General features: G+C 40.2%; 2 protein-coding genes and 5 long non-coding RNA genes across 9 annotated transcripts; 1 reads left to right on the top strand and 6 right to left on the bottom strand.

Moving 5' to 3' along the window:
- Positions 1-15,065: 15,065 nt before the first annotated feature.
- Positions 15,066-24,779, bottom strand: LOC136992457 (uncharacterized). Its single transcript, XR_010884710.1, has 3 exons — positions 21,952-24,779; positions 17,877-18,075; positions 15,066-16,927 (listed from the first exon to the last, which is right to left on the bottom strand). It is a non-coding gene; the product is annotated as an uncharacterized lncRNA (long non-coding RNA).
- A 17,710-nt stretch (positions 24,780-42,489) lies between these two features.
- Positions 42,490-47,305, bottom strand: LOC106498916 (uncharacterized). The gene is made up of 3 exons (XR_001295069.2): positions 47,112-47,305; positions 44,756-44,855; positions 42,490-42,570 (listed from the first exon to the last, which is right to left on the bottom strand). It is a non-coding gene; the product is annotated as an uncharacterized lncRNA (long non-coding RNA).
- Positions 47,306-60,499: 13,194 nt separating this feature from the next.
- Positions 60,500-79,122, bottom strand: LOC136992458 (uncharacterized). 3 transcript variants are annotated; one of them, XR_010884711.1, is made up of 6 exons: positions 79,099-79,122; positions 69,226-69,333; positions 67,091-67,327; positions 62,211-62,322; positions 61,098-61,141; positions 60,500-60,580 (listed from the first exon to the last, which is right to left on the bottom strand). It is a non-coding gene; the product is annotated as an uncharacterized lncRNA (long non-coding RNA). The 3 variants fall into 3 exon arrangements; XR_010884712.1 differs by lacking the exon at positions 60,500-60,580 and adding an exon at positions 60,957-60,986; XR_010884713.1 differs by lacking the exon at positions 61,098-61,141.
- Positions 79,123-88,892: 9,770 nt separating this feature from the next.
- On the bottom strand, positions 88,893-204,532 carry LOC136992459 (uncharacterized). Its single transcript, XR_010884714.1, has 3 exons — positions 204,445-204,532; positions 89,141-89,189; positions 88,893-88,959 (listed from the first exon to the last, which is right to left on the bottom strand). It is a non-coding gene; the product is annotated as an uncharacterized lncRNA (long non-coding RNA).
- Positions 196,108-197,462, bottom strand: LOC106498907 (uncharacterized). The gene is made up of 3 exons (XR_001295066.2): positions 197,337-197,462; positions 196,780-196,999; positions 196,108-196,298 (listed from the first exon to the last, which is right to left on the bottom strand). It is a non-coding gene; the product is annotated as an uncharacterized lncRNA (long non-coding RNA).
- A 503-nt stretch (positions 204,533-205,035) lies between the features above and the next one.
- Positions 205,036-212,301, top strand: COMTD1 (catechol-O-methyltransferase domain containing 1). Its single transcript, XM_067299881.1, has 7 exons — positions 205,036-205,165; positions 206,126-206,259; positions 207,810-207,915; positions 208,836-208,954; positions 209,215-209,269; positions 211,029-211,162; positions 211,916-212,301. Exons 1-7 carry the CDS (start codon positions 205,084-205,086, stop codon positions 212,066-212,068), a joined length of 783 nt encoding a protein of 260 aa, XP_067155982.1. The 5' UTR covers positions 205,036-205,083; the 3' UTR covers positions 212,069-212,301.
- Positions 212,302-227,387: 15,086 nt separating this feature from the next.
- VDAC2 (voltage dependent anion channel 2) lies at positions 227,388-242,437 on the bottom strand. The gene is made up of 9 exons (XM_067299882.1): positions 242,308-242,437; positions 237,859-237,930; positions 236,670-236,719; positions 234,303-234,455; positions 234,157-234,209; positions 233,425-233,652; positions 232,073-232,223; positions 231,122-231,179; positions 227,388-230,224 (listed from the first exon to the last, which is right to left on the bottom strand). The coding sequence occupies exons 2-9, from the start codon at positions 237,923-237,925 to the stop codon at positions 230,133-230,135; spliced, it is 852 nt and encodes a 283-aa protein (XP_067155983.1). The 5' UTR covers positions 237,926-237,930; positions 242,308-242,437; the 3' UTR covers positions 227,388-230,132.
- Between the last annotated feature and the right edge of the window lie 21,569 nt (positions 242,438-264,006).

The raw sequence follows: 264,006 nt of genomic DNA on the forward strand, positions 1-264,006 counted from the left end.
GTAAAATATAATCATTTAGTCAAATTTCATTAAGGCGCGCACTGGAAAACAAGTGAGCATACAAAGCAAATCATTTACTCACTGCCACAATACATCTAAGATTCTTGTATGTTGAATCAACAGTCTGAGGGAAAATAGGAATTCTGACTGACTGTTTTTCCATCTGCACAGTTACTATACAGGTTTTACCTTTTTAAATTATTGTGGATGTACCTACCCATTCACCAGCAGTACTTCGCTGGTGTAGTTACATTAAAAGACTAGAAAATAAATGCAAGTTTACAAGAGTTGACAGAAAGCAGGGGAAGAGCAACCTTTTTAAACTGTTATTCACTGAAACATGCTAGTTTTTTGGTGTCTTGGGAAATGTTGATTAAAATGATCATCTATCATTATCAAAGAAAAAAAAAAAAAAAAAAAGAGTTCTCCATCTTTGCATAAGGTTCTAGAGCAAATAACCCTCCTTTGACTTTAACAGACCCTGAACTGGGCTTTGAGTCTGCATTAGCGTGAGTGAAGTTGGTGATGGTTTCCAAGATGACACACTAACGAAACAGACTTTGCAACCAAGAGGCAGAAATAACTGTAATACCTTGTGGGGTTCCAAAACCTGTCTGACAGCTTTCCCTTTGCTACATTTCAATATGTTAAAAGAAAGGCAGGGAACAGAAGAAGCACACATGATAAAGTATGTGATGCTTTGTGTTCAGGAGGCAAGTTTGTATGACATTTTCTCCCTTACGTTTTCTCAGTGAGTGAGTGAAAGCTTGTGCATGTTTGTCAGACTGGCCCTCCATTAAATGTCTCTTCATGGAAATAAGGGGATATTTATGCACAGTGACTAATGAATGGATGCATTCCAGCATCTGCTATTGTGTATTTCCTGTAAAGTCATTTATTATTCTATCTAACAAACACAGTGTTCTTGGGCTGATGCTTAAGATTAATGAGGCATTTACTCGTATTCAAGAAACAAGTTCAGAAGACACATTTTCTCCCATTCAGCTGTGCTGATAGTTTAATTAATGCCATTAATACATATAAGTCACCAAAAACTGCTTTACGCTAAGGCTGAGGAAGATTGGCAAAGCAAGGAAGTTTCAGAGGTAAAGCTACAGCGTAACACTTCCCTTTGTTTCCAGGTAATACAGGATTCTCCAGACAGCGGGTGATCTTATGGACTATACAAGTAACAAAAAACCAAGATGTAATGAGCTGAGGTAATGACAGAATATCAGTCTTAACTCTCCGCTTGTGTGGGCTTAGTCAAACCCTTAATGTGATTTCATTACAAATTTTTTGTGTGGATGCATGTCATCTTTTTCCTCCCCAGTAGTACAAAAAGAAGAAGAGAAAGAGAAAATGCCCTCTCATTGAAACATATAAGTTAATACAATAGACCATAACCACTGTTATGGTCTATGGTTTAAAGATATATTAGGGGAACTTTTAAAAATGTGTACTATTACACAGATACAACAGGAGGAATGTAATAGCTCTTTCAGTGTTCCTAGACTTTTTTGCTGAAGTTTCTGCACGGGGCCTTTTTTGTTAGGGATGTATGAACACATTTTGCCTAATTGCCAGACCTGCTCTGGCCAGCACTGGTTTGAACAGGAATGTCACTAGGTTCACATTCAAAGAATGCAGAACCGGAAAGCAGGGAGAGGGCGACGGCACACAAAAAGACAATGAAAAAGTGGTACTTTCGGGGTTTCCCAGCCCTTCTCCCAGGAAGGAAGAAGTATCAAAATAAGGCTATACCACTCGGGCACAAACACACACAGAAGACTTCTCACTCTGAAGTCTTATCCAGAGTTATCATTTCAACCATACTCTTATGATTGGGGTAATCTCCTCCCTATAGTGACCTAAAATGATCATCTCATCATCCCCACAGACTCCTGGATCCTAAGATAAGCACAAGATGTTGAACAGGACTAAACTAAAAAACTAAACCTAGAACAATATTCCATGGACAAAAACCTTTGGTGATCCAGACACATACAACATACAGCCATATTACAAGCATAGATTGCTTGCTGAGCTTTTGGAGACAGAGCACTGATTTCATGTGTTTGAACCTCTTAATTAAAACTTTTCTTTCCTCTTTCACTGTCTTATCTCAGAGACTGATTACAGAGGGAAAAACAAACAAACAAAAAAAATCAAAAAACCCCAAACTCAACCCAACAAAAAGGGGTTTACAGCATTAGTTTACGTCTCCAAGCATGATAAATAAGCAAATCAAAACTTAACTGGAATTGCAATAACTGAAGCAATAGATCATATACGTCTAGGCTACTGGTAGTGCTGTGTAGTACTATTTCACCATATAACTTGCTTGAGTCAACACCGGCTAAAAGTAATCCTGCCCCTGCAGTGGATGCCTCCTGGCACTGGGATGGATTTAGTTTTGGTACGATGACTGGCAAAACCAGGAACTCCCAAAGGACTGAATAGAAAAAAGCCCATTTGCTGCTCTCGGTGTTACTATAATTCCTAAAGTAAAATAACAAATGTCCGTACAGGCCAATGTGGAGATACACCGATGCCTTCAAGAAACTGTTGGAAAATCTGTCCTACAAAGAAAGTTTTTCATATACTGGAAATTCATTGATTAATAGAAGGAGACTGTATGACCATCTTTGTTACTTATAAAATCACCTCCTCTCCCTGACTGTCCCAACCAGAAGCTGTAAACCTCCAGCTGTAACATCATAATAATTTTCCCAGTCTGAAACAGTGATGCCATCAACAGATGCAGGGCCATGCTATGGACAAGGATGGAGTAAGATCCGCTAAAGTCTTGCGTCAAGCATCCAGATCCCTTCTCCCCTCCCCCCCACCAAAAAGCACAGAGTAAGAAAAATGCAAGAAAATTTTTTTCCACAGAAAGTGTTTTCCAGAACATACAAACTAGAGATTTTAGATGCTTATTCCTTTTTCATGCGAGTAATTCAGTTATCTGCATATAGAAAAAAACAAAATAAAATACAATGCATAATCTAATTCTCAGTGTCATTTAAGAGAACAAACTTGTTAGTTAAATTTATCACTCCCAAATGTTTGGAAGAAGTTTCATCAATAACCTCAAGAAATTCTACTCTTTTCCTGCAAGGCTTTCCTAGTGTTTAGTCTGTGGCTGTTAGCATTAGATTTCAAGACACACTGTACTAAACTGTATTAAGCATGTGAAAGGACTTTCATTCCTCATTAGCTGTGCATAAGAAAGGATTGTAACTTTTTAAAAGAACTAAGAAGCTTTGTAAAAAATTCAAACTTTCCTTTAACAAAAATCATACTTGTTAAAACTTTTTTTCATTCCCAGCTGAACTGTGCTTCAACTCAAAGCAAATAAAGTCATCAGTTGACTCCATTCTATTAGAGGACAGCATTAAAAAAAAGTCCAATGGGTCCTTGAACAGTGGTCCCTTGTCTGTCACATCAAGACATGGCTTATACTTCACACACTATTGACCATGAAAAGCAATCTTGCGACTTTTGAAGCCCCATCACACACACAAAAAAAAAAAAGCGCAAGAGAAAACTTTTCTTGAAAATGTCGTGGATGGGGGCCTGACTGCTCGCATCTCCTATGATTAATGACTTGTGGCCTTATTGTGTAGAGGCTGCTAATTAGCTTCAGACTGATTAAGGCTGCAGAATGCAGAATTCAGCTTGATAAACCTGGACTCCCCCCACTTCCCACCCCAAACAAGCCTGATGCAGAAACTCTGGCATCTAGTTTCTTGGAAAAAACAAAAAAACCCACCCACACTGGACAAATTCTCACTGGGGACTAATGTAATCCCAAGTGACTCTGGACTTCATTTGGCAACAGCTTCACCTAGCTAGAAGCTTGAACTGTAATATTTTTCTGCGCATTATAATAATTATTTTTCAGTCCTATCCAAGTTTCCTGCTTTTTGTCTAAAAACATGTTTGGTACATTTACTAAACAGACATCACATAGTAAGAAACTTCATTCAAGACTCAAAGTTTAGTTTAAAAGCAAAACAGAATAGCTACTGGATACTTTTAATCTTTCATTATCCAATTTTTAGCAAATGAGAGCCAGTTAATTATAACGTTTCTAAATAGCTGCACACAGCCTTCTTAGATGTTCATTATAGATGCATTTAAAAAGAGCAGAAAAATCTGCAACTTCTAAGTTGTTACTGCTTAGCATTTTGACCACCTGCTTTACTGAAATACAACCCAAAGCTTTCATTTGATAAGAATGGCTTGCCATAGTTAGAGAGGTGGAGGACTAGTACACAGAAAGTTTCAATCCCTTCTTCCCCCCTTCCCCTCCCCCCCCCCCAATCCCCAAGTGCTGGATTAAATTTGCTTGTTAAGTTGATCTTCTCATGGAAAAGCGTTACATTCCACTAAGACAGGAAGGTAGCAAATACATACACATGCCAGATTTTTAACACTAACCTCATCAAACTGATGCACTACAGCATAAGGCTGATTAGCTTCATAACTGATTACTCGTCCTCTGGGCACCAGCAACCAAGATTAAAAACTTTAGCAGCTCATATAACAAAGTAATATGAGCCTGCTTTTTGGGAGACCCACAGTTTCAAGAAGGAGGAGAAAAAAGTACATTTGCAGAACAGCTCTGAAGAAGGAAAGTTTCTTAATTTTGGTGTGATGGATTGAAATGCTGATAACATACACCCACTGAATAATGCTTATCTAAAGAGACTATGTAAATATCTGTGCACAAAGGACAAGTTAACCAGATCACCCTAGTGAAATTATTTTTAATTTCAAAAGAAAATTTTTATTAGTCTGAATACTTTCAAACATTTGTCAGCTTTTGGAATTTAAGAGGCTTCCTTTCACGCTCTCTGTTGTCCAGAGTATCATTCATTTTTGTCACCCCTACCAAGGGTGGGGCTAATTACTTACTTGCATTGACTTAACCCCCTAGGCACTTGTTACACAAAATATTCTATGTTTTGTAGCAAAGGGACAGTCATACTTTAAAGGAACAACTCCCAGTATTGCAAAAATACTTCCATATATTTTACCACTATGAGTAACTGTAGTAGGTGCTGCTAACAGGAAAGTTTGCACAGCTTGCCCTAAATTTATGATGAGGGGCAACAGATGGTCATTGGAAGTAGTAACTTAAGGTAATGTGAGATGACTGTGATAGGCAATGTAAGTAGAAGGGCATCATCCATAGCCTCTTTCAAGTTTCCAGCAAGAAGTCTAAGTATATGCCTATCTTGAAGCATGCAAGCAATCCCTTTGAAGTCAGTGGTAATCAAGTTTTTAAATCACTTCTGTGCCTACACAGTCATTTTCACTTTAGCTGTAAAGCATATATGCTGTGTGGTGTAAACACGAACGGGCCAAATTCAGCATTGCTATAATGTGGCACAGTTCCACTGACATCAATGGATCAGTGTCTCACTCAAGACCTGGATCTAACTTAATGCGTGTAAGTGCTTTTAAGGCCTTACCCTGTCCCTCTTTTGGTTTGTTTTGCTTTCAGCAAGGCTCTTTGTGGTATCATAACTCACAATCTTTCTAGTCAGACTTTGTTTATAAAGCCTTATTGTTCAAGAACAACAGAGTTGTGACCTGTTAGAACGAAGAATTGCCATGAGGACCCACTCCATACTTTCTCAGGGTGCACTTTCTGACCGAATGAATGAACACAACCCTATTGATGTCAGCCAGGAGGGGAAAAATAGGCTCCCCATATAAATCTAAATGTAAATCCTTTTGCTCTATCTTACCATCTGTATGAATTCACCAAAAGCACAAGCACAAGATTAATAAGCAGAACAAGCATCCCCAAGCCTTCAAGGCTCAGATACTGCTTGCAGACCATAAATGAGCATGCTTTATGCTTGGGACAGTTTTGAGGAATTCACAAGATGTAAAAAAGCAACAGGTGGAATCATAGGTTGGGCTGAGACAAAATAAATAGAATTGATTCTAGCATCATAAATATGCTTTACACTTGAGTGTCAGTTCCCTTTGACCTCTTAAAAATTTCTTCAGAGGGATGTTTGTGACTCCTTATGCTTTCCTAATTTTATTCCAGGACTCTTTTAGGGCAAGCATTTCTGAACTTTCATGGGGAAGCAAATGATTATTGCAGCCACAAAAACTTCCACCTTCACTCTGAGTAACGACTCATGCAATTTGACTTATATGATCAAAGGGCACATCATACACATTTTGGGCCTTAAATGGTAGCAAGCAACTCAGTTACCCTGAAGCTGATGAGCCGTGCAAGCATACACCAGCTGTGGAAGCAACCCTTCTGCCTTAGTTTGGCCCTTTTGCATCACACAGCCTTTTATAAAAGACAGCACTGTTCCTTCATGCAAGTGTAAATCACAGTTGTCACATTTTCTCGCTTGTCCATAGGCACCTACAAGCCTCCTCTGCTAGTCTTCAGTCCAGCATTTATTAAAGCTGCTCTCACAGGCACATATAAAATTAACAGAGAGTAGTGAATCTTAAAGCAATGCAGAAGTAGCATTACACACACACATCCCCCTTGCAGTCCAAGTTCCTTGGGGCAGAGCACATACTGTTTTGCCTCTATGATTCTACACACCAATTTGAAACTCATTGTATCACCTATACAACCAACTGTAATCACCTGTACATAAACTGAAATGCAACTAGCACTACTAATACTGATTTTCCTCATCCATCTTCTCTAGTTGATTAGATTACTTTATTTCTGCCCACACCCCCCAGTCTTGCCCTGATGTCTCATTTTCTATGCCTTCCATGCACATTTAGGGCCACTCCAGCTACTTACACAATACTAAACCCAAGCTATTTTAATTACAAAAGAACATGGGGCTATCAGATGTCTTTATGACTATCTAGAGGTAACCTAGTGGCTAGCAGAGCAGATAAAAGCTTTAGTATATTAACTGAAAAAAAATTCAAATAGATACATCTGTGCAAAATACTTATTAGGTGGTTGAAACATTATCTAACACTGGGTAATTTTCAGGTCATAAAAGAAATACAGTATCATACAATGAAATGTACACCTGTTGCAAGTAGAGATCTGTTCAGTGGAATTCATTTTCTGAATTCACTGAACCACAACATAGAACAATTAGTACTGAGCATATACTTCTTAAATAATTTACTCAATTACTTTGGCAATATTTAACACTGTAATAAGATGAGCAAGAGCCTACATCTTTAACACCCTTGACCTTTGCTATTCAGATTCTGAAACAGTGGAAAAAACAACCTCAAAAGTCCCAAGTTCTTTAGATTTCATCTTTTTTAATCATATAAAATATGTTTTCAAACAGAACATTTCTCTTATTTACCCATTATGGAAAAATCTTATGAAGTTATTTATATTAATACCCATCCACTAATGGAATTAATAGCAACAGTACTTAAAGTTACAATTTAAGCTTTACTACTTATTTGTGAGTGTTTACATAAAACCCACTGATTGAATAAGTGTGGATATTATCAAAGAGAGATGGAGGAGGCCACCGGGGCTTTAACTGGAAAGAGGGAGCAGTTTAAGACTTGGGAACAAGATTAAGGATGATTCAAAAAATAAAAATAAATAAATAATATATACACACACACCCCTCTCTCTCTCTCTACACACGCACCCCTATATATACATACTGTTTCCCCTTCTGAATCCCACAGGCATTGTCTAAAGCACTGTTGCTAGGAAAAACAAATTAAACTGTTTTAAATTTATTAGCTGGCTACAGTTTTTAAAGTTAACTTACACCAAATGACTGTGCAAGTGAGTGCAACCTCCTTTTGGGGGGAGATCATTAAAGACCCAATTCTGCTCCCAAAATGAAGGGAAAAAACTTCTATCAGTTCCAGACCTTAAATGATCTTCAGATAAGGTCTAGTGGATGAACACTGGGAATGCAGTATTTCTGTGAAGCTGCACAGTGCCTAGTACAATGGGTTTAGTCAGTTCTGAAATACCAGTGACAACTTTGCTTTTCCAAGATTGCCTCCAATGTCTCTGAGCAATTACATACACAAGCTAAGTATTTGCTGTGAAACAGCCACATCTTTTGTACCTTTTTTGAAAACGCCTCATTCTGTGCTTCTGGCTTGGGAGCTCAGGTAACAGAAGGCATCCTCAACCTCTTCTAGGCAGTGTGCCTTTTAAAATAATTTTCTCTAGTCTCTGGTCAATAGCATCTGCCCTTATTCAGATTTACCATGTTTAAGCGTGTATTTAAGGACATTAAGGAAGATGGTCAAAGAACAGATAACCTATTTCAAAGGCAAGGGTTTTCCTTAGCTCCAGTGGATGAGGCCTACAGATAACATCTAGGTGTATTCCATGTCATTAAAATAATATGTACATTCAATATAATTTTTCATGACCATTCAGGAAAAAAAGAAAAAAAAAAAAGCCAGAGCAAGCACCAAAGCAAGCAAACTGAACCTCCAACCTGATTGCCTGAATATTTGTGTAAAACACAAAAACACATCAGAGCAGTGGCTACCATTTTGTCTGAAGTCAATACAGCTTCTAGCACAGCAGGGTTCTAGTTTCTCACCAAGACTTTCAAACACTACTGCACTGAGCAACAACAGCACAAATCCAGTTTAAGTGAAATCATTTCTAAATTTGAATTATTGCTTACTTTTTATTGTAGCATTTATGCAATTCTAAGAATGGCAGAGTTCTTCTAGAAGATCTTCCATCTACACATATCAAAGTACTTTACCACAAGTAATTAGTTTCATTTAAGATGTGAATTAATTAAAATAAATGTTTAACTTAATAATTACGATGGATGGCAAAGGATCCCATCTCAGTCAAGCCCTGCTTGAGGGGAAACATTATTGTCAATGCATCAAAACTAAAAGCATGGCAATAACTGACTGCATAAAATAACAGTTCTGCTGAATCAACGCATATTCATCACATACCTTTATAGAACAAGTTTCAAGCAACTGTATTTAAATTCTTGCTTAGAAAAATAATACTTTGATGCAGAATAGTTATTCAGGTAGCATTAGTTAAATTGCACACTTTGTGCTAATAAAAGTTAGCAACATCTGATCATTGTTATCAGATCTATATCAGCTGACCTGACCATACCTACTCAGTGGCTAACAATTCATAATAAGAGGGGAGAGAAAAAAAAAAAGAAAAATATGAAACAAGCACTTACCCTGTACTGCCTCAACAGAAAATTAGAGTAGAGATCAGACAGAACTTCTTCTTACCCTGTGAGATAAAGACAATGGACCAGACTGGGAGGTGAAGCAAGGCAGTCCACTGCTGTTCCTCCAGAGCTTGTGAAGATAAGCAAGACCTGTCCATGCAGCAACTTTCACAATGAATTCATTCAGTTCTCTGTATTGAAAATACAAGAAGTTGAAGAAGCTAAACAGAGCTCTACTATAATATTCCTCCCCGCAAAACAGGCAAAGCTATTCAAAACATTCACAACCTATCCATTCACTAGCACTAGAGTTATTTAGCAACTCACATAAGAATGTATAGAAGTCTAATTAATTTATTTTTAAATCCCACTTCTAATAAAACCATTATAACTATTCCTTGCTCCAGTATAAAGCACCTAAAGAGGTATCTTAAAGCAGACCTGCCATCCACAGAGCAATATCTTTGCTCCTCAGTACCAGGCAAAACACCTTGTTAACACACCTCACTGCTTTCATAGTCTGGTGATTGGCTTGACAGCTGAAAATCACCACCAGGCCAATCCAGGTGCTCTCATCAGCTCTTTCCTTCATCCACCTCAGCTGTCAGTTGTATGGTGATTGCTGAGGCAACAACTCATAGCTGCCGTTGCCTCTGTCACCTGGGGGCAGCACGGGAGGCTTTAAGGAGGGCTGGAGATCAGAGACAATGTGGTATCACGGGAGAGGGTGGGGGATGTTGCAGGTGTGGTGTGGCCAGGTGCTCCCATTTCTGCCGAGGTGGTCACTGAGATGTGAAAATGCTCATCTCTGCATGAGAGTTTGTGTATCCCAAGCACGGCGTATCAGTCAGGTAGATAATAAGTCAGAAGGAGAACTCTACAGCTTAGAGATGGCAGAGGAGGCTATGAGGGAAGAGAGCTAGAGCACAGATTTGGGGAAGTGAAGACCTCTGGCAACAAACTGAGAAAGTACATTCAGATTATGCATCTGCTTGACAAATGAAGATATCTGAAAACAGATTGTCTGAATACTGCATAATCAGACTAATTATGAGAGATCTGCAAGACAGTAGTGGCAATCAGGTCAGCACCAGGAAGAATTATAGTTCCAACAGTGAGACCGTCACAGTCTACAGACGTTTTGGGGGCAATGTTTGCAGACAGAGGTAATATCTTCCATTAAACCAATTTAATATAGTAGGGTAAGGGGAAAAGGAAGAATAGCAGGCTTCAGAGCATACAAACTCTTGTTTGATTGCAGAAAGGGCATAAAAAATCAGTAGCATGAGGAAACCTGGCCTCTTGGCTTTTTGACTATGATGTAGAAAACTCTGGAGAAATGCATTTCTTATCGTGCTATAGAAAGCAGCCACCCCAAGCTAGATCATAACAGATTAAAGGACACCCAGAAAACTCAGCAACTAGGAAGTTGACTTTATTTTTAACTGTTTATTGTGAACTACAAAACTACCCCAAACAAAAACATTTAGTATATTGTGGATGCTATATAAAAATCGGTGCCCTGGGGTTCAGGGGAGAAGTCACCTAAAATTAAAGCTGATAATTGGAATTATTAATACTAGTGAAAATAATCTATCTATTCTCCAAGCAAGCTATGGTATTTCTTAATAATTGCTTGTAATTTCCTGTAATAAATACTAATGAATTCCTTTACAAAGTAATGTAGCTTTATATGTCTATTCACTCTCCTAGGAAATATTTGTGTTATGTCAACAATTTAATACACTGAAGTAATTTAAAAATATTTATATTGGTTTCAACACTTCTTAATAAAAAGCAGTTGTTTCACGTCAATACCAAAGCAATCTTCAGAGCACATCTATGTCCACAGCAGACAGATCTGGCACTCAGATCTGGCATGCCAGTCCTTTGACCATCCATGAGCCCTGCCTTTTAACAGTGCACCACAGTCAGATTAATATCCCGAAGAGCAGACTGAGCAGACCTGCAAAGCCCTTGCCCTAATCTGAGATTTACTAGCACTCAGCCTATCTAGCTCCAGAGTCCCAACATTTCTGCAGGGGAGAGAAACCTAGGTTCAGACTCTCCTCAGAGAGAAGGGCACCTCTCCAGCCCAAAGACACTGAGATAAGTGATTCAGGATTATTCTCCCAGCCCGAGACCTTGGTTGAAGTCTTTGTCCATCTGCTGCTTCTACTGCCTCTTATTCTCAGTGTTCCTCTTGCTACATGAACTCTGCTAGGACTGCAACATTTATGACAGATTTCCTACTCAGCTGTTTGATCCATCTGGGAAGGTTACTAGGCTTTTTGTTAACCTCTTCTGTGCGGCATGGGATGTGTAGCTCACGCTGCAATTGCATTCCTCCTTTGGAGAGACTCTTAGCCAGACCGGGAGCACTGACCACAGCTCTCTCCTCCATGGAGCTCAAGGACTGTGAGTGACTGCAAGTGGCTCCTGCAGGGTGAGGGGACATGAACCTCCTTCCTGCTGTGGACCCAAAACTAACGGTGAGACTGAACTCACTGGGCTGAGCAACAGAGAGGAAAAAATCTCTCATGATCTTTCCAAAAACAGACAGAAGGTTCCTATCAGTTCAGCACAGGCTTTTCTACAGTCCATTAACCCTGGCAGGAAGCTCTCTAACAAAGCAGGTCCCAACTTTGCACAACTGTGAATGAAGAATATATTTCTCCAGTCCAGAACAGACCAAGGTTTTCATTCTCCCATTTATTATGAGCAACCACCTCCCTCATGCAAAACCCCATATCCCCTCTTCCACAGCAGCTGTAACTGTTACACTTTGCATGCTTTGAGGAAGACATTGCCCAGTAAAGAAAACATGAACGTACAGTCCCTGACTGTAGGATCAGTGTGTTAATGTGACCATCACCATCCTGGCTAATGCCTGGGATTGAACCAGGTGTTGTACCTGTAGCTATAAAAGATCACATCTTCTGCAGCACTGGCATGGGTGGTGGTGGTGGAGCACAAAGTAAATAGGCCACATCAAAACCGCTCTTCTTATAAATGTGTCACATCTGGGTGCCCACTCCTGTCTCTTAGAATTGCCTCAGAAGGCCCAAATTGCACCTCTACTGCACAGGGCACTAGATGCCATTATGGCCAACTGACAGTGCCTTTCCGGTACTGATTCATCTCCCAGCTCCTCAACCTCCTGACAAAGGCAGCATTAACTGACATAACTACTCCAGCAAGAGGCAAAAATGTACTCTCTTGCAGGCCATAGGCAAAGAATAGGCCCTGACAGCCAACTTCCAGTTCCCTGGAGACCTTCAGAAGCTGTAAACCACACTGAGAAGGAGAAACTCCCCATCTTGGTCTGTTTGGGGATGCTCTGAAACAGGATCCTTCCTGAGGAGCCATCCTTCCATGATGAAAACTCCACAAAAAACAGGGAACAACAAAGTAAGGCTGCCTGCTTACAGTCCTTCACAGAGACCTCTGCAATTACTCATACCCCTTTGTCAACGTTTGCCCTTAGGCAGTCAAGAACCATAATCAAGGCTGTCTCCTTCTTCTGGTCTTGTCTCCAGATAGCAGCTGAAGCTAAGGGACTCAGATAACTCACCAGGACAGAACATCACAGGACAACCTTCCTCCCAAAGCAAAAATCAAAGATAAGAACACCGAGTACCAAAACCATCCCTTGAACTTTTTCTTGATCTCTATTCTTGCCCAGCAAATGCCTCAACTCTTAGCAGGGCCCATGACTTCCTTTTCTTTCTTATTCCTTGGAGGCACCACTTCAAAAAACAAGGTAGGCTTGGGCTGTGGTGTGCTCACAAGAACCACCTTTCTGAGTGAAAAACCTTATTTAGGATTTCCCTGTGGTACTGAGGTGTGTCCTTCCTCACAGGCAGGCTGTGGTGCCCCCAATGTGGCTGGCTCTGAAAACAAAGGGGCCCTCAGACAGCTATGTGTGAGGGTGCAGCGGTACAGGCACTGCTCCCCTGCCTTGTGGGATATGTGGTGGTGGCACAGGAACACCTGCTGTGGTGGCAGTCACTGGGTCTGTTCATCCTGAGGGTGGTGGGTCAAGAGCTGGCCACTATCCCAATATTTCCCCAATGTTTTAAAAAGGCAGGTCTTGAGACACCCACCATGACCACCTGGATAGTTGCAAAATTTGGCCTTCCGAGGTGCCTCTGGGGGTACTGCGATGCAGACAGAGACCATCTGTTAGTAAAGTGAGGAAACTGTCCCAAAGGCGCTTGGATCTAGTATAAAGGTAAGGCTGCTATTCCACTCGCAGCTTTGCTATAAACTTGAATCTCTACAGGATGATGTTAAGGTCTGGACTCTGTGGCTGACTGATATAGCAGATGAAGAGCTCCTGTGGTCTGTGGTCAGAGAGAAAAACACATGGAATAAAGGGATTAGACAGTATTGCAGGTTGAGAGCCAGTTTTGGGTAAAGTGGTAATCTCCAAGAGCATCACTGCCAAAGTCCCTTCTTAATCTAGCAGTTTCAAGAGACGGTCTCTGTCTTAGGACCCGAGGCTAATCTATTTGATGTCACATTACAAGTAGAGCATGTGCTAGGTTTGCGATGTATATTTGATGTCTGGTGTTGAAAAGTGAATTGATTGAAATGCTGTCAGGCTGCATTTTGAACGATTGCACTACTAATGTCACCTACAGGCATCTTGATGGACATCCTGCCATACATAAAGAATACAGTACGCTGGAAATCATCATTTGCAAATCATCACCTTTGAAAGCACAACTACCAGTTCAGTTGAAGAAAAAAGAATTGGAAACATGTTGAAGAAACATTAACCTGAAGAAGTCAGCAAATCAGAAACACCATATATTTAGGCTCATGGATTTCTCATTATGTGAATTTTCAACCTACTGTATTTCTTTTGGGGGTGTTGTCTTTCAAAAACTGTATTTTGTTTGATAATATACTTCTACCACAGGAAATCTAATCAGCTGATCTAACTTTTTACTGAGATTGATCAGTAAGGGGCTTTTGGGTTTTGTTTGCTTATAAAAGTAGTCTTACAAAATCTGTTGCTACATATGTGTGAGAAAATTAGTAGTAGAACACTGGGATTTTTTTTAATCATTTAGCTAAATAATTGTCATTGAGATTAATGGGAACTTGATGTTTAGATCCTATAGTTGATCATATAAATCACAGTTCTGACCTATACTTCCTGGCCCCTGACACCAACCTGGGTTAGAGCTGGTCTTTTATTAACATTCATTTCAGAGGATAGAGGTGGGCAAGATTTCCTTATTTCAGTGGCTATTATTCTCTATAAAAGTAGAATTCTGTGATTAATTTTACATCAATCTGGAGATTAATTTTAGCAATGTGGTAAAGCCATCGGCTAGTAAGTGTTCCCAGAACCAACACTCCTAAAAGAGGAAAAGGCAGGACTAAGGAAATGTCAGTATTTCACTACAATTATTTGCTATTTTCAGCTTATGTTAGCTACTCACCAGTAATAGTGAAGCCTTTCTTCACATCCCCTTCTGTCAAATTTTCTGAGAAATTTTACTGTGAATTTGCTGTGAATACATGCTTCCAAAACAAAACAAAACAAATTGGGATACAGGCTATGCTCAACTGTTTCATTTACAAATACAGTTTTCTCAAATGCCAGTGTTTTCATATGCTTCCCCCCCAAAATTACGCTCTCCTAGAAGCTCACCAAACACGGCATCTCATTGAGAGGAACGCTTCAAGTTCCATATAAATTTGGCACTGAATGAGGGAAACTCTACCCCCTCCACTAGCAAACGGGGACCGGGAGGCCATTTTGAACCTGCACAAATTCACAGAGCAGGTGAAAGAAGCCTGTGCCCAAATGAAACAGAAGGATTAACCACTGAAGCAGTAACTGTTTACACAGGTGCACAACCGTGCAGCATCAGTAACGTCCTTGTGCCCCATGTGCTGCCAACGCGAGGTCACCGCCGTGGGACCCCGGAAAAAGGGCCGCTGCAGGAGCAGGCTGCTTCAAGGGGGCAAGCCGTGCCCCGGCCCGTATGAAATGGGGCTCCAGGGCCACCGGGTCAGGGCTGTTAAGGACTAGTGGTGCCCTCGGGGCCCTGACACAGCCCAGCCCAAACTTTGGGAGGGGGTGGGAGCCCAAAGCCCTGGTTACGCAAAAAATTCTGCTGGATTACTGAAGACCTTAGTTTTACCTTTCAATAAAAATATACACCCACCATCATGCTGAAAGGTTGGCTTTTGGCCAAGAAAAGATTAGCTCTTTCTTCAGCACCTGATATCACTTCCCACATAGCCACGTGTTGGGGCAAAAAATTCTGCTCAAAGGGTGCTGGGTAGTTCTTCCTCTTACTGGTCTACTGGTTAAACTGGAAAAAGCAGTTTAACGACAAAAAACTTAAATCAGTGTGTGTGTGTATGCATATATATATTCATATACATACACATATATATATATATGAAATAGTAAAAAGAAAAAAGCAGCCAGTTTTACATGTTTGTCTCCTTCTCCCCAAATTAAGCCTTAAACCATTAGCTCATATTAAAAAACTGGGGAAGAGTGTTTTAAGAGTAAATGGGAGGCTCATTAGATTATGCGTCAGTTTAAATGTAAACAAAATTAATGGCTTCTAAAGGAATCTTTCAATATTTAGAAATTAGCTGGCTGCCTGATTACAGAGAATTTGTATGCACATTCTTTTCTTTCAGTGATCTGTTCTTTCAGCATCAGGAATGGTAATACTCTGGGAACTGTTTGCCTAAGATCAGCTTGGTTCAAGTGTTACTTAGGATCTCAGAATTTCTTGTTTTTTAAATGTTTAGTCCTTGGGGGGAAGTGAAAATGACAGCAGGAAGAAGCTGGCGGTACTAAGCACTGCTGAAGCTGGCGCTTGATGACAGGAGGGGAATGAACACACTGGGCACTACATTTTACCATACATCAAACAGGGAAGTTTGTATTAGATTGTATCAACTTTTGCTGCTCCTTGAGCACATCTGAAAGAAAAGAAACACACTGATGAGAGATACAAGGTACAAAGAGAGAACAGGGCATGGAGGATGGGAAGTAGGGAATATGTGTAAAATGGAAATAAGTATTTAGCAAAAAAGCCCCTCTCATGAGAAATATTGCAAGCACGGGTTTTGCAGTCAGGTCAAGAAAGAGCGTGTCCCTTCCTTGCTTGACCCTGGCCCCACTGGGCGGGTCACCTTGCCCAGCAGGACCGGCTTTGGCTTTGACGAGCTGCGCCTGGGTCAGACGAGGGGACAGGGTCGTTCTCTCACAAGTCAGGACAGGGTGGGTGTTCGGAGGTGCTGTGCAAGAGCTATGTGCAACGACACTTCAGCAGATGGCCTGCGGTTTTGGAAGGGCAGCCGCCCCACGGGGAAGTAATCCTCTCATACGACATGCGAGGAGCCACAGATTCATGGTTTTGGAAAGTTATGTCAGGCCCCTTTAGAGGCACGAGACCTCCTTGGGTATATTGATTTGAAACGTTATGACAAGCCCCCAGGTCTGAGCACTCACATGGAGTTTGGACAAGCAGAGATGGGCAGACATCCTACCAAGTCTGCTTTAGATATCGTACTTTCAAACTCACGTAGATGCTCCATACAGTCTAGGTCTTGCCCTCTCGGGCAGTGTTACTGTGCTCACAAGGTTGAGCTTTATTTCCTGGTCCATCACTTGCCATGGGTCAAAGCTGCAATACACTCCTTCAGGAAGAAAAGTGCTTTCTGAGGTTTGCACACAGCTACAGCATAGAGTCATCCATCCATACCTGTGTTTGAAAACAAGCTGGATTAGTAAAGATTCAAAAAAAAAAGGCAGTTTTTTCTCCCTTTCACCCTCTTTCTCAATGTGTAAAAGTCTTCTCTCAAAGCCACAGTCATTCTCAGGAAATCCTACCAGCGCAAGAACAACTCCGGCTTCTCCTGTGTTACTTTCATGATAAAATTGTGAAGCCGAGACGTTCTGAGCAGGCCATGAATTCCACAGGCTGAACGATAAACACTGGAGGAATGCGAGGTCCTTGACATTTCATGGAAAGCAAAACCATGCGGCTGAGGAAAACATGCTAAGGGCTATGTTAAGCTACGTCTACCACCTCCTAAGAAGGATCAGTTCAAATAAGGAACTGCAGTCACAATTTCTTGCTTGATTGTCACTTCTTCCAGTGAAGAAATAGTCTGCTACTGGCCCTTGTCAGGAACAAATTACTTTCCCTTCACTGCCAGCTCAGTTCCTCACGCCCTGTGTAGAGGAGAAGCAACAGTGCAAGTAGGCAGTTTTCCCCAGAGGACAGGAACTGCACAGACTGGTAATCTGCACAGATAATTTAAAGGGGTAATTTACTCCTCTATAGTGTTCCCAGTATACACAGGGTAAGTGGGAGTTTTGTCCTAAATGAATTTGAAAAAAACTGTCATGCAGCTTTTTGCTCATCATTGAAAATGTTTAATCCCATGAGATCAAACTCTAAGGAGTGTAAAGAGAGAATCTAAATCCAACCAAAATAGATAAGTGGTGAAAGAGTCTTGGTATTTGAGCTTGTATTCTTGGACAGATCCAGTCAGCACAAATAAGAAAAATATTTTTTGTAATTAAAATGAATTACAAAGAAAAATGTTTTGAGGCACATTAATTTGAGCCTTCCAGCATGTTTGCTTTCAGTGTGGGCAACATACACAAGAGGAAAAACACAGGCATTCTGCTCAGAACTTCCTCACCTCATCCTCTTGAATAATTTTATGTACTGGAAAATCAGGAAAAATTGTCAACATCGAGGATCCAAAGTGCAAAGATCCCTCACACTGGAGGGCTATTCAGAGCTTATTCTATGGTCCAGTCCAGAAGTCCTTATTCAGCAGTAACATCAATGGTATTTTTGCTGAGGAAGGAATTCCCAGGAGACGTCAGGATTTTAACCTTAAAAAACAGTTTTAATAAACTGAGAACAAAATCACTAAAGAAATAATGTCAGTTTTAAATTCATTCCACTATCAAAAAGATTTTCCTCTTCAAACATAAATATCCTGCTTACTCTATTAAAAGGTGTATTCAGGTGCCTTGCTTTTCTTTATCAGGATTTGTTCTGCCTAACTGGCTCTCCCATTTATGACTTTACTGTATCTATCACACTTTTAGTAAGTCCAGATTTGGAAAACTCTTGCCTGCTTACTCAAGTTTCTGGACTTGTTCTCTCCTAGGCAAAGAGTAACTTGATCCATGCATCCTGTTGATTCTTTCAGCGTCTAAAATTAGTTCTGTACACGCACGCTTCCTCTACCTAGTGGCGTTCCCTCTGAGAGAATCAACTGCACGCACTCGCACAGATGCTGGATGCAACAAGGGCCCAAATGTTGCTTTTTCAATAGGAGAAACCAGAGATTTTTCCCTTTTACATTCTGTACAAGGAAGAGATCCCATCCTGCTGACACATTCAGCACGTGACAAGTATTATTTTGTTCAGCTAAATGCTTAAAACGGTAACACACTTTCTGAGCACTAGTGGTAGCATCCACCCTAACATATGATTATCAATACCCGTGGCTTTTACAAGTCCTGACTTGGTAGAAATTACACGACAGTCACAGAACTGCACAGTTGGAAAGGTTAATGAGAATCCCCCAACTGCTCACTCCTCTGTTCCTTCACTCTTCTCTTCTCCCGGGGATCTCTTGGGACACTCCTGCTAGAATAATGTTTGTCAGAAAGCGGAAGGCAACCCAATGGGAAACATCAGCAAACCTATGTTTACTTTATTTAGAAATGACACCCCATCCCTGTCCCCTGGGGCAAAACTTCTTTTCTAGACATGACCTCAGAGATGTGCTACACGCACCCTGCACAATTTATCACCATGCTGCCTATAATTAGGTTTGTTAACATACAGCCTAGTGCAGTCTTGTTGACTGGGAACTTAATCAAGTTACTATTGAGTTCTTGTATGCATTGCTTCGGGTGACTGTTTTACTTGTAGAATTATAGCTGCGACCAACGTGAGGAAATTAGCTCTGGACACAAGTTTTTTACTTTTTTTCCCTCTACATGTGAAAATATTTAGCAAACAGTGACAATGATGGAAAACAGTAGGAAACAAAATGTTCTACATTAGTATAAAACATGAAAAATGCAGCAAGGACCCTCAGTGGTACAACATGTGTTATGCTGGCTGGCAGTCCATTAGGCTTGATAGACATTTCACTTACCTAAGTCAAATATAACAGTCTAGTATTCATTAATATAAGAAGGGGGTTGTGGAATCAAGCCTACCATCTGGTTAGAACGACAGAATAATCTACAACTCATGATTAGGTCTAAGGAGTGGAATTTCACTTTAATCTTTTTCATTGCTCGAAATTTCCATCTGCGCAGTACGGCACATCATTTTTCTTCAAGACAAATGTGCTGTTTTTCATGTTCCAAAATTAGATCAGAAGAAAACGATTAATCATGTCATGGCCTGGGAAAGGAAACAAAGCCCTGATATTTCTCTCCCTCTCTCTCTCTCTCTCTCTCACTAGCTCTGGCTGTTTGCAAGGTCCTTTCTTTCCTTGCCTTGATTTTCATCACAACTTTCAGAGATTCACATTGTGTTAGGCTAAAAACAGGGCTGTGAAATAAAGACATGGCTTTGATTTGCATAGCCATTTTTATTTTTCCCTTGTATCTCCCCCACCCCCAGTTTGCCACTTCATCTCTTCCTCGTCTCTCTCTTTCTCCACCCCCTACCATGTGCCCCCTGGCACAGGACGACAGATGGTGACCTGTTTGCATGTGACACCGTAACTGAATCTAAACTCAAGGAAACAAGTCACCGGGCTGCAAATTAGTGAGACCACACAACTGTCAGGTGGCAGTCCCCTTTGACAGTTGTAGGCCATTATAGGAACATTGATGTTTTCGCAGTGTGACAAAAAGGAATCCTTTTTGTAGCAGACCTGTCTGTCAGCTGGCTCTCAAGTCATAACAAATCCCTGGCACTCAGCTGAGGCTGAACATTCGCAGCGTCAGGAGGATGATAAATGACCTGCAGGGCTTTGAAGTGCCTTGGCAGTTCAGATGGGTCCGCAGTGCTGACAGAGAAATATACACAACAGCGTAACCAATAATGAGAACATTAAACATTCCTGCTTTGTGACAGGCTGACAGAAAAACCCAGCCTCACATCAATCATCTTTGGAGATATAACCTTGACAATTAGCCCCCTCTCTGATACTCAGAGTAACCTTTTTTCCCCCTCCCCTTCCCTTCCCTCCTCCCCCCGCCCCTTTTTCTTTTCTTTTGCCTGGCTTATCTTCCAAGATCTTATTTCTGGTATGGCAGAAAGGGAAAAAACAGCAGAAGGGCAAAAAAACCCCACAACAAAAAAAGATCTTTTCCTTTTCCTCCGTGTGAAAATAAAATATGCCAGCACAAAGTTTATTTGATGGACTTCCACCTATTTCCCTTTAGGAGAAAGGAATATTTTTTTTGCCCTATCTACCAAAGCATCTGTCACTACAAATAATCCTAGTAGAATTTTGTTTACATTTTATGCTTATTTTGTTCCTTAGGTTTTTTTCCCCCCAATTCTTACATTCATATCTTTGCACTCTCTTGTCAAGCATCCTTTCCACTTGTAAGAGTTAATGATTAAGCATGCGACGGTCCCCATGTAACTATATTTCAGGATCATTCAGTGAAACAGATAGAATCACAGCTTCTTTCCATAACCTTGTGTTTTCTTCTTTTTGTACGTGCCTGTGCATTCTTTTTTTTTTTTTTATTCTTTTACAGAGCCAAATAATCTTTAAAGGACAAATGAAATGTGCCGCTAATCCTCCTAAAAACTAAATGCTTAAACACCCCTATGGAATATTCTCATCAAAGTGCCAGGATGAATTCTGATCTTGTGGGTGCTCTCTCCCCTCACAGGAAATTCCTCTTGCTTTACCCGGCATGGGATCAGCAGGAATTCCTCCTGATATACACAAGCTTTTGCCATGGTTTTCCTGACTGCCAAAGGGTCCAAGTGATGAGACCAAGGAGAGTGGTCTGTGTCCTGTAATAGGAGAATCAGGCTCCTAGGCACATTCTGAACTCCTTCCTGGTGGCCTCAAGTCTCTCAAGTCACTAGTTCAAGTCCCACATGGAGGTTTCAAAGGAACCTAAGCACCCATACAGTTGTAAAGTTAAAAAAGCTGGGTTTCTAACCCTGAAGGGAAGCTTGTCACCAAAACCCATTTTCCTATACATACTTTAAGGTCCCTTTGCAATGCCGGTGCAGTGGAAAGGAGACTAGAAGGAGAAAAAACACTAGGCCTTCAACCTTCAATACAATTATAGAAGAGCCAGCTATAGACCCAGATGACACTGCTGAAATAATATATTGCAGAGTCTGTCAGCTGAGTCTTGCTGCTGTCAAGGTATGTCCCGTGCACGTGGCCACAGCTGTTGACTTCACTGTTAGAAGAGGTCAGTGCAAAGGAGAAAGGAAAGGTATTAGAAAGATGATCAACAATAAGTGGCGAAAACTGTTCGGCAATTACACAGTCTCGTTTGCAGTCTGATTTTTATTATGATAAAAAGACAAACAATGCAGTGCCTGTAAGATAAAATAGCAGTGGAAGATTGGCCTCTGCAGGACCGTGAGGAGCCATTTCACTTTCAGGCAAGCTCAGTGCTTTTAGTCACAGTGCAGGTTGACAGCACTGGAAATAGAAAACTTCTCTTTGCCTCTGTTATACTGTCTAGTGGCTACTGAATGACTTTCTTACAGTGCACTGATAATACACTACATTATCGCATTGCATAGCATACCTGGAGAGAATGGAGTCAGATATCATGACTGCTAAATCCTGCTCAGGTTTTGGAAAGCCCAGGTATGGTAGGTCAGTGTGAGCTGAGGCTCCAGAAGAGCCAGGCAGTGGAGGCTTGCGCATCAACATCAAGAATCTCCTCTCTGTTCTAGGCTGGAGACCTGTTTCTTGAGACAATGGGACATCATTCAATCTTTGGTTTCTCTGCTGAGAGAATCAAAAGTTAATTCACACCACTGATTTCCCAAAGACAGATTCCTTAACTCATTAAAACTACTGCTCTGCTTATTAAAAGTCTGTCTCACTGCCAAGAGACCTTTTCTTACTGTGATGGCTGGTCCAAGGGAAGGGCACTTTCAGCCCGCACATTGTGTCTGTGTGATTGCTCAGGCACTTGACTTCAGGCTTGTTTCTTATAGGTTAAAAAACCCAGGCATACCCCAACTTTTAATTCCAATCAACATAAATTCCAGGTCTGCCAGGCAGGCTAGATAATACCATCTACTCTGCAGATAAGGGCACAAAATGGGGAATCAGAACCTGTGTGACATACTCACAGAGCTAAAGATCCCCTCACAGTCAGGCTCTGCTCTGGGGCTCAAAAGAGGTATGATTTTCAACCCACGATCACTGAGGGCTCAGGAAGTATATCTTGCTACTTTACAACCATTCTCCAGTATGGTGCTTTCTGGCCTATCCCACAGCATCTCATCAGTAGTTGTGTTTGGGTACTAGCCACTGATGATTGACTCTGTAAAGGATCTTGGTAAGAGAAATGTACAGAGCAAATGAACCTTTTCCTCCCAGCAGTTTTCTTCCACTTACCTAACTGCAGAAGAGGGAAGACTGCTTTCAATGCTTTTCAATGAGGAGAGGCTGAAAAACTCCCCCTTTGCCACTGGCAAGTTCCAGGCAAGGAGCCCCATGTCTTTTGTAGCAAACATTATAGAGTTTATATTGGAGAACTCTGGGGCTTGAGGAGTTGATGGATGGGTTCAGATTGCACCCTAACAAGACTGCGGTGGAAAGGGCAGAGAAGGCCTATGCCATATGCAGAGAAAGACTGAGGTCAAATGTAACCATCCATTCATTTTCTTCTGATCATGTTGGAGGACTGAGCAAACATCTGGCATGCCTGAAGACTTGAGAGGCCCCCAAACTGGATGAAGCACAAACCAGTTAATCATCACAAAGGCTAAAGAAAGGAAAGGAAGAGTCTGGAGAAGCTATTTGGCTCCTTTTCCAGAGCAGGAGGCCATCATTTGTATTGTCTAGTTGATGAAATCTTTAAGAACCAAACTGTGCTGGATTTATATGACACTAATAAGATCTCCTAGACTGTAGTTCTCACGTTGACATTTTATTTGATACACAGCTTTGAGTTAATCACCACTCCCTGCCTCAGTTTCCTCACAAACAGGAATGGATGCATTCAAATTACACTCACCTGAGAGGCATGCTGTAAAATTTAATTAAGCCTTGAAAAGCGCTCTGCAATTGTGAGATGAAAAGGTGCCATTAAAGGCTTCTAGTATTATATTTCACTAAGACTCTCAGAAATATTTTGGATGGAGTTAAAGAGAGAAAATAAAAGGGGAATAAATCATAAACATTGCAGAATAAATGCTGCCCACCCCTTCTTATCTTTAACTCACAAGGCATATAGATTACATCTAAATAATCCTTTGTATGAAAAACTGTCCATACATTTGCACGCAAGATGTAAGGACAATGCTAGTTTTATATGAAAGGGAATATACATGTTTCCTTGCACACCCTCAGTGAAGTTAAAAGGGTTAATAAAATATAAGTAGAGATCAAAAGAAATCTGAGGTGACATTTTGGCCTTGAGGCCTTCTCTTGGCTGTGGGAAAACAGAATAAGGCTGCTCTGCAACCTACAAGCTGAAGTACAATTAGTGGTGTTTTCAGACTGCATGTATTTTTCTAGGTTAAATCTGTATAGATACAAGCATATGTGGGGAAAGCACAGTGAATTTAGTTTTTCCAGTGGAGAGTTACTAACAATGTTAAAGATGGAGACAATCTGAGAAAATTTAAAGTTATGTAATTAGACGATTATATCCACGCAGATCAGAAGTCGTTAGAAAAAACATTAAAATCATCATTATAAAATGCACTCAAGAAGGGAGGGGTGGTGCATGCGTGTGCAGCTGCACTGTCACGCACACATCCTGAGGACAACTGGAGGCAGTTGGCCTTTCATCTTTTGACTTAAGACCTCCCCAAGACCTATGCATTACAACATGAAGAACCACACACTCCATCAAACATTACTATTTACATAACACATGGCAGGGAGTGGTTATGGAATAAATCAATACTTCGTGATATTTGTTACAAGCCACATGGCACAGCTGAGCATTTCTAAGGCCTTACCCAAGGTCTGGCTTAAAGGGAGCTTGTTACAGCTATATTAAAATTGCCTAATAAGTGAGGTTCCCAGAGAACTGTACGGAGCCATTCTTTTCACTGGATTGAAGCCTAGTGAGGACAGCGCTTTCATGTACAGATGAGCTCCGCACCCGACCCTCTCCAACACAGACTGTTTTTCTGAATAAACTACAAGCTGATCACCTCCTCTCCATGTCCCCAACCAAATAAAACGGACTCCTAAGCATAGCTGTTATTACAGCTGTGGGCAATCCCTCCCGATTCAGTGAGATGCCTCTTAAAAAAAATAAGTTGTTCACTACTGAGACTCTGCATATTCAGACCCGTATTTGGGAATAGCAGTATGGCTACAAAGATAATCATTAAAATCTCCAGTTTGGAGAAGATTATGTTTCAGAACACTAACAAAGCTTAAAATACGATGTTATCGGTTCTAAATGCCAGAATGGCAGATTGCTTGACAACACCCAGTAAGCTGCAAACTCACTGGGGCAAAGCCCATGCTTTCATTTTGTGTTTGCTCAGCACCTAGCCCCTGGTTCATGATTAGGCCTAATAAAGTATCTGAAATATAAAATGGTAGTAATTGAAAAATACTGGGGATATAGCTATTACATAATTGACAAAATAATCTAAAACCCCCTGAACAAGAATTGCTCTCAGAATGCAAGAGACAACTTGTAAGTTGTAAGCCAAACAGTAAGCAAAATGTCTCATTACGTTCTTTCTTATGTAATAAGAAGGTAGGAAATCATAAAAGCTAAGGAAGAAAAAGCAATTCATAAAGACACATCAATTAGCTCAGTAAGGAATCTCCACTGAAGTCAAAAAAGTATGGGATAAAATAACCTGTGAGCACCATAAGGTTGCATGAAGCAGTAACAAAGAGGTTGCATAAGGAACACCCTTTTCTTACTGAACTGCAGAACAACTGAATTAAAAAAAAAAATGCAATGGATGTAATATATTTACATGTTAGTAAATCATTTAATGCAAAGTCATCTGATATATTCAACTAAGTTTATTTAGATATTAGTATAAAAATGGGTCTAAAAACTAAAAATTCAGCCTTTTCTTTATTCTACAGCTCAGGGTTCATGCATTAGTCATCTGCTGCCTCAGCAACATTAACATATCTTTTTTATTTTTTTTTGTCTCACAGCTTTCTTACTCCCTTTGTTTCAATAGCCATTATAAATATATTTCTCTTTTGATGCTCTTCCTTTGCAGCTCCTTGGCTTTCACTTATTCTAAATCAAGTTCAAAACACCATTTTAGACTACTGAAAAACACTGCCCTTGGACCTCTTTCTTAACTACTTGTTTCGCTATTCCTGCTCCTTAAAGAACTATCAGGCTTGTTTGGAGTATCTGAACCTTCTTTCCTACTGTAGTCTTTATTTCTTCATCTATGTCATGAAGTATGCTTGTGACAGGTTTGAGTTCACTTTTGCTACTAGCTTCCCAAAGAAAACTCATGCATTCAATTGTACAAGCATGCCCCTGATTCCTCAACTATTTATACTATTTCATATATTTGAGATGTCTGTAGACTAAGTTTTTCAAAACAGAGAGCATTCATTGACATGTCAACAATTTCTGTGGAGTAGTCTTATGCACCTTCATTGTTTCATATATACTAAACATGTAAAAAAAGAAATCCCAAGAGTAAATTATTTGAGGGAATTGCTCCTAGGGAAATTTGTAGAAACTGTTTTAAACTCAGGTTTTTAATATTTCAGTAATATTTTTAAACCACTGGTCAGGTGATATGAAGACTTGATGCAGTAATTAAATTTGCAGATGATACTAAATTAGGAAGTGTTGCAAACATAAGTGAAGACAGAGAAATAACACAGAGAACTTGAGAAACCTTAGAAATAAGAGCAGGAAATAACAAAATGAAATTCATCCGGGAAACATGCAAAGGTATGGTACATCTGGGGGAAATATTTCAAAATTAAATACCAGAAGTAATCCAATCTTGTGGTTCAAGGTGTAAACTGATTGCCACAGCTGAAATAATCCTCTCAACCCTCCTGCTCAGCAACATATAACTGGCAAGGTACATTATTAAGGGTTTTGAAAGATCAGACACAAGTTATTCTGGGTGGCAGTATGCTGAACAGGAGGTCTGTCTCTTATAGAAAATCCTCTTCAACATCTATATTCAGGGAAATAGCCAGGTTCGTTGAGAGCTTATTCCCTCTCTTGGGCAAGCAAAATATTTGCCTACCTCCCCTTTCACCCTCAACAGCTATCTTCATCCTCCTGTTCTTATGCTTACCAATAATTGAGCAGAGACAGGCTTCATAGATATATGACATAGTGGTAGTGGCACTAACAGGTTAGAACAAGTTGCAAAGAACAGGGCAAAGGGATGCCAGGCTAGTTAGAAGGTGAATTTTCTTGGCTCTTAGTATTCCTGACCTCTGAGAAACTGCCTCAGCTGCTTTCTACTCTCAGTGGCCACAGGGACTGCTATACCAGACAAGCAGTAATGTTGTCAGAAACACAGAACCAGAAACACAGTTGATGTCAGTCAGGGTTTTTCTGCTGACTTCAAAGAGAATAGCAAATTTAATGTGAGTTTGCAGTGAAATAGGATATTGAAAAGCTTCAGTGCAGCTTGGTTTTCCATCCTCAGGCTCACCACAGTCAGGGACTAGAGAAGAGACAAGGCTTTGTACGGCATTGATAAAACCACAGTAAATATATCACACTGCTTTGGCCCTTGAATACCATCAACTTGTAGAGAAGCTGGAAGGAGTTGAATGGAAATCAATAACAATGAAGGATTTCAGAGAGATGGACTTTGAAGAAAGTCGCTATCTTTTGTTACGCATAAAACAAAAGACAAGGAGCGTCATTAAAATAAAGAAATTAATGATATCCCTATAGTAAATCAGTCTCTCTCTCTCTCTCACTGCTTCATGGCAGAGCTTCTGCCTAGGAATTAGCTTCCTACTACAGTTTTAAATAAACAACACATATATCCTTACACATTCCCTGCCCTTTTCTTCCTAGATAAACAATCCAAACAGGAATGAAATTAGAGACTGAGATGAGTCATTGGTTTCACCATTCATTTAGATCTGCTCATTGTCAACCCTACCCCCCCACCCCGATATGTGTTCAGCTGATTCAATTTATTATGAAATTCCAGAGGTGTGGATGGCTGGACAATAGCTTAAGGAGTCTTTGCAGTTGGATTACCTCCCACCACTGAAGCTGTGATCCTGCATAGGCCAAGAACAGGATTTCATAGAATTTGAACTGGGATTGAATATCTTTCCAAAAAGCTTTGCTGTAGCTCAAAGAGCAAATTAAGCACTTCTTTACAGGAATTTCTGAGTCAAGTTTATAGCCTGTGTCAAGCTAAGTTGGCAACCTTTACTTCCATCTGATCTATCCTTAAAAAGTCATACTGAAACATGTGAAATATGTCAAGTCCCTTCCGGTCTCATGGAAATTAATTTTCTGAGTGTATTTCTGATAGCAAGTGGAAGGAAACAAAAAGAAACATCTTCTGAATAAGCTCATTGTAACTGTTGTCAGCTTGTGATACCAAAGTGGAATGATAGCTCCAAGCAGAATGTGTTAATGGGTCTAATAATGTTTAATGAAGAGGCTGTTAACATGTAGGAACCATAGGGATAAGGATGGTCTCTGGCTGAAAAAGAATACTAAAAGTGATCTGTGGTCTGTTCCTAACTGTGCCATATATTTCCTGTACAACCCCAAACAAATCACTTCATATGTACCTTTATTCTACCTCTGTAAAGCTAGTGCTTTCTTTCTCAGCCCTGTCTATTCACACTGTAAGCTATGTACATGTACAGTGCATCTCACACAGGGGACAGATTTTGGACAGAGGAGAGAAGGGATTTCCAAGGCAGGTAATACTATTACATACAAGTGGCACTGCCACACTTCATTATGCATGTATGTCTACAAAATCATCTCCAAACAGAAGTGGGGGAAGATCTGTGAGTTAGAATCCCTGGGCCAACAATTTGCTATGAATCGCTCTGGGTGGGCTGAGCTTGTATTGAATCATCAAAACCTACGCAGAGGTTATAGGCAGCACCATTATGCACAGTCTAATAGCTTTGGCTTCTTTATGGCATGTAGATTTTCCAGCAGTCATGAGCCCCCACTCTCCACAAACTCTTTATAGTATATAAGAAGGTTGGGCACGAAGTTGGGAATGCAATTGCAATATAATGGGGGGCGGTGCCTGATACTATCTGGGCTTTTAATATTAGTCTCATTGCTGCAAGGTCTGAGCACTTTCAGCTCAAGTCGGGTGCTGGCATCATCCAACTGTCTGATAAAGAGACCTGCAGGCAAAGTTGTGGTTATGAAAGTTGAGATGAGCAGATCTTCTATCTGTATAATGAGCTAATTAAAAAGTAATTTAAACATAGTCTGTATAAAGTGCTGAAGCATATGCTGAGGGCAGGGAGGTATAATCCTGTGCTGGATTTGACAATCCACAACTATTACTGCATATTCAGTACCTATGGACAAAATGATATGTTCCTTTCACTAGACTTCAATGGTAATTTTGCTTCACTGAGCACCTGAGGATCTAACTCCAGGATTCCGACTGAATGGTTAGCCCATGTGATGTTGTGCAGAGCTAAAAGCTGAGATCTAGAGGTCATTTGGCTATGTTTGCACAACCTTGCTGTTTCTCAGACAGAGCAATGTTCTACAAAGCCAGCAGGGATATGTCTGCTGTCCTTCCCTGGCATTCCTGGTTCCAGGCTTTGTTCATCCTGAGCCAGCTGGGGTGTCTCAGCACTTGTGGTGTTGATGTACCCTTATATAGGATGAAAATATCTGTATAGTAATAAGCCCCAAAGGTATTTTGCCTGTAAGGCATGCAGACCTCTGGGAACCATGTGGAAAGCTGAAAGGCAAGCTCCAATTGCATTCCTCTGCCAACGAGTCTCGACTGGGGCACAGACATATATGAGGTGTCTGGAGCAGGGAGAGCACAAATCAGGGTAGTAGGAGTGTACTGAGGGACTAATGAAAGTCAGGGAAAGAGAGAGGGCAAGAGCTCCTACGATTCTCCCTCCCTCGCTCCTTGGACAACTACCTACCACAAGCCACAGTCGAGCCCTCCCCCAAAAGCACATGCTAATTATTGTACTGCAGAAGCATTGGGACCTGTCAGGATTTTCCAATCTCTGTTCCTGGCAAAAAGCGCAAGCTATGATGTGATACTATGGCACTGCTTGCAGAACAGACTAAAATAGGTGTTCCCCTGCTTGCCTTTTTCATATCAAATATATTGAAATAACCTAGATTAGACCAATGTTTAGATGGACTCATTAAAAGAGAATTCTGTTTTGGTTTGAATGAGGACAACTGGATGGTTGCCCTCCCTTGGAGACTGAACACCATACAATATGATTCCAGCTATACGAAGCAAGATAGGAATAAGAAGATTGCTTCTGAATATATTTCTAGGAATGTGATAATTTTTGAACCTGAAAACAAACACTATCACTGATGATTCACTAAGCATAGGTATGTTGGCAATTTGCTTATTGTATTAGTAAATAAAACATTTTCCTTCTTGCTCAATAAGCTGGTTAATTAATCATGCAAAGATACAATTAGGCAAGAATTATACAAGGCCATGTTTACTTTTGTGGTGTTACCAGATACAGAATCACTATGATTCTTGATTGGAATAGCCTCAAACGATCTGAGCAGAACTGAATGGCAATCATATGAAATAACATCCTACTTACTTGAAATCATTATGCATATTCTGGAAGCTTTCTCAAACAGCAAGGACACAGTTGGCCTTTACTCACCATCCTCAGCCTGGTAGTGTTCCCAAAGCAGGAAAAGCATGTACCCACCAGGATGTTCTCTGTGTTCTAGTGGAGAAACTCATGGATGATGACTTTGATTCCTCTTGAATTATGAAAGAGAATCATGAATGACAGGTACCGTATCTGGCTGAGAAAAAAAACATTTAATTTGGAGAAAGAACTTATTATTTCTTTGAACGCTCAATAGTAAGAAAACAGAAGAAACTCGTGTTGAATTCACTGATTCTAGCCAGCTACTGTGCAGTGTTAATTGAATTCTCATGCAAGTTCACAAAAAGGCTAGTTGGTTCCCACAACAGGGTGCATCTGTATGCTTCCTCGGTAGTACTGTGAGCAGGCTATCTTTGTTTTGTGCTACCTACAATGACTTTTCATAAAATTTCAAATCAGGTTCAAAATCTTTTTTCTTTCTCCAGAGTACTTACAAATATATCCAGGATGTAGAGCACAGTCATCAATTACAGTCCTCTGTCCAGGTAAGAGTCTCCATAATCAGGCCAGGGTTCATCTTCCCAGGGGACAGAATCTCCTGTGGGCTGTTCAAGGCTTCATTAAGAAAAAAAAGAGTGAATTTCCCCCAAAGCTAAGTAGCATTATAAACCTTACCATCTTTTGCTCTATGCCCAAAGTGCATCTCTTTGACCTTGCTCTCTCTCTTGCACAAAACAGAATCACATGTAGATATTAGAGAGATGACCATCGTACAAGAGCATACACAGAGCGGAATATATAATAGATTGGGTAAAACATTCCTCCCTATCCCGTCCCTGCATACACATGCCAAAGATTTGGCAGATCCTGACAATGAGTTTATCAATTGCCATACAAGATCTGATTGGTGCCCTCCCTGCTGGAGCTGGCCAAACTTTTAATGATTGTCTATTGCAAAGGAAGGGAAACAACACATTTACTGTTAAGCATAGAAATGTAAGTTTAAAAAAAAATAAAAATAACTCTTCATCATAAGAAGGAAGCACTTCCATGATGTCCTCCTCCTCCTCCATCCTGTACCTCACACATCAGACCTCTGTTTTGCATGATTTCTCCTTATCACATGTACTGATTAGTGCTTTGTCCAGCCCCCTCTTGGATCTTTAGTTATTTCTCCATGAAAATAAAAGATGTAAGGGATCCCAAAATATAAACTGTGCCTATTCCTTCCTGCCAATTTCATACACAGAGGAGTTTTACTTTAAAATGTTTAAAGAACTGTATTCTCTGAGTGAAGTTTCAGGCAATGCTGAATAAGAATCCCCCACAGGAGCCATTTGGACTTCTTCTGCAATCTGAACTGTTTAACATGGAAGCTTATCGCAACAGTTTGCCACAGGGAATGAGCAGAGCAAGGTTCCCATAGCAGTTTAATCAACTCATGCTCAGGAACAGTTTTGAAAATCAACAGTTCACCTGCCACAGATGGTATTTTCCCCATATTCTTTTGTCAGCTTCATCTGAAAGGGAAGAGTAAAACTATCCCATGAATGGCAGATTTTAACAGCAGCTGTTTTTAAGCTGTTGTTAGATACTCAGAGAGGAGCTGAATCTTGTGTCAGTTCCACGCCACAAGGGTGAGGCTTTTGAGAAAGAGCTTGTTTTAAGAACTTTGGGTTTTAAATATTAGTCAGACTCCACTTATGTGCCCTTTCAGCCACACCTATTTTCTAATGAAACTTTTGCTTACAAATACTTCTTCAGCATGTTGTTTCAGAATATCCCTGTTTGTGATGCATCCAAAGCACACAATGCCAATGAGAGTCTTTTAGCTTTTGTTTGCAGCAACACCAGTATGGTATATGGGGAATGTAAAACAGCAGCAGTGTTTGCAGGGAAGACGTTAAGTGTTTTGATGCATGGGGAAAAAAAAGGGATTTCTTCTATATCATGTGCTTCTATATATTTCTTCAATTTTTGTCACCTGCTGAAGAAGCCATCTGATAAACTGAGGCCTAAACAGAAAGAGCATGGATGCAGCTTCACTAAGAATGTGATTTCATGGTCAGCTTCATCTAGTCAAACTGCAGACCGCTGTTGAAAGGCACCTGCCTTTCCACCTCTCCTCCACCCCTTTGGGTTAGCACGTATGGTTGCATGCCTAAACAGTGCAGCTGCCTTCACAGCTGGATGACACAACAGCAAGGACATGGGACAGACGCTTACTCTTTCACCACCTTTTCAGAAGTTCAGCAATAGACTGGCCAAGGCTGTTGCAAAACTTTACCAAGTATCACCCTTTTATGGTGACGGAAGGAAACACCAAGCCAACAGGTCTTGATGTTCTTCACCACACAACAACAGATCACATTACTGATAAAGAATAAGTATTTGGAATACCTGCCTTTATGATAACGTGGTCATTTCTAATACAAATGGCAATTGATTTAAGTCAGACAAATGTTTGTTTCAGGAGATGGGACAATAAACAGGAAAATCAGACCAAGTGAAATTTAATTCTAAGAGCAGGTTTGTGGATAAAGAGCTATAGGGCCAAAACATTCATTTTTCGTTACTCTTTCATGTTCATCTCAGAGATTATTATTTCCAAAATTGTATTTAATATTGGTGTCATGCTAATTATTACTACATGAATAGCTGGCTTAGGAGGCAGATGTAAACTAAACAGTGAAAAAGGAACTACTATAGTGGCTTCAGCAGGATTTGGATTAATCTTTAACATTTGTTTCTTTGTTATCCATCCTGATGCTTCCCTCTCTCCACAAGGAAGATTCCAAAAAACTCCAAGAGGTGTAAAAAGAAAAGTCTAAAGGACTGAAGAATGAATAGTGCAAAATCAGCTTTTAGAAGCAGAAATTCCTATTCTTGAGGAAATAACCCTTTACAGAGAGAGAATTAAATAGCAGGAGGAAAAGAGAGAGCTTCCTCTAAGGCAGTTAGCACTGCCCATTATCAGTGCCAAGATACTAGATTAGATAGATCTACTCCAAATCTGAATGACGACCTCTGTCTAACTGGCTGCCCTACACATTATCATCAGTGGAACAGTGCTTCAGTAAGAGCCTGAAGTCCTGATCCTACGTGAAAGCAAGATGCAGACAACAGAACTCAGTTCTGCAATAGGATATACAATAACAGTTCCCACAGCTATCAGGAGGAGCTGCGTGGATACCTATTTCCAGGAAGGGTGGGGTGACAGCACTTGGAATGCAGCTACTGAAAGTTTAAGTCAACAGGTTTGGAGACTTGGCAAAGACAGCACAGACGAATAACCCAAAGTTTGCAGGGCAGCCCTGTGACTGGTATAAATCAGATGAACACCACTCAGCTCAGGGGAACCTGCCAATACACAACAGACAAGCACACACTCGTTTGCAACACTCTTCTGCATCTCGGTATCTGAACTACTTGAATCTCATCCAGCTTTCTGGAGCTTCCTACAGGCCAAGAAGAAGGTGAAACTGTCTGCAGAGTGTTTTGCCATTCTGAGGGCTAAGAAAAATAAAATTCCATTTGATCATGGAAAGTTGATCCTCCATTTTCACACAACAGTGAAGACAGGAAGAGCAGCTGTAAGAAAGAATAAGGAACTTCTTCCCCTTCTTTCATACCCCCGTCCTCTAAGTGCTCCCCTACTGCTGAAAGAAATGAAAGTCAGGCCTGGATCAACTCAGTGGAGATACCCAGAGGCACCGGAGCCAGTGTCGGGGCCCCTCCCAATGCCACACCACAGTTCAAAGCCTCAAAAGGCTGCAGAACTCCCACCGTGCTGCAGTCGGCTCCCCACCCAAGGGGTAATGTACCTGGCAGCATACTTTCTCCTCAGCATGTCTCTGCTACAGCAATAAGTCCATCTCTGTTCTGCCTTCTACCAGCATAATGACATACTGCTCTCACTGTGCACAAATGACAAGCATCTCTGTTCCTCCTGCCCAGCGTACCTCCAGCTGCTAGCTCAATGTCAGCCACAGCTCTTTATTCGCTGAGCTTCACTGACTGCTTCTGCCCCAGCTCCCCCTTTCCAAGTGCTTACTCTGGTGGCTGCCTTTCTACACAATGAGTGTGTCCTAAGGATTTTGGAGACAATGGGCCCGGGGTAAATGGGGGCTTTGATAGTGCCAGAGAGATCAGACTTACTGCCATGAGATGTGGTGTTACTCCATGCATGCATAGCAAGCCCACTGTACACATGCAGATTAGCTGCACAACATATGCACTGACGTGCCCAGTGCTGGAGCAAGCATAAATGGTTTTCCTGCATATGCACAGTAGCTTTTTTCCTAGCAGCCATTGCCACCAGTGTCTGAAAAAGCACACAGATAATGTGAAATAAGGGAGAAAGCTATTCTGTAAGCTTTTCATACAAGGCATGAAATTTTACTGGGTAATTACAGGGGACATCTGGCAACTCCCTTGCTGGCTGATAGGAAATGGAGTTCCCTCCATACTGGCACTGCAACAGAGTGCTTAGACCTCACAGTCTCCCAGGCCTGCTGATCAAAGTATGAATTAAAGGAGTAAAATAAATCTGAAACAAAGAGGTCAAAAGCAAAACCCTTTTCAAAATCTAGCAGGGTTTAGTTCAAGTTAAGCAAGAAGTTAATTCCCTTGGCAGAGGAAAGCCTTTTAGATACCTAAACTGTTGATTTAGCCAGTATATCAGTAACAGCAAAAGATGGCTCCAACTTGCAAGACTTGGACCTATTCATACCGGGATCCAAACTAAATGAAGATGTTGAGCATTTGGTTCAGCCTGTTACAGAAAGTTAGGCAGGTCCCAAACTTTGGAAAAAGATTTCAATTTTACTGTATTTCAAGGTTGATGGTGAGAGGGTTCAAATACAGAGTTCTAGGCTTCCTCTGATATATCTGCAGTAAAACTATCCCACTTCTCTAACCCCATCACTTTCTTAAGGTGCTGCTGTGATGTGTGCTAAAGGGCTGGGAGGAGAAAGGAGCAGAGGAGGAGAGAGAAGTTCCTCATTCTTTTTTATTGCTCTTCTTCCTGTTTTCATGGCTGGGTATTCAGAGGATTGCCTTTCCATGAGCAAATGACTAGAGACAAGCTCACCTCAAATGTATGTTCACTCATGTTTCAAGCACTTGCTCTCTGTTCTTGCTGAATGTTTAGTTACAGCATGAAAAATGGATATATGGAATGAAGACATTTCCCCTTTGACTAGCACATTTGCAGAAGGTATGTCAAGGATCTGAGGCAAGGGGTATGGGCAAGCTTTCAGGAAAGTTTTTCCCCCTTTCTCCTTTGCTTGCTTAGTGGAAGAGCAATAAATATCAAGCAGACAGGCCCTTCTCACAGTTACAAAGCCTACCTGTAACTGAGCTGGATAATTAGCAGCCTTGAAGATGATATATGACTTTCATTACCCTTTGGGACTGGAGACTAAATGAGGACAGAGCTAATTGCCGTGCAAAGCAGTTTGGCATGAATGAGAAAAATGCAGGCGCTGTCTCCTGCCAAAAAAAGGGCCCTATTGCTGCTCTGATCTCATGGCTGGTTTTTGCCGCAGGAGTTCACTTGGTGTCCATAAATCATGGTCTGCTTACAGCTGAAACTGCACTGAGTCATCAACATGCAATAAGCTGAGTGACAGATTCCAGCCTGACTACATTAGAACTTCAAACTTAGTCCTTCCCCCACCAAACACTATCCGTACTTAACAGAAAATTAAACCCAGACTACACAGACATGAAGGCTGTGAGAAACACAAGGCTTGTTTATTTGACAATAGTTTTTTAAGGCTGATGTTTCCAGGAAATGGCATCATGCATTTTGAAAGGGAGAGGGCAACAAATACTGAATTTATAAAATGACCCACTGCTACAGCATTTGGTTTGTCTTTCTTCATATAATTGCTGATTAAAATGTATTACCTTCTTTCAATGATCTAAAGCGGCACTTTGTCATCTTAGTTCTTATGGAGATAGATGTAGTCAGCTATCAGAGAAAATATTTTGCTCTTCTTTAAAATTAGGCCAGAAGAACCTAAAATCTGATTGCAAATCTGCTTCCAAAGTGACATGGGGCACATTAACACCCATATTGTGCCCCTAAGAAACTTGGGCCTCTGGGCAATCTAAACCGTCAATGCAAAAGACAGTCCCACTGAAGATACTCTTTTCCTCTCCCCATTTTGTTTTACAGAAGATTTTTTTGCTTTTCCCTAAAGCTACCTTAGCTCTATTTTTTTTTAATGAGAGAGATTGTGCTGAATTTGCAATATGGTATCCTGTCAGATCCTAATCAATTAGCCTGCATCAGCTCAGTATAAGGCAGATACCAATTTAACTCACAGAGCTAAGCCTTCTGATTTTCTCTAAGGGCAGTCACATAATTCATTCTTTGTAGTGCCAAATTATATTTGACATTTAATTTAAAACTCAAGGTACCATAATGCAAAATCTCACTAAAAATAATGGTGATAAAGCAGAGGAACATTTCATTTGACAGTAAGGATTTTTTTCAGCTTATTTATGCACCCAAACTTTCACCCTCCCCCACCTTTCAAAGCCCAAAACTCACCAGTGCTGGTTATCCAGGCAATCACTTTCAGATGACATTAGCCTCTACAGGTGCTTGCATACAGTAAAGGGGCACTTGAAGGTCAAGCAAGAAAGCAGGCTGCTGCTCACCTTGCAGTGGGTGAGCACTCCTCTCCTAGATGACATGCAAGCCCAAAGACAATTCATGTATTATTGCTGCCGTTACTAGTAGAAAGAAATAGTTCAGTAAAATAGCTGGACTAACTGGAAGGGTTGTTGTGTTCTCTGGATTGGGGAAGTGGAAGCCAGCTTGACAAGGTTGACTTTTTTACTTTAGAAGACCTAACTCAAAAATACCAGTTTAATGACTTCATTCACATTCTTTGTCATGCAGCAATTTCATTCATGGTCACCTGGCACAGTGGAAATCAATTGGTTCATGAAGCATGTCCAGAGTCTGATAATACACCTTTATGCATGGAGAAGAATAAAAAGACTGACTTCTGCTATCTTGAAATATCATATAACATACTACCAAACCATTGGGAGTACTCGCCATGGGCTCAGCCAGCACTTACAGTGGACGAAGAGTCAAACTCTTTCTAATCTACTTATACTTTGTTTTTCTGTGGCATCCTGCAGCAGTAAGTTCCACAGTTTATTGATGTTTTTGTGTGGAAAAACACTTCTATTTGTTTAAGCATTTTTACTACTTGGAGAAATAGTGAATAATCATTTCCTATTACTTCTTCATATCATTCAAGATCATACAAACAAGAATTATACAGCCCTCAGACCTCTTTTCTAAGCTAATTTTACTGACCCTCTTCTCATGTGAAAACCATTCCAGAAACGGGCTTATTGCTGTTGACATTTCCTTACCTCTTCTGATTCTTGTATGGTCTTTTTGAGACAAGGATAAGAAATACACATCATTTTCAAGATGCAAACCTGTCATTCATGTCACACACTTTGTACCCAATCTTGTACCAGAACTTTTTGCAATTGTGAATTTGGGTAGCTGCACAGAAGTGAACTGTTCTTCAACTTAGTATCTGTATTTTGGCATACAAAAACGTACATGCGCAAAATCTTCAAAGCATTTCCACCAACTAAGGGGTTTCCACCAACTTCTTGAGAAAACTCAGCTTAACAAATATTTTTTCAGCAAAGTTTGAGTGTTTTCAAGTAGAAAATTATGAAAGTACTAATGTACCTATATTACTCTAAGGAAGCTGCATTAGCTAAGGTGGCCATTTCAGTACCCTATTCACATCAGTAATTTTTTTACTGTCACATAGACAGAAGCTTTAAAAATAATGAATAGTTTAAAACAGTAGTAAAAACATACACATTAAGTAAATATGCAGATTGGGAAACTAACATATTGTACCACAAAAAACGTATAAATGGAAGTGAAGGAAAAAATGCATTGACTGAGATTTCAGACCTTGAGATGCAAAATCTGATGTTCCAAGTGCTGAGAATTTACATATTTCCACTGAAATAATGAACAAACATGGAAATAAGAGTCTAACTTTAAATTCCTCCTATTTGAAGGCCTTATCCTTAATCTTGTTTCCATATATATGATTTATCATATTGCTTTGCAAGGGTGTATCAAATATGGGGAATTGACTCAGAGGCCCTGTATTCAGTAAGGAAGCTGCTTTGTAATTACACCATGCAAAAACATTAGAGATAAAAAAGCCCTTATATGTACAAACAAAAAATTAATCATAGAGTGGGAAGTCATAAGGACTGGAATGCAGAGAGAGAGAGAGAGAATATAAATGATCTCATGATACTTACATAGACTAATTTCTAGAGAAAATTCTGCTTCAATTTACAGTGATGTAAAGAAGATCAGAAATTAGTTTGTTTACTCTTCCTTTAAAATACTGCCAGACAAATGGAGTATGCTCCTTGAATCCCTTATGATGTGGGATTCTACAATTAATAGCACAGATGCATTTGTCACCATCCTTAATCATGGATATTTGTGAAAAGATTTCAGCAAGCTGTATTCTGCTCCAATTTAAACTCATTTAAATCCTGCACAACTCAGTGAGAATTATTGCAGAATAACTCTCCACAAAATTTAAACCTGGGTTTGACCACAATCCAGGGTCCTTAGCATACCTGTATCAAGAATCATCTTCCAAAGCAACCTCTTAGAACAGTCTGAATTCACTGGTTAACATCTGTCAATCCAATCTGAAGAACTGTATTATCTTATATTTCCTCATCACTGTTAGATCAAAACATTTCTGGAATCCCAGGTTAATTAGCACCACAATATTCCAAGTACTGTAAGAACCTATACTCTCTTTTCAAATAGGGTAACAGGCATTGGAGGTGGGTCCACATGCAATAAAAATCAATCTGCTAGCCAAAAATATTAATGTCTAAATTGACAGATAACAAAATATTTAAAAAGGAAAGATTACAACTCTCACTTTATAGTTTGGGAAACAAAAGCTGAGAGAGAAAAAATGTTTTGCCTAAGATTGGGCAAAAAAGGGGAAAATATTGAATTCAGATTTCTTAAGACTCATCATGAAACCTGTATCACAAAACCATTTTCCTCAGTGAATGCTAACCACAGACTGACCAGTAGCCCACTGAATTCAACAAAAAGAGCTCTTGCTGTTTTTACAAGGGATTTTGATCAGAGTCTGTTGGGTTACTCAATGAATGTAGCTAAAAGAAACCTGTAGCTAGAATGTAAAGGGTATAGCTGATGCCATACCACAGCAGACTAGACATTTTGTTTTTAGGACATCTCTAATTTAATGGCCCTGAAAAATAGAATATTCATGGAGTCCCATCTGCTGTTCAGTTCTGTGTATAAAAATACTTTGCATTGTTGGTCCAATAACTCTGACTAAAACTGGTAAAATGATATACAGCCCCTAAAAACAGTAGTGGGATAAAAAAAACCCGACAAATTGAATAAAGGAGAAAAAATAAGCTTGCTTTATTCTGAAGGGAATAAAATTGAAGCCTTTTAACCTTACACATAAGTTCCACACCATTGCTTTTTAAAATCAGTGGAAAATCATTTAAAATCAAATTGATTTTGGCTTTTACATTCAGATGCACTTCAGCTTTTCACTTACTGGTCTATACAAGTAATGTCTTCAGCCAACCTATGTTCAAAATGGGTTGAAAATCAGTTTGTATGTTCACATGCTTATTGGAATTTTCTCATTTCCATTTCACTCAGTACCAATCACAATCAGATTAACTTGCTGGGGAATATGTCAAGAGGCAGATTCCATGGGTGTTTTAGCAAAGAAATGGTTTCTAATGCAGTGAAACATTTTTTGCTTATAACATTTTACCTATTGCCCATTTTATGTCAATAAATGGGAAGATGGATAATCTGAACTGTTCATATTTATTCTGAAAAGCTCTCTTCTCCATTATCTATACGCTCATAATCAAACACGAAAGAACTGTAAAATCACAGGAAAAATGTGTTCCAGTTTACATCTGCTTGTCCCAGTTAACAAAGTCTGAAATATCTGCAGCCTTCTATGTATGGATTGGTAGTTTACACTCCTAAACTGCACTCTCCTCTGTTCACCTGCTACGATCCAACTGTGGACCATTTGGACTGGATATCTGCTATCTGAACTGACATTTAGGTATTCAGTCTGAAAGCAAGTGTGCTTGAAATGATGCAACGTAACACACCATCAGTGCTGTAATAGGACGTAGAACACTTGCCATTGACTTGGATAGAAAGGATAAAACCCTCTGAATTGTTTTGTTTTCAACATTCTCTTCCCCATGCTCACTTCTCACATGTCCACGTTTACTTAATTTGTCACTGATGCTTTAAAGAGAGAGGAATGGCATAGCAGAAGAACAAGAAAATGTGAATCAGATGCCCAGGTTCTCTTACTGTCTGCTGGTGACTGGATAAGCTGTTTATAATGTTGTATCATGTTCATTGATTTAGATGGTTCAGTTTTAGCTTTCCAAACTGAGAAGATGTACACGGTCTGCTTTCCACTGTGACTCAGTATTTCAACACTCATCATCTTCAAAAAAGTTAGAATGAGTCTGCAAATGAGGTGGTAAATATCTCAAGCTGGGCATCTAAAAACTGAACACTTGCAATTAAATGATATCAGGAAAATATTTACTGTAAGCTCTCAGTAAATCAATTTACTTGCCTGTAAATTAAAAATGCATCATGAGCAGAGATGTTGTGGGTTCAAACAATGTTTGTAAAGGCTTCTGCAAATCTCAAAAGAGAAGTCAAAAGATCCATGTGCAAATATTACATTTTGGAGATGATGAGTGGGAATGGAGTGGGAGGTTATATAACCTGATAATATCAAGGATCACAAAGAGATTAAACCATTTAACTATTCAGCAGTGAAAAGAAGTCAAGAAGGATCACTGCAGACAAGGAAGGGAAAGACAATATAGCAACTGACTTGCACAGGCTGACATTCCACTTCAAAGAGTTATTATCACTAAAGAGTAGTTACAAAACTGTAAGTCTTAAAATACAAGTCTGATTTAATAAATATTTACTAAATTGTATAAGAATTGCCTGGCATCAAGCTATAAATATTAAACTCCAATGTAAATATTAAAAGAATGATGTTTTTTCAAATAATCAATTTAAGATTATAAGAATTTTTGGATTAAACATAAAAATAATAAAAAAAATCCCAGAGAGTCAAACAAAACCCTGACGGTTAGATTCCAAAAGAACAATCCACTCAAAGTTCCTTTCATGTGCCAACAACTATTATTTATACTGTTTATGCACTTTCATCATGACAGCCCTAACACTGAGCAGAGCAGATAGAGTCTAACAGTTACCACATTAGAAAAAAAGCTCTCAGAAGGTAAATAAAGTGAAGTGAGGCTATATTTTTGGATCTTTTGGATGTAAGGCCATTCTGATATTCTATTTATATTGATTATTTTATATTGTTTAATGAATTTCTGTACTCTCTCTACAAACTAAATGTTGGCTCAACGAATAGAGCCTGCATTTAAAGCAACTACCCTATTAAAACTGGTTCTGTTTGTGCCTGGAGAATCAGAACTGTTCTGTGCTTGTTTCACATTTTACTTGAAAGCTCCCTTTCCATTAGTATGACATTATTTCTGAGACAAAGCTTACCTATATAGTCTTTCCCCTTTAAAAGGTAATGACACCATCTAAGCAAAAATAACAGTGGGGGGAAAAAAAAGACCCCCATTATAGCAAACTGTGGTATTAATGAAATTCTGTTTGTATTAAAATTTTCTTTCAACCCTGGTCTTCCTGTTCACGGGGATGGTGTCAACCTGTCAAACATTTAATCAAGAGCACTTCATTGATGCTTCCATTATGTCAAAAAGCCTCACCTAGGTGACTTCAAGGAGAGACAGGAGGTCTGACTCTGTCTCAATATCCAAGGCTATGAATTTTTTATTTCTCACCCCCAACTTTTAATTTCTAGTGTATGTGTGTGAATACACACAATGTATTTTTTATTTATTACAGCAAATACATATTAGCATAGATTTTCATTCAAGTTATAAGGTCAGGAGAATACAACAGCGGTACATATATGAGGGAGTACTTCTCTCCTAATTTTTAGGTTGGTGAAAAGGGACTAGTTAGAGGGCTGAAAGCTATGCATTCAAAAAGCCCCTTACACCACAGCTACTTTTGCCAAAATTTTACAATACAGTATCATGAAATTCACAATCTAGGATCCCCCTAGACATGATTTCACTGAGGTGTTTGCATTCAGAGACATGCTGATATTGATTAATGACATAACCATACCTACTAAAGAATCCTCACACTGTTGCACACAACTCAAATGTGGGGCCAGATGCTGGGCTCCTGCTCCAGCTGCTTTACAGCAGTTCACTAGAATGAAGTGGACACAAAGTCAGTTTAACCATGTACCTGTAGCTTTCTGCTCTGTTGGGAGAATGCTGGATTTAGAAAACAAGAAGCAAAAAATCCCCATGGCAGCTTTACAATACCTTCCTCTATGACATCTCACTTACTCATCTGTTACAGGGGGAGTGTTAAGGGAACTGTGGTTGGGAGCATCTCTGTCCCTGATCTCAGGCAACTGAAATGATTTATTTGGGGCGTTAACAAGCTGATGGTAACTGAGAGCAACCTTAAGACAGCTCTGATTTCTACCTCAGGATTGGTGTGGTATATGGCTGACCCAGTGTGAAAGTCAGAAAGATGGCTAGAAGTCATTTTCATACCCTAGGCTACAGACAGAGGACAAGTCCCAAGTAAAAGTCCAGTCCTCTTATATCAGCTTCTCAATGCAGTTCCACAACAGTTTGCCTGAGTTAATTACAGTCTACCATAATCAGGAACAAAGCCATCTTTTTGCATTCACAGTAATGCCCATTATTTATCAGTTACATGTACAATGCAATGAGTCTTGACTTAAAGTACTGTGTTTCTTCATGTTCAGGAAGTGAAGTCAGGGAGAATTATGATATCCTGAAGGTATGGTTAGAGGAATCTCCAGACTTCGAGTTTTTAAATAAGTTTGCAAAGGCATATTAATGGGGAATGTACCACATAATCCATCTAAATAATTTACTCTTCACTATTCTGCCAAAGGAAAGATTCTCATCCAAACTTTTTTTTTTAACATATCATATATAATTAAAAGAAGACTGCATGGGTCATTTATAAAGCCAAACAACAAGACCAAAACTCTAGTAATGTGAAATGACCAGCTAATTACAACACTGGTTTAAATTATGTTCCAAGGTATTATTTATTCTTTCCAAAATGGGCTGGAGATCTCTGCTATTTATTCAGCCCCAAAGACCAATTCATTCTTGCAAACATATTGCACATTTAAAATGTAGCAAGGTTTAAATTATCCAAGCTTATTGTTTTAACTTCCAGCATTTCATTATTCTACTTAATGGTTTGCACATTGTTTTACACAAGGACAATATAATTTTATTGTATGATGTCAAAAAAAAATCCATGCCCCATTTGCTTCCAAAAGAGATGAGAAGTGAAAGGATATGAGAACTGAACTAGAGGGATATTTTGCCTACAAATAGGAAAATCTCAGGATCATTCAACATATGCTTAATTGGGAAGATACATGCTCAGCGTATTAGCAACATATACACCTCTGAATTAGTCTGTTTCAAGATTGAATTGACAGAAATCTAAAGAAACTGGGCTGGCTCAATCTTTCTCCCATCAGAGTCAATTGGCATGTTGATGGCTTTAATTGGACCAAGCAAAGGCCCTCATGTAGACACTATGGCTTCTGCATGGGGAGCAGGGTTTGTGGCTGGGGATCAGGGCTTCAAGAGAGAGATACAGTCGGGGGTAAAGTAGCAAAAGCCACAGTGCCAGGTGGTCCCTCAAAAGTTAGAGGAATTGAAGCTAGAGCCTGCAGTAGCTGACATAGCTTTCTTCTTCCTCCTGTGGAGCCTCATGTGACAGAGCATAGGAGTCAAGAACCATGCGGTAGTATGCTTATTTCATATTGTTGAGGACTGCAAGTGCCACTGGACAGAGACATGAAAGTAACAGGTTCCACAACAAGAGCAAAAGCATTCTAACGGATTGTCCCTGCAAAGTGCAGATATTTGCTTCTAGCATTAGGAGCTCCATTAAGAATTAAAATAAATACTTCAAATTGTTCTTTTAGGTGTATTACAATAATTGCTCTTTCAGAAAAGTAATTTATTTTTACCTAATATTTCTACACAGCACATTCAGTGTAACAGAAACGCTGTATGTGCAATGCTGTTTAAGGGTGGGTACTCCCCAAGTGCCCTCATTTACTCCTGCTCTACTTGCCTTGACCTGTTGCGTCACGTTATGCGATATCAAACTGCCATCATGTTCCATTTTAGAGGTGATTACGCTTCATTGGTGGGCAAAGTTGCTTCTTGCTGAGTGTTTGTGAGGTTTGATTTATTAGTGCTTATGAAGTGCTTTGAAATTCTTGCATGAATGATGTTACAGAAACACTGAATATTGCTACTGCTATACAGGCAAGTACATGATTAAAGATTTAATGTTGCAAGGTGTGGCAAGGCCTTACCTTCTCTTGGGGGAAATGTTCTGGTTTCCACAGCTTTCCCTCGGGCAAGCTAGTTTAGTCTTCCGACCAAACCAAACCAAACCAAACCACTTCAATCTTTCTAGGGTAGGGAAAAAAAAAAAGCAAAGATTAGATGAAGGGTATTTCTGAGAACTCATTCCTTGTCTAGAATATTACACCACTAGGTGGTCTGATAAACTTCAAGGACACCTTGATGATAAAACAGACATTAGGTTCATTCTCAGACTAACTCCATTTTCTTCAAGTCTATTTTTCTGAATGAACTACAGTTCTTTTAATTGCTTCCTCCTCTTGGTATTTTCCATAGACACCTGATTGCCTATTAAAGTATCTTCCTAAAGTATCTTTATCTGTGATATCTTCCCTTTGACTGGAGAGACCCACCTGTCCCCTCCTGATCTCTCCCTGCAAAGGGAGCTGTTACAGGTTGTAACCCTTTCCATCATTTCTGACTGTGAACCTGACAGCTCCCATCTGCTCTGAGAATTACAGCTCCCCAAAGGCAATTCATTCTTGGCCAAAGCAGGAAGCTGCAGGGCTAGGCCCGCAGCTGGCCTTAAAAGGTCCATGCTCAAGATGATTATTGCACACATTTATTCATTTAAAGATTTTTCTAACTTGCTCAGCACTGTCATACTTGGCCATGGCTATTACCATGCTGCCGCAGCCCCTCAAAAGCACGCTGTGCTACGGAATGAAGGCCAGGTTTCCATTACCTACGCCTAAGCGCCTGGTGCCATTTGAGATACCCTAAGGTATCCAAGACATCTGTACGGGAATAGCAGGTATGACGCAGGACCTAAAGCAGACTGGCACTCCAATGGAGTGGCAACTGGATGTCAGGCAGGATACTCTGTAATAGCTAAAGCAACATTAGATGCCTATGATGTAGCAACCAACTTCTGTCCATACTGTTTAACTTTCCTGTATTCTATTACTGAGGGCCCTGCCTACAATCAGTTGCCTGTAACCATGTTGATCCTCTGTGCTGATCATACACCCTTTTTTTCTCGCCTACATTACTCTAACAGATTATGATCCCCTGGTGCTACCTTTGATCCCAGTAACAGCATGGTGTCTCCAGTTTCATTTTCCTTGCCTGTTCGATTAATCTCTTGTGACCTGCATCCAGTGACAACTTCCTTTTTGCCTTGGCTTTTTGTAATAATTTCATAGCTAGTCTCATACCTCCCTTCCTACATATAGTAACCTCTGTATTTTAGCTCTCTTTTACTTGCTTAGTTTCTTAATACCTTTCAGGAAAAAAGTATCAATTGTTTTTGCCCAGTGCTTCAGCAGACATGCTCTCTAGGGAAAGACTCCTAGACTCTGAGGCCAGTGGCTGAGTGGTCTCTGTCTAATCCATGGGAATCTATTGCATTATGAAGTTCAAAACAACCAGGCCAAACCCTTTTCTTGTCTACCTTTGTCACTGGCTTCTTGGCTGCATTTAAGGCTGATGGCATCTTCTTACTCTGCTGTATATTTTCAGGGACATAAATCTTACATGGAAATTTTTAAATTCAGCAAAATTTTCAAATCCTTAAATTGACTCAGTCCCAGGAAGTTAGATATGCCATATCTGAAAACCTGTGCCTTCAGTTTTCTGATCATTGCTCTTCTCTGTGCACCTTCCAAAAATCCAGTTAGTAATCTACTGTGGCCGTAAAGTTTCTTTCATTAGAAATGAACGAGTCTGTTCTGACCTTTTCCCAGGGCTGGGCTGGGATTTCATGAGGCACCTCTTGTCAATCACTATATTACTTGCATAGCTTGTGTTGTTCCATGTATGCTTTCAACTGGGTATTCATGCCTGGCCTGTAGATACATTTTCTGGCTCATCTCAGGCATGTATCCATTGCATGATCTCAGCTCTTAAATCCACTGGGATTACTGTTCAGTTCCATTTAAAACAAAATCCATGCAGTTCTTCATTCACTTGCTAGTGGGGCTGGGGGTGGGCATAACCTCCTGTGGCACTTACTCCCTGCTATTCAGCTGACTGTGGATTGTGAATCACTTTACTGCCTGTCACATACCATGCTGTTCTGTTGGATTGCCTTGAGCTACTCCATTTGAAAAAGGCCAGTCAGTAGGTCCTGTTTACCTCAGTGTTTCCCCTTTCTGTGCCCACCAGGACTCTGTTAGTAAATGCTGCAGTCTGCATTTTTATATCAGAACAGTTCCTACTCCTCTTTCTCAGGCACCACTACCCTGGTGCTTTAGATGCTCTGCAGGCTTGTAATGCTTTAGGAACTTCTGCTCTACTTTCAATTTTCTTCTCTAAACGCCTGGTTTTTTTTGTCTTTGACCATTCTCACTAGATAATACTCACAATAGTATCTGCTTACAGGACTTTGGCAGGTATATGCTGCATATTACAAACTACTGAACATCCTTCACATACTTTGGCTGTGGCACTTCCACATGCTTCTCTGTTTCTCAGATGTCAAGAAATGTTCAATGTGACAGATCCATAGTTTTGCTCAGTTTCAGTTTGTCTCCATTCAGCCTAATGCTTTGCCTTCAGCATCCACCTAGAAGAGTTATCACAGGTAAATATAATGATTACCTATTCTTTGACATCTCTCTCCTGCAACAAAGATGTCTTTGGCTACAGCCTTGATGGCTGGAGGCCCAGTATTCAGTTAATATTAAATATCTTGGGTTCTAGGCTGATGTTGATAGGCATTTGTGCTCATCAATACCTGCTAGAAGGTGTGACAAAGGTTGCCAGACAGCTGAATTGCTCTTTCCCTTCAGCAAGCCACAGTAATTGATTCCCTGATTTCCTGCTCAAGTCTTTAACTTTAACTGCCTACTCTATAGGATACATCCACAGAATAATCCATGTTAAAAAGGACACAGATGGGAGTGGACAGAATGAAGTTATACCTGGCCCAGGCCAGGTGATTACTCCCATTCTACCAATTAAATTCACATCTCCATTTTGCTAGTTTAACAATAAGCATCTATTTTATATGCAGCTCTTTGTTTCTGAGCAGATGTGTTCATTCTTACTTTTTAAACCATGTCATCTTTCCTTCAACGTGGGCTTAGGTTAATAAACTGTACATCAAGCACTGCTTAAAAGCTGGCTTTGCAGGATGATAACTGATGAGGGAATTGCTTTTAATTACTGTACAAGTGAGTAGATAAAAATCACAGCCCTAATAATCAGCTCCAGAAACTGACAGCAGCAAAGTCTCACATTTCAAATGTGGATTATTTTTTCTTTCAACATTCAGCTACAGAAGGCAAATGTTAGTGGTTGGATCATCTTCTGTAAGCAAGCCAAAGTTATGTGTAACATTTTTGGATGCTAATAGGACACAGTTCTGGCAGAACAGAAATAAGAGTAACATTAAAGTTTAGAGCAAGCTTGGAAAAGAAGAAAAGCGCTTCTCTCAATCCAGATTTTCAAATGAACAATCATCTCACCTATATCTCCTGCTTGAACTTTTTAAGTCCAAGGACAGTGAAAGCAAACAACTTACACAGCTATCAAGAATCAGAGAAAGCATGAGGGAAGAAGAGGCTTCCCAGAGTGCCTTCAAAACCGGCAGCATTTGGCCCATTACCATCCACACCAGGATAATGTATTTTTAATAGTTCACCTCCTAAAGAGATACTGCAGGCCATGAGATGCAAATTAGCCAGCCAGAATTGACGGAGTTTGTGCTATGAGAAATTTCAGGGGAGAATGAAATAAATGAATGTAGGATCACAAACTGGGTTTGGTGCTCTGGTGAGAGGAGAAAAATGTGCTCACGAAGCCCAGTAAAACTTTCTTTTTTTGGTTTATTAGGTGTCTGCAAAAAAGTCTCAGTTGCAAAGTACGACATGTTCTTTTTCTAAAGACTCATCTACAGCACAGAGGCTTTGATAAATCAGCTGCTTTCTTTCTTAGCCAACTATGCAGTGTATGGGAAGCTGAGGCTTGTATTATGGCTTTGTTAAAACATTAGATGTTGCATGAAAGCTGCCATGTGAACTCCATTTTGAATGTATTTCAATGCAGGTTTTACAATAAGAAAAATAAACACTTAGCAGCTCAGGAAACCAGAATCTGAAATACTGTAGACATGGATTTGTTTGTTTATTTGTTGCTTTCCTGCTATAGATCAGCCTGTCAGGATACCTCCTTCATGTAAATATTTAAAATCTACAACAAAACAATTCTGATAGAAAAAAAATTAAACTCTGAAAAGGAGAGAGGAAAAGGGAGATGCCGAGTTCTATTTATTTAAAAGGGACGGATGTGGCTCACTCTGGATGTATCATGTGTACTCTTTAATGAAAAGGAAAAATATTCTGATTGTAAAGGTGTTATATGTAGTGAATGGCACTTAGCTCCTTGAAACCACATGTTCCATAGATTCAAAGTAACCATATTCCTTTTTGTTTTTTTATGGGGCAATAATTTTAGCTCTCAAAAGTCCACATGAAAAACTGAAAATCCAGGATTTGAGAACTACAGAAGTTTAGAATAGTAGTCATCTGGAAGTCTCCTCTTTTCATGTCGGTAAAGTATAATGTTACTTCACGCCATTTGGCTGCAAATGTAAATTACACCTTTTTTCAGTTGTTAGGACAGGATAGAAAACCACATAATTCTAATGAGTCATAAATGTTTCACCATTTTTTTTTCTTCATTTAATTCATATGGTGCCAACACCTGTGAAAACAATCAGCATCATAGCTGTGTGCTCTACTTAAATTTGCTTTAGGGTATGCTTGAGTAAAAGCTTTTATATCTCATTTCTCTACATTATTAACAACATGATGCCCTGAATCATTCTATAATTTAAGTATGCTCATTTTGTTCTCAGCTATTTTATTAGGACTAGAAAAGATGCTCAAAGACTATGACAGTCTTAAAGCAGACACGCATATACACCCCCATGGTTTCTTACTGTAACAAAATATCTATAACAAGATCTTCACATTATTTTTTATGTGCTTTGGCAGTTTTGCACCTTGAATTACAAATCTAAACTGTTAGTACAAGAACCATACTACAAAGCTTTCTCCCAAAAGGCGTTGCAGCCATTGCTCTAAGGTGAGTTCATTTCATGAGAGCGGCATCTGCACTGAACTAAATTTTAAGCTATTGCCAAAGGAAAACACATGTTTTCCAATGGGAACATAGTGGTTAGAAACCTAGTTCTAGAATCACTAGATGGTGCCAGAGAGGAACATGCATTTTGGTAACACTGTGGTGTTGTTTTAGTTATATTTGGGCAATGGGGTGGTTATGGTAATCTACAGTAGAAGTACACCAGCTTGAGGGTGGGATTTTCAAGAATACTAAGAGTGAGATTTCTGAGCACATTTCAGTGTCTAAAGAAACACTGTAGTGATGGGAGGGAACAGAAAAAAGCCTAAATCCTATGGACTTGTGGATGTCAGGCCCTGCTTAGTAATCCTTGGTAACTTCCCCTGGCATCTATGTAGCCATACATGACTTCAAAGCACAAATCCCCCTAATGGAATTTGATACTGAACAATTTGCAAAGGGTTTTTCTCTACAATTCTATAACAAACCTAAGGGAAAGAGATACACTGAGCTCTCCCTACATTTCAATGAGATTGTGACTTAAGCTTCCTTTATAAAATTCCTAGTCTAAAACTATACAGCTTAATAAACACAGATGAGCGAGCACAGCGTGTTAAGCTGGAAGGTGTGGAGACCATGACTGTTTCCAAAGAGATCCTTTCCCAAACTGTGCCCCAAAAGTACATTCCAATGTTAAACAGCATATTACAAGCCACTGTCCAGGGCCAATTTGTGATCAGGAAGTAGGCCAAAGCTCAGCTGATAAATGCTTCAGGCAAACTGTTTGCAATTCTGATTCACTGCAATAACTTTCATTGCAATCCAGAGGTGGACACATACTCCAAGTAGCTTAAACTAGATAGCTTAAACACTGAAAGCAGTATAGGCTTCAGCAGTATCTAAAGTAAGGACTCAGATGCTGAGGCTCAGGTTGTCACAGCTGCATAAGTTAAGTCAACCAAGCTAATTAGTTTAAAGCTTGTGAACTGCCATCTTCTCCCTGCACTGAAGCATGGTCCTGCCTGCACATGTGAGGACAACACGAGGGCTGAGCTGACTGCTCCCTTCCACATCTGTGGAACTTCATCACTGACTTTGAAGTGACTGAAAATAAGTGGTCTGATAGTCACTTCAGATGGGGTCACTGCAGTAAACTATACATTTTTATATGGCGTGTCACATTAAAAAAGAGAGGTCAACTCTCTGTTTCTTAATGGTAAGTAATAAGAACTTATGCCTCTGATTACACACCACTGTCCTTACTGGCAGCTTAAACAAAAGATAGTTGGGTCTGGAGGATGAACTTTCCTTTTTCTTTTTTTCTCTTCAGGCTTTTTCTTAAGAGTTCTTCCACATAGACATGGGACTTGGGGTGAGGAAAAAAAAAGCATGGAAATCAATCCTGTTCACAGAACATCTAAGTTTTCAGACATATAAACAGGTGCGTGTATGGAGCATTCATTTATGACAGCATGCACCAGATTCAGTGCCATTCAGTGCTAGACTGCAACACACAAAAACGTGACTAGGTGACATGATCTCATCCAATCATATCTCTACATATACGCCCCATTTGCTTGGACCAAAAAACAACTCTTTCTTCCAATTTCAGCTCCTTCCAACTTTCTTCCTCTACCAAATTTCACTTTGAAAGCCTAAATGAAAACCCTTGTGATTTAGACAGAAATTATCTTCATCTTTATAGGAAAGAGGTCGTCCTTGCAGAATTCAGTCAGAAGGCAACTCAGCATAGCAGGACTATGCTTTCTTTACTTTGTTTAATTCTCAATAGTTTATTCAGCTGAAGGTCCATTTGGTTTGAATTGCTGCTATGATGTTTAGAAACTATAAAAGAAATATTTAAGTCTCACTAAAATCCTTCTCTACATTCCTGAAGACACCCAGATTTCCTGACCAATACAATACACACAAAATGCAGCATTTTCCATGGTGCCATATATGCATTCTTAACTTTGAAATGGGACAAGAAGGGAACATTCGCACTGTCTGTAATTGAATTTAATTAAATGAATTAATTATAGAGCAAAAGCTCTCTGAAGCTAAAAGATGCTGAAGCAAAGAAGAGAAAAGTATGAGCTTTACCCTTCTTTCTCAACACAATCTCTGTTATTGAACTGGCCAAATAAAAATCAAATTTTTGCTTATGGGGAAAACTCATTTTCCCAACTGTAAGCTGCAAATCTTTCTTAGTTTCAGTTCTTCCACTGTGAAGGCAGCCTCTGTGCTAGGAACTTTAGGAGGACAGTCTTGAAATGTTATTAATGAGAACTTACTGTACACTTCATATTTGATGTAGGTGCATTCTGCCTCCTAATGGAAGTCGCATGTGTTTTTCCCCCAAGTATGCGCTGGTAAGTAATGACCCATCATCAGGCAGTGACTGATGACAATTGATCATATGGCCATCTACAGCAGCAAGAAATTAGAGTAATCTCTCAAGAGAATAATCAGAGAACAATTTTCCAGGGTCACTACTAGCAAAGAAGCTTGCTGAAGATGAAAATGGACTCAGGCTTCACTGTAGATTTTCTTTTCTCTCCTGGATTTCATTTTATACACAAGGTTTACATTTGTTTTTAAGGAAATTTTGAGGCAGACCAAAATTCTAAAGGGAATGGGAGAGAGTCTTTCACCTCCAAGTCTTCAGTTCAAACCCAGCTTGGGTTAGTAATGAACAAGAAGTATTTACCATTGCTGCTCAGTGTCTATGTAAAATGGATTGGTGGTTCTGGCGCACTTCCTAGCAATAAATATGCATGCCATAACTGGCAACTCCGTTGCCATTCTCAGTAGACAGAGCCAAGAATTAAATGAAGCATGGGAAGCAAAGCTACCTCTCCCCCACTACAGGCCAGGGTGGAGGCACATTGGCAGGAGAAGTCGTCAGTGTTGCTGCCTGAGCAGGGCTGTGCTGGGGATGAGCACAAAGACATCAGTATGAAGGCCTCTCAATCCAGCACCTTTTTCAGGAACTGAATTTATTAATTTTCTAAAAATACTTCAGATGCTGTTCAGTGTGGGGCAGATTAGTCACTCAAACTGGGCTACATTCTTCCTTATACTAAAGTGAAAATTAACCTGCCATTGTAGAGACTGAAACCTGATGTAAATGTAATGGATGCCCATCACATAAGGCCTCCTTGTCCTGTCAGGGGCATGGCCCTAGGGCAGAAAAAAAATCAGGGCCTTTTTCTTCCCAGCAATCACATGACAGATCTTTTCTCAGATTAGGAGACTTTGACTCATTGACACCAGAAGCCACTGGACCAAGAAGTTTGTTTTTCCTTATACCATAAACTTAGAGTAATTCCATTAAAATAAATGGAGTCAACCATCCACAAAGAGCAGCATAAAAGGGAGCAGAATGTGTCCCATTCTTTATATGACCAATACTGGAAAGAAAAAGTGGCTGGTATTGTTAACACAGAAATTAAAGAACATAATTGAACTGCCATTTTGGGGGCATTAGAAGCATAAACAGGATGGCCACCAAACATCCTTGTTTAATTTTATACATGATTACAGTGAGAAAGGAATGTAACCTAGGCCTTTAGCCTTGAAGTGATTTTACCACTGAACAGTGCTGAATGGAAAATGCATGAAATTTATTCTAAAAATAACATGATGGGTCAAGAGAATAATGATCTCAGCCTACACAGCTAGGTGAATTTATGGTGATGCTGTCTTTTATATTTCCTAGGATATTCACTGTGGACTCTAAAATTTCCATGGGTTTCAACACTTTATTTATCCATATTTTATTATCACTGTAAACATAATTATCACAGCATCTTCATGCTGAAAGTGATAGATAGATTTTGTTACTTGCTTGTCAAGATGCTCATGTTCACTGTATTCAGCCATCACACCAACCCAGAGACTGATGACTGTGCTAGCCTATTAATGTAAGTCTATTACAGTACATTGATGCTACTCCTCTCAAACAATATTAATGCAAGCCCTGCGGCAGGAGACATATTTTTAACTTGCAACAACACAATGAGGCCTATTTCATTACAATGATTAACCCTTTTACATTTTACTCAGTCTGTCCGTTCTTAGCCACAAAGTCTTTTCACTTGTTAGTTTCCATTGTTTTAAAAAGGTGTTGTTCACCCAACCCAAGATTTTAAAAGCAGCTGGTGATTTTTAGGTAACTGCACTCCAAGTTGATGCAACTGAGACAATGCAAAGTGCAGGTGATTTTAGGACATGCTGAGTAGTTACCTTCCGAAAATAAAAGAATCTGAAGTTGACTACTCAGAAATGGTGGGACCCCAGCCATTGATTCTGAAAATCTTGTCTGCTAGAACTCATTTGACAGCTGGTGAAGTGGAAAAAAACATTCTCCAAATAATATGAGATAATAAAGCAAAATCAAAAAATACCTTGAAAATGCCTGAAGTTCCAAATGCAATACGCTGGTGAAAGTGTTTTTTCTTGTTATCAAGCAGGATAGGGTATTTTTCTATAGATACTCTTCTAGGAGGAGCTTTTCTGCCTTCTGTCACTGGAGTTTTGACCTGATTCAAAGATGCTCAAACCGAAATTTGCTGATCCTACTAAAGAAGCCAGATTATTAACAGTAGAGATATATCTCTGAAATATCTATTGAATGTGAAAAAGAAAGCCTGCAAGTGAGACAAATAACAAATGAATAAAAGATATTGATGTTTTAATACCAACAAACTTATTTTCTAAGTAGAACTAAAATAAGCCTATAGTAATAGAACTTCCATAGTGACTTACTTAATAGTATTTTTAAAAGACAATCCCGGAAAATGATAAACTTTCTGACTCTGTCCAGCACAATGCTTACAAAATGCTTAAAGCACAGGAGTCAAACCTTGTAGCTCTCTGATGGAGATACTTATCTTGTAACAGTTAAGCATGTGTTTAATTGTTTCACTGTGTGTCAATAACCATATAAAAATCTACAAGGCAACTGTCAGGTCAATTTTTTCATTTGCAACATGCTTGCATTTTCCAGAAAAACTAGGTTCAGCAGTCACAGCTTGAGTTACCATGCTTAGATTCTCAGCTAGCATAAATCACTGGAGCTTCACGGACTTTGAGTGTTCAACCCATTGAAGATACAGCCTCAGGACCTCAAATAGCGATGTTAGTCCTAACAGCTTTTGAAGGCTGCAGGCTTGGAGCTCCATCAGACAGGCTCTGCTGGATTCAGTAGTAATAGTTAAAGAGGTTACCACTCAGCTGTCTGCTGCGGTCCTTCACCAGAAGCTGAAACAGAGCCATCAGAAGGCAACATGGTCCAGCCCTCATCCATACAGCTCACAGCAAGCACATTAATTTTAACTGCCTATGATCTGCAAACTATGACAGTTGATAAACTGGCACTTGTTTGCATCTGCTGTCTCTGCTAGTAGGGTAGAAGCCCCTGGCAACATAGCAGGGTAGACATCAAGGGTGGTAACCTTTTCTTCCACCCCCAAAAAATCAATAGCACTTGTCTGCCAGAGCCCTAATCTGCTCAGAATGGAACTGCATGTTGAAAGAAGCAACTACTTTAACTTCTTTTGGAGGGTGCATTGAGAGGGAGGACTTTCTGCATTTCATGAGGCAGTGAATGGGAAAGAAGTAGTGTATATACAGTACCCCGTGTAATTTTAATTCACATTGCCCCTTCTCAGTGAATAAATCTTATCCTCTCAGAGACCATCTGGATGAAAACCACTCAGGAAACGTCACCATTGGTACAAGAATTTAAATCTCACCATAAATCTCAGCATGTCAAAGCCAAGCATGCGTGCTTTAAAGAAACTCTGCAGCTGTGACTTACTCAGAGTTGCAGACATGTATGTGCAAATGGTGCCTCCCAAGAAACACATTGCTACATTTCAGTAACTCTTAAAAAACAAATGAAAGCAAAATCAAGGATTTTCTCATTTTCAGACAGCTTTGACCTTTTTTATGTAAAGGAAACAAAATACTTTAATAAAATCCACATAAAATTTACTAGTCTATTGGAACTGTACAGTCTCAAATGATCTCCACCCTTGTCCTTATCTCTGATTACTTCTCCCCCTCTTCCAAAGTACATGTGCTAATGTGGCAAGCTATGCTCAAAATAGGAAATCATGATTACTTTGCTCTGTAATCTGATTGCCTGTATAGTTAGACACCTGCTTTCCTGGCAAATTTCTTTATGGTAACAGGGTATGAGCAGGTTGGCCTTTTAAATGCCAGATACAGTCAAAACAGCTTTGATCTAAGCTCACTGAGAACACTACTCTTATCCAACAGCAGAAATTCTCTCCTCCCAACCCCAAACCTAGTATAATTGTTTTTGCAGAAAAGGATTTCATATTTAATTCACGAATTTCAAAATATGGCACAGCACAATGCAAAACTTGTAAGTCAATCAATACAGTAAGTAAAGAAATAGAAAAAGTAACTAGTAGAGCTAATTCTCAATGCTTTGACCAAAACTTTCTGATGATGAATGCAGATTTGGTGAAACAAACATGTTTTGCAAATTTGTTTCATTTTCACTCAGTTGTTTCTCTAAGGGAACAAAACCCAAAACGTTTGAAATGGACTGAAATGATTCAAGCTTAGTAATTTTTAAAAAGTTTTCTAAGAAATCCCAAAGGAGGTTTTTTGGAAATATTTTTCAAGTATAAAGGAAAAAATACTTCTTAAAAATAAATAAATCCCAAAGCATTTCATTTTCATTAAAGCAAAATATTTCATTTGATCTAAACTGATTTTTTTTCCAATTTTCTGAATTATGAAAATCTTTCACCTTAGATCAACCCAAAATTCCTTTTTTTTTCTTTTTTTCTTTTTTTCTTTTTTTTTTTTAAGAATCAGCAGACAACTTAATAATCAGATACCTAACAACTGGCACAACAGAAGTAACTTAAGAGCCTGGAATAGATTGATTATCTGTTCTATCAAATCTAGAAGACCAAGTTTCATTGTCCCAAGCAATGAGATATTTCTGAGATATATCAACATACCACAGTTGATGAGTAGACCTTTCTTCAATGGTTTATTTTTGCAAGAAATTTCAGTTCCATGAAACTGGTAGTCACCAATGCAAAGTATCTTAGCTGCTATCACAACAGCAAATATGACACCAGTTTGCTAATGCAGATTCTTGCTTGACCATTTACACAAAAAATGATTAATTTCACATAGAAGTAATAAGTGCTATTCAGATCAGCAAAGACTGCCCTGGTAGCTCACTGTAATTGCAAAGTAATCCATCCTTTTCTCACAAGTGGAGAAATACTTGCTACTGAGAATAATCAACCTCCCACTGGAGAAGCAATGTTGTTGAGGGCTTAGGAAATGGGTTTCAGCATATGGTTCTTTAAGAATTATAGAATGAACTAGTTGCATCCCTTGTAAAGGAAACATTTGTCAGCTCAGCACTTAGGGTGACCAGCAATGTTTTGTTATGCAAGGTGTGTTGTTTCTTCTTTTTAAAATCTCATCCTGCATTAAACCCTAACTCCTCCCACATGGCTTTCTGCACCAAACTGGGAAGCTAAATTAGGAAGGGCCCTGTTTTAGTCTTCCTGCACAGTCAATGAGTGGAGATACATGGACTGAATTACCCTCTGGAGGGGTGTATCACTTTCCAGTATCGACAGGGGGAGCCTGGGGTGATTAGACACTAACAGGTGCCCCACTTGCATGCTTGAAGTCAGTTGGCTCAAATCCAGGAGCAACTGTGCTTCTCCTGTCCTAAAACGGTGCATACCGTTGCTATGTGTTGCAAATGACAAATACTCATAGTTTTGGTGGATGTGATAACAGCATGAAAGTCAGTGCTTTGGATCTAAACCTGGGATCCTACTGTTATTATAGAAACCCAGACAGTTTTGTAACCCCTTTAACTCCTTCAACTATGCAGTGCTGCATAATTGGACAGATTGTGTGAGATGATTGCTTTCACTTTTCATGGAAGCTTCACCTGGTCTTGGCCACTACTGGAAGCAAGATAGCAAATTTGCTGGGCCAGCCTGCTGCGCTGACATAGTAAATCATCTGTTCTTATGGAAAGTAATGTATATGATCTTTTTTTCAATGCACAGAACAAGGAAAGGATGACTCAAGCTGAGTTTCACAGGTGAAGTTCAGATGAGTTCAGATCTGTTCAAGCCCTCGCAACATTGCCATATGCTTGACTCAAGTCCAAACATTTAATTGTCAGCTCCAAACAAAAACTCCCAATGAAGAAGCAGAGGAGGGGATTGTGAACTCTGCTTTCCAGCACTAAGGACTTGAGCGCTTTTTTTCTTTTTTTATAATCTGTCATTTGTACTTTTTCATACTAAAGGTGACAGTCTAATTCACATATGACCAACACCCATAAATCATGTTGGGGGGAGGAAATATTCATAAATCCATATCAAACAGCACCCAAATTATGACAAATGACATGGCAGTCATAAAATTGCACAAGCACAACTCACCAAGTCATTAATTTCATGGCCATGGAAAATAAACAGACACATTTTTTTCGCAGCCCTAATAAATTTTAAAAAACTCAAAGAATGGTCCATCTGCTTCGAATAATTTTTAATTTCCTATTCTGTCTCGTTCCCATTAGCTATTCCACTGAGATATTTGCTAAATTCTTTCATTTGCCTCCTCCCATCTGTATTCAATTACTCTATTCCCAAATAGAGTTAGTTTTTCTTTCTCCTAAGCGCAGTACAAAATATCCCCACCTGTACCTTAAAGCAAATGTTATGTGTGTTTTATTATCTGTTAGACTCTATGAGTCATTCTAACTCGATTGCCTGTGCTGAAAGACTTGGAGGGCAATCTGATTTTGATGTTTTCTGGCTTTGGTGAAAAACACCTGCCTGATTCTCATAGCTAATCTATTAACTTGGTAAATGCCTCAACAGATGTTCTAAAATCAGCTAGGGATCAGGGTCTGTCCTCGTGACAGCGTCCGCTTGTAAGCTTGAAATATTTAAATGTTCAGAGATCAGAGGCCAATGATGTGTTTTGGGTACAAGCTTTCACTAAATCATATTTTTTCAGTCAATCCCTGGAGTACAATCCACATACAATAAGTGGCTGGAGCATTCTGACTGAACAGGCCAACAATACAGGCTTCCTTGAACTTTGAAGGGACATGAATTTGAAGGCAGGATTGGCTTCTTTTATTGAAAAGTGGAACAAATTTTAGACTGTGCTGAAGTCGTTCCTTTTTAAGTTGCATGGTTTTTTTCAGTTCCTTTCCTTTCAGTCCTAATGAAACCCATTAAGAAAGTATAAACCTTGGCTTTGAGATTTGCTTTTCCAAGGGTAACTTAATGTCTCTGAGGAACCTGTTCTAAGTCATCATCCTCTGTTTGGGTCAATACAGCTCTGCATGATTCACTTACTGTGTGCCTGATTCTCCACTTTGTTATATTGGTTTTAAGCCAGGGTTACTCCATTGACTGTAAGCTGTTCCACTGGACCTCTAGGCTCTACAGACCGGTTGGGATCACTGGAGCATAGCATTCCCTTGAGAAGGCTTTACTCCTCCCAGAGAAAGGGTGGGACAGATGCATGACATCAGTGTGATGCCGCCCAGGAATTCCCATTTTGCAGGTTAAGGCAGTTTTCTATCCAGTTAGTACCACCAAAGCAAAACAAATGAGAAAAAGAAAGGCTTAGAATACAGAAAACTCTACAACCACTGTTGTTCCATCTGCTTTCAGAATTAGCCTCATGTCAGTCAAAGCAAGAACTGAGAGGCTAAAAAATATTTATCACCTTAGCAAGCTTTTATGTCATCTTCATTCTTGTAAGAAATGCTCAGGCTTGTAACAAAATGCCCCAAACAATTTAATTTCAAATGGCTGTGAGTTTCACTGCAAAAGCTTTCTGAATAGGATCACATGAAAGGCAGAAGAATTAGAAATCAGGACATCTTTTTTGGACCTTTGCTCCCTGCTTGACTCTGGTCACTTCACTTACCATTTGTTTACCTTCACTTCTTCATCTGCTAAATGGGCTTTATTAATACAAACTTACTTTAGTGTTTTGAAGCTTAATTAGTTAATGTTTGTAGAGTGTTTTGAGATCAATACTATATTATTACTAATATATTCAAAATCTCATCTCTGCTGCTATTTGCTCTTGGACGCTTGACAAGAAGGCTTTCACTGTTCCACGTCCTACTTCAACAATCCTCAGAAGCAGCTCTGATGTTAGAGCTCTCATATGAGTGATCAGCAGATGGAGTTGGAGGAGTGAGAAGGGAAATGCCTGATTCATATGGCTATTGCTGTTACACATGCTGCTTTTTAAAAGACAAAACAAAAAATGTGAAAGGAGGATTGATAACAAATATTTAAGCATTTAAAGGAAGACACTGAAAGCACAGAGAACTGTGTATGTGTTACTGAAATTATTGCTATTTTCAAAAGCATCTCTGGAGGTAAAGCCATCTTGTTAGCATTCCACATCTGACAGGCATTGGAAAAAGGGTCTGTGTGCACTAAAAGTAAAATGAGAGAGTCTTAGAGAAAAAAGGATCACTGGAAAAGGAGGTCCCATCCCAGGACCTGTGGCAAGGACCTTCATTGAGTAGGCAAAGTACTGAAAGAGAGATTTTCTGTCTGTAAGCAAATGTGGAAAAATTGACCATAGCTCACCTATTTTCCTCCTTTGGTTTACAGACTGCATCTCTGCTGAGAATCAAATCTACTGTTTCCCGAGAGATTCAAAAATGCAACTGAACACTGAAAAGATACAATAATAAAGCCTGATTTTAGAGCATAATTCTTGCAAAATCCTCTTTATAAATAAGGCAGAATCATATTCTCCCTCTGTACTTCTGGTTTATTTTGGCATTTTCAAATGTATCTTTTTCAAAAAATAAGAAGAAATAAGGGGCCACACCCTGGCCCTGTTATGCTGGCACAAATGAGAACTGGACCTGAAGACTTAGCTAGAGATTGTGCTTGTTCATGTAGAGAAGTTGACATACCAGAGGTAGAAGTTGTATGATCGGTGCATGTTCCACATGAACAAAACATGGCAAAATAAATGGTTCTTCTAGACCATGCAACCTGAGGTGATCTCCAGACTCAAGCACAACTGCATGCCTTTCGCTTTCAAGGATTTTGGCTCAGGCCCCTCTCCAATCTAGAACATTTTAAAACCTCTTTGTCTGTATTCTACACATCTTTCAATCAGTAAACACTTCAAAATGGCATCTTCCAGAGTGATGCAAGAAATATAACACATTGTTCATACCAGATGCAGCTCCACTGACACAAGCTGTGTTGCACTTGCAGATCCTTTGGTTAAAAAAAAAAAGAAAAAAAAAAAGAAAAAAAAAAAGAGGGATACAGAAATTATAATGTGAAATAAATCAAATATAATTAAATAACCTGTTATTATAGCTGTCCACACCAGAGGGTGCTAAGATTAAAGAGAATTGACCATAGAGTTAACATTTGGGGCACTGGGAACAGATTTATGGCAAGCAGTAGTTGGAAATTTGATGGTTAATAGAGTAATATAAGACACAGGTTGACTTTTCATGAATGCTATCTCTGCTGTTTTTTTCTGAAATTCAGGCTCTTCACAGACAAAGAAGTATAACATCCAGAGCAGAAAAATGATGCTTGGTTTCTTGCATCAATATGCTTTCTCAGAAATTGAATTTAGCGCACATACTAACAGAAACAAATCAGATCAAACAAATAAGCAGACAAGGAATGTTCTCCTACACTCTGTCTTTTTTTTCCAGAAGTCTTTTAATCAGTCTCAAGACACATTTATATCTCAGGCCCTGAGTAGGAAAGAGAGGAGGAAAAATCAGAAATACTTCTGCCAGTGCAACTGGCTGTTACTACAATGTAAATGAGGTATCTGACTGATAGCACAGCTTCTATTGTGTTTCAGTGAAAACACATCCTTGCATTTAGAGCTGTGTAATGACATTATTACACTAAGCTTGTTATTTGAAAACAGACAAACTGCTCCAAAAATATCCTGCTACCAGAAACATGTTTGGCTTCATCTGTTCAGAGATGACTGAACATGTCATTAATCCCACCTCCCGGTACTTACCTACAGGTTTTCAGACTGTTAAGTTTGCTTGTGGGGCAGGGCAAGGCAGAAAGAAGGGAAAAGGCAAAAGGTGGAAAACCAGCAACTCTGATGTATGTGCCAGAGGGCCTGGAAAGTTCACAAGTTTGGAAGGGATTGCAAAGTCTTTGGCTAGTGATTCAAGCTGAATTCAGACCAGAAACAAGCGAAAATTTTTACCCTTTTACAAAATGCAAAGTGTACTTTGTCAGTAGTTCTCAATCTTTCCCACACAAAGCAAGACCTTCTTCAATTCTCTTTTCCTTCACTCACCTCTCCGTAAGCCAGACTTCTCTTCCATTTAGCCCAAGAATAGTTTGAAGTTCTCGCTTTGCAACATCTTGGAAGCTGTCATCTTCAGGATCAGCTCTCTGATGGATGAGACCTGAAAAGAAATCAGACCAAGGTCAGAGGAGGGAGTGCTTTGTAACTGGAGTCACAGAGACAAACTTATCTAATTTTTAGATGGAGCTGGAGAAGTTCACCTGTGACAGCAGAGGCCTGGACACAGTGTCCATTCCAGATCCACATTCCTGTGTGAAATAACTAGACTGCTTGTTAACTTTAACAGTGAAAGCTTAAGATGTAGGTAAAAGCGGAGGCCAAACCACCTTCCCCCTAATTGACATGGGTCCCTCCAGGTCAGGACTCAGCCACATAAGTCCGGCAGAGCAAGGTAAACTTTTACAGCTGTCATCCATGTTGTGCTTGTTGGGAGGATAAGAAACTTCACACTCTGGAGCTGTCACATCTGGGACTTTTCACCAACACTGAGTTCAATGCAAGAATCAAACAAACAAGCGATAAAAGTAGTTTGTTTTATTAAAAAAAAAAAAAAGATCCTCTTTGCAGGAATTAGAAATCCAGAGTGGTTTTCTGCTTGCTAGCTTTGACACCAGGGGAATTCCTGATTTACACCAGAATGAGCAGAAATTGGACTTGGAGAGAGAACAGATGGTTTGACAGCTCTGCTTAATAGCACAGGCCACTGACACTGGAGAAAGGTAGGAGGGAGAGAGGAAGGCTGAGAGACTTTGTCTCACAGAAGTCAGTCCATGTACACCATGGCTGGCAACTTGCTGGGAATGCAGGCTTAGACCCTAAGAGCAACTGGGGTGTCTCCCCACAGAAATCTGTTTATTCCAGTGGAAGTTAGGAGGCTAAATCATTAGGCTTGTCAGGTCTTTGGAGGATCTGGGCTTTATCTCATTGGCAGAATCTAACACCTTTGTGCTTGATGTCCCAGGTTCAAATCTTGCAACATGAGGGGAGAATGGTAATGGAGGAAAAGTCAAAAAGAAAAGCACCATAATGCTTGAGTAAAACATAAGGGTAACAAGTCCTCAAGGGAGATTTCTGTTTTGACTGGCATCATAACACAATACTCTGCCAGTAGTCAATAATACGTTCTTTTTTTCTTCTTTTCCCCTCCAAGTTACCACTCTTCAGTGAGTACTCACACTTACTGAAAGTAAAAACAAGTAATAAATAAAATGCGTTGGAACTTGTTTTACATCTCTCTTTTCCTCCTCTCTATGCAACTCCCTCACTCTTACAATTTGGAGGAATAGAGAATTGTTTTTCTATGCAAACAATGAAAAGGATATGCATGGGACATCAATTCTATAGGAGAGAAAAAAAGAGAGGAAGAAAGCCATTCAAGGAAATGCACCACATTCTTCCACCCTCTATCCTAACAAATCCAATTAAAGTTTCCAAGACACACATACATCCTGTCAATCATTCCAGATCCTATCCACCCTATCAATATTTCAGCAGCATTTCTCTCTCTTACTTTTCAGGACTACACACACTCCACACAGCATGCATGCATTGTTCTTCATGCTCCTTCCTTGCCCCTTTTAATCAGTCACAACAAGACACATTCATTTCTTTCATGCACCATATGCCACACCAAGCCAGCTGGTTAGCTGCCACAGCAGAGCTTCCCTGTGCTCCCTCCCTTGCTGTTTTTTCCTTTTTTTTTTTTTTTCAAATGGGAAAAGTAGGTTGCAAAACATGGCTGTGAACATACAGAAGGACACCAACATAGAGGAATTTTGTTCATGCTTATAAAACATATATATTAATTGCTAAGCACTGCTTTCCTATTCTGGTGGCCTCAAAAACTGCTCAGTTCTAAAGAGCATGGCAAAAATGGACTGAAAGCTTTAGAAAATTTCTGGTAATATGTTAGATCTAGAAGTCCCCAAGAGACCCTGTGTACTGGATGTGGGCATTCTCAAAGCTTGTCCTACACACAGTACCATTCTCTTACTATTTCATCTGAAAATAAGTTCAATAATTTGGACTTCTGTTCCCATGCAGCTTGCAGGGTCTTTCTCCTTAGCAGAAAAACATGACTTGTGATAGCTTTTTAACTTTGTGTATCTTGTGCAAGACTTAAAGTGCTCTCAGGGCTGCCCTTGAGTCATGGACATACACAGAAAATCATTTTCAAAGAGGAAGCTTATTTTGGGAGCATTGGAGAGATTACAGTCATATCTTGTGCCAGTATAATAATAGGGCTGTCAGCTTTCTCCTCAAATTCTCTCTTGATGTCACCAAGGGAAACGTACAGACGCCTAATCTGGTGGAGGATTTGACTGACTGTTGGGGGCTGCCTGTACTGACATGACAGGCAGTGACCTAAAGTGGCTTCAAAAGAATGACCAGGTTTTCAAGTAGGCAGTAGCTATTCTAGTTGACCAATGTTTCTATATGGATTTTAACCTCCTCCAGTGTTCCCATGTCCTGAGTCACTGCAGTGCTGAGCAGATTCCCAGCTTGAAGGCGCTGCTGTGAGTCCCTGTTCCTTCCATATGATGCTGTTTTGCTTGTCTTCTGAAAGGCCTGAAGAGCTGACATTCCAGCCTAATATCCATACAGGGTGACTGGAATGCCAGAGTGAAACAGCAAGAAAAATACATGTCAGTGACTACTGCGAATGCTGGCACTGCCACTAGGCGATAGAGACCAGTTGTGGAACTTATATCCAGTTCTGAATGACTAGATATGACTAGATTCTAGCGATCAGTCTGTATTCTCCCTCAAATCCAAACAGAAACTAAAAAAGGCGGAATCTTTTCTTTCTTTTGCAAAAAAGTTTATCTTTCTGGAATTCACAGCCTCTAACCTGCTGAGTTCTAATTTATGGGTATAAGAGTGCTCTTCAGACTTCAAAGTCTCCTCTTCTCTCCTCAAATGCACTCCTAACAAGTGTCTGAAGGTGTCTCTGCCCTAATCCACTACATGAAGTTTCAAGCTCTCTCCACACAAAATATGAATTTTGAGATTACAAAACTCCTCATGCTATTAGTAAAGAATTGAGAGATAAAGATGCATAGTTTAAATGTGCCTTGTAGCCGGAATTAATTTAAAAATCAGTTTCACCTTCAGTTGCATTAAATTATCAGGGAATGATGAGCTTCCAGTAGCAAGACAGAAATCATAATTCCAGCATGGTGAGAACTGACGGGTGAGCTCTATTGGAGGATTTTGTTCTGACTGCTCATGCTGAGACCTACAGGGCTCTGCATATCTCATGTGTTCCACACAGCCCTCTGGAGTTCAGGGAAAAACCTGGCTGACCATGCCTGGAAAGTGTAGGGAAGGCCAACTACATACACAGCTTCTTCAGGCAACTGAGACTCCATTTGAGCTTATTTGAGAGTGAGCTTAGATTAAAAGGGACTGAACAAGGTTTGTTATTCAGATAGTCCTCTACCTCTTTTTAGCATTCTCTCTGTGGACTCACATTTTAGAAAGGCCCAACCTCTTATCTAAAAAGGGGTTTCTCCAGTTTTAGAAGCTTGCTTTGAAGCAATGCTTACAAAAAAACATGAGGGGAGCTCTGTAAGTTTGGATGCACAAGAAACCTCACCCTGCAAAGTTCTGGTTTTAATATGGACCTGAAGGCTTTGAAGACCAACATCCCTGGATATGCTATCCAGAAACTCTTCCCTCCCCAAACCTCTCAGTATTTTTCACTTCCTTATCTCTTTGAGGAACTTTCCTGCACAAGGCAGAAATCCAGACTTTGAGGGGACAAAGGAAGAGAAGAGGGAAAAAAGGAAAGCAGGCAAGCATTGCTTCATTGAGCAATAATCTGTCCTGGAAATACTTAGTATTTACTCTTGTTTGTAACAAGGTTAGCTGCCAAACAAATACAAACATTGCTTTCTGTGAATAGCCCAGCTAGGAAGAGAGGGAACCAAAGAGAAAGGGAACTTCTGCATGAGTCACAACTAGAATTGGCCATGGAGCCAATATTGGCTGCAATGTGATCCATTTCCTGTATTTGTTGAGTAAGGGATAGTTTCCTCATAAATCGGAAAATGACTTTATGACCGAAATCACAGCTGTGCAGGCATGCAACTTGAGTGCCTGCTCACTTATTCCTGGTAACATGAATCCAGCTGACTTGGGGATTGCCTGGAGGCCTTCATGGCACCAGCAAGCAGAGCATCAAATGACTACAGGTCAGCCTTTTTGGAGAAAAAGGTCTGACTTGGAATAATGCTGTGAGTCACTCTGTGGATGTGTTTATGTACAATGTTGTGGGTAACAAGTGCAAAATGGTGCTGAAGAACATTCAAGAATGTAACTGGCAAGGAGCTGATACTTGATTTTAATAAGGAAATTACAGTATTTCTCTGCCATGCTTTCCGTAAGGGGTCGCTTGATGCAATGTTTGGAATTTCTTTAGGAGTACTGCATCTTACACGCTATTCTTGTTAGGAACACAATGGGCAAAGCTCCCAGGGTCTGCTAAATTAGAATAGCTACCACATGTTTATCTGTGTATTTATCTGATGGTAGAAACCATATGCACACACAGAGCAATCCTGACCTTCATTTATAACCAGGTCACCTGCTCTCTATTGCACTAGTGACGTTAAGGGGTAAAATCACAGATGAAAGGAGGAAAGCTCCCTCTGTTTTCCTGGAAGGGAACATGAGCACTGAAGCACTCAGCACGACAAACCTGGCCTTGTAGGAATCTTATGTTACAGTATTTCTTACAGCGTCCACTCATGGTGTCTGCAGAGAGCTAGGCATCAAAAATGCATGCTTAAAACCAGCACATTGAACAGGGAGTGAACAGAGCTTGCCAATAGGAAGTTCAGAGTAGAATATGACCTCTAACTTACCATTTGTCTTTGCAACTTAGAAAGATCTTCCCAGACCTTGACTTTATTAGCTTCCACTTAAAATTCATAGCCTTGAGTGTGGAGCTTGGACTTACAATCCCATTTTTCAGAAATGAAGGAGGAGTGCAGTCTTTTCCAACACAGTTTCAGAAGAGGATGTACTCCTTGTTAATCCAGCAGCCTAGATTTTAGTCCTACCTTAAAGTGGTCTTCCGAGAAAGTCTTTTGGTTTCAGCCCTGTGAATAGGCAAGTGAACAGACTGTGAATCTGGGCAGCTTAGACTCAAGCAAGACCCTGAACTGCTCAGCTTTCCCAATGCCATGCAGCTCTTTTGGTGCTTTCAGTGCCTCTGGCAACATTAGCGTTAATAGATTTTATCTGCCTTCAGGGCTGGGTGACAGCCAAATTTTGGAGGATCTGAACAGTTTATCACTTAGATCAACTTGTAGAACTGCCTTGTCCTTTCATTGCATCTTCTCCAAGGAGCTTCAGAAACTACCACCCTTTCCATATCTCTATTACTTCTTTGTTCAGTCATCTTGAAACTGGTCTACTACACTGTAAGTACCATTTTCAAGCTTTGACCTCAACCAACATCACTACCACATACGTACTTCATGTGCTCCTAGGTAGAAAGAGGAAAAGGATCTTCTCAGGAGATTTATTGTGATTGTTTTGCCTGCTCCCTGTCACACCACTCACTACCTACAACTTCCATCCTCACTCATGCAATTTATAGCAGTCAGAATATAAGCAACACCTGCATGTCTTATAGCTGCAGCCAGCTTTCCCTTACCACTAATGGACTTGGAATGAATGGGGCAATGTATTCCTCCCCAATTATTTAATCAAATTGAAACTGATTTCTGAAACAGCACCTGGACAAGCTGCAACTTGCTGAATGAACAACAACCCCCTGATGAACGAACCGTTCTCTCCCTTCCTTCCGTTTTCTGCTGCTGTTGTTGCAAATTAAGTGCAGTTAGCAGGGTGTGCTTCCTGGTAAATCATGATGGCTGCTTCATAAGATTTTGTTTTTGTAAGTCATTTATCCCTGAACAGCAAACTGTTCCAAATTTGCGGGTGTGAACTGAGATGGATGGATAATAGAGACACCGTGCAAGTGGACAACAGATGTGGGGAAGGACCTTGATGTGGCTCTGAAACTCAGCATTTGAGAAATGTGAATACACATTCCCTTGTGCTACAAGGGCTGCTCTTGCCATTGCTCTGTTTCACTGCTGTCAGCCTCAGAAGCAGCTGGTTCATTTTTAGAAGTGAATCAAAACAGTAACATTTGGATCCAAAGGTTCTCAGTGTTAGAGGGTTTGGACACATTGGGTCTGTTAGAAAAACAGAGGCTTGATAAGAATTTTAAGGTTGCTTAGGTCAGCAGGCTAGGCCTCAGAGCCAGATTTTCAAGGCATTCCAACACGAGGTGTTGCAGATGGGTTTTCACAAGCTGGAGCTTTTAAGGATCTAGGATTCATATGTGCAAAAGATAATAATTTTAGACTTGAACCTAACTCTGTATTTTCCCTGCAGGAGTATGTGAGGACATGGAGTGGGATTGGAAGAGTTCATTCAAAAGATGGCAGCCAGATGCAGTCTGTGTCTGACCTTTCCATTAGGTAGATATTCGGATCAAACGTGCAGCTTCAGAGCTGTCTCTGGCTGGTTCCCTTTCTATAGGTGAACTGATTTTTCAGGAAGGTTTTCTGGAAAAGATTATTTTGAATCCACGTGTGTTGCTACTAACATGCAAAGATGAAAGACACCTAGAGAAAAGTAGACCTCTAAATGAGGGACATATAGCCATCAACCAAGAGACCGAGATGCCTAGGTACCAGTCTCTAGCACAATGTTTTCTCAATTTAATGCTTTCTTTTCCATAACACCTCTCCCCCACCCCCAAAACTGAATTATTTGAAAATCCCTAGGCTGGGATTCTGTGTCAGGGATGATATCTGCGCTGTGAACATCTACATGTGGGGATAAAAACCTGTATCTTTATAGAGATATAACATTGTTTCCAAAAATGCACACACAGTTTTCCTGTGATGGAAGATCGTAAGGTCAGAGCCAATAGAGGAATCCACACAAAGTAGGAAGCAGAATAATATATTAGACTTACCAAACGACTTGGTGCAACAATAAGGAAGACAACAGCACTGAAATCCAGTTTCTGTGCTAAATTCAGTACAGGTGCTCAAGGTGTTTTGTCCAACATTTTCATGGAAACCTATTGAACAGACAGCATCAGTGTTCTTCCAGGAGAAAGACAAACAAAAAGCCCACCTGCCTGGGGAAATCTTCTCCTATTAACTCCTCCCCAAAATGTACACTGATGAGGACAAGACTGAAGGGGCGTCTACTGAGGACTGTGCTAGAAAACCTCCTAAGGACCTCTGGAGGGCCCCTTGCAAATGGCTATGTATTGCCCTTATTGGAAGGAAGGAGAACCAGTAGGTTTGATGTCATTCACTCCCCCTGCAGAACAAGATCTCACAGACAAAGTTTTGAAAACTGACAGACTAATGGCCCTAGAACCATTCATGTCTCACAATTAGGTGCAGCTTCGATGCCAGCAGGAGCTGGGGACTGAATCAGCAATGGGACAGCTGAGAGATGCCATATGGCCTCTGCAGCCACATGACCTGGGTGTGAACTGCACTTGGTGCTATAAATGGGTGCTCAGCTCCCGTAAATCCATTCCATGAGTGGTTTCTCCCTTAGTTAGGGAAGGAATTTCTGTGGCTGCCCAGTCCTGCTGGGCAGGCACAAGCACTTTGGAAGAAGCAGGAAGAAAATAAGTTCAATTGTTTGCTTGTGCAAACAGCCTGTCTAGCCTGTGTCTAGACAATCAACAGATCCTATCTAGATTGATGAGTGTGGGTTTCTGTTCTTAACCCTAAAGAATCTACATTCTTGCCTCTAAAATTAAAAAAAAAAAAAAATTCATGCTAATGAGACAAAATCTTGGGATCTATCTGTATATGACATTTCAGATGACCCCACCTCCATAACCTCTAGATAGCAGGCCAGCTTAGTAGTAGTCACCCACTGAACAGTTACGCAAAGTCAGTCAAGGCCATAAGCTGCTTGGGTTTATCACAGCGGAAAAGGTTTTAAGCTCTCCAGAACTAAAACAGACCAAGTCTCAGTTTCTGAAACAGTATCATGTTCCCAGTCTGTAACAATAACAATTTTTACTGCTGGGTGAATCAGCCTTTCGGATATGTAATTTAGGATAACTGCAGCAAGAAAAGGCAAGCTGTGTGTGAAAAAGAATAAAGCTTAGATCTGAAACAAAAGGCGTCCCGCAAAACACAGGGACAGCTGAAATATGCATTGGACTCCTACGGAGAGGCAGAGCAATCCTTTGATTAGGACAAAGGAGCAGGACTCAGAGGAGCCATGTTCTAATTCTAGCTTTACTACATATTTCCTATAGGACACTGAATAAATGACCTCCTTTCTGTCTGCCTTTATTTCCCTGGTGGTGTCACAGGATGACTGAGACTAGACCACTTGGGAAGACATATTAAGATCCTGAAATGATAGACAATATATGAAGAGCAAGATATTACTGTTTCAACAGTGTTAGATGAGTCCAACTGTGGAAGTTTCTCACACACACAAATACACACTGTTTCTTTTTATAAGCAAGAAATATTTTAAACCTGATTTGTCATAGATCAACAGTGTTAATTAGACTTACTAATAGCATTGACACTTTTGCCCAAGTTAAAATATGCTGGAGTTTGGCCCTGTCTCTTGGACACAGCAAACAGGTCACAGTGCTCACTCACATATATGCCTCTGTGAGTTGCTAGTTCAGTTCACGCTTCATGCACTATACACTATCAGAAAGGCTGTTTCAGCTGCTGAAGTCACAAATTAGAAATGAAGTTTTAAATTTCAGATATATATTCTGACTTTTATGGCTTTACATGAGACTCAGATATTAATACTGGGTTTACAATTTCCATCTTTTAATTTAAATATGAATCCTTTTACACAGCCTGGCCCGAGTGAAATCTCTCTTAATGGTGTTTTTTGACTTGCATGAAGAAATGCTGGTTTTCCATTTCGGAATCATAGCTGCACATTTCTGTAGGTAAGTGAAGGTTGTGCCCTCTGACCAACAACAAAAACCATGTTTAATAATAACATTTTAGTCGATTAAAAACATTGTTCAACAGTTCCTAGCAAAGAGCTGTGGGGCAGGGGGAAAGGAACAGTATCCAAATTCCAGCTAAGCCCTGCCATACCATAACACACAATTTTGTCATTGATCCTGACAGCTCTACTGGGCATATTTCTGAGTTGCTGATGAAATCACTATGTGAGAAAATCATAATTTCACACTGAAGTACCACAGTCTAGTGGGATACTCCAAAACACAGCATGCCAAAGACTCCCATCACAGTTTCTAAATATTTAGATCATGGATGTTAAAAGATGATGGACCCTCAGAATTTTCTTAATTTGGAAGGAAAAAGCTCCAATCTGGTTGCAAATTTTGTTTAAAAAAATTACTGTTGTTGCTTCTCTGCCAAGAACAAGCAGAATGCCTCAAAGCTTCTTTCTTTAAAAGTACTAACCCAAATCAGTGCTGAGGGCAGGTGTATTTTGCATTACTTGTTTGTTCTCTTAAGAACACATACCTACATATCCATCCTATGACAGAGGCAGACACAACCAGCATTTAGGCAGTGTTCTTTTCCAAAACTCATTGCACACATACACAATGCTCAGTTCCCAGGATGTGACTATATCCTTATAGTAGCTTCCAGTGAAACACCGAACAACCTCTTTGCTATCTCTGCTAGGACTTCTACTTAATGTGGAGTAACATAACATATGTTTATTTAAAGATGAAAAACTAACACATTCAGAAAAACAATTTTCAGACTACAGAAAAAAGCACCATGCGATAACACCTGCCACAAACATAACTGTCTATTGCAAAGGTACCATCATTGTGACATAAGGGTAATAACGGTACGCCTGCCCTATTAATTTGAAGAGAAGGGATTCCAAATGCTAGCAGCAGGAAAACAACCTCTTTGAGACATGATCTTTAAAGTCCAATTAACCACACTAAATTCTAAAATTCCTTCTAAAACATCAAAACCTACAAGTTAATATAACATAATATAAAAACAGTGTTAAGCACACACAAAAAAGGAAATAAATCAGGAAAGAGAAAAAGTCAAGATTTCTACAGCAATATTGACTCTTCCCTGTGACATGTCCTATATATTTAAGATATGAACAAAATAAGGCAAATGTTTTTAGTCAGACAACCAAGAATAGAAATCCCATCTGACTGAACTTTTGTGGCAGAAAGAATCATAACTTCATCATTCTCCAAATTAAAAAAAAAAAGATAAATTTCTCATCCTTAATATTGCTTTACAGTTCTGCATTCACTTCTGTATAAGGGTGTTGCCAGAAAGCAGTGAAAGGGTAAGTTGTTTTGAACATTGTGTTTGTTACATAGTCAGATATTAGCTATTCATCGCAGCATGAATTATGTCACCTAGTTTGTGACCTAAACATGTGTTGTTGCTAAGCAATACCCAGTCACAAGGTCTCCTGTAATCCATTTGGTATTTCACTAGAGATGTGCCATGGACAGTTTGCTAATATAATATCTATTCTCCCACACTGGGCAATAAAACTCTTATTTGCCAGTATGGATGGTGACTTCAGGTCTTCTAAAATAAATTATTAGAATTCTTTCTCAATAAAAAGAAAAGAGTTTGTACAAAAAAAGAATTCAGCTCCTCTGTCTGCAATAGATCTTAATATCATCTTCTCCCTGACAGAAGTCCACCTAGTATGGATGGCATGCACATGGGCCCTTTGTTATATGTGACAGTTGATCTTCCTTCTTGCAAAGAGAGGCTTGAAAAGGTAATCAGATTGCTAGGGCTGAGCAGACCAGGCAGAGAGTCTCCTTGCATATGTATAAATACACAGATTCTGGGCTTAAAGGAATCAGTTCTGTTTGACATATACCTCAGCCAAAAGCCTGTGCTCTGATGCAGAATGGAGTGAACATCACAAACAGAAATGGGTCATGTCAGAGCAACATGACAAAAAATATGGTTTCCTGAGCCACTCAAGAATACCTGGATCATCTCTGCAAGCTCGCAGGTTGACAGGATACTTGAGTCAGAAAAAAATGCAGGAAAAGATCTGTTAAAACACCAGGTCTTGATGGGTTTTATCAAAGAACTTGATCCATTTTCCTCTTTGTTCCTCCTCTCAGGAATGCTTGGAACATGTACTGTCCACAGTCCATTCCTGTAACACGCAAGAATAGGCGAATGGCTGCGCTGAGTCAGACCAAAGCCTGACTTAGCTCATTATGTAGTTTTCTGACAACAGACAATAGTATATGCCTAGGGAAGAGTATAATCACAAGACAAGCATGGGCACATGCAAACACAGAGATGCACATATATATAAATTAAATCATGGTATATTCTCTCAGCCTCTAGCACACTGAGTTTCAAAGGATTTCCTAAGTCAGAGGAGTACTTTGTCTAGTACCCCTTTGCAGATTGTTCTTGTACGAATTTCTCTAGTGGCCATTTAACGGCAAGCAATGATGAGGAATCCACAATATTCTGCAGCAGGGAGTTCAGATACATCCATGAGACGGGAGGAGGAAAGCAGGGCAAGCTGTTGCCCTAAACAGCATTGCAAAATCATCAAAACCTATCGTGTTTCTATCACTATCTGACTGCTTAAATTTGAAGAGCTAATTCTTGAAGGGAGTTCAAATCTCTGTTCCTCATTAACAAACAGTGGAAACTCCCTGCCAACCTTTCTAGCATGAGAAAAATCCCTTCGGCAACTGGGAAAGATCTGGCAACCTCGAAAAACAAAGATGATTTCATTTACAACCATCATGACAAAAGCTGACAATAAGTCCAGGTGACTTGGAGGTAGCACTGACAAAAGGTTGCAATCAAGTATTCTTGGGGCACCTCAAAGAGGTGGTGGACAAGGGGAGGTCTGAATAGTGCAAAGGGGCATGAGGGAGAGAAAGGAGTGGTAGAGCATGAAAGCTTGTGGAAAGCAGATGTAGCATTAGCTGGAATGTCAATGATGCTGCTGACGCACAGGCACCATCAGAGGACTGTGCCAAAGCAGAACAAGCTCCTCTTTCAAAGGCATGTAGCTCATCTAGCACAAATATTAAAAATCAAGAACATAAACTATGTTGAAGCTAAGATTTTTTTCCCCATACTAATTATCCTTAATTGTTGTTGCAATAGCAAAATTCAAATAGCAACCCTGGCTATTATCCATGCCCTACCTGTGCCCTGAGCAGTTCTCAGGAACTGAGGCTTTTATAACATGTAATTCAAAGGTGATGAAATGCCCCAATGATAAAATGACCCATGGTGTAGGGATGACATCAGTATTTGAAGTATCATCTGAAAATGCTTCTCTCCTTAAGGCCTGGTTCTGCAACTCTTATCTTGAATCACATGATCTACTCACATAAGAAGTGATCTTCCTTATGGACTTCCAAGGACTATTGACATAACTGTCACCCAGTGAGATTAAGCCCTGTGCAGAAACCTGAGCTAGCTGAATGCCACTTTCTAGGGCTTAGAAAGTTGCCTGCGATGCACGGTGAAAGCTCATGCTTTAAGAATCCCTCTTCCTGTTATTTCTATGGGTAGAGTGTCAAGTCCTGCCCACGAATACATAGCCTATCTGCAGTTTAAGTCAATGCAGCTGCGGATGATAGGATCTCTTCCTCTTTCTAATATGCATTCCAAAGAATTTGGTTTATCCACTGTAACGCATACAGAGGATCATCTTATTTCACACTTTACAAATCTTCTTGTCCAAACAAACTACTGTTGCAATACCTATATCAAACAGTAATACTTGGTCTTAGAATGCACACCAACAGCATTTATTTTCATTTTTGTAGGATGTAGTATGGTAAGAGCTGTGGATTTGATAAACACCTTCAAATCTATTACTGAATTGCTCCTCTGGATCTAACATGTGAAAACCAAGCATCAGTCAACATAAAATAAATGTGATACAGCATAGAGCAGAATAATGGTTCTAGCACATATGGTATTGCGAGAAATGATTTTCTGTGACAGCAAAATATGAAAATGAACAGAAGACAAATGATTTTCCTGAACTGCACTGTAAAGTTTGCCTTTCCTGTGAAGACTTACATAGAACAAACTGTCAAGATCACCTGGAATTACCTAATCTGATAGGCATTATATGTGACAGATAAAACATCTGTTTAAAGAAAATAAAGTGTACTTATCCATGGGCTTAGATACTGACCAAAACCAGATCAGATAGTGGGAAAGTTTCCCTAACAAATCTTGCAAAGAGTTCTCAAACAATTTATAGTAATCCAAAGACATGAATCTCATTCCATTTTCTGTTCTATTGACTAGCATGCCACAGTTAATTCAAATGTTCTAGTTGCATACTATATAGAGAGAGGATTGGTAGGAAGTCTTGAAACTAAAATCATTTGGAAGACAATTGGGTAAAACAGGAGTTATTTGGAATAAAGTCTGTCAAGAAAAAATTCCATTGCTTCTCTATCAGAAGAAAAGGTAATTTAAGTGTCATTGTCTTCAAATACAAGTTTTTATCAATGGCTTTTACAATTATCCTCTGCAAAACCAAACATTATTGATTTCAATACCCGACGGTTATAAACAGTAGGAAAATAGCAGGTGTAGGGATAGGAGAAAATGTGAATTTCAAGTGAGATGGTATGCTGCATCAATGAGATGCAGCTGAAACTTTTCCAATGGTCAGTAAAAACTTCCCAAACTAACTCAAACTCATGGATCTCCCCATAATGTATAGACTATATCTTGAATCTTCTTTGATGCAGAAGTCTAAATAGCCCCTTCTCTTTCAGAATTTGTTGTCTGAATCCCAAAAAATTAAGAGGCCGTGTCAAGTTTGGCAACAGAACAGCAGGAATTTGGAAATTGAGAATGCAGGCAGGAGATTTAGAATGAGAGGACAGAATGGCGCATGGGGAACATGTAGTGACTAGAAATGGTTAAGGGCTGAGATGGAGGATCACACTGGTGATGAGGGTGATGTGCTAGATGACAGGAAGCGGTCCAATCAGGGTGATGAAAGGAAAATGACTTTACCAAAGATACTTGGAATCAACTGGAAGGGAGAAGAAAGTCAATGAGAACAATGCTTATTATATAGGTTTGCAGGCACAGGGACTCTGTTATTCTAGCTGGATACAGCATATGCAGTACTAAGGCTGAAACATATGCTCCATAAGAGCCATGGCTTCACATGCCACTACAATAGCCACAAGTTGCCTGAACCCCCTCCAGCCGTACATCCAAGAATCTGGTGAGATAACCACAAACCACAGTTCTGTCAGTAACGATCTGTTCAATCGTTATATTTTGGGAGTCTGCATGATTGTAGTGACACTTGGATATCTGCTCCAGTTGCCTTGAAAATGAACTCTGAGTGATTTAACTAGAATCTGCCAACATGAATCTGGCAGCTCCCTTCTTCTTAAAACAACAAAACTAATAATGCCTTCCACTTCAGGACACATCTTGAAACTCTTACTCTTGGTGCGCTAGCACCTTCAACGGGACTATTGGTACAGCTTTGACAAAACTGTCCTCCAGTGTCTCCCTTAGGTAGTAGGCCTACTTTCATCTACAAGCACGGCTATAGCCTCATTGAAACACAGAATGAAACAGCTCTTTAACTGTAGATCCTTGGCATCTCATGAAATATACCCATTTCATTACACTGTGTTAGGGCATGAGGACTTTCAAAGGCTCCCCTTACCTCGCACCCTAACAGAACCTCAAACTATAGAACTGTCTGGGGACTCTGAACTACTTACACTTATTCCCAGAGATATTCCCAGATAAAGCTAGAAAAATGAGGCTAAAGCTACTTATAAGAGAGCAAATCTAAAAGTTGCACTGAATATCCACAAATTTCCTGGGGAAATGGCACTGTTTTTTTTCTTTATAGACCTGCACAAGTTTTATATGTCACCAATAATCAGTGGAAGACATTAATCTCTGGAGAAGGTTATTTAGAAGAAGAGATTAGTTTAGACGCTCTGAATTTCCCCTCTGGAAAAACTTCTCTCTCTCCATTGACTGTATAACAAGTCTGGAGAGATCAGGTAACTAAAGCAGAATCTCTTCTCATAAGACACTCTTTCAGGCATCAGAAAAATTATCATGACAATTTGCCTGAAGAGGGCAGTCTCAGGAGGAAGACCAGAAAGCGAACTGTAATTCTCAAATCATTTCCCTGAAACTCTTTAACAACAAAAGAAAGTAGACAAATGAGTTTATACATTGAACTTTTCTGTAAATAACATACAGAGAGAGGAGGGAACCTGGATTAAATTATTAGGAACAATGAAAATACTTTTTGGGTAAATCTGAAAGGAAAACGTATGTTCTGTTCCATTCAGGAGGATCTGCTTCTTGTCACATATGGCAAAAGTTTGCCAGGGTGCTTCTTTACTTTTGTAACAAAATAGCTTTGTGAATATCCTGGTCTCTGAAAGCAGACGTGAGGAGGAACTAGGAATCCTTCAGTTCAGAGCCTGACCCATCTGATCAAACCCATACCCTTCAGCAGGGGAAAAGAGTTGTCGCTGCGTTGTCTCAGGCCCTGTACATCAACCCTAATCTTCCTCCTGTTTCATCTTTCCCTGTATTTTTAGTCTGGACAGATCATTCTGTTGTACTTGAAGATTCACACACTCTCATGCAACTGTTTTATTTCACCCCTCGCTCAGCAAGCAGTGCAACAAAAGCCAGAAAAGAAGACTGAGGTCTGTGTACTGTCAGTGCTACATACTTCTGACTATTATTTCCGCTTGATGGCTTTGGTTTTATCCAAGGCTTATTCAGTTTGGGAATAATAGGAGATTTACATGCTCGCACACAGGTCAAATGACAGTCAGAATGCACATGTGTTGCAGTTTCTTCACCTGCAGATTATTCCTCGCGACTGTTATTTTAAAACTCCCCTAACTGGCAATGGCAGAAATTATGGTTTGAATCCTTCTGTTGCAGACGTGTACTGATGTCCTAGGTGGCATAGGGGGATATTGCTTAGCCCCTGGTTTTGGCTTTGATATTAAATTATAAATTGTTTCTAACAATATCAGATGAAGTTGTCTAAATAGATCACTCCAGCTCAAACTACTATAAAATCAAAAATTTCCAAGTAGCTATTTCTTAATCCAAAACTTTGTTATCATGCTATTTTAAGTTTTGGACAAACTCAAGCAAACAAACACCAACTATAAGGCCTCCCTCTCTGACCGCAGGAGCAACTACAGACTCTTTGCCATTATTCCTGGTATTCCTAAAGATTTCACTAAGCATGTGGAGATATTAAAAAGTAAATAAAGAGCTATGCTGACTTTTGGTCCATAAAGAAGCAAAAGAAAAATCTTGAATTTCACCACCCATCCTGTAAGAAAGCAGAAAAAGGAATGACAGTTTTGAAGCTTCCAAGCAGTTATTGAGACTGGCTGATATATAGCTGTGAATTATGAATGTAAAAGACAGTGTAGAAAATGCACCACCTTATTTATTTATTTATTTTAATGAGGATGTAGACATAGGCAGGCTAAAGAAGCTTACTGGCACCTAATTTAATTTTGAAGCATCTAGTTTCCAAGAACCATATACTTCTATCCACAGCAAAATGAAAGGATGCAGAAGATTCTCCATCACTTCAGGTCTTTGAAACTGATATCTCCTTAAAGATATTTAGAGCCATATATGATCAAGCCCAGTGCTGGCAACACCAATAAAACTCTATAATATGGGTTATGCTCAAATAAAAACTAAAAGAACAAGAATGGTCCCTTCTACCTTCTTAATGTATAGCAATGGAGGTATAGGGGGAAAGGAAAGAGAATTGCTGATAATCCCAAAATAGGATTCCTAAATCTTACCACAAGCAGCAGAATGACGGGCACTCCAGCTCCATCAGCTTCACATCAGCAGGGAGTTACCTCTCAGCTCACTTCAGGATCTAGCCACTTTGTGCCTCCTGAGCAAAGTACATTGGTCACAATATAAAGGTAGGTCTCACCTCTGGAAGCCTTCTCTCAGCTCTTGATCCCTTCTGAGATTTCCTAGGGATGTAGGAAGTATGCTGAGGGACAAGTCTTTGGAACAGGACCTTTTAAACATAAGCCTATTCAGCGACTGTACTAGATCTGATGGCTTTTTGGTTTGGTTGATTTTAAAAAAAGAGTTCCATCATAAATCTTCACCTCAGATTTGTTTCCTTTATAATATATCATACTGTGATATAACCAGCTTCTGCACTTGGCTCTTATTAGGGGATGCCATATGGTACAGCTGGAAGTGGGGACAGAGGATACCATTTAAGTAAATTAAACTTCTTTCATCTAGAATTAAGACATCCTCATTAATCTACATGCATTTAAGATCCTAAATTAACCTCTGAAGAGATTCCCATTCACTATTGCTTATCTTTTATATTTTTGAAACATTAAATCATTAAGCTGGACTTCTATTGTAATTTAAATAAGCTGTTTATTTATTTTTTTAATAAAATGATTTCACAGGCTATGGTATGGTGAATCTGATCATGAAGTGCATGTGGTTCTCAATACCTCACATTCTCAAGGAAAGCAGGGGCTCTTTTACACATTTTTTTACCTCTCACTGGGAGGTCTACACAATTGAACTAAACTTTGTCTTGCAATTCTAGTTATGGCACAAAATAAATCCTCATGTTATCAATAAAGGATTTTTAATTGGCAAGAGTGTATTATTTATTCATGGGAAGATAAGTGAGTCTTAGAATGCCTTCTTTCCCAGAAGGTTAGGGGGTTGCACAAAACTCACAAATCTTTCTTGATAATCCTTTACTTGAACCAGAAATTATATTATGCTTTTGTTCTTTCATGCCTAAAACTGACCAAGCGGGCAATGATTTACTAAGCTAGAGTCTTGAGTCTCCTGCCACACAACCCACTTAGTCACAATAATGGCTATGAAACAGATCATGCATTCTAAGATAGGCTATAATTTGTGTTAAAGAAACTTGTCCGTTTCAACTGCAAAATTTAATTTGCAAAGCCCTGTAAAAGGTTATGAAGTAAAAAGAAACAAAGCAGTGAAACTTTAGGTTGTAATGTTATGTGTTACAAACACACACAGAGTAGAAGAGAACGGACCCAAAAGATAAAAACTAAATGCTTTCATAACTAAATATAAAGCAGACTCTTGCAAACATGCTAACATTCTTCCAATCTACAAATTTGCATCCTGAGTCTCTGTTTACAAATAACCAGAGATAAAGTCAATCATACACTTTTATACACCTTCTCATTGAAAGACTGAAACCAGAGTCCAGATACAAAAGAGGATGCATTTCTTGAAAGACTGACTTACAGATATAAACAAAATACCACGCAATTTTAGACCACAATTCAGCACATCTTAGATTTGACTTTTAGGCTCACTAATTTCAACTTACATCCAAGCTTATGTGTTTACAGAATAGTTTAAGTTGGTGCTTAAAAACTGTTTCTACAAGAATGCACCAGAAAAAATACAAGGAGGTACTATTTTCAAATAAATGTAGTTTCTCCAAACAAAAAGATTTGCAAAATAGGGTCTAATTCATTAAAACTTCACTTCAGAGATACATCAGGAAAAGACTGAGGGAACTTTAATTTTACTTTTCATAGGTTAATAATCTCATCTTTTGCTTTGAAACAATATTTTCCTTTCAGAATTTATTTTCATATGTTATTACCTGCTTTAATATAACATCTAAAAAAAACCAAAACTGAAAAGAAGTGTTTTGGTTTATCAGCAAGTGGAATTTTAAATTTTCTCATTGAACATTTCAGAATCAAGCCAGATTTCAAAATCACAAAGTCCTTAACAAAATGAAATTTCCATCCTCCTCTCACTCTAACAGTTAACAGTCATGTTAAAACATAAGGGCCAACCTACATCAAGTTCCATTTTGTTTAGCACCCTCTACGAGGAGAATAGTAGATATTATACTATCTGTTGCTACCATTGTAGTAGATTCCACAAGCTGCTTATAATACAGATGAAAAAGGAGTTGGAAGGAGGTGCTTTAGGTAGTTGGTATGTCAGAAAGCAATATATTGATCTCAAATATCATGATGACTATGATTTTATTTTCCTGTGTGAACGTGCAGTTGGGAGGAGGGAATCTTAACTGGGAGGAAATAAATGGAAAGGTAAAAAGACAAAGAGAGAGTGAGGGAACTGGGCAGATCAGAAGAAGGAGATGCAAAGGAGAGGTGTGGCAGACATGAAGAGATGCTGAAAAAGCTAGGCATGTTCATACCTAATACAGGCTGGTCCTGAAGAGAAATATGCTCAGAGGAACAGTTCAGAGGTTAAAATTCTCATGATAAAGGGGTTGCTTGCTAGGCTACCTTGGCTCATTGTAAGTGTGAAGGGCCGCTTACTTGCTTCTCGCCACTGAAAGCAAGTTTCATCAAATGATGGTCAGAATCAAGACTTTTTATCTAAACCTAGTCTTACACAACATTTGCTAGTTCAAGAGAATGAGAGAACTAACTTTAAGTCTCAGTCACACATGTATCAGGCAGGCAAGTCAAATGGGATTTTTTTTTTTTAATTTGGAACTTTGCAGTTATAATATGCGCCTAAGAAAAGGGAGATGTGATCTATTTCTGCCCATGCCACAAGCTCCTTTTCTGATAACTCTGAGCAAACCACTTAAACTACCTCTATTTCAGCTTCTTCTGTAAAGCAATTACAGCAATATTTGCTCACTCTGAGGGTATTGTGAAGGTACACTGGAGTTAGTAACACAAGTTTTGATCCCTGGACTGCAGGTGTTATTCATATACATTATTATTATGTAGTGATTGATTCAGGCCTAGAGAGTTTCAAAGGAACTTGAGAGGCTGCCTAGCCATTTTCCTCACCTTTGAAATGTTTGTGAGGGATGGATGCAGCCCTGTTCTGAATGGAGACAGAGGAAGGAAAGGAAGAGGAAGGAGAGCAGGCAGCTCTGACCACATGCCAAGACACAGCACCCTACGCTTCACTGACTCATATTAATGTGTGACAAAGCCCCATAGAACAACATGCACAAAAACACAGGCATGAACGCTAACATATACATCTGCACCAACTCACACACTTAAAATATCACACACTTAAACTACACAGTTAAAATACTTATTGGCATCCCTTTTCTATTTTAATTGTGTTCATCTCCACTGCTTATTCAGCACCCTGAGCTGAGGCATAATTTCAATATATTTTATAAAGGCAACTTTTCAGAAATTGCCCTGCTTCCTCCACAATGCATTATTTCAAAGCAGCTCTCTAAAAGGCAGAGATTGCTGGATAAGATCAAATATTTTCCTCAAATTAAAAAAAAAAAAAAAGAAAAATTACCTTGCATTTAAAAACTGGTAATCTTGTTTCTCTTAATGACTGATGAGAGATCACTATTGAAGTCTTCAAGTGAATCAGCAGTGCATGCAGCACAAATCATGTGTTTCAAGTGCATAAAAACATGTACCAGGAAAATGGTCTTGAGACTCCACACTAAAATATATCTCCTTACACCTGGAGAGAAGAGGCAAAAAGTAAACACCTGAGGCTTTTCATAATAAAGTATTTCTATCAGGAGAATTGCAACAATGAAAGGATGCTGTTATTAAAAGACATAAGCAGAGAAAAGGTAAACTATCATGTTTAATAAAATTAAAGCATTAAGTCCTCTAGGGTCTCTCCTATTTCTTTTACTGGGTTAAAGAAGTCTTTCCACTGCATTCTCCAGCATAGATGTTATTAAACATCTTCAGCTGGCAAAGCTGTGTGGGAAATTTTTGTAATAAAATAGCAATATTGTGAAAAAAACTGAGATAAAATTGAAGTTGTATCATCTAAACACTGAATGTTGATTGAAGTCTGACCCACATGTGTAACTGGCAGGTCTATTCAGGGGGTGTTTGTGTCATGACCTGCAAGTTAGGGTACTATATTTGTAAATATTCCAAAAATGCTTGGTTTTGCAAAAATGATGCCAACAAGACTATGTAAAAATGGCTGCTCTTAACAGGAGGAGAGATGCCTGTATGCTAAAAAGGCAAGGGCTTTACTAGCCATTAGTTCTTACCTTTCTGTTTGACATTTGTTCTCAATTAATCTCCTTATTAAAAAATAAAAAGGAAAGAAAAAATCCCCATGAATAGACAAAGTGAATATCAGTTAACAAATAGCTAATCCAATTTATTTAGGAAATACTTTAGAATAATAAAGTATTACATAAATGAGAATCCACTTGTAATCATAAAAAACTAGGCTAAATTTCTTTACAGGGAATAATACTGCCATTTTTAATGAAGGTCTCTTTTTCAGTTGGTCAGAACATTTTTTGATGCTGAAAAGGATATAATTTGTGCTATGAGAATTTTTCCCTGACAACCTCTTGCATGGCAGGTCAACCAAAGACAAATTGTTTATTTCAAGCTCTATCCATACCTGACCGCTGAAAGTTTGTCTCACAGGGTCTTGTGGAAGGAAAATGCTCATTTCCCTAAATAGACAAGGTACCCACAGAAGTTAGCGTGGGCCTAACTTTCCACTCAAATTGTTCCATGAAAGCTGATGCTAGTAAAGTGACTATTGAAATGAAAAAATGAACATGCTTTTTGACTGGCTGTTAGGAATCACTGCAGAAATTCTGCAGAAACATGGTTGCAAATCTTGTTACCTTAAAATCTATTCAGTATCTTTTTAAGTTTGTACTAAAGTATGTTAAAGGTCAAGGTATGGACAGAAAGGATAAAGAACTACAGGGAGATATATGATAGGAAATGAAGACTGAATATTGGGTGGGAAGAATGAGCATGCATGAACGAGTAGACATGGCAAATGCTAAAGGTGCTCAAAAACTGCAACCATCTTAAGCAACAGCAAAGATCAGAGCCTAGACTCTCAGTCTGTTTGATTCTATCATTTGCCAGGTGTATGTCAAAATTGGAGGAGCTATGCTCATTTATATTTGCTACTGATTTGGTAGCACAGGTTTAGAAAGGGTTTGAATATATAAGAAAACAAAACCATGCGATCATAAACTGTCAAACGTTGTGACTGAGATGGGCTTTCTAGCTGCTATGGAAAAACAGATGTTTTGCCTTGCCGAAATGTTCCCAGACTGCAAAGGCAAAAAAGTCTTTAGCCCCTTGGAACTTGTGCTTTAAATGATCAAAGAAACATTTTCAGATGTTTGTAGGAGAAGCAGCTAAGGGTGCACATGGAAGACATCACTAGGGAACACTTGAATAATTGTCCAAAACAAAAAATATACCCTGGAGAGCCCTTTGGTCTTTGGAACTCTAGCATACATGAACAGCAAAAACAATAAAAACTGAATGGAGCTAATCAGTCCTGATGCTGGAGGACTTCCTAAAGTCAAAGATGGTTTTTTTCCTCATTGTTAACTGTTTAGACAACTCTGGATTATTCAGAGTAGTAGCAGGAATAGTGGTGAAAAGCAGTAGTACGTGTTGGGGGAAAAGAAACCCAGATTGAATAAGATGAGAGAAGAGCTGTAAAAAACTTGAAGCTATTACAGGGAAAAGTAAGCCCAGCGACATTGCAAATTGTGGACCATAGAGATCCCTGAGCTGGAGCTGGCTCGGCCCTGTAAGTTCATGTAGTACAACACTTTCCAGCTATCACTGGAAACAGCACAAAGCAGAATCTTTGCACTCACAACAGTTTATCCACAACCTTGGTAGTGGAGACATGGCTGAAAGTTATGTGTATGTATAAATAACCAGCAAAAATCTATGACAGGGAAGCATACACTTAAGCTTGGACAAGGCCAACTCTACTATCAGCTACCAGTTGATACCCTAGAGTATTTGCTTTGCAACCAACACAGGTCATGTGCTTAATCTCAGTAGCAGCCAAGAAGCCATCTAAATGCCTGGCTTCCTTCTACAGTCTGCATAATGGGATTGGTTCACTGCCCTTACCTTGGCTGAGGGTTAAGTATTTGGGAAGACTGAAGGATGAAACCATCAAAATGCTTAAAAAGCATGTAGTCTTAGTTTACGCAATGGCTTTTTGTGGTGTGCTGCCCAAGGATGCACTGTTTTGTCTTCCTTTACCTCTAGAATACCTTGGCCAGATACTTAAACTTTTTGCTGCAGGAATAGCACAACTGTGACTTGAAACTATGAGTCATCTTCTTCCTTTAACTGATATATAATCAGTGTAACTTTGGCATACTTCAGAGCATTTGAACCTAAGACAAGTTAGAGAATCCCTTCCAACTTACTGTGAAGGTTTCATCTGTGGGTCATTACCAGGCCAGAAATAGCATGATGCACTCATGGAAAATTTTTTTGACATACAACTGGGTGCCTTGTCCAGGCTCAGTTAAAAGTTATGGGTATATACAAATGATCAACAAAAATCTAAGGCAGGGTAGCTTGTCCATAAGCGTGGATAAGACAGAAAAGAGGGAACCACCCAAGGAACCAAATCTTCCCCCTGTCTGTGTTCTTTCCAAAAGATGGGAGTGTGCCAAGCCCACCTATCCACCTACTTGATGTCTAATACTTGCACTCTTCTCAAACATACTCCAACAGTGTCACAGCAGCCACTAATGCATTCAATTAAATTATGTTCGAGTCTCTCTGCATCCAGCTCAGTACACAATCTCTTTCATGTTCAGTTATCAGATATTTGTGATCCTGCCAACAAAATGACCAGCAAAATACAGAGAAGTGGCAGACTCGTAAGATTGAACTTCATACTCACCCCCCATTTACTTTCCTATTAAAAGCAAGTAGAAAAGTGTCCATATGACATACTTTAAAGCTGCTGATAATTTTTCTGCTTTCAAAACATTTTGAGTTCAGACTTTATGCTCCTCACATTGCACTCCCAGGTGAAACTCAACAAAATCAGCCACTTTTCCAGCAATTTTCTCCCTCTTCCACTGTTCTTCCTGAAGGCAGTATAGCCGTCAGCAGTCAGCATGAATAGGTCATGAGCAGAAATGGGATGGCTCTAAATCTCCTAGACTGTACAATTTCTGCTGTGGGGCTTTTTTGGTTTGTTTTTTAGTTTTTGCAGCTCTTAGTGAAGAGCCTGTTTGCTGAAGTATGTATGTGGATCCTTCACCTAGAAAATCTATTCTGTAAAACAGTTTTGAATGTAGATCCTTCCATTTTGCTCTGAATTTTTTTTTATGCAAAGAGGTGCTTCAAGAGTCTGAACATCGACTCTGTTCCACTGTACCAGAGAACAAACCTCTAGGTTCCATTCAGAGGACTTCATCCTGACGTTACTCATGGCTGAGGACGATCAAGTGAAACAGTCATCCAACACAATACAACTCTATTGTGGTGTTTTTTTCAAAACTCAAACCACAAATCCAGCCTGTGGCTAGTTCTGCTTCTGTATGTCCAGCTAGAGTTTAGTGTTTGTGAATCTTCAGCATTACATGTTTGCTGGTATTTGGGTGTTTCAGGCAAAATATTCAGAATATAAAACCTCAAAAATACATTGTTAGATTTATGAAAACACAACTAGATCAGCTGTTGGAAGCCACAATAGACAACAGCAGCACAGCTATTTTCATCTAACGGCACATCTCACAGCACATGATAAACTGACATTAGGTATCATAGCACCTTTGTGATTTAGGCAAAAAGGCATAAGGAGATAACCATTTATACTGTGCAAGGATACTTCAAATCATTTTAGGGCAGGGAAGGGTACCTCTGCACATATCACACTGGTGCTCTGGGTTGAGCTGATTTCACTCTTTGGCCTTTGTTCACCAAGATCCAACAGAGCTGATGAACCAGAGAGGAGATCAGCTCAGTGGATAACAGCAAACTGGTATAGATAAGTATACTGAATGATCTAACAGCTTGCTACAAAACATCCTTTGGATACCCAGAACCAATTGACATCATTTGAAGAAACCTGATTTTGCAATGCCATTTGATAGAAAATACAGAGAAAGAGAAGGCGATAACATACTACTGTGTTCTGTGTTGCAACTTTTAAGCAATTCCTTTAAATGCTTTCTAGCATTAAATAATAAAGCCACACAGTTATAGAGTACATAACAGCAAAGAAAGAAACTAAGAAGAACAGGGAAGGAGAGAAATGCTTGGAATTTAAGTAGAATGCAAATGAGACAGAAAGTACAAGCCTCTCTGCAAATGAGCTCATGTAAAGGTCCGGTAACAGCGTTTTCCACACAAGCTTATATTTTCATCTAGTACAATCATTAGGAAAGAATTCTTCTACTAGAGGGAAAACCTGCCAGACCTGTCTCACAGGTTTTTTGACGTTTGTATATAGTTTACAGGTATGCCTTTCTCCTCTTTCTGCCCTAGGAAAGGAGTCTAACCATCGTGTACTTCAAATACTGCCTTGCCAAGTGGGGGTCAGCAGGCCTGGTTTTCCTCTTTTTTTCTCCTCCCAGATTTATTACAGTGGTGTCAGTGGTACTATCCCTATCTGGAAACACACAACTCCCAAACTTCACAGAATTTCCAAGTCAGTCAAGATTTGGAGGATTCTAATTGTGTTGTTATTTTGTTATTTTATCGTTATATTGCTATTTTTATTGAACTCGCAAGAGATTGACTTTTCCCCACCAAGGTAGGTTCTGAAAGTGATACTGAAACTTTGCAAAATTAAAGTTTGTTTGTAATAGCTACCTTCAAAAGGTCTAGACAATAACTCTTATTCTAAATCGAGGTTTGATGCACTATAGAGACTGCTACATTTGAATTAAATATTCTTCAGTATTACTCTGCTATTGTTTAGGTGAATAATTATGTGCAGATTCACCCCTGCTTCTGTGCAGGCTCAGTTGTATATAGACAGGTACTCTGAATAGGTCTCTACAAGCACAATTATGTAGTCTGATTAGAATATCGATTATATACTACCATTTTTGGAGTTCTAAAAGGATGAACTGGAGATTTTAAAGATAGAGATAATTGACTAAAAGAAGAATGATCACTATACCTTTCAACACCCTCTATATAAAAGAGGCATCATTCCAATATACAAAAGAGGTTTAATTGTACAGTTATTAGACATCATTAGATTTTCAGCAAAATGATTTTTAACTGCAACACTGTAGAATGTTTTATTACAAAAGGAATGCCCTAAAAAAATCTGTGAAAGGATCTGTGAAAAGATCTGTAGGTTCCAGAAAATATCTAGAATTACAGATAATAGTATTTATTAGTATTTACCTATTTTTTGCCACTACTCAAATTATTTGGTTCACTGCTACTAGTTGGTTTCTTTTTCAGGCCTCTCATATTCATAATACAATAGGATTCCTAACACTTACCAGTGATATAACTGATGCTAAGCAATAGTTAAATGATCTGGCTAAACTTTACAAACATAAGTGTAATTTGGGGTGAAAGCAAATGGTATCAGAGAGGGACTTCACTGCAAAGAATGCAGTGGAATTTCTATGCAAGAGAACTCCACAAGAATGTAAGAGGGTCATTTCTGCAGAATGACTTTATAATCCCTGATTTATATCATGTGTCATGAGGCTTAGTTTATTAGTGTGTGTAAAGACTTTAGGATGATTTAAAATTAAAGATTACTAAGCAGCAAATGAAGCATAACGCATGTATTTCTGGTATGAATTTCCAGAATGTTCAAGATTACCCACCTTGCAAAAAAGGCACAGTTCTTAACCAGTAGAAACAAAGCCTGAGTCGCGAGGGATATGCCAACCCCAGGAGCTACAGATCAGCAACATAAGGAAAAACATTTCTGATTCAGTATCAACTGAATTTCAGATTCAGTATGAAGAAACTCAGTTTATTCTTACACATGAAAACATTCACAGTTTAAATAAAACAAAGCTTTTTTATACTATAAAACAATATGTGCAATTTTAATTACAATAAAAGGTATACTTACTAGTTTGTTATAGTATATATGGTGGAGAAGTTGCACCCAATGTAACATCCTGAAAGAAAATGAGACAAACATATTGAAAAATACCATCTAATCACAGTACAATAAATTTCATGTTTCTGTTAGACCTCTACAATCATTTGCATGTTAACTGCTTGAAAACTGTATTCTGATCCAATACTGTTTAATACTTGGGTATATGAGATGCAATCCCAAAGAGGAAATCCTATAAAATTCAACACAAGATAGTTCTGTTCATTACAGCATATGCCTAAACTCATCTTTCTATGTCTACTTCAGCAGAAAGCCACCCGCTTCTGTGATATCTGCAACTGCAGTTCTACTGTCCGAACTCAGTGTTGGGAATGGAGGATACCAATAGAAGTAGAAAGCTATTTCTTCTCCTATTTCTCACTTTTTTTTTTTTTTTTAAATGAGGGATGAATGTAAAAGAAATTACACTAGGGGATAAGAGGTGCTTTGAAACAGGGGAACTTGAAAAACAGATATTGTCTGAAGCCTCTGCTCTCTGATGTTTTCTAAAACCATGGGGATATGCAAGGCCTGAACCAGTGAGATGCTGAGTGGCTCCAGCTTCTGCAGAAGTTAGTAGGAATCAGAGATGCTCAGCCTTTGGCAGGAGGAATTCAAAACCCGGTGGGACCTAACCCCTAACAGGTGTGTGGGTATTCTTGGCTGGCTGTGGATGTGTCCTGAACAGAGTGTTCCAGTCCCAGCAGTAACAAACATCAGATGATAAGCAGGATTATACGGTTTCAAAACAGAGCATGCTGTCGCCCTCTAAAATATATGCCATATTTTTGTTTTTTATTCACATAACTGTAGAAGTGTCAGTCAAATTTGACTTCTGCTTGTATGAGTCTATGAAGAATTTTACATTAAGATGTGTGTACACACCTTGGATCACTACAGAATGTCAATACTAACTTACTTCTGACATGCAGTCACTGCAAGTTGTGTTAAGAAGTTATGGACCTGATTCTGCTTCCAATTATAAACATGTAATCCCCACTGTCCCTAGAGTGTCATTTAGCGCTACTTTTTTTATGAAAGCAGGTGTTGATTGGTTGAGCAAAATGTTTAATTCTGTATGGTGAGCAGATCAGAAGGCTAAAAGTGCAAACCATAAGAAACTTGCTGAGTGTGAGGCTAACTTATTCAATCCTTCTCCTCTAGAAGAATTTCCTCCAGCCTCAAGTGGAACAAAGACCAACACAACAGTATTTAAAAGGGGAGGAGGGGAGAGAGCAAAGTTTTGGTGGCTGAAGGCAGTATGTTGTCTTACGAAGAACAGACATCCTGTCAAGCAACTGCAACAACCACCTGAAGTGATTTCAGAATCTGGTTACTTAAAGAGGGCCTCTTCTGAAGCTGCATTTCCAGGGTGATGAAAAGAATCCTTAAAAGGGCATTTAGAAATAGCACTCGGATTGTACATGCTTGCAGTTAGTATCTGCAGACTTAATTTATTATGGTATTACAGCAATTTGGCATAAAATAACACCCAATACTACCATTTGTTTTAATATTTACCCTTCCAGCAATACTGGAGGAATAAAATTAAATAGTTCCAGTTTCTGATGTTTACAATACACTTGAAAGCACTGGAGTGGTTTTCACTTTCAAAACAAGTGATGAACACCGTTTCTGAGGAATGCAGGTTTACTGTTGCGTGGCTGTGTTAGTGCAGTGATGCATCTGAAATGAAAATTACAGGCCAGAATAACCAGAGGCAGAACATCATTTTTTTGGATTCTTTCATTACTGCAGTTCTGGCACTTAAAAGAAACTGTTTTGGGACCAAAGGCTTTGGCAATGCCATTCCATTGATGACAGTCAAATTGTCTTAGCCAAGATTTGACTGGGTAAGGGATAATCCTGGCCAGAAAGAGTTTGGATTCCTACCCCCATTTTGTTTTTTTCTTTTATCTTTACTTCTAAAATTGAAATCCAAGAGCTCTTCGGAGGAGAACATTTCTGTCTGACAGATAAAAGGAATGTGATGTTTTTCTGTCAGGGTTGGCAAATTAAAGACAGGATAACACTAGGAAGCATCTCTGCACATAGAGCAACCCACCAAGACATAAATCTGCACCCAGACATTGTTGTTAAGGAAAATTATGCTGACACAACACTGTGAAAAAAATCAAATATTGATGCATCTCATCTTCAAAATAAAAACCGTATAAAATCAGAAAGTGGGAGATGCATTATCCTACTATGTCAAACCCAAAGCAGCACACATGTACACACACTCACATACAGGGACATGTAAGGCATAGCTCTGGCGTATTTAGCTATAATTTCTTGTGTATTAACTTCACCATATAGAGAAATATACATATTTTCCAAAAAAAAAAAAACCAAAAAACAAAAAACCCTGCTTACAACATGCCTAACAAGCAAAGCAGTCCCCTGCAAATCAACATTGGGTAAAGGACACCATCCTTCATCATAAGAACATTGCATTTTTGTGTAGTGACTTATAAGGTAAGGGGAGGCATTTCAAAGGTTGACATATTTTAAATTCCAGATTAGAACTTGCAAAGACTTGGTATACTGAGTGGACCTCTATTCTCAAAATTACGGATATGTTTCTTATTACACAAAGTTTTGCACTGTCTTGTACGCTGGGATAGCAGGCAGCTGGATAGCAAGGACAAAGGTGCGTTTTCATTTGTGATCTTACTCTCTTCTTTTCCAGCTGGTATTTAATCTGTTGCCCTTGCTGGAGAAGGGGAACGCTCATGAGTATTCGCAAGACCTGCAAGCACCATGCAAAGGCTGTAGCCCTCTGCTCATTTTTTGTAGCACCATGAATTTTAATTCAGAGTAAATTCATTAGTAGGGGCAAAATCCAATCTAGAGGATGGCTCATGTTTTACAGGAACGTGCAGGGAACTTCAGAGGGTGAGAAAGGTCAAAGAAGTCAAGGGCCAAAGAAGGAAAAACAACCTTCCAAGTGAAGAGAACTCATATAAACAATATTCTTTCTGGGTAGTTATTGATGAGTCCTGCTTCTTGCAGCTTCACTTTTACCTTCTTACGGGGAAGAGATTTTCACCTTAGACACAACTCAAATGCAAGGAAAATCATTCAGAGCTTCATCTTATGAACATAACTGTATCTGCAAATGAGGCCAGATTGCAGATGAGTTTCTAGTTCTTGTGGTGAGAGTAGAAAACCAAAAAGTTTTTTTTAACTGTCCAGTGAGAAGACGGCAGGACTACATAATCTATACAGAAAGCAAATAAACAGCATTGCCAGGGTTATATATAACTTATAAACTATGTGTTAGAGAGTAAGCCATTTAGTGAGCAAAGGTGAGAGGTGTCGTTAGTCTGGGGAAAGAAGCGATTATCAAAAAGAGCTGCTGAAGAAAAACATTCATTCAAAGCTATAACAGCAACACTAGGGAGGCATAAAAGCAGAAAGCAAGGGACTAGTCTAGTTCTAGGTTGCAAATGGAGTAAGAGTCTCGAAGCCAATGTTTCCTAAAATGCAAGGATATAAGACACGGGCCTATTAAGGCATATAGGCTTTTAATTATTCATAACATTGAGATTGGCCTGTTGAATTTGTTTTCCTGAAAGAAATTGGAAAAAGGAAAGGGAAGCTGAGGTGGGAAGAGGAAAAGAGCTCAAATTTACAAGACTGGGAATAACCTCCCAGCCAAATCCACCTTTAGCTTTTCCTACCCTTGATCAGGCAGCATTAAGCTATGGAGAGTCTGATTTTTGGGAGTGACTATTTTAGTTAAAACTTGACACCCAAAGTCTTCAGAGACTGCAATTTAGGGTTTTAATCTTCCAATGGGAAAGGGTTGATCCTTTCTTTTGGTATATAGGGCCCAGCGCAAAGGCTCTTCATGTTCCAGACACATGTCTCTACCAGGAATAATAGGCATAGCTACTGATGCAAGAGGATAAAGAATATTTCAGCTTTCCCTAGACAGAGAGAGGGATCAAGCCACCAGAAGAAGCTAGTGCTTGATGCCAATTCCTTCAAGATTCCCCTCCTCAACTTTGTTTTAGGGTTTATGTATCCTCAGGGAATGAGTAGCACAGGTGAAGATCAGAGGTAAAGATTTCCTTAGGCTCAGATTTAGAAGCATTTAGGAAAAAGCTGCCTGACAAAACACTTTGATTAAATATTGAGTGAGGGGGCAGGGTAGCAACTGTGTTTTCTGAAAGTCCCAAATTCTTTTAATGCACTACATTTGGGGCTTCTTCCCTCTTTCCACCCTCTTTTTCCTGCAATACTTTCTGAACTATCACTTCAAAGGCTGTCATGTAGCTTATATCATAAACATCATTTTCTCCTGCCCTCAGGAAACTGTCAGTCCAAGGGAAGATACACCAGTGTACTGTTGTCAGGGACACAGATGGTTGAAATCTGCACATCTATTCCACTGAATAGTTTTAATGTGGGATAAAGTAACCTAGCCTGGAATGCACTATATGTAAATGAGAAAACAAAGAGCAATCCTTTTTGTGCAGATTCAAGGAGCACCTGATATTCAAGAGCAATACTCTTAAGTCACTAAAAGTGCCTTCCTTCAGTGAATCTGTCTGGGATGGGAGCACTCATGAAAAGCTTCAATACAATGCTAGGCACCAGAAATCTCATGGAGAGTGTATTTATGAAAAACTGAGCAGGGTTTTAGGAAGGTTGTAGAAATGTAATGATACCTCGTGCAGGACATTAAGGTGCTCAAAAGGAAAAGGTGCAGAGCCAGGATCATATGCAAGCTGAAGTCTCCAGCATCACAAATGACTGAACAGACATACAACATGCCTCTTCTTACACCAGCTTACCTTTCCTACAGGAGGCCAATTTTAATCCCTTCCTTCTTCCTATGCAAAAGGAACTTTGTTCTTTTTATGGCATCGTTAACCTCCCTATATAGTTCTTTCTTATGTCTTTGGTAACTCTGGAATACAAATGAAAGCCAAAGGGAGGGACAGAAAGGGGGAGAGGGAGAGGGAAGTAAGAGCCAGCAGGGATACTTAGAGTGAAACAAAGAGGGAGCAGTGGAGAGAGGAGAGCAGGGAAAGCCAAATACCACAGATGCAGTATACACCTCCAACAACTGCACAGAATTGTAATTAAACTTAAAAAAAAAAAAAAAAAAGGCATGAGATAGACACTAGCAGGAGAGCCAAATGCTGCCAATATAAAATCCATTTGCAGAACTCACAACCTAAAGGTGAGGTCAATGCTACAAGTATATTACCAGCAAGGACGCTCAAGCATGACCCCTATCCATGGAGAATCTTCCCCAGAAGAGAGGAAGGAGCACACTAAGATGAAGATGGATTTAACTGATAAAGCAACTGCTGTAGATGTGTTAAGTATATAGAAAGGATAGGAAGGCAAGTTGCAGAAAGAGTGTGCATGCAAGTACACACCAAGAAGAAGCAACAGATTGTATTTATACAGCACAGCAGACATTAACAGGGGGGACTCTGGAAGGGAAATAACAATGGCTTTGATAGCCAAACCTTAATTTAACTCAGTGACTTAACAAGGAGGAGAAAAATGACACAGAAAGGAAAAAAAACCAATGGGACAAAAAGGAATGGCTAAACCCCCTTATACAGACCGACTATTAACTTAGCAGGAAGCTAAATACCATCACTGTTGGAGACAGAACCTCACTGCAGTTGCTCCTACTTCTAATTACTGCATAAACCCTCTCTTTACATTAGAGGTCCCACAAAAACACCAGCTGATGTGCTATAGATGTGGTTTATTGATCAGTTCCACATTAAGTTATACAGTGAACAAAACTTCTTTGGCTGAGTGGCATCACAAAGAACAGCAAACCACAAACAGCAGTGCTGCTGAATAGGAAACATAGAAATACTTATATTGAAAACACAGTCGGTGGATAAATGATGTACTCTATAAAACATATAATGTTGTGACTAGAGATAGGCCCAGATGTGAGACATACACAAACAAGGGCCAAACTTTCCAGTGAGGTAAGCTACACTATGCCATTTTACACCCCAGGGATATGGCTTTAGTGTTTTTACTTTCCTATAGATTTAGTGGACTCAAATCATGCCTAGCTAGAAGGGCTCGGGTGCCTTGTCATGTCAGGACAGCGCAGAGTTAGCCAGCTGCCATCAGAGAACGCACAACGCCATAGCTACACCGATAGAGCCAGGAGCTAAATTGTTAGCCTGCCTCCAGACCTGGGTTGTCCAAGCGCAAACTTCCTCTGCAGGAAAAAAAAGACCAGTTTATGGATGGCAGGGACTGCAACACAGTCCTATCACTACCAGAAACAGAATAGAAACTTTGATACTTTAACCCAGTTTCAAACAGGGTACAGTTTCCAAGTACCACCATTTTTGGCTTGACCCTATTCTTGCTTTTTAAGTCTTCAGCATAGTCATTATTCACTGTGTTAAATAATCCACACATAGGTTTTCAATACCACACAGGCACTTTTCACACAGGTGAGCTGCAAATTTTGGAGCCAGCCTCAGGTTTCTTCACAGTTTATAATGCTAGTAAGACTGGCTTTCATTCACAACGTTAAATGAGCAAGGCGCAAGGACAGAATAGAGACCTGAAGCTTGCTTCCTTTCAAAATCCTGGAATTTACAGATTCATCTACTGGCATTCAATTCTAGTTCCCACTTCTTTTTGCCCATTCTGAAGCATCATCAGATTAAAGATGGCCACTGATCTACTCTAGCTAGGCTGTATCTATCTGGCCACATAAACCCACATCTAAAACCAGGTGTGCATCCTGCCTCATCATTTATCTATGGGGGGAGCCCTATCACAGTGCTTGAAACTCTCTGGAACACAGTTCAGATTTCTCAGCAGAGCCTCAGTTTCCTCCTAAACATGGTTTGGACAAAATGAGTCACACAAACTCAGGCTGAAAGTCAGAAACAAACAGGTCCTTAAACCTCCTCCTATCAACAGCTGGCCACAGAGAGACTCCCGTCCATTTCTGCATGCAGCCAGGCAGCAAGGCTTCAACAGCCATGAGCTTGTGCTCACACTGGCAGGGCTGAGGAGCAGTCCTCAGCGTGTGTACTCTCAAGAAGCACTTTATGAAGCTGCTTCTTACTGCCACTTTACTGCCCTTTCCTCTCTGGGATGGGGTCTTCTTGACTAGTCACAGGTTGAGAGGCTCGCTCCCCCACAGCCATGCACTCAGACTTAAGCCAAAAACATAATCTGGGCAGACCTTTAGAGAGACAAAAAGCAAAACATAAATATTCATCTAAATTTCATGTTAAAAAAGGTGTGACCAGGGAAGAATTATGGCCTGAGACTGTAACCAGCTAAATCTAACTAAACGCATGATAATAGTAACAGGTTTGTCTGGAATACCTGTTAATTAAAAGCCCATTAATAATCATGGCCTGCCATACTTTCCTGACATAGTGCTGCCTTATGCTTCAAGTCACTCATTTAGATTCACATCTGTTGATCTGCTGGTATGCCCTAAATATCAATTTGAAACCATCAGATTCAGAGTCTCTAGCAATTATACTTCACCATCATTACAATTAATCTTTCTTAGTTTGCATAGCATCTTTGTAGTTACGTGCTTTCCAGAGAAGAGGTATTTCTGGATGAACAGAGAACCAGCATGTTAGATATTATTTATAATGAGTAAATGTTAACACAAACTAAAAAACCCACACAAATAAAACCCAAACCATCTGCAACCACAAAATACAACTAAGAAAATACCAACTTTATAAACATCTTCAGAAAGAGTAAAATTCAGAAAAAGATTACAGCAAGTGCACAAATGTGTGAATAAATATGTACAAAAGAAGTACTTAGATAATTATACTTCAGCTTTGTTACATTTTATTTCAGAGCCACTGCACTTTTGTGGAAAATGTCATATGTCACACTTTGTGATACTAAGCATAGAAGAGTCAAAGTTCAAACACCATATCTACGGCATGGTTGCATAGTTTCTCCATCCCTCATCTTACCCTCAGGTGTCCTACCCAATTTTAAATCAAAATATGATATCATATACAAAATCTCATAACAAGTTCAACTCTGCCTCAGAAATATCTGAACCCCAAACCATCAAGGAGAGAAGATTTTAAAGGAAACAAGGCAAGTAACAAAGCCAGAACAATTACAAGGCTTTCTGTATGCTGACATCCTTACCCTGAAGCACTCGCAACCTACTTATCCATGAACTGCATGTCCATGTAAAGACCCCTCAACTATTTAGCAAATTATTTGATATTGACATGATTTATTTCTCACACATATATATGAATTTTGGGTGTACAGTAGCAGAGTTGCAACACTTGGTAACTCGGTCCCTTGGTAACTGCTTATCACAATTGTCAAAATTTGCTAGGGGGTGCCAATGGTCTATTTTCTCTATAGCTTGCCCTGGGATCTCAGTTCTTGTTGGTGTAAACCAACACAGTACTTTTGGCTTCTGTAGTTCATGCTGATTTATACTGGCTGACCCCTTTATACAATATTAAAAAAAAAACCCTCAAAACCCAGAGCAAAGCATGTGAAACCATTATTTAGGTTTCCACATTAGTACTCAGAGACAGGAGACACCACTCTTATGGTTACTTCTGCAAATTGAATTCTGCCATGTTGTGTGCTCTGCCCTACACACTATATAAAGCAGGGGTCCTATAGTTGAAAAATGACACTTTATAATTGTAAGCATGCTCTAATGCCTTAAAAGGAACATACAAAAGGAAAAATATTAAAGTAAGGGAGTGTCTGGCACCATGCTCTCTCCCCATAACTCTTATATTTTGTGGTGCCTTGGACAGACCCAGGAAGCCGGGACAGTATCTTAGCCCTACAAGAGAATTTATATGGGCAGTAGGGAATCGACCTGTATTCAGTATCAGTATTGCTCCAAGGTGCACAGCCAAAAGAAGGGGAATGCCAATTTTAAATATTCCTTTCTTAGAAATAACCCCCCACACTTCTCTAGCTAGTGGATTTCCTTCTCATCAAATTTCAATTGTTGGCTGCACAAATTGACACATTAATGCAAATGTAAAAAACAAACAAACAGACAAAAACAAAACAACAACAAAAAACCCCCTCTCCTTTGGATGCAAGAATGCAATGTCTCCAATATTACACAAATTGGTCGCAGATGTATTTATTTTAGAGCAGTATTTCAAAAACTGAAAAGTAGCAACCCAGAGGATATATTTCACATTGAAGATCTTACACATTCAGAATACGTTTTAAGTTTTTCTCTTCTACCATAAGCCTGCGCTATCTCTTTAAGCTAACTACATCCTGCTAGGAAATCTATTTTCAAAAATATGCAACAACACTAATTGCACTATATAAGTGGCACTAATTCTTGGTGACATTAGGGCAAGCTGCATCAGAAGCGCACAGGAAAACATGAAAGCTTTAAGTTTTACAACTAACTCAAACCCTATAGCAGCTCAAGTAGTAACAGGCAAGATAGTTTTTGTTTTCATTTATGAGGGCAGGAAATTTATTCCTTTGATCTGGAGGTGGTGAAGGGAGAAAATTAGATGCCTTTTTCCTCGAAGCATCTTTGCCACTTCACTGTTTGACAGAAATCTACTGGACGCTAGGAAATGTTTTATCTGTTTTTTGGAATATGGACAGATGTGACTGCTGGTAGCAAGTCAGCCACATTCTCAACAACTATAAATCTATACAGCTCCACTGATTTTATTAGAATTAGATGGATGTTCATCAGCAGAATAACTCGTCCTGTACAGTTTCTCAGTGCAGAGTCTGGAGTAAATACTTTGCTGGAAGTAGCCCACACTAAACCTTGACCTCACTAAAAAGCATCAGGATCCCTATACTGTTCCTGGAGGCTAATGAAAAGGAGCAACTAGCACTTAACATGCTTCTCATATTTTTCACAACTAAAATGTCAACTGTGCCTTTAAATCGATGAGAAGTAAACTTATTAACCAACCTGAACTGAAATAGTCAAATGATTTACATGAAAGCTGTTCCAGACACAAATTTGTGACTAAATGGGACCAGTTTAAAAGAAAAAAAGAAGCCTTCTGTTTTCTTCATTCTTGGTCACATGCTATCAAGATGTGATCAAGGTGCATTCTAGCTGGCTGTCTGCAAGCAAATCACAGTAGGGGCTTTAGGCTCCTACTTACAACTGACATGTAACTCCATCAATCACCTTTGTTTTCATCATAAATTACAAAAATCCCAAGACACTTTATGGTTCACCATACTTCACACGCCTCTGCTCCCCTTTTCTAAAATTTCTTTGGTAATAGAATATACATGAGGGGAAAAAAAACGTTTAGTCTATATTGGCTTAAATGCATGGGTTGTCAAAACAAGTTTTCCCTCCAGTTGACACTGAACTTTGTAATTGTTTTTGAATGTTCTGTTTTAGACACAGTCTCCAGTTCCACTAGTTTTATGGAAATCCTGTCTTCTACATCCTGACTACAAGCCTACCTCTCTCTGAATAAGCAGGAATAACATGGCTTCTAAAAGACATAGCTCTTCTATCCCCTGTCCCCCATGTTTTTTATTCAGATGATATTTTAGCCCTCAGTTTTGTGGAGGCAAGCTGGCATTTGACTTTGATGGGAAAAACATCAAGGATAATGATGAAACCACAATGTGAAACACTCACGCACTTTCTGCGCTGTGACAAGGGTACTTTGCAACTGCGCTCCAGTACACACTCTAAATCTGAGCTTTTGGTGAAGAAGGGATTCAAGGAGAGTAAAAATCTTCCTATCTTTAAAGTTCTTAGGTATCACTTCTCTTCCATCCTGAGCATAAAAACCTAGAAGAGGGAACACTAAGCACAAAGTATCTTAACTCCTGCTGGCTCTGCAGGGCTAACATACTTGAGTGGGATCTTCATCCACCTTGAAACCAGAAAGCAGAGCTTTCTCATGGGAGACCGACTTTCTTTCAATAAATTCAGTAAAGATCAATAATTCAGCAAAGATCAGGGATTTATTTTGAAAATGCAGGTGGGTATCACATAAAACTACTTACAGAATGGCCCTGTGGATAAAGCACTCACTAGGGAAGTTAGAGACCAGGATTCAAACCCACATCTCTTATTCTGAGGAGCCTGTTTTACCTACCAGACTGCTGAAGAGTCTAAGCGGGGCCATACCTCCCACTGGAGCTGTGCTACTGTACAGCCAAACACACAGGAGGTGGCAACACAACACAGCACATTACTGACTAGTGTCTGGGACACACACCTGAGAACAGCAGGGGAGGGGGAAGCATGAGTGTAAATTAAAACAACTTTAAAATTTACCAAAATTACAATGATTTGATTTCTGCAAATAAGAGACCTAAATCCTGATGCACACTTTATTACAGAACATGTACCAAGCCTGCTTAAATTCAGTACACACATAACTATCTCCAGAACCCAAAAAGTACAAATTTCAAAATGAATATATTTTTTAAAGGATCTGGGGACTGCTCTGTCATGGAAGATATATTATGAGTGCATAATCCAAGCTAAAAGACAGAAGGATAATACTGGACAGCAAATTATTGAATGTGTTGTGTTCTGGAGCATGCTCTCAGAAGATCAAATACAAAGAAATGTATTAGCTCATGCATAATCCTCATTAGAAGCCATCATCCCTCTGCTACATGGACATGGGGCAGCTTTTGTGATATCTGCATTAGTCGAGCAGGTGAAAGGTCATAAATACGAGTTCTCTCAGTACAATATTCAGATTTAATATCGCAAAATGAACAATCTTAAAGGCTAAGTAAAATAAGCTGATTACAGTAAATGGCTTTCCTTCTTGCACATTTGTAGGAGAGGATGAAAAGAAACCATACAAAAAGAGGGAATGTGATTTACAGAAGAGAATGCTGGCTGGATGAAAAGAAGTGCAGAAATACATGTGAGCTATTTTCTGCAATGGCAGTCTTCTCCTCTGGATTTAAAGCTACCTTTTGTGTCAAGCTGAGAAGAAAAGGTCCACGAGGTGTCAATACATCAGCATTTCACTCCCTTGCTGACCTTCCAGAGGTGAGCCTATCTACCCAACTAGGCAATTTCCCTTCTTCCCTTGGAGTCCCCAAGAGGCAGCTGTTGGGATAATCACCTTCTTCAAGATCCTGGAGACTCAGAAAACACAAATAATGTACTAGGCCAGCAGTTCAGCACTCTCCTTCAATTACCAATATAAGTAAGTCAGGAGAAGCAGGCAATAAAATATCCACTTTGAAGTAGACTTTAAGAGGCAGAAAAACAAACACACACATACACCCTCCCTCCCCATAAAAGTACAAATTTGTCCTCCCCCCGCCTTCCTCAAAACATCATCTAGCAAGGAAAACTTTTAAAAAGGAACAAAACATATATTCCTCATTGGACTCTCCTGTATCAGAAGGGAAATTTATCATCCTGTGTGTCTCAGCAATATTTTCTGTTTCAGCCTATATGCTTTCAAATTCCCTTCCAAACATAAAAGCAAAGCATTGATGAAAAGAAAATTGATGTCTCAACGTGCAAGAGCTCTTGCAGTGATTACAACCAAACAGCAATTGGCATGAACAGACCCAACATTTAATACCATTTTAAGGTATAATTAAAAAGGAGAGCTGTTCAGAATGAACTCTTTACTATAAAATATGGCAGGTACACACTGCAAATACTCCACCAGCTTCTTCCCATGCAGTGGAAGCCTAAAAACCGTCAGATGAAAATGTATGGTGGGTTTGCAGAAGCCCTTTACAATAACACTTAGGGGCCTTTCAGCACATAATAGACTTTGGCACCCTGCTCTCCCTGTCATTAAGGGTGGCACCCAGAAGATTTAGGTCTGGAGTTTGCCTCGTCCCTATCTCACAGAGTGAATGCTGTAAAAGGTTGGGGCACTTCCATTCCACGTCTGATCACAGCCTGATTTAGGGGGATTTGATAGGAAGACAAATAAAAACAGATTTGTTGTTAGATGCCTTGTCTCCTGCTGTAGAGCTTGAGTAATACTGTAGTTTAAAAGGCACTGTAGAGTGGAGGGGAAAACCAGAGTAGTTTAGCAGCAAAGCAGGGTAACTGCAGAGATATGAGCTATTTCACTGAATGAAATAGGAACTTCATTGCCAGGAATTTACTGGTGTAAAGCAGGGAGGTATTCAGTTATCTGGGGCTTGGTTCAGTTCTTTACTTACACAAGAGCCAACCGCAGCTGGAACTGGATCCTATTTTCCCTACAAAGCCTAGGATCTAAGTACAGTCTCAGTGCATGTGAGTACCTTCCCGCACAACTAGTAAAATCACAGACATCACAGCCAACTGTCAAGACTGAATGTGCATAATAACACACTGGATAGGATACTCAGCAAGGTGTGCCCACACATCTGACAGTTGGGTCTTAACGCTGAATTGACAACCCCCTCAGGCACACCGAGTCCTCTTTTCTTCTTTCAGGACACACGTATTAATTTCAAGGTGTGGAAGCCAGGAATGATTTCTGCAGTGTACAAAAGCCCTTTATGATAACGCATCGAGGCCTTTCAGCTTTGGCACCCTGCTCTCCCAGTAATTACGGGTGGCACCCGGAAGATTTAGAGTTATCTCCATCTTTCAGAAGGACTGCAGAAAATCTGTACTTTATTAACGGTTTCAGTCTCTCAAAACCATTTGCTTAACTGGCCTGTAAGAGGAAAAAAAATCTCCAACTCATCTCAAACCTCTCATATACAAATAACATGTTTTTCTATTTAAGAAGCCCAAGAAAAAACTACCACCAGCAACAGCGGTGTTGTGTGAGGCACAAAGTAGGAGAGTTGCATGAAAGAATTGCAGGAGGATAACGGTAAGGTGAAGTTTCAACACATTAGAGAAAACTAACTTTCTATGGATCAGCATATTAAAAAGCCATAGATTCAAACTCCAGATCTCTTTTAGCTAGGGATTATTCTGCAAGGTTATATGGGATTTTTTGTTTAATAAAATTATTCTGTCTGATGTGCAGTCACATGCTTTCTGCCCAGTTTCACTTAAGACCTACAGGGAAAGATTCTTTAAAAATTTCTCTTCACTCTATTCAGGCTCAGTTCTCCTCCTCCAAGGAACCGACAGCTTTAGCAGCCTCTTGATGTAGAAATGCGTTGCAACCCCTTTTTCTGGACAGCTCAGCAAGAAGCCTACATACAGCCTGCAGGACTTGAGATGGCAAACTCTTGTACTTTTTGCTCCCAACTGATGTTTAAGAGCTGTACCAACACGGCCGTACTTGCAAAATACCACCTCTCATGAAAGTCTGGCGCTTCGGAAACTCTCCACCTCCCTCCTCACAAAGCACGTACAGGGGTATCCCCCGGTTTTTTTGGCCTACTTACTGGCCAGTATGCTGGGGGATTGAATAAAACTGCCTTTGGACCAGATCCATTCCCTTTCCCACTCCAGCACCAGAAGACCACTCATGTGTTAAAGTTCCTGTTTGGCTAACTGGGAGAAATTTTGGCTCATCCAAGACAGGTCCTTTCAGGGTAGACATTTAATCAGAAAATTAAAAAACACTTAGTAATTAGTAATGTCAAAGTCTAGATTGAATACCACGAAGATGGGCACCAGCATGTCACAGCCTAGCACCCACACCAATTAAAAGCATATAAGAAAAACACTTACAGAAATGAACTACGTACAGAAGCAAATGCGTCAGTAGCCTTAGCTAATGAATGAGAGCAGTTGTTTCTAAGTACCAGGCCTGTAAATTTATTTAGCCACAAGAGGGAGACAAAGACACAGATGAACAATATTTTATGCTATATTTAGATTTCAGTGGGAAAACATGGAAAACATGGATGCGGTCAAGAGGCACAAATTTAACTTTGATCTCGTAAATGAATTTCCAGCGCATTCAGCGCAGGAGATTCCTGAATCTAGGGATATTCAAATCCAAGACAGGACAGCTGGAATCTAATGTTTGCAATAAAAATCTGACATTTTTTTGCACGTACCAATTCCAGCAGAGTAAGAGAATGCCAAAGCCAGAGAGAAAATTTTAATTTTCATTTTAAGCATCTTTCCTAGAAGAAAGTAAGATCTTGTTGCAGTGATGAAACAGTCTGGCCACAAAAATCAAACTTTTCTGAAACATCAGGGTTAAACAGAGTTCACAGCATTCTTAAGACACACTTTTATGACATCTATAAGCCTATCATATGTTATAAATTAATGGCAGATACAGCATATTCTAATTACACCACTCATGTCTATATCATTTAAGTAATAGCTCTAAAGGGTGGATTAAAATGATAAAATCTAAGGAATGGTTGCAAATAATTGTGTGAGGTGCTACGCCTCGCAGATTTACAACCTACTGTACAACAGCACCCTCTGCTGGGCATCTCTGAAAAGAATGTGCACAGGCGCATCCTTGGAAATTCCCACAATGCACCAGAGGTGCAACAAGACAAGTGGTGCCTTCTTTGATTGAAGCAAATCACCTGATGCATAATTTAAAATAGATAAACTGTAAGATTTAATTATAGCCCAGTATAAACCGATCAACTGACCTGATGGAACAAATGGAAAATTTACATTTGACGTGTGGTTAATAAAATCATCCAGGCATCTGGTCTTGCACGGTTCTGTTTCCCCTTCACCTGCTATGGATGACTTTGAAAGCTCAGTATACCCTATACAGTCAGGATTAGGGCCAGATTACCTTCTATTTTCAAATCTTAATGTAAAAATAAGTAATTTTTTAAAAAGAAGAACTACCTGGAAAAGAGCCATTTCACAAACCAGTGAAAACCACAGAGAACTTTATCCTTACTTCATGTAATTTATGTAAGTTGGTATTTGCAATATCAGGCTGTCCAGCACCACAGTTTGAAGTTACACACCTAGCATTTGGTCTGTAATACCACTGCAGCAATATAATGCAAACTTGTAAGTCCAATAATGCAACAGGGAAGAAACCGAAACTATTACCTTACCCACGTTTCACAGGTGGACCAATATTTAGATATAATAGAATGTCACTCCATCAGTTAAAGTTACTTAGCGTTAAAGCAAACGTGCATTCATGTCTTACAATGCAGGAAGCTAAGGAAGGGCAGGCTGAAAATAGCTTGATGTTCAGATGAGCCTGATCCCAGTTCTGGACAGTCCCAAGGGAAGGAGGTGGCGGCTGGCTGCCTCCAGTGCCGCTCCCCAGCCACGAGTGCAGCACTGGACTGAAGCTGTCCCTAATGCAACCTGGAGTAGCCCCAGGCAACTCTGTGTCTTTAGCTAGTTGCAATGACTTCCTACGAGACCATTTAGCGGTCTGGAGTAGCTGGAAGGCAGTGTGATTCAGTCACATCTCATTCTTCCCACATCTCTCTGCGAGAGACTGTGGGCTTTTAACCACTGGGGAAATCACCTTTACACCAGGCACAGTTCCACCAGCTCCCCATCCCCAGCATTTCCCTGTAGGCAAGCCTTGATTGGAACCCTTACCTTCATCATTTGTTCATTTTATTTTAAAATTTTGCAATTGGACATTGGAACAATAATACCAGAAACTGCTGAATTTAACTCTTTTTAGAACGAACCATCCCATTACACAATTCTATTTTGAGTAAATACATAGACCGCAACTCTCCCTGATTCCAGTGAATGCTGGAGAAGACCTGGAAAGATGTGCTATGGGTTTCCAACCTCTGCAGAACTCGACACTGACATGGACATAAGATACACTGCACTGTAGAAACTAGCTGCTTGGATCCCCTTCTAGGGCAATAATGAACTGAACTCCTTTTTACTTCCACGTACATGAATAAGAAATTTAAAAGTTGTTTTTATTTCATTAAAACATTAATTTAATTAATGCAGAATAGATACTATAGCAACACTTAGAAAAGCCCTAAATGGCAGATGGATGCTGCTAGAAGGAAAAACACAAGTACTAGCCAAGTCCAGATTTCAAATTCTTCAAGTTCAGAACTTGAGACTATTTGTGGACAACTTTTTTAATCCACTGTGAACAGGAGACATGCAGATTGAATACCTTACAAACACGCTGTCAAAATAATACTATTCACTAGTTCAAGTTAAATGAGCATATATCAGGCTTAAATTGAATTCAAATCGATTATCTCAGTTTGCATCAGAGTTTACAAATACGTCTACAGAAACACTCTCACAAATGGATGTATGAATTGAGCCTAAGTGTGAGAAAATACGCATGCTTTCTTTAAACTTCTTGCAGGAAGCCATATAGGACAGAACAGAAACAGTTCATTCCCCAGTGATTTGCAAGCACAGTTTTAAGCTAATACTTATTTTCTTTATTCTCAAACTCTGTTCAATGCCAGAGGAAAGTGATTATCATTGCCATATGGATCAGGCTCTAAGAAACGCACTCTGTCTAGCAACAGACTGAAAAACAAAATTACTATCACCCTGATCATACAATCCCCTAATTATGCAAGGAACCTCATTTATGCTGGAGAGATGGCTCATATGTGCAAGGCTGTGCAGATTCAGGATCACACAATTTCTTTGATAGGAAAAAAGTTAGTCTACAGATTTTCTTTCTAGACTGCAGAGAAGTCAATAACTTCTGTAGTGTGAACTGTGGAGTAAACTCCTGCATCATCAAAGTCTTGTAAGTGAACCCAATTTGCCTGTGTTTGAATTCTTAGTGAACAGTATAACCCACCGCTGCCTAGAAGAATCTAAGCCAACAGCAGCACCAATCTCAATTTTATTCAAAACCACAAGTCATGCCTTGAGGATATAAATTTATTCCCTCCCTTTCCCATCAGCACACATGTTATGCCACTCGCCTTGGGAAGCATATTATTAAAAAAAATTCATTTCCCCCTTGGATACATTTTTATATTGTATACTAAATTATGCATTTAAAATCAAATAAAAAGAATTTACAGCTTTAAGATTACTGCACACATCAGAAAGCTCTCTGTTTCTAAATTTTGGAAGAATTTTCCACCTTTTCACCCAAGCCAAGCAAACATCCAGTGTTGTTACAGCTGAAGCAGCAGGAAAAAAAAGACAAAAATATTTTTCATATTAGAAGGCTATGGTTCATGTAGTAAGGAGGAAAAGAGCACATCTCAGAAAAGGTACTGCTCAATGCCTCCAAGAGGGAAAGGGAACTTGGAGTTTGAGGGCATATCTGAAAAGTCCACAGTTTAGGTCAGTCTCAGATAATAATCCTCTGCTTCTCTCCTAAACAATGTGAATCTTAGAGTCTGATTAATTGGTAGCTTAATGCAGAAGCTTATCTCACAGCTTTTCACTCCTTTCAGTCATGGTTCTACTTGTTAGCAGGAACTGAAGAAGCTAAACAATACTCAGACAAAGTTCAGAAATGGCAAATGTTATTGTAGGTTTTTGTTTTGAGGGGAGAGGAGGATGGGCATGAGAAGTGACATTATTTTCCGATATCTTTAACACAGACCAAAATCTACACACATCAGCCAATATTTACAAAGAGTGAAAATGTAAAATATAAGCACTTCAGTTCTTATTTAGAGACTTAAATGAAAGCAGCCTAATTTCCACAGATGAACTGCCCCACTGACTTCACCTGGAGTTGTGCTTGCACAGATCTTCCAAAAATCAGTAGACATAGATGCTTAAATACAATTTTATGACATTAACTGCAGGTAGTCATACTTGGAGAAGACTTCAGCAGGAGTTTCAGGAAGCAGTGCCTGCAGCCTATGTCAGTCTCTGGCTAACACTGGGTTTGTTCTTCAACTTGCACAGAAGAAACCAATGGCGTAAGATAAATAAGACTATTATCAAACCAAGATGGACTTAACTATAAACTAGATTTTTTCCATGAACTACAGTAAATTCTACGAAACTGCACCTGGACAGGGAGGGAGAACCACTGTGCAAACATCGTTGAATTTCTCCCATGGAACTCCACCTACTCACCTGAGACGCGCTGCTCAGGAAGAGCTACTTACTGACCATGCTCCCCAGCTCAACAGGGGTTGGAGCTACAACTGAAGAGCAGCTGTGAATAAGAACAGTAAAGAAAAGGGAGATAGAAGATCAGCAGCATTCTTAGCTAGAGAAGGCAAAAGACCAAGTCAAAGCACAGTAGACAGTATGCTGAAGAAAGGACAGAGGGCAGGACACAAAGATATATGTAGATAAGGGAGCATGGCAGAACACCTTCAGAGGAGAGAGAATAGGGAAGGAAAAAAAAAAAAAAAAAGAGCTAAAGGAGCCAGCAGAGTATAGAGCCAAAGATGGTTTAGGACCAGGGAGATGAACGTGGTTGAGGTCTAGAGGCAGAAAAAAAACAAATCTGTCACGGAAGAGAAGGAAATTTGGCTTCAGTTAGATACGGTGCCCCAAAAGAGAGACACTTCCAAATGAGAAAGCAAAGGACAGAATACAGCAAACACCAGTAACTGATTTTGTTTATTTTTATTTTTAGCAAGAAGGAGAGCATTATGGAAAAGAAAGCAGGGAGGACAGTATCATCCTGTTTTTCCTCCACATGCAGAGATAGTGCCTCATTTCCCTTCTGCTAACACTGCCAGCAGACAGCTTCAGGTGGCAGGGAAGACAACATGTGGAACAGCAGGAACCCAGTTGCAGGCTACAGCATATTCTAAAGCTTTGCTTGTACTTGAACCTCTCATCAGGAAGAGCTTACCCAAAACCCTCAGATAACTCCACTGCTTCCTCACCCTTATGCTTCAACCAGACAGAACATGTGTTGGATACTGTCACTGAAATGGGTTTAACATTCCTACAGTCTTATCCAGCTTTCAACTCCAGATCTCTCTGTTGCACGTAAAAGATACTATCATAATTTAACTCAATACATGGACACTGAAACAGGTCAAACATTTGTCAGCTCCCTTTAAATGTCTTTTAAAATATTTCCAGAACCATTAAATAAGCCCCCAGAGAAGCACAAACAAATAGTCAGAGTTTGTTAAAGAGAAGCGGAAGGATTGCTCTCTCCCAGAAGGGGATAGTCAGGACATCTGTTGAACACTCTAGTATTTTTTCCTTTCCTAAGATAATTGTTGACCCAGTCCCATGGTCCCACTTAGGCTTTCGACTGGAAAACTAGAATTCAGATAGCATCATAATTCATTGTTGGACCTTTCTACCTCTAGGCTAGATGACTAATTAATGTGACTCTTGGGAAATTGTGGTTGGACTCCTTAGCACTGTAGGTTTGGTTGAACTGGAAGTCTCTTTAGCCTGTAGAGAGGAAAGCAATTCACTTATTAGGCTAGATGCAGCTTGGCTACCAGATACAAGGAAGGCAGTAGATTTGCACCATGGGGAGGGCAGGAGGGAAGACCATTGGTTCACCAGACTCTTCAGAGAAAGTTCTGTTTTAAGAAAAAATCAGAATTGCAGTGTCCTGCTAGAATACCAGACCCTGTGTTCTGGAGGACGTGACAGACCAGGGGTGTTCAACAGCGGTGATGTACCATGACACAGGGCAGCACTAACAGAGCTGATAGGCAAGACCATATCTTTTCCTGTACCCCACATGAGCAGAAAACAACAAACTTAGCAGTTCTGCCTCAGACAAAATGCAGCCTTCTGCAAAGACAGCAGTTGCCATTCTGCACCCCACGTAAAAAGTGTGTCTTCTCCTCCTGTCAGTGAACATAATGATGGCAAAAACTGACACATCAATGAAACAGGAGATTTAAGTTTTCTGCTCAGGCAGAGGCCATTTTGCCCAGCCTGCTCTCTGCACCTGGTAATAGAATATTTCTCTTCCTTTCCCAGCACTCAGCTACTACACCGGCATTGTCAAAAAACACAAAAATAATATGTGGAGTTTGGACTTCAAACCTCCTAGGAGTTGATCTGAGTGAACAAATTCCTTTCAGGTAGGTCACAGTACAGGTGCCTCAAAGGCACATATGAATGACCTTGCTTCTCATGTTACTTATGTAGAAAGCTGACTCTGCTACTCCAAATAACTTTACTAAAAACTGAGGACCTAAACTCATGCAGCCTCTGTATTTCAAATAAACACACAGATCTCATCCAGTGGAGCCCATATTCTTACCCGGTTCCTCCCACTGAGGTCAGCGGAAGTCCTGTGATCAGCTTTGGCAGGACCAGGATTTGACGCTTGCTGACAGACCCAGTCAGTTAGGGGAGCTTCATGTAAAACCTGATGCTGAGCATGCATCAAACTGCTCAAATATTTGTGAGTGTTTGTGACAACATGTCAACTCATCTCTCGTGGATTCTGTCAAGTGAAATTGCTGCTGCACTGCAGATGGGTGAAAACTTAGCCTCATGGCAGCAATCACCAAAGGAAACAAAGCGAACCCAAGAACTCTCCTGATGCAATCATGGTCAATAAAATAATTTAAAGTGTGTTGTAAACTCAGCTCTTGGAAATTTGTTGCAAGTTCATCTGAGAACTCAGGATCTAGCCTTTGGTGACTAGCTGCATCCTACAACACATCCTGGAGCAAACAAACCTGTGCTCCATCTAACCAGCAAAGAAAGTACAGTGAGGACTGTATTAAAAACAGTCTGCTGCTTGGTGAGCTGTCAAATCCAGTTCCAACCAGCAAAGTGCACCCTGCATGACTCTGGTTATGCAAAAGTACTTTTGCACGTGGTGGGAGATTATCTTGAAAGGATGTTCAGTTTTGAACTGTGTGTAAGGCAAAAAACACAAGAGCTAATTCAAGAGAAGGATATGATTTTCATTAACAAATGACCAACATTTCACACTAAACATTTCATATATGTAACACAAATTGATACTTCTATATTTGTTTCTGTCATAGGTTTTTTAACTGCTCCCTAATGGGATATAGTCAAGTGTTATATTTTGATTTGCATGTTTCACATGAATCATTAATGCAACAATACGGAACATAATGTTGTTCCCACCAAAGCCACGTTATATTGCTGGAGATGGAGTGTGCCCACATAATGCTCACACAAGAAAAGAATGGGAATGTGTGCATGCTCACTTGGCTTTCACAAGCTGCTGTAGATAAAGGCTCCTCTTGCTTGCTTGCATTTACCTCTTTTCATTTGTCCCTCCCACCCTTTTTTATTGTTTTGGTTTTTTTGAGGGTGGGGGGGCAACAGTTTGCCAGGGTCACACTTATTTTGATTTTTTTAAAACACTTGTGGGGTGTTAAATGGACTTGCTTAAAGTAAGTGGAACTGGTAAGTGTTAGGCGATCTCTACAAGATCGTTGCCATGTGGATCACAGACTGTAGGTTTTTGTCTCAAAAAGATGTTGACGTGTGCTGGCACAACTGAGCTAACACTTCACAACATATCCCCAAGCACCAGCTGGTCCTAGCTTTTAAGACAGACCTGCACATATTTTCTGCGTATCTCATTTCCCAAACTCATTGCTAATGCTACAAATAAGACAACTCCACCAGTCAGAAAGGCCAACCAACTGGTCAAAAAGATAATTTACAGTTAATGTAAACCTACTCAGCAGGATTACCAGCACATTTATACACTTATAAGCATTCATGAGTGGCATATGATGCTAATGGACATTAAAAGGAGGTCTGCATGACGAATGATGGTAATTAATGATTAAAGCATTACACAACACGTTTCCCTGGGAGTGCCATGTCAGTGTCACTAAGTAAAGATCCATCAACCTGCAGCTTAAGAGGTCCTGGGGTTGCAAATCCCTATTAGAAAAATAAAGGTGTTTTTACCTTGTTGCTTTTACTCTTGCAATCACATGTAGGGATATAAATATCTACAAAAATGAGGATATCTCCATTTTGAAAAACATATATTAATTATGTGCACGGAGAGCTTGCACACACTCTTTTCTGAAGTCTCTAGGTTTTCCTAGCTGCTAACAAATCCTGCCCTTCCTCTCTTTTGACCATGCTCCATTATGAAGCACTTTAGAGTACTTTAGAGTAAGGCGTTATTTGCCTGAGTAATTAGTCTTAAATAAATATGCTAGCTTACTGGGATAGAGGGCTGTTTGCTCTACTCATGGTTATACATTATGGCAGAACTAGTGAAAAAAAAAGTGATTCTCTCACCATCATTTTCTTTCAGAAAAGAGAACAATTTTCACATTGGGTAAATATACAAACAGCACGCACTTTCTTTCCCTGGAAGAAAGGCAGAGACAGAGAGTCTCATCATTGTTAAGCCAGTAAGTGGTGTTAATTACTCTGCACAAATACACCAGAGTACTAATAACAGTGAGTGCGGCTCTAATGTCTCAACACTGAGAAAGCTGAGGATGATTCACCTCTCCTCTGAGCAGGTTTGGGGAACGGGGCACAGCATTAAGGATTTGGCTGCTGTCTTGTGATCTTATGTTACCCAATCCCAACAAAAATTATGGCTACAGGAACGGATGGCTCCAGCTGCAAGTCACTGAGCAGTCAATTATACCAGATTAACACATTACTATCCTGACTACTTCTGGCCCTGAAGAAGAGTCAGCAGGGAGTGCTTGTCCATGTCTCAGCCAGTCCAATTTACCATCTTCTATCTTAGCACAAACACACTGTAATCCATGGTTTAATTTAGTAATATCAGCCATCAAATGGAACAGCAAACACACAGGTATATACAACAGTTTGCCAAAATTGCTGTGGGGGCAAGAGCCTTCAAGCAGGAGAATGGGCAGACCGATGGACATGGGCACACCTTAAACTGTGGCAAGTAGATGAACTAGAAACTGATTTGCCAGAGGCCTTGCTTGACATAACTTATCCCTGTGGTGGACTAATGGCCTCTTTAAGGGAACTGACCTTTTTTTTTTTTTTTTTTTTTTTTTTTTTTTTTTTTAAGTCCTACCACACTTGTAAATGCAGGTTCAGTCTCATCAGAGTTGCAAGTCTGAGCAGACTTATCTCCTACAATTTTTAAATCACACAGCTATTAAACCTGTTTCTAGGAGGATTAGGTAACATGGTGCTGAGAAGGCAAGCAAATGCAAATTGCGGGTCAGCATTAGAGCTTGCTAATGCAATGGGGATCTGAGTGGGTCTTACAGGAATCGATTTCTTGGGCTGTCTGTTTAAGAACTAATTTTCCCATTCTCCTGCCCAAACAAGACAAACTCACTTTAACTTAGTAGCTACTGGAACAATGCTGACTCTGCTAATCTGAGTAAAGCTAGTTGTTAGAGCAAGAGATGCATGCATTGCAAGAGTTGCCATGGTTCTGCAATCAAAGTTATTCTCTGTTTTAAATTTCCTTTAAAAATAAAAATAATAAAAGTTAATTTAAAACTCAAATGAATTCAGAGAACACCACCTTATACAGGTGCAGCAAAGGATAACTGACACACATAAAATTCCCCAACTAAACGGTCAATCAGATTTGTTTTGTCAACCACTGCAGTTCTATCTATAGCCTGAACATATATGTCCATTCTCAGTGCAAACACAGTACAATATTGTCAAGGCGTGGGAGGCAGTCAGTTAAAAAAGAATGAGAAACCTGAAGTGATCACTTGATCCTTGTAAATGCTACTAAAGCTGATTTCAGAAGTGGGCCTTTGTCTTCCTAATCCCAGTAATTCTTTTAATTGAAACTGCAAAAGTTGTCTTTTTCAGCTAAGAAATGCTAGTTCTTTACTCTTCAACTGACTGAAAGATTGTTTTCTCAGCATTGAAGGTAGGGTTCCACACAGCACACTAGCTGAAGGGGCTAGATAGAGCAATGATCAAACAAAAATTACTCATGTGAGCTCACCAGACACTCCATTTTCACATGCTTAAGAAAAGAGAAAATGCTGTTGAAGTCTATAAGGGGGGGGGGGGGGAGAGGAGGGATTTCTCCTTCTACATTATTTTCTAGGAAATAAAAAAAGAAAATTAGAGGTGATGAACAGTTACCAAGAATTGAAGAGGAATTAGACCTAACAGTTGTGTTCTAGTTAAAAGAAAAGCAGAGGACAGAATTAGGAGTCATGAGTTCTGGGTTCTGTTTCATGCTTGGCTAGCAGCTGTCTCTGGCTTTGAATAAAACCTTTACGGCCTGATTTAAGAGAAGAAACCTATGTGAGGCCACTGAAGGACATGCTTAACATGTCCTCAGTGGGGCTTCTGCATGAGAACCGTAACCATTGTAGGGCCAGATGTAGCAGTCTGAGAAACCAACATAAAAAAACCACTCAAAGGACTTAAAAAACAAAAAAACAAAAACAAAACAAAAAAACAAAACCACACAAAAAATCCCACACAACACTCCACCATTTCCAGATAAAACCTACTCAAATCCAACAGCAGGAATCTTCATTTCTGATTTTCAAAAGAAAGCAAGTACATGCTGCTATACACTTTCCTAGTAGAGAATAACATTTTGTCCTGGAGCAGGAAGACTAGAACTACAAAGGCATCAACGTTTTTGTGCTGGGATACCAGGCAAAGAGTGACTGAGGAACTTAAATTTTTTAAAGACCTTTGTGGTGGTATCTTTAAAAGATGGTTCTCTGAGAAAGAAAGGTCTGTAAAGAGCCTTTCCAATAATCTCTGCATCCCCAAAATAGCTGGAAAGAGACCTGAAGGATGAAAGCTGGCTGACATCCACTTGTAAGGAGCCATGTCACCCAATCCACCTGCTCTAGGATATTTGATTATGATATAATTGCCACCTGGTGCTTGTAGGGTATAGCTGATGACCAGCCCCTTGAATCACCCAGAATCAAAGGGATCAAAGTAAGAATTGCCAAAGGACACCTATTTGGTAACATTTCCAATTCTAGTAAAACTGGGGAAAAAATGAAAAAGCCACAACAGAATGCTTTATCCTCTTTTCTCTGTGACCTGGAATACACACATAATATTCTGCTTTTGGCTAGCAAGATTATCAGCTGAGTGCTTCAGTTTTAAAGATAATTTGCTGACACTACTCAAAAAGGAAAGAGTTAGGCACAAGAAACCTCTGCTACTCAGTGAATATTACTGTTAAAAAACCTTAAACAAGAAAGCATGTCACTGAGAATTTTTTGTTTTCTGATGCAAATAATTTAACCTAGCCCTAATTATAGTAAAAATTCAAAAGTAGCATGAATACAAATAGCTTGAGCACTCAAATATTTTCTTTTGCAGAAAAAACAACATTAAGAAAAAGAAGCAGGATGATCAATTATATACACTTCAAAAGGTATTGAAGGTATTATGTTCTTTAAGGTCTACCCCATTAATTATCTCTGACTTTTTGTTTTATTTTAGATAAATGAATATTGCTCCTTTCCAACAGAACAGGGAGGACTATAAAGTGACAAGACTGTGATTTGAACATCTTGAATGAATGAACTTGTACTGCATCAATAAGGTCATGATATAGGTCACTAACAACATCATTTTCACTAGGTTAGCAATAAGATCTCAGATTTGACATATGACTTCACTGTCACAAGATGTTAATTATCCCCACAGAGGTAATACGCAGGCAAACACAGAAGTGCATGTTCTCTTTTGATTTATTAGAAACTGTATTAATTTACAAGAATAAACACAGAACTCATTAATTTCAAATAATGCAATTTAGCTACACTGAATTACACCTGTTCCTTAGCTCCACCACAGAACAGAAAGGCATCAGGTATAATAAAAACCTGAAAAGGATTAAAATACTGAGCCAGGCCAGGGACTATTGCCTTTTTTATTTAACACAGGCATTGTCTATTACAAGCAATTTTCTGAAGGCTATTTCTCTTGCATAATATGCTGTATGAACAGGCAGAGGGTGGGGTCCCAACAGCCCAATTCTTTTAATTCACTGAAGTGGAAACAGTCAAGAACAAATGGAAAGCAGAGATCAATTGCTCCCACTGGCGATGTCACCAATTATGAATTTTGTGGAATTAAAATGAATTTACCATCTCGGCTGTGTTATTATGGTTACATTGTGTAACATTATGAAAGGCACATTCATCTCATATATAAGATTAGCTGAAATAAATGTATGATTTTTTGCTTTTTGAAATACTGTACATGGTAATGATACTTGATCTGTTCTAGCAGGATGTCTCAGGCTCACTTTTTAACTAGTCACAAAGCAGCTGCCAGCAGTATCAGGAAGCAAATGCTGCAAAAAAAGTAAAATTCATTCAGCCCCACATCAGCAACATCTGGTACAATCTCTGGTAGCCATCGAAAAATCTAACAGCTTCGTTCTCCCACACTAGCCTACTTCCAAAGTTAAATTTCTTTTGCCTTCAGAGAGGTTGCTTCCAGCATAGTGATAGAAGGTGGTAGAGGAATTTGGTCTTAAATATCAAAAGTAAACTATGTAGCTCAGTGGTCTGAATATCAATAAGTAGCACCACTCTACCCAGAGTAATTGTCCAAACAGGAAAAGCAAACAATTTGTTATTCTTTATCCAATAAGGTTCATAGCCTAGTGCTCTATAGCAACAAACCAGACTACGAGTGACTGTAGCTGAGGACTAGACATGTGGTAGTCTCCGGCACATAACAGGGGCTTGTATACTGGGGAAGGGAGTAACCTTTAGAACCACGCTAAGGAAATTCCACAAGGCTCATCGGCCACAGCTGTTAGACAGCACCAAGGTCACTGTGTCTTCAGGGTGTGTGGAAAGAAAAATGCTTCTTACAGACAAACTAATACCCCAAAATTGCCAAGTTAGCGTTGGGTCATGAAATGAAGAGAAAGCAGATATTAATTATGTTTAACAAGATTTGGGAATTTTGCAAGATAACATAGACAAAAGACTTGCCTGCTTCACTAGCTCCTAGCAGGGAGACTCTATTGCTATAGCACACTGCAGGCAGCTTAAGTCACAAGGGTCTCTCCTACATAATGTTGATGCTTGGCACATATTAGACTTACTAAGGAACAGCATTGCAAAGGGAACAGGAGCAGGGACGCACAAAAGAAAGAAGTAAAAGCTTTAAGTAACTTGAGTTTCAAACAGAAACCAAAACTCATAATAGCACAGGGAGGGAGGAGGGAATTTCAACAAATCAGAGAGAGAAGAAATTTTTACAGGGTGGAAAGAGAGGTTGCAGGGGGCAAAAAAGTTGGAGAGGGAACCTAAATGATCAGGACAGCACTACATACATGACGCTTCTGCACAACCTGAAGCGCAGAAAAAAGCATATAGGATTTTGCTAGGAAAATGGCGTTTTTCCAGGATGCCAAGACAGCAGTGATCCATCCTAAATAGAAGTGGCTGTACTTCCATTTCTGAGGTACCAGAGTTCTGTAAATAATGCTTCCATGCCAGATATATTAATTCACTGATGGGAACCAACCACCATTAAAACTCTATTTTCCATAATGGCATTTCATTCTAGCAAGTAAAGTAGAGATAGTGGTGCTTAAATACAGTTAGATAGTGGTGCTCAAATACAGTTAGCTGGTAGTTTAGTTCTAATAACTGGAGAGCCATGAAAGGGGATGTTTCAGCTTGGATCAGATATTTGTCTCAAGATTTGCCTGTTTGTTTGGACTCTTTCACTCTGCAATTTAAGGACAGACGTTTCCTGTGAACAGGCTTTCTTGCAAGACTGTGAGATTCTCTCTTCAACTTTTATTCCTATTATTTATATCGCCATAAGAACTGAGAATCAAACTCCATCAAGCTAAGCACAGGCTGAGACAGTGTTCTAGCCAAGAGCTGAAAACCTAAGTAAGGCAATTAGACAAGGAGTGGAAAGAAAAAGGTGATGAAATATATGTCAAGTGATGAAACAACTTGTTTAGGGCCCAGATCAAAAGAACCAGGGAAAAAAATTGTACTGCCTACAATCCACATATTTGTGCTGCCTTCTACTCCTAAGCAAAAATCGGGAATATCTCTGAAGAAATACAGAGCCGCAAAAAGAAATTATGCAAACTGTTCCTAATCTAATACCACAACTGGATGAGCCAGTCATTCCTAAAAAATAAAACAAAAACAAAACAAAAAACTTTTAAGGAACTGCAAATAATTGTCTGTTGAGTATAACTGTGAACTGCCCTCTTCTGGACAGACCTGGAACCACTCAGCTATCTCATTGACCTAATCTCACAGCTATACACCCCAGGAAACACCAACACTAACTACTTTAAGCACCTGCAAATTCTTTGGGGGGCGGACACAGGATTCCCCAAGTAGTATCCAAAATTACAGGTCTTCCTACATGAAACCCAATGTCTGCGCTCCCTCTCTCTCTGATCTATTTGACACAAGATGCCATGCGAGGCAATCGCCACCAGCTCCTGCTAATGAACGGTAGTGGTTTCTGAGCTATGAACTTCAAAGTAGGGAGAATCACAGATTCAAGACCCTCCTGAAGCTTGAATCGGCAACAGTCCCCACCGTCTCCCCAAAGAAACACATATCGCTGCCACTTGTAGCAAAATGGGGGAAAAAGTTTGTGAAGCCCCTGATATAGAACATCTTACTCCCTTTTGAGGAGGCTTCTGTGTTTCAACTAGCAGCGCTGTGTAAAACAAACGAGGAGACCAAGCAAAGGATATTCAGAAACATCCTGCAACAAGGCCAAATTCAGCAAGATGCTGAGTAAGTACCTCCCCCAAGGTGCAGAGAGCCCCGACTCCTGCTTGAAGTTATATTGCAGAAGCCTTGACACATTCGGACGCGTGGAGGACACCCATTATTTTAGCCATTTGAAAGGAAGCCTGATTGATATAAGACACCCACAGGGGCAGTAGAAGATGGCTGCAGCCTGAGCAGTGACATGGGAAGGTCAGAGGGAGGTGGAGGTACTACTCTATGTCAGATTTAAAAAATAAATAACTCCTCCCCCCCCCTACAGCTTTGAAAATGACCTACACATCATTTGTCAAATAATTTCTGTGGTGATGGGGGCTAACACGATAGTTGTAGTGGCAGCCCTGAGCGGGACTGGGCGGTGGGAGGGAAAACACATGCCTAACAGATAACTCGCTTCTGATACACATTTACTGAGCTCACAGCAGCTGAATGTGGTATTTGTGACCACAACAGCAGCTTTCTTTTTGCTACACTTTAAAAATGTTAAGCAGCTTCCATCAATTAAGAAGTTTTTTGAAATACGAATATCCTATTAGACCATATTAGTACTGTATAGTTCACCAGATGTATGGAGTGAAAGAACCATTGCATTCCACTGGTTAGTAAACATACCTAAAGATATATTTTTTACTGTGGGGTAAGAGGGTGAGGACGGGTAAATTACACAAACAATCCTATAATATACATTTTCTGCCTAGAAAACCTAGTTTCAGAGTCAGTATTTCTAGAAATGTAAGTACTGAAACTGCACTTTAGTTGTCAGTAAATTCATTATCACATTAACTAGGTCTAAATTATTAAACCTTAATGATGTAGGTTCTCAAAATGCGTTGGGCTTTATTTTCCCACACAGAATCAATGTTAAACATTAGCAGTATAAATTAAGTAATACTTTACCATGGCATACTGCTGCTTTGAATCGAGTTACCCTAGGAAGATGTATATTCATGGCTACAGGCTCTCTTTGGCCTCCTAGCGAGGATGATATAGTTTATTGTAACAAATGAGCAGTCGACCTGTAATGACTTAAATGATGTATACATTTTTGCCAGTGAAAATGTACCAGTGAGGACCTTTCTGCTTAAGGGAATGAGAAGAAAACAGGAGCTTGTACTATAAACATAATTTCCATGAAAGCCTGGGGGAGCATCTCCCTTTACACAGTTTAGAAGCATGGCGCATATCACAAAACATTTTAGGATGGCTAAATTAATAGAACATAGACTCAGGCAAATCTGAGAAGGATAATTTTAAAAACAGTATTTTGGCTTTAATCCTTGTGTTTCTTCTTCTTTTGTGGTCTTTAATCTGAACCGTGCAAAAGACAAGTTAGGAGCCTACACGTTCATTATCTTGATGCAATTTAGGGGTCTTTAAAAGGGGAAAAGTATTTATATTGCAAAGTCATGATAACTATTGTCACATATTATTGCTAGTCTTCAATTTCTTTCGTTGCTATTTCTTCTGCTCACCCGGAGGGCTTTAACATTGCAGATGAATAGTTTATCTGACAGTCTAAAGTTTATTGCCAATCCACATTTTGCAGTGATATTTGAATTAGAGAAATCAAGGTAAATATACATTTTATACTGCTTTTCCAGGATGCTTAAAATCTGACTGAATAGCCATGGATGGTAACTCATCAAAACTATCATCACCAACACACACTAACAGGTTAAGAAGAAATTTAAGAGAGTAAAAAGAACATTTGCTACAGATCTCTTGACTGAACTGCAGTACCTGAAGACTATCTCACCTCACTCAGAAGTGCGAAATGAATGCTGAGTCTGTCCAGATACAGAATCAGAGACTATAAGACAGACGAAAGGTATGCTAGAAACCAAGAGGTTAGAGACTGCACAGTCAGTGCGGCAGAGAGCCACTTTCTCTTCCTCTGTTTGAAATACAAAGAGGTAAAGGAAAGATTTCCTCAAACCATCAGGAAGTACAAAAGACTTGAGTTACCAAAGATAGATGGGAAAAACCTTTGCCTGGCCCAGGAGGTAAAGAAGGGAAGAAAGAGAGAGACATTCTTACTAACGTTAACAGTGTGCTACAGTCCCACAAACTGCACGTGGTGATCCAGGTCTGCAGAGAGTCACTTACCTCTGACAACACCCAACTTTCTCTCACTCTTTGGTAATAACTACACAGTGACTTGTTCAAAAAAATCTTGCTAAGTAACATCTTTTGACACTGAAAAGGTAGCTTATCTTGTATTCCCTGTCAGGCTGATGAATGAATTAATATATAGGCCCAGTCATGCACCCTCTCCATTCAAGGACAGGACTGCTGGTGTCAGCTGGACCGGTCTGGAATATCCTTCTGCGTGCTCTCTTCTCTAGATAAAGAAGATCACAGTCCTGCTTTACACCACAGCATACAGCACTCTGCTCTCCTGCTGCAATTCCATCTGGAATGGACCTTTGTATGTAAGACACTTTTCCTAACTATGTTGAAGAGGGTAAATGGAAAAGATGCACTCCCAGCTTTACTGTGACGAGTAAAACAATGTCACATATTGGAGCAAGTTAGGCATTGAATGGGGGAATAGAAAAGCCCAGGAAGGTCTGAGAAGACAAAGGGAAGATAAAGCTGCGTTTTCAGCTACCATCTAAAACATTTTTACCTCCTCGGCAAAAAAATGTATTTGCATTTACATATGCTGAAATTAGTTATAGGTAGCCAATATTTTACAAATGTGACCCAATGCCTTTAGTTATTTTACATCTGATTTCCCTTTTTCTATCCATTGCCAAACCTATGAATGCAAATGATATTTAGAAACAGGGATATGAGACTTACTGTTATATCATTCATAAAGTTTAGGCAGTTGATAACACAGGAAAAAAAAGAAAAAAAAAAAGATTTTACTGTGTCACACTGGTGAGTTTTGGTCTCACATACTTCAGTTTTCCTGACATGCAAAACTTCAGATTTACCTCTTGTTTAGTAACAGGTTCATTTTGACTAGAGATGTGTTTTCACACATTTTACATGTCTAAAGATAAACAGTTCCTAGAAAGCTGACAGTGAAACATAGACTAGATCCAACAGTCTTATCCTGCCTGCAATAAAAGATAACACCTTACAGTGTTCACAAACAGATTCTAAAGCCCCATATTTACTAGCCTCTTTTGAAAAGTTTGATTAGGTGGGGATACTGGCCTGTGAGAAGGAAAAGGAGCATTAGCTCTCCAAACTACAGTATGAACCACTCTGCATAGTACCATATCATGTACTTAGTACCATATCATGCACTTGATACACTGCCGGTGCACATCAAGCATGCTCAGGAATGCTTCCACAATACTGTCTGTTTATCTCTGCACCTCTGCTATAGTATCTCCTAAAAATTATCATGCAATAGTTACAGCTTGAGCCGAGTGCCTTCTGACTCACATAACATCATCAGAAACAATTCTTGGATTCAAATGCTGTCTTCAGTAATACCTGTCCTAAAGAAACTGGCTTAACAGAATTGGAGATCAATCTACTTCTACATTTAAATATGTATTCAAAAAAAAAAAAAAAAAAAGAATTGTATGCCCCTTTAAGAACCTTATACCAACAACTAACTTATGTCGTACCAGAAACATACTGTTTGAGCTGTAGAAACTACCACTGTTGTAATTGTGGTCAGTAAGACATAAAATAAAACTGAACCTGGATTTCCATTTAAATAGCATGCTTGCAGCTGGAATTATTTGTATTTATCCATTTCCTCTTGGGTTTCATTCCTGACACAGGGGATCTTTAGCTCCTATAACCCTAGCGCAACATTTTTACACAACAATTCAGGTATACACTATAGTTTAGAGAACATTTCTTTCCCATGGGAATTAGTTTTCTACTCACATAACTTTAAGTACATAGAATGCTATTCCCAACAAAGTAGTAATAAACCCTTTCCTTGACTCATTTGGTACAAATTCTTGTTGGTTAAAACACAACTCTCAAGTCTATTTGTTCCACTTGTTTTGTAAATCCAGAAAATGCAGCAAATTGCTTCCCTGCTCCTTCTATCTGAATATCATTCAGAGCGCCTCAAAAATGTTCTCTGAAGGGTGTATTTCCAGTCTCATATTAAAATTGCTCCATCAACACCAGCACCATGATGAATATCAGCAGAATTAAGCTCTGGATCTCTTGAGTGTTTTAGGTACAACAGCAACGTAACAGCAGCGTGACTTCATGTCCTTCCCTTGAAGGTGTAATGTTACCATCTATCTGCACAACTGCTAATAAACAACATGTTCCCTGTAAAAGGGAAATTAACCTCATGATTGAAAAAGATGTTGAATCTATCTATAAAGAACACACACGTAAGTTCCCAAACTTCTTCGTGGTGGGGCCACATCTTGATAGAGAACACACGTGTGCACTGAGAGGGCTAAATTCAGAGCAAATGAAAGCTACAGATCTGAAATATTCAGCCACTGATCTCTAGTATGGCTATCACCCCCACAGCACTTATTCTAGAAGAATCAAACATTGAGCCTAAGTCATACCAATGACACATAGCAATATTCTTTACTTCTGTGATAGCCATTTCTCAGGGCCTCCAACACAAGCCAGGATCCTTTTATACAAGAACAAAACCAGAAAGTATATTTATGCCAAGGAATTGAGCACTTTGCAAAGTTAATGGAAGCCAAGGGAAACAGTGGGTACAGAAAGAAGAACTCAAGAAACAGCAGGATAGTCACAATGAGAAGCTACTGGCCCTGCACGCTGACTACCCCACCAGTACGCATCCCAGTGAGTGAGATACTAAAAGGAGAACAGTGAAATGGCTGAGATACTGGAAAATACGGGCATTTTATTTGGCTGGTTCAGCTTTTACACTGCTCTAAATCTAGATGAATTCATTATAGACATAGAAGTTGAAAGGCTGTCGTGCAGGCATGAGTGAGAGCAGCGTAACGCTCAGGCGTGTAAAATGTCTCAAAACTGAACACAGGGAGAGGTTTGGTTAGCTGAACACTTTAGAATGGGAAACATGAATGACTTGATGGTTCAGACAAACGGGCAAATGCAGGCAGAACATCCAAACCTGGCTGTAGTTTCGTCATTACGTTACAGTATATTTCGGTGTTCCCACTTTTAACTGTCCAGAATCAGATGCTTACAGAAATTACAGTGTTAAATTGAATGTTTCATCCTCATTTAAAACAAAAACGCTTCACGTTTGGTGTAACTTGGTCTGTCCTCTTTTTTAATAGACGTTTCATTATGTGGCTACAGAACCTCCAGATCTTAATGTAAGAGGGAAAGTATAAATCTATTAACATAGTTGTAACTCCTGGTTCTTACTCTGAACCCTACCGTTACAAATAAGTTACAGTGCTAAATTGTAAGTTTTTTAGCTTACTTTTTGAGCCAAGCAGAATCTCATTAGGGACCTCTTCAAAGATCAGCGCCTCAGCAAGCAAATTGAGATTATCCTGCACGTTCTGGCTACTCACAGCGGCACCTTTACATTACATATGGTTCTTAATTGCTCTTAGTGTGGGCAAATTGCAGAGCGCGCTATTACGGATTTTCACTTTATGTGAAGGATGTGAATTTATTGCTGGTTTTATGCTAACACATTGGTGTTTTGAGTATTTATAACATATTGTTACATTTGTTATTAATAGAGCAGTGTACTGGGGAGGGAGTAAGAATCAATAAAACTCTCATATCTGCATTTATAGTATTTAAAAATACTACATAGTCCACAGGGTTTACTTTGGGAGATGAGTTTCCTGAGCGGTTTCATTGCTCTGCCTTGTATGTGGGTTTTGGATAACTGGTATCGATGAAACGCAATAGTGAAAATGGTGCAGCGGAGAAGCAGTATTTTCTATGGGTTGGACAAGGGGGAACAGTGGGCTGGGAGTGAAAACCCCAAGTTGTATTCCCATTTGTATATACGCTATACGATCTTGGGAAAGTCACTTGGGACCAGATTTTTAAGAGCATGGAACTGCCTAAAGACAGTACCTTGTGGGATTCCCAAAGCAGCCTCACCTTCAATAACCTTCAACTTCTCTCTGCTCCTGAAATAAAAGTAGCTACTCCACAGACTGAAGCCACAGACAGCTGTAGGAGCTCTGAGAGGCAATGTGCATCAAGCGGGTCCAATATAATACCTCAGTGGGTGCAGAACATGCTTCCTAGGCAGCCTGTGTAGGATGAACAGCTATGTGAGCATACACATGGAGAAGAGGATGCATGAACCCACAGCTCTGACTTGCTCTGTGTTTTGCCTGCTGTTGTAGGAGGCTCTGCTCTGCGCACACCAGACGTCCGTCTCTTCCACTCGCTGCTACCTGTGGGGATCTCCCATACATCTGTGCTCAACCTATTCTGAAGGCCAGAATTGGCCTTTCCTGAGGTTTGAGTGTCTAAGGAACTCAAATTCATCAACAGAACAGAAATCGCTGCCTAAGCTTTCTGCTAGGCCTTCCCATCCTCACATTTCTTACCAAATCTCCTTGCTTCTGTCTCAGTCCCTCCTACATGCAGGATTCACACCTGCTCTTTCTATTTTCTATTGGGGCAAAACTGTCACAAGACAACAACGCTTACTCTATGCTTTTTGCAGGTTTCCAACTCCTAATGGCAGAGGGGCTCAACAAACCCGAGCAACACATGAGTGTCAGAACACACCAAAGGATCATGCACAAATTCACACCTCTCAGGCCAACAGCAAGTACAAAGGATCTTTGCATGTTCTGCCCAAAAGGATTTTGATGGGCAAAAGGCAGGTAAGTAGGGCAGACAGCTGAAGAAAAGAGAGAGAGACATCACATCAAATTCCTCTTCCACTCAAGTAATAAAGTAGATGGCTGCAATGCCCCTGTAGTAGTGCCTCTTTCCTCCCTTACCCTCCAACTTCTTAGTCTGCACAAAAATTTATTTCCAGATTTGGTCCTCCTGCTTTTCTAATCCCTTCTGAAAGATACTTTCCAAAACCCTTACCTGTCTCACCATCCCCTGTCCCCCCCCACCCCACCCCCTTCCTGCAGCCCTCCATTCTTTCTTGGATCTGTTTCTGGGAGATATGTATGAACATGTTTTATTTCATACCCACAGACAATCTTTTACCTTCTATACCTGCTGGAGTGAATTTGGCCTAAACTTCAGTTATTCTTCAGGAATTGCTGATGCCAATAATAAAAATTATTTACTGAGAATTAGCAAGAGCAGAAGAACTTAATACTGAGAAAGCACAGCTGTGCCTAGGTGGATATGCTGGCTGTACTGTGTCTCTCTAATTTAATGTGGCTTTGGCTGTTAAGTGTGTTGATGAAAATCAGCAGCTCTAGACCTGAAAACCTAAAAATCTGGGAAGATGGGCATATCACAATAATGAGAGGTCTGACATTCAGTCCCTTTGATTGGACAAATTCATATTTGTGAACGTGGTGGCAAACAGAGTACATGCTCCAGTCGACTCCTTGAGAGACATTTCCCTTAGAGCCATTTGTTTGGCATGGAGACATTTCACTTCCTCCGAGTGCCAGATTGGTTTCAAGCATTTGTGCATGGAAACACTAAACTATGCAGATAAATTTCAAAAGATGAATGAGCATCTGCACTCCAGTATAATTTATATGCAATAATACATGTTATTTATACACTCTGAAGGCTCTGTGAGCCAAAACATCACCATTTTGTCTATTTTCCGAATGTATAAATAAGACATAGGATTGTAGAGAAATTATATTGGAGTGCAAAGGCTCATTTATCTTTTGAAATTTACTTGCATACCCTTTACACTAGGAAAAATAACACCATCCAGAATTTACACAGAAATAAAACCAGTCAGATGAAAGGCTCTATACAAAGTGTTATGGTAACACACTCAAATTAAGTAATTCAGACCTTTTCAAATTGATTAACCCCCACCACAACTAAAAACAGCTTCTTCAATTTTAACTATCCATACACGGAAGACATGATCTAAAGACAGGTCAAGTTAGCTGAAAACTAAGAACTGCTCTTGCAAGGAGAGCCAAATTTTGCTTTCATGTACACCAGGGTAACAGCCATGACCTGAAAGGCATTATTCTAGGTTTGCATTGATATAAGTGACAGGATAATTTGCTCCAAGGAAAGAAACACTTGCTCAAACTTTAAGAATCTCTAACCACTCAGATAAATAAATTAAAAGACCTAGGAAAGGTACCATTCCTAACTCCATAGCTCATCTCCAGTATATGCAACCATCTCCTGCTCAGAAGGAACTTGCACAATACACTTGCTTGTTACCAGTAATTATATAGTCACCCTTCTGAAGTCAACTGATTAGAATTTACACCTTTCAATTATGGCATTTAGAAGAAAATATTCCAAAAACATTTTCCCAAACTTTTTTATATCAACTTTAATTTTTCATTAAGATAATAAATCTGATGGCAGAAGGTCAGATTCCCCTGTCCCCCTCATAACCAGTGTCCTGTTTCTTTTCACCCAGCCTAGTCATTTAATGCGTCACCCGCTATGGTTTCTGTTCAATGTCCAGAGCAGATCTGTAATTTTAATGACTCTAGTAGGGTTATAATTTTTACACCAGTTGAGAATCCACATCAAAATCTGTTCTACAACTATTCCTGCATCTCCTTTTTGATTGTCTCATGTGGATGGAGCACATTCTGCTCTCCTGAGCTCATACTGAAATGCCTTCTAAAGGCTTCCACATTTCTCAGTGTTCTTAGTGTAGAAAAATACTTAGTACGCCCTGTGGGAGACTTTAGATTCTGTGACAAAACCACTGAAATGCACATGTTCTCATAGCACCTAATCCAAAGCCACTGAGGTTAAAGGAGATATTTTGGCCCAGATATTGACAGCTAGCAAATTGTTACATCTCATTCTCTCTAAATTGTTTTCACTTCTACTGCTTTTCAGCCTTTCTTTTGTCACACCTAAACTTCGAATTGCATTATTACCTTAATGCAGAAACCAGTACTGGGATTTCTTTCTTTCATAAGCAAAAATTTGCTGAACTATTTGAAACTGCCAAAACACAACAAATAGTGTATGGAAACAATAGTTTTTAGAATATTTTTCTGTTAAAAAAAAAAGAGAGAGAAGCCACACTGGGTAAAAACAGAGCCAAATCAAAGAACAACGATGTACTTCCTAACCATGATTCTTGTTATTTCCACTACACAGGCATTTCAAACAAAGGCACAAAGCAAAGAATTAGAAGTGCATAAATCAAAAAAACTCAGAACTCCCTTGCATATTATGAAAAATCCCTTTTTCAACAGAGCCAGTTTTGAAGGAGTCAGAACTAGAATCTAGGTTTGCTGATTCTCCAGTCACAATTGTAATTACTGGTTATACTTTCTTCAATGTGATGCAATCCTTTAGATATCAGTTCTGGTCTGGTTAAATATGGTACAGTATCGCTAAAACTTCTACTGCAAACTACACAAATAAATAACTGATCTTTAAGTGCACCTTGGGATGAAAGCTTTATAGATCCAGAAACATTTTTCATCTGCTCAGTTCTGCCGCACATACCTACTTAAGGCCTTCTGGCAACATCGCATGCAGCCGCAGTCAGGGAGTTCCCAATCCACCAGCCTAGCCTTGCATCTTTCTTTTTCTGCAGATACTATAATCTTTTTCTCTATGCACTCACCTGGCATCAAACAGCAGAACCAAAGCTTGATAAAGTGACAACAGAAGATAAAGCATTTTTTAAAATCCAAACAGCCAGAAGCAAACAATTTCAATATTTCTATACCTCTGGATGGAAGGCAGTACATAAATACAGGAGTACCTCATTTAAACTACTGTACTGAGCTTGGCATCCAAGTCTGGGCAAGCTGTACCCTGAGGACCATTTTTTCAACACAGAAAAAAACCTCTAAAAGATCACAACCTGTATTTTTATATGTTCCTATTGCACTAGAAAATTAAGAAAAATTAAAACTCATGTATAATGCATCTGAAACAGCCTTACTGGTGACCTGTGCCAGGTTTCTTAGACTGTGTGGTTCCTAACCCAACTACTCCACAACCAAAAGTTGGTTCTGCAAACAATTTTAGGAGGTGAATGCACGCAGTTCTATATATGCACTAACACTAGTAACGTCCTCTCTAAGCCCTGACAGTTCAGCTGACTGATCACAGGTAACCAAAATAGAAGTTTTGTCTCCTAGAAAAGAAATGTGAAGACAGACAGACATGAGATGGACAAGAACTATGGTACCACCTTTTCAGAGGTCGATAAAATGAGACACCAGTTCAGAGTTACACAGGGTATCAGTAATGAAGAACAGAGTAGAATCATCTCACAGTCTTCTGCAAAACGTCTCCTCCCTCAGTACTACGCAGAAATGCACTGCCAGTATGTCTGCTCCTGTAATCTAGACTACTAAAAGGCCATATTGCATTATTAAACTCTACTGGGAACTTCAAGCACTGAAACCTCCTTTAATTAATCAGTCATTAAGAAAAGGACAAAATAAGTCACATAAGAAAATCACCTTCAGAGCTATCACCAGAGCAGACTGTAACTCTTAAATATGCCAGCGGGGGCGGGGGGGAAGGGCACCCTAATTTTCATTCCTAAAGGCTGTCTTCCCTGGATTAAAAGCAGGTAGATAACTGTTAATGGCCAGTAAGGAGATTTCAGTGGGTAAAATTTCTTATTCAGAGTCTCCTAGCTGAAGTCCATTTAAGCATACCATGGAAACGGCTTCTTTCCCCCTCCCCCGAGGCAAGCAAACACTTCTTTGGACTATATATTAACCTAGGTCAAGCGACAAAGTCTAAAAGAAAACTGTTTCTCCAGGTGCTTGTTGAGACAGATCAGGAGACCTCTTGAAGGTATCTTTCTGTGCCATGTCGAGACTGTAGCAAGCTGTCAGCCACTCCAAGTAGGAATCCAAGGAATGGGACAGACGAGGTTCCTGTCGCTGGCAGGCACCCACCCGAACTGGACAGGACATGCCTGCAAGGGATCCAGGCCGAATGGGTTCAGTTAGGATCAGAGATGGACGGAGGCTTCTTTCTTGACAGTATAAATGCCCAGGATACTTTTTACACAGAGAACTTCATATTGCTCTAACACCACTAATGTTATAGTGTGCACTGATACTGGAAAACATACATGGAACAGCAAAGCACTGTGCCAGTCAAACCCAGCAGTCAGTTGTGAAAATTGAGCATGGCAGGAGTGCAAGGGTCATGCTAACATTTGCAAGGAATGTTTTGTCTTAATTGTTCTTAAAAGAAGTTTGTTTGTTTTTTTTTAAAACACACACCCTTGAGAGAGAAAAGATGATCAACATACATGGCTGCACTTAGAAATACATGCAATTATCGGCTCTACCAGAAATTCTCTCTGTGGTTTTGCAATAGCTGTGAAAACACTACCGCCTGAATTTTACAGTTACGAAGCTTAAAGAAGAAGACACCAAGGCTCCAATCCAGCAAAATGATCGTTATTATTATTGTATTCTCTAGGGACTTCTCGTGTGGGAACACTAGGAGCATAGAGTCAATATTGACTATCCAACAAAGTGCTATCGTTTATATAAGCACATGCTTAAAAGATAATACGTGCTGAATTGGATTGGTGCCTTCTTGTTGCTCTCCTTCAGTTCCCCACGTGTCTCGCTGTCTTTAGCTTCTGAACCTGGGAAGGCAGCTGCACGCTTCGCTCAAACACACAGTAGTACTTTCTGGGGAACAGGGAGAGCACGGCTAACCACACACCAAAGTCTCTGCACCCATGACCTGCAGGCACAGTTACAATGCAGGTATGTGTGTGGAAAGCTAGACAAACTAATCTAAAAACAGGCTTGTTTTAGCAGCGCAGGGGCTAATCTACCCTGGTTCACAAGCAGGTTTCACATCCAGTGCCAAGCTTTGCGCTCCTGTGGTTAGACTACAAATGCTCGGGCTGGCTGGTCTGAAGCCAGCTAAGGAGAGGAGCTCTTCATCAGGAGCTCTCAGACAGCCCTCTCACTCTAGCAGCCATTTCACACCCCTTCGTTTTGACAACTACTTCACTGCAGAGAAGGGACATTGCCCAGGAGCTCCTGGGAGCCCGCTGCAGGAATGCGCTGTCGAACAGAAAGCAAAGATAACCCTGCGGGTGGAAGACGGAGATGCACCAAGCCAGCTTCACCTGGGCACGGGGCAGGCAGCAGAAACAACGTGCCTAGCAGCCTGGGACACGGTTCCTGGGGTGCACTGTGGCACCCCGAGCTCCTCCCGTCTCTGCTCCTGGCACAGCTGCCCCACCCCAGGCCAGAGCTGTCGCGGTCCTCCCAGGCGCAAGCGCTGCCACTTCCCCACAGCCCTCGCCTTCCTCCCCTTCTCCTTCCCAGACACATGCCCCAGCCTTCCCTTTGAAAATACTTTCATTTGATTATAAACTCTTTCGGGCAAAGATGATCTTTTATTATTTGTTGGTACAGTGCCCAGAAAAATGGGGTTCTGATCTCAAGGCACTACTGTAATAAAAATAACAATAATTCACTACTACAAGCCTTCAGTAACTCCAGGAGTTTCACTGGGAGATGGTGAGTCATGCTAACATGCCTTTCTACAGCACAGAAATAAATCATTTTTGCACATTCCAGTATTTTGGGGAGAAGGAAGAAAAGGAGGGATGAAATGCAAAATGAATCTAAAACACATTTGATTCTTTAAATTTATAATAAATCCAAGTGATTTACCAGAACATAAAATTCTCACATGCAGAGTCAAGGACAATATTCTATTCATGTGCAAGAGTCATTTATTCATTTATAATTAGATAAAATGAACTGCAATTTTTTAGGAAAAAATTTGCATGTGGCAACAGTAATGTATTATGGAAGGGCGGCACTTTGTTACATCCATTTGTTAGTCAGGACACTGGAGCTGCAATTTAATAGACAAGAAATAAGTACAGTAGAGGAAGGGAAAAAATTAAATTCCGCGTGATCAGCAAGGTTTCGAACAATCACTAGCCAACTGAAGTGGGTGCCATATCTATAAGTCATTTTGTTTTATAGGCCATTAGGATCTCCTGAGAGAGGCTGCATGGAGACCGCTGCTTTTTGTTGAAATTAAAATGTCAGAGAAAAAGAAATAGAACAAAACAGGGAATCTGCAATTAATTACAAGGCCATAAAAATTCAATAATCAGGAGGCAGTGCTGCTGTAGGCACAGCGGTATCTGATTCAGGCTAACAGGAATGGAATACATTAATCTTTTCAAATTAGTTTTTTAATCTGACGGGGATATATAGTGACGTGTTCTTTTACTGTTTGAGCAGAACTGCTGTCTAATATATAATGCTGAGTGTCTGGAATTAGGACATCTATAGCCATTTTGTGACTACAACATTTTCACGGCATTTATTCAACCCTATCTGTACACCTGTCCCACAGTAATCAGGCAAAACACGTTCAAAGTTCACATCCTAGATACTGCTTATGAAAAAGAATTAAAATGCTGGGATTAAGACAAAATAGCAGGTCCCCAAACAAGCTTGCACAAAGGTGCTTAAAATGACAGCGTGTTCTGCAGGATGCATCACCAGGCTTTGAAACCAGGTTCCTAGTCCTTGTTTACATGGATTTTTCTCTCTTTTTTTAAAGGTGACCTGCAGAAAGATTTTTTGTATTACTGTCTCCACAGCAGAGTAAAGCCCTGAGAGACTTTCACAAATTAGGATAATTTCTTGCTTTTCACTTTGAATATCAACAATGTACTTCAGATCTGTTCTTCTCCTGGTGAATGCTTTGCCACTCTTCCCAGTGGCCATTGTAAGGAGACCAATGGCATACTCTAGGCTCTTCCATGTTGACTGAAGAATCAGGAGAGGGATGAATGTTTACTGAAGACACTTGTTATCTAAAATATTTGTTCACTACCAGGGTTACAAGTATTTACACGGATTATTTGACCTTTTTTTTTTTTCCAAACAAATTTCTCCTCTCATTTGCTCAGTTTTCCCCTCTAATTCTACTGAAGTCATATTCATTATGTTTTCAGTTATCATTGGATGTGGCCATCAGAAAGACCATCCTATTGAATGAAAATCCAGGAGTCTGTCCCCTTTTATCCACTTGCCCAAACATCTCTTCTTTTTTAATTAGAAAAGAGAACTTGAAAGACTACTTCTACATCCTCTTGTATATGATAAACAGAAAAATAAAAGGCACAGAAACCCCTTTTTCTGACTTGTTTGTAGGTCATCTCTCATGTTTTATGAGAGGAGCCTTTAAGTAGATTCACTCTTTAACTTTTCATTATTGCAAACAACAGTGATATGATTATCAAAGCCTAACGGCTCAAAACTTTCCCATAGGCATGTAGGTAAAATCATTACCATCCTGTTTGTCCTCTGTGCTCTGGGTACACCAGTTTTCCTCTGTTTGAGGTTTCAACCCTATAAGCATGCATTCCAAGAAAAAAATCCCCAGATGAATGTTAAACATATAAGCTTAGGTTGGAAATAAGATTTTATACCTTTGGCTAATTCCATTTTTAGTTTACAGATTTTTTCAATCAAATTCCAGTGCACTCACTTGAAAAGCTGTTTTTCAATTCTTTACAGTGCCTGCATGTAGAGTAACATCATTTGTGCATTCATTGCTTTTTCCTGCAAGGCAGAATAAATGGACATGGATGTATCCTTTTCATGGATCCTTCAAAAGGATAAATAATAAGTTGGTGTGGTGGTAGATGAAAAAGGGAGAGAGAAAGAGAGCAAGTAAGCAAGACCTAATACTGAAAGACAGGGTTTGCAGGTTAAATTAAATAGTAGCTCCATTTAGGAAACACATTCCAAGTAAGAAAAAGGGTAAAAAAAAAACAAAACAAAACATACCTCCTGCAATATGCATTTATTGTTTTCTAGCCAAACTCTGCATTATACCGTTAGCTTATCCAGCACTTTCTTATGAGTGTACCACGGAGGTATACACATAAGTGTCTCCATACTCATATGACAATGGAAGGTAAAAACTTAGCTCCACTGAGGTCATAAACTATTATCAGAATTAGTGTGGCAAGAATCTCCTCCTACCTCTCCATAATAAGTTGGTACCACTATCTATGCTATCTGTCTACTATCTTTGGCCTTTAAAAGCCAAACACACTTCAGTAGTTTCAACATGAGGGAGCTATATTATCTCATCATAATCTTCCATATAGAATTTCTCTCATCTAAAAGACTCCCAAGATGCATTTTCCTAATTCTGAAAGCCATAAGTAGCAATAACATGCCCCTTACAACAGTTGAACACAGCACCCATTCCATACAATATCATGTTAGTCTGCAACAGCTTTGACCAGGAAGAGAAGAGCACTGCACAAGACAAATTTCAGGGGGAATTCAGGCTGAGGTTTTTTCCCGAGTTGTAGTTCAGCCAACACACTATGGTAATCACCTCTATCTTTATGCTGTCTCATGGGGGAGACAGTGTGTTGAACAGGCCATAGAGAATTAACTCTCATTCTCACATCCTAAATGAGGACTCATCAGGCGAGAGGTGAAACCAGAGCTGTAAAAATTGCTTAAAATTACTATATTTAAACATTTTTCTGTTCATAAATTGTTACAAGCATATTGAACAGAATACTACTTTCATAAACGTTAATGACTCACAATGATATTGTTCTGCAAATAATTTTAAGTTGCCCATCACAAGTGTTAAGAACTTACAGTGCAAGCTGAATCTCCTAAAGTCATTCAGTTTACTTTTCTATCATAACTAGACAAGCGTAAGGAATTGAAGCGGTACTAGAAATTCTTTCTTTCCAAATTTAAAACACTTCCAAATATACAACTGCTGCTGTTTTTTCAACAAAAATAAAGCATGCACAGGGGCATCATGGAAGGAGCCTGAACACAAGAGAAATTAATTCGTTTAAAATTTTGAAAAAGCATCTAAAAATCACTTTGTACATTACTTGTCCAGCTCTGCTAAGACAGATTTACTTTGTCTACACTACACCCTGACATTTCTGATCACTGTTGCACATCTGTATAGCTCTGTTTGGTGTCAGTGATGCTAACAGCATTAGAAGTCAGGCCAGTGGCATTTAAACAGCAGAGACACCCAGTGCTAAAGTAAACAAAGCTTGAGAGGCAGGGGCATAGCAGGGCTGGTATCCCTACCTCTGCAACCAGTATGTTTCACCAGTAATCACAACTGGGAGGTGGTTTGAAAAAAGAAAGACAAAAAAGTCTAGCTTACATACAGCATTGGCAGGAAAGCACAAAACAATTTCTTTGGCTCTTTTTCTACTCTGAGAATAAACAGATGTCTCTTGAAACATGGCCTATTGGCAAGAGACAGCAGCCTTAAATTCACTTAGGACAATGACACATTCCAGGGTAAATATTCATTGTGACTTATGAGGAAATTAACCATGCGGCTCTGATTAGCAATAATAAAGAGAGAGACAGCCAGTATCTACAACTCACAATGGGAATTAAATATACACCATCCTTTCTTGCAGTTTCTATATTTTAAGCTGAAAAATACACATTCTAAAAACCGCAGAAAAGGGAGAAAATAATACTTTGTAGTTATCTTACATTCTGTTCAGCTGAAAAACAAAACACCGAGTGTTTAAGCCTTGCTATATCCATAAAACTTACTGTATTCACATATAGCTGGTAACATGAGACAACTTTAAAGTCAGAAAAAAGCAACGAGCTTGGAAATCTGGACAGTAGGTCTTCCAGTTATAAGACACTTATACTCCTTATTGTTGTTATCAACCCATTTTTGTTCATAAATGTCTTCAAAATGATGCATATGTTCACAATAAGATATTGAAACAGTAAGATATTACTGTAAGTTGTTAAGACAATAAGATATTGAAATCACGCTCAACCAACCTGATAGCTGCCTTCAATGAGATGACTGGCTTGGTGGATAAGGGGAGAGCAGTGAATGCTGTTTATCTTGACATTAGCAAGGCTTTTGACACTGTCTCCCAAAACATCCTCGGAGATCAACTGATGAAATATGGGCTAGATAAGTGGTCAGTGAGGTGGACTGAAAACTGGCTGAACTGCCAGGCTCAAAGGGTTGTGAACAGCATATGAAGTCCAGCTGGATGCCAGTCAATAATGGTGTCCCCCAGGGACCGATACAGGGGCCAGTCCTGTTTAACATCTTCATTAATGATCTGGATGGTGGGACAGAGTGCACCCTTCGCAAGTTTGCAGATGACGCAAAACTGAGAGACATACTGGATGATTCTGCTGCCATTCAGAAGGACCTCGACGGGCTGCAGAAATGGAGAGAGAGGAACATCATGGAGCTCAACTAAGGGAAGTGCAAAGCCCTGCACCTGGGGAGGAATAACCCCATGCACCAGGACAGGCTGGGGACTGACCAGCTGGAGAGCAGCTTTGCAGAAAAGGACCTCATGGTCATGGTGGATGACAAATCGACCATGAACTACCAGTGTGCTCTTGTGGCAAAGAAGGCCAAGCAACATCCTGGGTGGCTTTAGGAGAAGCGTTGCTAGCAGGGTGAGACAGGTGATCCTTCTGCTGTTCTCAGCCCTGGTGAGGTCACAACTGGAGTGCTGTGTTTAGTGCTGGGCTCCCCAGTACAAGAAGGACATGGACAGAGTGGAACATGTCCAGCAAAGGGACACAAAGATGATTAAGGGATTAGAGCGTCTGTCATAGAGGAGAGGCTGAGAGCCACAAGAGGAGGTTCAAGGGAAATCTTATCAATGTGTAGAAATAACAGATACAGAGTAAAGCAGACGAAGCCAACAGCAAAGTTGGGGCTGTGTGGGGAGGGAATGAAAAAAACAAAATAGCCAGTCTCTCTCCAAGACACTGCTCAGCTTCTCTTCAAAAATTACACATCCAATAAATCAGTCCTCTGCTCTCATAAGAGCACAAACAGGCAACAAATTATCTTTTCTCAGCATCATTTGGCATATAAAGACATACACTTTTGTCCTTAATCTATTAACAACATGAATTCATTTCCAGCCTTCCCTGGACATTCAGGCATTTGGAAATTGCACTGCCTATTCTAGACAGGTATCCTGCTGCATCAAAAAAGCAGCCCATTCTCACCATATGCCTTCATCTGTGTAATGCCTTCTATATAATAATTCATTTTCATATAATAGTAGTAACATAAATGTGTGTGCTGTTCATATGCATAGCCCCACTTACACATTTGATGTGCCCATCACTAATTCTTTCAGTAAGCAAATGGAAGAACCAAGATGGGTGAGAGAAAAAGCTAAGCAGGCCCTATGTCAAACTGTGTGAATCAGTGGTGGAGAGGGAAAGGGAAGAGCAGGGAAAACAGAATTCAGAAAAGATGGTATAGGAGGAAACAGTTGGAAAAAGTAAAACAACTGAAAGAAACCCATTTCACATGAATTATACAGTAAGGCCAACATTTTCCAGTAATCTCCATGCTCAACCCAATACAGTACATAAGAGGCTTAAATCTCCTTTTGCAGGCTCATGTTGGATACCCAGAACTGAGGAACCTGAAAATCGGCCATTTGGCCATTTAAAATGACCAGAGAGGAAAACAGGAGAAAAGCTGGGTCAGAAGTAACCAGGTAAGGACACTGAATGAGGATGTGAGATGGGTAAGCACAGCCTTATCAGAAATGCAGGATTGAGCTGGGGGTGGAGGGAAAGGAAATTAAAGGGGAGAGAGTGTTCCAGTCCCTGAAATGGCTCTCAGAAGTAGCTCTGCCTACCAAGGCAATCATTAGGTGTCACTTTGACAGTCTGCTCAAATATGGAAACCTTATGAAAGATCATTAGCTTCAAACTATTAAAAATAAATTTAAAATGCAGCCCATGTTTTGGCATCTCATATTGACACAGTATGCCCTGTCTATCTGTTGTTCTCTCACACGTGCCATAGCAACACCAGCCTTTCAACAATACACCACAATAACAGATGGCACAGGAAAAGAAAGCCAAAATACAGTATGGGACCTTACTCTGACTGGCTGCTGGTGTCAAGAGATGGAGCAGTGTAAGTACATCATCTATGAAAAAAATATATAGATTTGATTGCCTGATCCAAGAGACTTAATGATTTAATAGAAAGCCTGTGACTAATTATTGTCATTTGAGCCTCTTCTAGGTTACAACTAAATCTTCAGAGTCCAAGACTCCTAGAGATTCTCAAGACACCTTGCCTGCCATTTTCCACCAACACCACTTCTTGGGCTTGATGTAAAAAGCCTGCCGGAAAGTTGCCGAGAGGAGCACCAACCTCTGCAACAGTGGTGTGAGCACAGAACTGCCAGTGGTAAAGTATTCTCAACTGCAAAGACCTGATATGACATGGGCAGAGTTGAAAGCTCTGGGTCCTAATCTTCTGAATACATCTTGCTGTGGTTTGGCTGGGACTGCTAGAGGGAGAGTATGAATTAAGTGATATGAATGCATTAAATTAAAATTTTATGCCCAGAAACTGTTCAACCCCCCTGCATGCTTCATTATTCAGAATTTATGCCACAGTTGCAAAAAAAAAAAAAAAAAAAAAGACCAACTCATTTCCTAACCTCTCTATTTTGCTCCAATGTGTTTCACTAAGTAGTAAGGGAAGAAAGATGTTTGTTTCAACTCACCAGCCCTGGATCAACAACTCACCATTTCTGTGCAGTATTACTTGATTCTGCACCTTCCAGAACTGCAGCAAAAGTCACATTGATTTCACAGCACAGGACTTCAGCACTCCAACCACAACACATATATTTTCTAAAGGGCAATGTAGCACAGAAGAATGAATCTAAATGATTTAGAATACAAAGAGGTAAAAGGGATGGAGTAGGGCAATGTTTCTCGAACTTCTCAGACTGGCGAGCCTGCTTTGTCAAGCAAGCTAAAATTGTTAAGATTGCCTTAGTATTAAAGCTGAGAGTAAAAACTATAGCCATGAAAACACCTCTACATGTGTAAAATTTATCTGTGAGCATGTTTCAAGAAGCTGACAGAATATTTGGCCTTTAGAAGTAATGAAGTGAGAGCAAGATTTTCTTTGCAGTATCAAATTTTCAATGCTTTGAGAGCCTCAAATGTCTTTTGAAACATACCACTTCCCAGCTAATAACAGCAACCTGCCAACTGAGAGACAACATTCTCTGACACAGAGCCTGTGACCGAGCATCAAGGGGGAGCGGGATTCAATTCTCAGCTTTGCCACTGATTTCAGTCTTGGCCCTGGGGAACTCAGCACACCTGCAGTTTATTTCTTTAAAATCCCTTTAAAAGAGGTATATTATTTTCCTTTGCTGTGTGCATCAAAGGGCTGAACCTCCATTAATGACTATGCCATCTTAAGACCAACATGAGCCATGTATGTGTTTCAACATAAGAGGAAGAAGCTTTAACTATGCAGATGTAATTTCTCTAAGATATTCAGGAACAGATTTGGGGATTTTTTTGGTCAACGTGCAAGTCTCAAAAATAGGATTAAATTCAATGTAGTATAGAAGGGAGCTGTAAATCCAATAAATTAGAAATTAACTGGTGAAGATAGAATGCCAGTGAGTGAGCAGCTTTCCCAACACTTGAAGTCTGCTATAGAAAATTTACTATGCATAAAACATATCAACAGCAAACTTTAGGAGAGAGACATACTTCTGCCCTGAGAATTATTGCACAGCATCTTTTCCCCTGAGAAAGCAAACATTAACAGAAGATGTTCCGTTACATCAGTGACAAGTCACATATCATTTAGAATCACAGTCATTGATCTAGAGGGAGCAATAAGCACCTGATGAATCAAATTTCAACAACACTTTTATTGGATCAAACACGTCTTTTACCTAAATCGTGCATACCCTATTGAACCTTTAGGACCAACAGGTATGTCCAAATTTCCACCTCACTTTCTAAATATGCTTTTCTCCACAACTCTTCTCTTTCACCTGGGTTAGTTTGATTGCCTCCAAAAGGGAGTCTCCACTCTTGGGACAACTTCTGTTCTTTTTGCCTACCAATCTTTTCTCCTCTTCCTGTTCAGCTGTACTTAAAATTAGAAGCAAATGAGTCAGGATCTTCTGATCTCACTGGGATGCAATTCATTCATACATTTTGTGGCAATTGCAAATATTCATGCCATTGAATTCCATTGGCAGAAATGGTTAGAGAAAATTTTACATATAATTCAGTATGGGATAAGTTTTGATCAGTATCCATAAGAGTTCATTCTTTTTGTGTTTTTGATCCAGAAGCAAAATATGCAGTATTAAAGCAAATATATTTGAGTAGCAAATAAATACCATGGCAAAGGTCTGCATGCACAAACTGCAGATGCAGCAAGACAGATCCAGATTAAGTTAGTCATTAAGATCTGTTTTCACTGTTCCCACTCTTTTCAGGAATACTTCTGGATGATGGTCACCATTAAGATGACAGCATCTGCATTCTATAGTACTAAGGTAATTTGTTATGCCTCTGCTGTAACTAAATTCACATGCACCTCTGTGTTGGCTTCTGAGCACCTAGCTAATGGAATGATATTGACAAATTGGAGTTCAGGTATGAGCTACAAAAATGATTAAGAGGCTAGAGGGACTGATTTATATGGAAAGATTAAAATACTCAAATATAAATAGCTTGGTTTTCTGAAGATTAAGTGTGTGGGGGTGGGAAGGACATGATTAGGGTCTACAAATATCTGATGGGTATAAACAACAGGAAGGCAGAAGAATTATTTAGCTCAGTAAAAGGGAGTATAACTAGGAGTAATGAGATGAAATTAACAGAGAGAAAATTTAGGACAACTATCACAGAACAGCTTCCAGACTGAGAACTAATAGGCTGTGGAACAGCCTCCCCTGGAAGGTTGTGGTAGCTGTAATATTTTAGTAATTCACACAGCAAGGAGGCAACTGGGCTCAGAGAAGGCTCCATGCCATAGTTCAATATATAGCACTTTCCTCAGGGAGTCTGTTCAGGCCTACACTAGGCAAGCTTAAACATTCAACAGGGGCATTGGCAGCCACTTTTTTTAACAACATTACAGCACCCTATTTGCCCAGCCACTCCCATATTATTCCCCTGCTAGCTACCCATGGAGAAGCAAGCCTCATCATGTGAGGTGTTTAGAAATAGATTGGACAAGCATTAGAAACTACACTGCAGGGGACTGGCCCCAGGGGACAGATTAGACCACCTCATGGGATTTTTTTTTTTATTTTCCCTAACTTGTGTGGTTCTGTGATGAATACCCTGCTTCTGCCAAAGGTTCATCAAGGGTACAATGATTGTAATAATCATGATTTGATACAACAGTTTTTTTCCAAATGAGATGGCTAATACAGTCTTTGTCTCATTCCCGCTTTCCCCCCCATCTCTAATTAACTCCTCTGTGCAGTGGCTCAAGAATGCATGTAATCCCTCCTGCAAGGGCTTTTTTCTAATCCTCTGCGACAAGCCCCGCAGCGCGGCTGATATGGAGTCCACGGGCAGGTGTCTCAGTGCAGCCAGGGAAGCACACAGCCGCCTAGCTGCAAAATCTACTGCACGCTGCTGCCCTGTAGTCACCAGAGGTGACGGACCGTCATTTTTTCTTGGTTAATCTGTTTTTTTGTTTTTTTTTTTAAACACTAACATCCAATTGATTTCAGAGTGTGTTAAAGAAGCAGAGGGCAGGGACTGTCCAGTTGTGCCAGTTATGCAGAATTAACAGCAGGCAGGAACAGAACATTAAAGGCACTAACTACCCTATTTTTTACGGGTCATAATCTGAACTGCCCTCTTCTGTATACTGAACTGTGTCTCAAGAGCAATCCTGCTGACCGAAGCCACAACAATCAGGCTTTCAGACAAGCTTTAGCAATACTACAGAACAGTACAGAAATTAACCTAAACTCCAGTCTGGTTGCTCATGGTTAAATTCCATTTATACCTTTTCCTATAATGATTTTGAGAAAGTAATTTAAATTAAAAACAAAAATATTCATACTATGGAACCATAAAAGCCCGATCAGGGAAAAAAAAAAAATCGGAGTGGAAGGAACCTTTATCTCCAGATCACAAGGTGCCACAAATACGGGAATCACATAAAAATAAAACAATATTGAAACAAAAGCAACAAGTATTGAAAGTGACCTTGATTAGCTTAAGCTAGGACTCTTAGCAAAATTCTATATTCTTCAAAAAATACAGAATTCAGCATAAAACATATGTATGTACAAACACATATATATAAATCTTTGGTCAGATTTATTAAAGGATCAGACTCAAGAAGTTTTTAACATACTGTAGATCAGTAAATTTCACTGTCCTTTTGGAATGATCTTTTCTTGTTCCACTGAAATATGCCTTCTTTCCCAATTTATGACTACTGATGCAAAAGGTGAAAAGTAGCTAATCAGTTGAGAAAAATAATCAATTCTAGGGAAATTATGGCAAGCAGCTGTAAAGATTATATACTGTTGAGCAAACCATTCTTCCAATATACGGAAAGTGTGGGTATATATTTATTTATACACACGCACGCATGCACCTTCCTAACACAAATAAATATACATTCCATTCTTCTCTGCTGGCGTTTAGTTGTAATCACACATCCATCTAGTTCTATTAGGCAAGATTTTCAAAAGTGATTTGTGATTTGAAGTGCCTGTTTTGGGACCCCCTTGCTCTTTTAGGTTCAGTCTTTTCAGGACATAGTCCATATGCAGTGAAAAAAAAGGTTTCTTCCTCTTGAGGCATTTTGAGGGAGATGTTGGTTGGTTATGTACACCGTGCCCCTTGGTTTCCATCAGCACAGTATCCAGATAATGAGCTTTTCTATCAGCAAATTGGGCATGTTTATACTGCAAAGTAGCATAGATGCTCAACATAGTTTTCAGTTTAGACTGGCTACTGGCATGAGTACAGCCACGCTGTTGCGGAGCATTGCAAAAAAGCGTTTACCTGGATTTCTCTGTGCTGCTTCTCCATGCTCTGGTGCCTGAGCAAGCCCTGATATGCCCATGCTATGCAGCAGCCTCCACCACCTACATAGTCTACATAACTCTAGATGAAACAAGTGCCACCCGCAGTGCCTATTCAGATTTTGTTTCGAGTCTAAGCAATGTGCACTGCTGTCAACAGCAAAGTATTAGAAATTGATTTAAGAGTTGCTCGTAGTTATTATTAAGAAAAAAATCACACTTTAAACTAGTACAGGTAAAATGGCAGAGAGAATTAAAGATTGAAAAGAACATGGAGGTCCAAAAATTCACATTTTAAATGTTAATTAAAAACAAACCAGGAGAATTTTTTCATGAAAAACAGATCCAATTAAAAAAAAAAGTTCTCAATTAATGGAGAGTAGGCTATTAGCAAGATGGAACCCCCTGAAGCTCAAGCACTACACTGGGTATCAAAGCACTAGCAATAAACTAAGAGTATAGGTGAACAAACAAAAATCCAGCCATACACTAAGTTCCAGGAATCTACACACATTAATTTAGTAAAGTTATGAAGGAAGCCACATAACAGTCTGAGGGGAGAGAGGGGAGAGAGGGGAGAGAGGGGAGAGAGGGGAGAGAGGGGAGAGAGGGGAGAGAGGGGAGAGAGGGGAGAGAGGGGAGAGAGGGGAGAGAGGGGAGAGAGGGGAGAGAGGGGAGAGAGGGGAGAGAGGGGAGAGAGGGGAGAGAGGGGAGAGAGGGGAGAGAGGGGAGAGAGGGGAGAGAGGGGAGAGAGGGGAGAGAGGGGAGAGAGGGGAGAGAGGGGAGAGAGGGGAGAGAGGGGAGAGAGGGGAGAGAGGGGAGAGAGGGGAGAGAGGGGAGAGAGAAGTCCCCACCACCTCATACATTTTTCTACTAGGGTTTAAACTCTGACATTTTTCCAATACAGCTTAATACTGCTTTAAATACAACCAGAAAGGTACATGATAACCTGCAAAATACAAAGTAAAAAAAGAAAAAAGTAAAGAAAAAAGTTTTCCTATGTCTCTCACAGTGCTTGTGCAAGGCAGAATTTAGTCAGACCTGATAATTACACCCTCTTTGGTATATTTTCCAAGCTAAAACAGATAAATGAGAAATCTGGGGAGAAGAATACATTATTAAGAGAAGATCAGATTATTCCCTCATCTAGAAATACCTCTGCATGTGTAAGAGGTGCCCTGACAGAGCACCTGCTGCATTCTTCTTCCGCAGTAGGAACAGGGGTTGCTACCTGAAGAAGAGGAAGAAGGATTTGCCTCCCCCAACCTCATAAATTGTGGGAATCAGCAGGGACAGGCAGCATCACCCAAACAGGGGCTCTCCGTGGTATCAGCGCTTCTGCCTGTCCTTCCCAGTCACGTCATACCTTCTTATTTCCCTTCAATCTAGGAGGGTTGCCTACTGTTTCATAAGAAACAAACACAGTCTCAGACTATGTCTCCATTTCTATAGAGACAAGGAAGAAGGATATACTTCAATTCATCTGTTACTTTTCCAAACTACCTTTGGAGCGGCAGGAAAGGCAAATAAAGATGAGCAGCTGTTGGAAGACAGGATACATCTTGCCAGCCCTTGTTAAGTGCAAGATCCACAGATTCTGCTGGCACACGAATCAGTCAGATTCAGAGTGAATGACAGACAAAACACATTATTTTATCAACGATGCCTGAATCTGTCACCTCAGACCAGGATTCCTCAGAGAATTTCCAGAGAATTCCTTTCAAAGATTATTTTGTTTTACAGAAATAAAACCAAGATTGTTAAGTCTCCATTAAATGACAAAGTCTTAACATTCAAATAGCTTTACTTACATCTTCAACTGCTTTTATGACCAAAAATTCCAGCAGGTAGATAATTCACTTTGCAAATCAAAGCACTCAAAGGTGGCTGAGTCAAGCTTACAAAGCCTGGGGAAAAGGTGAGCAGAGATGGACCCAGGTTCCCATTCTGAGCTAGACCTTGAGGCCTTGTGTTAACAGGAGTTAACTGACTGTTGTCAAAAGGCAAGCCATACTCTGGGTGCTTCAAACATTTGCTTCATGACAGAAACATCAAAGATTTAACATTGCACTGTATCAGGAATGATACTGGGTTCAGGTTTTTTTGTCGGGTGGGGAGATTAAGATCTCTATCGGCCAGCTCTCCAACTGTTCCCCATAAGCTATCTGAGAAGTATTATGCCATTAGTTAAATAAGAATCCATCATGTAAAATTTAATCTGAAGTTCTGAGTACCCAAATTATGTTATAATGAGCACCATTGTCATCCTTAGCTGCAGCCTTTCAGAAATTTTATTATAGCGAAAAGGAGCATTTACTATCATGTTTTCAAACTAGCAGGACCCTAAATGAATGATCTCAGGAAAGTCAGTCGACCTTCCTATTTTCCCAAGAAAGCACTGGATGAAAAGCGAGATGGCTGAATATAAACACTGCACCAAATCAAGCTTCCTGACATCAGAGCCAAACATGATGACTGATCTCATTCATCAAAGGATTTGGATTTCATTCACAGTGACTCTTACCAAGTCTAAAAAAATGATGGAAGCTTCCTTGGAGGTGCTCAAAAGATTCAGTTTAGAAGGAAGACAGTGATGAGAGAAGTTACGATGCAGGAGGAGGCTACAGGATACTGACCTTACTCTTTTCAGTTTGGTATAAAAGAAAGATTACTCTAGTGCCCAATTTCACAATTCAACTAATATTTGCCCATTAGAAGATTTAACAAAGCAATTTTGATCCATTTTACAGGTATAGAAAGAAGATTCAAAGTAAACATTAGGAAAAACAACAACAACAGTGTTGCACTCATGTAAATCAACATAGCCATCCTGACAGCAAAGGGAAACATTCTCATCTAAGCTTTACCACTGCCTACTGCAAAAGGCAAACTTCTCCAGAAGATGTTGTTGTGCTGTGTCACTAGTGGTTCAAGGGAGGATCTTAGTTCTGGTATCAGGAGAACCAAACATTATTATGAGTCTCATGTATTAAAAGGGAAATAGATTTCATTCACAGCAATTCTTCCCTGGGTCTTGAAAGATGAGCTTGTAGATTCAAGTTCATGAATTCAGTTCCTCAAGAACCCCTAAATGTTCAAAACAGTATTTCATACTTCTCATTTGCCCAACTATCAACATCTTTTACTTGACTTAAAGAAGCAAAAATCGTAAAAGGAAGATGACTGATCTAAGTATGTCAGCTTCACATGCTTTAGCATGAGAAATAGTGAAACCATTACAGATCTAATACAGATAACTACCAAGCACTTAGCAAAAGAAATGAATTCCACTAAATCTCCCTTTTTTTTTTTTTTAAGATTACTGATAAGGATGACAACAGCACTAAATGAGATATGTCTTATTTGGATACTCAAAAATCCCTAGATTTAATAAGAGTCTATCATACAGAACCAGCAAAAAGATAAACAAAACATAAAGCATATACACATGGAAGAGGAGTCCTAAGTGACTGAAGCATAGGAGGAAGAGAAATGGAAAAGGAGCCTTCAAGTAGCTTGGTAAATAAAAATACATCCAAGCTTTGGGGATTTCTGGTTTGTTTTATTTCTTCTTTGTTCTTATTTAAGTGACCTAGCTACCGAGAGTAGCGTGCATCATATAGGATTAAAGAATAGTAACTATATGTAGTATGTAAGCAAAACTCTTTAAACAACAAGAAACACACACACACAAAAAAAAACCCAAAAAACCCACCATCCTTGCATTATGAGAAGTTGGAGAGAGACAGACAATTTAAAACTGCAAGTCAAGGCTATCCTGATCAATTTAACACCAGGGACTAAACACAGTAATAGAGGAAAGCCATTAAATTCTTCTTTAAAAGTGCCATGACAGCATAAACATATGATTTAAAAGTCAGATAATGATATAATAGCTATCTCATGAACAGGGAAGGAAATCCAGTGACTTCAAAATTACTTTAGATTTACATTAGTGAAGCTTAGATTAGAATCCACCCTTCAGTATATTGGCTGCTCAAGCATAAATCTACCCGAAGAGAAAAATATTTATCTTCAGGAAACCATGGAGCAGTCCTTAATACCATTGGTGTATTTTTAAAGCTGTATGCAGGATATGAGCAACATTGCTTCCTTTGACTTTAACGATTTGCCACATAGCTCTGCCCTGCAAAGTTACTGTAAAAATGCCATCATGAAGTTCCACATTTAATGTCTTTCAATAACTTTAGATCAAATGTAACAAATTTACAAAGACAAGAAAAATATTTTTTTCTCCCAGTCACCAGCTGAAAACCCACCCCAAGCTGAGTTTGCTCTTTTTTTTTTTTGCTCCTCCTCCTCATTACTAATAAAGTCCCACAGAGCAAGCCAGGACTCTGGTAAAACTCCAGCACATTCCCATTGTCCTCTGTGGGTTTACACAGGTGAAAAGGATCAGTCCAGTGACAAGAACTTACTAACCAGTTCTGTGGACGCACATGAGGAACCCGCTCTAGCTAGCTCCTCTCCCTGCTGCCCCCCAGTTGCCTTGGCTCTGCAGTGATTACAGAGCTGAGCAATAAGAACGTACTTTCCTTTTCCATGTCAACAGATAAAACTGCAAATGCAGTACAGCAAGAGGAAGCAGCTATTTGTATATGGCTCCATAATACAGTTAAACAATACATACTCATTAGCCCGAAGTATTGAATCAAGCACCTTTACAGATCGTTATACTTCTTCTTTAGTATATACAGTTCTCAGGTACAAACTAGACATAAAATATAAAAACTTGACCATGTTCTGCTCATTTTTGTTCAACCACTGCAGAGCTCTCTACTGGGACCACCCTCACTCTGCACATCTGCAAGGTATTCCAAGGGACCATCTGGTAATCAATGACAGCCCCTATGAGCAACATGAAGGCATCACCTCCAGAAGTAGGAACCTTCAGGGCTACCTTTGCACAGCTCGAGTGGCCAAAAGGAGCTGCAGAACCTGAAATTCTATAAGCTTTCAAAGAAGGATCTCAAAGCACCCCAGCACATAAGGCTACTCCTCACTGTTAGGTAGAGAGTGCTCAGACAACCAGTTAGAGCTTCTATTCCAAAATACTTCAAGGTATGTCACTGACAGACAGCTCTACTCACCAATTTGAGTAGAAAAACAGACTAACCTTCCAAAGTGGTTTTGGTATATTCTGCTGACACTGAAATTAAGTAGAGAAGAATGTCTTAGCAAGTTTGCAGATGAGAGAACTTACAGAGGAAGATATTTTTTGCTGCTAGCAAATTGTATATTCCTACATAAATCTAGAAGAAGTAATATTTCTGCACCTATTTTCATTTATATTTCTGTGGTACATGAACGGTCCTGAGAAAAAACTTTTTTGAGTAGTATAATTTATAACACACATACAGAACTTCTCCCAGGAAACCTGGGAAAAGCGCCTCACTTAATTCTAAATAAAAGGTCGTCTACTGATGATGCTGTTAAGGGCACTATGTTATGAAAGTAACTTGACTTATAACTTGCGTTATAAGATACAGAGTTATGAGATCAGTCAAGAGATAAGCTGCAGGGTGTAAAAAAATTTGGAAGTGATTGCTTGGTTTGACAACTCTGTTGTATCTTAAACTGTGTAAAATTCCTGGGTTTCTGTAGAGGAAAGCACATAAGGGATTAAGTGGTAGTGTGAAAGACAACACTATTTGTTCAAAATTATTTTCTTTTTAACTTACTTAGAAATTCAAGTTTACCATATTAAAAAAAATAATAATTTATTACTTTTGCAAAATACTCTCAATACGACAAATGAGAACAGACGGATGAGAGCATGGAAGAGCAGTATGAAAGTATACAGGTTATATAACATGGCTTCATCAGTAACAAGAAAGAAATAATTAAGAAATAATTTTTATGAATCAAAAATTATTTAAAACTTTCCTGCTAGCCCTGTGATTTTATAATCCTCCTCAGTATGGCAATTCATTTAGAGTGAGAGACAGAGGGTCTTGTCTCATAGCTCTATCTGATTGGATCCATCTTCTAGCTTCTCAGTAGTGTGATATTACAGCTAACATTAATGAGCAAATGAAATACTTTCAAATATAAGACAAATCTTCAGTCAAATAGGTTTTTCCTTGCATGATATAAACATGAACAGTTGAGTAATAAAGCATAGAGTATAATTTGTGCCAATGTGAATGACATAGCATCGGAGATATAGTTAGAAATGCCAATGAGAAACTTTAAATAAGAATGGAAAAGGTGCCTCTCTAGCACATGAGTGTAAATGTTTCCCAGTAGCCAAACATCGCTGATTCTCTTCCAAAAGATTTGGAAATAAGATACAGCAATCAAACACTAAGCACAGAATCTCCAGGCTAATCATCCCAGACAACCTGAAATCCAGCCAGACTATGAATTTCACTGCAACAGGAATTGATAAGCAATTTAACAATAAAACTAGCCAGGAATCCATTCTTCTTTAATAGACAAATATGTAGGACCTACAAAAGTATCTAAGGGAGTATTTAAGATTTGCAGACAGTTTTGTGTCATTAGACTAGATAGTTTAGCAAAATTTTCATTAACAATGGGTCGTCATTCATTTTATTAAGGCAAGAAGCCAATATTGCTCAGTGTTCCTGGGAGGCTCATGTTTTTCTTTCATTAAACAATGCATGCTGGTGCAAAGCTTTAAAATAGACGGTGACTGACCTAATGCTACAGGGCAAGGTAATGAAAACAAACTTTAGTCATTTTGCCAAGCATAAATGTTTTTATTCTTGGGGTAGACTTTGTACAGAATGCTGATCCTATAATAAATTCAACTTCAGAACATTACTACTTGAATGAAACCCAAACCTACTTGTTTTCATTGGAAGATTCTAATGAGACCTGTCATCTAAATGGATAGGATTCAGAACTGAGACCCAGAAAAAACATTACTTTTGGTTAAAAGCCATGTTGTCATTGGGAGTTCCAACCAAATCAACCAAAAACTAGTTGAAAGAAAGATGTCTTGCACTATCCAATGAACTGAAAAGTATCAAAATAATCAGCTACACCACCACAACTGGAACACTGATAGTGGTTTCTGTGATTTAGAGTAACATACATCTGCTCACGTGTAAGCAAGCAAGAAGTTCTGAGAAGTGTCACTAGCATGATTTTTGCAACAGCTATTAAAAAAAAAAAAAAAAAACCTTCATATTGGGAACTAAATACTCCTCTCCTGAATGGTCTATTTGACTTCAGTGGAAACTGGGCCTGAGTAAAGACTACAGAAAGAAACACATAATGTTACAGTGAAGGCAATGAGCACAGAAGACAAAGGAAAAATTCAAACATTTGGCGACAGTTTCTAAAGAATAAGGGAAATTGGCAGTAGGATGTACAAGTCCCCTTTACTGCCTTTGAAACATCATCCCTTAAGCAAACAATAAATTTGACAGTGGACTCCAAACCTGGCACACTTTAGTACTAAAGAAACTCAGGAGCTCATGATCAATGCTAGATACAAAAGAAAAGTAACACTGATTGGACAACTTTAATGAAGGGTAGCTAAACAGCAACAAAGAAGTCAAGATCTTTTTCACATGTCAACAAAGAATGGATGTTTTCGAAGGTGCCAAATTCCTGAGTAATTCTGTTCATCAGAAAATATGTTGAAAAATCACTAGCAGAACCTGGTGCTATTTTTATATTACCTCCCCCTCACACACCTTTTACATGTACTTGAGGTTTAAAACTTTAACATTGCTCTCTTGGGACTCTTAAAAACTGGTAAGAATTTCTCAAAAATTAAAAAAAAAAGGGGGGGGGAACAGGCAGTATAAAAGATTCCTTGCCTGTTTTGCTCATCTGGTCTTCTAAGTTCTCAATGGCATTTAACTGACTGTTTCTGAGCTGAGTAAAGTAGGATCCACTCTCAAACAAAATGGGATCAATCCCCAATATTAATAGCTAGAGCCAGAAAAACTGTTCACCTTGTAAACCTCACAGCTGCATCAATTCTTAACGGTAACTGTCCTTTATTAAAATTCTGATCTGTTAAGGGTTTGCAAAGTAATCTGAAATTTGGAGCACCTAAAGTTAAAGTTACTCATAATATTTCAGAGCAATTTAGTTAATTCACCACACCTGGTTTTTAATCAGGAACAAAACAAACCTAAGTTCCCAGTACTAGGGCTTTTCTGTATAATAACAAGAGCATAAAGAAGCCCTACCAATTGTGCACAGAGGACAAAGTACAAACAAGACTTCAGCTCAAAGACAAGCTTGCCTGAAGACACTTAAACTGGCAGACCTCAGTCTTGTGTTGCAATTCTGTGCCTTGGTATTTCTTGTCGTTCAAGCAGAGGAACCTCTGCTTCTTTCACTGTCATGCTCTGAAAACAAAATCTGTACACAGTGAAACAACTATTCTCATTAAGTATAGCCAAAAGAGAATTCTTCTTATCTGTCCTAGTGAAAAATACATGAGCCAGAACAGACCTAGAAATTTGATATTGGGTACAAAAAAAATTATCTTCTAAATCAGTTTCAAATCCCATTCAACACATTACTGATAAAGATTCATCATCAAGTGGTTTTTTAGTGGTTTTCCTGAAAAGAGTTGATAGTCTTGAACACAGAATTGAGCAATTCACAATTAAAGGCAGTTAAAAGATGATTCAACCAGAAAAAAAAGGTTTTCAGATGGGAAATACCATTTTGTCAACACTGCAAACTTCTGAAATATTGATTTCAATGATGGAATATTAAAAGGGAATATTTAAATTAAGTTCCTTGGTTTTGGCTGTCTGGCTGTATTTCATTCTGACTTTTAATTTTGTATTGCATTTTGAATTACATTTTATTATAATATTGGCATATATAATTTTATGTGATATTAGAATGTTCGAAGATGAAAGTATTCTGGCATTTTTTGAATGAAGTGTTTCTGAATAGTCATGCTGTGTTTAATTTCATACCCTTGGCGGAGGGTGGAGGGAATCACATTTCAAAACATCACATTTACCTCAAGGACAGAATTTCTTTTCCCAACCACGTATATTTACAAAGAACAGTGACTATATTAGCTTACTAGTTCTTGAAATGCAGGAATCCACCAAAAAACGTGCCACTGTTTGCATGCCCTACTGACAAATTCCAGAATCAGGGACCCGGAAATAAAATGGCACTCTACTTTCTAGTGATGGTCTGAAGTATTAGGAGATATTTTGGTCATTTTGTATGTGTTTTCACTAGAGAGGATTTTGACCCTGTGTCCCCTTCTCCAGTAGCAAAATTCACTTTACAAGCATAAGAGGAGAAATGACCTTTGCAGGCAGAACATGTTGGGAGCCAACACTTTCAAAGCTGCACATTACAATTTTGTCAGCTGGGGAAATTAAAGACCTTTTCTATGCTTTTGTGGAAGTCAGTGTCCAGTGGGTGTCTTCCAGCTTTCAGTGAAGACAGCCTTCCACGTGATAACACAAGTGTTCCATTAGGGCTCAGTAATACATCTCAAACATACATGTGAATGAAGTATAGTAGTACATACTGTGACCACCATTTGTCAAGCAGATGACAAAAGGGAGCATCAGAAAAACAGAATTTCCTCAGATTTGCTACTATGTCATAGACTTACAAAGCCAAGACTCCTCAGAAAGGAAAAACTCCAGTAAGACACTCTTACGAGCAAGCTGATAAATGACTTTCAGATGACTGAATTCCTCAATATTACTGGCACGTTCTTTTTCAAAGTCAAGAGAAAATGTGCTTTTTCCAAAACTGTTAGTGAGAGGTTCCTGCTTTGAAAAAGTATACTCAGACATTGTTGCAGACAACTCTTGGAAAAATAAAAGAAAACATTGTCCAGTTGCCACCTAAAGTGTGTTTTATGGAAACAGAAATTCAGTTTCAATTATGTCTGCTACAGTATATTGATGGCATTGATGATACTTCCCTTGAACCAAAGTCTGCGAATCATCTTCCTGGGAACACAGTGACATGGGCTGTACAAGACAGTAGGAGTGTCACTGTCTACTGGAGGAACCCCATTAGATTCATAATCACTCAGACAATAAACCCAGCTGTCTACAGATAAACAAATCATTATTCTAGAAGTCCACATCATACATCTTTGTGTAGATGCTGCCCTTGATTAATACACACACCTTCATTCAGTAGTGACAACTTTACAAGGAAGTTTTTAACAGCTGTTGACCTGATATAATGGCCATCCTCTTGGCACAGAGGTCTTTACAAAGTAATAAAAGGATGCAAAGAATAAAAGTCACCTGCAGTAAAGAGTCAAGGAGAAGCAACTGAAATAACTATCTTAACCCAAACTACATTATTTGGTATTTGCAAGTTCCTTGGCTTAATATCAGTGAATTGCTGTGTTTCTCCTGAGACTCACATTACTGAACTGCATTATTTTCTTTTTGCCTCAGATTCTATCACACACAGAGGAAATACCCTTTCCCCAATCCACTTTGCACTGTGCTATTACTTAGGTTATTTTTGAGAAGAAACATATTAGACATCAATGACATTACCTTTAACCAACAACTCTGAAGCATAGTCAACAGATTTTTTATTATTTGGGTAATTGAAAAACCCAACCCCCTGCCATTCCATGAACTAGCATATTGTTTGAAGGCAAATACAGGCATACCTCATTTTATTGCACTTTGCTCTATTGCGCTTCGCAGATACTGTGTTTTTTTACAAATTGAAGTTTTGTGGCAACTCTGCGTCGAGCAAGTCTATCGGCACCATTTTTCCAACAGCATGTGCTCACTCCATGTCTCTGTGTCACATTTTGGTAATTCTCGCAATATTTCAAACTTTTTCATTATTATTAAATCTGTTACGGTGATCTGCTATCAGTGATCTTTGATGTTACTATTGTAATTGTTTTGGGGCGCCACAAACCGTAGCCATATAAGACGGCAAACTCAATTGATAAATGTTGTGTTCCAACTGCTCCACCAACCGGCCGCTCCCCCGTCCCTCTCCCTCTCCTCGGGCCTCCCTATTCCCTGAGACACAACAATATTGAAATTAGGGCAATTAATAACCCTACAATGGCCTCTAAGTGTTCAAGTGAAAGGAATAGTCGCACATCTCTCACTTTAAATCCAAAGCTAGAAATGATGAAGCTTAGTGAGGAAGGCACGACGAAGGCTGAGACAGGCTGAAAGCTCAGCCTCTCGCGCCAAACAGCCAAGTTGTGAATGCAAAGGAAAAGGTCTTGAAGGAAATTCAAAGTGCCACTCCAGTGAACACACGAATGATAAGTGAAACAGCCTTATTGCTGATACGGAGAAAGTTTTAGTGGTCTGGATAGAAGATCAAATCAGCCACAACGTTCCCTTAAGCCAAAGCCTCATCCAGAGCAAGGCTCGAACTCTCTTCAATTCTGTGAAGGCTGAGAGAGGTGAGGAGGCTGCAGAAGAAAAGTTGGAAGCTAGCAGAGGTTGGTTCATGAGGTTTAAGGAAAGAAGCCATCTCCATAACATGAAAGTGCAAGGTGAAGCAGCAAGTGCTGATGGAGAAGCTGCAGCAAGTTATCCAGAAGATCCAGCTAAGAGAATCGATGAAGGTGGCTACGCTAAACAACAGATTTTCAATGTAGATGAAACAGCCTTATATTGGAAGAAGATGCCATCTAGGACTTTCATAACTACAGAGGAGAAGTCAATGCCTGGCTTCAAAGGACAGGCTGACTCTCTTGTTTGGGGCTAACGCAGCTGGTGACTTTAAGTTGAAGCCAATGCTCATTTCCCATTCCGAAAATCCTAGGGCCCTTAAGAATTATGCTAGATCTACTCTGCCTCCGCTCTATAAATGCAACAACAAAGCCCGGATGACAGCACACCTGTTTACAACATGGTTTACTGAATATTTTAAGCCCACTGTTGAGACCTACTGCTCAGAAAAAAAGATCCCTTTCAAAATATTACTGCTCATCAACAATGCACCTGGTCACCCAAGAGCTCTGATGGAGATGTACAACGAGATTAATGTTATTTTCATGCCTGCTAACACAAAGTCCATTCAGCAGCCCATGGATCAAGGAGTCCTTTCGACTTTCAAGTCTTATTCTTTAAGAAATACATTTCATAAGGCTATAGCTGCCATAGATAGTGATTCCTCTGAAGGATCTGGGCAAAGTAAATTGAAAACCTTCTGGAAAGGATTCACCATTCTAGATCCATTAAGAACATTCGTGATTCATGGGAAGAGGTCAAAATATCAACATTAACAGGAGTTTGGAAGAAGTTTATTCCAACCCTCATGGATGACTTTGAGGTGTTCAAGACCTCAGTGGAGGAAGTAACTGCAGATGTGGTGGAAATAGCAAGAGAACTAGAACTAGAGCCTGAAGATGTGACTGAATTGCTGCAATCTTGTGATAAAACTTTAACGGATGAGGAGTTGCTTCTTATGGATGAGCAAAGAAAGTGGTTTCTTGAGATGGAATCTACTCCCAGTGAAGATGCTGTGAACATTGTTGAAATGACAACAAAGGATTTAGAATATTACATAAACGTAGTTGATAAAGCAGCGGCAGGGTTTGAGGGGATTGACTCCAATTTTGAAAGAAGTTCTATTGTGGGTAAAATGCTATCAAACAGCATCACATGCTACAGAGAAATTCCTCGTGAAAGGAAGAGTCAGTGGATGCAGCAAACTTCATTGTTATCTTATTTTAAGAAATTGCCACAGCCACCCCAACCTTCAGCAGCCACCACCCTGATCAGTCAGCAACCATCAACATTAAGGCAAGACCCTCCATCAGCAAGAAGATTACGACTCACTGAAGGCTCAGATGATGGTTAGCATTTTTTAGCAATAAAGTATTTTTTAATTAAGGCACATACATTGGTTTTTTTAGACATAATGCTATTGCACACTTAATAGACTACAGTATAGTGTAAACATAACTTTTATATGCACTGGGAAACCAAAAAATTCGTGTGACTCGCTTTATTGCGATATTCCCTTTATTGCGATGGTCTGGAACTAAATCCGCAATATCTCCAAGGTATGCCTGTACAAGCTTCTTTAAGCCCCCGTGAAGAGTTAGAGGAAACTATTCCACTTGGTGGCAGCAGTGGTCTAAAATACAATGAAGTTCCATGTTCCAAAACTCCAAGATTCATACCTTCTTTGAATTCATTATACAGAGACAGAAAGGGAAATCTTCCTTTCCTTGATAACCTCCCATACTTCATTCTGTCTTTTAAATACTAATAAGGTTCTTCTGATTTCTTCCCTATGATTTTGAGCTTCAGAATAGGATTGGAAACCAATTTCCAAGAAAAATCAAAGAAGCTTCCTGCTTCGGTGAGGTTGGCAGAGATATAAAAATAGGCTCAACAGTAGTCTCTGTGAGAGGGAAATTACTTCATTATCCAGTACATCCACTGTACTGCCCTGTCAAAACTTTTACAGAGACAGAAATATGGAAAAAAGGTCACCTTCTCAGAATACTCAGTGGATTAGTGTTCTGGCAAGAAAAGTGAGACTGACGTTGGGTTATATCATCATATAGTCTTTGACGCCAGCTTCCGGACAAGTGGTGTTATGGGCCAAATCCTTATCCCTAGAGCAAATCCTGGGTATGAAGAATATGTGCAGGGATTCCTCCCTGTCAGCAGGAAAAGTACAATACCAAATTCTAGCATATTAACAAAACTATTCTATGATAACTATTCTATGATAACTATAGCAACTCTCCATAGCACTGTGTTTCCTTCAAGATGCGTATAACTTAACAGCAATTTACGCAGCTGCAGACAAGCGTAACACCTTGATTTTCTCCTCAAAAAAAAGACAACTTATGCCATGCAGACAGCCCATGTGCAAGTAATCTCCCTTTCTCACTGGGGGCCAATCTTTGCTTTAGCACAGGATTTTTGAAAGTAAGTCTCTACACTGAGAATACAGAAACTAATCACTTTGCTTCTTTAACTATATTCTCTTGTAAATGAACTAGCTCTAGGAATTCGCTGCCCTAAGCAAACTAGGAAATGAGCAGCATTCCCACCTCAGCTGCTTGCACACTAGAGTCACTAAGTATTTCTCTGCCCTAGGTAACGACCTGCTCTGAATGCATGGCAGTGCCAGTCTAACCCTTGGAAAAGAAAATACATGGCACTCGCAAAAAATCTCTTCCGAGACTTATGCCACAGAGCTATTACCTGTGGTCTTCCAGTCATGAGACAGAGGGTGAGGAAGGGACAAAAGCTTATTAGGGCACAAAATTACTGATATTTGGCTATTAGGCAAAAAATCCCCCTCCAATCTGTTCTCCATACTTAAATGACTTGAAGTAATCAAATTGCAGAAATAAGGCTTTCCTACATAGACTTCAGTATGAGAGAAGGGAGCAGAGAGTATTGGAAGAAAAGCGCTTAAACCAGGTCACATTTAGCCTGGGCAATTACATATTCTTATAATTGTGGTCCTTGCATTTTATCTTCCCTTGAACCTCTCACACCTGCTCTTTGTCAAACTTACTCCTTGTATTTTAACTTAAATTAGACCACTCTGATCCCCTGAAACACTTTATTAACCAATAACAGAAGTCTGCCACCTTGAACAATACACTTACAACTGAAACAGAGCTCTCTGCTCCTGAAAATGCAAGCACCTGCAGCTTGAGCTGAAGGGCAAGCTTTTTTGAGTCCAGGGCAGCCAGTACTTTTACAGATGAACACAGAGGAGAGCCCATAACATCTAAACACCAGTGGGTGGGTGCAAATGAACACAGTGAGATGCTACATACACATGCAAGTGGCAATAAAAGCCTTGATGAAGGATCAGTGTTTTTCTCTGCACCTGCAAAGACCTCTGGACCAACGGGACCTTGATCACATCCTCCTGGGACTGCTGTGACACAGTTCCTGCACAGTTACTGAGAGGTTTCACAAGTGGAACTTTTCCCTTGTTTGTAACATGAGAGCATCCCTATTTTCAATTACATCCCTGCATTTAATTAGCCTGCAGAAGTTTCCTTTCAGGATGTGCAAACCTGGTAAAAACCTCAGTTGTATTGAATACTTTTCAGGTCGGGGGTGGGGGAGAAGAGATCTTTTAAAAGTTTAGTAAGTGGTTTAAAGCTCATTTTCCCTTTTCCCTTCATAATGGTTTGTTCGAAAAAGCAAAATCCATTTGTTACCCCCCAATTTATCATCAAAATAGGCCTGACATTAATTGCATTCTGTTATTACAAGCGGAGGTCATATGTGCTTTTCTTAATAGAGTTTGCAACTCTTATTTTTATAGATATTCCATGTGGGCTAAAAAACATTAAGAAAGCTAAGGTCAAAGCCCAGTCATTTCAAAGGAATAAAGGGAAAGATTTACAAGACATCTGGTGAGAACAGTTTATAAGGGGAAGCAAAGCTTTTCTTCTGAGATTACACCAATTGAAGCCTAAATTGGGGAAGAATTCCCAAAGGGAGACACACTCCACTTTGTAAATCAATATTGCTCAAAGATGCAACTGATTTGATCCTGAATTTTAAATTGGTGGTAGCTTCTCACACTCCAGAAAGCTTCTCCACAAACAGGAAGTTTTGATTTCCATAAAGTACTTTGGGGATTTTTTCCCCCTCAAGCTTAGCAACAAAGACACAGTCAGATATCCTGTTCAAGGCCCTGAAGCCCACCCTAGTTGTTTGTCAGCAACATATACCTGCCCTCACAGGCACCTCTCTCAGATCTGCTGGCCTAATTGCTTGTGAAACCACTTCCTAAGCCTGTTCAAACAAAACAATTTGTCTGAGTTAAACATTTTTTTTCTAACCTAATTTTAACTATGTTCAACTACATGAGCAATTATGCCAGCTGATCAGAGGGAGGGATCCCCCATGGCAAATAGCCAGGGACAAGGAGATAAGGATGGCTGAGAGGCACTGACTTGTCAATTTAGTACAGATTAAGCCAAAAAGGGGCTGACCAAAGCCTGATCTTGCAGTGCCAACTTCTGTTTCTATTACCACAAAGCAAACAAGCAGAAAATTAAAAAAAAAAAAAAAAAAAAGAAGCTTTTTTAGCATCATTAAAAAATGATTTCTTGCCTTTAGTGCTTTTTGTACACTAGCCACAGTTTTGCTCATAGAAGCTGCTGATTGCTTGCCAATAAAGGGCAGTGCAGGTACCGGCTTGAATTAAGGCATGCACTTAGCAGATGCCTGGCCTCGGATCCAGAATGAAGTCAATTCGTGGTTTCACCTTACAAAGAGATTTTGTGCTGTTTTGTTTCTGTAAAGGCAGAGCAGTCACCCCACCCAGGTCACAGCTCTTCCCCTCAAATAGCTGGGTTGGCCGACGAATGGCTGCACATCATTTTCTGTGGCAGCAACCCTGGTTTAAGCAACTTACCCTCACATCAGCTCCATACTGCATTAGCATCACCGATATTCAGCAGCCTGGACTGGGGCACTGCTCCAGCTGAATCAGCATTCCAGGGAAGGGCTGGGGTGTTTCTCAGCTGGATCAATTAACCCAGCTCAAGTGGCCCCACTGCTGAACATGAACCTACTGCTGAGGCAGCACTGAACCATGGGTGCAGAAGGAATAAGCGACAAGGGGCTGAAAACCCAGCACTGCCACGAAAATTTGTATTGTGCAAACACAAACTGGACACACACAGAGTCCGTATACACTTTTATGAGTCACTGTGTCATATTTCCTTGCTGTAATACAGCAAGTTAACATAGTCAGAGAACAGTTATTCCACAAGCGCAAAAACATTTTTTAACAAGCATTTCTCCTATGACTTTACATATGGGTGCCAGACAAAACCGCAAGCAAAATCCTCAGGCTATCTGAACCTCAAGTAAGCCAATGCAATCTTACACCCAGCTTGGGCTGGAGGGCCACAGGGAAAGAGACATGTTGCAATCCCACCCCAGGAAGCAACACAATCCTTTTGCCCCTGCTTTTTTGCTTACCTACAAATGCCAGGAGGTGGTAGTGGACTTGATGATGCGGACAGCTGCTTACTGAGAAATGTCCCTAAGATACCAAGCTCTTAAAACAGAACCCTGAGACAGTCATCAAGTGGTGGTAAGTTTTTGCCACTGCTGAACCTGAGCTCAGCTGAAATTTGTGCACTAACCTGGGGGCAGCAAGGTCTATCCAGCTAATATTTGCTTTCTCTGCTATCCCCCATTTCATATTGACCTCTTAATAGCCCACACACACCCTGCAGAGGGTAGTACTGCTCCCAAGAGCCCCGGTATCAGATTCAGAAACGGCCACCAGCACTCAGCCTCTCACCTCTGCAGCCCACGACCTGCAGTGTTGCACCCTACAAGGCCTGCACATGTGTTGGCAATGTCCTCATCTACAGGTTATGTGGCAGGACAGACACTAGACAGCAGGGCGATGATAAATGGCTTGATTTGGGCAATCCTAGGATACAGGGAGGGTGAGCTATGGGTGAGGGGAGCAGAATACTTATTCAGACTGTACAGCCCAAAAAAGCCAGTCTACAAACAGGAAGCTCCAAACTTTGCACTAATTCTTATTAAAATTGGGGGTGAGGGGTTGGGGGGAGAACTGTGTCTGAGCCACAGAAGACTATACACAATAGCACAGGAACCTGCACAGCAAAGTACAATTCTTAATTTGTTGAAATGCTGTATGCAGCTTTATATTTTGGTTGGGTGGAATTTAGTGTTTCTGAAGAGGCATTCCATTACTTTGCCTTATATGAGAGGCGTAACATTAACCCTGTCTCTAATCAGACCTCTGCCCCTTAGCACACTTCAGCTTCTCCTGCAGTGTCATCAGCCTGGTTTCTATTAAAAGAAGTCATAGTATGTTCTTTGTCTTCTTCTCCTAAGTGGCACTATAGGGACGGGAAAAGAAAGACAAGAACAAACCAAAACCAAAGCCAAATCCTGGTCTGTATGTCACAGAGGAAAATGAAAAGCAAAGCCTTTCTGAACTGCCAGATTTTTCCTTTTGTCTTCCTATTTGCTTTGAAAGTGTAATCAGTTGTTCCCTCTTCCCCAGCCAACACCACCTCTTTAGCTGCAGGAGAGGATTCTGCCCTGCAGCAGCTCTCCCCAGAAAAAGCAGTTCATCCCCTGAAGAAAGGGAGTCCTGCCCATTTGAGTTAATTTGTTTTGGTAAGGCTAAAAACTGCTGATATTAGTCCTTCTCAGTCATTACAAGATCACGCTTCAACAGGGTCCATCTATCAAATCTGCATTTAATTATCACAGTTTGATCAGTCCCCTCCTATGGGGCTATGCCCCTGTAATATTTCCTTTGCTATGGAACCTGAGACAATTTTTCTTGTGCATGTTCAGTAACTCTGCAATTAAATATCCTGGAATAGCATCTTGCCCTGTATAAACTATGTTGCTCATAATACATACAGATGCTAAAGATTTGGTTCACAACTCCTTTTCTCCTCTCAGATATCCATTCAACTATTACTGTAAATATAATGCATTGCCTGGCTCTTTTCTTTATAGCACTCATTTCAGTATGGTACCCAAACATCTATTAAAGACTAAGATCTGTTATCTTGCATGGCTTCAAGTCAGCACTGAAATTGTACTTGGCCAGCTGAAATACTTGTAGCCTGTGGATTTGCCTCAGGCTAAACATCTCCAGCAAAAGTAGTCAAAGCAAGAACTTTCTCATTCATTCAAAATGTGTTGCATTCATATATACCAGGCAGCTGCTGTGGCTAACTGCATAAGAGATGAAGTATAGTCAACTAGCTTGGATAAGATTCCTATCAGGCTTTTAGCTCCCTTACCAAAAAGCTGATTACAGAGAGAAAATTGGGTTTAGATTTTTTGATGTGACCACCATGGAGGTATTTAGAAATATCCACTACAAATCTGGGCCTGGAAAAAGAGAGTGCATTATAATACAAACAGCCCAAAGTTCACAAATCTGACAGAGACCACAACCCAATCCTGTATCTAAAACCTGAGGAAAATCAGAAGAAATACGGTAAGGTCATGTCAAAAGTATAGCCTTTAGGCCAGTATCTTTAATTTAGCAGTTTGAATTTAAAGATTATGGTGGCTATGGCATTACTATATTCAGAAAATAAGTAGACACTGTATTTCATTTCAGTTACCCAAGTATTACTGTTCAGTTCATCGATATTTTTAAGCAAAATTGGTGCAATATGTAGAGAAACAAAACACCAGATTTGTAAGTGAGAGGCCTGAATATTTGTAAGCGAGAGGCCTGAATATTTGTAAGCCACCTTCAGAAGACACCACTAACCATATGGCTTTACCAACAGTGTAGCCCCATTGACTTCAAGAGGGCAACTCACAGGCTTAAAGTTAAGCAAATGCTGAACTGAACCTTAAATGGTCCCACAGCCCTCTTCCTGGGTGCAGTGTGCCAGAGTCCTCCTGTTCTACTTACTTGGGTAGTGCTGATTGAAGAGTTAAACTATTTTTTCCCATGTAATCCCTTTCAAATTCAGTGGTTTCCACCTTACACAGAGCCAGCATTCTAATATACCCCCGGTATAACTAGAAGGCAGAAATTTTAATTTTATATATATATGTATACGTGTATATATAGAGAGAGAGAGAGAGAGAGAGAGCGCTTTCTTCTCAGAATTTCTCTCTAATGCCGCCATTTATGCTACAGTGCTTCTGATGCTAAGTCTTAAAAGCAGGAACAGGTAGAGATTTTTTCCTCCCTCACCCAGGTACTGCTCTCTCTAGGACCATGTTCTCTGACTATGCTTCTTTAGGACCTCGAAGTCCTAAATTGTTTTTAGAACCCTCTCCAAAAAACCATCAATTTATAAGGTCATGTGAGGGCAGAAGCCAACCAGTCCCAAACTGCATAGCTTTGAAGGGACAATCACTACACTAAGAGTCTCACAAAAAGCACTGGGAATGACCTCGGTATGCTCCCAGGGCAGGGCATTTATAACTACACTCCTTGACACAGAGCCTTGTTTTTGACAAGGACTGCTTGCAAAACAGCTCCACTAGTAAAATTTCCACAGCCTTCCTGCATAATCCATTTCAGCACTCAGCTGTCCTCGGTTGGAAGGTTCTCTGTGTCTCAGTTAATTTTTAAGAGAACGCCATTATTTTGATATATGTGATTAGGAAGTCTGGTAGCATGAGGCCAGGAAAAACTCAAATTTAACATCTCAGCTCAACATCTACTAAATAGGTTTTTGTTTTGAAACTGAAGTGCACATTTTACAGAACAGACCCAGAGAGCCTATGGGAACAATGGCTGCTTGCAGGAGCCAAGAATCTGGTCCTTAGCTCTAGAAGAAAATTAAATTCTTGATGTTAATTCAAGTGAGGTTTAACATGAAAAGGATACAGAGAGGCTAACAATGACCTTCTGAAAAAAAAAAAAGAAAAGACAAAGATAAATATTTTCTGCTTTGAAATTAATCAGCTTTATCGTCTGATAGTTCTGCAGTGGTAACTTTTCCCCCTATTATCCAGGATGACTAATATACTACAGATACTATATTTTATCCAATGGAAACAAACTCAGTACAGTGAATGCTACTCATCATAGCATTATTGAAGAGGTGCATGCTGATAAGCCTGGAGATGGTCTTGTTCTGTAGCTCAGGTAAACCAGAAATCATCTTGCTCATAAAAAAAGCAGCTCTTAAATAATTGTATACTGAATTCTTATGCATAAACTAGTCTGTGATAAGCAGAAATTCTAGCAATATATTGGCTGACACAATCTGGTTTCATGTCATGTAGGTCGGAGTCAGAATTAAAACAATGATTTTGATATGTCAGGAAGCTATGGCTGCATTAAATCATTTTCTTTAACTGCGTTTGTACTTAAGATTTTACATCTGAAGGACAGTAGCAGTATTGGGAAGTGGATTTCAGCAGTTTTTGTATCTTCTTCAACCGATGTGATTTACCTTCAAAAGAGCAGGTTCGTGGTGAAGATCCTAGACCAGAACTTGGATTCATTTCTTGGCTCTACAACAGAATTGCTGGGGAACCTTAGACAGTCATTTAACCTTTTTTAAGCTGGGGTCTAAACTGCCTTTTTATCTGTCAACTCAAATTCTCTGTCTCTGAAGAGCAGAGATAGTACTTATCACACCTTGCTTTTGCTTGCCTAACCAGACGGCAAAACTTTTAGAGCAAGATCAGATTCTTAACACGTCAGTACAGCACCTGGCACACTGAGGCCCTGGGTAGGCAGCTAAAACCCCCAAAGCCCCCCAAGTGTTACCTGAGAACAATAAATCCACCTTTATAGACTTTTTTCAACTCCACTTTTTTCCCCCTAGTATCTTCCAGGATCCTTTTATGTTATAGAACACACTAAATCCCACAGTAAAACAAATGAGAATCTTTATGTATTAAGTACCAAACTCCAATCCACCCTCCTGCTGGATCTATGAGCCAAGTTGCTCTGCGGATCCAGAGGAGGAAACCAAGCTCATAATGAATAGAATCAACATGTATGGTCCAGAAGAATCTAGTGCAGAAATGCCTTTTGAGCCTAAACAATTTCAGGACCATCAATTTTGAGGGATTTTACAAGATGACATATCTGTTACCTCTGGACAAAAGCAGCACAAGTTTTCTAACCCAGACACAGCAGATGTGACAACCCAAAAAGTGATCGAGGTATACAGAGATGGCAGATCCTCCATTCATTGATATCCTCACTGATTGCTGCCTTTATGCCAGATAAGCTTTAGCAGAACTGCAAATTACACTTTAGTCAACACAAGTTACTGGATTCTGTACTAGGGTAACAGAGTGAAATTTAATGGCCTATGGTATACAGGAGGTAAGATGAGATGACTTAAGGGTCTCTTCTGGCCTTATTCTTCAGCTTATTTTACAGAAGAAATAGGCTAATGATATTTAACCTTACATCAGCCTCTGCTTACAGAAAGCCACAGGATGGCTTTCTATGGATGCTGCTCCTCTCCACCATGCAATGATCTTAGTAGTTGCTAAAGGTCTGGCTTGCTGCAGAATGTTCCCGGTAAAGCAGCTTGATTTAAGGGTTCAGGCATACCTGAGCATCCCACTAAACCTGTGTATCCTTTTAAATAGCTATTTAATCAATAGTTTCTTATTGGGCAAGTGAAGAGTTAACAGGACTGAAAAAGTCTGCCAACTGATATGCTCAAGGCTGCAGACTAGAAGAGCTAACGGCTAAAGAACTCTGTTGTCTGACAAGGCCAAGGAATCTGCATGGACCCACAGGGAGGGGAGAAGCGATACGGAGGTGTCGTGGTCTTGCCTCGCTAGCAGGGTCCTTCCAAGCAGACAAACAGTTCTGTTGTTATGAAACTCGCAGAGGTCAGCAAAAGCAGTGTTTGCCCAGAGTCCCAGCCCTATAAAAAGAGACTTGAATACTAAAGGCCATTTCAAAAATATCATTATGAGTCCACAAACTAACAAAATTAGAGAAGTTAGGGATTGAGTAATGAGTGTGGCTGGGTCAAGATGCCTACATGAAGATGGTGGCGAGACGGACAGGGCAAAGGAGGAGGCCTTCCTGTTTCGCAAGGAGCAAAAGACCACGATCACAGAACTTAACTCTGACCTATGGTAACCTTCAGCTCATTACACCCTATTTTAATATTATCTCGCACACCCCCTCCTAATTAGCACATCAGGAAGGGGAGGGAAACAAATAATAAAGCCAAAGAGGCCAATGAGAAGTGACTCTACGAATATGCAACTATGCATGAATCAGCATGGATGATATTTGCCCAGAGTCCCAGCCATGTATAAATAAGGGTCACTGAGCAGGAGAGTTTGAGCAGGGACAGGAACGTGACCTGACCATCCTCTCTGGCTGGACCATGAGTACCCCCCCCCCCCCTTTTCCTGGGACGCTGGGTTAAGGTAACTCCTCAAGGTTGAGAGCCCTCTCACGAGGAGAGTGAACAAGAAAGCTTTCAAGTAGGGATAAGCAGTGCTTCCAATTACTAGCGCAGTAACTGACGGTGTCAGGTTATCCTTTTTAAATCAGTAATCACTTTATTTCAGGTTATCCTTTCTAAATCAGTAATCGATGATTTTGGGCTATCCTTTTCAGGCTATCCTTTCTAAATTAGTAATTGCATTATTTTAATGGATGTTACTAATCTAAGAGCTTGCGTGAGGAAGTAAACATAGTTTTTATTACATTACTGTCTCAGTCGTTACTATCAAACCTTCGTAGCGTGACATTTCTGAACAGGACCACACAACTGCTCTACTCAAAACCTCGTAAGAGAGTTCATACTGTTCATTTACAATAGGCCTTGGTAGCCATTGTTCCTTGAACTATGATTGCATCATCTAACTACAAAAAGGCTAAAAAGGTGAAGTGTCCAAAAGTATGGCCTCTTTTCCAAGCAAGATTTTTGCATCCTTTCACAAATTCATAAAAATATAGTCACTTGAATTTTGAATGCCACAACTGTAATTTCCCTATTGATCTAGGAAGTGTACTACAGAAATACAGAAAAGAGGCTGTGCCTAAACTCTCCTGAAAACAAGTCCCTAATTATCATTCAAATTCTAGCTTTCAGACAAATACTCCACTATAGCCCCAAAGCAAATCAAACTTAAGGACCATTTCCAGTGGATATCCCACTAGTAAGACATGAAATTCTTATCTAGCAAAAGTACACGCTGCAACACAGAAGCACAAACAAAAATCTCTTCCCAAAGACAACCCCCAGACATGACAGGAAATAGAGACAAAAGACACAGGCACACACATTTTAGAAACGAGCTACTACACCTGTTATATGATAACTCATTACATATATTTAAGAATCATTGTAAAATTTAATTTTGCCAAGATAATTTTCTGTGAATTTCTGCTTTCTCTCATGCAAGAATCCCTGTAGTTATTTTTCTAATAAACTTTTTGCTTTTATCAGAAAGTAGCATGTCTCATCAGAGCAGCTTTAGTGTGATAAGTGTAGTAGAGAGTAGTAGTGTAGTGTAGAGTAGTGTGCTAAGATAATGCCCCATGTATAATAATTTACATTAATCTTTTTGCTAAATACATATTGTTCCCATCAGTGAACAAACAGCCTATCCAAATGTCCAGATAATTTGTTTTAACAACATGTTACTGTTCTTGGGTAATGCAACAAAGCAGGCAATCACAGATGAGTGAACAATATGCCAATAAAATTGAAAGAAATAAATTAGTATCATGGTAACACATGTGTCTTCACAATTAATAAATTCCACTCCATCAGTCTATGATTTAATTATGCATTATGTATAGGGCTACCATGAATCATTCATGTATTCTGTTAACTAAATGGCTAGATACAAAGCTTAAGAGGAGAATATTTACGTGAAAACATAAAGTAAGCGTTCATGAAGTTTTGGACACAAAATGATCTGCTGTTAATTTTCAATTCCTAGCTTTTTTTTTTTTTTTTTTTTTTTTGAAGTTCTTATGTTTGCTTTTTCTTTTTTTAAACAGAAGACCATTTTAGCCAGACTAGAAATAGCTTTCTCAGCTGTAATGAAGCGAGTTTTTATTGCAAGTGTCCACAGTTAAGGTTACTGAGTTACTAAGCAATTCCTTAACAAGCACCTTTTCAGGAAACCCAGCTCTGTCCATCGTCTGCCAACAGAGCCCTAAATGAAGCTGATCAAAATAAGATCCCTCCCTGTGGTCTCCTCATTCTCCCCACGCTCTATTGCTTTTTTCTGTCAAGAAACATCACTATCAGGACTTCCTGTCTCCTGACTGACTGACAGGGCTACAGATTAAGACTTAATATTTCCCAGAGAGGAGAAATGTACGTGTAAGAAGAGGAGCAGAACACTATGTAGTAAGACAGGACTATGTGACCTGTATCCACTGCCATGCAAAAGAGTAATCCTCAGTCATTCTCTGTGTGGAGGAATTATTGTCTTTACTCTTAGGCCTAATGAGGAGAAGGCATATCCCTTCACAGGGTCTGCTTTAAAGATCACTGAGGCTAAACAGCCTTCTGATTGACTTCAGTGAATTATACATGACGTTCACAGTTAGCAAACACTGAGACAGGGAGGTATGACTTAATCTCCTTATGGCTCACTGTTGGCCACTAAGCCAAAAGGTATGTGAAATCACAGTAAAATTGAACAGGATCAGGCCTCATGAGAAGCAAGAAACCCTTGCAAAGGCAAAATAGGAGTAGGGGGTCCCCCTGTATACTTCCTTTACAGCAGATTTTGATCCAGTCCTATTAAGATAAAACTTCAGAACAATTATATGAAGATCTAGGATGATCAGGAACTACTTAATACAATTTTAGTATCTCCCTTTAATGTACATGAGTAATGCATTGATGAATGGTTCAGAGATTTCAGTCAGATGATAAAGAGCAGGGTGCTTCTAGACACCAATGCTATTTGAAAGTTTATCCAGATTCACCCTCATATTTCCACCAAGTTTTCCTGAATCTTAGAAGAAAGTGCAGCAATAGGAACTTCATCGCTTCTTGGCTGAGGCTGGTAGAATAAGAGGCTTTTGAGCCATTTGTGTTAAACCCAAGTACTACGCTTCCCTGAGCAGTCATTACTTCTGGATTTAAGTAGGAACTAAAGAGAGAATTTGGCTGCAGCTAAATTTGGATTTGTTGACCTCTATCTGTCCAAAAATATTGAAAAAGCATTACCAGTGTGTCCTGTACTGAGTTACAAAGTAAAATATGTAGTCTGCACTGACTTTCTGCTCATGTGGTTTTGCCTGAAACATCCTGCATTAGAAGAGTATGCCAGATATTTATGCAGTCCATTGGATCTAGCATAAACAATCTATAGCACATCCCAATAAAGAACTCTTTGTCATCTTTATGGCCACAGTGCTGCCTGTAAGGTAAGTCAAACGTTTTGCCATGTGAATGTTATGTCTGTCCTGCTTTGGACAGAAGTGAACACTGCTTGCCACTAGAATCTCCCATCTATGAAGAGGTGTGAGGTCTGGGAAATGCTACTTACAGTAGTGATATCTAACTTGCAGCTCAAGCACCAACAGTGATCCTCAGCGCTCTGACCTGAGCCCTTCACAGTATTCACAATCAGAAACTTTGTATTTGAACTGAAAAATGACTTACATGAGCTGTACCTGAAAATACGTAGTGTGAAGCATTCCTACAAGTCTCCAGAGTAGTGTTAGAGGGGGCCCATTTCCCCTCCCAACATAGCAGCAGCTTCCCTTTCCTGATACAGCTGCTCTACAACTTACAGTGCAGAATCCAGCTACTGCTGGAGGCAGAGGAATTAACATCTCTCACTCTTCCATTGCCTGCTTCCTTACTAAGTGCACTGCAGGCAGCAGGGGTGGACTTGCCTCAAGAACAGAGAGAGAAATAGCAAAGACTGGCTCCTACGCCTACGGAGATGATAGAGAAGGTGAAGCAGAAGACCATTCACCAATTACTGTTTCTGTGTTTTCTGTCCTGGAGCAGGTTAGAACTGTGAGGGGATTCCTCCAGCTGAAGAGAGTTGTCAGGTTACCATCCTCCTTTGCCATTGACAACGTATCAGCAGCAGAAAGTGCTGCGGCCACTTTGCAAAGCTTTCTGTGTACCACAATTAACCAAACACCTCAAAAAGGCATAGATGTTTGCATCTAGAGTTTAGCTCTTCAGAGCTCACGAGGAATGCAGGCTGTATCTTTCCTTCAACAACCTGACCCCTGAAGGAACAATGCCCAAACTCACCACTGGAAGGTTCCTGCCAGTACCTTTGGAAACGCACAGCCTGACCTGCTGCAGGATCGAGAGTCAAATGAATCCTGGAATAGCTGGAAAGAATTTAAGAAGTAGCCCATGCATTAAGGGGACACAATAACTGGAGGTGGGGATGTGCTGGAGAGACAGCAGTTGTAGGGGTCAGCTTGTGTCAATAACGACCAGTGCTCAGAGTGCCTGAGTTAAGAAGAACCTGCTTAGCTGACAAGATTCAAAGGTGAGGACAGGGCATATGGATATAAAGTTTTGTTATTTTTAATCCACTTTTCTCTGTTTGCAGTGTTTCTCTGGGTTAAATAAATCATTGCATTTTCAACAAGCTATTTCTGCCACTGCTTTTTAAAAGCCTGAATCAAAGAATCCTTTCTAGGGGCTATGAAGGGGGCCAGATCCATCTGGGCCTGGGAGATGAATATCCCTGACAGAAAGGGAGATGGAGTACTCAAGCAATTAGCTCTAAAAGCAGAGAGCAAACTGCAGCCTTAACAGCTCTAAAGAAGGACAGACATGAGACTGGAAAAGGCAAAGTTTTCTCCCAAAATGAAGATGACAGGTTCTGATTCTGTCAGACTGGCCACACACACATCTGAACCAACAGGATTGGTTATGAGTGGGTGAACATCCAAGTCCATTCAACCAGTTGCTGTTTTACTGTTAAAAATAGTTTCTTTGCCTTTTTGCAGGATGCAACAGAAAAAAAAAAACTAGTTCACAGCTCTATAAACAATCAATGGAAAACCCTGACAGAGCAAAACAAACAGACCGAAAAGTCTATCCTTGCAAAGTTAGCCAGCTTTCTTCACTTGACTGTAGCCATCATGTATGTCAACCTATCCCCCAGCACCATATACCATACTTATTCATGGACAAGAAAGGCAGGGGGAAGAGATAAATTTAAAACATAAATACTCTTCTTCTAATTTTGTTCTTTCTCTGTGTCACTACTTCTTTTTAACAGAGTTTTTCAGGTTGTTTCAGTAGTGATACAATTATCATTTTTGATTATTCCTTCTCACGGCGGAAAGCTGCAGTCTGAGTTTCTTGATGGAGGGGATATTGTATTTTGTACAGTGTAAAACATCTGTAACGCATGATGACATGCAATATATTTTTCAGGAGAAGGTCTCAAGAATGAGATATCTGGACTCTTTTGGACAACAGAATAAGGTAGAGATGGACAGATCAACTGACCCAGGCTTTCTGCTTATCTGAACCCCCCAATGATTTGCTTATATGGTTTCTGAATACTGCTATTCTGCAGCCCATATACAAAAGATCAGGTTTTCATCCCCCATTTTAAGATGTAGGCATGTTTAGCTTTGGGCATGGTCTTGTTCAGTGGTGAGTAAAGAATGAGTCAAAAACTTTTCAGAGGATGAAGTATAATCTCAGCAGTCTCCAGTTCAAGCATGAAGAAAATGGCATCATCTGGGTTAGAGGAATGCCCAACAGCCAATGAAGGTGAAGCAAATGTTCAAAATAATCTTTCTTGTGCATGAAAGAAAATGTTCATAGAAAGCAGAGATCATCATCATGTACCTAAAAAATTCCTCCCTAATTACTGAAAAAGAATAAATATAGTTTGTGCCCAGCAGCTGAAAGAACTTAGGGAAAATGTCTTACAAGGAAGATAAAACAGACTCCATGGGATACAGTGCGGGTTACCTATTGTGGGGAACAGAAGTTGCCTGCAGTGTGCTGATGCTCTGTATTAGATCATTGTGGAATTTTCAGTCTTATCCAAATATTAAAAAGAAAAAAAAAAAGAAAAAAGAAAAAAATAGTTTTAACGGATTTTCTAAATAGCTTTGGACAATTTCCCTTCTGTGTGCTGAGGCAGAAGAATTTTTTTTTCTAGACCAGTTGAAAGGATCAGTAGATAATTCTTAGGGAAAGTGTCTGTAGTTGTACCAGTTCAGGAACATGGGATCTCCAGCTTCCCGGGATGCCTTGAAGCATAAGAGCGATGTGTCTTAGCTTATTAGGGAAGTGTAAATGGAGGAAAAGGCTTGACAGTTTTTTGGCTGGACCTGACCTATGTGTATTATGCCAAGCCTGTTCTAGAAAATCACTTTAGTAAAAGGCTGCTTTATGTTTCTGAACTAGTTTGGTTTCATGAAATATTAAAAACTAGCCGTCAAAAGGGAACATGTCACTGTGAACATTCCTTTCCCATACAGAAACATCCTACAGTAAAATGACATGACATTAATGTTACTTTCTTGCCCTTTTCCTTTCCCATGACTGCCTGCCGCCCGTATCTTTGGAGAAGTCACAAACGGTTTTCCAAGGTCCACTTTTTCCTGGGCCGTTGTGTAACACAGAAGAGAGGTGGACATGGAGGAGGCAAAGTTTTCCAGCAAGAGTAAATTGTTTCAGTTGATGAGAGCTATGAAGTCTGAGACACTCCAGATGTGCTGAAACATGTTGGGGGACCAGGCAACACATTAGCGGATGAAATTTAACTTGCATGAATTTAAGCTAATGTACAGCAAAACAAGCAAATAGTCTTAACCTCTCATGTATGCTGATGGGTTCCAAACATGGAGGCCTCTCAGAGAAATAAAGGCTGAGAAGCCGTCTTGAAGGTCACAGTAAAGTTGCCTGCCCTGTTCTTACCCATAACTAAAGCTGATTGTGTCATACTTTCTTGGCTCCTTTAAACAAAACCTAGAAAATATCAACAATCAGATAGAGGACTTCTAAATCAATCTCTCATCTGAAATACCTATGCTCAGTCTTGCCTCTGGAGAAACAGAGAAGAAGCCAACATAATCAAAAGGAGATCTGTGAAGATGAGTAGAATCAAGGAAGATTATGTTTGAGGAGAGGCCACACAGGAAACAGAAACATTATTTTGTCTGTTACAAAGCAGTCCACTCTCTCCTACTATACAAGGGCACATACTTGGAATCACATAATATCCTTTATTTCCACTACATTCTTCATACAGTGGCTGAAAACAAATCACATCCTTTATACAGGCTCTTAGCCCAAACCCTGCTCCCTGTCAGCATCACAGCCATTCTTATTATTGCATGCAGGGCAAGGGAGAATGGAATAAGAGCAAGGAGGAGACAGTCCTCCTCTCCTCCATGGTGTCTAGCAGATATCCTCCTTATCAGGCACATCTGAACCCTCAGAAGGTGCTTTGTTGAAAAAAAACAACAACAACAAAAAAACACTCAGAACTTATTGAGGCTAGGCAAAATGACAGTTTCCCAAGTCAAGATGAACCAGGGTATATAAGCATGTATACATTTGGCTACCTTATAGCAAGGAATGAAAGAATGGACCGAACTTCAAGAGCTGTGAACAAACACCTACATTTAACACAGGCAGATGAGTTTTCTAGCTAGGCTTGTACTGTCGATGACTCCAACACAGCCCAAGCATGGGAAAATTCTGTGGACATTTTGAACAATAAGTAGTAAGTAAATGATCCACAGTCATCATTTAAACAGAGAAGATGCCACACATGCCTAAGCACCAGGTAGCAAACCATTTCTGGAATACCAGTTAAAAAAAAGCCACACACAACCTGATACAACTTAGTGTTTCCCAAACCAGAGCACAAGTAGAGGATTGGAAAGGGATGAAGATGGCGTGCAAGAGGTACACAGTACCAGATATGAAGCAGGGGGACAAAAGAGGAGTTTCAAGCAGTAGAGCTCACATGGGAAGGGCAAGAAGCAAAAGATCCAGGGCAACACTGGCTCCATGGGTACAATTCAAAGGCCAGTCAGAAGGCACGTTTACTACTCGGACACACTGTCCACACAGCAGGACCTCACTTTATCTCTCTATCTCTGCACTTCCCATTTCTCTGCACATTTGCACTCCTCTGGAGGTAGAAACTCTGTTATCGTGTTTATACAGCATCTTGTACAAAACAGCCTCATCACCCACAAACTTTGCCCAGAAATAGCTGAGGAAAAATATGATCAAGCACCTCACTCAGCCAACTATTTGCCACTTTCCACAAGTGTTGTATCAATGGTAATTTTTTGGTGGGGATAGGGAGAAGGCCCAACTTTCCCATTTTGTAAGCAGATAGAGTTTGAAAGGCCTGAGTTACCCTCCGTAGAGCTCTTCTATCTCAGCTGAGTAAGTTACAGTAAGAAAGGTTCACTAATGAAATTAATGACAGATAATGTAATGATGATTATACTGACACATTCTTTTGCAGTAGAGTAAAATCTAGGACTAGCAACAGATTTCAGAGATGTAAACCAATTTAGCATTACAGATTTCCAGTGTAGTAACAAATTAAAATCTATTAAAAATAATTCAAAGATGATATACAGGGGATTTGTTATTTAAAAAGGACAAGTACATGCAGAGCAGCATTCATACAAACTTGGTTATCACACACAGTGGAATGCAGCATCTTCCTCTCGAGATTAGAGGTCACCAGCACCCACTACATCTAAAAGTGGCTGTCAGTTTTATAATTAATCTGTGCTGACGGATCCATTAATTGGATCAGATCACAGTGCTCAAGCAATGTAGGTCACAACGCTTTACATGATACAGATACAAAGCAGTCAGTGTTTCAAATGACCTCATGCCATAGCCATTCCTTACAGAAAAAAGGCCTCCACAGAGTGGAATCCTTGCACCTTTCTCCTTTTCCTTTCTTTGCAGTCTCCTATCACAAGGAAAGATCAAGCTGAGGGCAGATGTGGGAAAAAGTCATTTGCTATGCTGGTAAATGTTAGAGGCAAACACTGTACTGTCAGTTGCAATTTGATTTTACAAACTGTTTCATTGGAATTTTTATGTATAGCAGTAAGATTTCCCTGCTGCACCAAAAATAAATCTGTCCACCCAGTTACCACTAAATTATCAACCATTAACTTCATTAGTGAACAGAATTTCTTTCCTATTCCACAGGGACAGAGGAAGCTAGAAAAATCCTACACCTGCCTGATTTCAGTTCAGTAACAGGATAGTCATTCTCAGTTCATGACACTTACTGGCCAAAAACGATTTTTTCGGTCACTCTACTGGAGTGGTTTTGGAAGTAACTCAAAGTCACGGAAGCCTGTAATGGCAGCACAAGTTCTGCAAAGAGTATCTGAGTAACACTATTCAAGTCATATACATGCAGCTTCTCTTCTGGCTGCGCTGATACAGGTTCCTTGCACCAACCTCAACAGAAATTCCTTCCTCATCAGGCAGAGCTGGCCTGAGAACATGGCACCCCTGCAATGGATGCAGATGCTCTGACTCCCAACGAGTGCTTAGACTGCACTCAATAGCTCAAAAAGTGGGAAGGTTAGCAGGAGCAAGTTTGCAGCTTTAACTCTGAGCGCTTAATCTTCAAGGGCTTTATCAACAGCTAACCCCTATCTGTTCCTTGGGGAAAGCAGATATTATTAACGGTGCACTAAGCAGAGAGATTGAGGTCAACCCTTGCACAAGTTTCCGTTAAATCCAGGCACTCCAGTTTTGCATGCCTGTTAAGATGCTAAGTCATACATAAGACGTTAATTCATACACAAGAAGCCATTTGGTCCTACAAAATGTCCACCAGCCTGCATATTCTTGATTGCCACCTACTGGCATTCTACATATTAAACTAAGGCTTACAAATAAGCAGAGAAACTAGGTGGCTTCAGGAAATCTTTGCTTAAATGCCTGGGATAAATCATTTGCTCTGTCATTTTCAAAGTCCCAGCTTAAGTGCCGTGGGAAAAAGCAAAACCAAAATAGCCTCACAAAGCCACTACTGGATGACTGATTTGAAAGATTATAAAATGAGGAACTTGACTTTAAAAATGACATAAAGATTCCCCATAGTTTTTTCTGTCAATGATTACCTGGTTAACAAAAAGTTAATCATCTCGTTCTACTCCATTAGAAATTTGAAAATACTAGGCTTTAGTCTGACTTGGATGTTAATTAATGATTTGTTAGCAAACACAGAGAGGTAGACTCAGCAGAACCTACAATTTTATGTAGCACTTTTCACCAGCAGATCAAAGACAAGACTCCTCCTGGCAAAAGCAGTGGGAATATTCCATGAGAAGTATTTATATACTGATATTTCCCTTTGGATCTTATAGGAAACCAGAATCCTCAACCCCATTCACCAGACACAAAACTGGATAAGAAAAATGGGAACAGCTTACTCCAGGCTAACTGGAAAACTAGGAGTCAATCTAAGAACAGAATGCAGGGCTCCTCCATTCACTCAACCACGTGACACGTCCCAAAACATCATCCAACCTATCTTTCCAGTATGGGGAAACTTTTTGGCAAAGTTCAACAATTGCTAATTCTGTCACTAGATCAAATAGATATGATACAGACACTAGCGGCTCAGTTGGAGGCAACAGTTTGTACAGAATAACTTCACCAGTGATGAGTCAGTCCTGTAGGACCTCTGGAAGCTACTGCCCTTTATTAGGATATGATCTTGCGATACTGTCATTCCAGCAACTTTGAGAAGAGTGGTTTTCAGAGTCCAAACCTAACTGCTCATTGTCCTGCACATTACATCTATTCAGACAACTGCTCTCCTCTCATTTCACTGCAGCAGGGCTGAATGCCAACAGGGCAACACAAAGCTGCTCAAAACATTAACAGTGAAATTACAAACAAAATAATTGTCCAGGTTTTGTGGTCCTTTAAAACTCTGCTTTTTGAAGAAATCTTTTAGGCAATGCTGGAGTGACAAATAAGGCAGAGATTAAAACCACACCAAAGTCATAACAGTTTTGCTATGACACCATGAAAAAATAGCAAATACATTGAGATTAGAGGTCACTGAAAATAAAACTCAAAGTCAGAGGATGCAGATGCACAAGATGAAAAACAAAGAAAATTTTTTATGAATCAAGACAGCCAAAGTCACACACAGTTAAAGAAAAAAAAAATTGACCTCTATATCAAGCCATTCATCAAGAAACTTTGACATGGCCTATGAACCAATGTCCCAATTAGAAGTTTCCTCCTAACATCAATCTATTGTTCAGCCTTAGTGCTCAAATTCAGGTATTGATAGTTACACACCTCAGTACAAACTAAGCACTTGAATAAGAGCATGTGATTTTCACAGCTCCAAACTCTGAAGTCACTAGGATTTGCAAATTTGAAACCTCAGTCATGCACTAACTCATTTCAAAATTAAATTTGATCCTTGGAGGGAAAGAACAACATACTTGGAGGTTCATGTAACCATAAAAGGTTCAATTCTCCCAATAGCATACTGAACCTGTTCAGCTTTCTGTATGTATGCCAGTTTTATCGTGTCTAACATTACTCAAGGACTTCCTTCCCTTTTTTTTTTTTAATCAATTATTTTCTGGTGCCAAGAAGTGAAGCCTGACAATTCCTAGAAAGGACAAAAAAGCCAACACGCACACAGACAGTCCCAGGAATCAACACTTTAAAACCATTTTGCACTCTTGAAACCTACGAATCCTGTTCGGCAGAAGACTTAACACATGAGACAATAACTTCCTGAACACTGCATCAAAACAACCAAAAAAAAAAAAGAAAAGAAAAGAAAATCCTATATGTTTGCTCATTCAAATTAATAAACCAGCATTTTACTCGCACCTCCCCAAAAGTGAGAAATGGAAAATATTCTCTCTGTATTTATTTTTTCCCCCAAACTTCTGTTTTCTACCTGAAAGATTTATTTTCTATTTGAGGAGGAAACCAAGAAGGAACAAAAATTCCATGACAGCACAGCACTTTTGTTCTCTAAGGTGTAATTGAACTGCACTTTGAATGACAGCAGCCTCCAACAGAAAGGCTCTTTAAAGCAACAGGCCACATTACAAAGTCTAGTAGCTACCCTGGCTATCTGCTGTTTATTGATGATATTTGCATTGCCTACTACAGAAAACACAGACCAGTGTCTTTTTCAAATAACTGGGCTGAAAGCAAGCTTATCACAGATAAAATTAAAACATGAACATTACATTTAGATCCAGGCTTCCCAAAGTTCAGAGATATTTGATCCAGGCTTTGTGTTCAGTTCACTTCTACTACGGAAACAAACAAACAAACAAACAAAAAAAAAAACACATGATCACTTATTTTCTCCACCTTTATTATTTTCCTGTCAACTTTTCTGTGATGTCACAAGATTCCCTTCATTACATAATTGTCCAAGGTATTCCTTCTTGTCTGTCTTTCCCTATCCAATGAGATAAACTGATGTATCGAACTTCAAAGTTCAAACTTATCATTGATACTGCAAGTTAGCCAACTTATTTTCAACATATTTATTTGCTATGTATGTATACACACATTCTATATTCAAACAAACAAAAATACCCTACAGTTTGGAATCTTTCTTCCAGACACATTCCATTCAAAGTAGGTCCCATTAAATGTTCTCCTGGTGGAACTGAGGAACAGATTTAAATATCATACTTACTCTACACAACACTTTTTTTATACAGCTAAAAAACAACACCTAGAATTTAATCGCTGTATTAAGCCGCACACATTCAGGCTAAAATCGAGAGTTAGCCAAGCAAGAAAAAACTCAACTTCTCATTCAAACTATTGTGCAGATATAAGAACTGGAGTCTCCTGTGAGCCACAAGATGCATTATTTACATATACTTGTCCTAACTGCAACATTTCTGAAGTTTTACAAAGGAAACTGCAAAACCAGGAACAGTCAAGGATTCAAAGCTATGACTCACTTTTACCTGATTAGCTTCCCAATTAAAAGTTTGAAAGACAATGGAATATAACCACTGTAATTAGATATTATGCAAGCAGCTGAATGACACTGCATTGCATAATTAATGATCTATTCCCCACCTGCCTCCTTATTTCTTATTCAGACATGAGGTCCCCACTTTGCAAAGACCTTTTTGCTAATGGCAAAAATGGAACCAAACAGAGCATAAGGAATGTACTCCCAGACTGCAGTGAAGAAATTAAATGGTCTCAGTTTCCTTCAGCTGCTAAGTGACACAAGTCACTCCAGACTAGAGGCATGCAGCTTTCACCAGCAGGAATGTCAGATGACAAGAGCCAAAAGTTAAAGGTATTAGGATTTGATCATCCTTTGACTTCACCGACTTCAGTGCAGTCATATCAGAGGTAGATACGGCCTAGCTCAACATATGGCTATTTCAGAATAAGGCTTCAAACCAAGCAGTGAGATACAGTCCCACTTGTGCAAACACTGGTTATACTCTGGGATTACCCTTCACTGTCCAAGTATAGGAGCCTCCTCCACAAATACTTCTCTTTGTCCAGACTGGCACTAAATTATTCCAGAAACACAGTTCCTATCTAGTGTCGGATGAAAGAACCATAATGAGGATGCAAACAGCTAGAAAAGTGCCGTACACAACTGCATTTTACTGTCTTCCGCACTATCCACTGATCTAACACTGACCGTCCTGTCATTTGATTGCACCACAGGCAAAGTCAGACCTGTGCTGCTAGGCAGACAACGGATTTCACAAGGTGCCCTCTTCAGATCCTGCCCAGGCTCTAAGACAGTCTTCTGAGGTATCTATATATACACGCATTATACATAAATGTAAACACTCTCTCACTCAACCTAGAAGCATTCGGACCCTGAATTTGTTTACTTATATTTGTTTATAAGCACAGGGTGTTCTGGGAGGTGGAGAGGGACAAGTTTCTAGATTCTTTCTGGGGTACTATACATAGAAGCCCTCAGGAAAAGCCAAGGTACATGTTCTGTTTATATAAAAAGAAAACTTCCAGTGCCCCCAAGTCCTTAAATTTATCAAGGCAAGACAAACAAAAAGGTAAAGGGAAACCAGTAATATTAGTCAATTTTTTTGCCAGTACAGGAAACTGAGACACAAAAAGAGAGGTTTATGGTCACACCAGAATCCTCTGGCAGAGGGAACGAATGATGTCAGGCCTCCCAACTCCTAAAGCAGTGCCTATCTTCTGTGAGATAACATCAGGCAAGCAACTGAATCTTGCTAAGCTCCAAACTGTGCAGCTATTATCATAACCAGAACAACAACAAAATCTGAACTTATAGAGACAAGTTGTTTCCTCCCTCTGTGTTGCTATTAAATAAAGCAGGAAGGACCGTGGGATGTGTGTTGGTGTTGCACACTCAGGTGGGATGTGGATTCTGCCCTAGTGATTGTTTACAGTTTAATGGGGGGGGGGAGAAAGGATAGTGTGTGTGAATATAACAGGAAAGTGAGGAGAATTTACTGAAAGAAATCAAACTTCTGGATCTGAGATTCTGATCCTGTAGTTTGCTCGTCCTAGGAGCCTCCAGCAGGCTGGTTTCTTAATCTGAAGGATTCCACTTTGGCAGCTGACAGTCCTTCCAATGAAGAAGCACCTGAGTACTTAATAACAGAGGATTAGCGATCTGACAATAGGCAAGGTACTTGCTCAGGCATTAGTAAGGAAACAGAGTGACACCTTACACGAAAAGCTACTTGAATGCCATTTAAACTTGTCAAACTGCAGAAAATAGAGCTGCAAATTGATAAAATCAGGGTTATTCATTATACGAACTAATGTCTAATTTTCTTAAATTGCATCCATTTTACACAAGTTAAAACAAGAGAGATTCTCTGCCTGAAATACTAACAGATAGGAACAAACCTGGACAGGGCAAAGTACCCAGTACTGCCAAGAGCTGCCGTAAATGCGTTCAGAGATCCTAAGGCTAGAAGACACCAAAGCAATCTCCCTGTCTGACCTCCTACAAAACACAGATCTTACATTCCCTAAATTAATTCTCTGCTTCAAGTAGAGTACCCTATCAAGAGATGTTAAAATTGCCAGCAACGAAGAAGCCACGACAACCCTTGGTAAGCCATTCCAGTGGTTAATTACCCTCATTCTTTTCAAACACAGCCCTTTCTTCCAGTCCAAATTTGTCCAGCTGCAACTTCCAGCCAGCAGCTATACACTTGTCAGCTAGAAGAACCCACTATCACATTTATGGTCCTTATGTAAGAACTTACAGAATGGTCAAGCCACCTCTAAACTTCTGTTCAATAAGCTAAACAGACTGTGCTCTCAGAGCATGTCACTAAAAGACATGTTGTTCAGACTTTTTAATCATTCTGACAGATTGCCTCTGACCCTTCTTCAGTTTCTCAGCATCCTTCTAGCACTGTTGAAACAAGACCCGGCTATGGTATCACAAAAGCAGTTGCACCAGTGACAAAAGCTGAGGTAGCATTACCTCCTAACTTTTACTTAACAATCCCTTGTTTTTACATCCAAAGATCACACTAATCCTTGTGCTAGCTGGGTACTGATTATTCAGCAGGTGCCCCACATCCTTTTCAGGGCCCTCCCCTTCCCAGAAGAGTCTCCCACTCTGCAAGTATAGCCTGACTTTTTAGTTCCTAGATGCTCAGATCTAACATTTGACTCTACTAGGAGGCTCTACATTTGCTTGCTTGCATTCTAGTGCACAGTACCAATGGCTTGGAAACTTGGAATCACAAATTATGATCATCCCTGTTGATACAAGACCAGGGAGTAGCAGACATTAATCTGCAGACATTAATCACTAATGATCTGGGATTTTCTTCCAGGTTCATCCATTTTTAAAAATGTTAAACAACATAGAGCCAAGGACCAATTGCTGCAGGACCTTACTAGAAACACACCCACCCAGCAATGATGCCTTGCTAACCATCACATTTACAGACCTGTCACAACTGGCCAGTTTGTAATGTCATTAGTGTGTGCCATGTTAATTCTGTATCATTTTTTGTTTCAAAATGTCCTGTGGTAGCAAGTCAACTGCTTTAGAGATGTCTAAAGTACTCTCTTTAATCAACTAAACTTATCAAAAAAAGATATCAAGCTAGTTTGACAAGATCTATTTTCCATAAACCCTTCTTGACTGACATTAATTATATTATCCTCCTTTAACTCTTTGCTAATCAAATCCTTTTATCAGCTGTTTCATTATTTTGCCCAGGATCAACGTCAAATTGACAGGGCTATAATTACTGGGGTTGTCTTATTTACCCTTTTTATATACTGGCACAACATTAGCTTTATTCCAGGCTTCCAGAACCTTCCACAGATCCAGGAATGAACATTAATGGCCCAGAGGACTTGACATGCCATTATTTCATGAACTGCTTATGGATGCACAGGGTGAGTTGCCTCCAGCACCTTCTTATGTGGCACAAGATGTGCAACAAGCATCTCACCAAAGCACAATTAAGCTAGGAGTGAACCCTAGGAAGGGACAACAGAAGGGCCAAAACACCAGGTGGTAGGTGCAAACTAACACGCCTCTGAGAACTTGAATTACCACAAGTGAGCAGGACTAGAGTTTCGATACTTCTTGGAGAGGAAAGTCCTCTGCAGCTGCCCACTGACCTTTCCACCCAACAGGAGCAGGCAGAGGACCACCAAATGCCACCCCGTTCTGGATGGTTTGGACTGGGTCTGCAAACCAGAGTCACTGTGAGCGCCGAGCACAAAGTGGGCATGTTTGTGAGGGTGGTAACAAGGCCTCACTAGCATGAGAGGAGACACCTGTTTGCTCTAGCCTTCCAGGCATGCACCCTAATTGAAATCAATGCGGGACTCTCAAAGTCAGGAGATGGGGAAGTTTAGAGATGGCAGCAAAATGCAACTCTAAAAAAAAAGAAAAAAAGAAGACTAGACAAGTGGAAACCAGACCAAGAAGAGGCTAGAGGGCCTGGATGGACATGATAGCTGATGTAAGTGATGGGGATGTATCAAAGAGTAGCAGAGGCGTTGCAGAAAGGCAGTAAGGCAGCAGAGGGGAAAGAAGCAGTTAACTTGGAGAAGATAGGGAGAGGAAGAAATTAAATTGATAGTACCATCGCAAAGCCAGATGTAATTGTATGAAACCATGGTTCTACAATCTCCTCTCAGACTGCTCCAGTCAGCTTACACAGCCTTTGCTCTGTGCTTTCAAGTTGCATACTTAAATAAAGTACCATCAGGACTGAAGCTTGGGTCTCCTCACCACTCGCTGCAGTCATGCAGCTGTAGCTGCCCTGCTCTCCAGGGGCTCTAATACAAACTTTGACTTTGGGCAGAGCCACAGCATTCAGCTCCAACAAAATGGTAGACAACAAAAGTCTTGTTGGTAGAGGCGCTGCAGGTCAAATCCATTATTTGCCTCCTGAAACAAGCAGTGTTGTGTCATTTTGAAGAGGGGAGGTCAGGAAAGGCAAAAACCCAAGAGACTTCTTAATTTCAAACAACCACTCTCACCTTTAAAAGCAACCTTAGGCTCTAAGGGTATAGAAGATATGTTGGAGAGGGGGTTGAGTCTCACCCCATTACACTGCCCAAATTTCTTTTTAGCAGGAAGGGGAGAAAAAGAGAAATGAGATTTCTGCGTCAGAAAAAGAGCAGGATCCTAAGCAGCGAGGAAGCATAGTGAAAAAGAGAACAGAGGTGTATTTTCAAAGTACAGCGTTAACTTTACTTAAGGCCAGTAACCCGACAATACAACAACTTCAACTCAAGCAAGGGTGACAACACTGGCTAGGGAACATTTCTTGTGCCTCACTTTCATGGTAACAGACTCAGGCACAAGAAAAAAAAAAATCAATTTGCTAGCCTTAGTAAAACTTTATTCCACTATGTTCAAAGCATATTTGTCCATATGTAAAACAATATTGAATCCATTGCAAAGCTGGCCAGTTTGGCTGGCAACTGGGAAGAGACAGCACAGCTGACAGCAACCAAACTAAATTCTGGAACTAAATCAAACTGACAGTGTCCCTTTAAGGGAACAAGCAAAACCAAACAAGTCTATTTTTAAACTACTTTTGCAGAAGGCTGCTGCCATTTCTGATGCTGTAACCAGCAGCCAAGGCAGCATCTGTGGCAGTAACTTCTGGGAGATGGTATGAGGGGAGGTTGCTCCTCCACATCCCTCCCCAGCTCTGTCTCAGGAAAAGAGCAGTGAAAGGATTCTAATGAATTTTGTTCCCAGCAAACCCAAAGCAAAGCAACCAGCTTACAGTGCATTCATCAGGAGGAACACAACAGTCATGCTGTGCGTACTCAGCACTCTGCTCCTTCATGCTGCGTTACTATTGTTAGTCAGACCCCTCGCAGCTCTAGACTGTAAAAGAGGGAGAGATAGGCAAGTTACCAGCATCTATAAGAAACAGGTATGATGAAATCTACAACCAGAGCCACAAAGTAACAGACATCTACCCCCCAAAAGTCTGCACAGGAAGAATTGCTCTCCAGAGAGCACTTCCCCCCACTCTCTACCCCAAAAATCTTGTTCCTTTTTCAGGAAATCTGTTAGGTTTTGGAAGAAAAAAAAAATCTTTTGATTATCCTGTGGGGAAACAACACTGGTCCTAGCAGAATGATCTAAAAGACACCCCAAGATTTCTTTTTTTAATGGAATTTGCTTTTTCTTAGGACTTCTGTGGTCATTCCTATGCAATATTAGGAAACATTAGTCTGAAAAGGATATCTAGAGCACCTAGGCAAAAGGCCCTTTTTAAATCCTGAAGCCCATATTAAACTTAAGGTGGAGGGGTGGGGGGAGCTACAGAACAATGCTGTAGCAGGAAGAATTTTTAATCTCCCACTCCTACCAATTCACTAAAGCACCATCATGGTGAAGTGTCAATTGACCTAACTTATTCAGAAAAAAAATCCCAAAGATGTGCCATACATCAGGAAGGCTATAGTTTAGATTCATAAGTTTAAACTGACACAGCTCTTAAAACAGAGCTTGCCCATTTGCAGCCTGTATTCTCACAAAACAAGGAAACAGCTAATAATTAATAGCAGTGCTTCTGAGAACTGATTGCACCCAGTACTTGCAACGTTTTAGATATTTACATTAGGGAATAGAGCATTAACTGAGGTCAAGCCATCTCTGCAGTTCTTAAAGCTTCTTTCACATTGCAGAACTCAATTTAATTGAGACATAACCTCACTGACATCTTCCCCACCTCCCATTAACAATCCTCTAACATCCCTGTGGCACCTAGAGCAATTGCTAACAGAGAAGTACTAGCAGGGAGGCATTTAAAGCATTTTAGCTGTCTTTGCATGCAGTTTTCAAAACCATGTGATCAGCAAACACTCTATAGACCACAGTGATCCACAAACCATATCTTCATCATCTAGGGCAAAAGTAAAAGTTTATACAGGTTGCAACAGTGTAGCATGGACTTAATAAAGCATCCTCTTCCAACCTTAGAAAGTGTAATTTCCACAGCAGAAAGCGCTCCCTTCTTCATTAACTTCAAAATGTCACTAATGGTGCCACTAGACATCAAGCAGCATCCTTTTGAGAATCTGGCATATTCTTCACTCACCCAGCTTTCAGACAAGCACAGCGTTCAGCTGAATAGCTTTTTCAACAAATGACATGTCACAGCCTTGACACAAAAATACTTGCACCTTGTCAATCATTCACTCACCATCAAGTTCAAATGCTCATATTCAGAGATTGATTCTATGTGCACTGCAGTTAATGTTAAAAACGAACTCTCAGAAGGGAAGATGAGTGCAAGTAAAAGTACAAAGTAAATGTGGCAAATCAGAGAAAATACAGTGCCATTTGTATAGTAAATAGGCAATGCAACTTTTGTAGCACATGGTAATTCAGGCACTAGCTACAAAGAACAACAAAAGCAGAGTGTCAGATGACAAAGATGGAAATGTAAGTTGGTATGAATGGTCTCCAATTTTAAACTGGTGACCTAAAAGTCCCAGTCCAAAGGTTAGACACTGTTTTATCCATCAAGGTTGTTATACTGCAATCATCACTATAATACAACATAGCAAGTCTGATCCTTTACTGCCAGTGAGAAATCCATGTGTCATTTCCAGCACCCCAGTTATTTCTTTGATAGATGTGTGAAATAAAGTACTATTGTGCAGAACAAGTTGCCTGTACCAGCCAAGGCATCCTTCATCACTTTCTTCAAGCCAGTTTGATCTGAACGGAAACTATGGGAAAAATTAAACATAGTCACTTTGGAATTATTCAGGCAAAATGATAGTAATTAAGAACTTTTCCACTTAACCTCTCCAGGGCCATGTCACAGAAAAACTCAAGTATCTTGAAGATGCCTGCAAGGAAAGAGCAGAAGCTAACTAAAGGCTTAGTCTGGGATTTCTGAAAGGTCCAAAGGTATTAAATTCAAAAGAGTTGGATGTTTAGTACCTGTTTTTCACTTCAGAAACAACAATCTAAGACGCCTGGAATAACAAAAAAAGTGGCCCCTACAAAATCCAGATGCTAGCGGAATTGAAAATAATGCAAGATAAAAGCTATAGGAAAGGGCTTGCTTAGTATTATACTCTTACTGCTTTTTGGAGTAATTTTAAAAAAAGTCTTCCTGGCCTCATCTCTTTTCTAGAGGGCTTTCCACTATGTGGTATGGTATTTCACAATTACATTTTTAATGAAAAATTACATTTAATTGAGAAGCCCATTTTCTGGTGTAGCACTGCTTTGACATGATGTTTTTAACCAGCCTATTTCCAGACTTTCCCCAGTCCTCCCAAATCACCCAGGGAAGCCACTATAACCATCTGCGCATGCTATCTTGTGTAGAGACCCTGCTGGGCCAGCTCACATACCTGGTAACAACTCAGTTACGCTCCAGCTATGTTTCATCTACAGTTAAGGATTTGGATCTATTATTTCTCTCATTTAACTTGCTTCTTTTTATCTTGGTGCCAACTGTCTTAGACAATGAACGATTACATGAACTAGTCAGTCAGCATACATCATCTAAGCTGATACACAAAAGTTCTGAGGTTATTGATTCTTGTAGATTTTAATATCCCATTGAACAGCCCAATTTGATTAACTCAATTTAATTTAATGCCACTCATTCATTATTTTGTGCTCTTAATTGCCACATGCTAGGTTAGCTGTTTCTGTCTCTTCAGCTTTCTTTTTATCTCTCTTTCATGGATCAGGTAACTCTCTACTGTATTTGCAGTCAAAGACCCCAGGGAATTAACTCAAGAACAGCAATCTTCAATCAGCTGCATTTCTCAGTTAAAGCAGGCTCCACTTAATCGCTCTCTGAATCAAGGCGTTGCAGCTTCAGCTAGGAGAGCGGCAGTGCAAGGCATTCCAGAGAATCTAGGCAATGGAGAACTGGCACAACGAAACACAAAAGCTTGTTTAAGTGACACACTGGGAGATGGTCTCTATGCTCAGTGACAGCGGATAGTAGAGGCAGAAGCCTTCTCTTGTGGCTCTCTCTTCTAGAGTTTTGATGCTCTTTCATGCTAGTTTTGGAAATGCCAAAGCTCTATGCATTCTGCTTTTCACAACGGCTTGTATATACCGGGCTCCTTCCTGCTTTACTATGCCAGTGTAACACTGCTATGTTTCCTATTCTAACCCATTTTAATCTAAGGAGGTCTCTTGGAAATGAACACTAGCATGGGGGAGGGAAGGAATATAATAGCAAGTGCTGAAGCTCTCAAAGCAATGTATTTTTCTCCTGGTCCTAAATGATTTTATTGTATCTCAGATTTTCATCACATTACCTCAAATGGCAGGAACTGGCCCACCACTCACTTTCATAGCATTGCCATTACTGCAAAGTAGCATCTCTTTTAATAGTGACAGGGTTAGCAGCTCCAGATAGAAAAAAGGGATTATGGTAGGGTGCCCACTTACCCACTGCTACTTCATTTCCTCAGCCATTTATCAACACATTCTTCATTTGGAGAAATAAAATCAATGGTAGGTGGAGCTCTTTCAGTGCATTTAACTTCCCTGGCATGATACAGGTGGTAACACAGCTGAGATCAAACACTTCCATCTATCCTCCAGAGCCAGCTTGGCTGTCGACTAGCTGCTTTTCAATTAGAGGCTGGAATATTTCTGGCAAGGATTGAGCATCCTTTTTGCAGCTGGGATTTGCCTGGCTGTTGCTTTCTTACTTAAAGAATATTCACTTTCTTCTTAGTAGCTCATTCAATTTTTCCCCATGGTCCATAAAAAGAGAAAGGCCTGGCTCAAGTTATGAGTTAGTCACAAACCCATGGAAAGTTTTAAGCAAATAAGGAGACCTAGATATTAGAACACTGATGTTGTGTTACAGTTTATAAACCCTGCCACACATTGCAATAAATATTTCTTTGCTAGTTTCCTACAAGAAAAGGGAAATAACTACCTTGTGGACAAAGCCTGAGAAAGCTTCAGGAGACTTCTTGGCTTGTTAAGTTACTGCAGCTCCCTGAATATCTTTACTCCAAGTAGGGATAACAACTGTTGCCATTCATAGGGGATTTTAGAAAGTTTAATTTCTTGAGACGTTTGTTAGGACAGCAGTAAAGGGGTAACATCATTCCAATGCTTTACAGAGAGGAGAAGGTACTGTAATGACTTGTTGCACTTTCAGAAATCTTTATCCCTCTCTGGGTTTTACATTTAATATGTAACATAGATGCAAATTAGCAGTGGCTATCCTGACTCTAGAAGGCTTAGAGAACATGGAATCAAAGTGTCAGAGATTTTCAGAATATAAAGCAAGAAACAAAGAGCACAACTTTTAGATCTGTACCTAACTTTATCATAAATTTCCCATGTGATCTTCAAGGGCACATCTTACTTAATGTGATTTAATACCCATCAGAATACTTCAAATCTTTGTCTGCCTCCATGCCTGGCTCCTCTCTACATCTTGTTAGATCCCCTGCAGAGTCGACATGACGACAGTATGTCACTCTTAGCTCCTTTAAAGCTTTTATACATTTCTGCTGATGTGCTAATATTTGCTTCAGTGGGTCAGCCTTTGCAATCTAACTACTCTTCACAAGTTATGATTCAAAATAACCAGGATGTCTGGTTTTCAAGTTTAAAGCCAAATGACTTGTAGTCTCACTCCTCACGTAAAGATCAGTAACAGCTGGCTGACAGGTAACATACCAATTTTCATATACTCTAACACTGTTTAAAACACTACACACTGGAGACTTTTTCCCCCCCCCCCCCCCCATATTCAGGCTAGCTTCTCATCCCCTAACATACACATTGTGCTTTGCACTTTGTGAATTCCTAGTATGCATGTAACTCAACAATTTAGCACTTATAAATCAGCCACAGACTGATCCGTCTTCCCAATCCCTACCCTGAAGTGCTTTGTCAGCAGAGGTTTGAAATATTGGTTCTGCAGGTGCATGTAGATCAATATTAAATACACGGTAGTTTAGTCTGCAGTGACTAATATTAGCTCTGCTTCACCAGTCATCTGGAGAGTGCAGTTACCTAGGTGAGATTTCTAAAGCACTGAACACTGACCAAAGTCTGCTTTTAAACAAGTCTATGGTATAACTCCCGTTGAAACTCAGCTTACAGGTCCTCCATTAAGCACCAATTATTCTGGCTGACTACAGGCCACAATGTTCCTTAGACTTTAGTAAGTAGGACCACATTAAAGGAGGTGCCAGATGGTTCTGAACAAGTTGTTGGGATGCACCAACAGCCCTTTCACTTGCTAAAGCTTGCACGAACCTTGGCTGTCCTGAGAACAGGCACACTGGCACTGCCACACACCTGCTGTATAAAATGTAACTATTGGTTTCTTTTTGAAACTTTCCAATGGAAAAATGGGCATCTAGGGCTCTCACTTCACTGCCCTTCACCAATATTCAATTCAAAATGGAGTCAAATTCTTCTGCACATTTTAAGCCGTGCATTGCTCAAGACTCAATGAAGAAGAATGAAACCGTATCAAGAAAGGAAAGACATGTAGATCAGGAACCAGGCTGAAGCAGCCCAACTTCACATAAGCTGTTCCCATCTCTGTAAGCAATCACAACTATTAATTGTACCAACTTAACATTTCCTCTTGCCAAGGAGCCAGGAAATGGCTTTGCTGTTGATTTTAGATAGGGTATTGTCACAAGCTGGTGAAAAGCAAAGAGTTGCGGCACAATGGAAATATGGATTATTAGTCAATTCGGAAGGGATGTGGAAAAACAACACTAGCAATTCCTTTCCCAAGGAGGAAGCACCATTTCAATCATCAGTGTCACAACTTAGCATATACTCCCAGAGCAGACATGAGAAAGAAGCAAATCAATGCGATGGAGCTAACACCATCAGAGACCACAGCTGATGCTTCAGACCAAGGAAGCAGAGAGCATACAAAAAAAGAGAGACTGACAAAGACAGCGTCATCAAATTTTACCTGCCTAACTTGATTACGTGGGCAGGCAGTAAAAATAACTCTTGCTGCAAAGTTCATACCTCTGTCCAGAGAGAAAGTTTGCCTATCATGGAGTACCCTGACATGCCACAGACAAACAAAGCACTTAGCAGCACTGAACTGATAGACAAAACAAATACGAGAATCTTTTCCTTCACCAATGGAATGCAGCCTCCTCTGCAGTGAAACACAGAAAGGATTTAACAGCAAAAATTTACCTCCATATTGTGGTTAGTCTGAAGGAAACTGTAAAGATAGGAGAACTTAAGGAAGCAGTCTATAATAAGTGTATCTGGAAAATAGCCAGTTATCTGGAGATAACTCCAGCTGCACACACTGATGAGAAGTAACACCACATGTTAATGGCCACACCTGACTTGAGTCCTTGCCTTAGCACCTTACTACAGGCCACAAAGTAGTGTAGTGCTGAGGCAACTGGATCATGGCCGGCTCAAAAAAAAAAAAAAAAAAAAAAATCACCCACTAAATCAACACACCACTTCCTGCAGCACCCAAGGTTTCTGCATCCAAGCACTCACCAAGCATCCTCACTCATGCTCATCAATCACAGCCTGCATGTGACTTTTAGAGAGGGGTTACAGGAAGGCCAGGGAAGAAAAGAGAGTCTCCAGACTGTCATGAGAAGAGACAAGACTTATATATGCAGTCATCGGATGCTGTGAATACTCTATCACAGTGGATCCTTGTTCTGTACCAAGGGCACTCTTTTACAGTCCCCACCAATATGAAATATGCAGGCTATTAGATTTACATACTGCCTTCATGTTCCAGCTGCTTTAGGAACAAGACAATAGTCCATGGAGAATGCCTCTGTGCTCTTTCCTCTTGTTCTTTCACATACCCTTGAACTGCACTGCTCTCAGCCAAATGCCAAGGAAACCAGGCTTTCATCCTCCATGGCAGCATTCTCTCCCAGAGGGAAAGACATCGAATCTGTCAGTCCCAAAGGCACACCACCATTTACTAAGAAATCACCCTCTCCTCTCACCAACCCCTCAACAGATGAGCAACTTCACCACATGTGTGTCAGCCTTCAAAACAAAATGGAAAAGCCTGCAGCCAAAGCAACAGCTGCCACAGCTGATTTAGCCATTGGTAAAGAAGGAAGTGAGGGAAGGAAAGGGAGATGACAGACTCTTTAGCCTCTGCTGTTACGCGTATTACAGAAGGCCTTGATCAGCATTACTGCAGATACAGTACTATACACACTAAGAGTCTGGCTGAGGGTGCTCACAGTCCCAATACAGGAGTCAGGCAAGGAAATTAGTATTTCCCTTTTTACAGACAATGAATTCAGTGGCCACATGATGTGATTAAGGTCACAAAAGGCAAGCTAGGATTTGCAACTCTTCTGTGACATTGATCAGCATCAGACCTGGGAATTAGGGGATTCTCACACCTGCTTGGGTATGAGACTGCCAGCAGCCCAAAAGGAGCCTGTAAAGAAGGAAGTCTAAGGGACAAGCCTCAGAACTGCAGCTGTCAAAATGGCAATCCAAATTTTCATGCTAATACTGCTAAACTACTTCTGAGCCCTCAGCTGGCTCAGGACGGTGCAGTGTAAGTGAAGACTTGAACACCTGACTACAGTGCACACACTTCCAGCCACCGCTGCCCAGGAGCAGCTTGAACTGTGGACCTTGAAGTTCTTTATGCTCAGTCCTGAGCTGTCTCTTTCGTTATTCATTTTCCCCTGCCAAGAAAGTACATACACAAAACATATTATCTGCCTCTCTCATCTAGCTGTCTCCAAGAAATCAGCCTTTACCAAAGCCCCCACAAAAACATTTGGGGGGGGGGCAGACTTTTTTCTTTTTAAACACTTTTTTTAAACTGTCCTTGATACTAAATCTCTGCTTCAGAGGCTCCTGTCCTTCTCCTGAACTCCCTCACTTCTCTTCTCCCAAGTTTTCAGCAGAAAGCTCTACAGAAGATCTCAGCCCCAAGTTTTAGGGTTTTTTTTCCTGATGGAGCTGGATTTCCACCCATGGATGATCCAACATGGAGGAAAAGGAAAAGCAGTGGAGCTATGTGCTCCTATATTCCAGAACGCTGTTGAAGCTACACAACTTCACAGCCCTCTCTGCTTTAAAAGATACATTTGCCCAGTCCTCTGAGATGTGTGTTTGTACTACTGTGGTGACTAATGACCCCAACCAGAGGAGGACTCCATGATGCCAAATGCAGCACATAAGCAGAATAAGAACAGCCCTAATTTAAAATGAGATGTAATGAGGGGGATGAAACAAACATAGAGGACAGGGTAAGAGGATGGAAAAGCTATTACATGAACAGGTGTTTTCATTAACTGTCTCTACCTACCTCCTGTTTTTCACAGAGCTTAGCTCCCTACAACCAAAGCACCATAAAGACTGAAACCATGAATCAGGGTTTGAGGCTTCTTTTGGTCCAGAAGAGGGCAGGAACACAGCATAAAGCTATCCTAATCCAGGGAAGTTCAGGTGTTCCAATGCATTTTCAAGCAAGCTATTACAAGCGACAGAGTGACTCTCTAGAGGAGAGTTAGGGGAGGCAGGGATTTAAATGCTGCTCTGAATTTTACAACAGGTGGCGGTACTTATCTACCCTGACCTGGCCCTGCTTTTATGTCTCTGGCTTATTCCGTTCTCAGATGCCTAAAAAGGACAACAGACAACAGAGAGAAGAGAAAAGGAGGGAGTATCCCTCTTCCTATTCCTGCCTACAGCAAAGGCAATGTTTAATTTATAGGATGCCCTCTACACACTCCCCTCCACAGCTGGAATCACTCAGAGTCCACACCAGAAGGGCATGACATTTCCTCCAGATTGTGATATGCCCATTCATTTTCAGACACCAGTACCACTGCTCAAGATGACTAGTGCACATCAGAAAATTAGTAGGGAAAAAAACAAAATAAAACAAAAAAACAAAAAAAAATGTGCCAAGAGAAAGGGAAAAGTGCATGCCAAGCTCTGTTCCAAGAAGATTACGCTAGAAAACTGGGCAGTGATCTGAAAGGATAACTTCAGATGAATAGACTCATATGCAGCCCATCTACTTAACCTGTATGCCAACAAGCAATATAGCACAGCTCTGCTATTCATCCCATCTGACTGTAGAAAGGTGGGAGTTGGAAGCTTTCTGCTGCCAAAATGCCAGCCACTAGCCAAAAGGTACATTTGGTTGCTTGTCAGTGCAGCAGATGTGAACTGGGCATCCTTTCCCTTCTCTGACCTCCTCAAGGACAGCAAAAACAGCTCTGGAGAAGGAAATAACAGAGGTTAGCAAAGGTAATTCTTTTTAAACAGAGTTCTGCTTTTTGGCCTTATTTCCACATCATATTTTTCCACCAGAAATTTGTCAAGAAAATTTTATTCCCTTAATATTTATCTTTTGCATAGGAAAATCCAGGGAGGTGAGGAGATTCAAATTAAACTGAAAGAGAGAGAGAATTACCAACAGCAGCAAGAAGGGCTTGTACTGAAAGAATTAAGAGGAGGACTGGAACAGCACATGGCAAACACTGAACATGTAGAGACGAGACACCACAGAACTGTGAGCCCAGCTAAAAACCTCTCAAATTCCTCTAACAAATATACCCTGCTAACTCATTGCCTGCTGAAGAATTAAAACGTATAAGAGGTCATCCCAAACCTGGAGGCGAATTCCTTAAATGTAATGGTCTTGAAAATACTGGGGTGGGGGGTTGCTCCAACCTGCTATGCAGTGTAGAGAAAAAGCAACAGGAACAAATACTGAAGAAGACAGGAAAGAATGAGTTCCACTTCCCACTGATCTTTTTATGCCTCTACAGGAATCAGTGCTGTGGAGATACAGGGTGCAAATGGGCAAAGGAGAAGTCTTTATGTAATGTTTCTGCCCTCAAGTGAGATTACTCTTCATAAAGGCGCAATGAAAAGAGGATTCTGCTGCTTTACACAACAATAAAACATCTTCCAAATCCTACCATGCTATAAAAACAGTAATAGCAGCAACTATTAGTCAGATTTCAGAGGCATGTGAAAATGTGAGAGAAAGCAGACACCTGAGCAACTCAGGGTGAAGAAGCTGCACAGAGTTACTGTCCTGAAAGAGGAAAGGACACTTGCTTCTTGGTATTCTCGTCACTTACTAGAAACGCCATGAGTCAAAACCCCTGAGCTAAAGATATTCAGTTGGAGTCTTCAAATTACAAAATTCTTATATCCACCTGCAAGAAAGAGCTCATATATTACATATACTGTTAAGCAAGCCAACTGGATAAATCCATTGGTTATGAGCTCTTTAAAAGTTACCTCTTTAAATCAGCTTTTGTAATTTCAAATGCATAATTGCATATAAAGCCACTGAGACACCAAAGTTATTAAAAGTGGGGCTTATTTACTGAGCCATTTTTAATGGAGTATTTAATAAAATGTATGCAAATTGTATGTACTATTAATATGCTCATTAGAACAGTTAACACAATACGAACTCTTGCTCATACTTCACTTTCCATTCCCTCAGTGATCTTTCCTATTTTGGGTTGGTAACCACAACAGCTAACTTTACCCTCGTCACCTGAGGCTACCTCTATAGTTGGTGCAGAGAAAAAGCATTCCCAGAGAGCAATTCAAACCAGATTTTTTAACTTAACACAGTAACCCATAGCATTCTCAGAGAATACCTCTCCTTTCCCTAGTAATACAGAGACCTTTCAGAGTCAATAGAGGAAAATGGGCACTTTTAGAACAAAATTCTCTCACTTTAGGAGATTTTTGGAAATTTACCTTAAGCTGAGTTGCACTGTGCCCCAGAATATCCATTTCTCTCCACTGACCACAGAGTTTAGACAACTTGCTCAGATGTTAAGTGTCTGAAGATAATTAAGCTGAACCCCTCCTGAATTTAGGTTTACAGAACAGTTCTTCAGAGACAAACAGTAGTTGGAGCAAAGATATTTGGGGTTCTGTATGGAATATAAAACTAATGATTCCTTAGCTAGTACCAGAAGTACACCTGCAAGCAACATTAAAAATGCCCACATTAATTTCCCAACTCTATTTGTCACTGCTGCACAGCCTTTGGGCTCAGCTCAAAGACAAGGATATCCGTTTGCTGTCCTGCACACACAGATTCTCTTGCATTTCCCATGAACAAAAAGAGTCAAGTGTCCAATCTTCATTTTCAGGCAATCCTCTGATCAAATTTGAACTGACGATCAAATGCAGTTCACTCCTTCAGTATCTGTTCTCAGAGTGCAGACTTGAAAAACTGATAGTCCCTTCTTTGCCCAAGAGAGTATCATATGATACTAACCTTTCTGTTAGTTTTGTATCAGGTTGAGGGCTTTTTTCCTCCACTTACTGTTTTCTGTTAGAAAAGACAAAAAGAGAACCAAACTCCACATTCTAAATGGCTTTTGCAGTCTCAGAAGGAAGGGCGAGGGGTGAAAGGGGAAAACAGAGAGAGACAGAGGAAGGAACAAACCCTACACACAATGGATCATATGCAGATGGTCATGACCAACTGATGATGAAAGCGGACATTTTGCTTTTGTGGACATATAAGAAGAACTGAATGCTGAGGCTGTGCACTGACTTAATAGGCGAGTAAATCCCTGTATACTGGAGGAAAAGTAGCAAGAGGAAACAAGATCTTCTACTTCACTCTTTCTACCATTACCACTCGCATTGCTCAGGTTCTGTTTTGTGCTGGGGGTACTTAAAATACTTCACTCAGAGAAACTATTGTCCTTTAGAATGGATTACAGAGGAATCATCTTGCTACTCCATGGGTTCAAGGCTCTAAAAAATGTGTGTTACTCTTAGAAGAATAGAAGTGAAGAATGGCTGGCTGTAATTCTACTGAACACGGAAAAAGTAAAGGAGCAGTTTTGCTTGGGTTTGATGTATTTTAGAGAATGAAACAGCAAAATACATGGCATCACCCTGCAACACCATCAAGCAGAAGTCTTTTCCAGGGATTCAGGAACACCCAACACACGTGTTTAGGCAAATGTTTTTATGTGTACTCATACCTACCAGGAGTCCTTGGCATCCTCTGAGCTGAACTAAACCTTTCAAGGTTCTAGAGAATTTTGAAGTACTCCTGGATTTCCATAGTCTATCAAAATCTGCTGGGTGACAAAAAGAGTTGCTCTCCAACATTTATATACCTTATAGACTTGCAGCCTTCCTCCTTTGCTTTACAGGCGTGGCCTCAAAACAAAAGGTAAAACTTCTTTCAGAGTGTCTAAATTACTCCTCTTTTTTCTCTTACTGTACTTCATCTATCCATTAAGAACAGACCAGTTGCCACTTTTGTGCTTAAGACAGAAAACAGATCCAATTCAACATCCAAAACCAGAGCCAGACTTTCAAGTATGGTGAATATTTGTGTCTGCAAGTTTATTTTAGCACCACAAGAACTACTACAACTTTTAAGGATGTGTCAATACAGAAACCCATGGAAGATTTATAGAATTGTGAAGGAGCAGTCAGCCTCACATTTCCTAGCATTGTTATGGGACAACACAACACTTGGTCCATTATGTCTCTTGCCCTTTTAAGTCCAAGTTGATTGCGCAATAAACACTGAGTCCACATTTCATGCCTTATTTTAGGCATACAATAACTCTGCGGGTACATAAACATCAAGAAGCTAAACAGTCCATGAATGACACTGCAGCTAGGCTGAAAGAGTTACTAAACCCCATTTGGTCGGAGACACTGTCTCTGACTTGGAACCAGACAAATAGCTTCGATTTTCCAAAAGGCATTTCATCAGGAAGGTGTATGGCACACAGTAATTACCTATGTTCTCTAAAGCTGTGAGACAGACGACCAGCTGCATACCTATCCACCTCCTGGCCCAGCTCCCAAACACTCTGGCATTTTCCACTGTTGCCTGGATGAATTAGACAAAGACAAAGGAAAACTGCATTAAGACTTCTGCCAGTTGGGTAGCATTTGGGGTTTTAAGGACCGCAGTCTAGGATTCAGTAACAATAGTTACTGTTTACAACATGCTACAAATACTGTGTTAGGAATCATAACAGCTCTCTAACTGTAGAATTGTCCTGTACTGTAAAATATGTCAGTAGGGCTTTGCCAGGGCATAGTGTTGTTAAGTATTCTGCATGTCCTTGAAATCCAAATATTCACACCACCAAGTCTGAATAGCCTCTTCCATACACTCCCTAGATGGCAAATTATGTGTGAGTAGATCCACTTCTAATGGTTTTTTTTAATCAAAGTTTTGTACCAAAATAGTGGGTTCACTGCTCTGCACCATGGCTTTCTTTCCTAATAAACAACACATGTCAAAATCCAGAGGCAATAAGAGCAGCTCATTTCAGTGATTTGATGGGACCACAGCTTCAATTTACCTTCTGCAAGTTGCCCGTTATCTCTGTAGCTTCATTCAGAGACACACTTGCCTCTTCTTGAGGAGAGAACATTTATCATAACAAGCAGCTGCTGACTCAATTGTCCCATTACAGTTGCTCCCATTATCACATGGGACTGGACTGTTTATTTCAAGTATTCCTTTGCCTAACAGAGTCTTTGCTGACATCATGAAGGTACAGTCTTTCTAATTTATTTCAGCTAAAAGAGATGAACAGAGAACAAAAGTAAAGTTCCCACAAAAGAACATAGTGTGACTGTTTCCCCTGCAGCAAAATGCAACAACTTCAAGAACAAAATAGCCCCAGAAACCACCTTTTAAAACAAACAAACAAAAAACCACACATACAAAGGTATAAAACAAGGGGGGGAAAAAGAAAGATCTAGCAGTTCTATGGCTGTACTTGTTATCCAGACAAACAAATATAAAGAATAAGTGACTACCTGTGAAAGAAGTGAAGAACAACAGGGAACGTAAGGTGCAAAGGACAACAGGGAACGTAACATGCAAAGAGAAAACTGAAGTAAATGGACATACATTTCTCCCAGACATTTCTTCAAAGAGCTTGGAAAATTCAGGAATAGATTCCATACCGATTGTGCAATGAAACCAGAAAGAGTCAGATGTCATCCAGGGATATTTATGATGCTTTATACAGAGAGACTATTATCGCTTGGAATGGACTATAGAAGAATCATTTTGCTGCTTCACAGGTCCAAGGCTCTAAAATCTGTGTTACACTTAGGAGAGTAAAAGTGAAGTATGCAGAAGTGATCAAAGCAGAACAGGCTGGTTTTATAGCCTGCAGGGGAAACAACTGATCATATATTCTTCCTATGACAAACAACTGAGAAAATAATTGAGAGCCTCGCAGAAACCAATGTTGTTACCTCAGCAGTATTGATTTTAGGCAGACATCTTAATCTAACACATGACAAAACTTTGGTCATTGCAGTAAGATATAGCTTTCAAGGAAAAATGATATTTACAAAGGTAGTTTATGGTTCAGTTAGAGATTCTTATGAAGTCAAAGCCAGGCTATAAATGAATGGAAAGAAAGGGACTTTTTTAAAAACAAAATGGATAGAAAGTTCGATTAAAAAGTGAAAATATGATTCAAGTATACTGGAGCAGAAGGATCTTCTAATCTTCAAAACACTAAAAGGAAGCAGTAAAAACGTAACTGTAACATACCTTACTGAAGAAGCCTTATTCTTATCAAAGGGATGACTGGCATTCAAAAATTCAGAGTTTACCCAGTTTGGGATTTTGTAAGAAAGCTCTTCCTGAATTTAACAGAAATGTTCCAGTTGCTTATATTAAAAGGAGATGAGTTCTTTTCTTTTAAACCAAAATGTTATAGCAAAATGAAGCTGGAACGGGACAAGAAAGAACATAAAAATCTATATAGTTCTTTATTGACACTCAAAGTAATATGAAAATAAATAGATAAAAAGTATTAATAGCAATGAGCAAAACTACATAAAAATTGTAACAATTATCAGATTTTAAAAATGTATGTAAAGAGTAAAATGAGTTGTGTTCATGGCAACTACTGAGAGCAGATTTTTAATTAAAAAGAAAAGGGCATGGGGGAATAGAGAAGGCATTGCATGCAACTCAAATTTTTTCCTGACTTCCCCCTGTGTTTCTTCCTCTGATGTGGGCAGAGCAATCCTATCTGCTCTTGCCCTTCACATTAGGCCGAGTTCTCTGCACCTTTCAGTCTGTCCTGTTTCCTTGGGTGTCTGAATAGCCCCCCCTGCACCTGCTCTGTTTGAAGGTAGGTAACTAACACCACATATAGACCTTCAGATGCCATTAATTGGTTCTCTCCAGTGGAAGTATTTTACCTGCTAAATCCACTACTACCTTCTTAACATCTGTAGCAACCCATACAGATAGTCCCTTCTCTATTTTTCCCAACTGATGAATTCTCAGTCTAGTAGAAATTCTTCGGTTTAGTCCCATAGTCACTAACTTGGCATGTTTTTCACATGCTTGAGACAAATGCTGGTTCACGAAGTGGCAATCTGTGTTGTAGTTCTCCAGCAACCAGCTAGTGACATGAATGTTTATCACTCTTCCATATGCTTGTGGCACACTAAGAATCCCCTCAATCCTCCATCTCTCCTGTTGTCATGCTGCTGCTGTTGCTTTTGTTCACTGGAGACTCCAGCACAAGTGCCCTCAAGGGAAAGGAACGGTCACTGGGCTTCCAAAACCAGCCTTCACTTTTGGCATCTTTTCACATAGCTGGCATGAAACAAATACAGCTTATTGGCCTTTAACATAGATTTCTTCAGATACTAGGAAAAACAGGCACTGTAGAGTGTGGCTGATGAAATATCATACCTAAGGTTGATTTATTCACTGCTTGCCTCATTTTATTACATGCATCAGGGTGATAAGTAGCAAAATTTCTTATATTTTGTTTACGCATTATACAATTTAAGGCTTAGCTGCAGCATCCTGAGAATCACAGCAGGCTTTGTAAGTAATGCAGAAGACTCCACTAAGTTGTGCCTATTTCCATCACATGGAGACCATTTGCAGGAGCAAATTAATACCAGGTTTTATTCCTCAGTAGCAAGCATCCACTGCACCACTATGCATATAATGCTTCCAAAGTGTGAGGCTAGGAGATCATTCACAAAAGTCTGTCACCTATTTTGAGAAATTCAAAGTGCCTCTGAATCACATCCTTCAATGTCAAACCCTCTTTGTCAGGAGAACTGCTTCTATCATTGAATCTATCAAGCCGAGCCATTGAATGAGCTATTTTACTGGGTCTGCCCCAGTCAAGCTCAATTTGAGTTTTACAGTCCTTGATACTTCTGGAATATTTTCATAGAAGCCATTAACTTACTTTGCACTGGGAATTATGCTGCTTGGCAGTAGCTATCTCTCCTCACGATACCTGTATATCCAAAGTTGAACCTAGTCGTGTAATGAGATGGCAAAAAGTAGTCATATATATTCAAAATGTTGGCCTGTAAGCCAGTAAGACCTGAAAATATTTACCAATATGTCAAAATGCTTCTAGCTGAAAACCGTTTCTAAACCATTCGCTGTTTGCAAGTTTAATGGCTTAAGGCTTATGGGCTCATGAATCACCAGCTCTCTTAGCAGAAGCATTTGAAATGTTGATACCTTAGCCTTGAAATAGATGTGAAGGTATCACAGCCTTTACAAGCTGTTATCGAAAGTCATACTTTAAAAGCTCCCACAGAAGACTGAATGCAATAGAAGCAGCTGAGCAGGATGAAAGTAACAGAACCAACTTAGTTAAAGTCATTGTTCATGTCTGCGTTCCATTTCAGTGATTACCTTCCAGCTGGATAATGAATCATATTAAAGGAAGCTTTGATACCTACAGTTTGTCTGATAAAAAATCCAGATGACTTTAGAAGCAATGATGAGTATTTGGGAAACTATTAGTCTTATTTCAAATTACTGATTTCAACTATCTGAAGAAAATTTTGGAGAACAATTTGATTTATCACAGATAAAAGAAAGATTGTATCATTCTTACTATCCCAAGATTTTCAGTTGAGAAGACATATGAACACTCACGGCAAAAAAATTGCTACAGCAGATACATGTGGAACGAGTATCTCTAAGGTCAAGGGGGTTATACTGATAAATGACAAACACTGCATTACAGAGCTGCAAAATTAACAGTTAAATGTATGCTATACTGGAGAGATAACAGGCATGAAGCAGGCAAATATGATAACAAATCAAACTGGAATAAAAGAAAAAAAATCTCAATTGTAAATAAAAAAAATAGCAATTCCCTATACAAGCCTCTAAAATATGCTACCTTAAATTGATTCACCTAGACCTTCCAAGAGGATATACACTGTAGAGTGCAGTGTTTAAGTTATAAAATATATACGTTATGTCAATGGCACCTATGATAGACAGATAAATGAACTCATAAATATGCAAAAAAGTTTTCTGTTCCAGTTTTAACCAAAAAGTTTAGGGAAACCCATAACAGTAACAACAACAACAACAAAGAAATAAATACAAGAGAACGCTTATAGGTTTATTTATCTGCTAATACAATAAAAAGTACACAAATTCACTGCTTCCTGTATCTCTGAGCAACTGCCCTAATACAAACATTCATCTACCATCTGTGTGCTGACAACTTGCAGATCATCCCCTTCACGTCTACCTAGTCCCAGCCAAATTAAAATCCCAACCTGTTTCCAACACCTCTCAGAGGATATCTAGGAACAGCTCAACCTCATCTCTCCAAACTTTCTCCTCCATCACTACAGATACAAAAATGACCATTTTACCTGTCACTCAGCTCCTAACTCATCACCCTCAACTCTGATTTTTCTCCAGACCCTCATAGCCAAACCATGCAAAACCAGAAAGATTTTGACTTCTCACCATACCCTTGTATTCAAATAATGCAGAAGTAATCAGAAAGATTTTGACGTGTCCAAGATGATTTTTTTTCTGTTCATCTTTACACCTAAAAACCTTTGTCCAAACTCTCATCACTTTGATTTCTGCAACTGCTTTCCTCAGATCTAATATTGTTCAGCTCTTATCCACTCATAATGCTCTCTCAAAGAACATTTTCAGCAATTACTCTGACCATGTGAATGCACAAATGTATTCTTCTTCGGTTCCTCCTCCTGTTTGGGCTTTTACATATTCTGCACTCCTATTTTAAATAAGCTCCTTGTAAACAGCTCCAAACCTCATTCTCCTTCCTCAGAAAGTCCCCTTAAAACCTCTTTGCTCTGACTTCTCCCAAGAAACTTGACAATTAGGCTATTTACAAGCATGCTGACCAATACAGCCTAACTCCTCCTCACACTTCCAATTCTGTCCATGGACATTTATCTTATATTCACGTTATAAGCTTTTGGGGGCAGAGATCACTGCCTCCTCTTCCTTCAACTGTACCTGAACTGCACCTGAGACCCTGAATACACTTTTACATTATTCACTGAACTAGATATGTGTCGTACTTCCACGGTACTTGCTTCTCAACATTTTATGCAAGTGTTGCTGTATTTTAGAAGATTGGGTGACTGCTATCCTCGTGATATATACAGGAGAACAATGTGTGGAAAACCAAGGTTTGAAGTAAGCACCATTCAATAAATTATGCTTGAACTCATGCTAGCAATATCTTGGCCTCAATGAAACAGAAACTTTCAGACATAACAGGTAGCTCCACTGAATTCTTCTCAAGCTTCAGACCAGTATAGCTTCAACATATGTACAGGGATTGTTTTCAGCGAGCTGTGCTATTCAAACAAGTCTACACAAAATTTCTTCAGGGTGTCTGTGGTGTACAGTGATTTTCCATCACAGGGTGAATATCATTCTCAAAAGAGTCATCTATATCCACCTTGGTCTAGTAAAAACATGTTAGCAGCAACTATGGTTTAGTATGCCTGTTGCCAGCAGGCTTTCAATCACAGTGTGGAAAACCCCTGGCTGAGCAGCCCACACAGATTTTACTCCTCTACGGAGCAGCAGTAAGAGAATCAAGATGTCATATTTTGCACTTTAACGACACCTCAGAGCAGACCACAGAACACCACGTACATCCTGGAAGGCACAGACTGCCAGAACACATGGCCAAGCTCAAGTAGCTGACACACAGAAAGGTCAAAAAAAAAAAAAAAAAAGATGGTAGTGGAAGGGAACAGCCTATTATGAAACCCACCGCAGCTTATTTAGCATTTTACACGGGTGCCTCAGTTACTATGTATTACTACTGAACTATCCAGAAAAAGCCAGGTTGAGCGATAGCTGCAAATGCCTGAAAGGTGGAGACCCGGAAGCGCGAGGACAGCCTTATCAGCAGGCTCATGTTTCTCCAGTTCCATTTCTAACACAAGTTTACACAGCTACATGACAGCAAGGTGGATGGTGGGCCACGTTCCCACATACAAGAGCACTCCTGGCGGGAAGGTTTTAGTGAAAAACTGGCAATCACAGACATCAGTTACACAGTGACTGAGAAGCCGTGGGATGCATTATTAGCATGAATGAAATGAGGATCCATGCATCCTGAGGTCAAACACGGGCTAGACAGTCTGAATCCTCTCTCTCCTATTCCTTATGCTTGACAGAAGAGATGACGTTCTGGCTCCAGTTTGAAGAAACTGCCAGCAACCCGCCCTTTCAGGACCAGAGTTCCAGTCATAAGGTGCTTTCGGGGGTAGCAAATATACTGAACACAACACAGGGAAAAATCCTGACCTCACGTGAAATCTGTGCAACTGGTCTGACTTTATGGATATAGGGAGCAGTGATGTTCGTATCCAAGTCCACTGCGTAACACAGTTTCTATCTCTAGCCAGCCCTCACCTACCCAGCACAAGAAATATGCAGCTATACACCAAAATCTTTTAGCGCTCAAGAAACCACAGCACACTGCAAGCATGAGTCTGAATTAAATTACTGGGCAACCAAAGTTTCTTGTTGTGTGATATATCACAGATCTGTGCAAAATGCAAACTATGATGGCTCAAAGAAGAGCAGATAGCTCCTTTGTTTTTAGTTGGAGAACGTTAACTCTTTTGCAGTTCTGACAGACTCAAAGAGTAACTGTTTTATCTTGAGTTATATATCTGTAAGTCACCTTCCTTTTCTAAAGGGAGCAATACATAGTCTAATATACTGACATGGCAGAACTCTTTTGTCATCGTCACCACAGGTAAACTATTATTGCATAAGTTCTCAGAGCCAGATTGCATAAGTCCAGGCGCAGATTTAACTTTAAGTCTGTTAGCAATTCTGTTTACATTGATTTCAGAAATCTGAAGCTCCCCATGAGCTGCAAGCGAGGCAGGTCACTGAGTTGTGAGCAGAGAGGCCAAAGCAATGTTCTTGTGCACAGGCATTCTCAAGAAGCATTGGGATTTACAGACCGTTTCTTGTAAATGGAAGCGTTTCCCGCAGTAAATCTCTCCCTCCTGCTGCAGTTATAGAGAATAATCACTAGATGGAGCTACAAAGCCACAAATCTAATTTATGGTCCCTAGAAGAATTTGTTGCCCTGAGAGTCTCCTACAGTTTTATTTGGCTCGAAACTGACATATTTCGGGTTCCTGATAACTCATCTTCTGAAAGACAGGATGAAATGCCTTCATTTACAAAAGCAAATGTACACAGAAAGTGATGAGATATTGAAGGAAAAAAAAAAAACAAGAAACCAACAACATTCACAGCCTTCAAAAATCAAAATACATTTTAAAAGTGAACTGAAAGACATTTTATCTGCCAAGACACAAGAACAGATTTCTTGCTTTCTTCCGCAAGCCAGAAAGCACAGCAGTCTCCTCTGGTGCTTGACATGATTAGCTGTTGCAAGAGAAACGCAAGAGCTCTGAGCTCAAGTCTTTGTAAATAAGCTCCAGCATATACTTGAAAAACACCAATAGGCAAACCCATTTCCCATAAATACAGCTTCTGCCTCAGCTGATATACTTATTCCTGTGCTTAAGACGTACTTACAGGGAATCTTTTTCTGCTGTGTTGACACCAGACAGTTTTGCTAGCATAGGGGCATTGTTGAAAAAGTTATCATCCCAACTTATTGACGCACGGTTTATCTGGTTTTATATAGATCAACTAAATGCCAACAGGGAAGTTTTACCTGCTTGCATCCTACATCCGTGGAGGCCAATTTGCAACCCGTTCCATGCCTGCGTGTTCCTGGTCTGTGTGCAAAGCTGCTAATTTCAGCACCTGTACAGTGACAAAATGATACATCTTAGCATCTTGCTAAGACAACTGCCAGGACTTCACAAAATGAAAACCCAATCCCAGACCCATCGCAGTGCCCAAAGGCGCTGCAGGGCCCTTTCAGCACATATCTGCGCGTTCTGCAGTGCAACAACGGCACAGACAGGCTTTCTAGCCGTATTTCTAAGAAAACAAGAAGACGCAATCGCTGCTGGTCTACCTATTTTCCTCAGTAAATTTGAGCCCAAATTCAACAGGCGAATATTGTTTCTCATGTAATTAAGTTGTGCAAAGACCAGCGACAGGCCAGGGCAGAGAAGAGGTCTCCAGCCCGGCGCTCCCCAGCAGGCCTCGCACAGGCACGCATCGCCCCTTGCGCACCCGCGAAACCCGCAGCGCCGCGGGGGCGGCCGGGCCCGGCATCGAGGCGCCGCCATCTCGCGGGCTTTTCGGCAAGGAGGCGGCGCGCGGCGAGGCCCCGCCCCCGCCCGCCCGCCCGCGCCGCAGCGCCGCTCTCGCCCGCCGCCCCCGGGCCGCTGCCGCCGCCGCCATGCCGCTCCTCAGCGTGTCCAAGGAGGTGGCCGTCGGGACGGCGATGCTGGGCGTCGCCTTCGCGACGGGGCTGCTAGCAGGTAAGCGCCGCGGGGCTGCGCCTTCCCCTGCCTCCCGCCCGCCGGGGCAGCGCCGCTCTCCGCAGCGCCCCGCCGCCGCGGGGCCGGGTCCCGGTCCCAGCGCTGCCGGCGGCGCGTTTGGGCGGCCCGGGGGGGCGCTGCCCGCGGCGCGGCTCTGCCCCGTCCCGTCCCGTCGCGTCCCGTCCCGTCCCCGCGCCGGCCGCTGCCCCCGGCCGCACCGCGACGCGCCGCAAAACGGCCTCGGGCAGCGGAGCCTCGCGGCGCCCTTGAGCTAAGAGCGCGCCCCGACGGCGAGGGTTATTTCTGCAAAGCTTTCGGCCCCTTTCGTAAAAGAACTGAGCATCGAAGCCCAGACCCGCTCCGTGTTGAAGCGGACAAGGTACAGCCCTTAAACCTCAGCTGTCAGCACCGGTCTCACGCCAAGCAAGCCCCCGACCCACGCGATTTTCCCCGCCAGCGGGCAGGGCCCCGAGTACACGTCCGTGGGCAGCCCTGGGGAGCGCAGCCCCCCTCCATCCACAGAACACAGCCCCCACGCTACAGGGACAGCGGGCGTCAATCCCGTCCGAGAAAGGCCGCTCGCTGAGACGAGAGCCTCGTCGTGCCTGCTTCTCTGCCTGCTCCTGCCCTTTGCGTGCCGATGCAGTTACTGCCGTGAGAGTAGGACAGCTTGCCACCTTCACATCAACCACTGCACACCACAAGTGCCCAGCCCTTTCCCTCTCAGCCTTTGCAGATCTGGGCTGGCAGTTTAGAGGTTTAAAAACAAACAAACAAACTAGTCCACTGAGCTGTCCAGCCGCTTGGCATTTTCATTTTTCACAGGATTTTTGCAGAGCAAGAGAACCTTTGACCTTTAGTAGTATTTGGCAGCTTTCTCTGTTTAAGCAGGATATAACTGACAATTGCAAAATCTCATCAGTGGAGCTTAAAGTTCTTATTACACATTATTTTTTGTAGGTAAAAGATACCCTTCTTTAGGTTTTGGGACACCCAAATCATCCAAGACTATTCTTGGAAAAAGCAGTCCTCTCTGGCAGTACATACTGGATCACTCTTTGCGGGAGCACCCAATTCTAAAGAAGCTGCGGCTGGTCAGTATTCCCCCCACACCCACCCACCTTTGGGTCTCTGTTCCATGCATTTACTCTTCCAATAGGCCCTTCTGGTATTGCCCAGGTCTAGCACACAACTGCTACCCTTCCTGTGATGTTCCTTCTTCTATATTATTTGTACTTGCCTGGATTTATAGGTGGTAGCCTTACATGAGTGCCAGTACAAAACTAATAAATCATCCAGGAAGGACTATAGGCAGCCCTGATTGCATAGCTGTGCTCCATACAGAGGCGACTAACAACATAATCCCTTAAGGTTTGTCTATTAGTTTTATAATCCAGAACCTTGAAGTAGAGACCAAAACCCAGCTTACTGGTGAAGATTTAGTCCACGTAGGTGGAAAGTTGGTTTAAATTCTCTTTGTTCCCCTACTCTTTGTGCTTTCTTGTATTTCTGATTCTTAGAGGCCACTGTATATACGTGTTTATACTTGCTGGTGATGGCTGGTCCAGAAGAAATCCTGGCCATATCCACTTTCCTTGGGTACACTTCCTACAACGGAATAGCAATGGAACATTGTCCAGTGTATTAAAATCGTAAGACACACACATGATAGTTTGTTTAGAAGTAGTAGTACCCAGATTCTTTGATGTTCTGGGCTACCCAATGAATATTTAATAGCATTGGCCTACATTTTGGACACATCTTATCCATGGCTTCCAGTCCCATGCATATGGGCTGCACTTGACTTATGACTTGTGTAGACAACTTCTGTTCATCTTAGCTGGCGCATAAGGAAACTGTAGCCTAGAGAGGTGATGTCTTCCAACAAGCACCAGTGTCAGAGCTCAGAACAGGATAGTTTTTGACTCAGGATGAAGTCCTATCAAATGGGACAAACTATTCCTGTATAAAAGGAATTAAATGTTGAAGTAATGCAGCTGGTGCAGCTATAATGGGCCCTAGTGGAAGAAAGGAAACAGGAATGGGGAATAGAGGACCATCCCATCCATCGAACTGCCACTGCACAGCCCTGCTTCTCCTGCTGCGTCCTCCTTAGTGACCCCTCATCCTGGTATAGCCACAGCTCCTCCAGCTCTGTCCTGTGTAGCCAGAACCACGTAGTCTGACCTTCTGCAATAGGCTTTAACCTAGCAGTTCATAAAGCTTTCCTATAGGTCTTGGGAGAACAAAGGCATAAAGGTTGTTTAAAAAAGTGTGTGTATATAATATAAATGCACACACACACACAATTTATATATACACAGGAATAAAGGACTTTCATCCTCAAGATTCCCCTGTGGCTTTCCATCAGTTACCTTCATTGCTGTCTGCCACAGCCATAGTAACTTTAGAGCATATTACTGCTTTGAATGCTTAGTAACTGCTTATTACTTTCCTCCCTTAATTACTGTTAAATTCAAAAAAATTCTCTCTCATGTATGGAACACAAAGCCATAGAATGAGAAAAGTAAGAGTACCTCTGTTCTCCCTGGATTTTTTTTTCCTCCCCTCTCCAGGATATCATTTTAGAAGCTTTGAGTTTTGTTTGTTGTTTATCTTGATGTTTTGATTTCCCCCTTTCTAGCTCACCACAGATCATCCCTGGAGTAAAATGATGGTGTCCTGTGACCAGGCTCAGCTTATGGCAAATTTGGTCAAACTTATCAAAGCCAAGAAAGTTATTGAAATAGGTAAGAGTATGCAACTTCATCCTCTCTGCAGTAGAATAAAGCTCCTGGCTGTGGTTCTCCAAATCCAGCCCTTCTTAAAATCAAATTTCCAAACATAGTAGAGCACTGCATCCCTGTCTCAAACATTTGGGCAAACTACAGTTTCAAAAGTTAGCAATCTGATTTGTACTTACTTGCCACTTTGTCTATCTGTGCATTCAGTAATACTGGCATCAGCAGGGATGTCTCATTTCTTCGGAGAGAATCTGAAAATTATCTGAAAATATGACCAACATATCACTTGGGTCTCCAGTGCCAGCCAGGAGTCACAGGGCAAGGTGCACTCTTAGTTTCCTACATCATTTTCATGCCAGAAGAAAATGGTTTGCTTCACAGGGCAAGGTGCACTCTTAGTTTCCTACATCATTTTCATGCCAGAAGAAAATGGTTTGCTGCACAGGCCCTACCTCCAATCCACTTTCCTTGGTGCTCCTATATTAGGAGGACCTCCAAAAGACAAATTCATGCTGAGCTGCCAAGCATGGGTTCCCACCTGTCTTTATCTTTGGCCTGACTGTTATGAAGCCTTAGGAAGCCCTACTGTTTTTTTTTCTTGGATAGATCCAGTCCCTTTGCTTGAGGATTTAGCTGCACATTTAAGTAAGGGTGTTCCTTGGAGATGGAGAACTAGACTATGTTCTGTGTGTGCAGATTTTTGGAAAAAGCTGACTTTAAACTTTGCAAAAAGGTTGATTTTAAAAATATATATATTAAAAAAACTCCCAATCCACAATATATTATTGGAAAATCTTTTGAGTTCATTAACAAATTGCCATCTTTGAGTCTTCTGGGATTCTTATTCCTGAGGGGAGCCTTGTAGTTCACTATTTATCAAATTTTCACAATATGCAAGTATTGATGGCTTCTATGATCTTGCCTAGGTGTTTTCACAGGATATAATACCTTAAATATGGCACTTGTCTTGCCGGATAATGGCAGAGTTATTGCCTGCGATATAAATGAGGAGTATGCCAAAATCGGAAAGCCACTGTGGAAAGAGGTAAGTAGCATTTCTACCATTATATGTTTGGGACAGCTTCAGCTGCATGTCCAGGGATTTTGATATCTCAGACTTGCTCATTCACCCACAAGCATTCCTATTATTCAAGTGGGTTGAGACATCTCATTTTGGAAAAACAGCTAAGTCCCCTCTGGAACCTAGAAATAACAGGAAAAACTATCTGAACACCAGTCACTGCCCAAATGCAACCCACTGTTACGTTATTCTGCTTTCGTCAGCTCTGTTCTTTTCTGTTCTAGGCAGGTGTAGAGCATAAAATTGACCTACGAATTAAGCCAGCAATTCAAACACTTGGTAAGTAACCAAAAAAAGGGTGTTTTTTTTTTTTTAAAGAAAAGAAACACAGAGATGAATATCATGCTGATTAAATCCAAGACCAAGTATATTAGTGGTTGAGGCCCCTTTCCTAACAAGGGGACAGCTTCTCTTATATAAAATGGTTAAGGGGGAAAAAAAAAAAAAAAAAAACAGAAGTTCACAACCTTTCTACATGTTAGTGGAGAGGAAGAAAATGCCTATCCTGTGTAGTGGGCTGTACTGGTCACTCACCTGTTCTGTCCATTGCCTTGTTTAATCTAAGAAGTACTGTTGTCAGCAGCTCCTACTTTCGGGAAAGCTGATTAAAATAGATTAATTTGGCAAAGCCCAATTTCTCTTATCCCATGTCCATTTTAAGTAAGCATTTATTTGTTTAGACAGTTTTCTAAAACAACTGAGGTGCAGCAAAAATACAGAAGCAGAGATAAAACTTTAGGGTATAAAAGCTGAATTTTATCCAGAGAAGTTTACATGTAGGACATGGCAAAATCGTGTAAGGCCTTTAGAAAGGCAATGACTTTTCTCAGTCAAGACAAGGGAAGGTGTGGGGCAAAGGGGATATAAATAAATCTGAGATTTAAAAAACTTATTAGGAATGAAGGAGGTAGAAGATGATTTGCAGCAAAGGTGATTTAGTTTGAGTATTTGGAAAAAATCTATTAGTTGTTAAGGTAGAAGAGGCTACCCATGAATGCCGGGAAATTATGCTCATCAGGTACTTGACTTGTTTAATCCAATCTTAAGACCTTTAGAGAGGTTATCTGGACCATCCTTGGCCCTCCATCCCTACCAGGGGTTGGACTAGGTGTTCTCCTGGGCTCCTTATCAGCCCAGTGCTTCTGTGATTCAGTACAAACCAAATGGTGGGAGAGTCTATCCAGCAGGGGTGCGGTATGAAAACCAGTGCACTTTGGAGGAGCATGGTTTATTCTCCTTGCTAGGATGGATGGTTCTACAGACCTATCTATCACCTTGTATTACTTCCAAATTCGTGTTTCCTTTCTAAAAGGAGAAAATATTAGCAGTCTGCCAGGCTGTGCTGTCCTTGAAGTCTGATGGACACCTTTGTCTAGGCAATTACTTCAGATAAAAAGATCCTCTGCTGACAAAGGATAAGGGCAGGTGGAAGGGGTGGTGAAGAATCTTAAGAAAGTAGTCCACTCCTTTGCAACTGACAGTTTTGAAGCCCTCTGTCAAGAAGTCCCTTTAAGAGGACTTTAATCTAAATTCCCCTTGCCTTGGCCCACAGACAAAATGCTTATAGCGATCTTTTGCTGTGCTAAAGATTCCTGGCAGGGTTTCTTCATGACCTATATCATCATACTTGATCATCAGCTAGACCTTAACATTTAGAACCTGTTCATAAGCGTGAGAAAAATCCTGATTCACTTAAAACAGTTCTTCCTACACCTCTCAAAAAAATAGATGAAGGAGCAGAAAGCATCCAGTTTCAAACTGCTTGACTTGTTTCTTAGTGCACCATTCAGCAGTCCCAGCTGTATCCTGCATGTTTAGAACTACTCCATGAACTTCTTTCAAGTAGACAGAACTAAGTAACTGTGCAAGTGTTTTATGGCATAGATCACACTCAGATTGTTTTCCATGGGATAAATTTTTCTAGTAATTAGCTGTAGAGGAATAGCCTGCCTGGTCAAGGCATCAAAAATATTTCATGAAACCTTTGACACAAATGGATGTCCTCCTCCTTTTACAACTCACTTTGTTGCCCGTCTAGATGAACTATTGGCTGGTGGAGAAGCAGAGACCTTTGACTTTGCTTTCATCGATGCCGATAAGGAGAACTGCAATGAGTACTATGAAAAATGTTTGCGCCTCATAAAGAAAGGGGGAATAATAGCTATTGATAATGTAAGTACTGCAGCTTTAGTGGTAGTAGCACAGGGAGTTACTGCTTTTTGCCTCTGGGAAAGCAGGGGGAACCGCCCTGGGATTTTAATAACTTAATTTCTGACCTCAGAACTCAGTTGCCAAATGCAATTTTTCATGTTACTCAAAGGAGACACTTAAAATTCAACATAAATTATTAAAAAGTAAACTATATGCAGTACTAATAAGCAAGAAGGGAAACCAAATATAAGCAAAAAAGGGCTAAATTTGTATTAAAACAAACAGCCTCTGATTACAGAAGCTTATCTTTTTTGCAATTCATTACAGCAAATGCTCTGTATTAGTCTGATTTTTCTTATAGTGCTTTTTCCATTGCATACAGTACATACACAAAATCTAATATGTGATCTGTTACAAATAACTACTAAGTTATTAACTGATAACTTGTTACTAGTAACAAAGAACAATGTTAAACTTCAGGCACTTTCAGGGTTATGGTGGCAGCTAAATAGGGGCTTTTAAGAACACCTAGATTTCTCATACTTTTTTTTTTTTTGGCTTTTAATCAGCAATAGAAGTACAAATATTAGCCAATTCTGTGGACTCCCATTCCCACTTGATGAGAGCTTCATGTCAGGGAACACTAGAAAGTGTGAGATACTTTACTCAGTATTAATTTTTGGCAGGGATGCAGGACCTTTTCCAAAACTTCTTTTGTGGTCTAAGGAACATATTGAAACAAATGAGGTTCATGACATTCCTTTTTTTTGATAGGTTCTTTGGGGTGGAAAGGTGCTAAAACCAAGAAAGGATGACTTGGCAACCCAGAGCATTCACCACCTCAATGAGAAGCTTCTCAGAGATGCACGAGTCAGTATCAGCATGATCCCAATGGGGGATGGAGTGACATTAGCATTCAAGTTGTAACTGCAGAAAGCCCAGCAGATGGGAAACAGCAAGCAGCATCAAATCATCAGGAAAAATAAAGGCAGAACACTGTCAAAAGTGATCATTTAACCTATGTCTCCACAGGATAACGTAGCCTGGGAAAGCAGACTTTAGAATCAGCAGGATCCCTAACAGCTTCTTTGAGAAGAAGAACCTATTTTGAGATTAGTATGGCTTCTTATTTTAGTTACAATAAAGGAAGGAAACTTGCATGAAGTTGTCCTTGTAAGACAGTGGTCAAAGAAAATCTCCCTCTGTAGAATGACTGAGCAGAGTTCCAAGTGAGTCAATATAACAAGAGACATTTACTGTCCTAAAAGACGCTGTTAAGTCAGAGAACACAAGAGGAAGGTGAGATGGGAGTAGAAATATGGACATATTAAGTGATATCCACAGGATCCTGGAGAGAATCAATATCACTGCTAGAAACAGTCTTCACTAATCCCAGTCCAACACCTTAACCACCAGGGCATTCTCCCCCTAGGTTTCCACTGCCTTGAAGGAAAGTTAGCTACATCTTCCACTACTGAGGAAGAAGTCTTGAATTTGAACAGGAAAAAAATATCTGTATAGCAGCCAGATAAAGCGCTAATTAAGCTGGGAGGAAAAGAAGGCAGGGGGGAAGAAAGCAGATGTAACAACGCAGTGACACCTTTGCATCAGTGAAGAGAGAGAGGGTCACACTTTTCACAAAGCTAAGAATGAAAAGTAAGAAAGCTTTTATGCTACCAGGAGTTCAGGCTTGAGCTTGTTATAAAAAAAAAGAAAAATCTGTAGTTTGGTTGGCTCCTTGCTACTGCTGGGTTTTGGGGGTGGGGGTTGGGGGTTATTCTGCAGAAGACATAGCAAGATGATAAAAATTGGGGTGTGGGAAATGCATTGGTGATAATATTTTGAAGACTAGAGAGTTGGACAAACACTTTTCAAATTAGACTGAGTGACTGTGATTTGACTCAACGCGTGATGAGTCTCCAAAAAGCACAAAACTTGTAGTGCAGGCCCAGTGTGTAATAGCATGACTCTTTGGGCTGTTAGTACTTCCTTACATGCTAAGGATCCTTGCAGGTAATGCTTATCAAATTGTTCTGTGTGTTCCCATCTGTTGAGAACATCTGTCTCAACGTGATTGAAAGAGTGAGGGTGTCTTTTTTCCACTAGAACTCTGTGAGCATCCTGCATGCTTCTAGCAAAACAGGGCCAGTAAAATTCTCAGTCTTAGTCACTGAGATATTTCAGCTGTCTTGTCCCAGCCAAAAAAAAAGGGGGGGGGAGGCCCCCCTTTTGTATATGGCTGAAGGATACACATTCATTGGAAGAGTCCAAGCAAAACTATGTTTTGTTGAATGACTAATTTTGTATAATGAGACCAAATACAGTCCTTCTCTAGGAGACTATTATCTTGACATTGAGATATTTGCTAGGGATCATGAAAAACTTTAAAGTACCCATTTATTTTGGGAGGATAAAGACCAAGATAACAGAAGCTATAGTTTTATATAGAAGAAAGAAATTCATGGTATACATCCCTGGCATGCTTCAGGGCTTGGAGACCAAGCTTTCAGTAGTACCAAACAGCAGGTGATGCTAACTGTGCTCAGCAACCTTATACTTAGTAGTAAAATAATCAGTCCTACTGTCAAAAGAAGAGGTGAAGCTCACTAACTTTACCAGCTATAATAGGAAAAATCTGTTTTTAAATAGCATCATAAAGATTCCTAACCTTCTCAAACCAAAGATATTGAAAGTCACTGGGGACCTTTGAAGGTTACTGAAGCAAGAAGCCCCAAATATCTACCATCTGGAAAAAAAAAGAGTATCTATAAAAAGTGGTGTTAAAAGACAAGACTTCTAATACTGAGCACTCTTTAAAACCTTTTTGATCAAGAACTGGATCACTTTAACCTAAGTAACAGTGCAGGCAGATTTTTTGAAGTCAGAATGAGGAAGAACAAATTGGCAAGGAGTTTGGGAAACCACACCCTAACCCCCTCACCAAGCAGCAACTTGCCAGATGGTTATTAACAGAGGAGGTATTAAGTTTTCCTGCCGTTGAAAGGAGCTGCCCTGGGTTCCAAGGTGCTGGTAGCCTACGAGTCTGCTTCGTATAGTTTATCTACTTTGCTTATTAATAAGCTTGTTTTTTTATTGAAGAACTCTGGCAATTGCCATGAAGTTTGATAGAAAGCTGCAAGCCCAGAGAAAGGTGGTGGAAGGCTGCAGAAGGAAAGCAATGATTGTATGAGGATGCAGTACACTGGCTATTCAATTAATTATTGCAAGCACAGAGACTCCTTTCCGCAGAGAGCACATAACAGAATGATGCTTTTTCACACCCTTCTATATAGTCTTCTTAATTCATAGTTAACTTAAATTGCTGCTGCCGTCAGATACTCCTTTTCCATTCTTATGCCTTCTATGAGATTTTTGGCAGCCATTGATGGAGAAGCCATGGTTGAAAGAGCTCCCCTTGCCTAGGACCAATAAGGGAGACTTAAGGAGCAGGGGTGAGAAGCATATTCTGTTCAAGCTAGAGAAGGAGAATCTAGCTGATCACTTCTTTCCATGGTGAATACACTATTACAAATAGTATTACCAACTAATTTTCAGGGCTTTCTAATTCCAGCCCAAAACTCCTATTACCAAGAAAACCCAATTAAATGAGAAAAACCAGACTAGCATGTTACAACCAAAAGCTCCACTGGCTAATGGTTTGTAGTGTTGATACATTGGAAGGCTGTTCACAGTGTGTGTGTATTGAGGGAGGAGATCATCTTAGTTTTGTTGGCCTCCTGTAGGGAAGCCATGTCAGAGCTAAGAGAATCCTGCTCCTGCCATTTGCTTGAATAACGCACTGGAATGACTTGAGGCACTGGGGGACAAAGATTTCAAGTCTCATAAAATAATTGTTAGAACTGACAACATAGCTCTCATTTCTGAGGTTTTTAACTGAGTGGCTTGGGTTCTGACGAGGGGCAGGTCTTCAAGGCACAAGTCTTACCTGTCTCAAACATTCATGGGAGAATAATAAAGGAAGCGTTGTCTAGCGATTTCAGCGTGGGGTTATAAGGGAGGAAATCTTGATTCTATTTCTGTCACTTCCAGTTAAAACCCTGATTCAGCAAAGCATGTCAGGATGTGCTTAAGTGCTTTGCTGAACTGAGTACTGGCGGCTGTGAAGTAAAATCCATGCCTGGGAGAGAGCCAGGACAAGGTGCATGTGGCCCTTAAACAAGATCTTAAATAGGGCATAAAAGCTGTCCAGTTTCTTTTTTAGGATATGTTTTTACCCTTAGATCTTCAAACCTCTATGTGCTTCAATATTCTTATCTACATAAAATAAATAACACCTTACTGAAGTCTTAATGACTATAATAGCTTTCAGATGGAGTCACTAAAAGAATACAAGATCATTATACATTTGCATTCAAAGCTTCTGGCCATATTCTACTTTTATGATTTTGCTTTTCAAGTAGATAACAAAAATTTTAGGGTTACAAGCACAGTAGTGGACACTAACAGCTGGGACATGCTCTCAAATATTCCTGCTCTCAAAGACTCACGGGAAAGCCCTTTAGGAGAGATTAATAGGCTCTGTTTATTGCTGTTTTAATCATTTCTCAGAGACCGATTATGATAGCCATAAGAAATCTAAGCAAGGAACAAACACAGTGTTTTGACACTTCGTGTTAGATTGTATTTTCTCATGAAGATACAGATCCAGTGATTAATTCTGATGATGCTCTTTAGGCTATAACTAAATGGTTTTTTTATTAAAAAAAGAAAAGAGAAAGAGAGACTGCCAAATACTACAGGCCTCTCAGTATTTTGGTCATACAGGGTTGTGTGGCATGACTTTCCCCTTCTGCTTTTGAGAAAGCTCAGTTTTCCTAAATTAGCTGTTAGATCTTACAAATCATTATTAATGTTAATGACAATAATTATAGGGATGATTATCTGAAGCTTGATTGGTATTCCAAGTCTCAGATGACAGGAAACTTCCTCACTGAGCTTCCAAACCAAATTCAAATAGCTGCTAGGCTCTAACTCTACAGTTGCACAAATCCCCTTTGATTTTATTGAAGTTCTGAGTGCAGGCTCAGCCCCAGGAAACAATTGAAAAACACAAACACATTTCTACCTTCCTCCTGCCCAGTGAGCTCACCGCATAGACAGACAATGGGGAGAGAAAGGTGGTATCTGTTTTTACAGAAAAGATGGAACTAATGGACAAGAGAGCCCATGAAATAGATCCCCAAAATATATTTAAGTGCCTAACTTAAGTGGACAGATGTTCCAGTCCTAAAGGACTTAAACTGAACCTAGATCTTCTGAGCCCCATCAAAAGCGAGCTTTAGAGAGACTAAGATCATGTTTTTCTTTACATTCACAGACATGTACATGCATTTCACAGAGCCAGAGAGTGCAGGCAGCCAGGGTTTCATTGGCAACTTACTGAAAAGCAAACAGACGCACCTAATTTTATCTTTTTCATATAAAAACTCTCAAATAACAAACACTTTGTTTTAGTCAGATCAGTATGAAGGCAAATTGAGATTGGCTAAGCTTATTAGAGACCAGAAGTTCAGCAGCTAGTCGTCATTTCACCATTCTTGAACACTGCTTTGAGGAAGTCAAACAACAGCAACATACAAGTAACAGCAAATCAGAGAAAGGAAGAAAAAAAAAAAAAGGCCACATACATCATGTTGGTTTCTCATACATGAGACTGAGTTTGGTTACTGATAGATTACTCCAATAAGGAAAACAAGACAGGAGTTGAAGCTGTGATTTCAAACTTGATGAAGTTGTTCTCTACATCTACAGTAGAGGCTGATAATCAAGAGCAAGCTACAAGCTGCTAAGAAAGCACGCAATGGTCTAAGAGTAGCATTGTGCCAGTGGAAGATTGATCACAGACTCTGCAACTGTTTTGCTAGTCATTTCCAAGTTGCAAGAATCTTCTCAGTAAAGTTGATCCAAAAGTCAGTAAGCACCGTGAATGTTTTTGGAAGAAACAGAAAAATAGCAGATTAGCAAAATTCAAAACTAAATACAAACAACTTCATAGTTCATGACTTCATAAACTCAAAGTCCCCATAACCCATATTAGAGGCAGACGCTAGTTTTGCTTGCAGGGATCTCTCAAGCGCCTGTGGCTGCATCTGCATGCAGAAGGCTAGCATAGTGCCTCTGCCCTGGACTCTGCTCCATTTTAAATATGCAGAACATAGTGTGAGCATTTAATCAAACCTGTCTCCGTCCTGATCACGTAATTACCATTAGAAAGAATAGCAATGTGTCCCTAAACTATAGATTGATGAGCCATCTGTAAGCTGAAACAAAGACCAGAAGGAAGCTTAATTGAATCAAATATTTAGAATACATTACACTATCTTTCAGTTACTCAGAACCTGGCCTTCTCTTCAGGCTTCTGTCCTGTGCGTCTGGAATTCATCACCGCTAACTGCATGTAATCCTTCAGCCTTACTATAAAGTGACTGCTGATAATATATAATTATGGTTTAATTTAAGTGGTGAATCGGCTTTAGGGAATTTGTGGGGACAATGGGAATTTAGGCTTTGATTAGGTGGTAAAAGTGGACCACATGATAATGCAGCACCAGTCTTTGTCTCTCTCTAATGGCGAAATCATATAATGAAGCTTATGAGACTGCTCCTGACTCCCAGATAACACACCTCCCTGAGCTATTGCTCATACAGTAAAGGTTCATGTTTTTTTCGGGCTCCACCCAAAAAGGGGAGCTGACCTGGGGCACAACTATTGCCCAAAGACCCCCCATCCAGATGTTCATAGACCATTGGCACCATTTCCAGTTGCAAGGGTTCAGCTCAGAGAGGGCAACACAAGTGTCAAGCTTACAGTTGGTATTTGCTCAGAGGCAGATGGGGCTGAAAGATAATACACAAAAACATATTTCCCCCTCTCCCCCTCCCCCAGTGCTGTACCTCCCAGAAGCCACCATCAGAATGAAAGCACATAATAATAGGTGCTGGTTGGGTATCTCAGTACCTGCTCCAAAGATGTCACACTTAAACAACATGCCGTGATGTTTGGATGGATGATGGGGAGATGAACCAAAGGCTCTCACAGAGGCGACTTTGCATTACTACCAGGTAATTACATGAGCAGCCAGCACTCCCTCAGCAGTGACACCATGTCCCCACTGTGTGCTGGGCCTCTCCGATTTACCTCAAGGGAAGACAGCAAGATCTCTGTGTTATCTACAGCTTGGAAAACACTTGGGACATACCCAGGTACTCGGAAATCTGGAGCAGACCCCCCCACGCACACACACTTTCCAAGGCTCGACACTGGGGTTCCTGAATTCGAGCCACGTTTCTGCTGCATTTTTGACTCTGCAGCTTTCAGTCCCACTGAGATGTTCAGTGAACCAAGTGTGGAACAGGGGTCTGTGGTGTTGCTGCAGCCTAAAAGGAGGGCCGTGTTTTTGGGTGCAGCATTTAGAGGCCTTTGTTTGAACCTCAGGCACTGCTGTCTTCATGATCAGCAGCAGGCAGGATACAACCTCTATGGCATAAGGAAGGGAACAGCCTCACCCTCATCAAGGTCAACCCTCAGCTAACTGAGAGAAATCTCATGGTCAAAATTTACTGAAACTGAAGATGCGTCCTCCATCCCACACACCATCCTCGTACTACAGCAAGGACACGGCCGCCCTGAGCAGCTCTGTTCCCTGCTCCAAACAGCCGATAAGCGAACACATTCAGAAAAGCAAAGAGCTCTCCACACCTGGGAACTCTGGACCTGTCTCAAGGTGGTTTGCGTCACAGTTCGTTTTACTACTAACTTAATTTTCATGGCAGCAGCTACGGTATCATGTGCTTCCCAGAATGAACCAGCTGAAAGACATAAATACAACCAGAAAGGTCTTTTGGGGAGGGATTTCTGACCAGATCCTAAGCAAGAGCTTTTGGTCAGGGAATGACTAAGCTGTTTCTTTCTTCTTTTCATGCCTAGAAGCGGCAAATAAGTGAGCATTTCCTGCCTCTTTGAACACTGAAGTTTCTTCAGAGCAACCTAGGATAAAGGGCAGTTTCTGTTTCCCCTCCCGTTGGTTTGCCGCTCTCCAGTCTGCCAAGTCCTACCCCGGAGGCAGCCACTGCCACTGCCTGTTCAGTCTCTTGCGATTTGCATTGGGCTGAAAGGCTCTAAATACATATAAAACATTACCTCTGCATAATTCTAATCACACACAAATTGGTCTCATGTATTTGCAGCTACTCATGGTTTCTAAGTCACCTGTTTTATAATAATAATTTTAAAGGCAGTGTTTTGAGAAAGGAAATGAACAAACATAAAACCTGTAAAAGAGGGAAATTAATGTGGGATTTCAGACAAGTTATTTATCTTCCTTTTTGCCTCTGTGCAATACTGTAGGGATAAGCACATAACTAGCTGCTTTAATATTTATTCCTATTATAGGAAAAGTAAACATTGCTGATAAGTCACTGCTTTCCAGGATTAGATTTCATATTTTAGAGACTGCTTTAAATTAATGCAGAAGCAAACATTATCTTTTCTTCTTATTCATATATTTCCCTAATGAGTTGCAAGCAAATTGTGCCTACTTATATTTTATGATTTTAAATAATTAAAACATTTTATGGAGGCAACTAAAATTCTCCCCAGAGTTAGGAGAAAGATTATTGATTGAACAGATCTCAAGCTACAAGGAAAAAATTATTATTTAGTTTAAAGGCTCATAATTTTATTTCTATTCACCTACTGAAAAAACAAGATTCTGTGCTTTTTTTACAGCAGCCTTTTGAATTATGCTGGGATAGCGGCTTGAGTTTTGTTGGTAAGCTGAAAGTAGTAACTCTTTGACATTGCAAAATTAGATTTGCAGAAGATAGTTAATGAGAGAGTGTTATTGCTGCTGTCACTAGTAAATGGAATGCCTAACGACTGCATAAACATATAATAACATGGTGTTCATTAACCAGAATAAAACCTAGCTGTTTATTCACAATGCTAAGAAAAAAACCCTGGACCAAGCTCTCTGCAATAGCTCCAAGCTTCTCCAGATGGACAGGGTCCAGAACTTACCGGCCTCTAGCACAGCCCCTAGAAACAGAAAGGGGCTCCAGCCAAGAGTATGAGAACAACCCAAACATTAACCCCCCCCACCCCAAAAAAAGAGAGAAGCGCATTTTAAATTAGGTGCTGGAAAATGGATGCTTGTAAATCTGAATGGAAACCAAGAACAGCAACATGATTCCCTGCTACCTCAATTGATAAAACCTAGGCCCATGCGTAAGGAGCTTCAGAGCTGTCCATGATGGAAGTTAGATCTTTTAAATGTTGTTATAAGGAAGCATATCTTTAAAAAACAAAAAAAACCCCAAAACACTAATGTATGCAAAATGTTATCCTTGGACTAGCTTAAAAAAAAGAGGAAAGAATCACAAAACTTAGGAGAATATATAAAAGATCCCCCTCAAAAGATTTTTTTTTTCCAGTCTTGTTCACCCTGCAGGTCCCAGCTTTTTCCCCTTCAACAGCTACACTTATACTGGCAGTACCTCACTACACTCAATGCTTACTTCATTTCTTTATAAGGTATACATTTTTGCACCTCAGGTTACTCCAAATCCAGCCCAAACCAAGCAGACATATTCCCTGGAAGAAATTATTCCAATATCAAGGAGGTGCAGAAGCTGAATCTCACATCACTTTTTTCTTGTCTAGACTTTAGAAACTTTTTATTTTTATTACCTCCTGGACATATTAAACAAATAAAGCTATCATAATATAGTCAATAATTATGGCAATTTCAAGCCATACCAGTAGGATAGGTGTGTTTAAAATTCACAGAAAAGGAATCAGAAGGTATTTTCACTGCAGGCTTGACCCTGTTCCTCTGGACAGCTGAGCTAGATTAACTTCCAGAGAGCCCCAGAGATGTTCCCGGTGCAGAGGAGCAGTAATTATCTACCAAAGCACAATTACAGAGTGATGCTCACTAGGTCAAACTCTTGACAGAATAGTTCACATACAAGAAGCTGTAGTTTCGCCATAGACGAGGAGAAACAACGTCTACCTTGACTCTTGGTCTTCCCATAGCTGTTGTGGACTTTCAGCACAGTCCTTTCCTGAGACACCCCAGAGAACAAGTCCCATCAATAGATGGCATTTCCCATCCTCAGACAGAGAGGACAAAACTGAGAGCCAGTAAGACATCCTGCTGAGTGCCTGGACCACAGTGCCAACCTCTGAGCTCCCTCGGCCCCCACCAAGGACTGCTGTGCAGGATCAGACCTATTCCAAAAGGCCAAATTACTGGGGGGGGGGGGGGGGGGGAGGGGGGAATACTGCCCAAGTCTTTTCTGTGTTGGGTTTAACCAAGAAACTGATCCAAGTCATCACTGAAGACAATTAAACTTGAAAGAGGCAAAAGCACAGACGCGTTTAATCAGCACTCTGGGATATGGGGCCCCCAAATTCCTTCCTGCATTGCAGAGAGGGCCGCCGGCGCCGCCGAGTCCCGCACACTCCCTTCTCTCATGCAGCTCTGGTTACTGTGATGGGGGCTACCAAGTTTTCTTTTCTTGATTTTCAACATAGTTGCTCGTGTGCTAGTTATTCAGTGATCCCCTTTAGCACAAGCTTAACTTCAACGTATATTTAAACTTCCAAACACGGACTATAGCACCCCCTTAGATGAAAAGCTCAGACCTGCAGCTAAGGTCTGTGACTGTTGAGCTTACAAAGCATTTAGTTACCTCCACAAACTGCGTTAAAGGCACATGATTAAGGCTGGAAAGCTTCAGCACTCAGGAGGTTACAGGAGACAAATTAAGGTTGCTTGTGCAAATATAATTAACCACCCCTATTACATATGTGATGTGCATTATAACACAGATTTTAATTTTCACCAGGTCAGGCATTCCTGCATTCTGCCCCTTATGTGCTCCTTCTCAACCTTATTACATCTCACCTTACTTCTTTTGCCTTCAGGCTAATAAACTGAGAGCCTATAAAGAGCAAAAGAGCAAGCTTTAAGCAGCTTGTGCCAGTACAGGCTTCCTAGGTCTCGGAAGGGCCAAGCAGCCTCATGCTGTGGTCACGTTTCTTCAGCAGAAAAGGTGGAGGAAATTAGGGAGCAAGACTCACCAGCAGAAGTTGTAACGGCCTTTTCCATGTTTACATACATTTTCTTGCCCTTTTTGTGCTTATCTCACTTTGTCTCCATAAAAGGAAATTGGACTGTAACAGCCACAGCAACTCCAAACCCTGCCAACTAACTCCTTTTACTTTTCCTCCAGGGGATCCAAAGACTATAAAGTAAAAGGGAGGAAGGAGAGAGGAGAGGTAAAAAGGGGTTTTCCTAGGCAATAGGAAAGTTTTCTTATGCATGGGGAAGGAAAATTATTGGAATTAAAGCCTTTTTTTTCCTGGAAAGTTTGCATTTCAGATGCTTCTCTTCTCTCTCTCCCTCCATCTCTCTCTCTTGCAGGCCGAGCTCTTGGTGCCCCAAACGCTGCCTCTCTAGTGCCCGGTCACTGCCGTACCGGGTGACAACAACCCCCAGCGCCTCAGGCCCAGGGAGCGCACCCAGGCGAGACACGGCCTCTCCCGCACACCCCCATCACAGGGGAGGACGCGTAAAGAGGGCGAGACAGGGTGGGGGCGAGGAGCCGCGCTGTGCCCCAGTCCCATCAAACTCGGCACGCGTCCTGCGGCGACGCCCCACGTGTTTAAGTCAAGCAGCCCCAGACAGAAACACGGCAGCAGTCACATTTCAGGTGGAAGAAAATGGATTAATGCAACGTACAAACCTCCCAACACAGCAGGCTCACGCTCCCCGCAGAGCGTTGCTCTCCACGCTCAGTAGCGGGTGACTCTCTGTCGAGTTTGGTGGGAACCCACAAGCAACCGTGCAGCCCCGCAGAGCTCACTGCCCCTCCACGCAGGGCATAGCGCGAGCTCGGGGAAGCCACGCCAAACGACTGCGGAGGAACCGCCCAGAGTGCTGCTCTGCAGCAGCTCCGTGCAAAAGGGAAGGGAAACGGTCGGGAGCAGGATTTTGAGCCACAACATTTAAGCAGCCCCCAGGAGGGAGAGGGCTTGAAGCAGAAGATGCATTTGTTAGGGTTGTGCTCACTCAGCAGATAAACCCACTGAGACGCTAAGATTTATTCACTCTCATGAATTCCCCCTACGATGAACACCGATAACGGTAAACCAGGTGAGCTTCAGTCTATCTAGATACAAAAGTGAGCTATAAGCAGTTTCAACAGCATGCTCAAGTGCCCCAAACATAGAGAGGGCCTTTGCTGCAAAGCATTAGGTTTCACCTGAAAGCCTACAAGTGTTGCACCAAAACTATATACTGTGCCAGATTTTCCATGGACCTTCAATAAAATAAGATAAAAATAAAAAATGTCCTCAAACATGGGGGACAGAGGTGTCAGCCTTCTGTTGCAAAGGCTGGAAGACCAGCCTACAACCAGGCTGTGTTACAGTGTCATGAGCAAGGGGTTAGGATTTGTAACTTACTCCTGAAACACCAGACATTGCCACCCGCCTTTTCACACTTGCCTGATGCTATCTTCTGCCAGCGAAGGCCCAGCAGTCTGCAGCCTCCCTCAAGCACTGGTCCGGTTGCTGTTTCAGTGGGGTCACTGCTCAGACCCAGTCCCCATAAATGTGGCTGCGTGAACTTCCTGGGGGGGAGGGCAACAAGTAGCCCACATACAATTAACACTATAGATAAAACCACACGGGTTTTTACCTGAGCTAAAGGACTCATACAAAGCAAGAACCACTATCGCTGAAAGAGCAAAGGTAGAAATGCCCCCACCTTGCTCCCAGAGCCACATGCGGCCAATCAGAGAAGTTAAATTAACACCAGGTGGCTTTCATGATCACTTGTAACCCACCAAACCTGCTCAGAATTTCATCTTGGCAACAAAGCAGTTCATCAAACCCTAAATTTAGCAACGACCACTTTACAAGAAATTGCAAAATCGAGAATTCATAGTCATGCTCAAAATGAGCGTGACCCTTGCCAGAACGGGCAGGTTCAGCCGCTGCCCTCAGGGCCACTGCGAGGCACTGAGCACCTGGGTGGGCATCCCCGCCGCCCCCGGCCCCGCTCGGCAGCCGCTACCGGCAGCCCTCCACCCGCCTGCCCACGCAAAGGACAGCCACCGCGGGGGCCGAAATGCCTGGGCAGGGACATAGTTACGTACATGGTGTGGGCAGAGAAATCAGGGGAAAAAGTTAATAACGGCTGAGGGGAGGCCGAGCAGCCGCACTGGCCGCGAGGTCACTGCGGGCACCAGAAACCCTCTGGCTTTCTGATTTTTCTGTTGTCCAGGAAAGATGGACTTTGTACGCTCCTGGAAGTCAGTAAAATTGCCCAGCCAGTGGTTGGCTGCCTACCCCATCCTTAACTGGTGTATGCTCCAAGACAGCTTTTGAGCAGTCCCTGGGTTTGAAGGGGACTGGTGTTGCAGTACAACCCTTCACTAGAGCGATGCCGCGTGCCCTCGCATAGCCCCGCTGGCTCCCCGGCTCTGGAAAACCCCGCGTGAAGCAACACTTCTGATCCTTTCCCTCCAATTTCTGAAAGCTGGCGCGCTCCATCTTCACGTTGTCAAGCTTTTCTCGGAAATCAAGGCTGAAACTTCTGTTTCGAAATTGAGGGAATCTTGAGCTATCTTGAGATTTCTGGGAAGTGCTGTAAAGGGTCAGGAGCACAGCAGCAGTCGAGAAGCTAAGCTGCTTTTTTAAGAGCTCCCTTTGGAGAGGAGCCAGGTTGCACCCAGGAATCCAGTTGCCTGCAGCTTGTTGCAAGGAGCAGGACTGCATGTTTTTCAGAATTTGATGTGTGCTACACCGTTCTCACAAGCACTGGGGTGGGTGACATCCGAGTGCAGCAATAGGCAGTTTTTTTCCCCCTCTAACTCTATTTCATTAGCTCAGAATCAGGCTTAGGTTTACTGAAAATGTTAGCATTTTCCTGTTGTTTTTTCAATCAGGGAGCTAATGAAAGGTACCTGAAAAATATCAAAGAAAAAAAGTTGTTTAAGATGTTATAACATTCCCCAGAGAGATCAAAAGAGAAAACAGAATGGCCACCAGATGGCATAATTGATCCATAAGCCAGGCTGGAAAACAGCACAAGTTTTGAAGCAAAGAGAAGAAAGAAGCAAGACAGCAAGGGCTGCTAAGCTCCCGCTTGCTCCATCCCCAGGCTGGCCTGGGCGAGGGCACCAGGACACCATGCACCAGCTCCTACCGCGAAACGTATCAGATTGGCACTGCCTGGCTGCTAAAAATAACAAGCGTATAAGCATAATAATGCTATTTAGCAGCTTCAGGGGGAAGATTTTGATCTCTTACCTCGGTGGAAAAAATACCCCTCTCCAAAATCCTCACTTGTGTAATATCCAGTCCCTAAACATGACACAGCAACTTATAATTTATTAAATGCAAAATTAAGTGTGTATTCTAATAAGGATACAGTTAAAGTGTGCTTTTAATGCCACCACCATGGAACAAATAAAACGCCCAGGGACAAAGTTCAGGAGTCGCTTATGAGCTGCTGCCTCTGCTCTAACTGCACCAGGATGGGTTTTAGAGCACTTGTAACTATGACTCATGCTTGCACACCCAAACCAGCTCTATGAAGCACACCAAATAAGATTAGTGAGATTTTATAACAACTATTTACTCTTTTAATGCTTATAGGCGCATAGGCTAAGCAAACACAGAAACATACTGAACTGCTAACAGTATGGAATTAAACAGACAGCAAAACACTCCTTTAGTGTAGGATCTTCCCCCACGGATCCAGGACAGAGAGCACCCCATGAAAGCATTCACAAACTTTTGGAAGATTTCTGACGTTTGTGGCACAGTTAACCTGCAGAAATTCTAACACAAATATTTCAGTTCTGTTGGTTTTGGCAGAAAATTCTAATTTAAAAATATATGCTGTAGTAAAGGTCAAATGTTTGGAGGTGAAACAAAGTCTGACTGCTTACTATGTTTAAAGCTCTGTCAGCACTTTTCCCAACACTGGTAGATAAATATGAGAATACATATAAATCTGGATACTCTAACCAAGCTCCACAATGCGTAACACCACACATTTTGTCTAACAGCATTTTTAGAAGTTTTAATTGGATATTATTCTTCTGAGATTGCTGTGCATGACATTTTTGCCTCTTTTTGCAAGGACATCAGTATCAAACTCACAGCTAAAGAGGAGGAAGTTGCATGCTAGGCTCAGAAAAAGTAAGGCTGTTCTTTTGTTCATTGCTTTCCATGTGACACAGCAGCATTACAGAAAGACTGACAACTACAAGGCAGGTCCAGGCGCTTAGTCATGAGAAGGGAAGCATAACTAAAATACATGCTAAGATAATAGATCTACTTTGTGTTTTTATTGTTATTCCAAATTAGGGACAAAAAACCTCCAGAATTTGTTGAAATAACTTGCAACAAATGCAGTTTTCCCTTTTTTTTTTTTTTTTGGATAGTTCACTCAAAACATTTGTACCTGTCATTAAGACATAGCTGTTACAGGTAAGACCCGGTATTTGTCATCCGTGATTGCTGACTTACCTTGCACAGAATTGCTTCTGTGTCTTCGCTGACAGAAGCTTATGATAAGGAAGCAAGGACCTTTGACATAAGCAGGGCTGAATCATTTGCCCCTGGGCTGTCTTGTATTTGTGCATTTCTACTTCCTATAAAAATGCAGTTACCTTAGACTCAAAGGCACCTTTGTGTGGGCTAGATTGACCATTGCTACTCTTAAGCTAAACACCAAAACACAACATTAGAGGGCAGTAAGCACATTCTGCTGCTGCCTGGCTTTATCCCAGCAATAGCCAAGGGAAAGTAATAAACCCGTGCCCCAACGTTTAGGCAGGAGGTTTCCATGCCCATTCTGAAATGGTTTCAAAAAAATTTCTCAGTTCCAAATGGCTGTAACGTACAAGAGCCAGATTGAAGAGTATACCGCACCAAGCTAAGCCATGTTGAGTGCAAGGTTAGTTAATACAACCTGGCAAATTTCTACAGCGTAGCTAGAACGCAAATGTCCGAGTCACTTGGATGGTAAATGGCAAGATTCAAGGGGGTCAGTCTCACATGCAAGCATTTTTATTTATGAAAGTGTCTGCAATTAGGTCATCTTGCAATATACATGCAGACAACCCCTATTCCCATTTTAGTAGGCAGGAACACAATGCTACAGTTTACACAAACACAAGATACACAGCCATTCTCAGGTCATTAGGTCTCTCAGTAATTTTTTTATTCCAGATGACAATTGAAAAAAGGCTGCCTAGCACAGAAAGTGATCATTAAAGCTTTTTTCACTTTCTAACAAAATGGAGCCATTAAAATACAGGCTTTCCTCACCACAAAATTCCAATTTCACCAGCAGCTTCTATAACATACTCAAAAAGAAAGTTTGAAAGCCATTTTTGTAAACCTTACTTGAGAGATGTCAAAAGGTAGAGCCCGAACTTTCTTTTCGTTTCCAAAGTGATGATATATGATGGGGCACTTTAAGGGAACTTGCATTTTCAGTTATGTTAACTACTGCACAACCCTTGTATTTCCTTGGATGCCTATCAGCACTACAAGAAAAGAAACTACTTCAGGTTTAAAGGCTACCAACTAGTAAAATGACTGACATGGAAAAGGAGCAAAAGGAATAGGTTTAAGTTTTCCATTATTAATTTGCAGAAAGAGGGGAAAAGAAGTTCTGAACTATCTGCTTTTATTTCACTTACCTATTATGTGACTGCAAGGAAAATAGCTACAGCTGAGTATGTGGGGAAGACAGTGGTAAGGGTGGTTTGTAGCTGCTTTCTAAAAAAAAGAAAACCCAAGAAGATGCCAGACTCACTGCAGCCCTATTGAACCCCTCCCCTGCCCCCAAAAGGAGAAGCACCAGGGTTGTAGCCCTGCTGGTTTAAGGATGTAAGCAAGACACTTCCTAAGCAAGAGAGAGGCTCCTTTATTTCTCCAGGTGCTACAGTTTGGTGAAGCATGCAGGTACACAGCATTTTTTCAGGACAAGCCTGAACACGCTTTGTGTGGCACCAAAGATGACTACACCAAAAAGAGAACCTGTACTAAAATTCAATTGTCTGGCTGCATGGTCTGTAGCTTTAGAAGGCCTAGCACATATAAACTATAAATACTGTAAGTTTTCAAAAATTAACATGCAAGAATAGACTAACAAATTGCACCTTATGTGCCTCCTCTTCCACCATTTAAAGTGCTCCTAAGAAAAGGGCATTTTATTGAGAGTGGTGGAAAGCACACTTAAGCACAAAACTTACTACCCATGCTGCTGAACCTTCTCTGTTTTCCTTAAAACGGATAGTCAAAGAAACCAGGAAGCCCACTCAGGAGCCTGAGCTGGAAGTGTAAACTCTGCTTTACTCCCTTCTGTTAAAAGGGTGGCTGAACTATTTCACAGATTAAGCCTGAAGACCGGCAGTTTACTACAGAGTAGCTACTCCAGCATTTGAATATGAAGACAGCAACACAGGATGGACCAGGACCCCAAGCAAATCACTAGGATTTTTAAGGGGGTTAATTCTAATCTAGCACAAACCAAACATAGCTTGCAAGCTACAGGTAAAGCTTGCAGGCCATGAGCTAGCCACCTTCCCTATAAAGGCAGTTGCTGTGAACTACAGACAGTAAGACTAAGTACATATACAGTTCCTTCAGCCTGCAGCTGAAATGGGTGTGTAAGAAGCAGCTTCAGGCACTCCCTTGAACCTCAGGTCTTAAATGTAAGCACACTGTTAAGTACATGTTTTTCAATATATTCACCTTACAAGCCTTCACAAGTAGCTATGTTTGACCTTAAGAGATTGCATGTTCAGAGACCAAATATCCCTTGTATTTCCATTATCTCTGTTAAATCTAACCTGGAACAGTATGTATTTTTTCTATTATTCCACGTTTCTGGACAGAAAAATAGACATTTGTCAAGAATTATTGGTCAATAAGAAGACAGAATTGGATTTATTTTCTCTATCTCCACTTAAAATTAAGCCTTTATTTCACTCATTTTAAGCAGAAACCTCACACAGCAGTTGGGCTAAGCAGGCTCTTATACCATCCAGCTGCAGAGGTAAGTCTCATTTGGTTGAGGTAAGTCTCATTTGGTTAAGATATCTCCAAGAGATGTGTATTCTGTATTTTCCACCCTCCCCTCCAGCAAGAGTATCAAGGAGCAGTTTTAAAATGTCTCAATGTGGCAAGTACATCATCCTGCAGTGAATTTTGCCCATGGAACATAGCACAAATTTAACTGCTGTGGTATGACAAATCTTACCGGGGGGGGGGGGGGGGGGAACAAAAAACCTATTTGCTTGAGGAATCCAACTGTTCAGTGCAAACCATCTATCTTCAACGTTGTCATGAGTGCAGCGAGTCCTTAACTGCACAAAAGTATAAAGCACTATAGGTCTTGGGTTATTTTTAGTTAAACTTAAAATTTACTGAGCACTACCCTCATATATTAACTCTTAAAATATTTGAGGCACGAGTATGTGTGTGTACTTGTTTTATTCATAATTTGAGTTGTCTCGGGATACCAAATGTATTTCTAGTTCAGGTGATTTAACAAAACTGTTGACCTCATTTCAAAACATCCACTGATCCATTTTTCACTCAATGGCAATATCGAATGTTAAAAGGAACATAAAAACAAACATGCACACAATTGTACAGTTTTCATAAATGTCTATTTCATTATTTGTGGGTAGCGCATTAAACAGTTAAATACATTTAAATAATGTTTAAGTGACTGCACTAATGCAGAATTGTAACTAGATGGGTAACCAATTTAACTAGAAACCAGCTAACAAGTAACTGTCTAAATACTTCAAATACAGCTCTTGTTCTAGGTCATCCTTCTCAGAAAAAAAGCCTGCTGGTCACATTGGAAATACATTTTAAGGCCAAATTCTTCTGATATCCCTTCTCTGCAGTAGTTTCTTCACCATTTTAAGCCTCCAATTCCAGGCCAAGACCAAGTTTATGGCCACCAGCATTGATGCTCTTTCCATCTATCAGGGCAGACAGTGTAAGCTTCACACCTGTAACATTTTAAAGAGCGTGTTTACAACATAAAATCAGAGTAGCTTTCATGCAATTCAACCTCTGTCATTACAAGTCCCAGCTGTAGCTCTTTCCTATGTCATTAGTTTCCTCAAAAGATTTTTTACAGAAGAATCCATTTATACCTGTCAAATCCACTGAAAGCTAGTCATGTGAATCAAGCAAACTAGACACTTTTCGTAAACACCATTTTATGAAGTAGATATCTAAAGTCTCTAATTAATGAGTATAGAAAATGTTTCCTCTTCTACATTAAGGTGTGCACAAAGAAGGGAAGTTATGCATACAAAGACAGGCATTTGTACTAGTGAAGAGACAAAATGAAACTACTATTTTTATTTGTTTCCAAACAAGGAACTAACCAATGGTAATATAGTATTAAGAAGTGGTTTCATAATAATACAGAACAGATAAGTTCAGGGGTTTGGTTGGTTGGGTTTTTTATTGGGGGGGGGTGATGGATTTTTTGATTGTTTTTTTAATATGCAGAGCAGAAGGCATATTGTTTTGAGGATTAGTCCTGTTATTTCAAGACCTGCTGGCATTCACAGTAAGATATGACTGGAGAAAGCAATGCTAAAAAAAAAAAGTGTTTGTGCAGCCTAAAAGTCTATTATTAAACTATACAGTTACAAAACTGCTACAAAAATCAATGAGGAATATGATGCAGAAATACCAACAGGAGTATTTGTCTTGGTTAGATAAAAGTTTAATATGCCACATAAGCTACTGTCAAAACACCTACTTTGATGTCAGTATAAAATTGTTCTAAAGAGGGGAAATAGTTGCATATAAATGCACAGACCTCAAAGAATTTCTAGATATGATAGATAAAATATATAGGTGTGACATAATTAATACATAAAAGCCCTTACCTGGCCTCAGGGTCTGGGTGTAACCCACTCCGACTAGACTAGAATTGTTCACTTTTGCCTGCAAAAAAACCCAAAACAATTAAAATGCTACAAGTGAAGAGTTCTTTGTTATTATCATTCAGCAGCTAGAATGGTGACACCACCATTATCAACTTAGAATCCAGTAAGCACAAAGATTTTGAAAGGACAAGTAAAATCTGGCCTTTCTTCCAGCTATGCCCTTGCCCCGCAATTTACTGCTGAAGAACAGAAATATATTTGAAGGCAGATAGGATGGAGGGGAAGAGCTGTGCTGGAATGTAGTTTGGCAGGTGAAGTCCTTCCCTTTCTTTTCAGAAGGCCATAGCAATTCATCACCACAGTCTCCCAAAACAAACCACTTCAGAAGAATCTTCCATGTTAATAGTATTAGACAAGAACTAGTATTTTGCAGCTCTACTCAGTCAAGCAGCAGACATTTCATAACATCATCAGAACCAATAAATGCAAAATTACTAATCTCAGGTTGTATCAGTTTCTCTGTAGGATGATTCCAACAACCCAAGTCCAATTCCAACCTTACAACACACATAGAACTTTTCTGCACATGGCCTTTTTAACCAGCATCTCCACAGTTCTTACCGTGAGAACCTTGTATAGCTCTCCAAAAGCTGCTGAAGAACCCCTGTAAATTTATGGTGTTAGACAAAAAGGTTCTCTACCCCCCCCTTTTTTTTTTTAATACTAAGTCTTCCAGAGTGGGACAACATTTGAGAGTCAGATTCTAAAAGAGATTTTGCTGTATGCAACACTACATAATTTAAATGCTGCTGGTTTAGTTATAAACTCCCTGAATTGTAAGAGGAATTCTTACAAGGCTTTTTGACCATCTTTTTTGTACTAACACCACACATTTGGAAACTGGGAGACTGCTGGGCTTATCATAACCCTTTAGGTTAGAGCCATACTTACAGAGATAGAAGCAGTGGAATCCAACTTGTATTTAGCTGCAATGCCAAAACGAGTGCTGTTGCTGCCTGCTGTCCAAGCCAGGTTTACAGCAGTTTCAAGATTGTCACTCACTTTCTGGTAAATTGAGCCACCAAATTCTGACCCATCATTGCTGCACAAATTAAGAAAAAAAAAAAGCCTCTTATAAATATATAATCTATTTATATATATATGTGTATATATATGTGCGTGTGTGTATGCTTTTGACATTTTATTTAAATGCGAATTCAGAAAATTTGAAATGTTTCACACTTAGACAGGAAAAGAGATGAACAAAGGCTTCAGGGCAAAATTAAATTGTAATAATTCATGCAAAAAGCTAATTCAGAGCACTATAGACAATGCTAATTCCCTTGAGAATGTCGAAGTATTTGATCAAAATCCTAGCTCAGGTCAAGGGCAAAACTGTTTCCTTACCAAACTAACATTAATAGTTAGGAAACAAGCACTCCAAGTTACTGAATATATCTTATGTTTCTAAAGAATCAGAAGATCTTTTTAAAAATCTGTCAAAATGTTTGACATCAGTAAGTTGAAATGGAACTCTTATGTCCTAGACTAAGCTGTTTGTAGCTTCCCCCCGCGCTAAGTTCCACCAACCTAAATAGACACAGTCCCCATCGTACCCTTCCAAAAGAACAAACTTCTACCTCAAAATCAAATAAGAAGTTCTTTCTTAACTATGCATGCTAGAAAAATGCCAATTTATATTAACTTCAATTGAAAGCACCATGTTTTTTAGGTCAAGCTGATCAAAACCTAGTGAAGAACATCCATGATCTCCAAGTGCAGAAAGTCTGAAGAAGGTTCATAAACTTAAGTGTTTCATACACTCTTTACCCCATATTGGCAAGAAGGTGAGCCTGTTCCAAAAGGCTGGAAGCAAAGCTTTATTCTTGCTCCAGAAACTACTAGGGGCATATTTAAACATTGCAATGCTAATTGCTACATCTAACAAATCTACTGCCCTTAAATTATATATAGTCAGATTCGAGCTTTCCTATTACATTGAGTTGTAAAAGCATTATGATCTGCTCTGAGTAACTAAACTATTGCAGTTCCAATTTTAATGTACTTCAACATTTGGTAAGCTCTAGCATATATTACATAGTAAACAATAACAAGTCACAGGTATTTACTGTTTTGAAGAGACACACACAAGGTAACTTTTATTAAAAGTTTGTTTTCAAAAAGGCCCAATGCTTAACTGCATTGCAAGCATTTCTTAGTATTTCAAGCATTCATATTCTAGTTAGCAGGAATTGTAGAGATTGTCTCCAATTTTGTGGAAGTGGGCTATTTTTAGTACTTACACATTAGTGTGCAGTTGGAAGTCTCCAGTCTTGTAACCCACAGAGAAGTTATTCCTTGTCAATTTTGATTTGGCACTATCAAAAGTCATCTGATATCCAGCAAGCCAGCCTTCATAACCAAAGACAGCTGAACCGTGGATTGCAGGCCCAGCAAAATCAAAGTCAACATCACAACCAAGGTTTAAGCATTCACGCTTATATGCTGACTTAATTTTACCGCTTTTCTTTCTGAAACAGAGAAACAATCACATTAAGACAGGGCTTGTTCTTTCTCAATGAATTGACAAATTGGAGTCATATGACTGTAGTAGGTATCTGAATGCCATTGCGCAAGTATCCTCTAGGCTGGGTCAAAGCACAGAAAACTCATCAAGAAAGCCACAGCAGGCATGCATTTTGTGATGAAGGCAGAGACCTCTTCATGCCTCTTGTAACCTTCCAATTAAGTATTTCTATATTTACACTTCTTCTTACGCTATTTCAGAATGAGCAGAGGGGGCCGTTGGGAGATATCCAATACTAACCTTGTAGAATAAAATGTGATGCTAAAGAGCAAAAGCCTTCAACATTGGGATTTGTTAACTGACCATTATAAACAAAGTTCACAAGTAATTCTGGATCGATAACAAACCATGCAAATGTCTTTGTGAATTTCACAGACAGGTGAACATTTATTGACCATGGGGGCAGTTATCCGCTTAAACAAGCCAAAAGGACTAACAGAATTCTTACCCTGTATTTGGTGAGAAAGTTGTATCAAATGTCAACTTCAAGCCTTTGGCAATCTAATTGTGGAAGGGGGGAAGAAAAGAAGATAAAGCTATAAATTCAGTTCTGCTAAGTAAGTAAAAGATATAAATACTCTCTCAATGTATTACCTGATCTTCAATTGCAATTTCTGTTCCCAGAGTGTTATCTGTGTTCCATTTTTCTGTGAAAGTCAGCCCATACTCAGCCCACTTGTATTTGGTCTCCAAGCTCCCATTCACTTTTCCAGTGTCTGTGTTTGATGAACCAGATGTTGTGAATTCCTAAAAAGGATGGTATTCACATTATATACGAGATACAAGTGTTCCTGAAAGCCTTACACAGTGACAAGAGAGAAAAGAAAGACTTTTCTTTAGCAAACACTAAGCTCTTGTTATTCTATGCAATAGGTTTAACAACGTTGAACAACTTGCAGGGGGGTGGGGGTGGGAGATGGGGTAGAAAATCAGAAGAACTGGATAATTCATGCCCACGTGGAGATTTTTTTTCCCCTCCATCTCACTGCACAGAACACAAACTGCCAGTATTGCAAAACGCACAAGTTCAGAATGCAACTCAAAAGCAAGATAGTAGTTTCCCTAAGCACTTTCCTTAAAAACAGAAGAATGTTCTTGAAATATGGTAATTTTGATACTCCTTATGAGCAAATTAAAAATCACACTAAGAGCCACAAACACTATAATGCAACTCCACTAAATGCTTTAAGTCTCACATATGTGTTTACTATTCTAGTCATCCATCTCCAAAGATAAATTATGTACTGTAAAATGTCACATAATACCATTCTTCAAATGAATGAATTTTTTTTTTTTTTTTAAGGAGGGGGAATTCTCAGTCAAACCAATGCACCAGCCTTTCACACAAGCCATAGTATAAATGTGTTTTTTACTGACATCTGTAAAACTCCTATTCCCCTAACACTTTGTTTTAACGACACACATGGAGAACACTCATATTTGAATTGTGAGTTGAGGCAACAGTCTGACTTTATGCTTCTGGTTGAGTCATACTTAGAATTCTTAAAGTGTTTAAAAGTTAGCAATAACACTCACATCTCCTTATTAAAACTAACAAGTTCCTGATGTCTCTCACTATTTGGAGTATCCCAAAGAACAGAAAGAAAAATCTGCGTACAACTGTTCAGAAACTAAAGACAAAATCTAGTAGAAACAGAAGGGTCTGGTTTGCAAGTTTACATTAAGGAGCTATTTCCATGGAAATTCTATTGGAAAAAAAGAATATTATTTCAACTTTTTAAAAATACAAATCAGTTTTGACCTTTGACCTCTTCCATGCACAGTATAATTATCAAATTGACTTCTCGCATGGCAGCACATCCCATTTCCCCCAGAAGAAGGAAATACTGGTTTCACTTTAAGACTACATTTGAAATAATGGATCTTTAAGCATATTTACAGCCCAAGACCTACTATACTTAGAGACTGTCAACTACCATTAAAGAACAAATTTAACCATGGCCAAGATGTTTACCTTAGTTGTGTTACTGAACCACTAAACCATCCACACAGTTGCAAAACTGTAGTAAGATCTACTTCCTAGCAAGTGACAGGGACCACACAACTTGAAGTAAAAGTATCTTTAGCTTTACATTCTCTCTGCTTAAAAATGTCTGCAGTGTTTGTACATGACAACACCTTCTCCTCCTGCCAAGGATGGCTTATAACCAAAAAGGGATTCATACGAGGGCTCGGCTTTTTCAGGAAGTTTTACTAGTATTACTAGTAGCCTTTGACAGAAACTAGAATAAGAACTACTACATCTATACTAGAGCTCTTGCAAGCACTTCAGTTATGATACAGATGCTTACAAAAACCACAACACATAACACACACACCTTGTTCCTAAGGGCCAGTTACATTGTTAAAGTTTCCCCTTCTGAAAAAAAAAAAATCTACTTTTAGATCTTGCAAAGTCTGCTCTAGAAATAGACAAAGTTACAAAAGGTACCACTTGCACAACCAAGACATCTTGCATGGAACATTACTACAATACTAATACCTCTAAAGAGGAGCCAAGATTCAAGGTGCTATTTCATTGCCAAATACTCTATGAGCATGTTAAGATGCCAGACATTTCCAATGAACATAAATAGTGGCATAGAATACTTCAGAAATAAGATTTGCATATTATGATTGATATCCTAAAACACTTTAAGAATGGGTCAGGTATTTGTTCACCTTCAGATATAAATTGAACAACAGCTAAGACAAAACTCTTTATTTTACAAAGATAACTGGGCAGCTAACTTGAATATTAGATATTGGCACACACTGCAACACCACTGTCATATTCAAAGCCAAACCTTTAGTGGCTTCTGAAACTATTTTACACTAAGCGCTTATTAATATAGCCTATCAACTACCCAATGGCATCCAGAAACATGCTCTTCTGTAATTAAAACAAACAGCAGAATGCATCCAGAAAAAACACAATGAATAAGAAGTATTTAAACTCACCACTCCACTTGCAGACTTTGTTTTCACATCCAGTTTCACCAGCCCAAAACCTTAATAAACAGAAGTCAAAGTTACAAAGGCACACATTAATTAAGACTACGAAAAATTTCCAAGAAGCTAGTTTTCCAACCAGTCTCAGCTGTGTGTGTGTGTGAATAGACACATACATACACAGTAGTGTATAAAACCACAAAAGTAGTCACGGAGGATAGCACTGACCTCTATATACCATTCAAATTTTAGATATTACAGGGGGCGGGGGAGGGCACCCTCACACAAAACAGGAGTTCTGTTCTATCATGGGAAGTGACAGATATCTTCACCATACAAAGCTGGAAGTAGCCTTTCAATTATACACTGAGGATATCTGCCCATTTAACTGCCAAAAGGTGACTTCCAAGAATAAATTTAACAACAGAAAATGCATTCTTTTCCGTTTCCTTGATAGCATCAGTTCTGCAGTCAATGCCATCTGAAGAGCTACTGTTATGCATGAATCAGAATAAAATCCATCCCTTGGCACCAGTGAGCAGAAAGATCTCAGAAGCAAAAATTCAGTGAAGTCGCCAGGTAATACACAGCCATTGGAACTGGCATATATAGAGATTTATGGGATTGTCATTTCACATTGTCACTCAGATCTCCAAGGGTAACAATCTTGGTGAAAAAGCACCCAAAATTCATTCCTAAAGTCTTACAGGCCTTGCCTACATACTAGAAAGAAACAGTATTATAACTTAAGCAGAATTTAGCTAGGCAACTACCTAGTATTAGTATTTTAATATGTTCAAACATTCTTTATCTTGATAGCCACTCCTCTTTCTGCTCCAAAAAAGGCTATAAAGGTATATATCCCTTTCTATATCAACAAATGCAGTAGCATATACAGATCAGTAAAGAAAAGATACACCTAAGCTAAATTACACTTGATGCGTATACATTCTTGCATATTTGTATACCTCTTTCCTAACATTTATGTAGCAAAAGCACTAAGATTTAACAGACTTCACAGCAAACTAGCCTACAAAAAGCCTCTAATGACATGTTAGTTGAGGGTAAAGACAAAAGCAACAACCTCTACCCCAAAACATAGGCATTTGAGCAGTCTATTTCACATGCAGGCTTAAAAAGTCAATTTACCACTGCAGTAAAGACAAACGCTATGTTTTATGAAAGGTACTATTCTTACCATATCCTTTATTGAAGATATCTCTGGCAGATTTGCCAAGGTCTGCATATGATGGAGGAATCGCCATTGGAGCTGGAAGGTAACAGGCTAGTTAACAGTGATGCTTTTACCATGCATACACACAGAAACACTACCCCAACTCTTACATATACTTTTTTTAAGCCAGAATTCATATATGAAGGCAGTAAAGAGACAGATGGCTCAAACAATAATTACAACATTCTGTGAAACACCTAGCGATTTGCACCGATGTCATTCACTATGAACAGCGAATGTTTTCTTGGCATAGGTAATCTGCATGGAGAGAAGAGGTATTACATGACCGCCAAGTTCTCACTTATCAAGTAAATTTCACCATACATTTTTAAGTACCAGATAATAACTAATAACTTCACATTTCCAGAGTTGGTAGTTTCCATTGAAGACCAGGAATCTGGAAGTTTGAAAATCTATAATGCAGACACTTATTTCCTAAATTCCTACAAAGTTAAATGACAGATGCTTATAGCAATTATCTGACAGGACCTACAAGATTTTATTTTCAAAATGTGAAAGAGTGCACATGTATTTTGCAACATCAACTGCCCCGTATTTTAAATGGCAGACATGTAATTTAAAAAAAGGAACTTCTGGTGCCATTAACTAGATTGTTCAAATCAGTGGCTTGATGAAGTTTTACAGATATCTTATACAACCACCATGGGAAGAGCAAGATTTTCTATGGTTAACAGCACTGTGACATCTGCCAGTTTCCAATACCTGAGATCTGCAATCATTTTTAAAGAAAACCATAACTGGTTTGACCAGATTTGGTACTGTTTGGATCTCTCGTAAACGGGAGAAGGGGAAGAGGACAAGTGAAAGAGTGCAAGTCTTATTGAAGAGCAGATGCTCTTTGTTGCTGTGACTTCATTCCTGAAGCAGAAATGAGGCTGATGAAGTCTAGTCAGTAACTCTGAACATTGCAATCTGTCAGGTGAAGCTTTTCCCGATGGAGTACAGGAATTAAAGATTTTATCAGTTTAAAACAAGTAGTAGGAGCAGCAGGTCAGTGAGAAAGGGACTTTTAAGGTGAGCTCTTCCTCAGACAGAGAGCCTCAGGCAATCTCACTGTTAAGGAACCTGTCATTCAAGACTGGCTACCACCCAGCCTCCCTGGCCTGCTAGACACTGGCCTAAGCTCTCACGCAGGCCTGTACAATGCTCCTCCCTGTGAAGATATTCTCTATCTATAACTGCTCAGTGACTGTTTTACCATGATTTCAACAGCAAAAGCCTCTGTTACAGAGGCACTATGTTTTAAGAGTTTTGAAATACGGAAAACAGAGCATATTTCAAAGAGCTGATAATTCCCCTCCCCCCCCCGTCATGTTGTGAAAGGGCCAAAAAACAAAGGGGAAAAATAATGAAACTAACCAGACAAGAACCATAAAAAGCCAAAATGATACAAAGTATCTTCTTTCATCTTTTAAAATTAATTGGTCTTATTTGTTTTGTGGAGAAAGCAAGATGAACATACTTGGCTTAATTTTTTTTTAAGTAAACGGAGAAATATTTTTAGAACATAAAAAATGACAAATCAGTACTCTCTCATATTCACATTCAACTGAGAGCAGAAAAGATTACTTTAATTTTTAGAAAGGACTTTTAGTCAGGATTCAAATTTTCAAGATCTGGCTGTGGAATTGCATACATTCTGTAGATCTTTGCAAGATCAAGAATGTACTTAGCCATATGGGATCAAGGCAAGTAATCCATTTTTTTTAAGTTTCTTTCCATCTTTTCCCAAACTTAGCTGCATAAAGGGAAAACCTGCCTGGAACACCTGATCCAGAAAAACTTCCTTTTGGGCACCATTCTACTAAACAGATTCAGAAGTGGACAGTATCCACTTAAAAAAAAATATATAAACTGATTATACCTGTCACATATAGCCTAACTCTATGAGCTGCTACTATTAAAAAAAAAAAAAAAAAAAGAAACATTTCTAGCATGCAAGAAACAGCTTTGTGCCTTAATATCATCTTTTACAATTTCTACTGTAGTTTTCCAGAGGACCTGACTTCCACCTTCCTAAAACATAAAAGGCCCAGCCAAGCCCATCTTAGCAAATACACCTATCTATACATTTACAGTTTAGCTTTAAAAAAAAAAAAAAAAAAAAAAAAAAAAAAAAAAAACCAATAAACCTATTCCTTAGTAAGATGCTCTAAGCTCTACAACCAGGTTACTATAGCAAGACATCCAGCTCTTGCTGGAGAGTATAAAACAAGTTTGGTTTTGCATGGAGTTAAAGTAAACCTGCCCCACTCCCCAAAAAAGTTAAAGTGCTTAAAGGTTAAAATGTTATAGCCCAAGTTAAAGTTTATTACATTATAATAAATTACGTAAGCCTCAGGAAGAAAAGATACTATGGCAGAACAGTTATCAGTCCCAGCAACAAGTCAGAAAATGGTTCCTATTACCTATTGAATAAAAAAAAACATGTGCTACTCAGACCAAATTCCAATGAAGCATGGGGGACTGCTGTTTCCCCACTCTACATTTCTGCTATACAGCAGTTGAATAATGCATTAGTAGTTTAAGCAATTTAGAGAAGGTTTAGCTATGTATTTTTCTCTAATAAATGGGTCTTTCTTCCAACTACCACTTCTAGAAAAAAAACTATTTCTAGTTGTACGGTTTTATAATAGCCATTAGCACAGACATATTTTAAGAGTTAAAATAAGTGAGCCTTCTGTTTTCATTTTAAATGTTGTTTCCAATTTGACTAGACAACCACCAAAGACAAGAGATTTATGCTAAGCAATAATGTCCTGGGAAGACAGTAAACTGGCATCTGCATCTAAATTTAAAGGATTACTGGAGTAAAAGGATAGTGCTGTTTTATCTGACCTAGTTATGCATCCTTCCTATTGCAAGGAAATTGAAAAATGTTCATCAGGCATTCCAGCCTACAGACAAATGCAAGTTTTGTGACAAAAAGAGTTAAAACAGTGCATGACTTTCACACTGCTGTTCTAGTCCTATACTAACAGGAATAGGATAGGACAAAAGGGTAAGCCACAAGTTAATTTTGGCTTTGCTAAATATCTGATAAGCCAATGTCATCATCAGAAAAGCTCACCAATTAAAACAGGGCAAAAAATGATTCCCATTTCCTCCACTGTTGGTAGGTTAGCTAGGTTTGTAAGTTCTTACAAGCATAGATAGCTTTCTTCAACCCTATTTTGAATTGCTTTTCACTTAAAAAACACTAATTAGAAGTGCTTAAAATGTAGGTAATATATAACGATGAGAAGTCTGTTGTGAAAGCAACTATCTATATCAGATAATGTCGTTCATTTCAAAAACACAGAAAGCAATTAATTAAGTGGGAGCTTCATCCTGACCTTTGCTTTATTTTATCCCTCTTTTCACACAACCCTAAAAAAATGCTGAATTGCACATGTTATTCAAGGGCTGCAAACATGATTTCTTCTTCTGTTAGAAAGAAAAAAATTAATCCCAAGAATAAAAAAAAGTGTATAAACGTTGCCAGAATTATTAATCATCTCTTTCTTTCAAGGTACTATTTCAAAACTCTTCTACACCTTATAATTAAGGGAATTCCAAGAAGTTCTATAAAGACTTCTAACAACCCTAAGACCTCAAAATATTAAGGAGCAGGTTGGAGGGCATATTTAAGGGGGGAAAAAAAAAAGGAAAAAAAAATCCTTGCAGTTTGAAAAATTCTTGCCAATAACTACACTAAAATTGTATTCCAATACTGCAAACAGCATGAAGAAATATATATATTTTTTTAACCAAATATCTTTTCGAATAATATCTATTTATATATATATACACATATGGCATGACACTGACCTTTAAACTTCTAGTACTACCAAAGCTTAAAGACCTTATTACCCTTGCTTCAACTGTCTCCCTACTCACGTCTCGGAGGCGGACATGCTGGAGAAATAGTCATGGCTAGGCCAATTTAGAGAATCTACGGAGACGGGGGGGGGAATGAAACATCCGGAGATGAACTAGGCGCCGAGAAAGGGAAAGCGGGGGAAAGCGCGGCCTCCGGGGAGGAGGACACGGCCGGGCGCGCCCGCCCGGGGCGCAGCGGGAGGCGGGCGCCCTCCCCGGCCCGGCGCCAGGGCAGGGGCGCCCGCGGCGCCGCAAGGTGAACTCCTCCGCGCGGCCATCTTGGGCATCCCGGCCCGGGCCGCGCCGCGCCGCGCGCCCTCCCGCCGCCCCTTATGTAACCGCCGGCGCCGCGGGCCCCGCAGGCCGCGCCCGCCGCCCCCGGCAGAGGGAAGCGCGTGAAAACGTGCCCAGAACCGCCCCCCCCCCCGGCCGCGGCCCCGGGCGGCGGCGCTGGGGGGCGCGGGCCGGGCCCCGCCGCCGCCCCGCTCCCCCCGCCCGCCAGCCCCTGCCCCCCGCGGCCTAGGCGGGCACCTGGCTAGCGCGGGCGGGTGGAGCGGGGCCGGGGCCGGGGGCGCGGGCGGGTCTCGCCGTGAGGAGGCCGCGCTGCTGCAGCCGCTGGCACTGGAGGGCGAAGTGAAGGAGACACCGATCCGCCCGCCCGCCGCCGCGCCGCGCAGGACCCCAACGAGCCGGGGCCGCCCCGCCGGCCGCCTCCCCGCCGCGCCCCGCCCCGCGCCGCCGCCCGGCCCGCCGCAGCCGCCGCCGCCAGCCGGGAGGCGCCGGGCGCCGCGGGAGGCGCCGTGGCTCCAGGCGGGGAGCTCGGCGGCGCCGCCGCGGCTCGACAGGCGCTCGGCGGGGCAGCCCCGGCGGCGGCGGCGGCGGCGGCGCGGGGTCCTGCAGCTCCGGGGGCGGGGCGCGGCGGCGCGGGGCGGGAGGCGCCTTCGCCCCCGGGGCCCCCGGCGGCGTGGACGGGCGGGCCGCGGCGCGGGAGCCCGCGTCAAGCGAGAGCGGCCCGGGCGGGGGGTTCCCGGCTGCGGCCGCTTCCCGCGGCCTTTCGCTTGGCGGAGCCGCGTTCGCCCGTGGCAGAAGCGGCCGTGAAAGGAGGAGGGCGGGCTCTGGGGCGGCTGCCGGGGAGAAGCACCGTTTCCCGTCCGGAGGGCTCGAGTAACGGGGCAGCTGCTGAGCGGGGCTGGAGCCCGCGGCCCTCCGGCGGCGCTAACGCCGGCGCGGGGCAGAGCCCTCAGGCCTGTGCGCGGCCTGCCCTGCCCGCCAGCCCGGCGGCCCCGGGAGCGGCGTCCGAGGCCGCGGCGAGGGAGCCCGCCCCACCGCACCGCACCGCACCCCACAGCACATATCGGGGCACGAGGAGCTGCGACCCTCGGGAAGCTTTTTTAGACAGTTGTTCTGCTCGCAGGGAGGATCCCTTGGAGGAAACGGTCGGACGACTGCTCTGCTGCAGCCCCTGCGCGGCCCTGCAGCCACCGAGGCACCAGTGCAAATCGTTGCTAGGCCAGGAAACTCTGGTAGAGGCATCTTTAAAATTGCTAGTTCATCCCTGCTTAGCTGGATTCTGACATGATCAAAATTTCTTAAAGTAAAAAATGATTCACAAATACAAATTACATCTGCATAATATGAAAACTATATTAAAGATCAGTGGTTTACCAGAATACATGGTACAACAGTAACTTTCCAGCTTATTAAAAACAAACAAAACCTCCACAGTTCAGCAGTAAGGCCCAGAATGATGCCAGCCAGTATCTGTTAGCTATATCAAAAGATAAGCAACCATTTTTTTTTGTGCAAGTCCAATACTTTCACAACAGAAGACCCAATAGGTTAGTACATTTAATTTTGATACTTTTAAATAGAAGAGCTTGGCATTCCACACAAGAATGTGTATTGATGAATTAAGAAGGAAACCATGTATCGAGAGCATAAATAGCAATAGAAGAAGATGGAAACTAGCATATCTCACTGTGCATTGGAACATACGTTAGGAGTAAATAGAGATCTGATTAAGTAAAGATGGATTGTGGGCATAAGTTGTTCATTATTTAAATACATGCATTTATTATTCATACCCATTGTAAAAATCCATTCTGAATAAAGATTTATTACTTACACAAGATGTCCATTACTCTAAAAAAAAAAATAGCTAAAATTTTAGTCATGGTTTGGCTTTATTTTTAGCAATCCAGGAAACTATTGACTGCCCCACCCTGAGTGAGAAGTAATGAATCACTTTCTTTATGGAACAAAATACAGACATGATCTGTACAACAGTGCATAAATGTCTCTATACTGACATGCTCGGCTTCTGCAGGTATAATTTCCATCTCCCTCTCCTTTTCACTTTCACTCTACCCATTCCTCATGCTTACAACCATCCCTTATTTCTTAGAGCACATTCTCTAAACCTCAGAGAACCAAGTCTTCAGGCCAACAATAGCAATCCATCAAAATTACTCTGGACCTTTCTTAGCATTCACTTCAGGGCCTGGGCCACTTTCTCCTCGTAACATTCAGTGCACACACATCTTATGCATGTGCACCTACTCTAAATGAGCTGGTTTCCACTCTGAACCAAGTATCACACTTGTCTGAGCCATTCAGCGATTTCCTCCCACTTGCAGTTTAACTATCACTGCTTTAATTGAATACAGACATGAGTATGCATGACTGACATCAGTGAATCGTACAGTTTACTGGTGTCACTTGGAGGAAAAAAAAAAGCCTTACACATCAGATTGTGTTCAAATGGTATGTTCTTGTAGTAAACTTCCAAGCTCTACTTGTCTATCCATATGTTATAATCGTGATTATTTGAAAAAGGAACTTATGTGACCAACAAAAAGAGAGCAAGTGACTGGAGTCCACATCAGTTTCCAGTCAAACAGCTTAGATAAGTTTATGTTCAATTCTGACTCAAGCCCGAAGTTACTGTTTGCCCTCCCCTCAAGATACAAACCATCAGACATTAGAAGCTGAACAGAAAAGAGACCTTAAAGAAAGCCTTAAAATGAACAACTAAGTAAACTGGGACTTTTCATTTCAGGAATGAATTGACTGAGGAGTATGAAAGAGATTGTAGAGGCATAACCAGCAGGGAGAGGGTGGAAAATAGCTGAAGCTAGTAGGGAGCAAGATCCAGCAAAGCAGGTGTTCTCCCACTGAAGGAGAGTTAAGCTGTAGCATTTCTTGCCACAAGATGTTAAACATTTGCACAGGCTCCAGGGGAAAATAGACAAGTTTGTGGAAGAGAAGTCCATCAAGGATTACTAACTACAAGCATGCTGAGCCATTACATACAGCTGTATGACCTCTTCAAAGTCAGAAAAATCACTGAGGCGCAAATAGAGATGTCATTTCAGCTCACCCTCTTATACTCCTTCTTAGGCATTCATTGGCAGTGATATTAGGCTGACTACACTTTTTGTTTCATAAGGTGCAACCACTCTCATATAAACCAGGCATCTGAAAAGCCCTAAGAGGGGAATGAGGAAGGGCCCACACTTTCAGGGTTCTTTAAGGGCTCATCCACCACAGACTTGATGCCTTGTAATTTTTTTTGCCCAACAGTTTTAAGTAGCCTTACTTCAGTTTAGCTTAAACAATTAGGACGAAGTTTAACTTAAGCCAGCTTTTAAGTATGCTTAAAACAACACATACAGAAGCCCTCACCTTTAAATAAGCTGCACAGATTCATACCTACATGATCCTTAACCTCAGAGAAGCACCACTGAATATTATAAAGTCTGCAATTTTAGAGCTGAGAAGGCAAGCGGAAGGCGAATTTGGGAAGCCAATAAAAGAACCAAATTGTTTACAGGCCCTGTTGAGGCTAATGGAAGCACAGAGCTTCTTGCACCTACCTAGTTCATCAGAGGTGATTGCCCACAGCTCTACAGCCAAAGCAAACTGAAATCCAGTCCTTGTTGTTAGAGCCTGTGGAGATACTATGCACTCTTCTAGTATATGTTCAATGTTAAATTATCATATCCCCCAATAAACAATAAGAGGGATGGGGAAAAAAAATTCTCTTAAGAGAAAGGGGGAACTCGAATAGAAACCAACCCATGCAGAGGAACCTGTAATTACTCCTTCTTTTGGATTCGTCTTTGATTGATCACAAATTCTTTTCCTTTCTTTTTGTTGCAGTTTCCATTTCCTCTGGATTTTTTACCTCCTGTAGCTCAAGGAAAGAGCAACTTTCTAACAAAGCTGTGTACAACTGCCTGATAGACCTGCAATCTGTCAGGCTTTCTAGCACCCTAAAATGAGTAAATTAATAGGTTTCATTCTGTGGAGGATATACCTCCTGGAAAGGGAGGAGCAATTGGAGTTTTTTGCATAAAAAGATTCGGACATTATCACAACAGCCAGGCTTTCAAATAATTAAATGCTGATTTGTAACTGAAACACAACCATTCTTGTAAAACTCATTGAGAAACCCAGAGAGAGATACCCAGTGTTCCTAAATCACCTAAGTGGAGCAATAGATTTGACCGATTGGTGCAGCAATTGTCACCTGAAGTAAATGTGAGGGTGACTACTCATTTCTGCTGTCATTAACATTTATCCTTTCATTTCTGATCAAGCTTTCTATCCCCTGACTCTATTACTGTTTGCTTTGCAAACTTTTGTGTTTGATATCACATAAAATATGTTTTTCTCCGTTTTGTACCACAGAGAAAGCTAGAATCAAAGACAGGACCAAAGCATAGAATTTCTTGCTTCTCAGTCCTGTATTTAGACCATATCTCTCATACACCATTACACTTGGCCATTTAAATCATCTGTATACCATAGAATATCCTTACTTTTTGTAACTACACATCCTATTACCACATAGTAATAGCAGTTGGACATTAGAGCTGAACTTGCTAATGAACTTTTATCAAGGTTTGAATTTATATGCTGGAAAATGCCCCTAATTAAAAAAAAGGAGAAAAAAGTAGGCAGTGGCTTCTCTCAGAAAGACTTAGGCCAGACGAGCTTTGAAAATATTCAGGTGAATACGATTACACCATAACTAGCTCCATGACTTGAGCAAATGTATGCAAGAGCTTCGACAGGTTTAAATCAGTGAAATTTAAGCTAATCCAAGATAATGGTTATCCCTAAATTCCACCATAGACCTGAGGAGGAAAAAAAATACAGCCATATCTTAGAGTAAAATAGAAACATTTATTTTCTTACATTGTTGTGAACTAAAAACACAACGGGCAAACATTGAAGTCCGTGGCAGAATATGAGAAAATACTAGGTGTCTAACAGAAATAGAGGGTAATCTTTACCATGTTATGGCTAGCATTAAACACTAGGACACATACAGTTGTGCACAAGAGAGTCCTTCAACTCAATACATTTCCCTGCCAGGTGAAGAGCTGCAGCTGGGAGCAAATAGCATCTCTGTAAATCCCTGACAAGCCCAGACCAGAAGGAGAAGGGTATATTTTATAGAAGTCCAGCACTGTATGCTGTGTGCAGATTAGAGCATTTATTTGTTGGAGGGATGCATGTCACTTAGTTTAAGAGGTTACCAATTTTTCAGTCATCTCAAGTTTTTTGAGAAGTTGTGTGAGGACTACATGCCTAAGAAAATTCAGTGCATCTTACACCAAAGAAGTTATATCACAAATGAACAGGTCTCCAAGTGTTTTACTTGCCTAGGTGAAAACCTGGCAGCGTACAATTTGTTTACCTCCATGATGTTGATTGCTTGCTCCATCATATAGCTTGACCCAACCAGGGACACAAGTGCACAAGACACCAAACAATGTTTTGCTGGAAGTCCTTGCCTTTCACTGCAGTCGCTCCAGGGTTAAGCCTAAATTCTGTAACTATAGGGCTGAAGGTGGAGGAGAAACCAAGTAAAGCTGTGCCATGGACAGGGAAGGGGCTGAAGAGCTAGAGGGCTGTGCTGAGCCGTTGCAAGTCATGTATTGTGTCCAGATGTGCTTGTGGGGGGTGGGGTTGGGAATGGACAGCAGTTTGCCTCCAAGGAAATCCTTCTCTGAAAAACAAATTTGCTTCTCTGGCATCAGTCTTTCACATTATTTATAGCTTGTCCTTTTTATGCTCAGAATGTAGAAGTCCTTACCATAAAGTACTAGCAACTCCAAATCTGAAAGCATCTCCACAGTGATAGCGTATTTTGCCCATTTGAGGTTTGAGTGACTAAGTTTTCTTCTTCAGCAAATAAACAAAGTAAAAAACTTAATGGTATTTGCTGTCCTTCCAAACTCTGCTTTAATCACTTCCTCCTTGCAGGTAAGCCTATCTTTAAGGTCACCTCTCTTTTATTGTGCCCATCTGTGGCAGGCCTGACATACATTGCAAGCGATGGAGGGCCATTCTGATGCTTGAGTCAAGCTGTAGTGATTTTAGGCCAAAAGATCAAGTTGCCAGAGAAGAATGGGCATCCATTCTCTTTGTTTTCCAAGCTGCTTTGGTACCTATCCAATAGTGTTATTCGATCACATTGCCAAAGTCCATGTCTTCAAAAGCGGTCGCGTTTTAGGGCCTGGTCTGCACCCCTGATGACTGCCTTTCCACACGAGCGTCTCAAACTGAGGCGCTGACTATCGCACTTTGCCTCTGTCTCCTCAAGTGTAAATTAGATCTAAAAACTGTCCGGGGTCCTCCTGCATGTTTGCAGAGCAAAATCAGGTGTTTTCAGCCCATGAGAGGAAGAAGGTACTGATATCCCCAGCAAGAAGCCAGCAGCGGTGGGGGGGGGGGGGGGTTGGCCCTTGTTATCCCCAGCCTCCCAGAGGGTTTCCGAAATAGCCCATCTTCCTAAGCCGAGAAAAACCAAACCAAGCTCCCAGGATCCTTTAGCGGAGAGGGGCCATGAGCGGTGCTGCCTGCAGTGGCCGTAATCTGCTCCTGCCTCAGCTGGAGGCTGCCCTCCCCTCCCTGCAGGCAAGGGGGAAAAAAAGGGGGCAGTATCTGGGTTTCTTGCCATCAGCACCTAATGACTGGGCAGCAAATCCCACAGGGAACCAGGCAATGGAGACAGAGGTCACATAAAGCTGATCGATCTGTGAGCAGCTAGAGTTACGCCGGAGCAATCCGACACAGCTCATTATCCAGGAGAAAAGGCTTATCTTGATAGAATGAATCTGTTGGAAAGTCTATGAGAAGTGACTTATCTACAGATTTGTTTTGCCAATTCTCATGTTTCCAAATGCAAAAGTGGTGAAGGAAAACGTACTCAACCTGCATGATTTCCTTGGAAAGCTGCATACACCAGATCCTCATGTGGCATGGGCATGTGCTAAGTGAGCAACTTATGCCAACATAGGTGGATTTTTCAGTCCCTCAAGGGTCTGCATTTTCATCTAGATATAAGATATTAGAACATTAAAAACAAAACAAAACAAAAAAAAACACTGCTGGGTAGTCTACTCTACCTCCACAAGATTCCCAGATTCTCCATGACAGCTCCAGATTTTTCCTCTTTTGCAGAAATTTGACAATGTATATGTATGTTCTTCTTCTAAGTAGCTGACAATTACTCAATGCAGGTCTCAGTGCAGCAGAGCTGATAGCGACTCCTACAGTTAGGTTTGCCTAACTGCTCCCAGTAACATGTTGTATTTTAATAATATATAAATTGCAACTACTTTTTATTTATGCTGGATGGAGGATCTAGTCCAGGAATTTGTGTCAGTATGAATGTTTTTTCAAAAGTTTAAATTAAAATGTTCAATCCTTTATATGGGAAAAATGCTGTTTACCCAACTGAAATTGCTCTTAGTGATTTAACTGAGAAGATTCTGTGCTTTTCATGTTGAAACAGGTGCTTCAGACTTCACCTAGAAGGACTAGCCATTTGCTCTCTAGTCAAAGTCACCTATTCAATCTTTAAGCTTCAGAAGGATCTCCCATGTTACAATCTGGCAACTGATTTCTGCAAAGGGTTTATTGATGGAGCATGCCCGATCTCTGCATTTAAGGCAATTGGTCTAAGCCATCTCCCAAGAGCAACTGTGCATACTTCATCCCACAGCTGAAGAAGTGGGGTGAGATTTCCCATATGAATGCAAGTCAGATGCTAAATCTGACTGTGATCTTGAGGAGCAGAACAGAAAGTCTCTACAGATGGCCATTCAGGAGAGTGAAAACCCATCTGCCTCTGATGCAGAGGAGTGGAGAAGGGAAAAGTGCATAGAAGCTAAAGGCAAGAAAGGCGGGTGCACAAGTAAGTACTAACACAAGGTGATAACGAAACGTAACAGGAACAGGGCAGAAGCGTCTGTTGATGAGAACAAAGAAATCTGGGTTTTATTTCTGGTTTACCTGCAGCAAATAATTTCATTTCTCTTCAAGACCCTTTGCTCTTCTGCCAAAAGGGAATAATGATATTGACCTCTTTTGTAAAGCCCAACACAAAGTGAATGTTGAAAAAGTTTGTCCTGCTTTCCAACCATTACACAACTGCAATTTTTTTCATATGTTGCATTGAAATACTTGCACATCCAGGTGTAAAACTAACAGAGCATGTAATAGAAAGACAGACAAGATATTGCTTACAAAACCAGCACAGACAAAAATCCTCCTCGCTCAAAGGCAACAAGCTAGCTTTAAAAAATGTGGCCTCTCACAGTCTAGAGAGGCAATATTGTCTGATTACGACAAAACCACCAAGAGAAACCATGCACTATTCTGAATAAAAGTATAAAACTTCTTAGCTGTCCCCTTTTCTTTCTGTTTGGAAGGAAGATGTGTCTAGGCATACCTACGACAGAGCCTGAGAGCAGAGTAGCTACATTCTCAGAATTCAGGCATTTAGAAATGTCTTCCACACTACAGTTTGGACAGAAGAGTTTGTCTGGTGCTTCTGCCTGTTTGCTTTAAAATGCATACCCAGCATTTATAACACAAATAGTGAGCAACTTACAGAAAAGTAAAGCATAAAGACAAATATTAGAACAACATTGAAGAGTTTAAGGATACCAGAAACTGGACAAATGGGCATAACTTTTATTAGAGCCACAAAGAGCTCCATCACTTTGGGCTGGGAGTAGACAGAAAGCATGGTATTTCCTCATAGCGATAAACTAATCTGGATAATCTGGGCATCCACAAGCATACGCCACATGAATGCCGATGCTTCGATCCTGTCACTGACTCATCATTTTCACTGCAGATTCCATTATAATAAAAAAGTAAATAAAACAAGAGCAACATCTTAAAGGTTTTTACCAAAATAGAGGACCCTGTCTTTTACAACTGATGCTTGGGGTTAAATAGGCACATGAATACTTCAGTTTAAATATTCACATACCCAAAATGAAAATTGAAATTTACTCGGCATACACTTCACATATTCGTTGTTCACCCAGAAAAGGCATTGCATAAGTGGCTATGATTGAAAAGCATAGTGTATTGTAAGATTTAGAAAAGACAAATTTTGCAAATTTGGATTTCCACAGAGGAATAGGAAAAACACCCTTGGATGTGGATGCTGTCTCTGTTAAAAACTGTGATTTCAAAGCTAGTCTAAGCAGTATGCATACAATCCACCTAGGAAAAATATGAAGAAATATTTTAATGGCCACAACGTTATTGTCCACATGGCCTGGAAGTCTAAGTGGACAGAAACTTTGTTTCAAAGAGTTATCTTGCATTAGCCAGACATGTCACATGGTGTAGAACTACGTATGAGAAATCATTGCTAAAAATGACTGACTGACTGTATTTGAGAAAATGGATGATATGTGTTTGCAGATGGATTCAGTTGTGCAGGCTGTGGAAAAATTCAATGCCACTTGCTCCATCAATGTCAATTACTACTAGAACCAAAGCTGAGTCTTTAGAGCAGCTACAAAGCCCTGCAAGCAACGATCCACAAAATACATATTTCTTAAAAATAATCACACTGAGCATTGCCAGACAAACAGGCCTAGATCACTTGATGGATATTCACAGCAGGACACAGGCCAACAGTTCAATTAACCCACCAACAGATTAAGGAAGTCATAAACATTAATATTAAAAGGCTAGCCAGGACATAGATAAAGAGAAATAACCCTTGGCTCATTGATCATAAGGAAAGAGTCTTTCAGGGAGAGAAGTGCTCCCTTGCTCCATTCTTGTCATGTAGAGATAAGTTCTCTAAAAGGATGTTTTTATTCCCAAGAGGAAAGTCTCTGGGCTCAGCAGGAAGCCAGTCTCCAGGTTGCCATGTAACTCATGTGATTCAAACAGAAAATACAACCTTAACAAATAGAATATAACAAAAACCCTACAAAATAGAGCATGTCTGGCTGATACTAATCATTTAAACCTTTATTTTAAAAGCACATAGAAAGTTAATATGTTTTTGGAGCAATATTCTATTAGTTTTATTTTAAAGCGCCATGATAGATATACTTTCTAAATGGAAAAGGTAATTTTAGGCCAAGAAAGAGCCTATCAAACAATACTTCCTGTTATATATTCTTTACTATTACCTATTTGCTTCACAATAGAAAGTGATTTAGAGAAGATGCTGACCATATTAGCTACTTATGATAAAAAAATGCATAAAGATTTTTATCTATATGGACCAGACTTCCCCTCTGTTTTGTTAAATTTTGGTTTTTATCTTTATAATAAATATCTAGAAGGTACTTCAGCTAAGGAACAGAGATCCAAGGAGTCTTGAGAAATTAATAGAGGTAACTGGTGAATTGCAGTTCAATTAATGCACATTTTAAAAGTAACTTTCTTCCCAAGTGAAGTTTTCAATTGTCTTTTAAAGATGAATTGTAAGAATCAAGTCTAAATATTGGTCAAAGACAACTGAATTTTTTTTTCTTGCTTTAGAAAAACTGGCAAATTCACCAGCACAGGGATGGTAATATGGGCCCAACTGTTAGGGCCACATCTCAGTAGGGAGAAATGTCAAAATCTTCATCAGAAAGTCACATTTTAAATTTATTTGAGATAACTGACCATCACCAGCTTGCAGGCCTTTACAAGCAAACAGCCTGCTTAAAAACAATGTTTGGCAAGCACTGGTGATTTAAATTGCTTAAAAATAGAAAGACAAACTTAAAGATGGGGAAAATGCTATCAGGAATCTGGAGACCAAAAACAGCCTTGACAAGTTGGTGAACCGAGATCTCCGGATGCTCAGATGGTGAGTAACAACCTGACAGAAATCTCAACAGGCCAAATTCCTGTCTTTCGGAAGGAAGAAATTGCCCCTTGATGTGAAACCAGGACGGCAGAAAATAAAAAATGAACTTGAAAATAAAATTCAAGGTGATGGATAAAGTCTCCTCTCTGACATCACGGAGTAGACTGATAAGACACAAGCGGAATTCATCTCGCACTAAGGCAATAAGTACATTTAGAGCCTCCATTACAAGGAAAAGGTTGGGGGGGGGGGGAAGCATCACAGAATATTGCAAGAAATAATCTGTCCTGGTGCCACAGGTGCTGCCAGTGACAGTGGCTATGCTACCTTGTGGCAGCACGCAAGGAACTGGCTGTCTTCAAAAGGGCTCAAACCATTTAGTCCTTAGACAGCTCCCACGGTAGGAGCTGCTCCTTGGCTGGGAGACCCAGCAAAGGACACTCAGGAGGAGGAAAATCCTGACGGCTGCAAACGACCTCCTTCACTGCACAGCAGCTTGCTGGGCTCCCAGGCAAGGGCACCGGCACGTGCCCATGGCCTCGGAGGGTGGCCGATGTCAGAGAGGTTGTAGCACCTCCCGGCACGGCCCTGTGAGGACAAGCTCCTGCCACGGGAAGACGTGGCATGAAAGCCTGTCTCTCCGGCTTTGGTGCCCCACCTGGGAGAGGGAGCCAGCGGCACAGGGCGCAGGTCCGAGCCAGCAAGGTGCTGGTAGGGTTTGGTGGACCAGGGCGCACACATGGCCCCAGCCTGCAGCTCTCCGACACCCGCACGGGCGAATCCTGGCCCTACCGCTGCATCGCTCTCCTACAGAGGCACCGATGCTCCGTTTCATTAAAAAGCTACACCCACATTAGACTTTAAGACCAAGTGAAGTGAATAATTCAGAGATCTACAGAACTCATGCTCAAAAAACAAACAAACAAAAACTTCTGATGGAATGCAGGTTAAATTAAATAAAAGGAAGACATTCTGATGGCAGTTAAACGTTATTCCCCAGTTCTCCTGGCGTATGTAATTGATTGTAAATAAGGATTTCTGTTTTAAGGATAGATTTGGGGATCAGAAATATCCACCTGGAATAGTACAGAATAATGCTAGAAACTTGCCTTTGAAACAAGTCTGCAAGTAGATTTTGCATTAATTTGCTCAATTTTTCCTTCTTGATTCTTTTTGCATTAATTTCCTTGATAAACAACATTGTATGTTGAGTTCAATTTTTAATATTTTAGGCATTGCCATCTAACAAGCTACAAGCTTACTTTCTGTAATTTCTATTTCTTTCTATAAAATTATATTTGACTAACAAAACTTTTGTTTTCAGTCATTTCTAATCTGTACATGACAACAGAGATGCTCAGAACAGAGAAAATTCTACTAGGTAAAAATCCTTGGTTACTTAAAAGTGTTCAATTATGGCAGGTTAACTATATTGTGTTAGATGTCTTTCTCCCAGTATACAATTTATACCTGAAGGAACTGGCTGAAATGCTGCTTCACTCCTTAGCAAATGCCTTCTTTCTGTTCCTTTCCTCCCCTTTTCTTAAACTAGAAAATGAAGGTGTAAATATGAATTCTTGGATCAAGTTCTTTGATTCAACAAATGTCTCCAATGTAGGCATGTGCTGGTTGTGTTAATCACTATGAGGATCCAATTTAACTTTTACAGGAGAAATTTTTCATTTATAATGGAAAACACAGGTGACATTCAATTATTGCACCTTTCAGGAAACCAACTTGCTTCAGAGTTCAAACCTGTTTCCTATGCAAATCAGGAGGACAGGAAATTTATCCATGTGAACAAACAGCCCTGTCAATAAGGTTCAACAGCTGAGTATTTCATGTTGTTGTTCTTACGAAATACATCAGTTTTCTTGAGGTAGGCAATGGATGATTACATTTATGACATTCTGAAAGTCTTGTTTATATAAAATCATTGAAAAATAAAATTAAAGTGTAATACTTTATATACACATTTAAACTCCATGTTTCCAGCTGCATTTTGATTAAAAATTAAGTGCACAATACATATTGTAAGTTTATGCATTGACTAAAAAAATTGGTCTTGAAACACGTTGAATCTTTTCACTGAAATAACTTCTCCCATTTTAGAAAACTACCAGGACATATTTTAAATCACAGTTTTATACTGGTTGTCTACAAATGAATTAGCGAGGTGAATGTCAACAGCTTCCTAAGTAATGCTCAGTAATGCTTCCTAAATGACACTGAGGTTTGCAGTATCGCGCTCCTCCTCTGTGGCCAAGGCTCTCCTTCACAAAGGGCTGAATGGAGCCTACAGAATTTGGTCCTACAGGACCCATGAAATGGGTAAGAAGAGCTTTTGACGCCTCGGTTACTAGATACCTAACAGTGCATTTCAGAAGTTTTCCTTCCTGTTGTGCATTTGCACTGAATCTGTCTTCTCATATAGCTTTCATTTGCAGTTCAAAGGGCCAAACTGCTATTAGTTATCTGACCCCAGGCTTACCTGTGGAAGGGATTAGGAAAACGCATCCGTCTTTACCTCTTCTTACAGGCAGTCTTGGAGATTCGACCAACCCAGAATAATTATACTTCTGAATCAGGCTTGAATTGTTGTGCTTTCTCTCTCAGCACAGTGTCTATTTCCCCTGATAATAATGATAAAATTTGAAGCTCTTTATGAATGAAATAGAAAGTTACTAGTTAGAATAACCTACATAAATGCCTACAAACAGAATATATTTACTCCTTCAGAGATTAAAGATTATACTGTACCAAGTTGTAAATAATAGCAGTAACAAGGACTTAACTACGCAGAAACTCTCACAGTTGGTGTTTGCAATCCTGTGTTTCCAAAGATATTAAAACAATAGGTATCTAAAAATCATCCTTCAATACGTTTGCTTCATCCACCAAGGAAGATTAGATATTCATAGGAGAAAAGCTGTAATGAAATCGAAGATAATCAGGTAAGATTTATTTTACGCTCCACTAGGAAAATGGTGCAGAATCACAAAGATAAAACTTATAAACTGGTCATATGCTGAGATTTCTGTCCTGTTTGGTCACAGGAAACAGCTCCATCAAGCAGCAGCCTAACACACCTCAGCCTGACAACCAGATCATCCAGGTTAGGGCATCACTGAAAATTCATCCAACAGCAGTAAACCAAAACATCTACATTTCAGAAACGTGAAATTCACCAAACAAGATGTACATGTGCAATAGCGACTAGTGATTTTTTTTTTTTCCGAACTCTTAAGTCAGAGAAGGCAGAGGAATCTACCCTCTGAAAACCCACCCTCTGAAATCCAAGCTTCTTGAGAGCATCTCAGGTTGGGAAACAGCAGTAACAAAAACCCTCCAAAAACATAAAATAAAGATCCTTGTGCTAGTAAAACTGCAGTTTCAGGTTATATATCCACAAGCAAAATTGAGGATGACTGAGTCTGTGATACGATGGACTTCTGAACTTTATGCAGTCATATAGCTATTACATTTTTCAATATAGCAGCATAAGATTAACTGCACCAAGTGCCAAATAAGGCACAGGTCACATTGTGTACGACTGCACTCCTCTGAAGAGATCTCAGCAAGCCCTGGCCACTCCAGTGACACGTACAGTCTGTCTCCAGGCTTTCATGTTTCCAGCACCATTTTCAAAATACTGAGCGGCTTTCTCATGACACAAGCTGCAGTTAAAGCAGCGTGAAGTGACGCCGTGGATGCTTTCTGATGTATCCCCCTCCTCCTTCAGCTCCCGTAGGGTTAGTGACTGCCTTTTCTCTGCTGTATACAATATACCAAGCAATATACAACCTTGCCCTCTCCATGCCTACGTGACGGGCTGGGCAGTGCCAGCAGCGCTTAAGCTTTTTATATAGAGTACTAGATGTGTGGGACCAAGAACAATTGCATACAGGTTGCTTTTCCTCTTTTTTTCCTCTGCTTGTAGCTTTATCCAGCTGTTCATTGCAAGCACAAGCAAGCAATTTTACCGCGAGTGTGTTATTCTCTTTGACTGCAGTCCTGATTTCTTACTGCTCAGGGGATTTGTGTTACAGACTATGATTTGAAGATACTCAAGCTGTTTTAAATAAGCTGTTTGAGAAGCCAGATGGAGTATAATAGGTTTGTTTGATTAAATCCATTGGCATCTTTGTCATGCCTAGGACGACTTCTATGCTTTCATTTTCCAGGAGGAAAAATTTCAAATGTGCTTTCAGATCTCCAGGGCAGAATACAGATGTTTAAGTGACAAAAGCCAGTGCTCAGTAATCTTAATGCACAAGCATACTTCTTTTGGCAGGATCCTGGAACTCCAGCTGTTATTTTAGGCTGCTGTCCGGCTGTTGTCCATTAATCAGCTTCTGGCAGAAAAAAAACAGCCTCCTAAAGATCTTTTACCTTTGGCCTTTATACAAGCAGCCAGAAGGATGCTGCAGAATATGAGGCTGGTGCCAGAAGGGATCTTCAGCCTTGCGGAGACCACGACCCGCATTCTTGGCCTTTACACAAGCAGCCAGAAGGATGCTGCCAGAATACAAGGCTGGTGCCAGAAGGGATCTTCAGCCTCGTGGAGGCCACAACCCGCACTCGTCTCTGCGAGATTGCCCACAGGCCCAACCTGGAAGACTCAGCGGTCTTGGCAGCCACACCATATATTAGGCTTCTTCCTCTAAGTAGGGTGTTAGCCCCCAGCTATTCTGCCTGTCTTTGTAGCAAGTTGACAACTCTGTTCCTGCCTAGCAGAGATCTAGCAAGACAATGTTGCAGGGGTGGTGATTAAAAGAGGGATAATGCGTACAAGCTTTTTAAGACTTCGGGGAGGGGGGGAGGAGGAAAAGGAATCAAGAAAATAAGGATGTGAATTGAAATCAGCTTCGGCCTTTCCTTCCATCTCTTTTTTTGCCTGTATTTGGGAATATCAATATACAGAAATCCTAAGACAAAACTAAATTCTTTTTAGTGACCTAGAAAGGAGAAAAACTTTCAAGAATACTACATTTCACTCAGAATTAGATTAAATGTTTAAGACACTCAATGCACTCAATTAAGGAACCTACCTTTATTCTACTTCAGTAAGTGCCCTCAAGAATTTTGATGTGTTTATTCACCTGTCAGCGCGCTTTCTCAGCACTGTCATTAAGCTCTCTCCCTTTCTTCTCAAGGGAGGTAAGGAAGCCTCCTTTCTAAGCCAACATTTTTCTCACCTGTCTCAGGACAAGTTCTCTCAGTTCTTCCACTGTTAGACTGGAGTTTGGGATACCATGGATCTGCATCCCAACTGCCTACTGCCCCAGGGATCAAACTGCAGTTAAGCTCCCACATCTTACCCATGTGGAAACTGGGGGACCAGTGTCCCTCTGAAGAGCTGGAAATATAGGTAAGTATTGAGTAGTGCGTGGGAATTTTTTTTAAGATCCAGGAAAAGAGCTGAATGAGTTTTTGGAGGGTTCCTTAGTCTTTGTGCAACTCTAGGTATGCATTCTCACTACATCGGATCTGGTAGCATTTATTGGTTTGTTGGTTGATTGGCATTTGGACTTTGAGCACCCAGACTGAATGTGAAAACGTACACTAAGTAGCAAAAGGTAAGCTCGAGTTATTGCTTCTCATGGACAACGTACTCACCAGAGTGCGTGCTGGTAGGACTTGCTAGGAAGATGAGGCAACTTTCCTTGTGCTGTAGTAAACCGGACTCTTCTCGGATTCGATGTTAGTTCCCCCATGCCACAGGAAAAGCGGAGGAGGAGTTTGTTCATATAAACATGAGCAGTGATCAGATGATACAGTCTACATCCTCACTGAAAAGCCAAAGCAAAAAAATCACAAGAGCAGTAAACCATCTATCAGCCATACCAGCTAGCACAGGTTTGAATCAAACTTGGCTGCATGTGGACGTGGTAGTGACAATGCCCAGGGAGGAGCCTGTCTACAGATTTAGCTACTGGTGTAGCTCTGTCTTGTAGGCAATTATTCCTAGATAAAATAACTTCATTCTGGCATATAAACTTCAATCCATTCTCAGTCAGTATGTGCACATCAGTGGCAGTGCAGTTGCAGTAACTCAGTAGTGCCGTTACACCAGGCTGCTTCCCTGCTCTGACAACCCGAGTCCGAAGCAGAGATGCTGCATTTCTGCAGCACTGGTATGGAGATGACACCCAAGTGATTTTTCATGTTGCCAGCTGGCCTGAAGCAGACATCGGCCTTCTGTTAAAGCTGTAGTGAAGGAGCAGCCTCAGGAATGGTCAGGAGGGCTCCAGTAAGGCCCCCGTTTTGCAGGGTCCATCACAACCCACTCCCTCTGCTGTCTCCTCTTACTTAATACAGCCTGCATTAGAGCAAAAGCTTTTCTAGGTATTTCTAGTCTCATGATTGACTGCTTGTGATTGTCATATGAGTAGCTAGTATATCCCTCTGCATTAGCCAGAATGACTATTTTTAGTAGGCAAGAAAGCACAGGGAGGTAGAGATTTCATTTGAGCGCACTACAACCTTCTGTTATTCATAAATGGAAACATCTTTTGGCACTTTCATTAAAACCATTTGGTTAACAAATGCTGTTTGCTTTCCTCTTCAGAAACACCTGTATCAACAAGTAATTTCACTTGGAATATGCTGAAGTACTGCTTTACCCTGGAGTGGGGAACAAGAGCTCACCTTGTAAAGTCATTTATAAAAGCAATGAATGCACTATTAACAGATGTGACATCCCTGATAGTTAAGCTAGCATCTTGCAAAAGAAAAACAGACCTTGACAAGTTATACTGAAAATTACTGAGAAGGAAGAGAACAGGTAGAGTAATTTAGGTCTAATTTGAACATCAAGTACAATTTAGTTTGGCCTGAGCATGATCTGGTGCAGAATAACATTTGCTATTTTACAGAAGCTAGTGATAGTGCCTTATATCTGTCTTTTCTCCTTCTCTCTCTCTCCATAACTTTGGCTCTTGTTTCTAGGTCAAACTGACACACCTTGTAAACAACTCAAACATGCCTCTGAAGGCCTCTCAGAATACAGCACTGGCATAGTCCTGCTCCGCAAGCTGGACCTTTGCTTTCCATCCTAAGGTAAAGCACAGCTTGTGCTTAGCTTGGACCACAGGAGGACAGGGGAGAACATCACTCATTTTTTCAGAAGTATAGTCATGTCAAGAGAATCATTTTGCTAGTACCACTTATTTCAGAAACCAGTATGAGGCCTAGGAGAACACTTTTTTTTTTTTTAATTCAAGATATACTGGTGTTTCCTCCATGGAAACATGCTTGCGAACACTCTCTTCTCCCCATTAAGACAGGCCCTAATTAGTATGCACAAAATAGTTTGAGGTATATAACAACTTTTTCTCCATGTGTAAACAGTAGCTATGAGACCACTGTTCTGTGCATATTCAGTATTACACCTCTCCCCCCCCCCCCCCCCCTCCAAATCAGGACACTTTAAAAGTGCCTTTAGGATACAGGAGTCAACCTTTTAGCCTCTCCCTCAGAAAATGAGCTAGCTGACATCATGAAATAATTTGAATCCAGAAACTCAAGCTCCGAAGGGAGGAGATCTTTTTCATGGGGCTTGGGATGAAGTTACAGAAGTCAGCAACACTGCAGTTTACAAGTTTTACAAGCTCCATTTGGGGCGTACATTCGTACACCAGAGATGTCTTAGCTGACACAGTCACCTCCAGAACATGTTTTGATAGTCCCCCTGAACTTCATTCTCCACTCTTCTATATATAATACCTTCACACTATTTGTAAACTAAATTGTTTCTCTTGCATTTACTAAAGACCCTTCTTAGTGTTACAGTAAGAATACCAAACTGGTTGCTTGCTGCTGTTTCTTCTTCCCCTCTACCTCCCCTTTTTTCTTCCTCTTTCTAAGGCTATTGCCTTTAATTACGGTGTTTGGGAATCTAGAAGTGATCAAAAGACACAGATTCAGTTTTGAGGAGTTAATCTAGCAGAGTAAGAAAAAAGTTAGTTACTTTTGATATTCAAATTGAACGATGTTTCTTTGAAAAGAAACATTCCCTGTCCCTTTCAAAAGGAGCTTGTTTGCTGTGGTATACTAGAGATTAAAGCTTGAAACAAATTCCCCGCAGATTCTGAACAGTCCATTTGCAAAACTAATAACACTGTTACAGAAACAATTACCTATTTGACTAGTGAATATTTTACATAAGTCAAATGACTAACAGGCCAGTGAATATCTTAGCAAACTCCAATACAGTCCTGACAGTGACAGGAATTATTTTATCATTTCACAGCTGTTTAGCAATCTAGAAAGAACCAGTAATTTCACCGCTATTTGTAGTGGATCAGTGCCAAAAGACAAAACAAACCAATCATAGGTAGCTGAAGACTTAAGACCACAGCTATGAACATTTAACTACTACACCCACCCACCCCCAAAACAGTTAGTTCTCCAGAAATAATTTGAAGTGTAGGCACATTCTTATAATGAATTCATGTAGTATGTACCAACTAGCTTTTGTTAGCATTAGCTCTTTCCATACTGGGGGAAGCTCATCACACCTATCTTGTTCTCATATCTACTCTGTAAGAAATCAATTTCAGTAAAAAGCTGGTTGTGAAAATATGCTCAGTCTTTGTGAAATACTTTGACAGTGCTACAGAAGGCCAAGACCAATAATCCAATATATAGTTTGGATGATGAAGAGTAAATAAGTCTTGCAGCTACACATGTAATAGCTAAGGATAAATTGCTTCTTTAGAATCAACAAGTTTGCTGGAGAAAAAGCTAGAATGCAATGATGTAATTAAACAGTTTGCAGACATTAGAAATGTTTTAATGTCATTCATTTAATTAATCAGGAGAATCATTTCTGTTCGTATCAGCTTTCCCTATAAGGATTTCAAAAACAAATCTGAAAAGAATGATTTGAGAAAGGCAATCCAAAGTTGATTATCCCCAAATATAATCTAATAAAAACATAAGCTAGTGAGAAGAGTGCTTTACCTGCATTTTAACACCAAACTCAAGCCCAATATTTGCACAGATTGCGTTTTCTTTCTTCCTATTACAGATAACAGCAATTACCTATCTTTTCTGTCCGTCATAGTAGCAACAGAGGAAGTGCAAGCTATTTTGGAAGGGGAGTCCTGCTCAAAGTTCAAGTCCTAAGCAGTATTGTAACATATTCTGGGAAACAGGCAGTTACTTTCTCTGGAAGTTTTCCCACCCATTTACAACACACAAAGCACATAATTGTTTCAAGTTGCCTAGCACACAATCTCCTCGTTCCCAAAATATTAGACCAAAGGCCACGGGTAAGTGCTCAGCAACTGCTACACACAACATGATTGCTTTTGTTTCCAGTTTTTTGGTTTGTTTTTTTTTTTTTTTTTTTTTGAGAGAGAGAGAGAGAGAGAGAGAGAGAGAGAGAGAGAGAGGGAGAGAGAGAGAGTGTATTGCTACACCCAGTTTCCTTAACAACTGGTCTTTAAAAACTGACCCAAAAATCACACTCAGAGGAAGGGCTTCACATTCATGATTCTTTTTCTAAATTACCAGGTTGCTCAAGAGTTTATGATTCTAAGAGAAGTACATGAAAGCTTTTTTAACAGTTCAGTAAGTTAGAAGTTTACCTGACTCATGCTAATCAGAAAATGTTTCAACTGAATTAAGGTCATAAAATATATTTCAAAGTTGTCATTTACAACTATAACTGTACAACTCCAGGGTAGGCAGCACACCTGGAAGTAGTATTTGAATTTCTCAGTAGGAATGAGTTTCCTGTATGACCTTTCACATATTAGATAACTGAAATCAGTAACTGTGAAAGTAGCAAGACTAGCATACAAACCCATTAGAATCTGCAGAAGCGCAAAAGTATCAGAAGTTAACTTTGTTTTGTTTTTTTAAATCATTTTTTGTACTGACTGCTGATTTATTGTAATCTTGTTCACCACTGTACCTAGAGACAGGAAAGTTACTTCAGCTGAAGACAGTCTTTGAAAGCCATCTTGCCATACTTCACTGAGCTCTTACAAGATGAAATACATTTTCTAACTTTTTAATAACAAAAATGGTTAAGTGATTTGCCAAAGCAATTTACAACTGGCAAAAGAGTCAGGAACACTGCTACATGCACTAGAGAGTATGCATTTTCATAACAGTAAAACAGAGAAAAAGCAACTCAAACCTAGATTACTCAGGTATACTTTTATGGTCACAATATCAACATAAAGATAACAAGCCTTGTTTTTATATGTAAAATAAAATCAAACATTTGCCATCTTTCAAATATTTTATTTTAGTACTTTTAAATATGTTTTAATACAACAAAGATATAAAACAATATATTAATTCAATCTGAGTTTAGAATCAAAACAATATTTACTTATTTACAGTACTTGCTTTAAACTTCACTGGCATACCTTCCAGCCATTACATAATACTATTTTTTCTATGGGAACAAAATTGAAGTAACTGTTCAGTGTGAAAAGTCATGTTTCTACATCCCTATTATGTTACACACTGTGTACAATGCAGTTTGTGATTTCTCACATTTGACATTTCTCATTTAAGAGAACTGAATTGAGACACACACCAAAACTAAGTTACAGTAAGTCTTTAACTATGTAGTCACTTGGCTAACAGGTCAGGTTACCGTGCTCCACATTTAACATCTTAAGTTCTTACACATCTACTACAAACTGGCTTTGAAAATGTGCATATCTCCAAATTATGTACATTATATTCACTGCAACTTCAAGATACAAATGGTAAGTACTGCAGGAAACTGCTATATGAAAAGTTCAGTGTTCACAATACTATAGTGTTTGAAGTTTGTAAGGGTTTTTGGAGGGATGTTTTTCTTAAAACAATGAGCATGACATCTGTAGGTTCACTCCAAAGGACATTTTTTCCAGAAATACTGTTTCAATTAGCATAGTGACAACATCAAATAAGCATCAGAAGTAGTAATCTATATGGATCACCAGTGGTCTACCAATTAATTCCCGATGCAAAAAGTCTTACCCACACAACATAATTCAGAGTGTGTGCTGGCTCACTACTAGGACTTCTGTCAAATAGACTTCCTTCACAAGATTATGACAGTTTTGTAGTTACAGGTCAGC

This window comes from Apteryx mantelli, chromosome 7 (genome assembly GCF_036417845.1).
Source record: "Apteryx mantelli isolate bAptMan1 chromosome 7, bAptMan1.hap1, whole genome shotgun sequence".
Lineage (NCBI taxonomy): Eukaryota > Metazoa > Chordata > Aves > Apterygiformes > Apterygidae > Apteryx > Apteryx mantelli.

What these genes read in the sequence shown, in the direction of transcription:
- COMTD1 (XM_067299881.1), top strand. Translation starts at nt 205,084, where the DNA reads ATGCCGCTCCTCAGCGTGTCCAAGGAGGTGGCCGTCGGGACGGCGATG. An exon ending in CAAGAAAGTTATTGAAATAG is followed by an intron (nt 207,916 to 208,835) that starts GTAAGAGTATGC and finishes GATCTTGCCTAG; the next exon opens with GTGTTTTCACAGGATATAAT. An exon ending in GAAAGCCACTGTGGAAAGAG is followed by an intron (nt 208,955 to 209,214) that starts GTAAGTAGCATT and finishes TTTCTGTTCTAG; the next exon opens with GCAGGTGTAGAGCATAAAAT.
- VDAC2 (XM_067299882.1), bottom strand. Translation starts at nt 237,925, where the DNA reads ATGGCGATTCCTCCATCATATGCAGACCTTGGCAAATCTGCCAGAGAT. An exon ending in TATCTTCAATAAAGGATATG is followed by an intron (nt 236,720 to 237,858) that starts GTAAGAATAGTA and finishes CTGTTTATTAAG; the next exon opens with GTTTTGGGCTGGTGAAACTG. An exon ending in ATTCCACTGCTTCTATCTCT is followed by an intron (nt 231,180 to 232,072) that starts GTAAGTATGGCT and finishes GTTTTTTTGCAG; the next exon opens with GCAAAAGTGAACAATTCTAG.